This window comes from Phyllobates terribilis, unplaced genomic scaffold (assembly GCF_046119375.1).
Source record: "Phyllobates terribilis strain yellow unplaced genomic scaffold, ASM4611937v1 Scaffold_2__4_contigs__length_985480577, whole genome shotgun sequence".
In the NCBI taxonomy this organism is placed as follows: domain Eukaryota; kingdom Metazoa; phylum Chordata; class Amphibia; order Anura; family Dendrobatidae; genus Phyllobates; species Phyllobates terribilis.
In genome coordinates this window covers 723,684,266-723,972,623 of record NW_027362762.1, presented here as the reverse complement: position 1 = coordinate 723,972,623, position 288,358 = coordinate 723,684,266, and the positions used below count along the sequence as shown (strand labels likewise).

Here is a 288,358-nt window from a genome sequence, read left to right as displayed (position 1 = left end):
ACAGCCTCCCAGACACTGTTCCGAGAGGTGTACTGTTTTCCCTCCCTGTAGATCTCACATTTTATGATGGACCACAGGTTCTCTATGGGGTTCAGATCAGGTGAACATGTCATTATTTTTTCTTCTTTTAGACCTTCACTGGCCAGCCACGCTGTGGAGTAGTTGGATGCATGTGATGGAGCATTGTCCTGCATGAAAATCATGTTTTTCTTGAACGATACCGACTTCTTCCTTTACCACTGCTTGAAGAAGTTGTCTTCCAGAAACTGGCAGTAGGTCTGGGAGTTGAGCTTTACTCCATCCTCAACCCGAAAAGGTCCCACAAGTTCATCTTTGATGATACCAGCCCATACCAGTACCCCACCTCCACCTTGCTGGCGTCTGAGTCGGAGTGGAGCTCTCTGCCCTTTACTGATCCAGCCTCTGGCCCATCCATCTGGCCCATCAAGAGTCACGCTCATTTCATCAGTCCATAAAACCTTTGAAAAATCAGTCTTAAGATATTTCTTGGCCCATTCTTGACGTTTTATCTTTTGTTTCTTCTTCAAAGGTGGTCGTTTTTCAGCCTTCAGTACCTTGGCCATGTCCCTGAGTATCGCACACCTTGTGCTTTTTGATACTCCAGTAACGTTGCAGCTCTGAAATATGGCAAATGTGGCGAATGGCATCTTGGCAGCTTCACGCTTGATTTTCCTCAATTTATGGGCAGTTATTTTGCGCCTTTTTTTGGCCAACATGCTTCTTGCGACCCTGTTGGCTATTTGCCATGAAATGCTTGATTGTTCAGTGATCACGCTTCAAAAGTGTGGAAATTTCAAGACTGCTGCATCCCTCTGCAAGACATCTCAGAATTTTGGACTTTTCAGAGCCCGTCAAATCTCTCTTCTGACCCATTTTGCCAAAGGAAAGGAAGTTGCCTATTAATTAAGCACACCTTATATAGGGTGTTGATGTCATTAGACAACACCCTTCCTCATTACAGAGATGCACATCGCCAGATTTAGTTATTTGGTAGTTGGCTCTCAAGCCTATGCAGCTTGGAGTAGGACAACATGTATAAAAGGTATCATACGCATTTGCCTAATAATTCTGCACGCAGTGTACAGCTTTAGTTACCTGGCACCGAAGGATGAAAACTTGTGGAGCTGTTAAATTGATTTGTATAATTTTTCTTATATTTTCAATTGTAACTTTAGTAAATTATGCTAATTATAGTATAAATCACCTATGAAGTGATAAACTCAATATTATAATACTAGCTAATATACAGGCCCACAAAAAAAACAAGAGGCCTGTTTTTTGCTGAAAGAAACAATATTCAAGCTTTGTGATCGGATTAAATGTGCATAGAATTGTGGAAGATGTCCATGTAAATGTCTTTCCTCACAGTCTCATCAAAGACCCACAATCTACTTGCTCATAGCTGCAAACCAAATGCAGATTTCTAGATAACAAAGTGATTTTTGTGTGCACATCAGAAAAAGGGCACTTATAAAACATTAAAAAATAATAATTAAAAAAAAAACAACATGAACTATGCACATAACCACACAAAGAACGCAAATCCATGTCATACTCAGGTACTTTGTGCAGACAGAACTTGCCTATTCAAGTAACTTGGTGGGTTAGTAAGTGGTTATTTTATTAGTATTTTGCACCTGTACTTCCCCCACCTTTATCATGGGGGACCTACTGCATCCTGTTCTGCATTTGTGTCTGGACACAGTATTGCAAGTATGGCTGCTATCTTATTAGTTTCTAATAAGTGCTTGAAAAAAGTTTTTGGCATAAAAGAAAAGTGGATTAAATGGAGATAAAAAAGTATTGCATTTTTGGCAGACACAAAATGAAAAAATCTACTGTATGTTAATAAGGCCTGGTAAGAACTTAACTGTAGATAGATTCACAGATAGATATATAGATAGATAGAATGATTGACCATCCTCCAATTGCTAACTTTTGATATTAAAGGAATTATCCGGGACTATTTTAATTTTTCCCATGTGCTTAAGAACTTAGAGATAAGTACTTGCCAACTACCTGCATGTTCTGTCTGGCGCCAATCTCTGCCAGCTCATAGCAGTCACAGACTGTTCCTACTGGCTTTCTGCGACTTCCGCTAATGCCCCATCGACAGAGCAGCTGCTTCTCTTCCACTCTGCTTTGTTGATGGAGTGTAACTGCCGACATCATGCTCATTGACAACCGGCTCACCGCTGACTTACAGCGGGAAACTGGCTCTCAATGAGCATGATGTCGGCACTCACACCCCGTCAACAGAGCAGCTCGGAAAAGGAAGAGCTGTTTTGCTGACATGAGGTCAAATGAAACTGCAGAATCATCAGCAGAAGTGGCCTGGGACTTCTCAGAACCAGTGCCAGACAGAACAGGCAGGTAGGCAGCAACTACCTGTCTGTCAGTTCTGAGCCCCATGAGAAAAAAATAAAATAGTCTTCAATATCCCCTTTAAATTATAGGTACAAAAGATGGGAAAAATAGTCGAATGTATTGCAGGTGAGTCCAAATGTCTTAAATCTTTGCAGAAAATTGGCAGTGAATCTGACATATGGTTTGCATCTAAATACTCTAAAAATCAATTGATATTTTTTAGTGGGAAGAGATCCTCTGACTTTTTTCCAGTGAAAAGACACATCTTAGCATTACTTGTCTGTTCCATAGAACTAAATATAAACACAAGTTAGACACATGCATGATATAAATCCACATTATTGTGCTGGTAATGTTTTTTTTCCTGGACATCTTGGCATGTGCTTTCGGATCTTGTGAAACATTATACAGCATAGACACTTGACTGAACACAAAGGGAAAGATTAAGGGTGTAGAAGGTGTGAAGACCTTCCAAATGTGATTCTTAGCATATGGTAGTTAGAATTAGTGCCATGTTTAAGAAATCTGTGATTTGTGAAAATTGTTCACATTTTAGGATGGCTCTGTGCATTATTCTTCTTCACCTTATATAACCCTACACACAGGGTATTAAAAAAAGTTTAGCTCTTATATGGGGCACTGTATTATATTAAGACTAGTGACGAGCGAGCACTAAAATGCTCGGGTACTCGTTGTTCGAGTTGAGCAAAATGGAATGCTCGAGTGCTCTGTCCGAGTAACGAGCCCAATGTAAGTCTATGGGAAACTCGAGTATTTTTCAGGTGGCTCCCCCCGGCGGTCTGCAGAGGGCCTAAAAATTGCCCAAGTCGATGGGAACAGTGCTCAAATGACATGGGAACAGCATGGGGAAGACCCCTGGAAGCATCTCTGACTCCCTGGTCACTGCTGTCAACAATGTTGTCAGAGGTATTACGCCACTTTTAAGGACTCACAATAAAACATACAAAAATGAAACCAAAATGGATTTTCCTGGCAAATATGTTAAGGAACATGCATTCCAGGGTAATGACTTGTATATAAGGCAAAATAAATAACCAAAAACAAAAATGCTCCTCCACTCCTTGGGCTATATGATCACACGTAGCATTTTTGATGCGTTCTTGCACTTTTGCATTGCTTTCAACCAAGAAAAATGCATTCACTGGGAAATGTCATTTTAACATTTTACAACCTTATCTGGCCATGTGATGTGTGACACATCATCAGATACATCCTGTTTCATTTATGATGGAGGGACTCTGAAAGTCACAAAGCCTATTTTTATAGGGCTATCAGGCGGCCCTTACTATTCTTAAAGGGCTAGTAGTCGGCCCTCACTATTGTTAGAGAGCCATCAGCCGGCCCTGCTTTGTTGTTCCCATTATTAACAAGCGAGTCTCCTATACTGTAATTGTGTATGCAGTGACTGCAAGGGCTACAAAAAATTTGGACGCAACCCAATACCCCTTTGAAGAGACATAGAGAAGGGTCTCAGTAAAAAAATGTTCCCATTATAAAGGAGCTGGTCTCCTATAGTGGTAATGCCAATGCTGTGACTGCAAGGGCTGTCACAATTTGGGAAAAACACCACTAACAATTTAAAGTCACATAGAGCTGGGCCACAGTAACGAATACGACATGTTCCCATTAGAAAGGAGAGGGTCTGCTATTCAGTTATAGGGTATGCAGTGAGTCCAATGGCTGATAAAATTTAGGAAAAACCCCATTAACAATTTAAAGACACATAGAGCAGGCTACAATAACGACATGTTCCCATTAGAAAGGAGCGGGTCTGCTATAGAGTTATAGGGTATGCAGTCCAAAGGCTGCCAAAATTTAGGAAAAACCCCAATAACAATTTAAAGACACATAGAGGTGGGCCTCAGTATGGACATATTCCCGATAGAAAGGAAAGGGTCTCCCATAATGTTTGCCTATGCAGTTAATGCAACGGCTGCCAAAAATTTGGAGGAACGCCAATGCCCCTTGCAAGAGACATAGAGGTCGGAGGGCCTCCTGCAAATAGTGCTCCCATTATTATGAAGTGAGTCTCCCATACTGTTTGCCTATGCAGTGAATGCAACAGCTGCCAAAAATTTGGAGGAACTCCAATGCCCCTTGCAAGAGACATAGAGGTCAGAGTGCCTACTGCAAAAGTGCTCCCACTATTAGGAAGTGGGTCTCCCATACTGTTAGCCTATGCAGTGAATGCACCGGCTGCCAAAAATTTGGAGGAACTCCAATGCCCCTTGCAACAGACGTAGAGGTCAGAGAGCCTCCTGAAAACAATGTTCCCATTACTAGGAAGTGGGTCTCCCATACTGTTTGCCTATGCAGTGAAGCAATAGCTGCCAAAAATTTGGAAGAACTCCAATGCCCCTTGCAAGAAACTTAGAGGTCGGAGGGCCTCCTGAAATTTTTTTCCAATTATTAGGGAGTGGGTCTTCCATACTGTTTGCCTATGCAGTGAATGCAACGGCAGCCAAAATTTGGATGAACTCCAATGCCCCTTGCAAGAGATGTAGAGGTCGGAGGGCCTCCTGCAAAAAGTGCTCCCATTGTTAGGAAGTGGGTCTCCCATACTGTTTGCCTATGCAGTTAATGCAACGGCTGCCAAAAATTTGGAGGAACTCCAATGCCCCTTGCAAGAGACGTAGAGGTCAGAGAGCCTCCTGAAAACAATGTTCCCATTATTAGGAAGTGGTTCTCCCATACTGTTTGCCTATGCAGTGAAGCAATAGCTGCCAAAAATTTGGAAGAACTTCAATGCCCCTTGCAAGAAACGTAGAGGTCAGAGGGCCTCCTGAATTTTTTTTCCCATTATTAGGAAGTGGGTCTTCCATACTGTTTGCCTATGCAGTGAATGCAAAGACTGCCAAAAATTTGGAGGAACTCCAATGCCCCTTGCAAGAGACATAGAGGTCGGAGGGCCTCCTGTAAAAAGTGCTCCCACTATTAGGAAGTGGGTCTCCCATACTGTTTGCCTATGCAGTGAATCAATTATTAGGAAGTATGTCTCCCATACTGTTTGCCTATGCAGTGAATCAACGGCTGCCAAAAATTTGGAGGAACTCCAATGCCACTTGCAAGAGATGTAGATATGTTGATATGGTACATATGGTGGTGATATGATGGTGGAGGTTGAGGATGTGAAGAAGGAGGATGACAAGAGCAAATAGACAAAATCAGGAAGTGTATACCCATATCTGGGCGTGAAGATAGAGGTGCATGGGAATAGAGTTAGACTTCCCAAAAAAAAGACGCTCTATTACAGTTTGTTATGCTGCTATCATTCGGTGGTGTTGAAAAGTCTGCCCCAATCCAGCCCTTGTTCATTTTTCTAAGAGTCAGCCTGTCAGCATTTTCAGTTGACAAGCGGATGCGCCTATCGGTTATAATTCCATCAGCGGCACTAAAAACCCGCTCTGACAAAATACTAGCGGCAGGGGAGTCCAGGACCTCAAAGGCGTAGAGAGCCAGTTCATGCCACATGTTCAGCTTGGATAACCACTAATTATATGGCACAGAGGAATCACGGAGGACGTTGGTACGGTCGGCAAGGTACTTCCTCACCATCATCCGAAACTTTCCCTCCTTGTGAGAGTACCCCGCGCCTCAGGGCTTTTGCAATGATAGGGTCTGACAAAACTGTCTCAGAACTTTGACAGTGTTCCCCTGACTCTGCTGGATTGCATTTGTGTCTTTCTCACCTGTTCTCCTTGGTTGTCCAACGAACTGTGATATCTGCCGCCAGCGTTTTCAGATGGGAATTTTTTAATTAATTCTGCAAGAAGGGCATTCTGGTGTTGCCCCATTTTATTAGGCCTGTCCTGCGTGAGAATAAGAGACAAAAAGTTCTCCTTGTAGCGTGGGTCTAGAAGTGTCACCAACCAATAATGACTGTAACCCAAAATTTGGACACCGCAAGGGTCACGGGAAAGGCAGCGTAACATAAACTCAGCCATGTGTGCCAGACTGCAAAGAGGCAAAACTCCCATGTCCTCACCAAGAGAACGACTGACCATGCTCTCATCCTCCTCCTCTCTGTCCTTAGGCCATCCACGCTGAACAGACGGTATGACAGTAGTGCAGCTAGTACCATCTATAGAGCAGGAAACTACCTCCTGTTCTTCCTCCTCCTCCTCTTCCTCATTGTCACCCAATCCACGTTGGGATGAGATGAGGTTGGGCTGTGTGGAATCACGTGTATAGTTCCTTGCTCCATCTCATCGTGCTCCACCTGCAATGCATCCTCTTTATTGTGAGCAGAGAGCGTTTCGGAAGACGGCGTACTTTGACAAGCAGATCCAGCAGATCTGGGTAGGTTTAGAGAAACCGCTGAACCATGAGGTTAAGCACATGGGCCCGGCATGGTATGTGTGTGAGCTCGCCTCCACCTCAGAGCCACCACCAGGTTCCAGCCATTGTCACACATGACCATGCCTGGCTGTAGAGTCAGCGGTGTCAGCCACAGATCTGCCTGATCTTTCAGAGCTGTCCACAACTCTTTAGCGTTGTGTGGTTTGTCACCTAAGCATATTAGCTTCAGCTTGCGACTGATGTGGTTATTTCAGAGATGGATGCTGAAGAGGAGGACGAGGAGCAGGAGTTGCAGGAGCTGTAGAATGTGGGGGCAACCCTGATTGACCCAGTGCCCGCAATCCTCAGCGTCGGGAGGACGTGTTCCATCCCAAGGTACGACTGGGTCCCGACTTCCACTATATTAACCTAGTGTGCTGTCAGCGAGATGTATTGTCCCTGCCCACACACACTTGTCCACATGTCCGTGGTTAGATGGACTTTCCCAGTAACTGCATTGCTGAGGGCACGGCTAATATTGTGGGATACGTGCTCTTGTAATGCGGGGACGGCACACCGGGAGAAATAGCGGTGGCTGGGGACCGAGGGACGACCACCGCCATCAGGATGTGGAAAGCTTCCGTCTCCACAAGCCTAAAAGGTAACATTTTGAGCGCAAGCATTCGCGAAATGTGTGACTTTAGTAGTGTGGCCTGTGGGGAGTTGGCTGTGTATTTGTACTTGCGTTCCAAGGATTGGGGTAGGGACAACTAAACGCTGCGCTGGGAAAAGGACGTGGATGTGATTGCTGAAGGTGCTACTTGAAAGTGTGCAACGACAAGTGCAGGGTGGGGATTGGGGATTGGCGTGCACACACAACAGCGGAATGAGCAATGGTGTAACCCACAGACATTGTTGCTAGACCCTGGGGTTCGACGCACTTAGTCGGATGCTTTGCTGCCATGTGCCTGATCATAGAGGTGGTGGTCAGCTGTTAGTTTTGCTACAACCAGACTCGGGAAGACCTAACAGTTGTATTGGCAACTTCGGTCATGTTGGTGTTACAAGGAACGCTTTCCCGCCTTGTGTCTGCGGCCACCACACTGCTTCTTCCTGCCTGTTGTGGTGCTATGCCTCCCTCCCACTGTGTGCTGCTGTCCTTGCTCTGTATGTCCCCCTGCCAAGATGGGTCAGTTACTATATCATCCACCACCTCGTCTTCCACCTCCGCATCCTGGTCCTCCTCCTGACATTCTGGCAATTGTGTCTCATCATCACCATCCACCTTTTGCGACAGTAATTGCACTTTCCCACCGTTGCCTTCGTGAGACCGTTGCTGCTCCAATATTTGGACATTGCTACACGCATTCTCCTCTTGACTCGCTTGAAGCTGGCTGGGCGAGAGGCCTGAATCTACAAATAGAAAAGTGAACAGCTGTTCTGAGTGTCCAAGTGTGGGATCAGTTTTCTCCGGGCACTCGGCATGGTGGGAGGAAGGAGGATCTGGGTGAGGAATATGTGGTCCAGATTCACACCTACTGAGACTTGACCCTGTGGAAGACAGGGTGGTGGTGGAGGTGGCAAAGTGACTGGAAGCATTATCTGCTATCCAACTAACAACCTTTTGACACTGCTCTGTGTTCAATAGTGGTGTTCTGTGGTCCCCTAGTAATTCGGACAGGAAGGTCGAGCAACAAGATGTGGGTGTTTGTTGTGGTACAATTTCGGCTTGCACACAGTCACGTCCTCGGCCTCTGCATGAGCAATCACCATCACGTCCACTTCCCCGTCCCTTGCCACGCACCTTGCCAATTTTAAATGAAGGACAATATTTTCCACATTCACAAGAAATGGCTGATTTAGGAACGCAGCTATATGTGAAACGTCTGACAGAGAACCACGATTTTAAATAGCAGGCTTGTAATTTACTAATTCTATTCTACACAGAGACCTAGTGTGGATAGCTTGACCGACACACTGCAACAGAATGGAAAAGGAGGCCAATATTTGCCATGTTCAGTTCAAATTTCTGGATTTTTATTGCTGAAATATTTAACAGATCTGGCTTTATTCTGCAGTGAGAAAAAGCAAATGGAGCAGAAAAATGGTGTACTCTGGATTGCTTCTTAAGCAAATAACCAGGATTAAGATAAAAAAAAATGCGCAATGGCCCCTGATATCTGGGGCTATGTCTAGAAATATCTGTAATTATTACAGCAGCAGCAGACAGGACGTTCAATGGACCCTCTTGTGCTGTGTCATACTCTGCAGTCAGCCACATACACTGCCTGCCTGCCTAGCACTGATTATATGCAGCTGAACTAGTCCTCAGAAGGACTGTTAGTTCAGATGGATAAATATATATATGTTGTGGAATACCTATACTAACAGGATGTTCAATGGACCCTCTTGTGCTGTATCATGCACTGCAGTCTGCCACATACCCTTCCTGCCTGCCTAACTCCTGCTATAACCACTGAATATATGCAGCTGGATTAGTCCTCAGAATGACTGTTAGTTCAGATGGATATAGATATATGTTTTGGAATACCTATACTAACTATAAACAAGCAAATCTCGCCCTGACGCAGCAGCAGCTCTCCCTACTCTGTCTGTTTCCGGGGTAGACTGTGACGAGCAAAGCGGCGCCAGGTCTTATATAGACCTGATGATGCTGTGCGGCCAGCCAATCACTGTAATGCCCACAACCAACATGGCTATAGCATTACAGTGCATGGCAGGCAATCCCTGCATGTTCATTGGCTCTCTAAAGAGTGCGAAACATGCACGAAGGGGACCCGAGTTCCCGCCTGAGCAACGTGGAAATACTCGTCGAGCGCCGAGCTTGTCGAGCACAGTGATGCGCGGACGAGAACTGAGCAGTGGCAAGCGCATTCGCTCTTCACTAATTAAGACAAAATGGGACTTTAATATTGATTATCTATCCTTATGAATTCCATCAGTATCACATTTGTGGAGAATCAAGTTATTGCAAAAAGCCCTCCAGCCCCTGAACAGTTAATCACATGGGCCATGGATCTCTAATTAGTGCCTCTTTAGGACATGTTTACACATACCTCCCAGCCCTCCCAAATGCAGTGGGACAGTCCTACATTGGGAGAGATGTCCAACTCTCCCGGGAAGTATGCATATTTATGATCACGAGCTGACTCAACGCATTCCGCTTCTCTCCATATAATTGAATTAAGAGAAGCTGGGTGAGTTAAGTTGGTGAGTGACCGCTAGTGCACAAAACGCACACATGCACAGTCATGTGACTGCTGGCTCACATCAGCAATACCATAGAATCATGATGCCTGTCACGGGTGTGTCAGATGTGACAGACAGTCGCCTTGCAGTTGGTTGCAGAAGATGTCTCCATTTGCCATTACAGATACCTTCCTAATCTGTCTCAAGCTAGGACCCAGCAGCTACCTCCCTCTGGCTCTAATTGGCACCCAGGGCTGGGTGTATAAATAGTTTCACTTTGCAGCAGGGAGGCGCCGGTTATACTCCCATGTTTCCTTGTGAATGCTTGGAGCTTTCAGACTGCTAACTTCCTCTGTGGTGCTAGGAGGATGTTTTAAGTTACCTCTCTGAAGTCGGCTAAAGCTAAATTACTTTCTCCCGTGTTTGTCTCCCTTGTTGCCTTTAGTTGTAAGTGGGGATCGACTAGTGCTCACCCCCTTCCCTATCCAGGGCCATGCGCTAGGGAAATACAGGATCTAGGTTCCTGTGCGGCGATTGGTAAGGAACTAATATAGGGACTGTTAGGGGAGACAGGTTGATATCAGATCAGCCTAGGAGTTCTCCACTTCCCCCTTTCCCTAGAGTCTGGGCTCCCTTCCCCTCTTCCCTTTGTGTTGCACTTAGTCTTTCCCACACCTTGCGTGACATTATAACCGGCCGTGCACATTTTGAAACAAAAAATTACACTTTGTTGTTTTTGTGTGTTTTTTTGGGGCTTGTTTTGTTTTTCCTTTTTCCTTTGGTATGGGTTCACTGGCCGAGCTCGAGCAGCTGCGCTGTCTTTGGAGGTGAATGACCTCCGTGGTGAGGTTCAGCGACAGCATTAGCGGCTACAGGTCGCTAATGTGGGGGTCTCTGCAGGTAGGCCTATCCAGCCCAAACCCAAGATTGCCCTCCCGGACAGGTTTCCTGGAGGTAGGGACTAGCTTTTTTTAGTTTAAAGAGGCCTGTAAGTTGTACTTTAAACTTCGTCCTTACTCTCCGGAAGAGAGGAGCAATGAGTGGGAATCATGATCTCAGGCTTTTTCTTTATTCTTTTTCTTTATTTGGTTTGTCTCCAATCTGTGGAGGGGTTTTTGGGGCCCTGGCCCTCATCTATGATGATCTTGACCAAGTCGCCTTGGCTGAGTCTAGACTACATCGCCTTCAGCAAGGGGAATTGGTCAGTGGAGACGTACAGTTCAGAATTCCGTAGATGGGCAACAGATACTAAATGGAATGACTCAGCCCTTAGAAGTAGAGATGAGCGGTGTTCGACTAGAACTGTTCGCCATTCTCAAATTCAAGCTGTTTTGGGCGGTGTTCGAGTCGTTCGACGAATGCGAATGATTTGCAAAAAATTCGGCTGTTCGAGGTTATGTTCGATAACTGTTCATGCACCAAAAGCGTGTCCTGCATATCTGGCGCTATTTAGAGCACCAACCATGCAGGGATTGTCTGCCACTCACTGTAATGCCACAGCCATGGTGGTTGTGGCATTACAGTGGTTGCCCAAATCGATGGGACCAGTGCTCACAGTGAAACATGAAAAGCCGGCAATTCAGCAGCGGCATACACCGGTACCCAACAATTTAGAACAGAAAGAATAGAGTATCACACATAGATTAGATAGATAGAAACATGTCAGTGACATATATAATAAGTACAGTGACAGTGTTGGTTACTGTACTTGTCATTTAGTGTTAAAGGATTTATTTAAAAAAATATTAGTCTTTTCATGCACCGTCTCTTTAAAAAAGCCGGCCGGCAATTCAGCATCGGTACCCGACAATTTATAACAGAAAGAATAGAGCATCACACATAGATTAGATAAATAGAAACATGTCAGTCACATATATAAGAAGTACAGTGATAGTGTTGATTACTGTACTTGTCATTTAGTGTTAAAATAAAGGATTTATTTAAAAAAAAATTGGCGTGCGGTTCCCCGTAATTTTAGTCTCTAGCGGAGGTTAAGCAGACAGCTGGGGGCTGATATTAATAGTCCAGGAAGGGTGCCATGAATATTGCCCATTTTTTCGGGGGTTCCCCATTTTAATAGCTAGTAAAGGCTAGGTATTCAGCTGGGGGCTGATATTAGTAGTCTGGGAAGCTCCGTGGGTATTACCCCCTTCCCAGGCTTCAAACATCTGCCCCAGCCGTCTGCTTAACCTTCGCTAGAGACTAAAATTACAGGGAACCCCACGCCAATTTTTTTTTTAAATAAATCCTTTATTTTAACACTAAATGACAAGTACAGTAATCAACACTATCACTGTACTTCTTATATATGTGACTGACATGTTTCTATCTATCTAATCTATGTGTGATGCTCTATTCTTTCTGTTATAAATTGTCGGGTACCGATGCTGAATTGCCGGCCGGCTTTTTTAAAGAGACGGTGCATGAAAAGACTAATATTTTTTTAAATAAATCCTTTAACACTAAATGACAAGTACAGTAAGCAACACTGTCACTGTACTTCTTATATATGTGACTGACATGTTTCTATCTATCTAATCTATGTGTGATGCTTTATTCTTTCTGTTCTAAATTGTCGGGTACCGGTGTATGCCGCTGATGAATTGCTGGCTTTTCATGTAATACATTCTACATTATTCTTAGTTGTTTTCCTTCATGTAGAATTAACCTAAAAGGAAAGAAAGGGTTTATTTTCATTCCGATATTTGTGTCCCATTGACTTGCATTGGTTTCCGGTATCGGAATCGGCAATATCAGATATTTTTTGGGTATCGGTCCGATCCAATCCGATCCGATATTTCCCGATATCGGAAGGTATCGCTCAACACTATTTATAAATTGTCGGGTACCGATGCTGAATTGCCGGCCGGCTTTTTTAAAGAGACAGGTGCATGAAAACACTATTATTTTTTTTTAATAAATCCTTTAACACTAAATGACAAGTACAGTAACCAACACTGTCACTGTACTTCTTATATATGTGACTGACATGTTTCTATCTATCTAATCTATGTGTGATGCTCTATTCTTACTGTTCTAAATTGTCGGATACCGGTGTATGCCGCTGCTGAATTGCCGGCCGGCTTTTTTAAAGAGAGTGTCTTCTGAGCAGTTAGTCAGCTTTTGGACACCTTTGAAGGTGTTTTCTATGTGTTTCTATGTGTTTTTGCTTGCCTGCCATTGGTTTTAACGGTGTTCGACGGTGTTCGATGGTGTTCTAAGGTGTTCGACGAACAGTTCCACGAACATCCCGGTGTTCGACGAACCGAACCCGAACACTACGGGGGTGGCTCAACACTACTTAGAAGCCAATTTTGTGAGGGTCTTACTGAAAGGTTTAAAGATGCTTTGGCAGTATATAAAACTCCTGGGTCCTTGGAGCCTGACATGTCATTGGCTAAACGTATTTATAGACACCTTCAGGATAGGCGTCTATCAATATGGGGCCTTCTTGTTGGGGTTGTGTAGCTCTCCCGGGGAGTGGTCTGGCAGTGAACCAGTGCTGGGGGAGGTGGAGGAACCCATGCAATTGGGGGGTGTCTTTGCATCATACATTTTCCCAGAGATTCACAAGAAAAAAGGCACTTTTTTTTGCGGGAAAAAGGGACATTTTATTGAAGTCTGTCCTTCAATCCATAAGCAAAAGGAGACTCAATTAACCATTGGTAGTCTGGAGTTGGATAAGCAAGGGATGCTTTTTTCGCCAACCTGCAGTTCCCACTTTGTCCTGACAGCAGAGGTGGTGCTAGAGAGCAGAATCGAGAAAATTTCTGTATTTGTTGACAGTGGTGCTGGGGTCAGCATGATTGATGCTGAGTTTGTGAAAGCTCATGGTCTTGCTTGCTGTACTTTAGCTAAGCCTATTCCCATCTTCGCCATCGACTCAGCACTACTTGCACAGAAAGCACGAACCCAGATGGTACATAATATGAAACTGAGGGTGGGGTCAGTTCATTGTGAGATAATCCCTTGCTATGTCCTGGACAGTCTCCCCACCTTGGTTGGTGAAATATAAGCTGTTGGTGGATTGGCAAGCCAGGGAAATTGTTGAATGGGGAAATTACTGCTATGAGAACTGTTTGAATATTTCCCTTGCTATACAGTCTCTACGGAAGTATTACCTGATTTTCTGTCTGGTTTTGAGGATTTTTTTTCTGAGAGGAGGTGTCAGGATTTGCCTCCTCATCGTGCATATGACTGTCCTATTAACCTGACCCCCGGAGCTAAACTACCAAAGTCCAGACTGTATAATCTTTCTAGCTCTGAGAGACAAGCCATGAAGGATTTTATTGCGGAAAGTCTGGAGAAGGGACACATCATGCCCTCATCTTTGCCCGTGGTGGCAGGGATCTTCTTCGTGAAGAAAAAAGATGGCGGTCTACGTCCCTGTTTAGATTTCTGAGAATTAAAGGGATATTCCCATCTCCAAGATCCTATCCCAATATCTAGTAGCTGTAATAATAATAATATTAGCAAATACCTACAATTAGAAATGTAGTATAGTATTTTCGATTCACTATGCCACTTACCTCAAGGCACCTGCAAGCAATACAGAACCTTAAGTATCCACAGTTACGACCACTAGCAGCTAGCTAACTAATTGTCACTTTATCAGTGGACATAACCATGGATACCTAAGGTATTGCAATGCCTGCACATGAGTAAAGAGACCTAGTGAATCAAAAATACTAGACTACATTTCTAATTGTATATATTTGCTAATATTATTATTATTACATCTACTACATATTGTATAGGATCTTGGAGATGGGAATACCCCTTTAAGTCAAATTACCATCAGAGATCCATACCCTCTTCCTCTGATTCCAGATTTGTTCAGCCAGGTTGTGGGAGCTAAGATATTCTCCAAGTTGGATTTAAGGGGAGCCTGCAATCTGGTTAGAATCAGAGAAGGGGATGAATGGAAAACAGTTTTCAATACCCATGAAGGGCGTTTTGAGAGTCTGGTTATGCCTTCCGGTTTGACCAACGCTCCTGTGGTGTTTCAGCATTTCATAAATGATATTTTTCATCATTTGGTGGGGAGGTTTATGGTGGTCTAACTGGACGATTTTGGTTTACTCACCTGATTTTGAGACACATCGGGGGAATGTTAAACAGGTGCTCCAGATACTAAGGGATAACAAGCTGTATGCCAAATTTAAAAAATGTGTTTTTGCCGTTAAGGAGGTGCAGTTATTGGGGTACTTGTCTTCTTCGGGTTTTCGGATGGACCCGGAGAAAATCCGTGCAGTCCTTGTTTGGGATTGCCCTGAGAACCTGAAGGCTCTACAACATTTTTTGGGCTTTACTAATTTTTACAGAAAATTCATCCAAAATGACTTGGTAATCGTGAAATTCCTTACTGACATGACTAGGAAGGGGTCTGATTTTTAGGTTTTAGGTTTCTGAGGTTTCATTTTAGCATGTTTTAGTTTTTTCTTCAATAAAGAACAATTTTTAATTATTTCCTGTTGGATGTGCCGGTGGATTTCCCTTTTCTTTTTCATTGGCAGTATTAAAGTATTGTAGTTAAAGAATAGTGATGCATGAAGGTACTCAGATAAGGGGTTATCCTAGCACACTTGGGTGCTAACCGAGTATCTTTGCAAAATAGGTTCGAGTTGCCACAGATGCATGTCTTGTGGCTGCCTAACAGCTGCAAGACATGCAGCCATAATGACGCAAACCTATTTTGCAAGCTCGCCGAAGATACTCGGTTAGCACCCAAGTGTGCTTGGATAACCCCTTATCCGAGCACATTCGTGCATCACAATTAAAGAATCATTATTGAAGTCCTCTAGGGCACTGTTTCCCAACTCCAGTCCTCAAGGCCCACCAACAGGTCATGTTTTCAGGATTTCCTTAGTATTGCACAGGTGATAATTACATCACCTGCACAGGCAATAATTAAATCACCTGTGCAATACTAAGGAAATCCTGAAAACATGATCTGCTGGTGGGCCTTGAGGACTGGAGTTGGGGAAGGCTGCCCTACAGGACCTATAGCGACTAAAATAAATTAATGAAAGTTAATCAAAAAAGATGTTTCAAAAACTATGAAATGTATGTAAATATTTTTATGTCAGAAAAGAAAAAAAATTATCTATGTGTTAAAACTTTATTGGCCCCTTCATCAGGCAGATTACAAAAAAAAAAAAAAAAACAACATACATTTTTCTGGTTATCTTTTTTAAATTTACATCTAAAAAAATCAAAAAAGTTTTGAAATCATGCACCATAAATGGTAGACAAAAAAATAAAAATAAACATATCTGAAATCACTGCATTTATAAATGTCTGATCTATGAAAATATGAAATTGATTACCTGTATGGCAAACATGGCAAAGGAAAAAAAAGTGGAAACATCTGAATTGGAATTTTTTTGTTATCTCGCAATCCATATAATTAGAATATAAATTGATAAATACAATTGTATATAGTATACCTGAATATTGTATTAATGAAAACTTCAGTGCACCTACAAAAATTAAACTATCACGCAGCACTATCAAAAGAAAACTACAAAAAAAATCTGTACCTCAAAATGACGATATATTCCAAATACATTTTTTACCGACTTCAGAATTTTTAACTAAAATACAAAAAATAAACCAGCAATTGATCCAGAAGGAAATTACAGTATTGCAAATGTTTCAACATTTCACTGAGTTTTTTTTTTAGCATATATCAGTAAGTTCGAATTTCTGCTACTGAGGGGTATCTTGATCATGCACCGGGCAGGTGAGCTGATTGTTCTTTCATTCATCTATTACAACAAAAAAGTAAAAAAGTTAATAGCTTTTTGAAGAAGGGGAGGAAAAAACAAAAGCACAAAATTTAAAACTGGCCACTGCAGTTTTACTAATTCCACATTTACAGTCATGAATGCCGAAAAATACTGAAGTCTGAAAATGTCTCCTTGCAAGAAAAGGTTAATGAAACTTCTAGCTCAATGTCTGAAACGAAGTAGACCTCTTTTAGCTTGCTGCCGGCTCACTAAACCGTTACAGATGGCGTAAGGCTATAATCAGCACGCTGTGTTGTTTTATTCAATAGGTTACATGTGTACCCATGAAGATTCAAAGAGATTAGGAAATTAGCAGAAAACAGCTCTACAGTCTGCTTGGCAGCACAAGAAAGATAGTAGGACCCATTTGTAAAAGTGTGAGAATGGACTGTTCATTGTGTAAATGGACGAAACTGCCTGGAGAGGTACCTGTCTGCATTCATGCGGAAGTGCCATTTATGCAAAGATTTGGCTTGTCTTCCAGATTTCTCTGTAATCCACAGATTCCCATAACTATGGCAATCTGATTAAGAAAAGTGTCTGAGTATGCCTGCCACATCTAGGCTTAAGGCGATATGACTTTTTATATAAATTAAGAGGACACAGGAAATTTAGTCCTTTAAAGAAACACTGCTATTAATATTTTTTGTTCATTAAATGCATGCATATGTGTATGGTGTGTAATGTGAGTGTATTAATACACTCATCTACTGCTTCCCCCTCTGAGATCCAGTGCCGTTCTGCTCCTCTCTTACGTGATGTCCCCGCTCTGCAGACTCTCTGGGTCACCCTGTGGCTTTTGCAATGTAAGTCTATGAAGCTTATACAGGAGTGAAACATTGAAGCAAAAAATCCTCAAATGTTAGAGGAGAAATTGGAAAATCCCATTATAAAATTTCCTAATTGGAGAGTTCTTAATATCACCATCACCTATTGTCAAAATTTAGTGGCAAGTTACCTCACAGGATCGCCATCTTCTGAGAAAGACAATTAGAACACCCTGAACGTTTGATTTCGCAGTCTCATGGAAAATCCTCAGCTGTCTACACACTATCAGATCACAGCTTCACAGTTGCACCATCACTGAACCTATAGTATATCACCTCAAAACATAGTATATTCTAGGCCATTCCGCATAGTGGCTGATGCTGAATGTTTCCACCTGTTTTTGCACAGATTGAGATAACTTATTTAAAGAACCATTCCAGATGTTGATTAACAATGTCTCTCTTTTCTTCTACTTCAGGCTCTTCCAGAAAAAAAAGACCCTAATGTAGACAGCACTGGCTCAGTGTTCTTGCCCCTCATCAGTATCTGAGTATAAGTGATTTGGTTCAACGAACCAGTACCCTGTTCAATTAGAGTGGTATTTAATTCTAATCAAATTGAGCAAAAATCCGTATTGTCCATAATACAAGTGAATTCAGCAAAATGGTGACCTTACAACGTCCGTGCACAGGAATGTCACAGGCCTAGTCATGGCTGGAAGTCCTGGCCTTGTATGAAGAGGCCTGGTGTTTCAACGCACAACAGCAGAAGCAAGCCAAGGACCTAATGGAATCTCTCCAGGCCCTAGAGCATAATAAAAGACATTCAATTTGCAGAGAATAAATTTGCTGCGAATCATTTTTTTGCCATTTGTGGCATTTTGATGGGAAAGAATGTCAAATTAATACTGTCTACAGATGGGTCTCTCTTCCTTCTGGAGGTGTGTCATGCCTGTGACTCTCACAATTAGTGGGCGCCATCCTACTCACTGGGTTCACCGCTCTGCTTGTCACACTCTGGTTCAGCTGAGATTAGGTACTTTGCATACCTTTTTCCTATGATGAATTGCCTTCAAATAATTTTCAACACAAATTTGGGACCCTTCAATGAGAGAAAATCCCCCCTCCCCCCTCGAACTTCTGCTCCAGCAAAATGCATCACATTTGTCACCATTTTTAATATAAAATGTATCATTCCTGAGACTCTCCTGCTATATTCGTTGTACAGACCCATCAAGTTCCATTTTTCCCCTGAGCTCCTGAGACCTGTGTCTCACTGACAAGAGAGCAGTATCGTAGGCACACTCCATGAGCTGAGTAGAAGTGTTATAACATAAGAAGAAATAAATCTTCTTTTCAGCTGACTGAGCAGAGGATTGAGGCTGGAGAAAAACATCCTTTGTGCTTAGTCACCCGAGGAGAAGATTTATTTCTTCTATTGCCACAGCCTTTCTCTTTGGCTCACTAAGGTATGTGTGCTCACTATACAGCTCCTTTGTCAGTTGAGACACAGATCTTGGTAGCTGTGCTTCTTCAGTCTGCAGGTCGTTCTGAGATGCAACTAGGATGGGCTGCTGTTTGAGTTATGTGAAAGTGGTCATTTCATTACATTCTTGAAGAACCATTTTAGTAATCTAGTCATTCGCCTAAAAATCCTCTCCAGCTCTGCTTTATCGTTTTTACAATGTAAGGACCGAAACTGATTTGAAGAGGAATAATATAAAATTGGGATCACAGGTTTTAATCTCTCTTCGTCTGCATCCAATAATCCTTAAAGATAAAAAGATCAAAAATAATTGGGCTTAGCACAAATACTTGTCGTACCCACTGCTGACTTTATTCCATTTAAAGAATGTACAACTTATAATGACTCTTTATTTCCTGTCCCTTAATCAACTTTTTACTCATAAGCTTACAGTGTCCACTAGTCTCTGCATTTGTATATTTTATAAGGTTATTGTATGGTATTGTATCAAATGTTTTTGCAAAATCTAGATATATCCATTCTGCCACATGAACAACATGCAGATTCACACTTACCTCCTCATGTATACATGTTTATGTGAAAATCAAATGTAATCCATTTTGCAGTAAACAAAGTGCTCATACATTTCTATCAACTAAATGTAAGCTATATAGTGTAGCCCAAAAATACAAAACAAAATGCTATAGTATAATATCTACATTGACATTCAATAGCCGCACAGTTCAGTTTCATCTCATTTTTTTATGTGAAAATATATTGTGGTTCTTCTTTATTTGTGTTTTTACGTCCACATGCAAGAAAATACCAAATGAATAGACACCTGTAAATATTTCAGCCCTAGCCTTTCTGCTGAACTTTTAAGATTTAATGTAGGAACAATGCGAAATGCAGGTGACTGATTTCTTGACATCCTTGAATTTTTTTCCTTGCGAGCTGTGTTTGAGAAAAGTATAGGTGCAGCCAAGTTTACTGAAAATTTGAGCCTGATGTATTGAATTTCTCCTCGCATGCCTTTCTCAAGGAATGACACTGGTTTGCCATAGACTTGTAAAACTAAATTGTGTGTGGGGTTTTTCTGCTTTTTTGGCTTTTTATAAACCATCCGCCAGAGCGTTCTTTTGTGACACAACCTGTCTTGGGTACATCTGTGCATTGTTAAGCTAATGAATCCTGTCTGTGGAGAAAGGTCCAACAAGCAAATGTTTTACGGGATTCTTTGGCGTTGAAAATTGAAGAAAAAAAAAAAAAGACTTGGTGTAGAAGTCGACATTAATCGTGTGCAGTCACAAGAAAAATAACTGCTTTTAAGAGGTTCTGACACTGAGAAGGTTGCTTGCAGAACAGGCTGATATGTACTTTGCTGTTTCCCGTGTATCCAAAGTTGGGAGAAGAAGCCAATCTCACAATTATGTTTAGTGACCATGTGCATATTCAGATCCAAAACATGTCATAGTCGATAACATGCTAAAGTAAAAGTGTTTAGTTACGCAAGCTGGAGCTAAACATTTTCCTGGATACAGGTTAAATGAATTCATTAATCCCACTGCTTCTCAAAAATAAACATTTTCTAAAACAATGTTCTGTAGTTTCTGCAATGTTATTCTTGGCAGAACTGTGCTACAAGAAATAAAAGAAGACAGTTTAAAAGGTAAAAAAAAACTGTGCTCGTGATACACGCTATTAAAAACAGAATTCCAGCATTATCCGCCATGCTTTTTAATGTTATCAGAATATATGTTACGAGGATTTATTTAGGGTTTTATATAATCCCATGTGGGGTATCATAGCTCAGTCAGGATTATCTGCCATTCAATTTATTGGCAGTTGCTGTCCATATACTAAATATCACGGAATGACTGAGTATACAGTATATTCTGGCCTTAGCTTCTTCATTTATCTGGATCGCCTGTAGTACTATTTGGGTAATGAATGGTATTAGAAAACACTAACACTACACCCTCTCTTTAGTAGGAATGGGGTATATATCAATAATTTATAACAAAGATATAATAACTTTTTTCTCTTTCAGCTTAATACAAAAAAACAACTCTAAAGGTGTTGTCCATTATGTTGACAACCCATTTTTGCATGAAGTAGTTCCCCATGTAAAACAAAAAAAAAACACACATACTTCCCTTCTGCATCAGCACCATTCCAGTCACATCAACCCCAGGGTTTGTGTGCCATTTTATGCCACGTGAGCTCTGCAGCCAATCAGCAGCTGCTATTGGGCTGCTGCAATTTCACTTCCTTTTGTTCCACTTTAATGCGAGGAAAGTTGGAACACAGTGGCCCAGTAGCGGAAGCTGATTGGCTGCAAGGCTCATGTGACATAAAATGGCACAAGAACCACAGCAGATCCAGTGGTGACATCACTAGAACGGCACCGGAGTGGAGTGGGAAGTGAATATATGTTTTTGCTTTGTTTTGTTTTTTTCATTTTAATAAGAGGACTAGTTTATTTAAAAAGGGGATGTCCCTTTAAATTTTGTCTCTCAAAATTAAAAACTGAAAATGTAAAAAGAATTAATCACACTTTCTCCCCAATATGTTTCGCTGGTCAAATTACATCTTCAGGAGATAATAAGCTAATATGGATGATATTTAACAGGGAGATAGGCAAGATTCTACATCTGGGCAAAACAACGAAAATGACATATACAGAATGAGAGTAGTAGAACTAAGCAACAGCACGTGTGAAAAAGACTTGGGTATAGTAATAGATCACAGACTGCACATGAGTCAACAGTGTCATGCGGCAGCAAAAAAGGCAAGGATCAGCACAACGGAGGACCTGTGGCACAGATACAGCCAATAACATGACCTCAGGTATCAATTACTCATATTAGATACTATTTGCATCTATCCCTTCATATAATTTCTGATGTATTGCATCTGTCCTCATTATATTCTATTAGATTTACTATGGCTATTATGCTTACGTTAATGAGGGAGACTGATGCCATGCATGTTTAACTTTAAGCCTCCCATCCATATTGAGATACTGTATATGTGAATATTGAAGCCATTTTGCTTATGACGATATGATGTGGAAGCTTTCAGCTGTTGCAATCATATCACTAATAATTCCTTCATACTAGGAAGATATTAACATCATGAAGTATGACAAATTTTGTTTATATGTTATGTAAAGCACTGCGGAATATGTTGGCGCTATATAAGAAATAAAGATTATTATTATTATTATTAGTCTGGTTCCATATTGTGGACTCTAACCTTAATCAAGATCTTGCTTAATATTAACTTTCACAATTAGATTTGAAGGGATACATGATTATTGTGATGATGCAGTTTATAATCTTAATCAGCAAGATAATTAGATTTGTTAATCCAAGAGAAAAACACTATTATCTTTGGGTTTACTTGTAAATATATGTGTATTTCTGTGGCTGGTCAAGAAGGACAGACCAGTATTTGTATAACCCTGAATATTGACTTTTCTTCGTTTGGAAACAATGATGTTTGTTAATATGCCAATGTCACATTGTACTAAACCTGCTAGATGTGAATTTAGAGAGCAGAAAAGATACAAACTATGTAAATAGATTAGCTTAAACAATGAGACCTGAGCCCTCAGTGAGACTTGAAACAGAAATTGGAAAGAGACTTTACAGGAAGAGTCAAGGCTCAGACTCTCTGAGACCATCAGCTTGGAAGCATGGCTTTAACCAATGGGACACAGATTCTACATGATTCCGGCTTAAGGGTATATGGCCCTGACTGGAAAGATACGGATCTGCTCTATTGACCATCAGAGAACCCATGGATACATTTGGGGAGACCAGGTTTGGACGATGAAGTCACCTGGCTCCATGGATATGTTGTTTGGGGTTGGCAGGTGGGACCCTCCGGTTGCCTGGAACCCATGGAGACATTCAGAGAAGCCAGATTGGGACCAGCCGGTCACCTGGCCCTATCAAAACTCTCAAAGAGGCCAGGGTGGTACCCTCGGGTCTCCTGGCCTTGTACCTTGATGGACTGCTAGCTTCCTAAGCTTGCAGCTACCTTCTCTCTGTGGGGACCCACCAGAAGCGGGGGGCCACTGGTTGAGGTAGTTGGCCCTGGACGTAACGTGCACGTTCATTACATTTGCTGCTTAGATTATATACGTGCTGCTTATATTATAAAATATATGAGGCTTTATAGCATTATACTAAAATGCTCTCTGTTCATTAAAATTCTAATGTTAAAGTTAAATTCTAATAGTAAAAGGGAAGGTAGATAAAAATGTAAACGGTGGAACCCTTGTCTATATATATTTATGGTATCTCCTTTCACATTGCAGTAAATGTGGAGGATCTGTGACACAGGATTCAACACATTTTATGCACCTATCTCCATTTACAGTATATGTATAGGCGTCCCGATCACCTCTCCACTGATAGATGAGTAAAGTTATTTTGTTCCATGCAAAATTGTATGGAAACTTTGTTTCTGCTGGAGACAAACAAACCAAAGTGACACAAGGTCTTCCAGGTAGTAGTGGATATCTTGGTTTGCAATGCATTTGCTTAAGACTAAATTGAGGAGTGAAGCCTAAATGTCCCTGTTGTATTCACTCTCCAACCCCTAGTGCTACAGAGTCTTCCTAGGAAAGAAAATTGTAATCCATGAAGCTTTGTCAGACAAGCCATTATCAGAGCAGATGAAGTTCACTTAATACGGCAGTTGCGTTTGGAGAGCCCCTGATGTGCCTAAACAGTGCATAAGGGTAACAGGAGAAATTTCACCATGCAACTTATTGTGCAATCTCTCATGAGTAAGCCAATACCCCATATGTGGAGGAAAACCACTGCTTGGGTGCACGGCAGGGTTCGGAAAGGAAGGAGCACCATTTGACTTTTGAATGTAAAATTTTCTTGAATAATTAGCGGACGCCATGTTGCATTTGGAGAGCCCCTGATGTGCCTAAACAGTGGAAACCCCCCATAAGTGACACCATTTTGGAAACTAGACCCCCTCAGGGAACTTATCTAGATGTGTGGTGAGCACATTGAACCCCCAGGTGCTTCACAGAAGTTTATTACATGGAGCCGTGAAAATAAAATTTTCACATTTTTCCCACAAAATTGTTTTTCAGCCCCCAGTTTTGCATTTTCATAAGGGTAACAAGAGAAATTGCACCATGCAACTTGTTGTGCAATATCTCCTGAGTAAGTTGATACCCCATATGTGGGGGAAAACCACTGCTTGGGCACACGGCAGGGTTCAGAAGGGAAGGAGCGCCATTTGACTTTTTGAATGTAAAATTTGCTTGAATAATTAGCGGATGTGCCCCTGATGTGCCTAAACAGTGTAAAACCCCCACAAGTGACACCATTTTGGAAACTAGACTCCTCAGGGAACTTATCTAGATATGTGGTGAGCACCCTTAACTCCCAGGTTCTTTACAGAAGTTTATAACATGGAGCTGTGAAAATAAAAAAATCAAACTTTTTGAATAAAAATGATCTTTCAGCCCCAAATTTTTTATTTTCACAAGGGTAAGAGGAGAAAATGAAACGTAAAAACTGTGCAATTTCTCCTGAGAACGCCAATACCCCATATGTGGAGAAAATACACTGTTTGGGTGCACGTCAGGGTTCAGAAGGGAAGGAGCACTGTGTGACTTTTTGAACTCAAAATTGTCTGGAATCAAGAGAGGACGCCATGTCGCATTTCGGGAGCCCCTGATGTGCCTAAATAGTGGAAAACCCCCACAATTGACTCCATTTTGGAAACTATATCCCTCAAGGATTTTATCAAGGGGTATAGTGTACATTTTGAACCCAGAGGTACGACAGAATTTGATAACATATTGAATAAGTTGTCATTAGTCTTGAGCACAAGTGCTCGCTACTTGAGTTTGCATCGGGTACTTGGGTATGCACCATGTATGACGGGTGCTCGAGTGACATGTTCGAGTCCCCGCCCCGCATGTTTCACGGTTGTTAGACACCTAAACAAAAACATGCGGGGATCGCTCGTGCATGGCAGGCGATCCCAGCAACATTTATTCTGGCTGCGAAGCATATGGGGCAGAGACTCGAGCTTGTCACTCGAACACCCGTGATACTCAGTGCATACACGATCACCCGATGCAAACTCAAGCAGCGAACTCTTGAGCTCAACACTGGTCACATTATCATTATCATTTTTTTTTCTTTACTTTTGAAAAAATCCCAACCCTAACCCCAACCTTAATACAACCCCATCCCTGACCCTAGCCCAACCCTAACCCTAACCCCAACCCTAACCCTAGCCCAACACTAACCCTAGTACAACCCTAACCCCAACCCTAATGTAACCCTAACCCTAGCCCAACCATAACCCTAGCCCAACCCTAACCCTGGCCCACCCCTAACCCTAGCACAACCCTAACCCTAGCACAACCCTAACCCCAACCCTAATACAACCCTAACCCTAGCACAACCCTAACTCTAGAGGTTTTTTTTTACGCCGTTCCTCGTGTGGTATAAGTGATTAGACTACTTTATTCTTCTGGTCGGTGCGATTAAAGCAATACCAGATTCACATTGGGTTTTTATGATTGACAGCTGTCACACACTAAAAGAAGGTTTTTTTTGAAAGACTAGTTTTAGCCCACTAAGGGACTTTCACTTTTTTGCAGCCTGATCGGCTGTATAGCGTAGGGAGTAGAAGCTCCCTATGCCATGCAGCCTGTCAGCGCTGCACACAGGGGAGACCAAAGCAACTTCCAGCATCCTGGTGAACCGGATGTTGTCATGACTACATCGGGGCGTCATGACAACATCCGGGAGTCGCCCCAGACATCGCTGGAGACCCGAGAGGAGGTAAGTATTGGCACTTTCCTCCCCCCCTTGCCCCCGCAATGCTGGGATCGACTTTACGGGGGTAAATGTGCCGGGAGCGGTGCGGGACCGCTCCCTGCTCATAGCACCGGGTGTCAGCTGTGACAATCAAACGTACTATTACGCATATTGCGATCGCCCCACACCGCTTATGTGCGTGCGTGCACAGCTACGTACTATTACTGACGTCGTCGGAAAGGGGCTAAGAGACCAGATTTCAAAATGTGTACGTTCTAATGGAGGTGTCAGAAGCACAGCAGGATGTTGGCAGCCATGTGAACATGAAAAGAGATCAATGGAAGAGAGGGAAGGTAGAGCCTGCAGCCAAACAGGTGATCCATGATCTCAGCAGTAGCAAAAGAACATGACACCCTTCAAAGTCTGCCTAATCATGGCAATTCATATTTGTTGCCCTGTATTTTCCATTTTTGGTGGTTCATTAAATAAAGAATGATCAGGATTAGATGTAATTTAAGTCAAAGTTGCTAAGAATTTTCAATCTGTAATTTGGGCCTAATTTGGAATAATTTTTATCAAAATTTCCCTTAAATCGGCCTAATACAGCAGTAAAGATTGGCCCACCATCATATAGCACATATCAAATAATAAATGAATAATATTTGTAATTTACTCTTATGACATTATGCTTCTATGGAATAAAATGGCTACCTGGTACAGAGTGTACAGTCATGGACAGGTCCATCTAATGAGCTGAATGCTGATAGTCACACATACATTGCTCAGTCTTTAACACAACCAGTTCTCTACAGTTCACTGCAGCCTTATGAACTTTCTTACTTGCTATTTTTTCTTTGCAGTGCACAGATGATCATTATGTAGAGAACTTAGGATCAGTCCTAGGCCCCCTTCTTTTCTCCTTGTACACCTCTTCTATTTAACAAATAATCAGTAGATTTGGTTTCTAGTACCATCTGTATTCTGATGACATCTCTTCTCCGGACATCAGCCCTGCATTATTACAAAATAACAGTGATTGACTTTCTGCTGTCGCTAACATTATGTCCTCCCTCTATCTAAAACTGAATCTGTCAAAAACTGAACTATTCGTATTTCCTCCCTCCACTAACCTTCCTATGCCCGATATTGCCATTTCCGTTTGTGGCTCCACCATTACTCCCCAGCAACATGCCTGCTGTCTTGGGGACATACTTGATTCAGATCTTTCCTTCACTCCTCACATCAAATCACTTGCTCGCTTATGCCATCTACACCTCAAAAACATCTCTAGAATTAGAACTTTTCTTACCTTTCAGCAAAAACTCTTACTATAGCTCTTATTCATTCTCGTCTGGACTATTGCAACTCTTTACTAATCGGTCTCGCTCTTACTAAACTTTCCCCTCTCCAATCCGTCCTGAACCAAGCAGCAAAGATCAAATTCCTCACCAACCACTCCACTGATGCATCTTCCCTGTGCCAGTCATTACACTGGTTGCCCATCCAATACAGAGTTCAATATAAACTTATCACTCTCACCCACAAAGCGCTCCACAGTTCAGCACGACTCTAAATCTCCTCCCTCATCTCTTTCTACCACCCTACCCGTGCCCTCCGTTCTGCTAATGACTTAAAACTAAAATCCTCCATAATCCAAACCTCCCACTCCCGTCTCCAAGATTTCTCTCATGCTGCGCCAATTCTTTGGAATGCACTACCCAGTACAATTCGATTAATTCCCAATACCCACAGCTTTAAGCGTGCCCTAAAAACGCATTTCTTTAGACTGGCCTATCGCCTCAACATACTTATCTAACTGTCCTAGTTTAGCCCATCTTAAAATTGTCTTCAAAATCATGTTCATGCTATCCATGGACTTAATAGCCTCTGTCTGTACTGTACAGTACACCTACTGGCTGGCAACTAGTGATGAGCAAGCATGCTCATTACTGAAGATTTAACATGCTCGGATGTTTTACGAGTATCTTTAGCGTGTTCGAATGTTATGTTTGAGTCACTTCATGTGCATGATTTGCGACTGTTTGACAGCTTTAATACATGTGAGGAATGCCGGTTTGTTAGGTATTCCTCACATGCATTAAAGCTGTCAAACAGTCACAAATCATGCACACCCAGTGACTCAAACATAACATTCGAGCACGCCGCAAATACTTGGCGAGCACTCGAGCATGTTCGCCGAAAGGGTTAACAGAACACACTCGCTCATCACTACTGGTAACCAGTTCATGTAGTGTTATGTGAATACCCTATTTAGTATATTATGGCTGTATTATACAATATATGTATATTTTACCTTTAGTGTCTCCTCTATTTCCTCATAGACTGTAAAATTGCGAGCAGGGCCCTCACTGCTTTTGATATCTTAGTTATGCTTATTCTGTAATTTCTTCATTGTCTGTTCACGCCACCCCCCCCCCCCCTAAAATTGTAAAGTGGTGCGGAATATGTTGGCTCTATAAAAATAAAAATTATTATTATTATTTTTATTATAACTGGCTGTGGTCAGAGTGACTGAGCATGTGTAATCATTAAGCTCATTAGATGTACCTGTATATTGCTGCATACATAGAACACCAAAAAGAAAATATAAATGTCCAAGGGGTTATGTTTTTCATAATTTATAAGTTGAACAAATTATTGCTTTTTATGATCTGTAAATGTGATAACTAGTGGTGGTCTATCATGATTTAATAACGTGCTCAAAATTTAATATAGAAATTAAAGAAGCACTCACGTCAAAATTTTTATTCTCTTAATATATTGCAGTCATCATATTATATAGCACTGTGTACTTACAATTGCTCACTTTACCCTTCTACCCAGTTAATTTATTTTTTTCCATTAGGTCTATGACATCACATGATTAAAAAAAGAGGAGCTGGAGCCTTCTAAGCTCTATGCAGAAAGAGGAGGTCTCTTTTTCTTGCATGAGTCATCAATAGTGTTGAGCCACCCCCGTAGTGTTCGAGTTCGGTTCGGTTCGTCGAACACTCGTATGTTCGCCGAACTGTTCGTCGAACTGTTCGACGAACACCTTCGAACACCGTTAAAACCAATGGCAGGCAAACAAAAACACATAGAAACACATAGAAAACACCTTCAAAGGTGTCCAAAAGCTGACAAACTGCTCAGAAGACATAACTAACACATGGAAAAGTGACAAGTACATATAGTCATGCGAAAAGAAAAGAGGTGGAGGAGTAAGAGGAGGGGGAGACACAGATATAGGCATGTCATGCCCTTCTAAAACCAAAAAAGTGCGAAGTCGACACGGCCAGTCCGTTCCTGCCTGTGCCACCTCCGTGTCGCCGGGTTTGTGCCAGAGCCGCGGTGGACCCTGATGGCCAGCCCCCCTCTCCCAATACTGGTGCCTGTCCGCTGGTGGGTCGAGCCCCCCCGCGGTGGGGGGGATAACATCTTCAGAAGAAAGATCATCTTCCAGCCAAACTAAGATGTCGACTTCTTTTCGTGGACAATGTGATACGATCCCTTTCTTACGGACACGCCCATCGCTACAAATTCCAGATGAGGCACAAAAACAGCAGGTGCTTCAACGGATATCAAGTGCTCCTTCAAGTGGGCTCTCCTCCACCTCAACTTCAACATCACAAATACTCCAGTCCTCAGAGGTGTCACCCCAATCGCACTTGCTTCCTCACAGCTCCCAAGTCTCCAGCTGCCCGTCTGAGTATGGGGTAACACAGATGGTTGAGTCTGCACAGCTGTTTACTCATACTATAGCCTGGGAAACGGAGGTCTGCTCCAGAGCTTCTGCTAATCCAGACGAGGAAATGATCTGCACTGATGCCCAGAATTTTTATAATTCGGATCCAGGACCAGATGAAGAAGGTTCTGAGCATAATGTAGACCCTCGTTCCCAAACTGTAACTCCTGTTGGTGGAGACAATGATGAAGACGATGATGAGACTCAAAAACCTGATTGGAGCGACAACTTGACTTTTCGATCAGGACAGGAAGAGGTTGGTTCTGAGGACGACGGCTGTGAGAACACACAGGGTGATGATGACGAGGTTGGAGATCCCACTTACTGTCAACCCACAGTGAGCTAGTAGATGAGGTCAGCAGAGGAGGTGGAGGAGGATGTGACTAGCCCAGGGGATGGGGATGACTCATTACCCGGGCCTTTGCCTGGCCTTGGGGATGTCGCGGTGGTCGGCTCCCTGGCCCGAACCCTGGGGTCACTCTTTAAAAGGGTGGATAATTGTTAATTTTATAAGAGTTCGTGACGCCACCTGTGGTATCTGGTGAGAAGCACCAGCGCTGCAGCAGTCCACTGAGGCCCGTGATAAGGCAGCTCGATGGTATAGCTCCCCACAGGTGGAGCTAGGTCTCAGGGCAGCGTATGCAGGGGGAATGCAGGACAGGCAAGACCCAGCTGGGTCAGAGCAAGAATGGGAACGGACACAGTAGTCACTTTTACTGGTGGAAATTCAGGCACATCCCAGAGCACTGTAGGGTGAAGGGTGCATATCAGGATCCTCCCCAATGAGCGGGTGTAGGGCCTCCAGTTTCTTGCCTCTGCGTAGTAAGTTTCTGACCTGCCTGGAGCTAGGTCTTACTTTGTCTCTGTCCTGCGCTGGCTGACCTTGTGGTAGGGCCTTCTCTTAGAGTTCACGCTCCCAGTATGCGGGGCCTAAGCGTCTCCTGGCTCTGTTACGTATCAGCACCTTAGCGATCCTGGGACTTGCAGCTCTCCAGGGATTCCGGTTATGTCTTACTGGGTCATAGAGATCCCGGTAAGCTCGGATCCAGTGTCCGGTAAATGCTTCAGGGTGAGCTGATTAAGCTCCTCTGCCCCTTATGTACTAACTCGCCACTCGCCTTCGGCCTACTCGGGCCCTCACAAGGCTATACACACTAACGGCAGCTTGCCGCGCTTCACCGATCTTATGGCGCAGGCACACCTTAAGCTATAACTGGGCTCCCTGAATCTAGCTAGCAGGAGCCTCGTGCTCCACTGCTGAACTATTAACTGAGTTCTCTAGACTAGACTGAGCTCCACTGCAGACTGACCTCTCTTAGGCTTCTCTACTGCAGGAACTCTTCAGAGGAACTGAACTGCCTAGCTCCACCTTCCCTATTTATATCCCTAACGGGCTCCCTCTGGTGGTCTGAGGTGGAAGGTGGAGATGTGTGAATGTTTATGGGGGCCTCTTGTGGAGGGTTCCAGCAATGCACTCTTCTAGGATCTGTGATACCAAGCGCAGCAGGGCGTCACAGATGCTATTGACGATGAGATTAGGTTGCACCTTCCTGGACAGAGACGGAGTACTGGAAGCACATCAACAACTGCATCCTCAACCACAACTCTGCCTCTGACCACAAGTCGTAGTGGCTCTTCAGGTCGCATGGGCTCTAAGCCTTGCATAGCCTGGGCATTTTTTCAGATTGATAAGGATGACCCAACTCGTGTTATCTGTAATATTTGTCACCAAAAGCTAAGTAGAGGCCAAAAAATCCATAGTTTGAGTACTTCATGCATGTACCATCACATGGATATGAAGCATAAGTTGCAGTGGGAAGCTCACTGTGCTACAATGCGGCCTAGCGGGCCGGGCCAACCACCGTCTGCCCCATCTTGTGCATCCACAGCCTTTTCATCCTCTGTGACTGGGGGGACAGCAGTCACACATGTTTTTGGACGCAGACCTGCCTCCTCTTTACCCATAACAGCCAGTGTGATTGGCAGGTCGTCAGTTCATTGGGAAGTGGAAACACCTGCTGGTGTTGAGAGCTCTCCGACATCGAGAGCACCACCTTTGGATCAAGGCAACCTAACATGTCCGCCTGCATCTTCCTCACAGACCGGCAGTTTGCCGGGGACACCCTACTCAACCCCGTCTAAGCACAACAGCCAGCCCTCGGTCCCTCAGATGTTGAAAAGTAAAAGACCATTTCCTCCTAGCCATGACAAAGCTAAGAGGTTGAATTTCACCATCTGCAAGCTGTTGGCTACAGAAATGCTGCCTTTCCGCCTGGAGGACACAGAGGATTTTCGAGACCTTATGTCCGTCGCAGTGCCCCAGTACCAGATGCCCAGTCGGCACTACTTCTCAAAGAAAGTTGTGCCTGCTCTCCACCAGCATGTCGCACACAACATCACCGCTTCTATGAGAAACTCTGTGTGTGACAGGGTGCATTTCACCACAGACACTTGGACGAGTAGGCATGGACAGGGGCGTTACATGTCGCTGACTGGGCACTGGGTAACTATGGTGACAGCAGGACAAGGGGCTGCTGTCCAAGTCTTACCGTCCCCACGTGTAGTGCGTCAATCCTCTTTATCTCGAAGTTCCTCCACTGCTTCTGCCTCCTCAACCTCCTCTCTGTCCTCCACCTGCACCCAAAGCCTGTCTGGTAATGCCACCTGCTTTCTAACTGCGCAGAAAGAATCCTGCACACCTCCTTACTATGCTGGCAGCAGGGCTCAACGGCATCAGTGTTTACTTTGAAATGTCTGGGAAATGTGAGTCACACAGCTGAGGAGTTGTGGTCAGCTCTGGAGACCCAGTTTCATGAATGGTTGTCTCCACTGGACCTGCAACCAGGGAAGGCCGTGTGCGACAATGCTGCAAACCTGGGTGCGGCCCTTCGCCGGGGCAATGTCACACACGTGCCTTGTATGGCTCACGTGTTGAACCTGGTTGTCCATCAATTTTTAGCCCACTATCCCGGACTAGATGGCCTTCTGCAGATGGCACGGTCGCTGTGTGCTCACTTCCGCCGTTCGCATCCCGCAGCTCAATGACTTACATCTCTACAGACGTCGTTGGGCCTGCCTGTTCACTGGCTGAAATGCGATGTGCCGACATGGTGGAATTCAACTCTGCACATTTTGCAGCGACTGTGGCAGCACCGACAAGCACTGGTGCAATACGTTCTGACGTATAGCCTGGGCCAACGAGATCCAGAGGTGGGGCAAATCACGCTGCAGGAGTGGTCTCAGATCAGGGACCTATGAAGTTGACGCGCCCCCTGGGCCGTGGGGTACCCGGAGCCAGGCCGGTAGACGATGGGGGTTGTAGTCACTGTGGCGGTGAGCCGGTCCGTGACCCATGGCGGTCAATCCAAGGGTAATTTGTATATATGGGTTTTATAATGTCCGACTACGCCACCTCTGGAGTGTGGCAAAAGGGGCCGCCGCTGCGGAACAGTCCTCTGAAGCTGGTGGTTTTGCAGCAATGGTATTATTACTCCCCACAGGAAGAGTGTAGCTTCAGGGCAGTGTGGGTGGATGATGGTGGTTGTAGTGCAGGGAGTCAGTAATGAACACAGAGTCCGTGTGATGCAGTCCCAAGATCTTTACTCACAGTTGTTGCAGTCCAGATTACAGGTACCAGAGCAATCTCCCCCGTCGTGCTGTGCGTACTCAGTGAGGGGCTCAGTCCACCCCCTGATAGCTCCGGAGTACTTAGCAGGACCCCCTTCTGTGTGTCCTTTCTCTGGCCTTCTCCCTGCACCTCACACCCAGTGACACTTCTATCCGGTATCCTCGGGCCTTGGCGGGCGACGTGTGTTCCGTCCCCTGGGTCCTATGTGGCTACCTTCTTAGTGAGACTGGTGTGGACTTTGGCCTGCAGTACATGAAATGCTGCAGCCTCCGGTTTCTAGTTGAGCCTTGCTGTTTCTCCGCTAGTTGAGGGACCGGTTCCCCTTATCTGGCCTGACCACTCTACCTCCTGGTAGCAGCGGGAGTACGGGTGGCCTTCTGCACGGCCCGTACACCTAGGGTCCCTTCGGTTCCTGGAGCCTTCCTGCTCCCACTCCTCTCTTCTCTCCTTCAGTCCTGGGCCTCCCAGGCTAGGCCCGCCTCCGGAGCAGAGCTCATGCAGAGCCTCTGCTCCTGTCACTTTTCCTCCTCTGACTGGCTTGCTCTTTCTAAGATGGCTACCTATTTATACTCTCCCTGTCATGTGCTCCCCTAAGCTGCTCCCCTAAGCACCCACTACATAGGACCTTCCCGCCAGCTAGGGACCTGGGACTGTGCTCTCCCTTAGGAGTAATCTCGCCCTACCCCCACTGCGGGTATGTGTTGGATGCAGGTGTTAGGGTCCCGAGCCATACGCCTTCCATACCTGAGGGTGAGGTACCACACCTCTGGGTGAGATGCAGCAACTCTGTGGCGACTGAACCCTCAGGGGCGCCACACACCCTTCTGCACAGTTTTGAAATGGCGACGAAGATGTTTAGTGCTGACTACGATGCCATTATCAGCATGACTATTCCGGTGATTTACATGCTGGAGCACACATTAAACAGAATTCAGAGTCAGGTGGTGGGACAAGAGGAGGTGGATGAAGTAGAGGAGGAGTCGTATGCGGAAGGGATAACATCTCCAAGGTCCAGACGGCAGCACCAAGGCGGCAGGCATGGGAGGGTGTCGGAGAGGGATTAACCAGGGCGCATGGTAGCAGCCAAACTGTTGAGGAAGGTGCAGGAGCCGAGGAAGAAGTGGAGGACGAACTGGCGATGGGCATGGAAGACTCATCAGATGAGGGAGACCTTGATCACATTTCTGTTGTGCGAGGTTGGGGGGAGAGGGCAGAGGAAGGAAGCATGATTCTTACCTCGCTACCAACACAACAAGGACTTGGTCCTCCTGGATGCGCAAGACACATGAGTGCCTTCTTGCTGCACTACCTGCAACATGACCCTCGGATTGTCAGAATTCGAAGTAATCCCGACTACTGGGTTGCCACACTCTTAGATCCCCGGTCCAAAAATAAATTTGCCTAAATAATTTCTGCCATAAAAAGGGATTTACGCATGCAGGAGTATCTGCAGACGATGTTGCAGAATCTTACGTGTGCTTTTCCACAAAACACCAGTGGTGCACGTAGTGAATCTCACAGTTCTAACATGCCAACCGTGGGACTGTCGAGTCTTCATCACTCAAACCGTAACAGTAACACAGTATCTGCTGGTAACAGCAATTTTGTGGAATCGTTGAACCACTTTTTTAGACCATCTTTTGCAAGGCCACAGGAGACAAGAAGTCTGACACATAGTCAACGCCTAGAGAGGATGGTACAGGAGTATCTCCAAGTTAACATCGAAGCCATGACGGTGTCACTGGACCCTTGCTCATTTTGGGATTCCAATCTGGAAAAATGGCCGGAGCTCGTCACTCATGCCTTGGAGATCTCGCCATGCCCTGCAGCCAGCATTGTCTCTGAACGTGTGTTCAGCGCTGCTGGTGGTGTGCTGACAGATAAGCGCACGCGGCTGTCCACTGAGAATGTAGACAGACTCGCGTTCATAAAGATGAACAAATCATGGATTCGCAAGAACTTTTCTACCCCTGTGTCATCCTGGGGAGACTAAAAGCTTGAGGATTTCATAAAATCACCTCACCAACCATTTTAAGCAACTGTGGGGCAATTGATGCCACTTAACCCTAGAACGCATGACCATAAAAATCTACACTTTCACATACCTGGGACCTTTTAGGCCCGTGTGCAAATAACATGGAATAACTCAAACTCAAATGACAAACAACTATATACATGAAGAATACCTAGAGTTTCAAAATTCTAACTAAAGTAATCTTGCAGAAAATAGAAAACAATTAACAGGGCTAGGACTGCGAGGCCCCAGGTATGCGTTCTAGGGTTAAATGGTGTCTGTGCCACAATTTTGGGAAAAAATGGAGACTCTTTTTGGAGTCCCCTTGCTGTGTCTTACGTGATGTTGACATCGTCAATTCCAGGTGGGTTGGGTCACTCCGCCCCCCCTTTTAACTGTAAGAAACTACATACACTATGGCTTGGGGTAACACAGATGGTTGAGTGTGAAGAGCTGTTTACTCAGAGGTCTGCTCCAAAGCTTCAGTGTCTGCTAGTCAGCATAGAATTTTTAACTGCATCTAGCCTAGGCAATACTTTGGGCATAGTAGCCCAGCTGCGAAGCGAGCTGCACCGCCTGTGTATCTAATAAGAGTTTTAAATGCATCTAGCCTAGGCAGACTGTGGGGACCCCCAACTAAACCCAGACGTTCAGCCCCCCTACCGCCCCCCTTTCCTTGACAATACAATAATGTAACTCTTACAACTGGATGGGTGAGGATCGGTCACAGCTTTATTAACTCTTTATACTCATTCCATTAGAAACGCATTTTATTTCTAAAATAATTCAGCTTGTTGCAGCATGCCCTGGGTCTCCACTCCGGCAAGTTGGCCAACAAGTGTAACTCTCCAACATGTCCTTTCTATTTCCAGGCCACGGAGGATCCTGCGTACTCGTATGCAGGACTCTGACCCCCACCCATCACTCTTAACGCTTGTTCCACTCCGTCCTGGAGTCCTGACAGGAATATGTCCAGTCCAATATCCATTAAGTGAACACCGTCGGGCCGTATGAGGCCTGCTTTATCTCCTTCCAGTTGTCGGTGTCGTATCACTACACCGCCTCTGTCTCTTCTAAATTTTGCCATCCGAATATTTATTACCCGCCTTGTCCGTTCAATGGCCGTGATGTCTCGCGCACCTTGCCATACCGCTATCGGCACAATCTCTGACCATACTATAGCTAGTTTTGTGAAAAATTCTCTGAAGCGCTCAGTGTCTAGTTTCATTATTGCCATTAGTTATGCGCTCTTGTGATGACCTAGGTCATTTCCCCCGGCCTGTATAACTAAGATGACCAGACCTCTTGCCTCTCTCCCTACCTTGGTTACCTCCATTAGTACCTGTGGCCATAGCAGGCCTCTAATACCTCTCCAGTTGAAATATGTGTTATGAAACTCTAATTTCCTCCCGCCTGGGCGGACTTTTGCCCTTTTTTCCAATATATATACGAGTGGCCTATCACCCACACTGTTGGCTTAGCGTCATCTGTAAAAGAAACAAACCACGTTAGGATAACAAGTCCGGTCTTATGTATCTCGCCAAACACGTGGATCGCCATCTCCCTATCCTCTGAACTTCCGTTTCTGACAGTCCTGCTCTTGCTGCTTCCGTGGCCGCGCCTATGCGGAATGAGTGTGTCCCGTATTCTTTGGGGTGGTTACCTGCCGATGTTATGCATTTATTAAATATAGCTTGGAACTGGTATCTTAATAATGGCGTTCCATCAATGTGTGATAGGAAGAAATTACTTTGTGATCTGATGGTTATATATGTTTTTACTATTGTTACCCGACTCAGTGTACCGTTTGTGGGTTGTAGAAGTACCCAAGTGCCCCTGCCCGCTGGAACCATTTTCGATTGGCGTATGCGTAGACGTATTGCATTATTGGCTATGACTACGTCCTGGTGTAATAAGCCTCCACTGGTGGTAATTTTGGATTGAGGGACTAATTCGCTTATGCATAGCTCCTCGAAGAAGGCGATCACAAATGCAGTAGACAGTAGTGTTGCTTCAAATTGTGAGTGTCATGTTAATGGTGTTAGGGATATGATGTGAGAAATCAGTTTTAGTGACACGGGACGGGACGTCTACACTCCTGACTTGGCTGACCCCTTTTCCACCCTTTTAGGGATTGTCTGATGATGAATCTTTGTCACATCTCCCCAATTCAGTAGTTGGAAGTGAAATTCAACTCCGGTCAGACACCGCTGCGCTGACGCCCCCGATATGCCCCTCATCATTAGCTGGTGGAGAAATTCTATGGTGACCTGTGATCTGGCTTGTTCACATTGGTCAACCCATCTGCCTGCTACTAGTCGTGTCCACTCTTCCCATGCCTTACCGTATGCTTGCCACGTCGACGGGGTAACTGACGCTCTGATTAATGGCATCAACTGTTCGCCACTAGATCCCATAGGGAGGGTGGGCAACTGCTGCCCGATGGGTGGGCGTTGGGGAAGAGCTCTGTGAAAATCTGCCAATTGAATTGTTATAAAGCGTTAGCAGCAGCTTTACACCCCTCAGCATAGTGGCTAGCGCGGACCCATACATTGTATTTTAGGCACAGGAATGCTAGCCGGTGTAGTAGGCCTAGCACTGGGAGAGATGATGATGCCATCTTATTAATGCAATGCACTAGGCTGGTGTTTTTTGTTATGAAGCGTATATTTTTGTTAGCCAGACGCGTGCCCCATATTTCTATTGCTACCACTATTGGGAAGAAAAATTATTTTCAGGGCTAGATGCAGCTAAAAATTATTATTAATTACAAAGCTGGTGGAGCTTGGTATAGATGGCCTAATACAATGAGTACCACACACTGCTACAAGCCGAAATATTTTTTCAGAGCTAGATGCAGAAAAAAATTATATTGAATTTGCAACCTGATGGAGGTCAGTATAGATGGACTAATAGAACAAGTCTCACACACTGCTAGAAGCCCAAATATTTTTTCAGGGCTAGATGCAGATAAAAATTATTTTTAATTTGCAACCTGGTGGAGGTTAGTATAGATGGACTAATAGAACAAGTCCCACACACTGCTAGAAGCCAAAATATTTTTTCACAGCTAGATGCAGAAAAAAATTATATTGAATTTGCAACCTGAGAGAGGTCAGTATAAATGGACTAATAGAACAAGTCCCACACACTGCTAGAAGCCCAAATATTTTTTCAGAGGTAGATGCAGAAAAAAATTATATTGAATTTGCAACCTGATGGAGGTTAGTATAGATAGACTAATAGAACAAGTCCCACACACTGCTAGAAGCCAAAATATTTTTTCAGAGCTAGATGCAGAAAAAAATTATATTGAATTTGCAACCTGATGGAGGTCAGTATAGATGGAGAACAAGTCCCACACACTGCTAGAAGCCAAAATATTTTTTCAGAGCTAGATGCAGATAAAAATTATTTTTAATTTGCAACCTGGTGGAGGTTAGTATAGATGGACTAATAGACCAAGTCTCACACACTGCTAGAAGCCGAAATATTTTTTCAGAGCTAGATGCAGAAAAAAATTATATTGAATTTGCAACCTGATGGAGGTCAGTATAGATGGACTAATAGAACAAGTCCCACACACTGCTAGAAGCCAAAATATTTTTTCAGAGCTAGATGCAGAAAAAAATTATATTGAATTCGCAACCTGAGAGAGGTCAGTATAGATGGACTAATAGAACAAGTCCCACACACTGCTAGAAGCCGAAATATTTTTTCAGAGCTAGATGCAGAAAATTTTTTTATTGAATTTGCAACCTGATGGAGGTCAGTATAGATGGAATAATAGAACAAGTCCCACACACTGCTAGAAGCCAAAATATTTTTTCAGAGCTAGATGCAGAAAAAAATTATATTGAATTCGCAACCTGAGAGAGGTCAGTATAGATGGACTAATAGAACAAGTCCCACACACTGCTAGAAGCCGAAATATTTTTTCAGAGCTAGATGCAGATAAAAATTATTTTTAATTTGCATCCTGGTGGAGGTTAGTATAGATGGACTAATAGACCAAGTCCCACACACTGCTAGAAGCCAAAATATTTTTTCAGAGCTAGATGCAGAAAAAAATTATATTGAATTTGCAACCTGATGGAGGTCAGTATAGATGGACTAATAGAACAAGTCCCACACACTGCTAGAAGCCGAAATATTTTTTCAGAGCTAGATGCAGAAAAAAATTATATTGAATTTGAAACCTGATGGAGGTTAGTATGGATGGACTAATAGAACAAGTCCCATACACTGCTAGAAGCCGAAATATTTTTTCAGAGCTAGATGCAGAAAAAAATTATATTGAATTTGCAACCTGATGGAGGTCAGTATAGGTGGACTAATAGAACAAGTCCCACACACTGCTAGAAGCCGAAATATTCTTTCAGAGCTAGATGCAGAAAAATTATATTGAATTTGCAACCTGGTGGAGGTTTGTATAGATGGACTAATAGAATGATGCTATGCCCAAAAGGTTTTACTTCACTAGGTGCAGTAAAAAAATTGGTATTCTATACACAGGTGGTGTAGCTTGCAACACAGATAGGCTACTCCACTGACTAACACACTCTGCAATAGGCCAAAAAGGATTTGCTTTGCTAGATTTAGCCAAATGCTGTGAAAAAATCTTGCACAGCACTGGCACAGACCTGCCTGGCAAAAACTGATAGGAACTGATGTAACTTAGTCCTGAAAAGGACTGCAATTACAATTAGTCTTTACTCCCAACCTATCTATTTAAGAGCACAGACCTGCCAGATAAAAGTCGCAGGAAATTATGTAACCTAGTCCTTAAAAGGACTGCAATCACAACTCTTCCCTACTCCCAAGCTATCTGTAGATTTGTGCGAAAATTGGCTTGAAATTAACAAGGTATAGCGCACACAGCAACAGCGGTGCCGTCTAACACGCAGCTGCAGCAGTGAGAAAATGGTGGCGACGGGGAAAATGGCTGGGTCTTATAGGGCAAGGACATGTGACATACACTGCCAATGACACATGCCCTTGCTTGTGTGAAAAAAAGCTCTTCGCTCCGTGTGTGCGCTGCTGATAGGCTGACAGATTGCACCTCCCCACTGTAAATGCGGGAAAGAGAAAAAAAAATGGAGATCTTCATTATTCCTGCAGAGATCCATCCCCTGCCCCTCCCCCCACCCCGATGTACACTCAAACTGCGTATTAACATTAATTTTCAGCATTACTAAGAAAAAATCCAGTTATGATTTTGGTGCACAAACAGTTATTGAACATAACCTCGAACAGCCGAATTTTTTTCAAATCGTTCGTGTTCGCCGAACGGCTCGAACACCGCCCAAAACAGCTCAAATTTGAGATTGGCGAACAGTTCGAGTCGAACACCGCTCATCTCTAGTCATCAATGCAAAAAGCCCTGGTAGTGGGGAGGAGGGGAGCAGCTGGGTCAGGAGTTGAATAGGGGGATGATTGATGCAGGAAAAACAGACTTGCTGTTTCTACATAGTGCAGAGAAAAGAAAAAAGAGAACAATTAACAGGTTAGAAAAGCAAATGAGCAATTGTACACTGACGAGCAAAAGGGTAACAATGTTTTGAACTTTTAACTTTCAGGCTCCATATCTCACCATCCACTACTGCTTCGAACGTGAGTCTACCATCATTTTATAGACAGTCATCTTGGCTATCTCTTACATAAAATTGACTTCAACTATTTTGCATATGATTAGTTATGCAGATTCTTGTCATGTCACTTACTGAATTGTTACTGTTTTTGCTCCTTGTGGTGGAAAAATATTTTTATTCCTGTATACTGCAAAATACAACCAGTTCTCACATTCCCTAATAGCTCACTTAGTCATTAGGCTGATTCCCAAGTGAAAGGTCACTGGTTCGAATCGAGGAGCAGCCATGAAGAACATTTCCGAATAAAAGAGAAACAGCATCATCCAGCTCATCAATAGCGGTCTCTCAACCATGGAAATTGCCAAACTGCATCATGAAAGTGCCATGACAGTTGGAAGAATATGAAATGAAGTCCATCCATTCAAAAGTCAAGGGGTGGATGTCTAGGCAAAATATCAGAGTCAAGTCGGCTCATCAGTTCTGGTGCGACAAAAATGGGAATTGAGGTGGCTCATATGCTTCATAATAATGAGATCACAGACATCCATGGAAGCACCATGCGACGCATGTTGCACAAGTTTGGAATGGAGGCCCGAAAAAAAAGAGAAGGAGCCTCACGAAAAGTGTATAGTAGAAGATTGGAAACGGGTGACTTGGAGCGATGAGACAAAAGTCAATAGACTAGGCTCTGATGGGTGCAAATGGGTCTGCAAGAAACAAGGAAAAAGGGGCTAACAGATCGAGAAATTGAAGGAACTGTCAAGTTCGGTGGAGGAAGCCTAATGATATGGGGTTGTTTCACAGCAAAAGGCATTGGGTAATAGACCAGGATCGATGGTGGTCTCAATGCTGAGCTATATGTGAGTATCCTTCAAGACGTACTGTACACTCGAATAGTATGGGTATCAAAAGGACGAAATAATGTAACAGCAGGACAACGATCCGAAGCATACGTCGAGATTGGAGAAGAAATGGTTCAATGACAATGAAGTAGATATGCTGGTTTGACCCCCATAGACCTTAACCCAATCAACACTTTTGGTTAGAGTTGAAGAAAAATCTGTATACATACCCAAGTGACCAGTATGCACCCACTTTGGGAACGCGTAGAAGAGACCTGGGATCAGATTTGACACGCTTGAATCTGATCGAGAGAATGCCCAGAAGAATTCAGGCAGCGTGGAAAGCCAAGGGTGGATTTACAAAATACTAACAAAATAATAAAAATTAAAATTTAGATTTTTAGGAGCAAAACGGTAACAATGCAGTGACATGACAAGAATGTGCATAACTAATCATATGCAAAATAGTTGCAAGCAATATTTATGTATGAGATAGCCAAGATGATTGTCTATAAAATGATGATGGTCTCACGTTCGAAGCAGTAGTGGATGGTGAGATATGGAGGCTGAAATTCAAAAGTTCAAAATATTGTTACCCTTTTGCTCATCAGTGTAATTAAAGTGCACTGGACATCCCATCTTTATAGTTTATGAGGGCAGGGACAGTACAAAAATGTTTTATCTCCCCGGAGTGCCTTTTAAGGTGAAATTGGCATGGCCACTAAGGGGTTTATACTAGAGACAGGTTAGGACTAGTGATGAGCGAGTATGTTCTGTTAACCCTTTTGGAGAGCATGCTTGGGTGCTCACCGAGTATCTTCAGCGTGCTTGGGTGTTATGTTTGAGCCACTCCGTGTGCATGATTTGCGACTGTTTGACAGCTTTAATACATGTGAGGAATGCCTAAGTGACAGGCATTCCTCACATGTATTAAAGCTGTCAAACAGTCACAAATCATGCGCACGGAGTGACTCAAACATAACATCCGAGCACGCTGAAGATACTCAGAAAACACCCAAGCATGCTCGTAAATCTCAAGTAATGGGCATGCTCGCTCATCACTAGTTAAGACCATCCCAATGGACACATCTTGGATAGCTTTTATACATGTTTGATCAAAATAGTGTTAACTAAGTACCCTAGCCAAGATAGCCAAGATGACTGCCTTTAAAATGATGATAGTCTTATGTTCGAAGCAGTAGTGGATGGTGAGATACAGAGCCTGAAAGTCAAAAGTTCAAAACATTGTGTAACGCTGGTGGGTGTGAACCCATTGTGCCATGAGCCTGGCTTACCATCGAGATGCGTGACTAAGCGACTACCTAGTGTTCACGAGAGTCTCTAGTGGTGAGATTAGGCTTGGCCGCAGGTAGTCACCAGATGCCACTCCAGGGCAGTCCGTGGGTCTGCAGCAGCTGTCTGGAGGGTCAGAGGCATGGTACAAGAGGGCAAAGACAATGCGTGGTCAAACGGTCCAAGGTCGGGACAGGCAGCATAGGATCAGTATGAATAGCCTGGGTAAGGAGCGGAGAGGTCAGACAGGATGGAAAACTAGCTGGGTCAGTAATGAGAATCAGAATACAGGATAGCATACACACAAGAAAACTTGAAAGGAACCAACGTTCAGGCGAGGAATGCTGGGAGGAGCAGCCTTCAATAGAACCTGGTAGCATGAGATAGGCTGGGGAGCCAGATCTCTGCAGGACACAGCCGGGTTAAATTCATGCAGAGACCGGCCACGCTCTCCTAAGGCAAGATGGAAACACCAAGCTGTAGCCACCATACAGGAGGGTGCAGGTGGAAACGAACTTTAGCGAAATGGCCTGTCGCAAGGAGAAGCCGAACAGTGAGTGGAACAGTGCTGAGGAGTCATGAAAGTAGCCGCTGTGACAAATTGTTACCCTTTTGCTCATCAGTGTAAGTACACAGTGCTATATAATATGATGATTAAAAAAAATTAAAATATAGTAAGAAGATAAAACTTTTGATGGGAGTGTTTCTTTAACATACACAAGAATACAAATCTGGTACTTGTAGCCAATTAGGGATTTATCCTTCAGGGTTCACACTGTCTTTTTTAGTGTTTTCTGAGCAGCTCTGTGATTTTCTGGCCTTCTTGTAAAAACTATTGGACCAATGCACGCAGAGCGGAATCCACGGCGCTAAGGGATGCAGACTTTTCCAGCACGGAGCACTGGCTACATCAATCTTATTGTTATGTTTTGTTAGAGATTTGTTTGCTGTGTTTTATTACAGATTTGATTGATGTGTTTTATTAGAGATTTGCTTTCTCATCAGTTTAAGGGCACAAATCTTTTCTGGAAAATGTTTAGCTTCAGGAATCAATGTTTCCATTCAGTGACAGTAAGCAGAGGAAGTTGTGTGGGCCGGATCGTATGCATACATAAGGCCAGACACAAGATTGGTAATTAGGTAAAGCAATCATTCCATTACTCTTGTTAGTATCTCAGGGGCCTCAAGCCATTGTTCTCACAGTCTCTAGTCCCATTGTGTGGATGGGGATAGTAGACCCAGTGGAGCCGTCACCACAGGGGGTCTCACATGCAGTCCTAGGTGATGGTGCTCGGTCTGTGGAAAATACCTCCACCATTGCACAGTTAGCTTTGGGGGGGGGCGCTTCCCAAGGGCCAGACTCAATTCCAGGGGGTTGGGGCGGCTTGGGGTATTTAGGACACTGACCAGGAAATGGAGGGGTTGTTGCTGGATGGAGTTGGATATACGTGCTACGGTTGTGATATCCGTCATCTGGTGGATCATAGGCTGCGACTGCAGACTCTATCAGTGGAAGATACCAAAAGTCGTGGGCCAACCAAAAGTTGGGAGACAGTAAGTATCACCTGGTATAAGGGCAGTGGAACTACTGATCCCGGGTTTGAATCTTATGGACTGAGGGCATTGTATTTTGGCCATCTACCTGGAGTTGCTGTATGATCATGAACGGAAGAAATAAAACTAATTGCATCGTTAACCTTCCTAGGTGATTAATACAACCCACAATCTCAGATCTTTAAGGCTCCACTAATAAAAGCTCCAGAAAAAACACTTGTTATGTATTCTCCGCTCTTTTCTATACTTTTGAATAGGACAAACTTATGCGAAAGGTTCTCTGCTTTCTATTATCTGGTACATTCTATACGTTATCTCTCTGAATCAGCAGTGGATCTGATTCTTACTCTGCTATATCTATTGTTTTTCATCATGGTGGACTGTTTTCACTAAGCTTTATTGGCATGGTGTATCTTTCCATGTCTGGTGAAGGTTAGATCATGATGAAAATTTTGTTTGAATAGCTACTGAAAAGCATCAGACTTTCTACTTACAGCCAACAGCAAGCAAAAATATACATTGAAATACGATTTTTCTTCCTTTTCCCTTCAAATGTTTTGAACTCTATGCATATCATTATTTCTTTTTGAGACTAAATAATTACAGAAATGAATTGTTGATTTAAGTTAAAGGAACTTAAGCCCGCCATACATCATAATCTAATTGTACAGGCTGCGATCTCCTCCTAATCAAAATTTAATTGACTAAGGATAGTTCTTGGAATTAGCACTATATTACTGCGAACTGTTACTCTTGTTACCATTTTTGCTGCTAAATTATTTAAATGAGACTCAAATATAAACTTATAGGAAACATATGTATATGTCAGTTAACTTTTGGTTGTACACACTTTACCCATGAAAGACACATTCAGAAAAACAGTGAGCAAAAAATAGGTTCAGATGCTGGAAAAAAAATATTTATTACATGTTGTAAAGGACATATTGATACTCATGCTAGAGCAACTCCATTTAGTCTGCTTGCTTTAAAATCATGTTATTATCACTTCTTGCATAACATACTTCTTTCTTTCTCTTCCCATGGAACTTTCTCACACTAACTTTTTATCTCAAGAACATTTTGTCAGACACCTCGCTCCTGTTATCTAATTAGTCTAGGCCAGGATTGACCTTGTACATTTCCACCATGCACCGAACTAACGATAATATGACCATATGTGTATTTCCGTAATAATTGTACTAACATTGGTTCAACCAAAGACAAGAAAAATACCCAAATAACTGAAAGTAAATATATAGATCGCACAGTGCAAAAATAATAATAAATAATAAAGGGTATTTAGTTAACATAATTTTGATCAAAATAATGTATAAGCTATCCCGCCACTTCACGGCAACCCTTATGGGACAGTCCTAACTCTAGCATTAAAAACCTTACCATTTGTCAAGTGACATACATATGGACAAGGGCAGAGAGACTGGATCCCTAGTGTAAGCATAAAACCAAGGCAGAATGAGCGTCTCAGCCCAGAAAAAGGGCGGCCACACCCTTTTTTATGCACTAAAGCATACTGACTGCAAAGAAAAGAAGGTCTGAACTGAAACATAAATTGATGTGCATGCAAAATGTAGATACATGTTCACACAAGGCCATTAAACAGAGAAACCAAAGTCAAGAAAAATACCCAAATAACTGAAAGCAAATATATAGATCGCACAGTGCAAAAATAATAATAAATAATAAAGGGTATTTAGTTAACATAATTTTGATCAAAATAATGTATAAGCTATCCCGCCACTTCACGGCAACCCTTATGGGACAATCCTAACTCTAGTATTAAAAACCTTACCAATGGTACAAGCCTGTAGTTTGGTTGTAGATGATTTGACATTAATAAACTCAAAACAATATAAAATGCTAAGCAAAATAAACGGGATCAGAGATTCTTTGAATCCTCCCAATATAGAGCACATATTGCCTCCATTTGGTTTTCTGTGGATTGCGCAATTAACATAATAATTTGACACTCACTTGGTCAACCGTGAAGGGTTATTGCCATCCCTCAACAGCTTGGTGCCGTGACTCGGATCCCTAACCAGGGATGCCCCACCACCTCTGAACATCCACAAAGAGAGACTTGCCTTCAGCCTCCCTCACTGGAATTGGGACTGATCATCCCCCACAAAAAGCCACGGTAAGTGCACAAGTTCTTTACTAGTGTTACTGACCGTTTGGTGTGGTTTCCACGTGGTGTGTGGTTGTTTGCAGTATCTCCGGATGTCTTGGTTGGATATAGTCAAACGTGAGACTATAAGGGATGTAGTCCCATTAGAGGTCTGATATTATTTACTTTTAAAGCAGTATCACCTTGGATTGACAAGTGAATATTGTGTGAATCTTTCTCAACTTCTGACAAAGATCCTTAGGAGACTGAACACTGTTAGTTTCAGTCGCAGCGGGTGATCGAAGATTGGGTAGGACACGCACACAGATATACACATATAGTGTCTGGAGAGCTGCGGACGAGAGTTCTCCTCCTTTCATCTGACCGTACGAGACTTCCCCGATGGGAGGGGTGAAAAAAGTCAGTGGAACAGCTGGGAGGTCCGGACTCTGCTGTGCACAAAAATTAAGGATCTTTTTGTCGGTTGTAGTGATTAATCAATGTTTCCGTGGAGCAGAAAGAATTAGTCTCCCCTGTGAGGAGAGAAAGAGAGAGACTGGAGGTGAGAGAGAGAGACAGGAGGTGAGAGAGAGAGACAGGAGGTGAGAGAGAAAGAGACAGGAGGTGAGAGAGAGAGACAGGCGGGAAGAGAGAGAGACAGGAGGGAGAGGATGTGATGAATATCATGATCAGTCGAGAGGGGAAAAGATCATTTAAGAATGCACCAAAAGTGTTTAAGGTGTTAAATTTTCCTTTGATAGGGAGACCTCAGCCTGCCATCCGCCGTCTCGCTCGCAAAGGAGGAGACGAAGCCTGGTTGTTTTAATTATTTTTATGTAAAGAAGAGAGAATTATCTAGCACTGCAACAGCAGTGTCTGACTGTTTTGTGCTACAAAATGCAGCTGATGTGAAAAAATGCTGTGCTGAGTTTATTGAAAGAAGGGAAAAGTTATGTACAGAAACTTAAACAGTTAACTAAAACATGCAAGCTACCAGATAAGGGCCGGTTAATTATGAAGAAGAAAAAGGGCAAGTTAGAAGATAAAGGATTGTTACAAATAGCTTTGGCTTGGTACGGAACAGCAGAGAATATAGAAAATACAGACAATAAGGGAAAGACGCTATGTTATGTGTATTACAAAGATACTGCTCTCCGATAATGGCGGCGTAATGAATTGTTGGGAATGTTCTAATTGTGGCCAGCAGAATCCATTGTCAGCAGACTATTGTGTTGCATGTCATGCACCCTGTCCAGAAGGCCCACCCCTCACTACTATCCAAGCCACTCCTAGTGCCCCATCCTCATCTGTTATACCTATGTCTGCCCAAAGTTCCAACCCTTCCTGCAGTGGCCATGTTGCTACACCCATTGCATCACCCTCGGCCTCTGACCAGATGTCCCTTTGGTGGCGGCCATCTTGGCACTCCCGGAATACAGGCAGCAATACACACTACACCCGGAATGTGTGTGAGGAAGATCATCATGATCAGTGTGTGACAGAGCATTAGACGCCAATACGTATGAGAGTGGGGTTAACTTCTGTCAAGCCCTTAAAATATGGGCTCAGGATAAGTTGGCTGATCAATCCACTACCCTCAACAGCACATATTTATGTTCACTTTGACATTAGGGCTAAAATATGGGGATGTAAACTAATTCTCTAGATGGTCATATATCCTTAAGTGTCTAATAGATGCACATACACGTTGTCTGGTTTACAGTAATTGATTTACCAAGCGCTTTTTTCAGCATTCCACTACACAAAGACTGTCAGTTTCTGTTTGCATTTACATATCAGGGCAGGCAATTGACTTAGACGGTGATGCCGCAGGGTGCGCAGAATAGCCATAATCAGTTTGCAAAGAACATGTCTAGCTGTCTGCTGCCGTGGCAGCTGGACAACTCTGAGGTAGTACTTTTACAATACGTGGATGATCTTCTTTTGTGTGCCCCCACGGAGCAAATGTCCATCAGGGCCAGTGTTAGCCTCCTCAAGCATCTAGCAAAACTGAATTGTCGAGTCTCAGCCTCGAAACTTCAGTTTTGCCTTGGTCAAGTGGTCTTCTTAGGCCACTGCCTTACTCAGGGTGCCAGACATCTCACAGAAGAAAGGAAGACGGCCATCTACCTGCTACCATTCCCAAAAGATCCCATAGAGCTGCAACGGTTCCTCGGACTATGTACATATTGCAGACAATGAATCCCAGACGCCTCACGTCTGATGCAGTCCCTGTATGATGTATTAAAAGAAGACACCCTGGCTGATGTAAACAACAAGGACCACCAAGAACTGCTGCAACAAACCTTTGAGCAACTAAAGTCAAGGATAATGAAAGCCCCTGCCCTTGGAAACCCGGACTATGCTCAACCTTTCCATTTGTATGTCTCTGAGACGGGAGGGCATGCAGCTGGGGTACTCACGCAGAGACACTGTACAAAGCAGCGCCCAGTCGGTTATTACTCAGTGCATCTGGACCCGGTAGCCAGGGCCTCCCCCAGCTGTCTATGAGCGGTTCACGCCACACAGCAACCTAAAGATCTGTCTACACAGAGACACCTGCGACTGCAGTGTTCGTTGATTTTGCCAGAAAATGTGAAATTACACCGGTGCACCACCATCAACCCGGCCACCCTGCTAACAGCACCTGAAGGAGAGGGGAAAGAGGCTCCACCGCATGATTGTCCGGAACAAATTACTGCGGAGTCAACTCCACTTGTTCTAGTGGGGGAAGTACCCTTGGATGACCGAGAACTTACGTTATATACGGATGAATCAAGATATGCTGACACCTCTGGCAGGTTTCATACTGGATTGCCGTCACAACTGAAGATACATTGGTAGAGGCTGCAGCCTTAACCCCCAGTATGTCAGCACAGGAAGCAGAGCTCAAAGCCCTGATTGCTGCTTGTAAACAGGCCAAAGGAAAACGTGTGAATATATTTACTGACTCGAGATACGCCTTCGGGATTGCACATGATTTTGGGGAGATCTTGGCAAGGAGAGGCTTTGTCACGACTGCAGGTTCTCCTGTGAGACTACCGCCAAGAAGTTGGTCTCTGAAGTTGTTTGCCGGTATGGAGTACCAGAAGTTATCAAAAATGATCAAGGACCAGCCTTTTCCTCATGCGTATATCAAGAAATACTTACCATGATCGGATCAACAGTAACGTTACATACTCCTTACCATCCACTGTCAAGTGGCAAGGTGGAGAGATTGAACGGCACACTGAAAGGGCAATTGACCAAAATGATGCAGGAGACTACGGCCCAGTGGCCTGAGCTCCTTCCCATTGCACTATATCACATACGCACCACCCCCATAGGGAAACACAAACTGTCACACTTTGAGATACTATTTGGGTCACAACCAGCTATAGCTAGATTTACCCCACAACAATTATCAGAAGAAACAGATCATGTTGTGCAATATGTGATTCAGCTTGCCAAAGCACTAACTAACACCCATGCGTTAGTATCATCTTCTATTCCAGATCCAGCTGATGCAGAAGGTTGTCATACCCTCAAGCCTGGAGATTATGTATATGTGAAGAAGCTTGTTCAGAAACATGGACTAGAACCACTGTATGACGGACCATACCAAGTGCTCCTGACAACCCCAACAGCAGTAAAACATGAATTTTCTGAATATAAGTCTAGTGATCCAACATGTGACAATCCGGATAATGGATATTGTAGCCCCCTGGGACAAATGCCTTCATGGTGTATGCTATCAAAAACACAGTTTTTATCGATTTGGTACATAATTTAGTATTACAGCACTCTGTTTTATGGGATCTGCCATCAGCCACATATTGGGTCTGTGGGAATAATGCGTATAAATGGCTCCCAGTCGGAGTAGGGGGGACTTGTACGTTGGCCCGGCTAACTCCAGCCACTTATCTTATTCCCCATAGTAAAGTAGATATGAGAGCCATCCATCTTCATACCATCTATAAACGTGCTAAGGACAGCACCCCACGCCCATCAGGAAGACCTCATTTAGTACAAATGAGTATACCCAATAAGATAGCCAGTACTGTCTTCCTCTACCCTATGGTAACACAAATGTGGGACAAATTAGTGGAAGTCACTGATTACTTAGATGACCAGATTTGGAATATTTTGGAAGTAATTAATACTACTTTTGCAGTGCAGAAGCAACTTATTATAGTGGCCAATCAACATACTTTAGTGCTGGACTATTTGACAGCAGCTCAAGGAGGGATGTGTCAGGTTAAAGGCCCAGCCTGTTGTCACTATATTGACCCCGACTCTACCATACGGTTAAAGACTAAAATGGAAGACATTAGGAAACTCAGGAAAGAATATAACAAACATAATGAATTGACCAAAGACAGTTGGTAGTCTGATACCTTTACCTTTTTAAATCCTGCTAATTGATTTAAAGGGATTGGTGGATGGATTGCTGGAATATTACAAGGAGTGTTGCATATTGCAGCTTGCATCTTGGTAATATATGTTTTAATAAAACTAGTCTTTTATTGTATCCCATTTTGCATGAGGAAAACCTGCCAGTCATCAGAGAGCAAGGAGGACGCTGCCAACCGACATCCAGTGCTACTGTACATGGACCTCCCAGATGTAACCAGCATTGAGGACCTGGACGACAAGGAAATGATGACCTTTACCCGCTTGCCCCAACAAACCTCACGTCTGAAGATCTGAGCTTTATGATTATGTCAACAAACAAGGGGGGATGGACATGCCGCGACAGCTCCAATTGATAACAAGGGCACTAATTGGGTGAAGACCAATGTCCCTCAGGTTCAAAACATGATCCTGGGAAAGCACCTCTATTGTTGATAATAACCAAATTTTTAGGGGGGAATGTAAAGGACATATTGATGCTCATGCTAGAGCAACTCCATTTTGTCTGCTTGCTTTAAAATCATGTTATTATCAATCCTTGCATAACATACTTCTTTCTTTCTCTTCCCATGGAACTTTCTCACACAAATTTTTTATCTCAAGAACATTTTGTCAGACACCCCGCTCCTGTTATCTAATTAGTCTAGGCCAGGATTTACCTTGTACATTTCCACCATGCACCGAACTAACGATAATATGACCATATGTGTATTTCCGTAATAACTGTACTAACATTGTTTCAAGCCTGTAGTATGGGTGTAGATGATTGGACATTAATAAACTGAAAACAATATAAAATGCTAAGCAAAATAAACGGGATCAGAGATTCTTTGAATCCTCCCAATACAGAGCACGCATTGCCTCAGTTTGGTTTTCTGTGGATTGCGCATTCAACATAATAATTTGACACTCACTTGGTCAACCGTGAAGGGTTATTGCCCTCCCTCAACAACGTTTCCCATGCAAGAATTCTAAAATACTCACTCTTGCCAAATACAAATGATGCAACTGGGTTTGAACTCCTTTGCTGGTAGGGTACGACAGACCTATCAGAATATTACATAATCGGCCCCTTATACAAGAGTGCCCAAAGCATTCATCAGTAGACAACCTTATTTGAATCTGAATTTGTAGCCAATCAATAAGTTATTTTTAAGTTTTAAAGGTGTTGTTCTGGTTTAGCTTAAAACTTTGCAATCAGTCGGTGTGTTAATTTCTCATAGGCCAGGCTCTATGATCCTAATCATTGATGACCAAAACATACCGCTTGGTTAGGCATCCCTTACTTTTTTGGTTTGGACTTCTGCTGATCATGTCTGCTTTTGTCATGTTGTCCAAGGGGTAAGGTTTCTCCTTGTGGAGAGTGACATGTTAAGCATGTCAAGGTGAGGAGACTTTTAAGCCGCAATGCTCCTCTGGGAAATATGCAAAGCCAGAACCCAGCCAAACCATATCTCACATTTTGCACTGATGAGGAGCGGTATCCCAAAGCACAGTATCTGCAAATTGAGATTATGGTTCTGGCTTTTATCCTAAGTTATATGACAAGGCTCGTTAAAGGGTCGATGTTGACTTTTAGGATTGCTACTTCCTATAGGTGGCACTAGAGTTCTAGTCCTCTTCCTCTATGAAGAGACAATTTGCATATTTCCCAGAGGAGCATTGCGGCTTAAAAGTCTCCTCACCTTGACATGCTTAACATGTCCCTCTCCACAAGGAGAAATGTTACCCCTTGGATACCGGTCTGACGTCTCTCACCCAGCCAAGCCATATCTCACACTTTGCACTGACAAGGGGCAGTACCCCGGAACACAGTGTCTGCAAATAGAGATTATGGTTCTGGCTTTTATCCTAAGTCATATGACAAGGCTCGTTAAATGGTCGATATTGACTTTTAGGATTGCTACTTCGTATAGGTGGCAGATTAATAGGTTTGGTTGCAGATCTAATTATATGACCACAGACCAAACAATGCCAGCAAAATCTTTAAAATGTCAAATTTTATTACACAAAAAGAAATGTATACAAAATAACAAAGAAACGGGATAAAAAAAAGCACCTCAGACTGTCAGGGACAAAAAGACATGATATGAGGCTGCCACAATACTTAGTAAATAAATACCTCAGGTAGGTAACCAAAAGATTATACACTATATCACTGCTTCATGCCCTCACTATATTAATACATGTTCACATCTTTCAGTCTGTTTTGATTTCCTAATATTTTTATCTTTATGTACGTACTTGTCACTTTATGAAATATATTTATATCTATATATTAATCATGTTCACCAGTGTATGTCTTCATATACAGTACAGACCAAAAGTTTGGACACACCTCATTTAAAGATTTTTCTGTATTTTCATGACTAGGAAAATTGTACATTCACACTGAAGGCATCAAAACTATGAATTAACACATGTGGAATTATATACTTAACAAAAAAGTGTGAAACAACTAAAAATATGTCTTATATTCTAGGTTCTTCAAAGTAGCCACCTTTTGCTTTGATGATTGCTTTGCACACTCTTGGCATTCTCTTAATGAGCTTCAAGAGGTAGTCACCGGAAATGGTTTTCACTTCACAGGTGTGCCCTGTCAGGTTTAATAAGTGGGATTTCTTGCCTTATAAATGGGGTTGGGACCATCAGTTGTGTTGTGCAGAAGTCAGGTGGATACACAGCTGATAGTCCTACTTAACCCCTTTACAACCCAAGGTGGTTTGCACGTTAATGACCAGACCAATTTTTACAATTCTGACCACTGTCACTTTATGAGGTAATTACTCTGGAACGCTTCAACGGATCCCCCTGATTCTGAGATTGTTTTTTCGTGACATATCGTACTTCATGATTGTGGTAAAATTTCTTCTATATCACTTGCGTTTATCTGTGAAAAAAACGGAAAATTTGCAAAAATTTTGAAAATTTTGCAATTTTCAAAATTTCAATTTTTATGCCCTTAAATCAGAGAGATATGTCACACAAAAGAGTTAATAAATAACATTTCCCACATGTCTACTTTACATCAGCACAATTTTCGAACCAAAATTTTTTTTGTTAGGGAGCTATAAGGGTTAAAAGTTGACCAGCGATTTCTCATTTTTCCAACAAAATTTACAAAACCATTTTTTCAGGGACCACATCACATTTGAAGTCACTTTGAGAGGTCTTTATGACAGAAAATACCCAAAAGTGACACTATTCTAAAAACTGCACCCCTCAAGGTGCTCAAAACCACATTCAAGAACTTTATTAACCCTTCAGATGCTTCACAGGAATTTTTGGAATGTGGAAAAAAAAAATGAACATTTAACTTTTTTCACAAAAATGTTACTTTAGACCCAATTTTTTTTATTTTCTCAGGGGTAACAGGAAAAAATGGACCCCAAAATTTGTTGTGCAATTTCCCCTGGGCACGCAGATACCCCATATGTGGGGAAAAAGCACTGTTTGGGCGCACGGCAGGGCTCGGAAGGGAAGGGGCACCATTTGACTTTTAGATTGTAAAATTAGCTTGAATAATTAGCGGACGCCATGTTGCGTTTGGAAAGCCCCTGATGTGCCTAAACAGTGGAGCTCCCCCATAAGTGACCCCATTTTGGAAACTAGACCCCCAAAGGCAGCTATCTAGATGCATAGTGAGAACTTGGAACTAGTGTTGAGCGAACATGCTCGACACTGCTCAGTACTCGCCCGAGTATCACGCTACTCGGGATATTCGGCGAGCACCGAGCATTTCCGGGTTACTCGGGCGGGAGCTCGAGTCTCCGCCCTGCATGTTTGGCGCTCTTTACAGAGCCAATGAACATGCAGGGATTGCCAGCCAGTCACTGTAATGCCGCAGCCATGTTGTTTGTGGGCATTACAGTGATTGGCTGGCCGCACAGCGTCACCTCGAGTATTTAAAACCGGGCGCCGCCATCTTAGACACAGTCGCTCCGGATCAGACAGTGTAGGGACAGCGCTGCTGATTTAGGGAGAGATATATCCTGCAAAATAGTTAGTGTAGGGTCTGTAAAGGCTGCCAGATCAAACAAACAGTCTTTCTCAGGACTAATATCCATCCCAGGTATATCAGGCAGGCAGGCTGGCAGGCTGTATAGGAGACGCAGTGGTTATACCAGCAAACGCTGCATTACAGTCCTGTGTGCTGCTCCTGTTGCTGTAATTGCTGGACTTAGCTCCAGGTCCCGGGGGCCAGGAAAAATCCTTTTTTTTATCTAAATCCTCTTTTTTTTTTCCTCCTTCACAATGTACAAATACCCATCTTATTAACCTTTTGGTGCCCCCCCCCCCAAAAAAAAAAAGTGTGCCTCTGATTTTTCAGACACAAATATATCTGTTGAAAATAGTCTGGTGTAGGCCAGAGAAATAGAAGTGTGGTTTTGCAGTTCTATGGGCCAAAAACAGTTTGAGTGTGTCGCTCACTGTTCAGCCGCAAACATATATATACTTTAAAAAGCCTGGTATACACCAGTAAATTATTACTGTGGTTTTGATGTTCCACGGTAAAACATCTCTATTATCCAGTTTTTGGCATTTTTTGCTGTATAAAAATAATAATAGTGTCTCCCTGATTTTTCAGACACAAATATATCTGCTGAAAATAGTCTGGTGTAGGCCAGAGAGACAGAAGTGTGCTTTTGCTGTTCCACGGTAAAAAATCTCTATTATCCTGCTTTTTGCATTTTTTGCTCTAAAAAAAAAAAAAAATAGTGTCTCCCTGATTTTTCAGACACAAATATATCTGTTGAAAATAGTCTGGTGTAGGCTCGAGAAATACAAGTGTGGTTTTGCAGTTCCACGGTACAAACCTCTGTATTATCCACTTTTGGGCCATTTGTATCTAAAAAAACCAGTTTGAGTGTGTCGCTCACTGTTCAGCCGCAAATATATATATATTTTAAAAAGCCTGGTATACACCAGTAAATTATTACTGTGGTTTTGATGTTCCACGGTAAAACATCTCTATTATCCTGTTTTTGGCATTTTTTGCTGTATAAAAATAATAATAGTGTCTCCCTGATTTTTCAGACACAAATATATCTGTTGAAAATAGTCTGGTGTAGGTCAGAGAGACAGAAGTGTGCTTTTGCTGTTCCACGGTAAAAAATCTCTATTATCCTGATTTTTGCATTTTTTGCTGTAAAAAAAAAAAAAAAAATAGTGTCTCCCTGATTTTTCAGACAACAATATATCTGTTGAAAATAGTCTGGTGTAGGCCCGAGAAATACAAGTGTCGTTTTGCAGTTCCATGGTACAAACCTCTGTATTATCCACTTTTGGGCCATTTGTATCTCAAAAAAACAGTTTGAGTGTGTCGCTCACTGTTCAGCCGCAAATGTATATATATTTTAAAAAGCCTGGTATACACCAGTAAATTATTACTGTGGTTTTGATGTTCCACGGTAAAACATCTCTATTATCCTGTTTTTGGCATTTTTTGCTGTATAAAAATAATAATAGTGTCTCCCTGATTTTTCAGACACAAATATATCTGTTGAAAATAGTCTGGTGTAGGCCAGAGAGACAGAACTGTGCTTTTGCTGTTCCATGGTAAAAAATCTCTATTATCCTGCTTTTTGCATTTTTTTCTGTAAAAAAAAAAAAATAGTGTCTCCCTGATTTTTCAGACACAAATATATCTGTTGAAAATAGTCTGGTGTAGGCCCGAGAAATACAAGTGTGGTTTTGCAGTTCCACGGTACAAACCTCTGTATTATCCACTTTTGGGCCATTTGTATCTAAAAAAAATACTTTGAGTGTGTCGCTCACTGTTCAGCCGGAAATATATATATATTTTAAAAAGTCTGGTATACACCAGTAAATTATTACTGTGGTTTTGATGTTCCACTGTAAAACATCTCTATTATCCTGTTTTTGGCATTTTTTGCTGTATAAAAATAATAATAGTGTCTCCCTGATTTTTCAGACACAAATATATCTGTTGAAAATAGTCTGGTGTAGGCCAGAGAGACAGAAGTGTGCTTTTGCTGTTCCACGGTAAAAAATCTGTATTATCCTGCTTTTTGCATTTTTTGCTGTAAAAAAAAAAAAAATAGTGTCTCCCTGATTTTTCAGACACAAATATATCTGTTGAAAATAGTCTGGTGTAGGCCCGAGAAATACAAGTGTGGTTTTGCAGTTCCACGGTACAAACCTCTGTATTATCCACTTTTGGGCCATTTGTATCTAAAAAAAACAGTTTGAATGTGTCGCTCACTGTTCAGCCGCAAATATATATATATTTTAAAAAGCCTGGTATACACCAGTAAATTATTACTGTGGTTTTGATGTTCCACGGTAAAACATTTCTATTATCCTGTTTTTGGCATTTTTTGCTGTATAAAAATAATAATAGTGTCTCCCTGATTTTTCAGACACAAATATATCTGTTGAAAATAGTCTGGTGTAGGCCAGAGAGACAGAAGTGTGCTTTTGCTGTTCCACGGTAAAAAATCTCTATTATCCTGCTTTTTGCATTTTTTGCCGTAAAAAAAAAAAAATTGTGTCTCCCTGATTTTTCAGACACAAATATATCTGTTGAAAATAGTCTGGTGTAGGCCCGAGTAATACAAGTGTGGTTTTGCAGTTCCACGGTACAAACCTCTGTATTATCCACTTTTGGGCCATTTGTATCTAAAAAAAAACGTTTGAGTGTGTCGCTCACTGTTCAGCCGCAAATATATATATATTTTAAAAAGCCTGGTATACACCAGTAAATTATTACTGTGGTTTTGATGTTCCACGGTAAAACATCTCTATTATCCTGTTTTTGGCATTTTTTGCTGTATAAAAATAATAATAGTGTCTCCCTGATTTTTCAGACACAAATATATCTGTTGAAAATAGTCTGGTGTAGGCCCAAGTAATACAAGTGTGGTTTTGCAGTTCCACGGTACAAACCTCTGTATTATCCACTTTTGGGCCATTTGTATCTAAAAAAAACCATTTGAGTGTGTCGCTCACTGTTCAGCCGCAAATATATATATATTTTAAAAAGCCTGGTATACACCAGTAAATTATTACTGTGGTTTTGATGTTCCACGGTAAAACATCTCTATTATCCTGTTTTTGGCATTTTTTGCTGTATAAAAATAATAATAGTGTCTCCCTGATTTTCCAGACACAAATATATCTGTTGAAAATAGTCTGGTGTAGGCCAGAGAGACAGAAGTGTGCTTTTGCTGTTCCACGGTAAAAAATCTCTATTATCCTGCTTTTTGCATTTTTTGCTGTAAAAAAAAAAAAAAATAGTGTCTCCCTGATTTTTCAGACACAAATATATCTGTTGAAAATAGTCTGGTGTAGGCCCGAGAAATACAAGTGTGGTTTTGCAGTTCCACGGTACAAACCTCTGTATTATCTACTTTTGGGCCATTTGTATCTAAAAAAAACAGTTTGAGTGTGTCGCTCACTGTTCAGCCACAAATATATATATATTTTAAAAAGCCTGGTATACACCAGTAAATTATTACTGTGGTTTTGATGTTCCACGGTAAAACATCTCTATTATCCTGTTTTTGCCATTTTTTGCTGTATAAAAATAATAATAGTGTCTCCCTGATTTTTCAGACACAAATATATCTGTTGAAAATAGTCTGGTGTAGGCCAGAGAGACAGAAGTGTGCTTTTGCTGTTCCATGGTAAAAAATCTCTATTATCCTGCTTTTTGCATTTTTTTCTGTAAAAAAAAAAAAATAGTGTCTCCCTGATTTTTCAGACACAAATATATCTGTTGAAAATAGTCTGGTGTAGGCCCGAGAAATACAAGTGTGGTTTTGCAGTTCCACGGTACAAACCTCTGTATTATCCACTTTTGGGCCATTTGTATCTAAAAAAAATACTTTGAGTGTGTCGCTCACTGTTCAGCCGCAAATATATATATATTTTAAAAAGTCTGGTATACACCAGTAAATTATTACTGTGGTTTTGATGTTCCACGGTAAAACATCTCTATTATCCTGTTTTTGGCATTTTTTGCTGTATAAAAATAATAATAGTGTCTCCCTGATTTTTCAGACACAAATATATCTGTTGAAAATAGTCTGGTGTAGGCCAGAGAGACAGAAGTGTGCTTTTGCTGTTCCACGGTAAAAAATCTCTATTATCCTGCTTTTTGCATTTTTTGCTGTAAAAAAAAAAAAAATAGTGTCTCCCTGATTTTTCAGACACAAATATATCTGTTGAAAATAGTCTGGTGTAGGCCCGAGAAATACAAGTGTGGTTTTGCAGTTCCACGGTACAAACCTCTGTATTATCCACTTTTGGGCCATTTGTATCTAAAAAAAACAGTTTGAGTGTGTCGCTCACTGTTCAGCCGCAAATATATATATATTTTAAAAAGCCTGGTATACACCAGTAAATTATTACTGTGGTTTTGATGTTCCACGGTAAAACATTTCTATTATCCTGTTTTTGGCATTTTTTGCTGTATAAAAATAATAATAGTGTCTCCCTGATTTTTCAGACACAAATATATCTGTTGAAAATAGTCTGGTGTAGGCCAGAGAGACAGAAGTGTGCTTTTGCTGTTCCACGGTAAAAAATCTCTATTATCCTGCTTTTTGCATTTTTTGCCGTAAAAAAAAAAAAATTGTGTCTCCCTGATTTTTCAGACACAAATATATCTGTTGAAAATAGTCTGGTGTAGGCCCGAGTAATACAAGTGTGGTTTTGCAGTTCCACGGTACAAACCTCTGTATTATCCACTTTTGGGCCATTTGTATCTAAAAAAAAACGTTTGAGTGTGTCGCTCACTGTTCAGCCGCAAATATATATATATTTTAAAAAGCCTGGTATACACCAGTAAATTATTACTGTGGTTTTGATGTTCCACGGTAAAACATCTCTATTATCCTGTTTTTGGCATTTTTTGCTGTATAAAAATAATAATAGTGTCTCCCTGATTTTTCAGACACAAATATATCTGTTGAAAATAGTCTGGTGTAGGCCAGAGAGACAGAAGTGTGCTTTTGCTGTTCCACGGTAAAAAATCTCTATTATCCTGCTTTTTGCATTTTTTGCCGTAAAAAAAAAAAAATTGTGTCTCCCTGATTTTTCAGACACAAATATATCTGTTGAAAATAGTCTGGTGTAGGCCTGAGAAATACAAGTGTGGTTTTGCAGTTCCACGGTACAAACCTCTGTATTATCCACTTTTGGGCCATTTGTATCTAAAAAAAACCATTTGAGTGTGTCGCTCACTGTTCAGCCGCAAATATATATATATTTTAAAAAGCCTGGTATACACCAGTAAATTATTACTGTGGTTTTGATGTCCCACGGTAAAACATCTCTATTATCCAGTTTTTGGCATTTTTTGCTGTATAAAAATAATAATAGTGTCTCCATGATTTTTCAGACACAAATATATCTGTTGAAAATAGTCTGGTGTAGGCCAGAGAGACAGAAGTGTGCTTTTGCTGTTCCACGGTAAAAAATCTCTATTATCCTGCTTTTTGCATTTTTTGCTGTAAAAAAAAAAAAAATAGTGTCTCCCTGATTTTTCAGACACAAATATATCTGTTGAAAATAGTCTGGTGTAGGCCAGAGAGACAGAAGTGTGCTTTTGCTGTTCCACGGTAAAAAATCTCTATTATCCTGCTTTTTGCATTTTTTGCTGTAAAAAAAAAAAATAGTGTCTCCCTGATTTTTCAGACACAAATATATCTGTTGAAAATAGTCTGGTGTAGGCCAGAGAGACAGAAGTGTGCTTTTGCTGTTCCATGGTAAAAAATCTCTATTATCCTGCTTTTTGCATTTTTTGCTGTAAAAAAAAAAAAAAATAGTGTCTCCCTGATTTTTCAGACACAAATATATCTGTTGAAAATAGTCTGGTGTAGGCCCGAGAAATACAAGTGTGGTTTTGCAGTTCCACGGTACAAACCTCTATATTATCCACTTTAGGGCCATTTGTATCTAAAAAAAACAGTTTGAGTGTGTCGCTCACTGTTCAGCCGCAAATATATATATATTTTAAAAAGCCTGGTATACACCAGTAAATTATAACTGTGGGTTTGCTGTTCCACGGTAAAAAATCTCTATTATTCAGGTTTTGGTAGTTTTTTCCGTAAAGAAAAACAGTAGTGTCTCCTGACTGTTGTGACACAAAAATATATCTGTTGAAAATAGTCTTGTGTAGGCCCGACATCCCAGTGTGGTTTCGCAGTTCCATGGGTCAAATCGCTGTACTATCCAGTTTTGGGCCTTTGGCATGTAAAAAAAAAGCAGTTTGAGTGTGTCGCTCACTGTTCAGCCGCAAATATCTCTATTTAAAAAAGTGTGGTATACCCCAGTAAACAATAACTGTGGTTTTCCTCTTCCACGGTTCTAATCTACTCTTTATTACCCTTTTTCCATTGATAGTGCAAGTGTAAGCTATTTTACTTCATTTACAATGGGCAAGGCGCGTGGCAAGGGACGTGGAAGTGGACGTTCTGGTGATGGTTCGTGCAGAGGACGGGGCCGTGGCCAAGGTGAATATGTGCCACAACCAACAGCCACATCTTCTCGCTCCCACTTCTTGACCGAATTACTAGGGAAGCACAGAACAACACCAGTATTGAGAACTGATCAGTGTGAACAGGTTATTAATTGGATAGCAGACAATACTTCCAGTTACCTGGGCACCACCACCACCGGTCTGTCTTCCACACGGTCAACTCTTAGTAGCCGTGAGTCTCGACCGCATACTCCTCCTCACCTTGATGCTCCTTCCTCCCACCATGCCGAGTGTCGTCAGACAGCAAGTGATCCCACACTTGGACACTCTGAAGAGCTGTTCACTGGTCCATTTCCATATTTGGGCCCCTCGCCTGATACGCTTGAAGTGGTGGAAGAGGAGATCCCATGTTGCGATGCCCAAATATTTGAACAGCCACGGCCACAGGAAGTCGACGTTGGCAATCTGTCACAAGAGGTGGACGATGACGAGACACAATTGCCAGGAAGTGAGGAGGAGGATCGTGGTGCGCAAGTGGAAGAGGAGGAGGTGGTGGATGATCTAGTAACTGACCCAACGTGGAAGGAGGACATGCAGAGTGAGGCCAGCAGCACACGGGGAGGGAGGCAGAGTACCCCAACAGGCAGGAAGAAGCAGTGTGGTGGCCGCAGACAGAAGGCAGGCAACCGTTCCCCGTAACACCAACACGAGGGACGTTGCCAGTACAAGCGGTAGGTCTTCCAGAGTCTGGAATTTTTTTAAAGACTCTGCTGAGAACCCCAAAAAGGCCGTATGTACCATCTGCCATGCCAGCATCAGCAGGGGTGACAAAACTACCAGCCTGACCACCACCAGCATGATCAGGCACATGGAAGCAAAGCACCCGACTTTGTGGGGCGAAACCCAGGGTCCACGACCAGTGTCAGCGGGTGTCACCACTGCTTCTTCCACTGTTGTGCGTGCAATAGAACCCCCTGTTGTGTGTGCAAGGCAATCCCCTGTCCATACTGCATGTAAAGATGCCCCCTCCTCTCAGTCTTCACTTGTTATGGCAGTTTCTCAAGAAACAGCATCAACGTCCACGTCCGCTTCCCACCGTAGCGTTCAATTGTCCATATCCCAGACCTTTGAATGAAAGCGGAAAATCGCAGCTAACGCCCCACAGGCCACAGTCCTAAATTCGCACATTTCATGACTGCTTGCATTGGAAATGCTGCCTTTTAGGCTGGTGGAGACGGAATCCTTCCGCAATCTTATGGCGGTGGCCGTCCCTCGGTACTCGGTCCCCAGCCGACACTATTTTGCCCGGTGTGCCATCCCCGCACTACACAAGCACGTGTCCCAAAGCATCTGCCGTGCCCTCAACAACGCAGTTACTGGGAGAGTCCACCTGACAACGGACACGTGGACAAGTGCTTGTGGCCAGGGAAGGTACATCTCTCTGACGGCACACTGGGTAAACATAGTGGAAGCCGGGACCCAGTCGGACCTTGGGGCGGAACACATCCTCCCCACACCGAGGATTGCGGGCCCTATGTCAGTCAGAGTTGCCCCCACAGTGTACAGCTCCTGAGCATCCTCCTCCTCCTCCTCCTCCTCATGTTCAGCCTCCATCTCAGATATCACCACATCAGTTACAAGCTGGAAGCATTGCAGTACTGCCTCCGCCAAGCGGCAACAGGCTGTGCTGAAACTCATAAGCTTAGGTGATAAACCTCACACTGCTTGTGAGTTGTGGACAGCTGTGAAAGAGCAGGCAGATCTGTGGCTGAGACCGCTGAACCTACATCCCGGCATGGTCGTGTGTGACAATGGCCATAGCCTGGTGGCGGCTCTGAGGCGAGGTGAGATCACACACGTACCATGCCTGGCTCATGTGCTTAACCTCGTGGTTCAGCGGTTTCTTAAATCGTACCCCAAGTTGCCAGATCTGCTCGTGAAAGTACGCCGCCTGTCAGCTCATTTTCGCAAGTCGGCTACAGCTTCCGCCGCCCTTGCTGTGTTGCAGCAGCGTTTGCAGCTTCCGGCACACCGACTGGTGTGTGATGTCCCCACATGTTGGAACTCTACCCTCCACATGTTGCAAAGGATTTGTGAGCAGAAGAGAGCAGTTGTGGAGTACCAGCTGCAACAAGGCCGTCGATATTCAGGTCAGACTCCACACATAAGACCTCAGGAGTGGACCTGGATGCCTGACATATGTACCATTCTGACAAACTTTGAGGAGGCCACCAAGATGGTGAGTGGCGATGACGCCATCATTAGTGTCAGCATCCCACTTGTCTGTCTTTTGCAACGCTCTCTGCAGAGAATTAAAGAGGAGGCATTGCAGCCAGAGTATGATGAGATGGATCAAGAAGACGTAGCGGGCGATTACACACAGCCCAGCCTCATCTCAACCCAACGTGCATTGGGGGACAATGAGGGAGAGGAGGAGGAGGAGGAGGAAGAACAGGAGCTGCTATCATGCGTTGTAGACGGTAGTACCTGTACAAGTGTCATACCGTCGGTTCAGCGTGGATGGCTTGAGGACAGGGGGGAGGAGGAAGAGGAGGAGGAGGAGAGCATGGTCAGTCGTCATCTTGGTGAGGACACAGAAATCTTGCCCGTTACCAGTCTGGCACGCATGGCTGACTTTATGTTACGCTGCCTTAACCGTGACCCTCGCGTTGTCAAAATGTTGGGTGACAGTCATTACTGGTTGGTGACACTTGTAGACCCCCGCTACAAGGAGAACTTTCACTCTCTTATTCCTGAGGTGGAGAGGTCTACAAAAATGGGGCAATACCAGAAGGCCCTTGCTGCAGAACTCTTAAAAAAATTCCCATCTGAACACGCTAGCGGCAGAGGTCACAGTTCGTTGCCCAACCAAGGCGTACAGGCGAGAGAGATGCATCTCCAATCCAGCAGAGGCAGGGGAACACTGTCAACGTTCTGGGACAGTTTTCTGACACCCGCCCAGCTTACAGGCCCTGAGGCGCAGGGTACTCTCACAAGGAGTGGAAAGTTTCAAAAGATGGTGAGGGAGTACCTTGCCGATCGTACCAGCGTCCTCCGTGATGCCTCTGTGCCTTTTAATTATTGGGTATCCAAGCTGGACACTTGGAATGAACTCGCTCTGTACGCCTTGGAGGTCCTGGCCTGCCCTGCCGCTAGCGTGTTATCGGAGCGTGTTTTTAGTGCCGCTGGGGGAATTATAACTGATAAGCGCACTCGCCTGTCAACTGACAATGCTGACAAGCTGACCCTTATCAAAATGAACAAGGGCTGGATTGGGCCAGACTTCTCATCACCACCAAATGACAGCAGAGTAACATAAAGTCAAATCCACTGTGTTATTTCGGGAGGTGTATTCACATGCACCGCTTCACACCCACACATGGGTATACGCTTCCTCGTTTCGGCTGTTTAATCTTCTTCTCCTTATCCTCAGCCTCCACCACCACTATACCACCAGGGTGCCAGCATTGCAAGTTCCTCCGTCCTAATTTTTGGCAGCTTTTGCTGGGAAAGCATAAGCAAATACCATGGGACACCCACTCCCCAATAATGGGACTTATGTTTGTAATATGCTGTACTGCATGGCTCTTTTAAGGGGCATTGCAAGTTGCTCCGTCCTAATTTTTGGCAGCTTTTGCTGGGAAAGCATAAGCAAATACTATGGGAGACCCACTCCCCAATAATGGGACTTATGTTTGTAATATGCTGTACTGCATGGCTCTTGTAAGGGGCATTGCAAGTTCCTCCGTCCTAATTTTTGGCAGCTTTTGCTGGGAAAGCATAAGCAAATACTATGGGAGACCCACTCCCCAATAATGGGACTTATGTTTGTAATATGCTGTACTGCATGTGACGCGCCCCCTGGGCCGTGTGTACACGTGTGTGGGATACCCGGTGCCGGGTCTCTGGGGTCTGTAGTCTCCGTGGCGGTGACCCGGTCCCGTGGCTCAGGCTGGTCAAACCAGTGGCAATCATTCTTAGGTTTTGAGGTTAATTTTATGACTGCGCCACCCGTGGATTGCGGTCAGGGAGTACCACAGCTGCGAGGCAGACCGCTGAGGCTGGTGTTGTGTGCGCAGCAGAAAATGGGATAACTCCCCTCGGGAGGAGTATAGCCTCAGGGCAGTGAGTGTGGATGATGGGGGTGATGGTGCACGAGCGCAGCAGGAATGACTCAGAGTCTTTGCAGTGCAGTTCAGGGTCTTTACTGATGATTATAAGGTAGACCCTCCCGGGAGTACTGGCTAGCATAAGAGGCCTGGTCAGTCTGTGAGCAAGCAGAAGTTCCCCTGGCCAGGTGGAGTTGTAGGCCTCCCCGTCTGTCTGCACTCTTCCTGGCTACCTTGCTGTAAGCGGGTATAAGTAGCCCACGTCCCTGAGTGTACCGTGTAGTGCTCACCCCTATGGCTGGTGACTTGGGGCCTTCTGTTAGCCTCCGCTCCACGACGGCGGTGCTGGTCCCTTGCTTGTGACGGAGCCTCCGGGCTTCTATGGCCAGAGGAGCTGAAATCCCCTGCCGGCTGGTTTCTGCTGCTGGATATATAAGTCCTCACAGCTTCGGACTCCTGTGTCCGGTTCCTATTGTCTTCTGCCAGGGCGAGCTCTGCTCAGCTTCCAGCCCCTCGTCTTTAGCTCCTAGTTCCTACAGAGCTCCTTGCTGTTACTTTCCCTTGCTCTCACTCTGACTCTGACTGTTCTCTGTTCTCTGACTCACTCAACCCCACCCCAGATCCAGTTTATAAGGGCAGAATTCTCCCCTCCCAGGACTGGGGCAGGAGGATGTTGCATGTTTAAGGGATCCTGGCCAGGAAACCTCCCACTTGCTCTCCGACGTAATCTCTATTACTGTGGTGACCAGACCCCTGGAGTGCCACACATGGCTCTTGTAAGGGGCATTGCAGTACCTCATAATTTTTGGAAAGCATTCCATTCACTGCTTAGGCCAACAGTGCACAGGAGACCCAGTTGCTATAAATGGAAAAAAAGGTTTAGTTAACGCCCTCTGACCTTCATGTCATTTCCAAGGGGCATTGGAGTGCCTCGAAATTTTTGGTAGGCATTGCACTCACTGTATGCCCTATAACTGTGTAGCCGAACCGCTCCTTTTGTTACAGAAACATATCCTACAAGACATATCTGGTTGACTGGCCTGATATTGATGTGAATGGTCCCTGTTCCTCCTGCTCTTTCTCCTTTGCCACTACCTCATCCATCATTTATCACCTGAAGCTTTGTTTTAACGGGAGTCATAGAACTTGGATAGTAGCAGGAAAACATCCAGCAATCCTCGGAGGAGGTAGGATATGCGCCAAAACGCTGACCTCTTCAGGCCTAGCCGCTACTACATACATGCGCTTGCATTACAACAAAACAAAGCAGATGCTAACTTCTATCATCCTCATCATGCTCCTCACCTTGGCACTCTCAACTCCCCTGATGGAGAATCCAGGGCCCACCGGAGGAGTCTGATAGTCCGGTGGGCTCGGCCAATGCTGCCCTAAAGCAGGCCAGGCTAAGAAAAGTGTGGGAAAGGTTACCGGTACAAATAGGGGTGGCTGGGGACCGAGTATGGACACCTGGCCACCCCCTGGAGGCTGGGGAGCAAGCGGGGACACCCGGCCACCAGGCGGCTGGGGACTGAGTATGGATACCAGGGCGCCGACACAGCCATGGCGTGGTGGCCAGATTCCGCCTCCACATGCCTAAAAGGCCCAATTTAAAGTGCAAGCAAGCAGTATGGTATTGCAGCCTGGGGGTGGGTGGGTGGCAGGCTGCATACTTGCGCTTGCATTGCAAGGAATGGGAGAGGTACAATTGAACACTGCCCTGGGACAAGGACTTGAATGGGGATAGTTGCAAGTCTGCAATGACAGGTGCAAGGTGGGAGGCATCTTCGCATGTACCATGAACAGGGGTTTGGCATGCACACACTACAGCGGAATAGGCTCTCCTTCCCACTAAATGCATTGGGGAGGGCACAGGTAATGTTTTGGTATACGCGCTTAATCTTATGTATAAGGCACACCAGGACAAATAGGGGCGGCTGGGGACTGAGTATGGATACCTCGCTGCCGAAGCAGCCATGAGGTAGTGGCCAGCTTCAGCCTCCTCTAAACTAAAAGGCCCCATTTCAAGTGCAAGCTAGCAGTATGAATTGCAGTCTAGGGGTGGGTGGGTGTCAGGCTGCACACTTACACTTGCATTAAAAGAAAACATAGCAGATGCTAACTTCTGTCATCATCATCATGCTCCTCACCTTGGCACTCTCAACTCCACCGATGGAGAAGTCAGGGCCCACCGGAGGAGTCTAGTTCTCTGGTGGGTTCGTCCAATGCTGCCTAAAGCAGGCCGAGCAAAGAAAAGTGTGAAGGGGGATGTTACAAGGAGAAATGGGGGCGGCTGGGGACCGTTTATGGACACCCGACTGCCCCCAGGCGGCTGGGGACCGTGTGGACACTCGGCCGCGGGGCGGCTGGGGACTGAGTATGGACACCCGGCCGCCGGGCGGCTGGGGACTGAGTATGGATTCCAGGCCGCCAACACAGCCAGATTCCGCCTCCACATGCCTAAAAGGCCCAATTTCAAGTCCAAGCAAGCAAGCAGTATGCTATTGCAGCCTGGGGGTGGGTGGGTGGCAGGCTGCATACTTGCGCTTGTATTGCAAGGAATGGGGGAGGTACAATTGAACACTGCCCTGGGACTAGAACTTGCATGGGGATAGTTGCAAGTCTGCATCTTCTGATGCGGCAAGGATCACTTATGATGGGCACACTTTTAGACAGTGACCTGGGAGTCAGAGATGCTTCCAGGGGTCTTCCCCATGCTGTTCCCATGTCTTTTCAGCACTTTATGCATGTGTCACACAGCACATGGCCAGATAAGGTTGTAAAATGTTAAAATGACATTTCCCGGTGAATGCATTTGTCATAGTTGAAAGCAATACAAAAGTGCAAAAACGCATAAAAAATGCTACTTGTGAACATAGCTGAAGGTGTGGAGGAGTATTTTTGTTTTTGCTCATTTATTTTAACTTATACACAAGTCTTATCCCTGGAAAGGATGTTCCTTAACATATTTCACAGGAAAAAAGTTTCACTTTCGTTTTATTGCGAGCCTGTAAAAGTGGCTTAATACCTCTGACCACGTTGTTGACAGCAGTGACCTGGGGGTCAGAAATGATTCCTGGGGCGATCCCCATGCTGTCCCCATGTCATTTGAGCACTGTCACTATCGTTTTGGGCACTTGTTAGGCTTTTAAAAGACTGCCGGGGGTGCCACCGCAAAAATGCTCGAGTCTCCCATAGACTAACATTGGGCTCGTTGCTCGGGTCGAGCACCCGAGTATCACGGCGAGCTCGGCCCGAGCTTCGAGCACCCGAGCATTTTAGTGCTCGCTCAACACTACTTGGAACCCCTAGGTGCTTCACAAATTGATTCGTAAAAATGAAAAAGTATTTTTTTTCCACTTTTTCATTTTTACAAATCAATTTGTGAAGCACCTGAGGGTTCCAAGTGCTCACTATGTATCTAGATAGGTGCCTTCGGGGGTCTAGTTTCCAAAATGGGGTCACTTATGGGGGAGCTCCACTGTTTAGGCACATCAGGGGCTCTCCAAACGCAACATGGTGTCCGCTAACAATTTGAGCCGATTTTCCATTCAATTTGTTAGCGGACACCATGTCGCGTTTGGAGAGCCCCTGATGTGCCTAAACAGTGGAGCTCCCCCACAAGTGACCCCATTTTAGAAACTATACCCCTCAAGGATTTTATTAAGGGGTATAGCGAACATTTTGAACCCAGAGGTACGACACAGAATTTGATAACATTAGGTCATCGTATTGAATAAGTTGTCATTACTCTTGAGCGCAAGTGCTCGCTACTTGAGTTTGCATCGGGTACTCAGGTATGCACCATGTATCACGGGTGCTCAAGTGAAATGCTCGAGTCCCCGCCCGCATGTTTCACGGTTATTAGACACCCCCAAAAAAACACGCGGGGATCGCTCGTGCATGGCAGGCAATCCCCGCAAGGTTTTTTTGGCCGCGAAGCATATGGGGCGGAGACTCGAGCATGTCACTCAAATACCCACGATACTCAATGCATACCCGAGCACCCAATGCAAACTCAAGTAGCGAGCACTTGCGCTCAACACTAGTCGCCATATCGTCATCTTTTTTTTTTTTTTTTTACATTGGAAAAAAAAAACAACCCCAACCCTAACATTAGCACAACCCCAACCCCAGCCCTAGCGTATATTTTTTACGCCGTTCCTCATGCGGTATAAGTGATGAGATTACTTTATTCTTCGGGTCGGTGCGATTACAGCGATACCAGAATCATATCGGGAGAATCATATCGGGTTTTTATGACTGACAGCTGTCACACACTAAAAGACACATATTTTGTAAAATCTAGTTTTTGCATCGCCATATTTTGGCAGACAGAGTCATGTGACGGCTTGTTTTTTGCGGGATGAGTTGACGTTTTTATTGGTGCCATTTTCAGGCACGTGACATTTTTGATCGCTTTCTATTCCTATTTTTGGGAGGCAGAATAAACAAAAACCAACAATTCAGGAATTGTGTTTTTATACATTTTTTTATTCTGTTCCACGTGTGGTAAAATTGATAAGGTAGCTTTATTCTAGGGGTCAGTACATTTACAGCGGTACCATATTTATATAGCTTTTCTATGTTTTGGCGCTTTTACACAGTAAAAGCTATTTTATAGAAAAAAATTGTTTTTTGCATTGCTTTATTCTGAGTGCTCTAACTTTTTGATTTTTCGGATGATAGAGCTGTATGGCGGCTTGTTTTTTGCAGGATGAGATGACGTTTTCAGCTGTACCATTTTTATTTATATTTGTCTTTTTGATCGCGTGTTATTCCATTTTTTGTTGGGCAGTATGATGATAAAGCATTGTTTTTTGCTTTGTTTTTTGTTTTTTTTTACCGTGTTCACTGAAGGGGTTAACTAGTGGAACAGTTTTCTAGGTCAGGTCGTTACGGATGCGGCGATACCAAATATGTGTACTTTTATTGTTTGTTTGTTTTTTTTCATAATAATATTTATTGATGGGTACATTATATTTTTATTTTTAGTGGATTATTTTTTTTATTTATTTTTTAATATTTTTACAATTTTTTTTTTTAGTTTTTTTTTCACTTTCAGACAGTTTTTTTACTTTTTTACTTTGTCCCACTATGGGACTTTCACTTTTTTTATTCTGATCGCCTGCATGGCACAGGAATGCAGCACCATCCCTGTGCCATGCAGGCTGTCAGCGCTGGACAGGGAGAAGATAGTTTGGAGATGCACTGCGCATGTCCAAACAATCTTCCTGCTGTCTGGTGACCCGGATGTTGTCATGACGACATCGGGTCGTCATGGCAACACCCGGGAAGCCGCGGCAGACAGCGCTGGACGCCGGAAGAGGAGGTGAGTATCGGCGATCACCTCCCCTTGACTACGATCGCAGCATTGCGGGGGTTAATGTGCTGGGAGCGGTGCAGGACCGCTCCCTGCACATAGTATCGGGTGTCAGCTGTGACAATCAGCTGACACCCGGCGGCAATCGCGCCCGCACAGCCTGTGTGCGCGCGCGATCGCCATGACTAACTAATACGGGTCAGGCTCTTAAAGCCCAGGGCACAGACGCGTATTAGTACATCATGGACTTTAAAGGGGTTAATAGACTGTTAGAATTTGTATCATGGCAAGAAAAAAGCAGCTGAGTAAAGAAAAACGAGTGGCCATCATTACTTTAAGAAATGAAGGTCAGTCAGTGCGAAAAATTGGGAAAACTTTTAAAGTGTCCCCAAGTGCAGTTGCAAAAACCATCAAGTGCTACAAAGAAACTGGCTCACATGAGGACCGCCCCAGAAAAGGAAGACCAAGAGTCACCTCTGCTTCTGAGGATAAGTTTATCCGAGTCACCAGCCTCAGAAATCGCAGGTTAACAGCAGCTCAGATTAGAGACCAGGTCAATGCCGCACAGAGTTCTACCAGCAGACACATCTCTTCAACAACTGTTAAGAGGAGACTTTGTGCAGCAGGCCTTCATGGTAAAATAGCTGCTAGGAAACCACTGCTAAGGACAGACAAGAAGCAGAAGAGACTTGTTTGGGCTAAAGAACACAAGGAATGGACATTAGACCAGTGGAAATCTGTGCTTTGGTTTGATAAGTCCAAATTTGAGATCTTTGGTTCCAACCACCGTGTCTTTGTGCGATGCAGAAAAGGTGAACAGATGGACTCTACATGCCTCGTTCCCACCGTGAAGCATGGAGGAGGAGGTGTGATAGTGTGGGGGTGCTTTGCTGGTGACACTGTTGGGGATTTATTCAAAATTGAAGACATACTGAACCAGCATGGCTACCACAGCATCTTGCAGTGGCATGATATTCCATCCGGCTTGCGTTTAGTTGGACCATCATTTATTTTTTCAACAGGACAATGACCCCAAACACACCTCCAGGCTGTGTAAGGGCTATTTGACCAAGAAGGAGAGTGATGGGGTGCTACGCCAGATGACCTGGCCTCCACAGTCACCAGACCTGAACCCAATCGAGATGGTTTGGACCGCAGAGTTAAGGCAAAAAGGCCAACAAGTGCTAAGCATCTCTGGAACTCCTTCAAGATTGTTGGAAGACCATTTCCAGTGACTACCTCTTGAAGCTCATCAAGAGAATGCCAAGAGTGTGCAAAGCAGTCATCAAAGCAAAAGGTGGCTACATTGAAGAACCTAGAATATAAGACATATTTTCAGTTGTTTCACACTTTTTTGTTAAGTATATAATTCCACATGTGTTAATTCATAGTTTTGATGCCTTCAGTGTGAATGTACAATTTTCATAGTCATGAAAATACAGAAAAATCTTAAAATGAGAAGGTGTGTCCAAACTTTTGGTCTGTACTGTATATTCATGCACGCATAGTCACTTTATATATATACGACTACGTCTTTATCATAACCACTAGCATATATTTGATTTTTAATATTGAGCATTTTCACTCCTGTGCATATTTTTATATTTTTTATTTTTTACTTTCTATTTTTTATTTTGATTTTTTATCTCATAATGCTCATATATGCACTGTCACTTTAAGAATATACATCACTATATCTTAATAGAATACACTCTGTTGCATCCTTATTCTTTGTCTTGATGGCATAAGATGTTGGGACTTAGTAGAATATCCATCTTCTTTATCCTTATGTAGGACTGTCTCCATTCTTTTAATCATGATAGGCTACTTACCTCACTATCATTAGTCTTTCATTCGCCTCCATTTATCGTCCGTCCTGCCGCACTGGTAGTATCCATGCTTATCGTGTCCACACTCCAGACTTCTGGGATTCCGGCCACAATGGTGACGCTCCTGCAGCGTATCTCCAGGTTATTCTGGAAACGCCATCGTCGCGCACTCCAGCGGCCGGAAGCCAGAAATCACGTGATTTAGTCAGGATTTCTAACTGGCTACCCAAACACATAAAACGTACTGACAGCCCTAGTCCTAACCAAACCACGTCCCCTGAGGAAATCAAATATGAAACGTGCGTTGGTGTGGAGGTACATTTGACTCCACTGACATCTGCATCTTGGCAGCTTTGTTAAAGGTACTACTAGCCTATTGTATCTATATACCCTTTATTTTCTTGAGCCTCTTGGCACTAGTCTTATATATAATGCACTTTACAATGCACTTTATACTATGAGAGTTATAGGCTGTATATTCAATCTGGGATTTCTGCAGTAACCTTTACTGTCATTAGGTGTGCATTTGCTTATTTATATACATACTCTTTAGCTGCCCACTTTTTTATAGTCTATAATCCTTCGGTATTTATTTATTTACTTATTATTGTGGCAGCCCCATATCATGTCTTTTTGTCCCTCGCAGTCTGAGGTGCTTTTTTATCTTGTTTCTTTGTTATTTTGTGTATATTTCTTTTTGTGTAATAAAATTTGACATTTTAAAGATTTTACTGCCATTGTTTTGTCTGTGGTCATATAATTAGATCTGCCACCAAACCTATATGGTACCTAAGGACAAAATTTTGGTTGATTATAATTCCTATAGGTGGCACTAGAGTTCCAATCCTCTTTCTATCAGAAGAGACAATTTGTCATGATATAAGATGTTCCTCATTACCTTCTCTGGAAGAACTCCGATCCTCCTCCTATGAAAGGAAAATCTCCTGGCTCTCAGAAGGTCATCTGAACTCCTTCATCAGGTCACTTTCATCTATTACTCCCCCCTACACCCTCCTATTGAGGAGAGGGCAGGTCCTGGCAAACTCAACCTCCGCTTCTAGGTGCATCTCTGTCGTATTTCAAATCATTTTCTTCTTGTCTACCCCTGACCACCCTCCATTTTTGGACAAATGAGCCATTGAATTGGGTGAAATTTCAGCTCACAGGACAAAGAGAGGGTCTGACACACATAAAAGCCATAGCTTGTAGAGAGGACAGGAACTACAAGATCCTCTCTCATTGGTACAGATATCCCGTAGTAATGCTATCCTTTGTTGGAGGGGTGCCTCTCTGATATAAGTATATTGCTTCATAGTTTGTGGTGTTGTCCACTGATTAAAACCTTTTAGGCCCATATTTTTAAAATCTATCACCGAGTCTCCATTCATAACACCCTGAAGGCTGCACTTCTTTAACCACTTCGGTCCAGAGCCTGTTTTTGCCTTCGTGACCGGGCCAATTTTTTCAATTCTGACTACTGTCACTTTATGAAGTAATTACTCTGGAACGCTTCAACGGATTCCCCTGATTCAGAGACTGTTTTTTCATGACATATTGTACTTCATGATAGTGGTAAAATTTCTTCGATATCACTTGCGTTTACATGTGAAAAAAATGGAAATTTGGCAAAAATTTTGAAAATTTTGCAATTTTCAAACTTTGAATTTTCATGCCCTTAAATCAGAGAGATATGTCACACAAAATAGTTAATAAATAACATTTACCACATGTCTAATTTACATCAGCACTATTTTGGAACCAAAAATTTTTTTGTTAGGAAGCTATAAGGGTTAAAAGTTGACCAGCGATTTCTCATTTTTCCAACAAAATTTACAAAAACATTTTTTTAGGGACCACATCTTATTTGAAGTGACTTTGAGGGGTCTTTATGACAGAAAATACCCAAAAGTGACACCATTCTAAAAACTGCACCCCTCAAGGTGCTCAAAACCACATTCAAGAAGTTTATTAACCCTTCAGGTGTTTCACGGGAATTTTTGGAATGTGGAAGAAAACAATGAACATTTAACTTTTTTTCACAAAAATGTTACTTTAGACCCAATTTTTTTATTTTCACAAGGGTAACAGGAAAAAATGGAATACACACTTTGTAGTGAAATTTCTCATGAGCGCGTTGATACCCCATATGTGAGGGAAAACCACTGTTTGGGCGCACTGCAGGGTTCAGAAGGGAAGGAGCGCCATTTGACTTTTTGAATGTAAAATTTGTCTGAATAATTAGCAGACGCCATGTTGCGTTTGGAGAGCTCCTGATGTGCCTAAACAGTAGAAACCCCCCAAAAATGACACCATTTTGGAAACTAGACCCCTTAGGGAACTTATTTAGATGTGTGGTGAGCACCTTGCACCCCAAGGTGCTTCACAGAAGTTTATAGTATTGAGCTGTAAAAATAAAATTTTCACATTTTTCCCACAAAAACATTTTTCATCCCTTAATTTTGCATTATCATGAGGGTAATAGGATAAATTGCACCATGAAATTTCTTGTGCAATTTCTCTTGAACACGCCAATACCCCATATGTGGTGGCAAATCACTGTTTGGGTGCACGGCAGGGTTTGGAAGGGAAGGAGCGCCATTAGACCTTTTGAATGTAAAATTTGTTTGAATAATTAGCAGACGCCATGTTGCGTTTGGAGAGCTCCTGATGTGCCTAAACAGTGGAAACCCCCCACAAGTGACACCATTTTGGAAACTAGACCCCTTAGGGAACTTATCTAGATGTGTGGTGAGCACCTTGCACCCCCAGGTGCTTCACAGAAGTTTATAATATTGAGCCGTAAAAATAAAATTTTCACATTTTTCCCACAAAAAATGTTTTTCATTCCCTAATTTTGCATTATCATAAGTGTAACAGGAGAAATTGTACCATGAAATTTGCTGTGCAATTTCTCTTGAGTATGCCGATACCCCATATGTGGGGGAAAACCACTATTTGGGTACACTGCAGGGTTTGGAAGGGAAGGAGCACCATTTGACTTTTTGAATGTAAAATTTGTTTGAATAATTAGCGGACGCCATGTCGCATTTGGGGAACCCCTAATGTGCCTAAACAGTGGAAACCCCCCACAAGTGACACCATTTTGGAAACTAGACCCCTTAGGGAACTTATCTAGATGTGTGGTGAGCACCTTGCACCCCCAGGTGCTTCACAGAAGTTTATAATATTGAGCAGTAAAAATAAAATTTTCACATTTTTCCCACAAAAAATGTTTTCATTCCCTAATTTTGCATTATCATAAGGATAACAGGAGAAATTGCACCATGAAATTTGTTGTGCAATTTCTCCTGAGTACGCCGATACCCCATATGTGGGGGAAAACCACTGCTTTGAGGTACGGCAGGGTTCGGAAGAGAAAGGAGCGCTATGTTGGCTGGGATAGGCAGCAGACACCATGTCACATCTGAAGAGTCGCTGACATGCTGAAACAGCAGAAACCCCCACAAGTGACCCCATTTTGTAAACTACACCTCTCAAGGAATTCATCTAGGGAAGTAGTGAGTATTTTTTAATTTTTAAATTTATACCATTGGGCAGTGAAAAAAACATAATTATATTTTTACCACAAAAAATGTTTTACCCTCAGATTTTACATTTTCACACAGGGCAATGGGTAAAAATGGTGCCGAAATGTGTCACACAATTTCTTCTAAAAGTGGCAATACCCCATATGTGGCTGTATCGTACCGCTTAGACATACGGCGAGATCTGGGAGGGAAGGAGCGCTATTTGACAATTGGAAAACAAATTATTGTAGAATAAGCATTTGGATTTGGGAGCATAAAATTTTCTGAATTTCTTTTGGCGGGCAAGGGCCATTTCGCTTTTCCAGAGCCTTTCTGCTACCAGTAACTTGGAATATTTTTAACAGATGACGGACCTGAGTGGGGACTAGCTTTTTTTGAGGACTTAGTTGAAGCTTTTATTGGGAACATTTTACGTAACATTTATCCGGCGCTCGAGGCTGAGCACTTACATCGGGGTTTCCATCTAAATTTCCAAGTGATGTAATTTAGATGAAACCCCTGTGGGATCCATTCACTGTAATGAGGCAGCAGAGTTACTCTGGACTCCGTCTGGCCTCTGTTTAGCGGTGTCCTTTTTTTCAGAAGTGCACAAAACTGTGGCCAACCGCACTTTTATGCACGCCTAAAAAAACTGACACCGTGGGATCACAGGCCAGACGGCATCCACAGTGGCCTATAACTGCCTCATTACAGGGAATCTTCCATCATCGGTTCCGTCTGAATCACGTATTTCAGAGATTTACACGGAAACTCTGGTGTAAGTGCTCAGCACAGAGCGCAGGATAAATGTGAGCAGAGCCTTACTGCGATCTTTGGGAGACATAATAAACAAATCAGTAGCAGGTTAAGAATTGGTTTTATTTATTTTTTACGCCATTCCTCGTGCGGTATAAGTGATGAGATTACTTTATTCTTCGGGTCGGTACGATTACAGAGATACCAGATTTATATCGGGTTTTTATGACTGACAGCTGTCACACACTAAGAAGCTTTTTTTGCAAAATCTAGTTTTTGCATCCCATATTTTGAGAGCTATAATTTTTCGATATTTCGGCCGACAGAGTGATGTGATGGCTTGTTTTTTGCAGGACGAGTTGACGTTTTTATTGGTATCATTTTTGGGTACGTGACATTTTTTGATCGCTTTCTATTCCGTTTTTTGGGAGGTAAAATTAACAAAAACAAACAATTCAGGAATTGTTTTTTGAGGAGTTTTTTTATGCCGTTCTGAGTGTGGAAAAAGTGATAAGGCAGCATTATTCTTCGGGTCAGTATGTTTACAGCGATACTACACTTACTGTATATTTTTTTATGTTTTGGCACTTTTACACAATAAAACAATTTTATAGAAAAAAAATTTTTTTTGCATCGCTTTATTCTGAGAGCTATAACTTTTTTCTTTTTCGGCTGATGGAGCTGTATGGTGGCTTTTTTGTGTGGAACAAGGTGAAGTTTTCAGCGGTACCATTTTTATTTCCATTTTGCCTTTTGATCGCATTTTTTTCCACTTTTTGTTTGGCGATATGATGAAAAAGCATAGTTTTTTGCTCCATTTTTTATTTATTTTTAATTACGGTGTGCACAGAAGGAGTTAATTCGCTCTGCACTGGAACCGCAGCGCTTGCAGGACCCTGGGGGTCCTGAGCGCTGCGAGACCACCCACCGTTTTTAAACGTCGGCGCTGCACAGAGCCCAGGCAGCGCCGACGTTTATGTACAGTGGGCGGTCCTGAACCGGTTAATTACTGACTTCTCTAAGGGCCTCACAGGGAATCTGTCAATAAGATCATCCCGCCAGACTGCATATGTGGGCATGAATGTCTTTGAAAGCAAAATCCATTGACAATTTTATATTTTATATTTGTTGCTGCATTCCCAAGAGATCGGTGCTCTAATTAATATGCAAATAAGATGTTAAAGGATTTGGTCTTGACATAGCATATCCTGAGCCTATGTCTCCCGAGGTTGTTTCCCCACCTAGAACCAATCTCTTTCACTTGATTGATAGCTCATTTGTCTATGTAATATCAAGAGCCAGGCAAAGAAATCAGACAGACAGTAAGCTATCAATCAAGCTAAACATATACAGATGCATATCACTAAATTAGAATATAATCAAAAAGTTAATTTATTTCAGTTCTTCAATACAAAAAGTGAATCTCATATATTATATAGAGTCATTACAAACAGAGTGATCTATTTCAAGTGTTTATTTCAGTTAATGTTGATGATTATGGCTTACAGCCAATGAAAACGCAAGTCATTATCTCAGTAAATTAGAATACTTTAAAACTACAGCTTGAAAAATTATTTTAAAATTCGAAATGCTGGCCTTCTGAAATGTATGCTCAGTAAATGGTCGGGGATCCTTTTTCCATCAATTACTGCATCAACGCGGCGTGGCATGGAGGTGATCAGCCTGTGGCACTGCTGAGGTGTTATGGAAGTCCAGGTTGCTTTGATAGCAGCCTTTAGCTCATCTGCATTGTTGGGTCCGGTGTCTCTCATCTTCCTCTTGACAATACCCCATAGACTCTATATGGGGTTAAGGTCAGACGAGTTTGCTGGACAATCAAGCACAGTGATACTGTTGTTTTAAACCATGTATTGTTACTTTTGGCAGTGTGGACAGGTGCCAAGTCTTGCTGGAGAATTCAATTTCTATCTCCAAAAAGCTTGTCGGCATCGGGAAGCATGAAGTGCTCTGAAATTTCCTGGTAGATGGCTGCGCTGACTTTGGTCTTGATAAAACACAGTGGTCCTACACCAACAGATGACATGGCTCCACAAACCATCACTGATTGTGGAAACTTCACACTAGACCTCAAGCAGCTTGGATTGTGTGTCTCTCCACTCTTCCTCCAGACTCTAGGACCTTGGTTTCCAAATGAAATGCAAAATTTACTTTCATCTGAAAACAACACCTTCTACCACTGAGTAACAGTCCAGGTCTTTTTCTCCTTGGCCCAGGTAAGACGCTTCTGGCGCTGTCTATTGGTCATGAGTGGCTTGACACAAGGAATGCGACACTTGTAGCCCATGTCCTGGATATGTCTGTGTGTGATGGCTCTTGAAGCAGTGACTCCAGCAGCAGTGCACTCCTTGTGAATTTCCTCCAAATTTTTGAATGGCCTTTTCTTAACAATCCTTTCAAGGCTGCTGTTATCCCGCTTGCTTGTGCACCTTTTTCTACCACACTTTTTCCTTCCACTCAACCTTCCATTCATATGCTTGGATACAACACTCTGTGAACAGCCAGCTTCTTTAGCAATGACCTTTATGGCTTACCCTCCTTGTGGAGTGTGTCAATGACTGCCTTCTGGATATCTGTCAAGTCAGCAGTCTTCCCCATGATTGTGGAGCCTACTGAAACAGACTAAGGGACCTTTTTAAACACTTAGGAAGCCTTTGCAGGTGTTTTGTTGGTAATTATTTTAATTTACTGAGATAATGACTTTTGTGTTTTCATTGGATGTAAGCCATAATCATCAACATTAACAGAAATAAACACTTGAAATAGATCACTCTGTTTGTAATGACTCTATATAATATATGAGTTTCACTTTTTGAATTGAAGAACTGAAATAAATTAACTTTTTGATGATATTCTAATTTAGTCAGATGCACCTGTACTTTAAATAGTAGTGACCAATTTCCTCCCAGGTCTGACAGCCACAAAAGGGCAGCACTTAGTTTGTAATCTACTTTTTAGGCTAAAGTATTTTTTCCATAATTAACACTTATCACCAATCATCTGGAGTGTCTTATCACTGGGCTCATGATTGGTGGTAGTCTCAGGGGTGCGACCCCAGTAATCAGACACCATAATAAAGCTGTTGTAATGTAATTTGGATATTTTTTGCACGGATAATCCCTACAAACACATTTCACTTTTTTTTTTAATGTAAATAAATCCAACATTTTGCTCATAGTTATTTCTTTATATATTTAAAAGGGTGTTCCAGTTTTGAAGTAAAGTAAGAACTAAAGTGGATTACATTCTTGCCGGTATTTATTGGCAATATTTGACCACTCATCGTTGGAAGCCATGATGCCAGTAGTACAGGTAGCGACCATTCAAGCGCTGAATGAAGTTCTGTGCTGGATCATCACAGAGGAGATGAGTTGTTTTTACAAAGTTTTTAAATGTTAGATTTCCTGTTAAAAGCATAAATAGGTTTTTCGTGTTAAGAAAACCCCTGTCCCCAGGTGCAGATTGTTTAAAGGCACTGTACCCAACCTCCCGGGGTCCAGAGCTGAGTCTCTGCCGCTTCTTCTGGTATCTGTTTTTGTCTGAAGTGCTGACATCACGTCAATAGTGCTACCGGTAATAACAGCTCAGCAGCCCAAGTTGACGGCACTATCCGCTAACAGCAGCTGAGCTCACTGATTGGCTGAGGACCTGTCAACATTACATCAACACAGCAAACAATAACAAACACTGGGAGCAGAGGCGGAGACTTAGAACTAGATGCCCAAAGAGTGAGTAAAGCAGTTTGTTTATTTAAATGTACAGCAGCCAAGGGAGAGGGGGTTTTCCAAAACAGGAAACCCTTTTAAAAAGGACCTTTCACCAGGTTTAACATGTTAAACTGGCCAAATCATGGAATAGTGGCTGTAGAACTGAATAAACAGTTTTTATTATTTAATCTGTCATTCATGTTGTTGAGCTATTAGGTTATAAAGTTTTATTATTATTATTATTATAAAGATTAGATTCTAATTTACCCTGTATTCAAGGGGGCATTAGCAATGATTCTTCTCTGGGGGCGGTTACTTTTTCTCCTGCTTATAATTGGTCAACGTCCAACTGGGTGAGTTTAGTAGAGCAGAGCTGTGTGTCATTTCACACACCTCTGCAGCTCTTCTCTCACGGCACTGTCAGGGTAGGGAGAGAGGGGTAGAAAAGTTGACAGTGCCATTGGATGAGAGCTGCAGATGCAGAAGTTTTGTAATGACACACAGCACTGCTCTATTACCCTGGATTGTAATCACAGCAGATGCCAGCATTGAGATCAGTGAGGAGAGCAGGACTGTGTGCCATTACATGTCTCACACAGAGAAAGCCGGGTGGGCATGGCCTTTTTTTTCCTCTTTATGACACTTCCTGCTTATGACTGGTCAACGTCATATAGAGAAAAAAGTCAATGCCCCCAGAGATGAAACTCAGTTAATGCCTTTTTGATTGAAGGGGAAATTAGAATTTAAACTTATAAGCTAATATCTGCTCAACAGAGATGTGAAATTAAAACATATGCTTTATTCAGCTCTTCAGCTACTATTCTTTCATGTGGCCAGTTAAATATGTTTAAACTGTTGAAGGTCCTCTTTACAGCAATCTGAGCTATGCTTTTTTATACAGCTCTGCAAACCCTTTGCATATATTCTAGCAAAAATGACCCCTTAAAGGCAAAAAAAAATTCTCCCACCCTCAAATCATCGTGATTACACTTACCGTACCTAGTCTTTGCAGTTCTGAGGATGCATGTAGGTCCTTGGGTGGAAAGGTTCTTCAGCACTCATCTGTGCAGATACTGATCCTACAAACCTGTACAGAAAATAACTCTGGGAAGCGTAGGAGCTTACTGTATATAGTATAAGGCCACGGCCCCACAATCAGTATCTGGTCAGTATGTGGTCAGTATTTTTTTTCAGGAGTGGGAGCCAAAACCAGGTGAGAAACAATCAAAGAAAAGGTATAATAGAAATAAGTCACCAATTCTGCATTTATCACCCACTCCTGGTTTTGGTTCCCACTCCTAAGAAAAATTACTGACCAAATACTGATAGTGAGGCTGTGGCCTAAGTCATGACTATAGATAACCAGAATATCATCATTTAATACTATATTTATGCAGGGGATTTGGAGTTCAGTATCAAAAAAATGGATTTCACCCCCCCATTATAAACGCATATTAGGAAGAAGTCCACAGGAGGGATCTTATTAGAATATTTCCTAGGAGGTATAAATATTTATGGAATATGATAGAATGGTTAATAAAATTGGTCCAAATATTTATAAGGATGGTTTTATCTTTAGGTTTTCCTTCTTTGTGTTATAATGTAGACATATATATGCTGCATTTAGCTTCTTCTATTTTGCATGGGGAACATAATCAAAACACAATAAAATTATTACTTCATCTCCCAGTTGAAAAAGTCATCCAACTTAAAATAGATCGATACAATTGTACTTTCCGTAAAGCTCACTGAAAGCTGATATTAAAACCCCTACAGCTCATGTTTTGGCATCAATACCTGCTTTCATCATTTTGGCTATTGTCTCAATGATTTGAACATTGCTACTTACAGGTCTGAGGGAAACCCCCAAGTTCCAGACATACTGACATGCCTTCTCCCATTCCATAACTACTGTCTGGAGAAAATGGGTCATCATAATGCACTAAGCCAAAAGGCATTCATTGAGGTGGATTTACTAAAGTCGTGATTGAATGAATAGCAAAAAATAAAAGTAGTCTGCTCAAATAGTATTACTGTATTTACCGTATTCTCTCCAACACAAACATGTATTAACCTCTGATATTCTATGTGTATCTCTTCCATGGTCATTATTAAGGGCAGTTAGCACAGCCTCTGAATTCCTTCCTTTAACGGGGTAAAGCTACAAGTCTGCAGTCACTCTTCGTGATTGCAAACTTGTGAATCCTTCAATATGGAGAGGTAAGTATTAAAATCTTTTATTTTTTCAATAAAATGAATGGGGGTGGGAGAGAGGAAATAATGATGAATGAGGGTGGGGGTGGTCAAGAGGAAATTATATTGAATTGAGAATGGGAGGTGGGAGAGAGGGCATTATATTAAAATAAATTGAGGATTAGGTGGGATAGAGGACATGACATAACGAATTGGGGAGGGGGATTGAAGATGTAATGAATTTGAGGGGCATGTAATTATAATGAATTGGGCCAATGGGAGGAGCACAGTGGTGGGATTTTAAGGAGGAGAGTGTCTGGTAATGAATTAGGGGAAAAATACAGTGGTTAATTAATTTATATTTTTGTTGGGTGAGAAATATTGGCTATAGTTAACAGGGGCAGAGTGGTGGATTATCAATTTACATTTATAAAGATGAGTTGCATAATAGCTAATTATATATTATTGGTGGTGCATGTTTGTATTCATTTCTTATTTAGGAAACATATTTGCATATATGTGACCTTTTTTATTTTCAGTGGCGCGGTCATCAGTGCGTCAAACTCTGCAGTGACCGAGTCACGGTGTTAACATGTCGACATGAAGACTTGACAAGATGAAGAGGAAAAAGGCTGTAATTAGTTGAAACATCAGGTGTAAGTTACTGGAAGTAAATATTTATTCTATATAGGTGTGCTGTATAGGGGATTTTTACATGGACAGACCAGCGGCACTAAACGACCGCCAGATAGTAAACCATTACTGATGGGCAGTCGTTTACTGCAATCTGGCTGTTTAAACAGGCTATTAAACAATGTGCACTGAGCAATCAGTCCCATATTATATAGCGCCCTCTCTTGTTATATATAGCGCTGTCCCTCATTACACAGCATTCCCTTTTGTTATATATAGCTCTGTCTTGTACTATATAGCATCCTGTTTCTTATTACATAGTATCCTCTAATATGAATAGAGCTATGTTATGTATTGTACTGTGCATAAGGGAAACAAATTAGCTTTTTGCATCTGCAGATGTGCACCAGAACACCTGTGTATTAATCACGTGACCTAGCACATGATCTCTCAAAGGAATCATGTGACAAGTAATACATCAAGTGTTGGGGGGCCCACGTCTTCTAAACTGCCCATGGCCCTGGCTACTCTTAATCCATTCCTGCATAGAAAAAAAAAGCAGTGGCAGTGACTGGACAGGTGAGCGGTAAGATGAGTATAAAGATTTTTTTTTTTTTTTGACATCTTACATTTATTATGCTCTGGCATATGGAGAGACCCCAGAGCATATGAAGGGACATTAAATTTGTGGAGAATAATCTCTCTGCGAATTTCCCAGGAAAATCCGCTCGAACAGACAAATTCGAATTTTGCCTGAACTGCTCATCTCTACTCATCTGTCATGAAAACCAACATGTGAAGTTAATAACTTTGGTTATCTCGTTACAATGACACATGTCAAAGGGTGACAGCAAATGAACTGTCGGTTGTGAAGTTGATGTCTTGGAAGCAGGAGAAATAGACAAGCATAAGGATCTGAGTGACTTTAACAAGATCTACATATTGAAATCAAGATGACTATGTCAGAGCATCCCTAAAACAGTAGGCCTTGTAAAGAGTTCTTGGTAATGGTCAAGTAAGTTTCAGTGAAAGGTAGAAGAGGCAAGAGGTTATCGGTGCCCGAGGCTTTAACCACTTCGCACCAGAGCCTGTTTTTGCCTTCGTGACCGGGCCAATTTTTTCAATTCTGACCACTGTCACTTTATGAAGTAATTACTCTGGAACGCTTCAACGGATCCCCTGATTCTGAGAATGTTTTTTCATGACATATCGTACTTCATGATAGTGGTAAAATGTCTTCGATATAACTTGCGTTTATTTGTGAAAAAATCGGAAATTTTGTGAAAATTTTGAAAATTTTGCAATTTTCAAACTTTGAATTTTCATGCCCTTAAATCAGAGAGATATGTCACACAAAATAGTTAATAAATAACATTTCCCACATGTGTACTTTACATCAGCACAATTTTGGAACCAAAATTTTTTTTTGTTAGGGAGCTATAAGGGTTAAAAGTTGACCAGCGATTTCTCATTTTTCCAACAAAATTTACAAAAACATTTTTTTAGGGACCACATCATATTTGAAGTCACTTTGAGGGGTCTTTATGACAGAAAATACCCAAAAGTGACACCATTCTAAAAACTGCACCCCTCAAGGTGCTCAAAACCACATTCAAGAACTTTATTAACCCTTCAGGTGCTTCGCAGGAATTTTTGGAATGTGGAAGAAAAAAATTAACATTTAACTTTTTACAAAAATGTTACTTTAGATCCAATTTTTTTTATTTTCACAGGGGTAACAGGAAAAAATAGACCCCAAATTTTTTTGTGCAATTTCTCTTGAGCGTGCTGATACCCCATATGTGAGGGAAAACCACTGTTTGGGCGCACTGCAGGGTTCGGAAGGGAAGGAGCGCCATTAGACTTTTGAATGTAAAATTTGTTTGAATAATTAGCAGACGCCATGTTGCGTTTGGAGAGCTCCTGATGTGCCTAAACAGTGGAAATCCCCCACAAGTGACACCATTTTGGAAATTAGACCCCTTAGGGAAATTATCTAGATGTGTGGTGAGCACCTTGAACCCCCAGGTGCTTCACAGAAGTTTATAATATTGAGCTGTAAAAATAAAATGTTCACATTTTTCCCACAAAAACGTTTTTCATCCCTTAATTTTGCATTATCATAAGGGTAATAGGAAACATTGCACCATGAAGTTTGTTGTGCAATGTCTCCTGAACATGCTGATACCCCATATGTGGAGGCAAACCACTGTTTGGGCGCATGGCAGGGTTTGAAAGGGAAGGAGCGCCATTTGACTTCTTGAATGTAAAATTTGTTTGAATAATTAGCAGACGCCATGTCGCATTTGGGGAGCCCCTAATGTGCCTAAACAGTGGAAACCCCCCATAAGTGACACCATTTTGGAAACTAGACCCCTTAGGGAACTTATCTAGATGTGTGGTGAGCACCTTGCACCCCCAGCTGCTTCACAGAAGTTTATAATATTGAGCCGTAAAAATAAAATTTTCACATTTTTCCCACAAAAAATGTTTTCATTCCCTAATTTTGTATTATCATAAGGGTAACAGGATAAATTGCACCATGAAATTTGTTGTGCAATTTCTCCTGAGTACGCAGATACCCCATATGTGGGGGAAAACCACTGCTTTGGTGTACGGCAGGGTTCGGAAGAGAAAGGCGCTTGCTATGTTGGCTGGGATAGGCAGCAGACACCATGTCACATTTGAAGAGTTGCTGACATGCCGAAACAGCAGAAACCCCCACAAGTGACCCCATTTTGTAAACTACACCTCTCAAGGAATTCATCTAGGGAAGTAGTGAGTATTTTTAAATTTTTAAATTCATACCATTGGGCAGTGAAAAAAGCATAATTATATTTTTACCACAAAAAAATGTTTTACCCTCAGATTTTACATTTTCACACAGGGCAATGGGTAAAAATGGTGCCGAAATGTGTCACACAATTTCTTCTAAAAGTGGCAATATCCCATATGTGGCTGTATCGTACCGCTCAGCCATACGGCGATATCTGGGGGGGACGGAGTGCTATTTGACAATTGAAGAACAAATTATTGTAGAATAGGCATTTGGATTTGGGAGCACAAAATTTTCTGAATTTCTTTTGGGGGCAAGGGCCATTTTGCTTTTCCAGAGCCTTTCTGCTACCAGTAACTTGGAAGTCCCTTATATTTTTAACAGATGACGGACCTGAGTGGGGACTAGCTTTTTTTGAGGACTGAGTTGAAGCTTTTATTGGGAACATTTTACGTAACATTTATCTGGCGCTCTAGGCTGAGCACTTACATCGGGGTTTCCATCTAAATTTCCAAGTGATGTAATTCAGATGAAACCCCTGCAGGATCCATTCACTGTAATGAGGCAGCAGAGTTACTCTGGACACCGTCTGGCCTCTGTGTAGCGGTGTCCTTTTTTTCAGAAGTGCACAAAACTGAGGCCAACGGCACTTTTATGCACGCCTAAAACAAATGACACCGTGGGATCACAGGCCAGACGGCATCCACAGTGGCCTATATCTGCCTCATTACAGGGAATCTTCCGTCATGGGTTCCGTCTGAATCACGTATTTCAGAGATTTACACGGAAACTCTAGTGTAAGCGCTTAGCGCAGAGCGCAGGATAAATGTGAGCAGAGCCTTACTGCGATCTTTGGGAGACATAATAAACAAATCAGTAGCAGGTGAACAATTGGTTTTATTTATTTTTTACGCCGTTCCTAGTGTGATATAACTGATTAGATTACTTTCTTCTTCGGGTCGATGCGATTACAGAGATACCAGATTTATATCGGGTTTTTATGACTGACAGCTGTCACACACTAAGAGACGGGTTTTTTTGCAAAATCTAGTTTTTGCATCACCATATTTTGAGAGCTATAATTTTTCCATATTTCGGCCGACAGAGTTATGTGATGACTTGTTTTTTGCGGGACGAGTTAACATTTTTATTGGTACCATTTTTGGGTACGTGACATTTTTTGATCACTTTCTATTCCGTTTTTTGTGAGGTAAAATTAACAAAAACAAACAATTCAGGAATTGTTTTTTGAGGGTTTTTTTTATGCCGTTCTGCGTGTGGTAAAAGTGATCAGGCAGCGTTATTCTTCGGGTCAGTTCGTTTACAGCGATACTACACTTACTGTATTTTTTTATGTTTTGGTGCTTTTACACAATAAAACAATTTTATAGAAAAAAAATTTTTTTTTGCATTGCTTTATTCTGAGCGCTATAACTTTTTTATTTTTTTGCTGATGGGGCTGTATGGCGGCTTTTTTTTGCATAACAAGATGACGTTTTCAGCGGTACCATTTTTATTTCTAGTTTGTTTTTTGATCGCATTTTTTTCCACTTTTTGTTTGGTGATATGATGAAAAAGCATATTTTTTTTCTCCGTTTTTTATTTATTTTTGTTACGGTGTGCACAGAAGGAGTTAATTAGTGTGACAGTTTTATAGCTCGGGTTGTTTCGGACGCGGCGATACCAAATATGTGTACTTTTTTTGGTTTTGTAAAAATATACGGATTTATTGGTTTAATATTTTATTTATTTATTTTTATTTATTTTATGATTTTTTTTTTAACAGTTTAAAAACTTTTTTTTTACTTTTTTTTACATTTTTACTTAGTCCCTGTATGGGACATTAATTTTTATTTTTCTGATCACTAATCTCATGTAATGTAATAGACATGTATTACATTACATGAGATCTTTGCTGACTGTTTCACAGTCAGTCTCCTGCCTGGCTTCAGCTGCAGGCTGAGCCAGGCAGGACACCATATATGGCAGAGCTGGAGGTGGTCATGTGACCTCCAGCTGCCATAGCAACCCCAGGTCCTGGAAGCTATCAGGGGTCGTCGGAGAGGTAAGTAAGACGACCCCCTCTCCTCCTTCTATCTTCTATATGCCGCGATCACTATAGATTGCGGCATATAGAACATAGCAAAGGGTTAACATCACTGGGACCTGATCCAATCAGGTCCCGATGATGTCCCCTGTCAGAGCTAACACTTTTCACCGGAATCGCAGCGCTTGCAGAACCCTGGGGGTCCTGAGCGCTGCGAGACCACCCACCGTTTTTAAACGTCGGCGCTGCACAGAGCCCAGGCAGCGCGGACGTTTATCTACAGTGGGCGGTCGGGAACCGGTTAATGTATAAACGTAGCGTAGGTTGCTTATCTGGTCCAATCCTACGGAAGAGCTACTGTAAATTGTTGACAACATTAATTTGGGGTATTATAAAAATATATCAGAATTAGTGTTGAGCGAACATGCTTGACACTGCTTGGTACTCGCCCGAGCATCACGCTACTCGGGATGTTCGGCGAGCACCGAGCACTTCCGGGTTACTCGGGCGGGAGCTCGGGTCTCCGCCCTGCATGTTTGGCGCTCTTTACAGAGCCAATGAACATGCAGGGATTGCCAGCCAGTCACTCTAATGCCGCAGCCATGTTGTTTGTGGGAATTACAGTGATTGGCTGGCCGCACAGCGTCACCTCGAGTATTTAAAACCGGGCGCCGCCATCTTGGACACAGTCGCTCCGGATCAGACAGTGTAGGGACAGCGCTGATGATTTAGGGAGAGATATATCCTGCAAAATAGTTAGTGTAGGGTCTGTAAAGGCTGCCAGATCAAACAAACAGTCCTTCTCAGGACTAATTTCCATCCCAGGTATATCAGGCAGGCAGGCAGGCTGTATAGGAGACGCAGTGGTTATACCAGCAAACGCTGCATTACAGTCCTGTGTGCTACTCCTGTTGCTGAAATTGCTGGACTTAGCTCCAGGTCCCGGGGGCCAGGAAAAATCCTTTTCTTTAATCTAAATTCTCTTTTTTTTTTCCTCCTTCACAATGTACAAATACCCATCTTAATAACCTTTTGGTGCCCTCCCCCCCCCAAAAAAAAAAAAAGTGTGCCTCTGATTTTTCAGACACAAATATATCGGTTGAAAATAGTCTGGTGTAGGCCAGAGAAATAGAAGTGTGGTTTTGCAGTTCTATGGGCCATTTGTATCTAAAAAAAAACAGTTTGAGTGTGTCGCTCACTGTTCAGCCGCAAATATATACAGTAGAGACCAAAAGTTTGGACACACCTTCTCATTTAAATTTTTTTGTGTATTTTCATGACTTTGAAAATTGTACATTCACACTGAAGGCATCAAAACTATGAATTAACACATGTGGAATTATATACTTAACAAAAAAGTGTGAAACAACTGAAAATATGTCTTATATTCTAGGTTCTTCAAAGTAGCCACCTTTTGCTTTGATGAGTGCTTTGCACACTCTTGGCATTCTCTTGATGAGCTTCAAGAGGTAGTCACTGGAAATGGTCTTCCAACAATCTTGAAGGAGTTCCCAGAGATGCTTAGCACTTGTTGGCCCGTTTGCCTTCACTCTGCAGTCCAGCTCACTCAAAACCATCTCGATTGGGTTCAGGTCTAGTGACTGTGGAGGCCAGGTCATCTGGCGTAGCAACCCATCACTCTCCTTCTTGGTCAAATAGCCCTTACACAGCCTGAAGGTGTGTTTGGGGTCATTGTCCTGTTGAAAAATTAATGATGGTCCAACTAAACATAAACCGGATGGAATAGCATGCCGCAGCAAGATGCTGTGGTAGCCATGCTGGTTCAGTATGCCTTCAATTTTGAATAAATCCCCAACAGTGTCACCAGCAAATAACCCCCACACCATCACACCTCCTCCTCCATGCTTCACGGTGGGAACCAGGCATATAGAGTCCATCCGTTCACCTTTTCTGTGTCGCACAAAGACACGGTGGTTGGAACCAAAGATCTCAAATTTGGACTCATCAGACCAAAGCACAGATTTCCACTCATCTAATGTCCATTCCTTGTGTTCTTTAGCCAAAACCAGTCTGTTCTGCTTGTTGCCTGTCCTTAGCAGTGGTTTCCTAGCAGCTATTTTACCATGAAGGCCTGCTGCACAAAGTCTCCTCTTAACAGTTGTTGTAGAGATGTGTCTGCTGCTAGAACTCTGTGTGGCATTGACCTGGTCTCTAATCTGAGCTGCTGTTAACCTGCGATTTCTGAGGCTGGTGACTCGAATAAACTTATCCTCAGAAACAGAGGTGACTCTTGGTCTTCCTTTCCTGGGGTGGTCCTCATGTGAGCCAGTTTCCTTGTAGCGCTTGATGGTTTTTGCAACTGCACTTGGGGACACTTTAAAAGTTTTCCCAATTTTTCGGACTGATTGACCTTCATTTCTTAAAGTAATGATGGCCACTCGTTTTTCTTTACTTAGCTGCATTTTCTTGCCATAATACAAATTCTAACAGTCTATTCAGTAGGACTATCAGCTGTGTATCTACCTGACTTCTGCACAACACAAATGATGGTCCCAACCCCATTTATAAGGCAAGAAATTCCACTTATTAAACCTGACAGGGCACACCTGTGAAGTGAAAACCATTTCCGGTGACTACCTCTTGAAGCTTATGAAGAGAATGCCAAGAGTGTGCAAAGCAGTCATCAAAGCAAAAGGTGGCTACTTTGAAGAACCTAGAATATAAGACATATTTTCAGTTGTTTCACACTTTTTTGTTAAGTATATGATTCCACATGATTTAATTCATAGTTTTGATGCCTTCAGTGTGAATGTACAATTTTCAAAGTCATGAAAATACAGAAAAATCTTTAAATTAGAAGGTGTGTCCAAACTTTTGGTCTGTACTGTATATATTTTAAAAAGCCTGGTATACACCAGTAAATTATTACTGTGGTTTTGATGTTCCACGGTAAAACATCTCTATTATCCTGTTTTTGGCATTTTTTGCTGTATAAAAATAATAATAGTGTCTCCCTGATTTTTCAGACACAAATATATCTGTTGAAAATAGTCTGGTGTAGGCCAGAGAGACAGAAGTGTGCTTTTGCTGTTCCACGGTAAAAAATCTCTATTATCCTGCTTTTTGCATTTTTTGCTGTAAAAAAAAAAAAAAATAGTGTCTCCCTGATTTTTCAGACACAAATATATCTGTTGAAAATAGTCTGGTGTAGGCCCGAGAAATACAAGTGTGGTTTTGCAGTTCCACGGTACAAACCTCTGTATTATCCACTTTTGGGCCATTTGTATCTAAAAAAAACAGTTTGAGTGTGTTGCTCACTGTTCAGCCGCATATATATATATATTTTAAAAAGCCTGGTATACACCAGTAAATTATTACTGTGGTTTTGATGTTCCACGGTAAAACATCTCTATTATCCTGTTTTTGGCATTTTTTGCTGTATAAAAATAATAATAGTGTCTCCCTGATTTTTCAGACACAAATATATCTGTTGAAAATAGTCTGGTGTAGGCCAGAGAGACAGAAGTGTGCTTTTGCTGTTCCACGGTAAAAAATCTCTATTATCCTGCTTTTTGCATTTTTTTGCTGTAAAAAAAAAAAATAGTGTCTCCCTGATTTTTCAGACACAAATATATCTGTTGAAAATAGTCTGGTGTAGGCCCGAGAAATACAAGTGTGGTTTTGCAGTTCCATGGTACAAACCTCTGTATTATCCACTTTTGGGCCATTTGTATCTAAAAAAAACAGTTTGAGTGTGTCGCTCACTGTTCAGCCGCAAATATATATATATTTTAAAAATCCTGGTATACACCAGTAAATTATAACTGTGGTTTTGCTGTTCCACGGTAAAAAATCTCTATTATTCAGGTTTTGGTAGTTTTTTCCGTAAAGAAAAACAGTAGTGTCTCCTGACTGTTGTGACACAAAAATATATCTGTTGAAAATAGTCTTGTGTAGGCCCGACATCCCAGTGTGGTTTCGCAGTTCCATGGGTCAAATCACTGTACTATCCAGTTTTGGGCCTTTGGTATCTAAAAAAAAAGCAGTTTGAGTGTGTCGCTCACTGTTCAGCCGCAAATATCTCTATTTAAAAAAGTGTGGTATACCCCAGTAAACAATAACTGTGGTTTTCCTCTTCCACGGTTCTAATCTACTCTTTATTACCCTTTTTCCATTGATAGTGCAAGTGTAAGCTATTTTACTTCATTTACAATGGGCAAGGCGCGTGGCAAGGGACGTGGAAGTGGACGTTCTGGTGATGGTTCGTGCAGAGGACGGGGCCGTGGCCAAGGTGAAAATGTACCACAACCAACAGCCACTTCTTGACCGAATTACTAGGGAAGCACAGAACAACACCAGTATTGAGAACTGATCAGTGTGAACAGGTTATTAATTGGATAGCAGACAATATTTCCAGTTACCTGGGCACCACCACCTCCGGTCTGTCTTCCACACGGTCAACTCTTAGTAGCCGTGAGTCTCGACCGCATACTCCTCCTCACCCTGATGCTCCTTCCTCCCACCATGCCGAGTGTCGTCAGACAGCAAGTGATACCACACTTGGACACTCTGAAGAGCTGTTCACTGGTCCATTTCCATATTTGGGCCCCTCGCCTGATACGCTTGAAGTGGTGGAAGACGAGTCCCATGTTGCGATGCCCAAATATTTGAACAGCCACGGCCACAGGAAGTCGACGTTGGCAATCTGTCACAAGACGTGGACGATGACGAGACACAATTGCCAGGAAGTGAGGAGGAGGATCGTGGTGCGCAAGTGGAAGAGGAGGAGGTGGTGGATGATCTAGTAACTGACCCAACCTGGAAGGAGGACATGCAGAGTGAGGCCAGCAGCACACAGGGGGAGGGAGGCAGAGTACCCCAACAGGCAGGAAGAAGCAGTGTGGTGGCCGCAGACAGAAGGCAGGCAACCGTTCCCCGTAACACCAACACGAGGGACGTTGCCAGTACAAGCGGTAGGTCTTCCAGAGTCTGGAATTTTTTTAAAGACTCTGCTGATAACCCCAAAAAGGCCATATGTTCCACCTGCCATGCCAGCATCAGCAGGGGTGACAAAACTACCAGCCTGACCCCCACCAGTATGATCAGGCACATGGCAGCAAAGCATCCGACTTTGTGGGGCGAAACCCAGGGTCCACGACCAGTGTCAGCGGGTGTCACCACTGCTTCTTCCACTGTTGTGCGTGCAATAGAACCCCCTGTTGTGTGTGCAAGGCAATCCCCTGTCCATACTGCATGTAAAGATGCCCCCTCCTCTCAGTCTTCACTTGTTATGGCAGTTTCTCAAGAAACAGCATCAACGTCCACGTCCCACCGCAGCGTTCAATTGTCCATATACCAGACCTTTGAATGAAAGCGGAAATTCGCAGCTAACGCCCCACAGGCCACAGTCCTAAATTCGCACATTTCACGACTGCTTGCATTGGAAATGCTGCCTTTTAGGCTGGTGGAGACGGAATCCTTCCGCAATCTTATGGCGGTGGCCGTCCCTCGGTACTCGGTCCCCAGCCAACACTATTTTGCCCGGTGTGCCATCCCCGCACTACACAAGCACGTGTCCCAAAGCATCTGCCATGCCCTCAACAACGCAGTTACTGGGAGAGTCCACCTGACAACGGACACGTGGACAAGTGCTTGTGGCCAGGGACGGTACATCTCTCTGACGGCACACTGGGTAAACATAGAGGAAGCCGGGACCCAGTCGGACCTTGGGACGGAACACATCCTCCCCACACCGAGGATTGCGGACCCTATGTCAGTCAGAGTTGCCCCCACAGTGTACAGCTCCTGCGCATCCTCCTCCTCCTCCTCCTCATGTTCAGCCTCCATCTCAGATATCACATCAGTTACAAGCTGGAAGCATTGCAGTACTGCCTCCGCCAAGCGGCAACAGGCTGTGCTGAAACTCATAAGCTTAGGTGATAAACCTCACACTGCTTGTGAGTTGTGGACAGCTGTGAAAGAGCAGGCAGATCTGTGGCTGAGACCGCTGAACCTACATCCCGGCATGGTCGTGTGTGACAATGGCCGTAACCTGGTGGCGGCTCTGAGGCGAGGTGAGATCACACACGTACCATGCCTGGCTCATGTGCTTAACCTCGTGGTTCAGCGGTTTCTTAAATCGTACCCCGAGTTGCCAGATCTGCTCGTGAAAGTACGCCGCCTGTCAGCTCATTTTCGCAAGTCGGATACAACTTCCGGCGCCCTTGCTGTGTTGCAGCAGCGTTTGCAGCTTCCGGCACACCGACTGGTGTGTGATTTCCCCACACGTTGGAACTCTACCCTCCACATGTTGCAAAGGATTTGTGAGCAGAAGAGAGCTGTTGTGGAGTACCAGCTGCAACAAGGCCGTCGATATTCAGGTCAGACTCCACACATAACACCTCAGGAGTGGACCTGGATGTCTGACATATGTACCATCCTGACAAACTTTGAGGAGGCCACCAAGATGGTGAGTGGCGATGACGCCATCATTAGTGTCAGCATCCCACTTGTCTGTCTTTTGCAACGCTCTCTGCAGAGAATTAAAGAGGAGGCATTGCTGCCAGAGTATGATGAGATGGATCAAGAAGCCGTAGCGGGCGATTACACACAGCCCAGCCTCATCTCATCCCAACGTTCATTGGGGGACAATGAGGGAGAGGAGGAGGAGGAGGAAGAACAGGAGCTGCTATCATGCGTTGTAGACGGTAGTACCTGTACAAGTGTCATACCATCGGTTCAGCGTGGGTGGCCTGAGGACAGGGGGGAGGAGGAAGAGGAGGAAGAGAGCATGGTCAGTCGTCATCTTGGTGAGGACACGGAAATCTTGCCCGTTACCAGTCTGGCACGCATGGCTGACTTTATGTTACGCTGCCTTAACCGTGACCCTCGCGTTGTCAAAATGTTGGGTGACAGTCATTACTGGTTGGTGACACTTGTAGACCACCGCTACAAGGAGAGCTTTCACTCTCTTATTCCTGAGGTGGAGAGGTCTACAAAAATGGGGCAATACCAGAAGGCCCTTGCTGCAGAACTCTTAAAAAAATTCCCATCTGAACACGCTAGCGGCAGAGGTCACAGTTCGTTGCCCAACCAAGGCGTACAGGCGAGAGAGATGCAACTCCAATAAAGCAGAGGCAGGGGAACACTGTCAACGTTCTGGGACAATTTTCTGACACCCGCCCAGCTTACAGGCCCTGAGGCGCGGGGTACTCTCACAAGGAGTGGAAAGTTTCAAAAGATGGTGAGGGAGTACCTTGCCGATCGTACCAGCGTCCTCCGTGATTCCTCTGTGCCTTTTAATTATTGGGTATCCAAGCTGGACACTTGGAATGAACTCGCTCTGTACGCCTTGGAGGTCCTGGCCTGCCCTGCCGCTAGCGTGTTATCGGAGCGTGTTTTTAGTGCCGCTGGGGGAATTATAACTGATAAGCGCACTCGCCTGTCAACTGACAATGCTGACAAGCTGACCCTTATCAAAATGAACAAGGGCTGGATTGGGCCAGACTTCTCATCACCACCAAATGACAGCAGAGTAACATAAAGTCAAATCCACTGTGTTATTTCGGGAGGTGTATTCACATGCACCGCTTCACACCCACACATGGGTATACGCTTCCTCGTTTCGGCTGTTTAATCTTCTTCTCCTTATCCTCAGCCTCCACCACCACTATACCACCAGGGTGCCAGCATTGCAAGTTCCTCCGTCCTAATTTTTGGCAGCTTTTGCTGGGAAAGCATAAGCAAATACCATGGGACACCCACTCCCCAATAATGGGACTTATGTTTGTAATATGCTGTACTGCATGGCTCTTGTAAGGGGCATTGCAAGTTGCTCCGTCCTAATTTTTGGCAGCTTTTGCTTGCAAGGCATAAGCAAATACTATGGGACACCCACTCCCCAATAATGGGACTTATGTTTGTAATATGCTGTACTGCATGTGACGCGCCCCCTGGGCCGTGTGTACACGTGCGTGGGATACCCGGTGCCGGGTCTCTGGGGTCTGTAGTCTCCGTGGCGGTGACCCAGTCCCGTGGCTCAGGCTGGTCAAACCAGTGGCAGTCTTTCTTAGGTTTTGAGGTTAATTGTCCGACTGCGCCACCCGTGGATTGCGGTCAGGGAGTACCACCGCTGCGAGGCAGACCGCTGAGGCTGGTGTTGTGTGCGCAGCATAGAATGGGATAACTCCCCTCGGGAGGAGTATAGCCTCAGGGCAGTGAGTGTGTATGATGGGGGTGATGGTGCACGAGCGCAGCAGGAACGACTCACAGTCTTTGCAGTGCAGTTCAGGGTCTTTACTGATGATTATAAGGTAGACCCTCCCGGGAGTACTGGCTAGCATAAGAGGCCTGGTCAGTCTGTGAGCAAGCAGGAGTTCCCCTGGCCAGGTGGAGTTGTAGGCCTCCCCGTCTGTCTGCACTCTTCCTGGCTACCTTGCTGTAAGCGGGTAGAAGTAGCCCACGTCCCTGAGTGTACCGTGTAGTGCTCACCCGAATGGCTGGTGACTTGGTGCCTTCTGTTAGCCTCCGCTCCACGACGGCGGTGCTGGTCCCTTGCTTGTGACTGAGCCTCCGGGCTTCTATGGCCAGAGGACCTGAAATCCCCTGCCGGCTGGTTTCTGCTGCTGGATATATAAGTCCTCACAGCTTCGGACTCCTGTGTCCGGTTCCTATTGTCTTCTGCCAGGGCGAGCTCTGCTCAGCTTCCAGTCCCTGGTCTTTAGCTCCTAGCTCCTACAGAGCTCCTTGCTGTTACTTTCCCTTGCTCTCACTCTGACTCTGACTGTTCTCTGACTCACTCAACCCTGCCCCAGATCCAGTTTATAAGGGCAGAATTCTCCCCTCCCAGGACTGGGGCAGGAGGATGTTGCATGTTTAAGGGATCCTGACCAGGAAACCTCCCACTTGCTCTCCGACGTAATATCTCTATTACTGTGGTGACCAGACCCCTGGGGTGCCACACATGGCTCTTGTAAGGGGCATTGCAGTTCCTCATAATTTTTGGAAAGCCTTCCATTCACTGCTTAGGCCAACAGTGCACGGGAGACCCAGTTGCTATAAATCGAAAAAAAGGTTTAGTTAGCGCCCTCTGACCTCCATGTCATTTCCAAGGGGCATTGGAGTGGCTCGAAATTTTTGGTAGGCATTGTACTCACTGTATGCCCTATAACTGTGTAGCCGAACCGCTCCTTTTGTTACAGAAACATATCCTACAAGACATATCTGGTTGACTGGCCTGATATTGATGTGAATGGTCCCTGTTCCCCCTGCTCTTTCTCCTTTGCCACCACCTCATCCATCATTTATCACCTGAAGCTTTGTTTTAACGGGAGTCATAGAACTGGGATAGTAGCAGGAAAACATCCAGCAATCCTCGGACGAGGTAGGATATGCGCCAAAACGCAGACCACCTCAGGCCTAGCCGCTACTACATACATGCGCTTGCATTCCAAGAAAACAAAGCAGATGCTAACTTCTATCATCATCATCATGCTCCTCACCTAGGCACTCTCAACTCCCCTGATGGAGAAGCCAGGGCCCACCGGAGGAGTCTGGTTCTCTGGTGGGCTCGTCCAATGCTGCCCTAAAGCAGGCCAGGCTAAGAAAAGTGTGGGGGAAGGTGACAGGAGAAATCAGGGCGGCTGGGGACCGAGTATGGACACCTGGCCGCCACCTGGCGGCTGGGGACCGAGCGTGGACACCCGGCCGCCGGGCGGCTGGGGACAGAGTATGGATACCTCGCTGCTGAAGCGGCCATGAGGTAGTGGCCAGCTTCGACCTCCTCCAAACTAAAAGGCCCCATTTCAAGTGAAAGCTAGCAGTATGGTATTGCAGCCTGCAGGTGGGTGGGTGGTTGGCTGCATATTTTCGCTTGCATTGCAAGGAATGGGGGAGGTACAATTGAACACTGCCCTGGGACAAGGACTTGCACGGGGATAGTTGCAAGTCTGCATCTTCTGATGCGGCAAGGATCACTTCTGATGGGCACACTTTTAGACAGTGACCTGGGGGTCAGAGATGCTTCCAAGGGTCTTCCCCATGCTGATCCCTTGTCTTTTCAGCACTGTATGCATGGGTCACACAGCACATGGCCAGATAAGGTTGTAAAATGTTAAAATGACATTTCCCGGTGAACGCATTTGTCACGGTTGAAAGCAATACAAAAGTGCAAAAACGCATGAAAAATGCTACTTGTGAACATAGCCCAAGGTGTGGAGGAGTATTTTTGTTTTTGGTTATTTATTTTACCTTATACACAAGTTTTTACCCTGGAAAGGAAATTCCTTAACATATTTCACAGGAAACCCGTTTCAGTTTCGTTTTTGAACGTTTTATTGTGAGCCCGCAAAAGTGGCTTAATACCTCTGACCACGTTGTTGACAGCAGTGACCTGGGGGTCAGAAATGCTTCCAGGGGCGATCCCCGTGCTGCCCCCATGTCTTTTGAGCACTGTCACTATCGTTTTGGGCACTTTTCAGGCTTTCTACAGACTGCCGGGGGTGCTGCTGCAAAAATGCTCGGGTCTCTCATAGACTAACATTGGGCTCGTTGCTCGGATCGAGCACCCGAGTATCACGGTAAGCTCGGCCCGAGCTTCGAGCACCCGAGCATTTTAGTGATCGCTCAACACTATCAGTCGTCATCTTGGTGAGGACACGGAAGTCTTGCCCGTTACCAGTCTGGCACCCATGGCTGACTTTATGTTACGCTGCCTTAACCATGACCCTCGCATTGTCAAAATGTTGGGTGACAGTCATTACTGGTTGATGACACTTTTAGACCCCCTCTACAAGGAGAACTTTCACTCTCTTATTCCTGAGTTGGAGAGGTCTACAAAAATGGGGCAGTACCAGAAGGCCCTTGCTGCAGAACTATTAAAAAAATTCCCATCTGAACACGGTAGCGGCAGAGGTCACAGTTCGCTGCCCAACTAAGGCATACAGGCGAGAGAGACGCAACTCCAATCCAGCAGAGACAGGGGAGCACTGTCAATGTTCTAGGACAGTTTTCTGAGACCTGCCCAGCTTACAGGCCCTGAGGCGCAGGGTACTCTCACAAGGAGTGGAAAGTTTCAAAAGATGGTGAGGGAGTACCAGCGTCCTCCGTGATTCCTCTGTGCCTTATAATTATTGGGTATCCAAGCTGGACACTTGGAATGAACTCACTCTGTATGCCTTGGAGGTCCTGGCCTGCCCTGCCTCTAGCGTGTTATCGGAGCGTGTTTTTAGTGCCGCTGGGGGAATTATAACTGATAAGCGCACTCGCCTGTCAACTGACAATGCTGACAAGCTGACCCTTATCAAAATGAACAAGGGCTGGATTGGGCCAGACTTCTCATCACCACCAAATGACAGCAGAGTAACATAAAGTCAAATTCACTGTGTTATTTCGGGAGGTGTATTCCCATGCATCGCTTCACACCCACACATGGGTATACGCTTCCTCATTTCGGCTGTTTTTTGCTCTTCTCCTTATCCTCAGCCTCCACGACCACTATACCACCAGGGTGACAGTGGTCCATGTTGCCAGCATTGCAAGTTCCTCTGTCCTAATTTTTGGCAGCTTTTGTTTGGAAGGCATAGGCAAAGACTATGGGAGACCCACTCCCCAATAATGGGAATAATGTTTTTAATATGCTGTACTGCATGGCTCTTGTAAGGGACATTGCATGTTCCCCCTTCCTAATTTTTGGCAGCTTTTGCTTGGAAGGCATAGGCAAAGACTATGGGAGACCCACTCCCCAATAATGGGAATAATGTTTTTAATGTGCTGTACTGCATGGCTCTTGTAAGGGGCATTAAAATCATCTTGTTAAGCTACTGTGACCTCCACGTCTCTTCCAAGGGTCGTTAATATTGTCTTTTTATTCCACTGCGACCTCCACCACTCTTCCAAGGGGCATTAAAAGCGTCTTGTTAAGCTACTGTGACCTCCACGTCTCTTCCACAGGGCGTTGATATTGTCTTTTTATTCCACTGTAACCTCCACCACTCTTCCAAGGGGCATTGATATTGTCTTTTTATTCCACTGCGACCTCCACCACTCTTCCAAGGGGCATTAAAACTGTCTTGTTAAGCTACTGTGAGCTCCACGTCTCTTCCACTGGGCATTGATATTGTCTTTTTATTCCCCTGTAACCTCCACCACTCTTCCAAGGGGCATTAAAACTGTCTTGTTAAACCACTCAGAACTCCACGTCTCTTCCAAGGGGCATTAAAACCATCTTGTTAAGCTACTGTGACCTCCACATCTCTTCCAAGGGGCATTAAAACTGTCTTGTTAAACCACTCTGAACTCCACGTCTCTTCTAAGGGGCATTAAAACCGTCTTGTTAAACCACTCTGAACTCCACAGCTCTTCCAAGGGGCATTGACATGTTGTTTTTAATTACCTCTAACCTCCACGACTCTTGCAACGGGCATTGAATTTCCTCCTAATTTTTGTCAGCTTTTGCTTTTCAATGCATAGGCGAACACTAAGGGAGACCCACTCCCCAATAATGGGTAGAAGGTTTTTAATACGCTGTAATCCACGTCTGTTTCAAGGGGCATTGCAGTGCCTAATAATTTTTGGAAAGCCTTCCATTCCCTGCTTAGGCCAACAGTGTACAGGAGACCCAGTTGCTATAAATGGAAAAAACGGTTTAGTTAAGGCCCTCTGACCTCCATGTCACTTCCAAGGGGCATTGGAGTGCCTTGAAATTTTTGGTAGGCATTGCATTCACTGTATGCCTTATAACTGTGTAGCTGAACCGCTCCTTTTGGTACAGAAACATATCCTACAAGACATGTGTGGTTGGCTGGCCTGATATTGATGTGAATGGTCCCTGTTCCTCCTGCTCTTTCTCCTTTGCCACCACCTCATCCATCATTCATCACCTGAAGCTTTGTTTTAACGGGAGTCATAGAACTGGGATAGTAGCAGAAAAACATCCAGCAATCCTCGAAGGAGGTAGAATATGCGCCAAAACGCTGACCACCTCAGGCCTAGCTGTTACTACATACATGCGCTTGCATTCCAAGGAACAGAAAGCTAAGGAGGTGGATGGCCTCATGATCATGAATAATTTACTCATTGTGTAGGAGGCCGACCACTGCTGCTGTTTACCTTCTGAACTTTGTGTTGAAGCCTGATTGACCCAGGACCCGCAATCCTCTATGTCTGGAGGACGTGTTACATCCCAGTGTCCAACTGTGTCCCGGCTTCCACAATATTAACCCAGTGTGAAGGCGTCAGTGAGATGGACCATTCCTGGCCACATTCACTTGTCCACGTGTTTGTGGTTAGGCTGTCCTTCCCACTAAATGCACTGGGGAGGGCACAGGTAATGTTTTGGTATGCGCGCTTGTGTATAAGGCGCACCGGGACAAATAGGGGCGGCTGGGGACCGTTTAAGGACACCCGGCCACCCCCACGTGGCTGGGGACTGTGTGTGGGCACCCGGCCGCGGGGCAGCTGGGGACTGAGCATGGACACCCGGCCGCCCCCTGGCGGCTGGGGACCAAGCGTGGACACCCGGCCTCCGGGCGGCTGGGGACTGAGTATGAATACCAGGCTACCGACGCAGCCATGACGTGGTGGCCAGATTCCACCTCCACATGCCTAAAAGGCCCCATTTCAAGTGCAAGCAAGCTAGCAGTATGGTATTGCAGCCTGGGGGTGGGTGGGTGGCAGGCTGCATACTTGCGCTTGTATTGCAAGTTATGGGGGAGGTACAATTGAACACTGCCCTGGGACAAGGACTTGCACGGGGATAGTTGCAAGTCTGCATCTTCTGAAGCGGCAAGGATCACTTCTGATGGGCACACTTTTAGGCAGTGACCTGGGTGTCAGAGATGCTTCCAGGGGTCTTCCCCATGCTGTTCCCATGTCTTTTTAGCACTGTATGCATGTGTCACACAGCACATGGCCAGATAAGGTTGTAAAATGTTAAAATGACATTTCCCGGTGAATGCATTTTTCACGGTTGAAAGCAATACAAACGTGCAAAAACGGATAAAAAATGCTACTTGTGAACATAGCCCAAGGTGTGGAGGAGTATTTTTGTTTTTGGTTATTTATTTTACCTTATACACAAGTCTTTACCCTGGAAAGGATGTTCCTTAACCCCTTTCCGACCTGGTCAGTAATAGTACGCACCAGGTCGGGAAGGCCGGTTCAGCGGGGGCTCCGGCGGTGAGGCCGCACTGAAGCGAGCACATGTCAGCTGATTATTGGAATCGCAATCCACCCGCGGCTGTTAACATGTTAAATCTCTGACAGTGGCATTTAACTCGCGCTTCCGGGAGTCCTAAGCCCCGCCCATCAGTGACCCCGTCACGTGATCGCGGGTCACCAATGGGTGGGCATGACAACTCAGGGTCTGCAGCAGACGCCTGTGGTTGTCATGTCTCAATTGCTATGAGCGCCACCTAGTGGTCAGCGCTCATAGCAAGTGAGCATTTCTCCTGCATACAAGCGATCTGCTCATCGCTTTTATGCAGTAGAAGCAATCAGACAACTGCTGCTTCTAGTCTCCTCTGGAGACTATAGAAGCAAGCAGAAAGTGTAAAAAAAAAAGTTTTTAAAAAAATAAAAAAAATAAAAAATATATAAAGGTTTAAGTCATCCCCCTTTCGCCCCATTCAAAATAAAATATATATATAAAAAAAAAAACACATACACATATTTGGTATTGCCGCGTTCAGAATCACCCGATCTATCAATATAAAAGAAGAATTAATACAATCAGTAAACGGCGTAACGAGAAAAAAAATTTAAACGCCAGAATTAAGTTTTTTTGGTCGCTACAACTTTGCAATAAAATGCAATAACGGGCGATCAAAACATCGGATCTACCCCAAAATGGTATCAATAAAAACGTCAGCCCGGCACGCAAAAAATAAGCCCTCACATGGCCATATTGAACGAAAATTAAAAAAGTTCTGGCTCTGGGAAGAAGGGGAGCAAAAAAGGAAAACACAAAAACAGAAAGACCCATGGTCGTTAAGGGGTTAACATATTTCACAGGAAAGCACTTTCACTTTCGTTTTTGAACGTTTTATTGTAAAAGTGGCTTAATACCTCTGACCACGTTGTTGACAGCAGTGACCTGGGGGTCAGAAATGCTTCCAGGGGCGATCCCCATGCTGTCCCCATGTCATTTGAGCACTGTCACTATCGTTTTGGGCACTTTTTAGGCTTTCTACAGACTGCCGTGGGAGCCGCCGCAGAAATGTTCGGATCTCCCATAGACTAACATTGGGCTCGTTGCTCGGGTCGAGCACCCGAGTATCACAGTGAGCTCGGCCCGAGCTTCGAGCACCCGAGCCTTTTAGTGCTCGCTCAACACTAATCAGAATACAAAGTGCATCACAGCTTGCAGCTTTTAGGGTTGCAGGATTGCAGACTAATCTGAGTACCCATGCGGTTCACTGCTGAAAGTGCATATAATGGGCCCATGAGCATAAGAACTGGAATAGTGGAAGTAGGTGACCTGGACTGATGACCTTTACTTTCACTTGTGCATATTGTAGGGCGGCGGTGTTCACACCGTGCAGTAACTGAGGCAGTGACCCAAGCAAGTCCAACATAAGCAGCTTTTATTCAGCAAAACTTACAGGTAAACAAAGTCCTCCGGTTCACAGTCGGGTTAACACAAGTCCATAACAACGGTTGCCGGGGGCAACGGCCGCGCCGGGCCGTTCATGCCTGACAGGTGCAGAGCTTTCCCAGGCGTGGGTTCAGCTACTCACAGGTCCGCCGAGCTTTCCTGCTATGCTCCTACCAGGTCCCAACACTGGACAACACTAATCCTTAATGCAGGGTTTTTAAAGGACCTGAGGCAAGAGCCACTGGAAAACCCGGGTTGGAGGGAGGACGCCCCACTGCCTTCCTGTAGCCTCCCCCAAGAAATGAAGGCCCTGCTGGGTTTTACTTAGTCTGCCTTAGTCAGATAGCCTGAACAGGTCAATGCTCACCATCATTCCTGCATTGCAGCCACAGCTGTGTCTGTGACTGCAGTGCACTCCAATGGATTTAATAGGTCTCTGTACACATTCTGGAGATATATAACGTCCCTCATATACGATCCCAGTCACTGCCTCACATATCCCCCCCCTCTGTTCAAACTTGTGGGGTTGAACATTTGTCACCATACAGTGTGCCCGGGACAGGACACCCACGTTTGCCCGCGACTTCTACAGAGAGACTGAAATTTTGCAGTGACAGAAACCGCCTGGTGACTCGCGCATTCCTCGATGACTCCTAACTGGAGCATTTGTTTTACCTCAGCCGTGCCGGCTTGCCTCCGGGCTTCGGGTACCCGATACGGTCTCATTCGTACCCTTACCCCAGGTTCGGTGACACTGTCATGTTGGAGAACCGCAGTCCTACCCGGTAGCTCTGAGAACACGTCGGTTTTCTGCTGCACCAGCAAGCGAGCCTCCCATCGCTGCTGTTTCGGGAGAGCATCGCTTATCCTGACCTCTCCCTCGGACGCACCCCTGGCTGAGGGTACATGTACTACCACCCGTCGCTCTTGTTACAAGACCTGACCGTGGCTCTTTTATTATATGTTTGCCTGCATGCCGCCTGGGCATCTAACAGATGTTCTTTCACGATGGGCATGACGCCGCGATTCGGTCCTGCATACTAGCTACATGTTCAATTACACTCCTATGTGGAGTCGACTCGTGTTCCCATGTCTCTTTAACTACGTCCAACAGACCCCTAAGATGTCTGCCGTACAATAACTCAAAGGGAGAGAACCCTGTGGAAGCATGGGGTACCTCACAGATAGAGAGCATCAAATAGGGTAGTAACATGTCCCAATCCCTTCCATCCTTAGAAACCATCTTTTTTAACATGGACTTGAGGGTTTTATTGAACCGTTCTAATAGCCTGTCGGTTTGAGGGTGGTACGCCGAGGTGCGCAATTATTTTATTTTTAGCAGTTTGCACAGTTCCCTCGTCACCTTGGACATAAAAGGGGTCCCTTGATCCGTCAGGATTTCCTTAGGTAGTCCAAGGCGACAGAACATGGCAAACAGCTCCCGTGCAATCAGTTTCGCCGAGGTGTGCCGTAGCGGTATAGCCTCCGGGTATCGGGTGGCACAGTTGATGACCACAAGTATATGTTGGTGGCCACGAGCAGATTTTACAATGGGCCCTACCAAGTCTATCGCAATCCGTTCAAAAGGTGCCTCTATCACTGGCGGAGGTACCAATGGGCTACGGAAGCTTGCGGTGGGTGTGGGCAGCTGACACTCGGGGCAGGATTCGCAGTACTTTTGAACCTCCATGTAAATCCCCGGCCAAACGAACTGCTGCAAGATACTCTCTTGCGTCTTTTTAACCCCTAAGTATCTACCCAGCAGGTGTGTGTGTGTGTCATCTCCAGAACCGCCCGACGCTACGACTGAGGTACCACTCACTGTTCCATAACCTCGTCCCTGATTTTGTCTACCCTATAGAGCAACTCACCGTTGACCACCATGTGTGGAATCACAGTATCTGCATCGGGCTGTTGAGCTACACCATTTACCTCTAACACAGTTTTCCGCACCCGAGTCAGGGTGGAATCCGGTAGCTGAGCTGCCCCAAACGTGCCACGGGACACTTCCAGCTCTGAGATCAATAGGGTCTCCTCGACCTCTCCTGCCATCACCTCTAGGGGAAACCTATCGGGCTCACAATCTGTCACTAAGTTGGACACCCCTACGGCAGGTACCCCTGACTCGGGTTCTTCGGGTACAGGGCCCGTAATAAATTTTACTGGGGAAGAGTGTTTTTTGTTTTTCAACAGAGTCCAGAACAGGGGCAAGTCTATTCCCAACACAGTACCATAGGTAAGAGTTTTTACCACCCCCACCACGTTTCGTGTCCCCACATGGCGTGGACAACACTACCTCCGGGGTTGGGTATTCTCGGAGGTCCCCATGGATACACACAACCCCGACGGTCCGTCCACTGGGATTGTCTCCTGCCACCAGCGACTCATGTACCAAAGTCACTAGGCTCCCCGAGTCTAAGAGGGCCTCCATTGGGTACCCATTAACCAGTACCTGGCACACTTGGGGTTCACTGTCTGGGGGGTTGGCACTCGCAGAGCAGACGGTCTGGGTGTACAGTGAAACCCGGTAGTTATTCCTGCAGTCAATGGGATCTGTAGTCAGGGGGCAGTTAGCAACCACGTGTCCCGCCCCCTGACACCGCCAGCACCTAATGGCGGAGGTACTGTTAGATCTTGTGACCTTTTGGGAGGGAACCGGTCTCCTGCCACTCTCACTCCGGGGCTCCCCTTCAGCATGGGTAGGGTGCTGACTGTCCTCAGCAGAGGGACGCGCCCCTTTTCCCGGTTTCTGGCCTGGCAGGGACCGGCGTGACAGCCGCGAGGGGGCAGAGTCCCGTATAAAGCTCAGAGTGGCCGAGTATCGCTCGATCAGGCTGACCACCTGGTCGAGGGTGCCGGGGTCCCCTTGCCCCACCCAATGCTGGATAGCGGCCGGCAGAGTCCTCACCAGCCGGTCGACCACCACCCTCTCCACCATCTGGGCTGGAGTTAAAGACTCAGGCTGGAGCCACCTTCTTTCCAGCTGCAGAAGGTCATAAGCCTGAGACCGGGAGGGTCGGGTCTCCACAAAGGCCCATGAAAATACGCGTTTAACCCTCACGTATGTATTGACCCTCAGTCGGGCAAGGATCTCACCTTTGAGCCTCTCGTAGTCCTGGGCGTCCTCCCGCCTGAGGTCGAAGTAGGCCTTCTGGGCATCGCCGACCCAAAACAGAGCCACCACTTCTGCCCACTGGCTGGCTGGTAGGTTTTCCCGCTCTGCAGTGCATTCATAGATGGATAGGAAGGCTTCCACGTCGTCCACCGGTCCCATCTTCCTCAATGCGGAGCGAACCTTATCCTGGGCCTCTCGGGCTGGTGCCATCGGTGTCTCCCACAGGGCTGTGAGCTGCTGCATGATCAGCTCATTGGTGTGCTGCTGCTGCTTGAGCTGCTCTTGCTGCTGCTTGACCTGCTTCTGCTGCTGCCGCTGTGTGAGGACCAATTGCCTTAACAGCTCCTCCATTTTGTCGACGGGGTTGGGCTGAAAGGTGGCTGGCCAGATTGTGGTCATGCAGCTGCCGGTGGGGTAGGCCTCAGTCACAATGCCCGCATTCTCCACCAAGCTGTAGGGCGGCGGTGTTCACACCGTGCAGTAGCTGAGGTAGTGACCCAAGCAAGTCCAACATAAGCAGCTTTTATTCAGCAAAACTTACAGGTAAATAGAAAGTTCTCTGGTTCGCAGCTGGGTTAACACAAGTCCATAACAACGGTTGCCAGGGGCAACGACCGCGCTGAGCCGTTCAGAGCTTGACGGGTGCAGAGCTTTCCCAGGCGTGGATTCAGCTACTCACAGGTCCGCCGAGCTTTCCTGCTATGCTCCTACCAGGTCCCAACACTGAACAACACTAATCCTTAATGCAGGGTTTTTAATGGACCTGTGGCAAGAGCCACTGGAAAACCCGGATTGGGTGGAGGAGGCCGCCCCACTGCCTTCCTGTAACCTCCTCCAAGAAATGAAGGCCCTGCCGGGTTTTAATAATCTGCCTTAGCCAGATAGCCTGACCAGGTCAATGCTCACCTTCATTCCTGCATTGCAGCCGCAGGTGAGTTTGTGACTGCAAAGCACTCCAATGGATTTAATAGGTCTCTGTACACATTCTGGGGATATATAGCATCGCTCATATACGATCCCAGTCACTACCTTACAATATGTATCACTTACCTGAGGAATACATGGCCTAGGATGACTAATGGCTAGGAGGCAAATTGGCAGAAGCAGTGTATCGCTCTAGGTAATGTCCTGCTGGGAGATCTTGAGTTTCGGCATTCATGTGAATGTTACTGTGACACAGTACAACCTAGGTAAATGTTGGTGTAGACCAAGCACATTATTTCATGATAATGGTACTCTCTGTCCAGAAATTGTTTGAGGAAGAGTTCAAGTGTTGAACTGGTTGAAGTTTTGAAGTAGTCTCCAAATCTCAATCCAAGTAAGCATCTGCAGGATGTTCTGGATAAACAAGCCAGATCTGTGGAGGCATCGCACATCTTTCAAGACTTAAAGGATCTGCTGCTAACAATTTAGTGCCAGGTTCCACAAGACATTTTTGGAGGTCTTGGCTGGCAACATTTTTTCTCAGCAAAATCTTCAGCAGTTCCATTGTGAAAGAGGTAATCACTGATAAGACAACCACTTTCATTCAAAGTTTTCTAACAGGATATGTGACAACTGGTTTAGTAAATCAGACAACGCGCGTTAAGCAAATCTAAAACAGCACCGTGTTGTAAATAAGTGTCCTAACTGAAAACAGATAAAAAAAGGGTTATTATAAATTAAGTGGCATTGAACCCCAAAAGGTATTTTTCAGGGTTCTATATCTTTTATGGCAAGTTTAAATGATACCATAACCATAGATTCTACAAATAGGAGACACATGGATTGCAGAACATTTCTTCATAAGTACCCCTGAGAATCAATGAATCTCACTAGAAGCCAAAAGTAACAGCAATTTACAAATCAAATAGCAGTTTACAAATTACTTCCAGTAAAACCACAGTTGAATTTGTTTTATTAAAATGACATATCTGTTTGAAAAAAAAAAAAATTTGCATTTGGAATTTAAGTGAACACATACTGTATGTGATGTAATAGGCAAAACTGTACAGTGTAACAATAGCAGTATATACTCTATATTTATATATACACGCTGTCTGCACAATTATTAAGCAATTTGTATTTTTGATGATTAATTTTATTATTGAGCAACTACAGTGCTCTGGGTCAAACCAAAAGGTTAATAATCCAGAAACCTGAATATTTAAGAAAGTAAAAGTGAGGTTTTGTCTTTCGAAGGGGAATATCTTTGTGTCCATATTTATAAGAAAACTATTATTGTGTAACTAAATTATGAAATTAAAGTATTATGCAACTAAATAAAAAATGTACATTTTCCATCTCAATTGTTTATTTTCATCTGTTAAATTTGTCAACTCAACATGTACAAAAATAAATTTCTGACATTTCAAAAAAGTATCAGTGGCCAATATAGCCATTCTTCTTTTCAATAACAGTCATAAACCTTCCAACCATGGTGGAGTCTGTCAGTTTCTTAATATTCTAAGGTGGCTAATGGTCACATAGTCGATAGGAGGTATGTGTCACAGAGATGGCTGGTCTCTGTGATGAAGCCCGGAGTGTTTCTCTAGTGCACATAAGCACTAAGAGGATTATTTGGTGCACCTGGGAGCCAGGTTACGGGTAGCTAGGAGAGAATGGGCTGGTCCAGCTACCCACATACCTCACCTCTGGGTGTGGTTAACAGCCTATATAATGGAGGCTGTTGTTTGGCACATGGTCTGTGTTTGGAGGGAGAAGGCCTCCTGTGTGTGTGTTGTCTCCAGACTGAGCTGTGTGCTGGATACTTACCAACCTGTGTGACCACAGGTCTTGTGTACCAAAGACTTTGCTTAAAGGACTGTTTTTTTTTGTTTTTGCCTGGCCTAAGGCATGTTTGTTTTCATTTTACTTTCTGAAGTTCATGAAGTTCATGAAGCCAATAAACCACTATGAACATTTAAAGGAACATGCCTCCTTTTTGCCTCACACCGCACTTGAGGTAAATTGGTGGGATAAGTGCTAGCATCATTCCCAGCAGAGACGTGTGACTGCTACAGGCAGGACTGTATGTCCTGGGTCAAGTCTGTCGCAAGCCAGCAAGCATCGCCAGACAAAATGGAGGACCTGCTTAAACACTTGGACCAGTCGCAGCAGCAGGAGACCAACAGGCTGTGGTTACAGCAGGTCCAGCAGCACCAGCAGGAACAACGGCAGCAGGTGCAGCTTCAGGCAACCGGCAGGACGAGCACCCCAACCCCAAATCCGGCTGATGACACCCACGGCCGGAAAGCGGTAAGACAGGCCTTGCAGAAAATGACCCCAGGGGATGATGTTGAGGCCTTCCTGACCATATTTGAAAGGGTCGCCGAGAGAGAGAAACTTCTACCAGAGCAGTAGGCAGAGATACTGGCACCATACTTGACGGGAGAGCCCCAGAAGGCGTACTATGATTTAGCTTTGCTGGACACCAAGCAAGCTAAAAACTGAGATTCTCGCACGCTTGAGTGTGACAATGACTATCAGGGTGCAGCGGGTTCCCTGCTGGGCATATCACCAGGCAAACCACCTCGCTCCCAAATGTTTGACCCGTTGCACCTGGTCCAAAAATGGCTACAGCCGAAGTCCTCTACACCTGCGCAGATGGTAGAGCGTGTGGTGATGGACCGGTTTGTGCACTCACTACTGAAGCCCATACAGACTTGCCAAGAGGGATCCCTGTAATGCGGATGAACTGGTCAGACTGGTCAAGAGATACAAGGGGGTTGAAGATTCTTTAGGGAGGCAGCCCACTCCATACTGGGAGTGCCAGTAGGGGGAAGAGGCCCAAAAGGGGGGCGTCCAAGGTCCAAAGAGGTGAAGGAGCTAGTGCCCAAGGTCCCTACTGGTTATGTCATCTGCAGGAGGTGCCACGGCCCAGGCCATATAGCCGCCCATTGTCCCCTGACCCCCGAGCCGATGAACTGCAGGATAGGACGCCGGTATTCATATTATACATATCCATCCTGCAGTGTTAACTGTCTACCCAGCGAGGGGCCTCAAGCATGTTCCGTGAAGGTGAAGGAGCAGAAGGTAACGGCACTGCTAGACTCCGGGAGTCTGGTGACCCTTGTGAGTGCCACCCTTCCTCTCCAACTGATCACGGGAAAAAAAGTTGGCATATTGTGCATCCATGGTGATGCTAAGGACTACCCTATGGCCAGAGTGGACATTGAAACAGCCCATGGTACTGAGTCCCATGAGGTCGGCGTCGTTCAGGACTTGTTGCACCCTATTATTATTATTATTATTGTTGCACCCTACTTTTGTTTATTTTGGGATCTGTGGGGGAAGGGTTCCGGGTTCGCTGGCTCGGATAAGAAACCAGTTAACCCTGATGAGTTACCACCACATCCAGAGCCAGATGGGTTTCCCTTTTTCGTCCTTGTGGGGGATGAGGAGGTAGTGCCCCCTGAGTCTGACAGTCCAGAGTTAGGGGTGACCATCGAGAATTTTGGGTCTGCCTATCTCTGAAGGAAACCTTCAATAATGTCACAGGATGGCACAGGAGCCGGGGGATGACACAAGGTTTCCCCATTTTATGATGAGTGGGGAGCTGTTGTACCTGGTCACGAAAGTGAGGGAGGAGCATGTGGGGCAGTTAATAGTGCCAGGCCCCTATAGACAGAAGGTCTTGGACATGGCCAATTCACATGTCTTGGGGGGACATCTGTGAGTGGAAAAAATGCAGGAACGGATCGTGCAAAGATTCTATTGGCCCGGATGTCACCGTGAAATATTGAAGTATTGCAGGTCTTGCCCTACATGCCAGTTAACTGCCCCCCGCCTCTCTCTTTCCAAGTCCCCTCGTGCCATTGCCCATTATTGAAGTGCCGTTCGAGAAAATTGCTATGGACTTGGTCGGTCCCCTGGTTAAATCTGCTCGTGGGCATCAATATATATTGGTTATCTTGGACTATGCCACCCACTATCCTGAAGCGATTCCACTGAGAAACTCCTCTGCAAAGAATATAGATCGTGAGTTTGTGCACATTTTTTCCCAAACATTCTTACCAAAGGAGGTCCTGACCGACCAGGGAACTCCGTTTATGAGTAAGGTGATGAGGGAGTTATGCAAAGTCCTGAAAATCTCCCAACTGGGGACTTCAGTATACCATCCTCAGACAAATGGTCTTGTGGAAAGGTTTAACAAAACTCTGAAGAGTATGCTGAGGAAGGCCATAGAAAAGGACAGTAGAGACTGGGACTGCCTCCTAACGTATCTGTTTTTCTCCATCTGAGAGGTTCCACAGGCCTCTACGGGGTTCTCGCCATTTGAACTCCTGTATGGCCGACATCTGCGGGGTCTCCTGGATGTCATAAAGGAAACCTGGGAAGCTGAGGTCACGCCCCACAGGAGCGTCATCAAGCACGCCACCCTGATGCAGGAGAGGTTTGCGAAGGTGATGCCCATCATAAAAGAACATATCCTCCAGGCACAAGAAGCTCAAGCCAGGGTCTACAACTGGTCAGCCAGAGTGAGGCAGTTCAATCTGGGAAACTGAGTACTAGTGGTAATTCCTATGGTGAAGAGTAAGTTCTTGGCCAAATGGCAAGGGCCGTATGTGGTAGTGGAAAAAATTGGTGAAGTGAACTACAAAGTTCATCAACTGGGACGACGTAAGCCGTACCAGATATACCACATCAACCTCACCAAGCCATGGCAAGACAGAGAGGCTGTGGAAGCTCCATGCTTGCTGGGCAAGCTAGAAGATGACGTTAGAGGAGTCGCAATAGCGTAAACGCTAACGAAAGCCTAGAACCACCAGTGTCGGGAGTTGCTGCAGAAGAACAGTGACCTGTTCTCAGAATTGCCGGGCTGCACAAGCGTCATAGAACAAGAGGTTCTGATGGAGCCACATGTGCGGGTGATGTCCTATTGGATATCTGAGGCCCGACGGATGCTTCCAGTATGTCTGGATGCCGTTTGTACTACAGGGGGCTCCTGCAACCTTCCAGAGAGCCATGGATCACATCCTTACATCACATAAGAAATACGCTGCAGCATATCTGGACGATATTGTTATCTTCAGTCCAGACTGAAAGAGTCACCTGGAAAAGGTCCAGGCAGTGTTTGTTGCTGAGGAAGGCGGGGTTTTCAATAAACCCGAAGAAATGTGCCATGGGAAAAGAAGAATCCAAGTACCTGGGATATGTAGTAGGGAGAGGCGATATCAAACCCCAAATCAGTAAAATGGAAGCAATCCAAACTTAGCCAAGACCGCTGTCGAAAAAGCAAGTTAGAGCAAACTTCGCCATGATGGCCGCACTTCTGACTGACCTTCTTAAGGTGACAAAATCAGTCATGTCCAAGTGAACTGCAGAGGTGGAGATGGCTTTTCAGGAGATGAAAGTGGCTCTGTATAGGCAACCGGTTCTGGTTGCCCCTGACTTCAAGAAAGAATTTGTACTCCAGACAGATGCCTCAGATGTTGGTTTAGGAGCAGTCCTTTCCCAGTAGATACACGGGGAGGAGCACCCTGTGTAGGAAGCTGTCCTCGTGTGAGAAGAATTATTCAATCATAGACAAGGAGGGCTTGGCCGTAAAGTGGGCGGTGGCTACGTAACAGTATTATTTATTAGGTTGAACATTTAGATTGGTATCCGACCATGCCCCACTCAGATGGATGAGGGAAACAAAGGGGAAAAATGCCAGAGTCACCTGCTGGTTTTTAGCCCTACAGGATTTCAACTTCCATGTAAAACATAGAGCAGGAAAGCTACATGGTAATGCTGATGCCCTCTCGAGAATCCCCTGCCTAGTGGTAGAAGGTGCCAAGCCCCACGGCTTTAGGCAGAGGGGGGAGGTATGTAAGGTGGCTAATGGTCGCATAGTCGATGGGAGGTATGTGTCACAGAGATAACTCACATTTGGGTGTGGTTTACAGCCTATATAATGGAGGCTGTTGTTTGGCACATGGTCTGTGTTTGAAGGGAGAAGGCCTCCTGTGTGTGTTGTCTCCAGACTGAGCTGTGTGCTGAATACGTACCAACCTGTGTGACCACAGGTCTGGTGTACCAAAGACTTTGCTTAAAGAACTGTTTTTCTTTGTTTTTGCCAGCCCTAAAGGCTGTTTGTTTTCATTTTACTTTCTGACCGGTTTATGAAGCCAATAAACCACTATGAACATTTAAAGGAACATGCCTCCTGTTCGCCTCACACCGTGCCTGAGTGAGTACAATCTCTATAATATGTTGACAATAAGTGGACTGTTTTCCTACACCATAACTCTCCCATTTAAAGAAGCACTCCCATCATATTTTATCATCATAATATATTGCAGTCATCATATTGTATAGCACTGTGTATTACAATTCCTCATTTTGCCCTTCTACCCAGCTAATTCTTCTCTTTTCCATTAGGTCTATGACATCACATGATTAAAAACTGACTAGCTGAATCCTTCTAAGCTCTATGTAGAAACAGGAGGTCAGTTTTTCCCTGCATGAGTCATCACTGCAAAAGTCCCTGGCAGACAGGAGGGAGCAGCTGGGTCAGGAGTTGAAGAGAGGAATGATAAATGCAGGGAAAAGAGACTTCCTGTCTCTACATAAAGCAGATAAAAAGAGAAGAATTATCTGGGTAGAAATGCAAAATGAGCAACTGTAAGTACACAGTGCTATATAGTATGATGATTGCAATATATTAGGAGGATGAAAACTTTGATGGGTGATGGGAGTGCTTCTTTAAGAAGGGCACAAGTTTTCAATAGGGTTTAGGTCAGTTGAGGAACAGGACCATGTCATTATTCTTTCATCTTTAAGACCTTTACTGGCTAACCAAGTAGTGGAAAACTTTAATGCATGCGATGGAGCATTGTACTGTTGAAAATCATGGTTTCCTGCACTGGACTTTTTCCTGCACCACTGTTTGAAGAAAGTGTCTTCTAAAACTTGGCAGTAGGTTTGAGAGTTGATTTTGTGTCCATCTTCAAATTGAAAAAGTCCAACTAGCTCATGTTTAATAATACCAGCCCATAGCAGTACCTCACCTCCACTTTGCTGGTGTCTGAGTCGAAGTGGAGGTCTGGGCCCGTTACTGATCCAACTTCGGGTCCCATCCATCTTATCCGTCAAGAGTCAATCTCGTCTCCTCAGTTTATAAAACCTTTGAAAAATGTTCTTAGCCCAGTCTTGATGTTTCAATTTCTGTATCTTGAACAGTGGTGGTCGGGTTTCAGCCTTTCTGAGCTATGTCTGAGCACTTGAACACCTTGTACCTTGTACCTGGAACACTTTGTACTTTTGGGGAGTCCAGGGAGGTTGCAGTTCTGGAATATGACAGCAATGGAGTATAATGGGTATTCATGCATGATTCTTCTCAAATCTTTGGCAGTTAATGTGCATGATTTTTTTACCACACGTCATTTAAGATTCTGCTGACTATTTGCAGCGAAACTTTTGATACTACTATGAGCACGCCCCAAGATCTTAGCAATTTTCATAGTGCTGCACCCATCTATAAGACTTTTAAAAATGCATGACTTTTCAGAGTCAATTAAATCTTTTTTTGCAATCCATTTTGCCTGACAAAACTAGCTGCCTAATAATTCTGCTGGTTACACAAACACACATCACTTGAAATGCTTCATCCAATAAGCATTCAAGTTTATACAGATTGGAGTTGGAAATTATGCATAAAAATTATATTAGGATCAAAATAATCACTTGCGTAATAATTGTGTTCACAGTGTATACGATACCTGTCAAAAGTTTGGACACACCATTTTATACAATGGATTTCCTTGTTCTTATTGGATTATGCACAATTTAGATTTTTTACTCTGATGACAGCTGTACACACCCTTGACAATCTCTCAAGCAGCTACATCAGGTAGTCAGATAGAATACAATTTTAATCAACAGGTATGCCTTTTCAAGAAACCTTCAGAAAGTCTTCAGAAAGTAGTCAGAAAGTATTTGCGACCATCAGAGATGTTTTGCAGAGGAAGTGTTGGTAAACCTTTACATACAGGTCTAGCTCATGTTAAACAACTGTTCTGTGCCAGAATATGTCATGAACCACTCAACTAAGTAAAGAGAAATGGCAGCCCATCATTACTTTAAGACATGAAGTAAAGGTCAGTCATTACAGAAAATTGATGGAACCTTTAAAGGTATCCTCAAATGCAGTCATCAAAACCATAAATCACTACAATGAAACTGGCACTATTGAGAACTGTGCCAGGTAAAGAACACCAAGAATTAACTCTACTGCAGAGGATAGGTTCATTAGAGTTACCCGACTCAGAAAACACAAATTGACGGCATCTTAGATAACAGCCCTCATAAATGATGCATTGACATCAAGTAGAAGACGGATCTCAAAATTTACTGTCCAGAGGAGACTACTAGATGCAGGCTTCTATGATTGAATTATTGCCAAGAAGCCACAACTGGGGACCACAAACAAGATGAAAAGACTTGTTTGAGCCAAGCTACACAAAGACTTGACGTTACATCAGTGGAAATTGGTACTGTGGTCTGATGAGTCAGAATTTTTTATTTTTGACATCAACCTTTATGTGTTTGTGAGTGGCAAAAAAATGAGTGGATGGTTTCTACATGTGTGTTGCCTGCTGTAAAGCACTTTGCTGGTGACAATCTTGATGATTTATTCCAAATTCAAGGTAAACGTTCCCAGCATCAATACTGTAGTGTTCTGCAATGACATATTTTCCCATCTGGTTTTCAATTAAAGAAAAACTAAACCTAGAAACTAACGTTCAACTTAAAGAAGAAATATAGTTGTCCTCATTGTTAGCATACATTCACAAATCCATGTGAAATGTCCGCTTGCTGCTTGATATTATATCAGACAGCACATGGACCTGTTGAATTAAATGGTACTATTCAAACATCTGTTAAAATGACGGATACGAGTATGAGATCCTTGAAACTGAGAGTATGTCCTATTCCGATTCAATTTTTAGGGGTTCGGCCAACGATATAATGTTTATGGGGTGCCGACCGTCTGATAGTCAGGAGAGATGTCGATCACACATGTCCAATTTCAGACTGCCAATCACATTGTTCTCCAAGATAAGCTGCTGGCTGACATGTCAGACAATGGCTTTCACATAGAGAACACAGGAGTTTTTGGCCGAACGAGTGCTCCTGTATGTGGGAGAGTCGACTGAGAAGGCTTTTGGCTGAACAATCAGCTGAAGCATCATTTGGCCGACAGCCATCTAGTGTGTATGGTCAGCCATTTTCTGCATTCTCTTGAAACAGTCAGTCCTGCAGAAATCCTGCAAAGATCACAGCGGTTTATCGCTTGCTGATCAGTTTCATCTCAGGGTAGTGGGTGACTGAAGTTTATTGATCCTACTGCAAACCGGGCACAGAAGGGAAACTTCTGCCACAGCCAGTTGTCTTAATAACACAACATAGGATTAAAGAAAAGAAGGATATTAAGAAAGGAAATGCTGGGATATCTTTTATTTTTTTTTGCGTACATTTCCAGATTCCCTAAATATTATTGCATACCTGTAATTTCAGGTGACAGTTCAAAAAATCTGCCATGTGTGTACATGAGTAAAAACATTATTTCTAGCAATTATATGAATTATATCCTGCATTTTTCATGAGTTTTCCCCTCGGAAGGCTTTATCTTTAATTTACACTCCTCTCTTAGCTAGTGGGTGGAGAGTAGCTGCTATGATATCTCCTATACACAGTCCACACAGACATGAGGAATTCCTGCTCTCTTCTCTTTATGTGGCATATGTTTAAAAACATGGAAGACGTTATACAGCAGTATTGAGCAGTGGAGCTGTATATCTAGAACCGCGGTAAAGTAAAACATTTGCTGTGCAGCAGCAGCACAATCTGTGTATCTGAACCTCTCTCATTCTGGTGCTTACTTTGCATTGCCCGTGACGCGCCCCCTGGGCTGTGAGGTACTCGGTAGCCGGGCCGGTCGGTGCTGGGGGATGTCACGGTGGCAGTGACCCGGTCCGTGACCCAGGGCAGTCAATAAAGGAAAAGTAAAGGGGAACAAAGTTTTTAGAGATTATGTTCATGACGCCACCTGTGGTATGCGGCTATATGGGGCCGCCACTGCGGGGCAGAGCCGCTGGAGCTGATGGTGACGCAGCTGAGTTGGTTCAGCTCTCCAGGGCAGGATATAGTGATGCTATGAGGTAGATGTTGTTGGCGCGGTGTAGTGCAGGGCTGGTGGCGCAGTAATGAGTCAAGGACATAGTGGGGTGCAGTCTTCAGGTTTTACTCATAGTACAAGGCAGCTCCAGGTCACTGCTGCTGCCGGTAATAACTGCCTCCGTCGTCCTGTGTCCACCGGGATAGGGATCCAGCAATTTCTCAGGTACCTGAGGAGTACTTAAACGGGACCCCGTTCTATGTACCTTTCCCGGTTGTCTCACTGCGCTGGCTCTCACCCTCCTGCCCTGCGCCTCAGAATCAGTGTCCCAAGCTAGTGGCCGCGGGCCTTGTCGGGCGACGTACTCTCAGTCCCCTGGACCCTATGCGGCCACCTTTTCGGCGATATAATTGTGAATTTTGGCTGAAACACCCTGCAAATGCTGCAGCCTCCGGCTGGCTAGCTGAGCCTGGTTATTCTCCATTAGTCTGGGGCCGGTCCCCTTCTGCGGCCTGATCCCTCCACGTCAGCGTGAATTTGGGCACACGGGTGGCCTCTGCACTCGCCGTGCCCCTGAGATCCCCTCTGTCTCTCCTGGAGCCCTTCTCACTGCTCCTCTCTCCTCTCTCCTCCTGGGCCTCTCTCACTAGGCCCGAGTCTTCTCTCCACTCCTCTGAGCAGAGCTCCTCCTGAGCTCCTGCTCCCAACTTGACTCTGGACTCTGACTACTTAGAACTCCCTCTAGAACCTTCTACCCTTACTTTTATACTCCTACCCTCTGTGCTCCACTGACCTACTTCCTCCACCCACACCCACTATATGGTTCCCCCCTTCCTGCCAGAGACAGGGCTCAGCAGTGAACAAGTGCATCTTGCCCTGCCTGCTGGTCTGGAATGGTGTAGTATTGGATGTAGGTGGGTGGGTCCCGGGTAGTGCTCTCTCCTTACCTAAAAGTGGGGTACCACACCTCTGGATGAGATGCAGTACCTCTGTGGCAGCTGGACCCACAGGGGCCCCACACCCGTCTTCGACTTCCTCCACTTTAAACAGACTTCGGTAATGAGCTATAATCTGCTCTATTTATGTGGCAGCAGTTCATCTTGTTTTGACCAAGATGGATTTTAGCTGTATTACTGAGTGAATAATGAACTGAAAAAACAGTGAGGGAGAAGCGGCTCCTAAGTAGAAAAATGAAGCATATTTTTCTGATAAGACACATTACAGTTTCCTATATTCGCTTATACTTTTTATTTATGTAAAGTTTGTTAAAGTGATCATTTAAAGGGATTTTCTTGGACCTTCTTTTCTACTATTGGGCTAAGTACTTTTTGGCAGGAAACTACTTGCCTGTTCTGCCATGCACCAATCTCACCTGGCTCAGAGTGGTCACAGAACTGCTTCTGACAATTCACCCACTTCCTGTGATGTCATCTGAACAGAGCAGTTCCTTTTCTTCCACTCTGCTCTGTGGATCACTGCCTCTGTCATGTTGATTGATAGCTGGCTCCCTGCTGCCTAACTCAGTGCAGGCATGCTGAGTTAGTGCAATTTACGTTGCACAAGTGAGATAAGTCTGTTAGTGACACTGATACCCAGCATAGCAGCTGGAAATCAGTCATCTGAAGGGTTCTATGCGCGTCTGATGTGCCTGTTCATGCAATGTAAATCGCTCTAAGTTAGCATGCCTGCATTATCAGGCAGCAAGGAGCCAGCTGTTAATCAACATTATTGTCAAAGTGACGCTCTGTCGACAGAGCAAAACAGAAGAAAAGGAACTGCTCTGTTGATGTGACTTCACAAGAAGTAGAACTGCCTCTAGGAGTGGTTCTGTGACCGCTCTAAGTCAGGAAAGTTTGGCACATGGCAGAACAGGCAGGTACTTAGCAACTACCTGCCGATAAGCACTTAACCCCATAGTAGAAAAAAAAGCCCTGGATAACCCCTTTAAGGTGATTTTTAGGTTGACATGAGTGGGCGGCAATCCTAACTACTTAGTGCTACACTCAGACAGTACATTGGATTCAATACTCATCAGGCCTGCCCTTGTCCAGTCTTGGGGTCTTGCAGCTGGATAAGCTCACTCATAGCTTTAAAATATCACTGTTAACTTGGGAATATAGTTATGTCCATTTTACATATGAAACAAATCTGAATACTGAAACCTGAATCACTCTGGAATTTTTTTTGGTGGAGTGGCAGGGGGACCCTAAAAAAGTTGAGGCTATTTTAATAAAGGTGTATTCTCATGTTACACACTTATGGCACATTCGCAGCATTTGCCAACTATTCATTCATGCCCCATCTCGATGTGACGATCACCCAGAGGAAGGTGAGGGATCCTCTATTCTCTATGTAGGTGTCAGCCCTTTGAACATGCCATCAATGTCTGATATGATAGGAGAGACAATAGTGCTAGGACCCTTATATCGCTGTATTACATAGAATCATAGAATCATAGAATCATAGAATGGTAGAGTTGGAAGGGACCTCCTGGGTCATCTGGTCCAACCCCCTGCTCAAAGCAGGATTCACTAAATCATCTCAGACAGATGTCTGTCCAGCCTCTGTTTGAAGACGTCCATTGAAGGGGAACTCACCACCTCTCGTGGCAGCCTGTTCCACTCATTAATCACCCTAACTGTCAAAAAGTTTTTTCTAATATCTAATCTGTGTCTCCTCCCATTTAGTTTCATCCCATTGCTTCTAGTCTTTCCTTGTGCAAATGAGAATAAAGAGGATCCTTCTACAATGTGACAGCCCTTGACATATTTGTAGACAGCTATTAAGTCTCCTCTCAGTCTTCTTTTTTGCAAGCTAAACATTCCCAAATCCTGCAACCGTTCCTCATAGGACATGGTTTGCAGACCAGTCACCATTCTGGTCGCTCTTCTCTGAACTTGCTCCAGTTTGTCTATGTCTTTTTTAAAATGTGGTGCCCAAAACTGTACACAGTATTCCAGATGAGGTCTGACCAAAGAGGAGTAAAGACCGATAATGACTTCACGTGATCTAGACTGTATGCTTCTGTTAATACATCCCAGAATTGTATTTGCCTTTTTTGCTGCTGCATCACACTGTTGACTCATGTTCAGTCTATGATCTATTAGTATACCTAAGTCTTTTTCACATGTACTGTTGCTTAGCTCTATTCCTCCCATTCTGTATAAGCTTTTTTCATTTTTATTGCCCAGATATAGTACTTTGCATTTTTCCCTGTTAAAAACCATTCTGTTGGTTGCTGCCCACTGCTCCAGTTTATTTAGGTCTTTTTGAATCCTCTCTCTCTCTTCTCTAGTATTAGCTATCCCTCCTAGCTTTGTGTCATCAGCAAATTTAATCAGTTTACCCTCAATTCCTTCATCTAAATCATTGATAAAGATGTTGAACAATACAGGTCCCAGGACAGAGCCCTGTGGTACCCCACTTGAGACATTAATCCAGCTGGATGTGAAGCCATTTACAACCACCCTTTGAGTCCGATCACTAAGCCAGTTATGAATCCACCTAACAGTTGCCTGGTCCACTTCATACTTGGTCATTTTTTCAATAAGGATGGTGTGAGATACTTTGTCAAATGCTTTGCTGAAGTCAAGATATACTATATCTACAGCATTTCCCTGATCCACCCAGTCAGTGATTCTGTCATAGAAGGAAATTAAGTTAGTCTGACATGACTTGTTAGTTACAAACCCATGCTGACTCTGGTTAATCACTTCATTCTTATCCAGGTACTTACATACATGTTGTTTAATAATTTGTTCAAAGATCTTTCCTGGTATAGAAGTCAGACTCACCGGCCTATAGTTCCCTGGGTCCACCTTCTTCCCCTTTTTGAAGATAGGAACAACATTTGCTCTTCTCCAGTCTTCTGGGACTTCTCCTGTTCTCCAAGAATTTTCAAAGATTATGGAGAGTGGTTCTAAAATTTCTTCTACGATCTCCTTCAGTACTCTGGGGTGTAATTCATCTGGACCTGGAGACTTGAACTCATTTATGTTAGCTAAATATTCCCTCACAATCTTTCTGTTTACAGATAACTTGGATTCCTCTATTCCTTTAAAAGGACAGTGAAGATCAGTTGATGTTACATTTTCTTTCTGAGAGAAAACAGATGCAAAATAGGAATTAAAAAGTTCGGCCTTCTCAACATCCTCTCTTACCATTTCTCCATTTTCATCCTGTAAAAATCCTATAGCATCTTTGACTTTTCTTTTACTTTTGACATACCCCCAAAATCCTTTTTTATTGCTTTTGACATCTCTTGCAAGCCTTAATTCATTGCCAGCTTTAGCTAACCTGATACGTGCCCTGCAGGATCTGCAGACTGCATTATAATCTTCTTTAGATATGCCTCCCTCTTTCCATTTAATAAACATTTCTTTCTTTCTTTTTAGCATGTGTTTAAGTTCTGTGTTCATCCATCCTGGTTTCCTTAAATGCTTCCCATTCTTCCTACTTTTCGGGATTGTTAACGATTGTGCTTTGAGAATCTCATTTTTAAAAATTTCCCATCCTTCCTGGACATTTTTGTCCTTAAGGACATCCAGCCATTGGATCCCTCCTATTCTCTTTCTGAGTCTCTTAAAATCTGCCTTTCTGAAATCTAACCTTGAAGTTTGAGTCTTCACATGTCTTCCTCCTCTAGTTATCCAAAATTCTATAATAGCATGATCGCTGCCTCCTAGCGTCCCAGCCACCTTTACCTCCTCAACCATTTCCTCCCTGTTTATAAGGATTAGATCCAAAGTAGCAGATCCCCTTGTTTCCTCCCCTACCTTTTGGAAGATAAAGTTGTCAGCAAGAGAGGATAAGAATTTGCTTGACCTGTTAGTTTTAATTGAGAGAGATTCCCAACAAATGTCTGGATAGTTGAAATCTCCCATGACCACTACGTCATATTTTTTGGAGAACTTAGTCATTTGATACATAAAGAGTTCATCCATATCTTCAGCTTGCCCAGGTGGCCTGTAGTAAATGCCTACAATGGTGTCCTTTCCGTTGTTCTCTCCTTGTATTCTTACCCAAACAGTTTCCACAGAACTCCCAGTCTCTGAAGCTTCAATCTCTGTGCAGATATACGCTTTTCTAACATACAATGCAACACCTCCTCCTCGTTTATCAAGTCTGTTTCTTGCAAATAAGTTGTATCCTTTTAGCCTTTTATTCCAATCATGTGTATCGTCCCACCAAGTTTCAGTGATTCCAATGACATCATATTCCTTTTCCTGCATTAGTAGTTCCAATTCTCCTTGTTTGTTGCCCATGCTTTGTGCATTTGTATAAAAACATTTTAGTTTGTGATTGGTTTCTCTTCCTCCCATATTTTTATTATTTAAATTGTTTTGTCTTTGTTCTTCCTTTCCACTTCCAGTAGCAGAGATCTCAATAGTATTTGTCAGCTGTATGGCTTTTTCACACCATGGGCATCACACCATGGGCAGTATTCCTGATTGACTCTTCAGTTCTACTATTTTCACATATTCTCAAGAGCCATCTTGATTTTCCATATACTGTAATTATAGGTAAATATTTTACTACAAGTCTGATATCTTGATTTCTCGATAGTTTTTTTGTCATTGTGACAGAAGTGATCTTTATACAATACTCTGGATTGATCTAGTCTATTCTACAAAACACAGTTTCCTAACATTCTAGTTCCTCCTAGTATTCAGTGACAATTTATTAATCTTTATAAGAGCAAACTTAGATTTTTCCTTTCAGCATTCTTTTAAGGAAATGGCACTTTTTTTGCAGCAATGATGTAGTGTGAATCTGAGAGCACTAAGACCATGCAGAGTCAGCTTTAACCCTGTGCACAGTCTATAACTGAATGCATGTGTCTTCCTCCTACTATCTGTGTGTCTGTATCACAGCAGCAGGTGGTGGTATACTGCTGCTGCTGCAGCCCTTTGCATAGGTAGCTCAGTCTATCTTCACCCAATGCAAAGCCACTTTCACACTAAGTGGGAGTTTCTGCAAACTCTGGGATCTGCTACCTCTCAAGTGAATCCAGAAATTCATCAAACTTCTCCCTATCCAATGAGACACAGAGCAAGGGGGCAAGTCAGATCATCCCAGCCTGTCCTCTTCATCACAGCTTCCACAAGGAAGACCTGACCACCAGCAACATCCAGAACCTATGTGTTTCCCTCCTCCATCTCCAGGGACACAAAAGCAGCCAAGTTTTTTTTTAAGAATTTCTTCAGCATCCTTTTCTATATATCTATTTTTTAACTAGTTGAGGAAACTATGATATTTCTGCAGCACTGGTTCCCAATTTATGTTGCATTTCCAAAAATACAGAATTACATTTCTAGCTATTGAACCTGGAAAAGAAGTCTAAGACTTAGATCTCATCCTTGCTTCAAGGACAATTACATCATGGGCAGTTTAAAAGGAAGGTGTGAATTATCTTTCCAACATGAAATATAAAGACTGGAGGATTTGAAATCTTGGAAGATTCTATTTCTTTTCACCTTGGATTAAAATATTGACAGTAAGCAAACAAGGCTATGAAAGTGAAGCCCTTACCTGCATGATAATCTGGATTACCAGGTGTCCTTCTCTCCTGCCTTCAAAGCACTTTGTGGACATACAGTAACTATGCTGAGACTATCTCATCCAGCAGATCCATTCAGAAGTCACCCTAGAATTTCTTCATCTCCAGGATTAAGGCATTACCACAGGACTGCTTCATCAGATAATGTACAAATAAACTGCAGGATGTATGTTGCCTACCTATTAATACTGCTGATTCTGACCCCAAGAGTGGATTCTTCCTGGTGGTAAGTAGCCCATCCATTAACACTCTACCACATGGACCTGTCATTTGCTTAATGCATTTAAACAGTTAAAAGGCAGGCAAGAAAATGAGACCCATTCTTCCAAATACCTTGAGGGGAAGAGATTTAAAAGATTACAGTCAATGCTTTTTGTTAACTTTTTTTTAGGGGGGAAAACTTTCTTTTTTTTTCCATTCGTTTGGGTTAGTATACCTGAAATCTATCTCTTCTGCACTAATCTTGCACATGACAACTTAGCCTTTGTAGTTTTGGACTGATCCACATCAGTCTATTATCTTATATTGAGCACAAAAACTGCTTTCTATCATTGCTTCCAGCAGATAACTATGCACAGATCCTAGTTATGTGGACACGGGGATATTTAGTGGTGTGAAAGCTTTACAAGTATATTTTGGCTGGAACAATGAGGTGGTGTAGATATTTGGGAAGGCAGCTGTTTGTTTTAGAGCTGATCTACAGGCATTCTCCAACAAAGTGTGACTTGTAATAAGGTATTCAAGACATGCTGGAAAGGAGTTAAACCGATACACTGCAATTTGTATATTGAACCGACTGATCTGCGGGCAAGATAAAAGCTAGACAATAAGATTGACCCTTCAGGGCTTAACAAATTCCTTAAGGCCAGACATTAAAATATTCATGCTACATTCTGGACATAGCTCATTCTTATAGAGCTTTCTGTCACAGTTACTCTGTGTGTAAAGAGCTGGCAGCCTGGAAATGAGCATTTCAGAAAATAATCTTTGTAACAAACATACAGATAGAAGATAAAATAGAAATTAGAGCACTAGATAGATAGATACAAAGGTGTAGAAAGATAGATACATAGGAAATAGATACATATAAAATAGCTAAATGAATAGATAGATAGATAGATAGATAGATAGATAGATAGATAAATATGTGATAGATAATAGATAGATATATGGCTATATAGATATATAATAGAGAGATAGATGGATAGATAGATTGATAGATAAAAGATAGATAACTAGATGAATGGATAGACAGATAGACAGATATATGGATATATAAATATATACTAGAGAGACAAATGTGTAGATAGACTGATATATATATATATATATATATATATATATATGGATAGATAGATAAATACATAGATAAATAGATGGATAGATAGATATGTGATAGATAATAGATAGATATATGGATATATAGATATATAATAGAGAGATAGATGGATCGATAGATTGATAGATAAATCGATAGATAACTAGATGAATGGATAGATAGATAGATAGATAATAGATAGATATATGGATATATAAATATATACTAGAGAGACAGATGTATAGATAGACTGATATATATATATATATATATATGGATAGATAGATAAATACATAGATAAATAGATGGATAGATAGATATGTGATAGATAGAGTGAGCTATTAGATAGATATACATATGAAAAAGATAAATGGATAGATAGATGATAGATAGATATATTTATTATATAAATTAGATAAATACAGAAGATACAGAAATATATGAGACTGATAGGTAGATGGGAAAAATCTACATTCAATAGATAGATGCAGAAAAATAGAAAAATATGAGATGATTGATAGATGATGGATAGACAGATAGATGATAAATAGATAGATAGACAGATGCTACTGAGAATACTCATTGTATTTATTCAGCATTTACTAATAAGCTAGTAATACAATACTAATAGGCAAAGAAATAGTTAACATTAGGGGGTTCACACTATTAAAGTTTATTTCCTGTCACATTTTTTGTTTGATTTCTTTATTTTATTGTCACCCAGCAAAAAAAAAATAAAAATAGCAAAGCAGTTTTTGTTTTCTTGCTGAAATTCAAGAAATACTTACAACCTCAGCAGTCACAATGAGAGTGATCATGAAACCATCAGTTGCTGAATATGAATTGAGTCAGAAGTGGTCAGATGTAGGCAGCTGCATGTCATATACCAATGATCAGCAGTCACACATCAATGACAAGCCATGTACACTCAAGAAAACTGAATGGAAAACATCAAATCATAGCCCATAGAGGTCAATCAACATAGTTATGTCCTCGTGTTAAGATTATAATGGAAGATGAACTCAAGGTAGACTAATCTATGTAGCACATAAAAAATCACCAGTATAATTGTACAGATGTTCTGTGAGTTTCTAGGAGGCAGTAATGGTAATATCTCTATGTGTTCACACGCGTTAACATAAAGTAAGTCATGTGTGCGGTCCTTTTTTGGTGTGTAGTCCTTCTTTTTGTTGGACCATAGAACAATCCACATATGTAATCGTAGTGGTCATAAAACATAATACTAAAATACTCCTCCAGAATGTTAGCCAAGAGCTTACACAAATCCGAGCCTGCCCTGTGCTCCACAAGTCACAGTATTAATACTAAGCTTCGTTTGTGTGAAAACAGCTAATAATAACTGGTCCCCATTGTCACATTTATCACATACATCTATCTATCTATTATCTATCTATCCTATTATCTATCCTATCACATATCTATCTATCTACTTATCTATCACTATTGCTGTTCAATATTTCTTTTTTATGTATCTGTGAACAGATACACTAAAACCCTTGTTTCTTACAGAGCTAGCAGTACCTTGACAGACATCTAGACCTCACGTAATTTCAGTAAAGTAAGCATAGTTGTTCGGTATATTTACTGGGACATGTGACAAACATACTATTCTCACAATCATATAAAACATAATAACAGTGTAGATCCTAAAGACATTCCTTATAATAAAACTGAGTTTCATTCCCCTTTAGATGTTCTCCCAGCTACTTTTTTCTGTTTGAGACCCTCTAGACTTAGTTTAAGGGGTAGAAATATAAGTAAGCTGACTCCGCACATCCTTTTTGGTCTTATTTACAAAACTATTCCTCCTTTGTGACTGCATTTCTTAGCAGAAAGCTGGTCTGTCATTAAATAAAAAAAGGAAATGTATACGATCAATAATCATTGGTTGGGGTATTAGGAGACTTGAGATCGGGAGATGTTATTTTTTACATTTAGTTGGACCCACATTTGAATCTAGAACCTGTTACAGAGGAACTATAGACTGTAGTGAGAGAGACCTGAGTGACTGAGGTCCTTTCTATCACAGTTTGATCTGACATGGCATGACCACAGACGTCTAAAATAAAAGGTTTATTGTAAAGTATATTTACTATAAGAAGTGGTGTATGTGTGCTATTTGAACATCTACGCAACATAACATGTTACTGAAGTCACTATTATCTCCAGGATCTCTTGGGTGTTTGACGGTTTGTGAACTTGATTTCTTAAAGAACAAGCTTCTTAAAATTGAATATATCCAAAAGGATGTGTTTGACAAGTCTTTTGGACATGTGAAAAGATCACAATGGGTCCATGAAGTCAGACGTTCAGACCTGTTTCTTCAAAGACAGACATCTCTTTGATACCATCACTGGTGCTTCAGATTTATGGTAAATTAGATTCCGGAGTCGGCTCTATGAGTTTTCATAATGTTTTTACAGCAATGTGTTTGTTTTAGATATTGTTGCTGATCACAGACTTTCCATATGTGATTTTCTGTCAGAAGATCAATTTTGGATGTTTTTTTCCATTTAAGCTATTCTGACGATATGGAAGACTTTTTGTGACTTTTATTGTATCCCTTCATGTATATTGGATGAGTGTAGCCAATACCGACTTTTCCTGCATCACACCATTACTATGAACATTGGGAACTCCAGTGTATAATAAACTTAATCTGGATTTCCTTACATAAACTATATTCTAAATATCTGGCATGCCAATATTAAGATTGTAGGAAACCTTGTAATACTTTGATCTCATGAATAAGACCCTGTGACTGTCAAACATCTACACATCTTTTCAACAATGCCATGGTATTTGATTTCTTACTGAGTACACCGGAGGTCATAGATTCATCTGTACATGAAAATGCTTCAAATAAGCCAACAACTGTGTCAAAACCCTCCTATATGAGTAGTAACACAATTTATAGCAGAACCTAATCAAATAATGAGAGGTAACCGAGTTACATACAAAATATTGTAAGAGGTTGGGATCCATCCATCTCAACTTTCATTTCTTTTAAGGGCGTTTTCCATATCGGTAGAATATGCCATAATTTTATGATTGTTAGAGGTTGGACTGTTGGATCTCATCTGATCCTGAGAATAAGACTCTGTACCCTTCATATTTTTCCTGCTTAGTGCCACCCCAGCCACCCACTGTGCGGCCAAGCTCCATTTATGTTAAAGGTGCCACCAGAGTTCCTGCACAGCAGAGTGGCTGAGAACGCCACTGTGCAAGAGAAATTTACAAGGGGACAAAGCATTAAAACGGATATGTGTCATTTGAGCTACTAGGACAAGCCTTAAGCCAGCAATACATATGAGATGGCTGTCGGAAGAGCGATGGTTTGGCCATCTCAGCCGCCTCTTCCATACATAGGAGGTCTCATTCAGCCAAGCTCTTCTGCACGCTCTATGAGAGAGCCGTAACCAGACATACCCAGCAGCAGCTTATATCGCCAGGAAAGGATACGATTGGCAGGCCGAAAGCGGACATGCCAAATCAATATTTCCCCCAACAATAAATTGTTTGTAGGCTTCCATACACATTAGGGTGTTGGCTAAATCTGTCGACATAAGTGGATTTGGCTGACATTAGTTTAATGTATATTGGGGCTTTAAGGGTTTGTGACCTGTGTGATTGCATAAGGTGTATCAGCTTTCCCAGTCATGTAAAGTTTGTGACCCCCTATTAATTTTGGTTCGTGCAGTATATTATTTTTGGAGCTTTGGGTGGTGGTTGCGTCAGGGAACAGCATTACTGTTTATGCAACCAGATAAATATGTTATTTGGTCAATATATGGCACTAGAGTACTGACTGTATGAACACCATATGTGGGAAGCGTGCCCACTGATGCCACGTGAAGTAACCCAATGTAAGGTCCATCCTGTGTGAGTCACAAGTCTTGAAAACTGACATTTCTCTACAGTTCATAACCATTCCCCAAAGGTCATACTCACAGAGATATCACTAAGGAGTCAAAAGTAGATTTTAGGCCTTGCAGTGCCAATGAAGTGTTATACATAAAACCAAATTGATATGTGATTGCTGGTTCTGCTCTAAGAAAAATGAAAACTTTCCGCTCTTTTAATTCACCAAACTTGCTGAAAACCACGTGTAAGACATGCCAAGACTTGGGTTGAGATTCAGATCATTCACATATTTCTCTGACGACCATTGAGAAGCAGACTATTGAAAACCCTGATCGGTCTCATGTGTCCCTCCTGTGGAGAATTGTGGAATTTGCGGATTATTTCAGCAAACTGCTTCCTTATTATATTATCTTTCAAAAGTTAAATGGTGTTGTCTCCTTCCAGAAAATCTTCATCCCTGGATGCAATTTTTATTTTTAAAAAATGTGTTGTATTCACTTTCCCCAGGTTCAGTGCTGAGTCCATGACGCCGCTCCTCATGTTCGGTATTGGATGCAGTGCAGACATCATGTTGACAGAATTCCAGCCAATCAGTGAGCTCAGCTCACTGATTGGCTGACACACTCTTGATGTGACGTCAATGCTGCATCCAATACCGGATAGCAGGAGCAGTGCCAGGGACTCAGCGCTGGACCTGGGAATAGTGAGTAAAGCACATTTTTTGGTTGTTTTTTTTTTATTATAACAAACTATAGCTGGGGACGAACATTTTCTGAAAGGGGAAAGACCCTTTAAGTGATAATTTGTGTACGTTTCAATCTATGATGTTGGTCAATAATGTAAATTCAAGATAGCAAAGCATTGGTGTAACACTTTCAATAATGGTTTGTGAAAGTATTATTAAAAATTTAATTTTATAGAAAATAGGGCATGTTATGAAAGCGACTCCCATGAATGAAATATCGAAGTCTAGTTTAGGCATGTTAATAATAAGAACATTGCATTAAGTGTGAATATCTCATTCCAATGGCCAATTGGAACGACCATTAAGGGTCAATGAAAATGCTATTATTGACTCCATAATCTAGCATGATTATGAGCCAATAACTGACATTGCAAACACTTGCCTTTCTGCATAATTGTCTTTTAATATAGACATAGACTGTAATTCATTGATATTCACCGCCCATATCAGGTGCGTTTATAAAAAATCATAGCAAAAGTCCTAATTGGGCCCCACTCCCCCAAAAAGACTTGACAAGGTAGGGGGTTGTCATATCTCCCAACCTTTAAAAGCAAAGAGAAGGACATGTATTGTACAGCATACACAGTAATTATGCCAATACTGATTCCTCGTATTGTTCTCAGCCATTGTTATCTCCCTTTCATGGCTCTTGTAGAATATACTCTTACACACAGCATTATACCTCCACTGTGATTTCCTCCCCATACACAATTTCACACCACAGTCCCCCACCACACACACAGTATGATGACTCCACAGGACCTCCAGCAAAGTATGATGCCGCAACAGCTACCTCCATACATTATGATGCTGCCACAGTCATCACAGTATGATGTGCCACAGTGACTCCCACACAGTCTGCCTCCCACAACCCCCAACCGAGTATAATACCTCCCACAGCATGACGCTCTTAAAGTGCCACCCACATAATATGATGCCTACATAGTTCCCCCACAATGAGTTTAATAGCCTCCACACAGTATGATAGCCCCAACAATCCCCCCGACACAATATGATGGCACCACACAAACAGTATCATGGCCCACACAGTTCCCCACACAGTATAATGGACAGCTCCCCTATGTACAGTATGATGGCTCCCACACAGTATGATGTCACCACAACCCCCATACAGTATAATGGCCCCCACAGCTCCTCTATACACAGTATGATGACCTTGGCAGCTCCCATATAAACAGTATGATGGCCCACACAGTCCCCCACACAGTATAATGGACAGCTCCCTTATGTACAGTATGATGGCTCCCACAAAGTATGATGTCACCACAACCCCCCATACAGTATAATGGCCCCCACAGCTCCTCTATACACAGTATGATGACCTTGGCAGCTCCCATATAAACAGTATGATGGCTCCCACACAAGTCCCACACAGCCCTCCAACAAGTGCTTACACTTAAAAATAATAATAATAATGCTCAGATCTCCCCATTCCCCTAAGGCACTGCTTCGGTCTGTGCAGTGTGCAGACTGAGGCTCTGCACAGCAGGATCAATCTAGTAACGTAATTGCAACTGCTGTACTGAACCTCAGACTCACAGGATGAGCTGGCACCATTCTATTCATCTGAAGGTACAGATATCGTTAAAATTTTGATGATAGGCAGTGGGAGTGGGGGGGGGGGTGCTCCAGGTCACGGGCCCAAAACTACATGGTCTGCTGCTATGAACATTGCGCCCCTGGTCCAGAGTACATGTATTGCTTTAGAAATTGTTTGTCAGATGTTATAACTAAAGGCCCATTTTGATGAGACAATAATCAAGAATGAGAGTTCCTAGGAACATTTCTTCCCAATTCGGCCCATGTGAATAGTCTGGCAATTACCCAATGAACAAGCAAAATGTTCGTTCATTGGGTGTGATGATTTTTAAGCAGGTTAAAAAATCTGTGTTATCAGCAACACTTCGCCCCATGTAAACTGCACATATGCTGCCGATAACGTGATATTCTATGTGCACCGAACAATCATTCTGTGTGCATAGAATCCTGGTCAGAATGGCTAAACAGGACAGTAAACGACTCCCAATTGACTTATTTATAGCCAGTTATTTGTCATTTACTAGACAGAACATTTTAGTGTGAATAATGATGACTAGAGGCTAATGCCTGTTATATGATTCTGATCCTGGAGCCGGATGCCAATGATGTGGTTCTTAACCTGCTGTCTACTGCTAGAGATATAAATCCAGTCATGGTGCCAAGCTCCAATAATGCTATGATATCATTGTTATTATCTTCAGGTAGGGAGCCATACTCTGGGTGCCTCAAACAACATATATGGATTCAAAACCTCATGTTATGGAACCCTTGTCTACAGCAAATCAATGAAATGTAAATTATTTATCTAACATTTTTGATTATTGTATGGAAGCAAAAATTTTTGCGAATCCCCATTAATCCAGCAAACAAGAGGCCTGAAGTCATCTGTGGGAATGAATTGTTAGTGAGCAAATGGGAAGCCTACTACAGTAACTCCAATAAAGTTAGTAGACCAGTGTGTCATTCACATAGAGAACTTTAGGCATCCCCATGTTTGGGAACAGTAGCCACTGAGTGTCAAATGTATATAGGACAACCCTTTTAAATATCCTAACCACCATTAACTAATCATATCTAATGTTTGCCAAATGCTATAAATACTAATTGCTATAATTTAGTAGTAAAAGGATGTGATAATAGGAAGGCAAAAATTTTAGTTCTAATGATAGTTTACTGCTTTTGCTTGACTAAGGCTTAACTAAGGAAGAAAACCCATTTATCTATGCCATATTAAAACATATGAGTATCAGAGAGAAGGGTCACTATCCTAGGACTCATCTCTGTGAGTTGAAGTGGAAAACTTCAAGTATTGACAGCTCTTGCTTTGCCAGAGGGGCCTCTCCATGTATTGAATGGCCACCATGCAATTCTAAAGTTAAAGCAAAGTAACTGCAGATAAATGGTTAGCCGTAACTTTCCCCAGTGATAACAGCTAGTTACAGGAATTTAAGAAGCTTGACTCGTGGAGATCAGCTGATCACAGAGCTGTCTTCATTTTAATAAGATCTGACAGGGTGAAACTACCCCTTTAAAGAAAAATTACATAACCAAGATATAAGTTAACAATTTACTGAAATAACCCAATTCAAACAAATGTTATGTAAATGAACATAATTTATGATCAATTTCTAATGAAAATAAATAAAACATCCAGGCTAAACATTTTAGTATCAATAATAATGATTAATGTAAAGGTCCAGTTATACAAAAATGCCAATGCTATGGGGCTATTATCTGCAGGTAGGGAGCCAGACTCTGGGTGCCTGAAACAACAAATTTGACTTCTAAACATCTAGATAGGCAGCTCATCTACAACATAGGCTTCAAATGGCAGCTATTTTATATTCTAACATTTCAGATTATTGGACGGACTCAAAAAGAAATGAAACAGAGAACAAATAGGAAGAGATCTTGCATTTTAAATGGCAAATTAACTGAATTCCGCTATAATGCATTTTATAGCAGTCAAAATGGAAAATATTAGTGTGTGTATCCATATGTGTGTGTACAGGTGCTTCTCACTAAATTAGAATATCATCAAAAAGTTAATTTATTTCAGTTCTTCAATTCAAAAAGTGAAACTCATATATTATATAGAGTCATTACAAACAGAGTAATCTATTTCAAGTGTTTATTTCTGTTAATGTTGATGATTATGGCTTACAGCCAATGAAAACACAAGTCATTATCTCAGTAAATTAGAATAATTAACAAAAAAACACCTGCAAAGGCTTCCTAGGAGTTTAAAAAGGTCCCTTAGTCTGTTTGAGTAGGCTCCACAATCATGGGGAAGACTGCTGACTTGACAGATATCCAGAAGGCAGTCATCGAAACACTCCACAAGGAGGGTAAGCCATAAAGGTCATTGCTAAAGAAGCTGGCTGTTCACAGAGTGTTGTATCCAAGCATATGAATGGAAGGTTGAGTGGAAGGAAAAAGTGTGGTAGAAAAAGGTGCACAAGCAACCGGGATAACCGCAGCCTTGAAAGGATTGTTAAGAAAAGGCCATTCAAAAATTTGGATGAAATTCACAAGGAGTGGACTGCTGCTGGAGTCATTGCTTCAAGAGCCATCACACACAGACGTATCCAGGACATGGGCTACAAGTGTCGCATTCCTTGTGTCAAGCCACTCATGACCAATAGACAGCGCCAGAAGCGTCTTACCTGGGCCAAGGAGAAAAAGACCTGGACTGTTACTCAGTGGTAGAAGGTGTTGTTTTCAGATGAAAGTAAATTTTGCATTTCATTTGGAAACCAAGGTCCCAGAGTCTGGAGGAAGAGTGGTGAGGCACACAATCCAAGCTGCTTGAGGTCTAGTGTGAAGTTTCCACAATCAGTGATGGTTTGGGGAGCCATGTCATCTGCTGGTGTAGGTCCACTGTGTTTTATCAAGACCAAAGTCAGCGCAGCCGTCTACCCGGAAATTTTAGTGGTGTAGGTCCACTGTGTTTTATCAAGACCAAAGTCAGCGCAGCCGTCTACCAGGAGATTTTAGAGCACTTCATGCTTCCCTCTGCCGACAAGCTTTTGGAGATGGAAATTTCATTCTCCAGCAGGACTTGGCCCCTGTCCTCACTGCCAAAAGTACCAATACCTGGTTTAAAAACAACAGTATCACTGTGCTTGATTGTCCAGCAAACTCGCCTGACCTTAACCATATAGAGAATCTATGGGTTAATGTCAAGAGGAAGATGAGAGACACCAGACCCAACAATGCAGACGAGCTGAAGGCTGCTATCAAAGCAACCTGGGCTTCCATAACACTTCAGCAGTACCACAGGCTGATCGTCTCCATGCCACAGCACATTGATGCAGTAATTGATGCAAAAGGAGCCGCGACCAAGTATTGAGTGCATTTACTGAACATACATTTCAGTAGACCAACATTTCGGATTTTAAAAACATTTTTCAAGCTATTGTTATAAAGTATTCTAATTTACTGAGATAATGACTTTTGTGTTTTCATTGGCTGTAAGCCATAATCATCAACATTAACAGAAATGAAACACTTGAAATAGATCACTCTGTTTGTAATGACTCTATATAATATATGAGTTTCACTTTTTGTATTGAAGAACTGAAATAAATTAACTTTTTGATGATATTCTAATTTAGTGAGATGCACCTGTATATATGGGTTTGTATGTCTGTGTGTTTCTGTATATGTGTGTGTATTCATGCGTTTATATGTGTATGAGCATGTGTATCTGTATGTGTGTGCATCTGTGTTTGTGTGTGTATATCTGCATGTGTGTGTATATGTGTGTGTGTGTATCTGTATGTGTGTATATGTGATTGAGCGCGTGTGTGTATCTGTATGTGTGTATGAGTGTTTATATCTGCATGTGTGTGTATGAGTGTGTATATGTGAGTGAGCATGTGTGTGCCTGTATGTGTGTGTATGTGTGTTTGTATGTGTGAGCGTGTGTGTGTATATGTATGTGTGTATCTGTATGTGTGTGTTCTCCCTTGTATGTGTGTATCTGTATGTGTGTGTATATGATCCCCAACTTTAATGTTCGACTATTCTCTGTGCATTACATATATTTTACCCTTTCTATGAATAGCCAAAGCTTGTTATTCTGACCTGAAGCTTGTATAATATTCCGTAAAGTTGTCTTTATGTACTGTATATTCTAGCCAGGTGACCTTATTAACAGATCAATTAATATTCATTTAAATCCAGTTTTGTTTCCCCCGGTGTCCTTTTAAAGTCAAAACAGCCAATTTAGTAACTTGAGGAATCTTCTTTGGTGACTCAGTACTGAATGATATGTAGAAAATTCTGTTATGGAATTCAAATGGGGAAACTATCATTAGATAATGAGTCACTGGGAAGAATTTGTCAGGCAAACAAGACTTCCAACTTGTGTATACATCCTCATTTTTCATATACTTTAGTTTCCCATTTAATTGGACCATACGTCTTTCCTCCTACGCTCTGAGCCGGGATGTATCTTTCACAGTACTTTTGTGTAATGATATCAAATGCCAATCTCTTATGCCACATAGGGAATATCCTAAGAAATTAGCTATAATGTTTTTGAAAAGTTTTGAAGGATTAAAATTAACTAAATGGACACAATTTCCATATGTTTAAGCAACCAAATTTATAGCTTGTCTTATACAGAATAAATATCAATAAGTTGAAGGCTCACATATCATTTATAAGCTCAAATGTAAATGCTCTTGTGTCATATTTATGTACATTATTTTTAATTTTAATTGGGTCAGGTCTTCAGGATTAGCATATGAATTGGATATAAAAGGGCTACACACTCCTGTTAACATGACTGTTTTTTGTCATTTAAAAAATCATATCAAGATGAATTGTTTCAGAGCCTTTTCCACCTTTAAATGGGTGGGCCGAAGGCCAAAGAAATTTTCATCTATATCTCTATCTATTTAGTGTTATATAATCTATACCAATTTCCAGTATGCTTGCATTACAAATTCTGTACCGTCCCTATCTATACTAACTGCTATCACACCCCCTGAGGAAGTGTTCATGAAACGTGCGTCGGCGCTAAGGGACGCCTGACAGATCGTGCCACTATTTGCCTGGAAAAGCATCACATTTAAGTAAAACATGATTTACATTATATATGAATTATCTACTACATTGCTATTTCTAGCCATTTGGCTTATCAAATGTATTTATATGCTGCTATGATGCACTTGCACTTTGATAATACTTACCTTACACCCCAGTAGACTCTTTATGCTATGGTGAGGTTTGCACTTCGTAAAGCACACTGCCTAGCATTTTGTCTCAGTATGTGTTTAATAATTTAATTTAATTTGCCTCTATATATGGTAGCATATCTATAACATTTTACCCAATGGGAATACTATCTGTGTATTTATATGTGGTGACTCTATGGATACTTACAAATACTGTTTTGATATTTACCGCATTCTACGGCTTTATAACAATAGTAATATTGTATGCACTGATCCGCTAGTGTTTTCTCCCTCACACAAGAGGCACCTGCTTTTTACTCTATGTGTGTTTTTTTATGTCTCTTTATGAAATTAATAAAAGTTGTATAATTTTTCTAAGCATTACCTGAGTGCTCACTTTGCTTGCCCGATCCCTTCATGTAGGGTGTGTGGGAGGTATTATTCATTTACACTAACTGCTATTGTATTTTTTTTCCCTACTTCCTGTGTGATGACACTTTGTTTGACAATTCCAGTGCATGCTGGGATACTTAAATGAAGCGTCATCGGGGGACGGAGGATGCAGTCACTGGTGCGGCCCCTTCCCCCTCCCTGAAACGAAGGGTCATTAGTGATGCTCGTTTCAGGGGCTGGGCTAGTCTCTACTTGCTGTACACTGTGCGATGTGCACAATTACAGCGCGCGCTCTGTGTCACCAGCTCAGATCAGCAGTAACGAACCGGCAACACAGAGGAGAGCGCAGTGTGCGGTGTCAGAATACCCAGCGGGGTGCAGAGAACAGCGCTGTCCCTGGAATTGATCTCACTTGCGGGGCCGGCGCTGGTCTCTGAACGCCGGTACCCTGAAACCATGCTCTGACAGTGCGCTCTCCTCTGTGTTGAATTTTTAGTGCAAGCATATTAGAAATTAGTTTAGATTATGGCACTAAATAGACAGGGATTAAAATTTCTTTGACCTTCGGACCACCCCTTTAATGTCATCCATAATCTATACAATTCAATTAAAAAAAAGAAAAAATGAAATCTTTTCAGGTGGAAAAAAAAAATAGAGAAGTAAAATAAAGTAACTGCAAAAATATGTACACCCTTAAACTAATACTTTGTTGAAGTATCCTTTGAATGTATTACAGAATTTGATCTTTTTGGGTAGGAGTCTATCAGCATGTCACATCTAGAACAGGCAATCTTTGTCCACGCTTTCTTGTAGTAGCACTCCAAATCTGTCAGATTACAAGGGAATCACCTGTGTACAGCGCCCTCTTTAGTTAACCCACAAATTTTCCCTGAACTCTGTCTGGGCAATTCCAAAACTTCAATCTTCTTCAGGCTGAGTCATTCTTTTGTTGATTTGGAGATATGCTTAGGGATCTTGGCATGCTGAAATGTAAAATAATAATAATAATTTTATTTCTATAGTGCCAACATATTCCGCAACACTTTTAATTTTAGAGAGGACTTGTACAGACAATAAAAGACATTACAGAATAACACTAATCACAGAAACATCATCACATACCAAGGGGAGTGAGGACACTGCTCGCAAGCTTACAATCTTTGAGCAAATAGGGGAGACACGAAAGATGGGTGGTGACAATTGCATGTATTGTACGACCCAGTCATAAATATAATAAATAGGATGTTCACGTGATGCTGCATGAACTGGTCACCAACCAGTATGTGTACGGACATAGAGGGCCATTAAGTGCATGTAGGGTGTGTGAACAGATGACATGATGGTCCTGGATTTGAAGAAAATTTTATATGGGCAAAACAGGGATAGTTAGATAACTATGTTGAGGCAATAGGCCTGTCTAAAGAAATGCATTTTTAGGGCACGCTTACAACAGTGGGTATTGGGAATTATTCGAAGTGTCCTGTGTAATGCATTCCAAATAATTTGCGCAGTTAGTGAGAAGTCTTGAAGATGGCAATGGGAGGTTCGGATTATTGAAAATGTTAATCTTAGGACATTAGCAGAACCGAGGGCACGGGTAGGCTAGTATACTGAGAAGAGGGAGGAGATGTAGGGTGGTGCTGAAGTGTGGAGCGCTTTGTGGGTGAGAATGATGAGTTTATATTGAACTCTATATCGGATGGGCAACCAGTACAATGACTGGCACAGGGTAGAGGCATCGGTGTAGCGGTTGGCGAGGAATATGATCCTGGCTGCTGCATACAGGATGGATTGGAGAGAGGAGAGTTTAGTAAAATCCTCTTTATCTTCAGCTTTTAGCAGAGTTCTGAAGGTTTTCTGGCAAAATTTACTGATATGTGGAACTATTCATAATTCCCTCCACTTTGACTAAAGGCCCACTTCCAGCTGCTGAAAAATAGTCCCAAAACATAATGCTGCCTCCGCCATGCTTCACTGTGGGTATGGTGTTCTTTTGGTGATATACAGTGTTGGCTTTATGCTAGAGATGAGTGGACCTTTTGAATTCACTGGCTTCACAGAGTTTTCCGCAAAAATTTGATTTGGAGTGATTACATTTGCGCGTATCTTAATTCTGGAAAGCATGCACTCTATAGGAGAAAGAGAGAGAGATAGAGAGAGAGGGACAACATTTCTGAGCATAAGAGCTTACACATTACTAAAGAGAGAGAAAGAACCCTGCTGACCATAAAAGCTTATACTCTACAGCAGAGAGAGACTTACCCAGTGACTTTGGAGATGGAAAATGGCTGTGCTGTACAAACTCTGCTACACTTGAAACTGCTGATCAGTGATGGCCCAGGTACTGACCGCCATTGCATAAGGTATGGTAATCCGGTAAATATCATAGCTGCAGGGCATTATGGGGAAGCCCACATAGCCGCGTAAAAAGACATTAGCCCACTCTCTGATAGTTCAGCAGTATGAGAAATGGTGCTGTGCAAGTTTTGTGTTCCAAACTGCAAATCGAAATTCAAAGCGTTAGAATTTGTGTAAAACCGCAAACTTCAGGAGATTTCACTCAAACGAAATCATCCTTTGATCAATTTAGCAATTTAGTCATCTCTACCTTGCACCAAACATATTTCTTGCAATTATGGCCAAAAAAGTTCAAACTGGGTATCATAAGACCATAAAATGTTTTACGACATGTTTTTAGCAGACTTGATGTAGGTTTTGGCAAAACATAACCAGGCTTGGATGTTTTTCTTTGTAAGAAAGGGCTTCTGTCTTGCCAATTTACCCCACAGGCCACGCATATTAAAAATATGAGAGAATGTTGTCACATGCAATACACAACTAGTACTACTCAGAAATTCTTGCAGCTCCTTTAATGTTGCTGCAGGCCTCTTGGCAGGCTCCCAGACCAATTTTCTTCTTGTCTTTTCATCAATTTTTGAAACATCCAGTTCTAAGTAATGTCACTATTGTGCCAAATTTAAGCCATGTCTTGAAGACCGTTTTCACAGTGCTCCATGGTATATCTAATTTTTGTACATTTTTCCTGACTGAAAGCTTTCAGCAATGAGATACCTGTCCTGGGTTGTTAGCTGTTAATGGACTATTGCTTTTGCTTTAGAATGCAACTAAGAAAGCCAATTTTTACTTCTATTTTTTGGGGGGAGAGGGGGGTGTAATCAGAATCGGTTTAATTATGGCAGTGGCGTACTGACTACTATATAACATTAGTTTACATGTGATTGGCTAATTATGAACACAACCACATCCATCCCCAATTATACGAGGGTGTTCAAACTTATGCAACCTCACTATTTTAGTTTTGTTATTCCTATTTTCCCCTCAAAATGATTTCAGCTTGATACTCAATTGATTAGCACAGGTTATTGGAGACATTAAAGGAGGAAAAGGTTCTTAAATTATTTTTATTGGTATGATTTTTTTTTACATGACAAAAAACTGGCATTTTAACAAGGGTGTGTAGACTTTTTATATCCACAGAAGGTAATGTTTTATTCATATTTTATTAGTATAAAGAGCTACAACTATAGTTGTGATAGACAGGTAACCCCTATTATAAAATATTTGTATGTCTTCTGATAATCAATAAAATGATTTAGCACAAACTCTAATAGCATAAACATCATGAATTGTAATTTTGTATGAAGAGTTAATGCTAAGTAGAAGCTGCAAAAGCAAATATAGAACCACATCCCTAAGGGAAGATATTCATATCAAATCAAATTAGGGGCTCCTTGGGCCCACTATAGGATATGGTTCTGACCATATACATTATAATTTTTCTTGTCATTGCACTAACAAGGAAATATATTTTGGTCTAATAGGTTATTTTATTAATCAAAAAAATTTACCTCATTGGCAAGTGAACTTGACCTTTTGGGGCTATTATTCATTTTATGAGGTAATTACTCTGGAACGCTTCAACGGATCCCACTGATTCTGAGACTGTTTTCTCGTCACATATTGTACTTCATAATAGTGGTAAAATTTGTTGGATAAGAAATGCGTTTAGTTGTGAAAAAAATCAGAAATTTGGCAAAAATTTAGAAAATTTGTCAAACTTTTAATTTAATATGTCGCGCAAAATAGTTAATAAATAACATCTACCACATGTCTAATTTACATCGGCACAATTTTTGAAACATAATTTATATTTGTTAGGAAGTTAAAAGGGATAAAAGTTGACCAGCGATTTCTCAATTTTCCAACAAAATTTACAAAACCATTTTTTTAGAAAAAACAACACATTTGAAATGACTTTGAAAGGCCTATATGACAGAAAATACGCCGCAATTGACACCATTCTATAAAACGGAACCCTACAAGATGCTCAAAACCACATTCGAGAAGTTTATTAACCCTTCAGGTACTTCACAGGAATTTTTGCATCGTGGAAGGAAAAAATTAACATTTAACTTTTTTCACAAAAATTTTAATTTAGACACAATTTTTTTTATTTTCACAAGGGAAACAGGAGAATTTGGAATCCAAAATTTGTTGTGCAATTTCTCCTGAGCACGCCAATACCCCATATGTGGGGGAAAACTACTGCTTGGGCGCGCGGTAGTGCTCAGAAGGGAAGGAGCACTGTTTGATTCATTGGCTGGAATCGAAAGCGGACATTATGTCGCGTTTGGAGAGACCCTGATGTGCCTAAACAGTGGAAACCCCCCACAAGTGACCCTATTTTGGAAACTAGACCCCTCAAGGAACTTTTCTAGATGTGTGGTGAGCACCTTGAACCCCCAGGTGGTTCAGAGAAATTTATAACATTGAGCTGTGAAAACAAAAAATCACATTTTTTCCACAAAAATGTTCTTTTAGCCCCAATTTTTTTATTTTCATAAGGGTAACAGAGAAATTGGACTAAAAAAAATTGTGCAATTTCTCCTAAGAACGCCGATACCCTATATGTGGGGGAAAACTATTGTTTCGGCACATGGCAGGGCTCGGAAGGGAAGGAGCACCATTTGACAGCAGAAACCCCTCATATGTGACCTAATTTTACAAACTACAACCCCCAATGAATTAATCTAGGAGTGCAGTGATCATATTGACACCACATGTGCCTCACAGAATTTTATACCATTGGGCGGTGAAGAATGAATAAATTTCATTTTTACCACTAAAATGTTGTTTTAGCCCAAGTTTTTAATTTTTCTTAGGGCTAGTAAGAAAAAATGGACCTCAGTTTGTTGTAAAAATTTCTACTGAGTGCGCCAATACCCTACATGTACTTGGGAAATACTTTTCAGGCACAGTGCAAAGCTCAGAAGGGAAGGAACACCATATTGTAGTGTAGATTTTACTGTTATGGTGTGCCGCGATCCACTAGGAGAGTCCCTGAGGTGCCAGAACAGCAGAGCCCCCACAAGTGACCCCATTTTAAAAAATACGCCTTTCAATGAATTGGAATGGAGCACTAGAAGAGCATAATTCCCCCTCAATTGACTCCATTTTGCAAATTATACCCCTTTGGGAATTTATCTACCGGTGTAGTGATGATTTTGACTCCATGGGTGTTTTCCCAAAACAAGCAGCGGTGAATGTTGCTGAGTGAAAATTGCAACAGCCCTTGTAGTTCCCAGTATGTTGTAGTCCACAGTACGTTGTAGTCCTCAGTATGTTGTATTGACCAGTACGTTGTAGTCCCCAGTACGTTGTAGTCCCCATCACATTGTAGTGACCAGTATGTTGTAGTGACCAGTACGTTGTGCCCAGCTCATGCTTCTGGAGACACGCACCCATAAATTAGGCGGGCTCTCCTCGCTACAGAAATGCCAAACATGTGGATGCTAATTGTGGTTTACGTACACTGTGGGGCACAAAGGGGGGGGGGGCATTTGGATTTGGAAGCGCAGAATTCATTGGATTTCTTTTGGGGGGTGAGGAGCCAAAGTGCTTTTCCAGAACCTTTGTACTATCAGTAACGTGGAAGCCCCTATAATTCCATTGACCGATGACAGACCTGAGTGGGGACTTGCTTTTTTGTGGATTGATTTGGAACATTTTACATAACATTTTGTATCACATTTATCCTGCCCTCTACGCTAAGCACTTATCAAGGTTTCTGTTTAAATCTCTGAGTGAGGTGATTCAGATGAAACCCCCGAAAGATCCATTCACTATAATGAGGCAGCAGAGTTACTCTGGACTCTGTCTGGCCTCTGTTCAGCATTGTCCTTTTTTTCAGAGGTGCACAAAACTGTGGCCGATTGTACTTTTATGCACACCTAAAAAGACAGACACTGCCGGATCACGAGTCAGACAGTGTCCACAGTGTCTATATCTGCCTCATTATTGGGAATCTTCTACCGGGAATACCGTCTGAATCACGAATTTCAGACATTTACGTGGTAAACCTGGTGTAAGCGCTCAGCGTAAAGTGCAGGATAAATGTGCTCCGAGCCTTACTGCGCTCTTTGGGAGGCAGAATGAACAAATCAACAGCAGGTGAAAAATTGGTTTAATTTATTTTTTACACCATTCCTCATGCGGCTTAAATGATTAGACAACTTTATTCTTCGGGTTGGTGTGATTACAGCGATACCAGACTTATATCTGTTTTTTATGTTTGGCAGCTATCACACACTAAAAAAACTTTTATTTTGCAAAAAATAGTTTTTGCATTGCCAAATTTGAGAGCTATAATATCTTCATATTTCTGCCGACATAGTCATGTGAAGGCTTTTTTTTGCGAGATGAGTTGACTTTTTTTTTGGTACCATTTTCGGGCACATGGCATTTTTTGATCACTTTTTATTCCAATTTTTGTGAGGCAGTATGAACAAAAACCAGCAATTCAGGAATTGTTTTTTTGGAGTTATTTTTATGCTGTTCAGCGTGTAGTAAAATTGATAAAGCAGCTTTATACTTTGGGTCAGTATAATTACAGTGATACCACATTTATATAGTTTTTTTTATGTTTTGGCGCTTTTACATAATAAAAACTTTATAGAAAAAATAATTATTTTTGCATCGCTTTATTCTAAGAGCTATAATTTTTTTATTTTTCTGCTTATGGAGTTGTATGGCACCTTGTTTTTTGCAGTACAAGATGACGTTTTCAACTGTACCATTTTTATTTATATTTGTTTTTTTGATTGCACTTTGTTACACTTTTTGTTCAGTGGTATGATGACAAAGCATCGTTTTTTGTCTTGTTTTGTTTTTTTTTGTTTTTTTTCTACGGTGTTCACTGAGGGGGTTAACTATTGTGACATTTTTATAGGTTGGGTCGTTCCAGACATGGTGATACTAAATATGTGTACTTTTATTTTTCATAAAAATATTTATTTATGGGTACAATATATTTTTGTTTCTTTATTATTATTATTATTTTGTGATTTTTTTTTAAATATTTTTACAACTTTTTTTTACTTTTTTACTTTGTCCCATTATGGGACTTTCACTTTTTGAAGTCTAATCGCAGTTATAAAGCACAGCAATGCACGAACATTGCTATGCTTTGAAACTGTCAGTGCTGCACTGACACAAGTTAGTTAGATCATGCACTGCGCATGATCTAACTAACCTGCTAGAGCCTGGTGAGCCTCATGACGACATCGGGTCCCATGGCAACGATCAGGCCCCTGCGATGACATCACGGGGGCTCCAATCGGAGGGAAGAGGGGGCCTCCTCCCTATTGGGGGGAGGGGGCCTCCCTTTTCTATTGGGTTCAGGTCTAGAGACTGGATAGGCCACTCCAGGACCTTAAAATGCTTCTTACAGAGCCACTCCTTTGTTGCTGTGGCTGTGTGTTTCAGGTCATTGTCATGCTGAAAGACCCAGCCCCGACCCATCTTCAATGCTCTTACTGAGGGAAGGAGGTTGTGATGACCCCATCATCCCCCTTCAATATGGTGAAGTCATCCTATCCCCTTTGCAGAAAAGCACCTCAAAGTATGATGTTGCCCCCAGGGTGCTTCACGGTTGGAAGGGTGTTCTTGGGGTTGTACTCATCCTTCTTCTTCCTCCAAACACGGCGAGTGGAGTTGAGACCAAAAAGTTCTATTTTGGGCTCATCTGACCACATGACTTTCTCCCATGCCTCCTCTGGATCATCCAGATGGTCATTGGCAAAAATATTTGCAAATTTATTAGAAAAGAAAAACTGAATCAATTATTTTATAACCTTGGCCAGATCTGTGCCTTGCCACAATTCTGTCTCAATGTTAGGTGTCGGGCGTCTGCTAGATCTTAAATGGGTTCAGAATCATCAGTGGATTTTGTGGTCTCCCATTCTGGTCCAGCCAGGGTAGATTCTGCTCAGCATTGTTGTCAGTCCCAACACCTAGCTGGTGCTCGAGATGTACAGCTTGTCTCTTGGGTATTTGTGCCTAGCAACATGAAGCATAGGTTGCAGAGGGAGACAGGGCTACTGCAGCCTAAGTCCAGGATTCACCGCACTGAGCATGCCCGTGACATGGCGGACCGTGATTGGTGGTTTGGGAGTCAGCTGATCCTGTGACCTGGCACCGCCTGATTGGTCGAGGGTGATGTCACCAATGGTGCGACGGTGGGCAGGGCTTAATCTTTAAAAGGCCCGCCCACAAACATGGCGGCGCGCTCTGATCTTTGAGCAGTGATGGTGTTGTGTGGATGCTTGGCCTTTTGAGCTCCATGTGTGCTTTAGTGGAAATAGGCAGGTGTAGTGGAAATAGGCAGGCTAGTGGAAATAGGCAGGTAGCTTGGCCGTACAGACTGGCTCCGACTAGGGGGTCACCATACACCCCGAGCAGTCTGCAGACGCCGTATTCCCAGTACCGCCTGTGAGCCACGTGGAGGAGTGATTCTCCTCAGTCCGGTAGCACGCCGGCTAAGAGCACTTACACTCCGGCGTGAGTCACACACGCATCCTAGCGCCAACTGTGTAGTCCCTGTGCTGCAACAGGGCTACAGATACTTTATTTATCTCACATCTCTCGTGCAGTTAACGGAGATAGTGCAAATTCCTATTCCCGCTCCGGTGTGCTGTAACACGGAGGGGATTGTTATTTAAGTTGGTTATTTCCTTCTAACCCGGATCACAAGGAAATGGACAGCATGTGACTTAAATATGAGTGTCTGAGCAAAGGGTCTGAATACTTATGACCATGTGATATTTCAGTTTTTCTTTTTTAATAAATTTGCAAAAATTTCTACGCTTCTGGGGTTTTTTTCAGTCAAGATGGGGTGCAGCGTGCACTTTAATGAGAAAAAAATGAACTTTTTAGAATTTACCAAATGGATGCAATGAAACAAAGAGTGAAAAATTTAAAGTGGTCTGAATACTTTCCGCACCCACTGTATATATATATATATATATATATATATATATATATATATGTGTATATATATATGTAAAGATTTGAAACAAGCTCTATGAATTGTACAAAACAAAGGACATGATTTTCATGTTGAAAATAAGCATTTCCATCATTAATATGGGAAAGGCTTCATTATAATAAGATTGGCTAAGCAGGCCATATATTTTAGATCAAAGTCAATAGATCTGCCAATTTCTAACATGAATGGTGCCCCCCATACCCTTAGCAACAGATATCAAGAGATAGAGGAATTGAGCATCTTGGACTTCAATATGCTTCATACTATGTTGCTGCGAGAGATAAATCCTTGAACAATTGCTCATTTTTATATTCTCATTGATGGAAAAATAAATAAACACAAGCTTGTTGGGTCATGACTCCAAATATAGCAGTCATAATAAATCCCTGGCTCATGAATTACTAAAACATATTGGATACCATAGATAGTCACCAAGAAGCAAAACTGTCAGTTATCAAAATGTGGTCCTACAAAGTCACTTATTAGTATTACACTATGAAGGTTTGTCAAGTCATCTATGACTTCTAGAATCCATATCAGTATCTCTCTAGTGGCCATGAGGCTTCTTAATGATGTATTCAGAATTTCTGATCTCATTATCTTAGCTCTGTTCAGCTGAACTTAAAGGGAGTCTGTCAACCCAAATTTACAGTTGAAGCTGACCACATAGCCTTGTAGGAGATGGAGCAACAATAAAAATCATTCTTATAGTTTTTAAAATCTGTTCCTACGTTGCCCCAAAAAACAACTTTATTGTAATATGCAAATGTATGTGCTCAGTGCACCTCTGCTTATTTAGTTTATTTCCACTCCTTTTATGTTGATTTGAAAGCTTACCAAGAGTCTGTTTCTTCTGAAGATCAACCTTCATTACGTGATCACTGTCCCTTTGCAGGAGAGAGAATTAAAATCACTCTCTCCTCACTTTTGACATTGCTCATCTCCTGGGGTATTACTTCAGTGCAGGAGAGAGCGCACAAATCACTCTCTCCTTGCAGCTGACATCACCCAATAGATACCATCAGCGAGGAGAGAGTGATTTGTACCCTTTCTACCGCACTGAAGTGATAGCAGAGCAGACAAGTAATGTCAGAAGCAGGGAGAGAGTGATTTGTTGCTCTCTCCTGCAGAGGGTTAGTGATTATATAATGGAGGTTCAGTCAGCGCTGGTTCTTGGCAAGCTGATAATCAACATATAAGGAGTTGCAGTAATCTAAATAAGCGAGTGGAATGGTGTACCGAGGCATTTAGTCATGCCACGGATACACTAAGCACATAAAGTTGTTTTTGGAGAAATGGAGGAATTAAAGTAAATTTAGGGTTTCAGACTGCATTTTATTGTACAGCTGCTCTATCCGCTCTGTGATCAGAGTGTTTCAGGATTTGGGGTCTGGGACAGTAAAGGCATTCGTAGTGGTGTAAAGCATTGAAGGTGTAAATTTTAGGATCCCTAATGGATAGCAGTGAAGGGGTTTATAATGTAATTCCTACCTGAGTTTGAATGGGTAACTCACCTATTCCAGGTTCTTTCGTTGTCAGGCTGCATTTACCTTCTTGTTTCCTCTTTGCAATGATAATAGATAGCCAATTATGTAATTATGAGATGTCGAGACTCTAGGAGTGCTATAAAGTGTATGTGAGAAAATTCTGTGTAGTAACCTGTGGGAGACCCAGACAAAATGGTTCTAATTCAAGATGATTGAATCAATCAATCTGCTGTGAACTGACTTGGAGTCAAATTTCATGAAATTTGATAGTTTCAGCAAATTTAAACAATTTGCAATTTGACAAAAAATTGCAAGTGCCATTGCACATATGGCAGAATATTGTATAGCTACAGATTAGTCTCACATTGCATCTGGTGCAGCCACATGGACTTCCCTACAATGCCTTGCAGCTATAATATAACATGGTCTAGTGCAGCCAATCAAGGAGGAATATCACAGCCACTATAACAGATGAGGGCAGGTAAAACAGTGGCCATTTTAGGGTTTTACAGCCTGGGGATAGGTAGTTAGGGAGCAATGCACATCATTACAAATAAGGATAGAAAAGCCTAAAACTTAGAGTGTGGTGTGCTGATAGGACACTGAAGAACATAGCAAATGGGACAGGTAGTCTTAGTCCGTAGATAAGAATATATAGTCAGTAGGGACAACTGTGGCATCAGCTATGTCATCCTTCTCATATCTATCTTGGAAAAAAATATGATGATGCAAAAGTGGATGGAGGAAGAATGGCAACTTATACATGTTCATCACCGCCCTGGGGCCTTTGAGGACCTGACGTGCCATGTTATATGCAGAAGTATATGCAGGAGGGGAAGGGTTAGGAGGAGACACAGCAGGTGTATGAGGAGGAGGTTGAGTTATCCCAGTAAAAATTATGACGATGAAACTGGCAATGGTGACCAACCGTTGCAATGGGGAGCAGAAATGAAATCAACAGGGCCCTCAGTTGTACTGGCAAGCATGGCAAGCTGTATACTGAAATATTTGTGGGATTACAGGTGTATCATTGCCATCAGACAAAGGGATGACTATTGAATATGCATGCTTTTTTAGACCTTCACTGTAAAAGCAAAATGTGACACTCTTAAGGGTAAACAAATATGAAGTGGAGCCAAAACAGGGTTTTTTTTCACATCAAGTCATTGTTTCTTCCCTTTGAAAACGGCTAACCTGTTCCTGCTACCTAAGTAAAGGGATCATTTTTGGACAGCTAAATAAAAAGACATTGTAATTGTTTATTCATTTTGCAAATAAATAACATATTGCAGATCACTAAAAAGAGATAATTTTTAGCACTTCTAGTTGGGAAGCTCTTGCCTTTTCACTTGTTTCTGAACTCTAATTAAAGGGATAATTTTGCATGGCTTCAAAATACACCATTGTATCTTCATTTTGCAAATAGTAAATGTCTTCTGGATCCTAAATAGGGCTAATTTTTGTATGGCTTATTAAGTACTTGCCATAGTTTCTTCTCCATTTAAACAGCGAACATGTTGTTGTCTGCTGATCTCAAAACAGAGATGAGTTTGGGATGACTTGTGAAAAAGCCATCACTTCATTTAGCAAAGAACAAATCATGATACTCACCAAGCATGGATAATTTTTTGCAGCCCCCACACCCTGTGAAAAAGCCACAATCTCTTCATTTTGCCCCTCCTGTGTATAAACACCTACAAGGCATGCATCTGCCCTAAAAAAGAATACCTTTTCGACCATCTTTACTATGAAAAATGCCTAAAAAGTCTGTTGGTAATATGTGATGTTAAACAGGCTATTGGTTATTTTGAGGTCGATTTGACATTTCTAAGGCTGTGTCTGCATTAGTCCTAGGAGACCACAGAGTGTTGCATATCTTCTTTGGGCAATTAAAGGTTTAGCAGTACTGACAATTTGTGTCTAATCAAATTTTTAGGAAAAAAATTTCAAGGCTGGTGAATTTGAATTTCAAAAGATTTGATCATCTCTAGTCCTGATCCAATTACAGCTCTTTGTTAATTCCTATCTTTGTAAACCATAGCACTTGATAGAATGTGATAGATAAAATTAGCAGCATCTAAATCTAAATTTTCCCACATTCTAAGTAAAATAGGGTGTCAATAGTCATAATTCTTTAATGACCATTTAAACATTATCATTATCTAATGTGACTTTAAGGCCTCTATAATTGAATTTAGAACAACTTGGGAACGATGTGAAATGTAAATCAGTTCCTGGAACATGTTTTACAGCAAAGTTGGCTTGGAATAGATAATATTTATATCACGGCAGAAGGGAAGTAAAAACAGCCGGCAGATGGAGTCCATCATGTCAGATACAACGATGCCACTGCCAAGTTCATCGTAACTCAGGTTGCGTGATAGGATTCTTCCCAACAGTGCTGCCAAGACAGAGGGTAGAGTCAACAATGAAGATTTTATTATTACCTTGTTACACTGCAGATTAAAAATGATCTGCTATCTTAAAGCCTAAAAAGACGTCTGTGCTATGTGTAAATATTTTTACACTGCAAGATTTAGATTTATGGCGGTCGACACAGGTTCAGGGAATTTATTCATTTTTGCCATAACCAGAACAAAAATAGCATTTTGATACAAATTTAGAAATACTTTATCTAGTAGTCAACATTGAGTTTTGGCTTTTATCAAAAGCTGTATGAACTAACCACACTGACATATTTACCAGTAGTTATTAGTGATGGGCGAGCACTAAAATGCTTGGGTGCTCGAAGCTCGGGTCGAGCACATTGGAATACTCGGGTGCTCGACCCGAGCAACGAGCCCAATGTAAGTCTATGGGAAACTCGAGCATTTTTCTGGCGGTCATCCCTGGCGGTCTGCAGAAGGTCAAAAATTACCCAAATCGATGGGAACAGTGCTCAATTAAACGTCAGGCAGGCAGAATATATAGGCAGACAGGCAGGCAGGGTATATAGGAGGGTGCATGAAAAACATAGCAGGGCACTTGGAACACGCTAGTGCCCTCCGATTTTCATGCACCCGTCTCTTTAAAAAAGCCGGCCGGCAATTCATCAACGGCATTCAGCGGTACCCGACAATTTAGAACAGAAAAAACAGAGCATCACACATAGATTACATAGATAGGAACATGTCAGTCACATATATAAGAAGTACAGTGACAGTGTTGGTTACTGTACTTGTCATTTAGTGTTAAAGGATTTATTAAAAAAAAATAATAGTGTTTTCATGGAGCTGTCTCTTTAAAAAAGCCGGCTGGCAATTCATCATTGGTACCCGACAATTTAGAGCAGAAAGAATAGAGCATCACACATAGATTAGATAGATAGAAACATGTCAGTCACATACAGTACAGACCAAAAGTTTGGACACACCTTCTCATTTAAAGATTTTTCTGTATTTTCATGACTATGAAAATTGTACATTCACGCTGAAGGCATCAAAACTATGAATTAACACATGTGGAATTATATACTTAGCAAAAAAGTGTGAAACAACTGAAAATATGTCTTATATTCTAGGTTCTTCAAAGTTGCCACCTTTTGCTTTGATGACTGCTTTACACACTCTTGGCATTCTCTTGATGAAGAGGTAGTCACCGGAAATGGTCTTCCAACAATCTTGAAGGAGTTCCCAGAGATGCTTAGCACTTGTTGGCCCTTTTGCCTTCACTCTGCGGTCCAGCTCACCCCAAACCATCTCGATTGGGTTCAGGTCTGGTGATTGTGGAGGCCAGGTCATCTGGCGTAGCCCCCCCATCACTCTCCTTCTTGGTCAAATAGCCCTTACACAGCCTGGAGGTGTGTTTGGGGTCATTTTCCTGTTGAAAAATAAATGATGGTCCAACTAACGCAAACCAGATGGAATAGCATGCTGCTGCAAGATGCTGTGGTAGCCATGCTGGTTCAGTATGCCTTCAATTTTGAATAAATCCCCAACAGTGTCACCAGCAAAGCACCCCCACACCATCACACCTCCTCCTCCATGCTTCACGGTGGGAACCAGGCATGTAGAGTCCATCCGTTCACCTTTTCTGCGTCACACAAAGACACGGTGGTTGGAACCAAAGATCTCAAATTTGGGCTCATCAGACCAAAGCACAGATTTCCACTGGTCTAATGTCCATTCCTTGTGTTCTTTAGCCCAAACAAGTCTCTTCTGCTTGTTGCCTGTCCTTAGCTGTGGTTTCCTAGCAGCTATTTTACCATGAAGGCCTGCTGCACAAAGTCTCCTCTTAACAGTTGTTGAAGAGATGTGTCTGCTGCTAGAACTCTGTGCGGCATTGATCTGGTCTCTAATCTGAGCTGCTGTTAACCTGCGATTTCTGAGGCTGGTGACTCGGATAAACTTATCCTCAGAAGCAGAGGTGACTCTTGGTCTTCCTTTCCTGGGGCGGTCCTCATGTGAGCCAGTTTCTTTGTAGCGCTTGATGGTTTTTGCAACTGCACTTGGGGACACTTTCAAAGTTTTCCCAATTTTTCGCACTGACTGACCTGCATTTCTTAAAGTAATGATGGCCACTCGTTTTTCTTTACTTAGCTGCATTTTTCTTGCCATAATACAAATTCTAACAGTCTATTCAGTAGGACTATCAGCTGTGTATCCACCAACACAACTGATGGTCCCAACCCCATTTATAAGGCAAGAAATCCCACTTATTAAACCTGACAGGGCACACCTGTGAAAATGTGGATACTTTGAAGAACCTAGAATATAAGACATATTTTCAGTTGTTTCACACTTTTTTTGTTAAGTATATAATTCCACATGTGTTAATTCATAGTTTTGATGCCTTCAGTGTGAATGTACAATTTTCATAGTCATGAAAATACAGAAAAATCTTTAAATGAGAAAGTGTGTCCAAACTTTTGGTCTGTACTGTATATAATAAGTACAATGATAGTGTTGGTTACTGTACTTGTCATTTAGTGTTAAAATAAAGGATTTATTAAAAAAAAAATGGCGTGGGGTTACCCGTAATTTTAGTCTCTAGCGGAGGTTAAGCAGATGGCTGGGGCAGATGTTTGAATCCTGGGAAGGGGGTAATACCCACGGAGCTTCCCAGGCTACTAATATCAGCCCCCTGCTGAATACCTAGCCTTTACTAGCTATTAAAATGGGGGACCCCCCAAAAAAATGACGTGGGGTCCCCCCTATTTTAATAGCTAGCAAAGGCTAGCCAGACAGCTGGGGGCTGATATCAATAGCCCAGGAAGGGTGCCATGAATATTGGCCCCCTCCCAGGCTAGAAACACCAGCCGACAGCCACCCCAGAAATGGCGCATCCATAGGATGCGCCAATTCTGGCACTTAGCCTCGCTCTTCCCACTGCCCTGTAGGGTTGGGGTTGATGTCAGCTTATAATACCAGCTGACATCAAGCCCAGGTTAGTAATGGAGAGGCGTCTTTAAGACACTCCCATTACTAACCCCATAGTCAAAGTTAAAAAAACAGCTGGGGGCTGATATCAATAGCCCAGGAAGGGTGCAATGAATATTGGATGCGCCATTTCTGGAGCGGCTGACGGCTGGTGTTTCTAGCCTGGGAGGGGGCCAATATTCATGGCACCCTTCCTGGGCTATTAATATCAGCCCCCAGCTGTCTGCCTAGCCTTTGCTAGCTATTAAAATAGGGGGGACCCCACGTAATTTTTTTTGTTGGGTCCCCCATTTTAATAGCTAGTAAAGGCTAGGTATTCAGCTGGGGGCTGATATTAGTAGCCTGGGAAGCTATGTGGGTATTACCCCCTTCCCAGGCTTCAAACATCTGCCCCAGCCACCTGCTTAACCTCTGCTAGAGACTAAAATTACGGGGAACCCCACGCCAATTTTTTTTTTAATAAATCCTTTATTTTAACACTAAATGACAAGTACAGTAACCAACACTATCACTGTACTTATTATATTTGTGACTGACATGTTTCTATCTATCTAATCCATGTGTGATGCTCTATTCTTTCTGTTCTAAATTGTCGGGTACCGATGATGAATTGCCAGCCGGCTTTTTTAAAGAGACAGGTACATGAAAACACTATTATTTTTTTTTAATAAAGCCTTTAACAGTTTATGACAAGTACAGTAACCAACACTGTCACTGTACTTATTATATATGTGACTGACGTGTTTCTGTCTATCTAATCTATGTGTGATGCTCTATTCTTTCTGTTCTAAATTGTCGGGTACCGGTGTATGCCGCTGCTGAATTGCCGGCTTTTCATGTTTCACTGTGAGCACTGTTCCCATCGATTTGGGCAATCACTGTAATGCCACAACCACCATGGATGTGGCATTACAGTGAGTTGCAGACAATCCCTGCATGATTGGTGCTCTAAAGAGCGTCAAACATGCAGGACGGGGACCCGAGCTCCCCCCCGAGCATCGCGCAAGTACTCGGCGAGCTCCGAGCATCTCGAGTACTGAGATGCTCGGGCGAGTACCGAGCAGTGGCGAGCATGCTCGCTCATCACTAGTAGTTATTCTTTTTCCATTAAGTTAAACATGGTCATTGCAATTTGTTTTTATAATAGCAATTTATCCCATGAAGGACCATTTTTTGCTTTAATCTCTTCCCATAAATGGATGTACATTAAAATCCTAAGCACACTTGGATGTCTACCTTCCAGTGATATGGCTAAAAAAGAAATACCGTTCTTTAGATGCCACATATAAGTCTATCAGCACCCTTGTGGTGAGATTTTGTGCTGTTGATGGCTTACCTTGCAGTCGGAGGTCTAAAAAAAAGCCCAAGACATGGTCTAATAGTAGATTGTTCATCTATGACACTGTGTAAGGAAATAAGGCTTTCGACTATTCCATATTTTAAAGCAAAACGTATGCGATACAAGATACAAATCCCCTGAACATTAAAAAAATATCACATAACGTGTAATAAAATTTGTATTACACATGGTGATTTCAGGTTAACTTCTACTTAGGGGGGCCAAAAATTAGGAAAGATGTGTTCGTAGGAAAGTTCGTTCCCAATTATTGCCCAGGCCCAGGCCAGGATCAGCACATACTCGACAAACCAGTAAAATATTCGTTCATCAGTTGTAATGATTTTTAAGGCAGCTTAAAATCATCGGTATAGCCATGATATTCAATGACTGGAGAACGATCTTATTAAGGATCATTCTATGCATATAGAATTGTGGTCAGCTTGTATAAACAAACCATAAAATGGTTGCCGATCGGCTTGTGTATTGCCGATTTGTTGTCACTTAACTGGAACAAATAAGCAATGTAAACTGTCCTTAATTTGGTGATGTTGTTAAGCCATTGTGACAAAGTCACTGGTAAAGTGCTGGAGGGGAGATATGTTTCCCTGAGGCTGTTGGCTTCAGTGAACTAAAACCATTAAGTTTCCTCCAGCATGTTATTTGTTGAGAGGGGTTAAGTCCATAGTAAAGGGAGACATTTTTTGTGAATGACCATTGTGAAGGGTGGGAGGTCATTCACCATATCTCCGCCTCAGGATGTTGTCTGGAGGAGTTTAAATACTCGGCCAGCTGAAGCGTTCAGAGTTCAATGCCGAATCCCTGCTACTACAAGGACTGTGTTCTTTGTGTTACCATTTTTGCTTTGTTTTCCTATTTTGCACAGCGGGCAGGGTTTATTTTTACCGACTAAGGCTGGGTGCCCACGTAGCGTTTTTCAAGCGTTTATGCTGCGGAATTTCGGCAGCGTAAACGCTTGTGAAACGCTAGGTAATCCGCACCCCATGGTCCCCAAGGGGATTCCGCATGTTCTATGCACATGCTGCGGATTTTTCCGCAGCATTTATGCTGCGTACAAAAATCCGCAGCATGTCATTTAATTTTGCAGAAGCGCGGCGGAATGGCCGCCATTGACTTCCATTGAGACGCATAGAATGCGCGTCTGTACATTTGACAAGCGGATTTTATATGCGTCTCTATGTGCGGATGGTACCCAGTTCTGGAGGAGAGAAGACTCTCCTCCAGACCTGGGTACCATTGTACCTGTAAAAAAAGAATAAAATAACAAATAAAGTTTATACTCACCTTTCCGAAGGCTTCTCTCTGAATGCCGGCATCACTGAAGGACCTTTAGTGACGTCACAGTCATGTGACCGCAGGCCCTTCACCACTCTGTCTCGCGATATGCCGGCAGCCGGGAACCAGCCAGGAAGCAGCGCTGCAGCCACGCCGGGGCATCGGGGGTGAGTATAGCTTTATTTTATTTTTACAGTTCACACTGTATAAATCCATGCTGTTTGCATGGATTTATACAGTGTGACCTAGTTGTCAAGCACTTTCCAAGTGATGCTATCGCCTGGAAAGCGCTTGTCAATCTGCATGCGGAAACGCATGTGAACCCGCATGTATTCTGCAGGAAAAACGCATGTACAATCCGCATGTACAATCCGCATGTACAATCCGCATGTACAATCTGCATGCGTTTTTTCTGCCAGGGAGATGCAGAAATGCTGCAGAAATTTTCTGCTTCATTTCTGTATCGTGGGCACATAGCCTTAAGGTTGGTTTATGCCACACTATTAATAAACCAACCACAGATTTAAAGAGACGGCGTACCTGTGTCTACATCCATGTGCAGCTGAGTGAGCGATATACCACACCAAACAAATATAATAAATAAAATCCTCACCGAGCTAATTAGAAGTTGCGTTCACATTCGGCCAATTTTATTTTAAACAATAGAAAGTTTAGAAGAGATTAGTAAAATGTATTCCTTATCTATGTTGTAAAAGAAAAGAATTCCTAATTGATATTCATGAGGGGCCAATTACATTAATGAAATTCAGGTTGATCTCATTGTGAGTTCTATACCATAACCTTTACATAGTGTAAAATACATTTATTATATTAGTGCAAACTAATTTTACTAAAAACTTGTGCCTTTTGTTTTTTTGTTACTCCTCCTAGAAATCTATGAATAAATTGACAACTGAATACTATTAGTTAGAGGTGTGTCCTTAAACAGTCTGACATAGTCCAATCAGTGCTGGCAGAGTATGACAATGTAGTGACGCACCCCTTTAACAGAGAGGATGGTAAAACCCAGTTGTCGATTTATTCATAAATATTAGTGATATAAGTGATATAACAGAGGAACAGTGCAGCATAAAGTTATAAGTAAAAAGGTAAAGTCAAAAGTGCTACATAATGGTGATTCAAGGGGAACACAATCGTTTACTAAAAGACATATTGGAAGCTGACAAGTTGTCTTTACACTCCTTCAAGACTCTAAAGTATGAGTTTTGAGCTTTCACTATATGGCATGGCTTCTACATTTTTTCTATTCTTTTTAGGTCATCTGAATTTCTATATAGGCAAATAGCCAGCTAGAAGAATGATCTATATATGCAGTTAATATTGTGAACAGAGAACTACGTTACATATTTTCCATGTTACAGCTCAGATAAGTCCTACTATAAGTGTTCCTCTGAGAATCTGACCACGCTTCATGTAATAACTACAGTTAAAGGGTTATGAATAGCATTATCCACACACTGTCTGGGGTTATGTTTCTGATGTCTATAATCTAATGGCTGTATGCCAATGGGAAATCCTCCTAACCACGGCTTTTGTATCCTTGGCCAAGATGTTCATGATTCCATGTAATGAGCATAATGAATGCAGCCCAGTGGAGTGGTGTTAGTTTTTCATTTAAGCTACTGGCTTAAATGCCAAAGGTTCCTATTTTTAATTGAGCTTTACAAAAGGGTGAATCATTTGATCATTGCTTCATGCCTCTGGGGACAGAAGCAAAGGACAGCAGAGATCAGCTACATAGCAAAATGAGATATACCAGGTATATTCTTGCAATAAATATATTAAGATAGTTTATCCTTCTAACCTTTAGTGCTTAAAGGGGTTGTTTTGGAATTAAAGAAGCACTCCTCCCTTCAAAGTTTTTAACCTCTTAATATATTGCAATCATCATATCATATAGCACTGTGTACTTACAATTGCTCATTTTTCCCTTCTTCCCAGTTAATTCTTCTGTTTTCCATTAGGTCTATGACATCTCGTAATTAAAAACTGACTAGCTGAATCCTTCTATGCTCTATGTAGAAACAGGAGGTCAATTTGCCCTACATGACTTATCAGTCACTGTAAAAGTTCCTGGCAGGGGGTAGAAGCTGAACACCTGGCTCAGGAGTTGAAGAGGGGAATTATTTTTGCATGGAAAAGAGACTTCCTGTTTCTACATAGAGCTGATAAAAGAGAAGAATTATTTGGGTAGAAAGGCAAAATGAGGTATTGTAAGTACACAGTGCTATATAATATGATGACTGCAAGATACTAAGATTATAAAAACATACTTCCCAACTTACTAAAAACAGAAAGAGGGACAGATCATGCGGTAAATTTGGCCACGTCCTTAGCCACATCCCAATCCATGTCAATTTACCGTTTCTTTCTACCCTGGCAGTAGGAGATGTCAGAAGGGCGGTGGTAGTGAGGTAAATTCAGCAGATGCCCAAGACTGCGGGGCGTAGACCCATATCCAGGACTGTCCACTATATCCGGGGCACTTGGGACTAGAGATGAGCGGGTGGATTCACGGGTCTCTGGTCCAGCATCCAGGCCAAGTCGGGATGCCTGCGAATCTCTAACTTTCCAGCGTCCCCGTCATGGCTTTTGAGTAGCCAGGGCCATTGTAATGTCATCTGTGCGTCCTGCTCATCTCTAGTTGGGACCTGTGGATTATTTTTTGTTCCTTCATTCACAGTCAGAGCCGCCAGAACTTTCTCATCTTTATGTAATTTCGCTGCATGACATTTGGCTTTTTTGTGTCTGTAAGGTCGTGTTCACACATTGCAGAAATACTGTGTATTTTGTTTTCTGCAGATATCCGCATCAAACTGCACAGTAACAATCTTCTCCCCCTTATTTGATGATTTTTTGGTTCAGATGTGAAGCCGCATTTTTTATGTTTTTTTATAGTACAGAAAAGCTTTGATTCTGCACTTAAAAAAGTAACTGCAGTCTTTTATATGCATTTTTTAGGCTCCACATAGAAGACAATAGAGAAAAACAAAGCACCAAAACCACCCAGTAAAACAGCATCCTTGGGCGCACAGCAGGCGCAGTTTTCATGAAATCACATCCACTTTGCTTGAACAGTTAAACACAGCAGAATTTTTGTGCAACAAAACCAGCAGAAAATATTCAACATTTACGCTACATGTGAACAAGGTCTAAATTTCCAAAGTGGACGTAATTCCATGAAATTTCCTCCCCCTGTGGTCTGAAAACACTGCTGAACTCTGCGGCTTTGGTGTATTTTTTCTCTATAGGCTTCTTATGAAAAAAAAAGCATGAAAAAAAAAAACAATGTAGCATTTTTAAGCTCAGAATCAAAGCTTTTTTGTACTGTTAAAACAGCATTAAAATCTCTGCTTCAAATCTGCACCAAAATTGCATCAAAAAAGGGGAAAACGCATAAAAGAAACGCAGCAGGGATGCAATAATCGGAGAAGATTGTTATTGCGTTGTGTGGTGAGGACAGCTGCAGAAAAAAAAAAGCAGCAGAAAGAACGTAGCATTTATGCTACGTGTGGACACTGCCTCAGCATTACAGTTTTATTACATTTCTGGGTTTAATAGAGAAAAAATATCAATCAATTATTATACACCATTTACCGATCCCCATAAATAATCTGATCGCTGTGTTGTGCGGGTCGTTACAAATACAGAGACACCAAATATGTCTGTGTTATTTGCTGATTTGTAATGTTTATTATTTTTTAAGAAACACATTAAAATGGCATTATTTTTTCATTATTGAGTGTTTTTCATTATTAATTTTTAGCAATTTTATAGGATGAAAAAATCTCTTATTTTCCCTCTAGAATTCAAATACATACATTGTACATAACAGTGTATTTCTATCAGTATAAGCTGCCTCCGGAGTCAGAGCAATACAGATCAAGTGCACAAAATTCTCCCCGTTACCTTATCAGAGCTTGTGGCTCAGTAGCTCCAGCTCCTGCCTGTAATGTTAAGGTTGTGGGTATGAGACCTGCGGAGTCTAATAGAAAAAAAATACATTTTTGTAATTGCTTATTATTTTTACTACTTTTATAGGAACAAAATAATATTTTTCTTCACCTCGGTATACAGGGACCATAGAAATTCATTTTTATACACAATGTATTTCTATGGACATGTATAACCTGCTTCTGGGTTCATTGTCTGCAATAGCAGTCAAGATTACCAAATTCTCCTATCTACATTGTATTGGGCTGTGGCTCCTGAATAGAGCAACAGCCTGCAAGCACAGAGATACGCATTTGAGTCCCACAGAGACCTGATCATAGGATGGAGCAATGGTGAATCTATAATTTAATTTATGCACTGAGCATAATATTCAGTGTATCCTACTGTGAACTATAGCCCGTTCCTGAAGGGTCTATTTTGCATTTTTTCATTTTTTCCTCCCCTTCTTCCAAGAGTCATAACTTTTTTATTTTTCCATTCACATAACCATATGAAGGCTTGTTTTTATCCAGGACAAGTTATACTTTTGAATGTCACCATTCATTTTATCAAGTGATGCATTGAAAGGCGAAAAGAAAATTCCAAATATGTTGAAATTGGAAAAAAAACTGCATTTCCACAATTGTTTTTTTATTTTTTTATTTACCATGTTTATTATACAGTAAAACTTACATGGCAATATGATTCTCCAGGTCAATACGATTACGGAGATACCAAACAAGTATATTTTCTTTTTAATTAGATGGTGAAAAATAAATATAAATCATTGGAATAAAAATATTTTGCTTTTGTTGCCTTTTTCAGAGACCCATAACATTTTTCAATTTTCAGGATATGGAGCTGTGCGTGGGCTTATTTTTTTCACCTTGAGTTTAGGTTTTTAGTGATATCATTTTGGGGTAGATATGTAGTTTTTTTATCGCCTCTTATTGCATTTTATTGCATTGTTGTGTGGCACCCCAGGGGTCTGGTCTCCACAGTAATAGCAATGTTATGTCTGAGAGCAGGTGGGAGGTCTCTTGGTCAGGAATCCTATGCATGCCACACCTCCTGCCCAGTCCTGGGAGGGGAAGAACTTCCCCTATATAAAGCTGGGGCTGAGGCAGGGTTAGTGAGAAGAGTAGAGAGAAGAAGAGGAGCAGCTTAGGAAAGAAAGATCAGGAGCTCAGTGGGAGCAGTGCAAAAAGGAATCAGGGGCTGGCAGCTGAAGAGCTCGCCCTGATTGAAGAGTTACCACCGGACCCGGAGTCCGAGGCTGTGGGGATTAACCCAGACCCAGCAGCAGAAACCGCCCGGCAGGGGATTTCAGGTCCTCTGGCCAAGAAACCCGAAGGCACGGTCACACGCGTGGGACCAGCACCGCCGTCGTGGAGCGGAAGCCACTAGAAGGCCCCGAGTCACCGGCCATACGGGTGAGCACCACACGGTACACTCAGGGACGTGGGCTACCTTTACCCGCCTCTAGCAAGGAAGCCAGAAGAGTACAATTAGTTGGGGAGGCCTACAACTCCGCCTGGCCAAGGGGAATCCCATCTGCTCAAGGACTGACCAGGCCCCGACCGCTAGCCAGTACTCCGGGAGGGTCTATCTTTGTCACCAGTAAAGACCCTGAACTACACCGCATCGTCTCTGAGTGGTTCCTGCTACCCCCATCATCCACGTCGGCTGCCCTGAGGCCATACCCCTCCCGTTGGGGGTTATACCATCCACGCTGCACCATCCTTCCACCGGCCTCAGCGGTCTGCCCTGCAGCGGCAGCTCCATAGCTGCATTCAACGGGTGGTGTAGTCGTCCTACATCTACTGCTAATATACTGCCACTCAGCTTGACTCCCTGGGCACGGACCGGGTCACCGCCACGAGACTACTACCCCTATCAGATCTGGCTCCGGGTAGGCTCCCGCGTGCGCAACGCTACTCAGCACAGGCCCAGGGGCGCGTCAGCTTTTGGCGTAGTCGGCAGGATACCGTGCCCGCAACCACCGGGTACTGCATGCCTGAAAAAGAGACTTTTAAACTAACCTGTGGTGAAGATTCCCGCCATCCGGCGCCATCTTCAGCCTTCTTCCCGCCATCCGTGAAGTTTTCCCGCCATCCGGCGCCATTTTCAGCCTTCTTCCCGCCTTCCGTGGAGTTTTCCCGCCGTTGGACGCCATCTTGAAGACGCCGCGCGGGAAGAAGAGGGGCGTGGACTCCAAAAGCGCGCGAGAACTGAAGCCCCGCCTCACGTCCAGACGTCGCGTAAGGTCCTGGAAGGAGCCCAGCAGACGCTGACGTCACAGGAGCGCGACGGAAGGTCCTCAACCCTGACGATCCACTGCGGAGCCACGGCCTACGGAAGAGGATCATCGCAATGTAGGCCACGGTCCACTAGGGGGGAGGAAGATGTCGGATACGGAGGAGAGCTTCACTGCCTCAACCCCCGCCAGCGCCAGCGCTGCTGCAGTCATGCCTTTTACCATGCCCTATATCCCGGGAGCAGCCTGGCTACCCCAATACTCAGGGGAGTCACATACCCTGAATGACTTTAGAGAAAAGCTGGATAGCCTCTTCCAGGTGTACCCCCTCAGAGAAGAGCAAAAAGTGAGCATCCTGGTGGCCCAACTAACCGGGGCAGCCCAAAGGGAGGTAAAGTCCTGGCTACCTGGGAGGAGGACTGTCGCGGGGATACTAACCCGGCTGAGGGACACCTTTGATACCCGCACCTCAGCCGAGATTAAGCTTAAATTCTATGGGTGCAAGCAGCGAGCACATGAGAGTATAAGGGACTATGCACTAAACCTACAAGAGGCCCTGAGAGCCAGTAAGCAGACCGACCCCGACAGCGTGGGAAACGAGGACAGGCTGTTGACCGAACAATTTATAGAGGGACTATATTGCAATGTCCACCGAACCCAGTTGCGGGCCATAGCCTTACAGGATCCTCATCTGGACTTTGCACAGTTCAAGGACAGAGCCATCCGGGTGCTCCGAGAACCGGCACCGGGTGGCGTTGTGACCCACAGGCGCCCAGCTATCACTTACCACCAGGAGGCGGCGCCCTTGTCGGCAGGGCCTGTGGGGGCTGATGCGCAGGCTTTGAACAATGACCCGGCTCCAGACCTGCACCATCAGGTCCAAGAGCTAGCTAAAAACGTTGCCGCGCTAACCCGAACTGTGCAGTCTTTTCAGGTTTCCACTCCAGGGAAGATCCAGCTGGCATCCGGACCGGAGGACATCCCGTGGCGTCGACCAAGGAGGACCCCACCGGCCAGAGGAAGACCCAGCGACCGATACAACGAGGACAGACAACCCATCTGCCGCCGCTGCAATCAACCCGGACATATGGCAAGGTACTGTCCTTTAAACTGGCACAACCTGGGGTAGAGGGCCAACCCCCAGGAAAAAGATCACCAGGCCCATCGAGCTGGCGCGACAAATATGTGGGAGGACGTCCAGTCTTGCCTGTGGTACTGGATGGCATTCCTATGAGTGCCCTACTGGACACCGGGTCACAGGTCACCACCATCCCGTACGTGCTCTTCAAGCAGTACTGGAATGACTCGGATATAACCCGCTACCCTGACGACGACTTGAGTATCATTGCCAGCAATGGTCAACCCGTGCCGCAGATCGGATTTAAAGAGATGACCATTAAAATCGGTAGAGTCGAACTGGCAGCACAGGGACTGATCACTGTGGACATTGACAAGCGCGAGAGTCACCCAAAGATAACTCTAGGAACTAATGTGATTGAAAATTGTCTTGCAGAGGTGATTTTCATTTTACAGCAGGTTGCCAAGAACGCCAGCTCCGGCCAGCAGCGAGTGCTCCAGAAAGAGATCCGGGCACTGATGCGACGGCAACAAGTGGAACTCTCCGGCGGTGAGATTGGTAGCGTAAGAATGTGTGACCCTTTCCCTATTGCCATACCCCCGAAAAGTGAAATGATGATTTGGTGCCGGGCAGCTATTGGTCTGAGAGGTAGAGATTACCAGGCCATGGTAGAGCCAGTCTACTCAGACAGTAGGCCCACCATTTTGACAGCCCGGGGGGGTAGTTGATGTACGCCATGGGAGGGTACCCGTTCGCATAATAAATATTGGGAAAAGGGAAGTATACCTGCCCCGGTATGCTACGCTAGCCAAATTATATACTATCAACCAAAATTCTATACAGTCTGTGGAACCCTTGCCTCCATCTCATCCGGAGGAAGGTAACGGCTCTGAGAAAATAATGGAGGATTGGTGTCAGCAACTACATTTGGGTACTGACTCCACTCCCTCCCACCAGAAACAGGGAGTCTACCGGGTGGTTCAAGAGTACGAGAGAGTGTTTAGTAAACACCCGTTAGACTTCGGGCGAGTCAAGGGGGTAGAACACCACATCCCCACGGGAGACCATCCTCCCATAAAAGAGAGGTATCGGCCCGTACCCCCTGCACACTACCAACACGCCAAGGGGATGCTTAGAGACATGAAGGAGGCTGGGGTAATCAGGGATAGCTGTAGCCCCTGGGCAGCTCCACTAGTCTTGGTCAAAAAGAAAGACAACACCATGAGAATGTGTGTAGATTACCGGAAAATTAACCGTATCACACACAAAGATGCGTACCCCTTACCAAGAATAGAGGAGTCTTTGGCTGCTTTAAAATCTGCTAACTTCTTCTCCACCTTGGATCTCACTAGCGGGTACTGGCAGGTTCCTGTAGCAGAGGCGGATCGGGAAAAGACCGCATTCACCACCCCGATGGGACTTAGCGAGTTTACCTGCATGCCGTTTGGACTCTGCAACGCACCAGGAACCTTCCAGCGATTGATGGAGTGCTGTCTGGGACACCGGAACTTTGAGACGGTCCTGTTATACCTGGACGATGTCATCGTCTACTCCAAGACCTACGAGGACCACCTGAAGCACCTGGCGGAAGTGTTTGAAGCTCTGGCAAGTTACGGCCTAAAGGTGAAACCTTCCAAGTGTCACCTCCTGAAGCCAAAGGTGCAGTACCTGGGACACGTGGTGAGTGCTGACGGAGTGGCTCCCGACCCTGATAAGATCACCGCAATTAAGGAATGGCCAAGCCCCTCCAGCGTAAAGGAAGTGAGGCAGTTCCTCGGGTTGGTAGGCTACTACCGAAGGTTCATACCCGGTTTCACCAAAAAGGCAGCTCCTATGCAGGACCTCCTGATAGGCCAGTCCAGGAAGGCCAAGAACCAGAATCCGCCCTTCAGATGGGAGAAGTTGGAAGAAGAGTCCTTCCGCCAGCTGAAGATGGCCCTCACGGGGGATGAAATCCTGGTGTACCCTGATTATAGCCAGCCCTTTATCCTCTACACCGACGCCAGTAACATCGGGCTAGGAGCCGTACTATCCCAGATCCAGCAGGGGAAAGAACGGGTAATTGCTTACGCCAACCGAAAACTGCGACCCACCGAAAGAAACCCTGAGAATTACAGCTCATTTAAGCTAGAGTTCCTGGCAGTGGTGTGGGCAGTCACCGAACGCTTTAAGCACTACCTCGCTTCTTCCCGGTTCACCGTGTACACGGATAACAACCCGTTGACACACCTGGACACTGCAAGACTCGGTGCCCTAGAGCAGAGATGGATGGCCCGCTTGTCCAACTATGAGTTTACAATCAAATACCGGGCAGGACGCTCCAATACCAACGCAGACGCCCTGTCCAGGATGCCGAACCTACCGGACGTAGGGAAAGATTCAGAGGAACTGGAAGAAGTTGAGCTCCCCACGTTCCACCGTCATGGGACTATCCAGTATTCCCACCGTGTAAGAAGTAAGCAAACCGCTACGTTCAACCCCTTGCCTCATTACAACTGGGTGGAGACGCAAGACAGTGACCCTGCCGTCCGTCTGGTAAAGGAGATGCTGACTCGGCCAGATGCACGCCTTCACCCAGACGCTCCGGAGGAAGCCAAGCAACTGTGGGCTGAGAAGAGTCGACTGTTCCTTTACAAGGGAAAGTTGTGCCGCAGAATGGTTAACTCCCGGACGCATGAACTAATCTGGCAAGTAGTGGTGCCAATAAGAGACGCAGCTATGGTGATGGAGGCATACCACGACGGAGCTGGGCATTTCGGATGGAAGAAGCTGGAGTTCCTGCTGCGCGGGTGGTTCCATTGGGTAGGCATGAGAGGAACCATCGAGAGGTGGTGCAGAGACTGTGGCCCATGCAACTTAAGAAGGAGGGACCGTGCCAGCCAGAAGACTCCCCTGCGGTCCATCATCACCAGACAGCCGTTGGAACTGGTAGCCTTGGATCATGTAAAACTGACCCCAAGCAGAAGTGGCTACGCGTTAACCATCGTGGATCACTACTCCCAGTTCTTGGTTGTCGTCCCCGTCAAGGACTTAACGGCTCACACAGCAGCTAGAGCCTTCCAGCAGCACTTCTGCCGTCCGCATGGATACCCGGAGCAGGTGCTGACGGACCAGGGGCCTGCCTTTGAAGCGGAGGTCTTCCAGGAGTTCTGCACCCTGTATGGATGCCGGAAGATAAGAACAACACCCTATCACCCGCAAACTAATGGACTTTGTGAGAAAATGAACCAGGTGGTGATAGATCTCCTGAAAACATTGCCCCTGGAGGAACGCAGTCTGTGGCCTGAGAAGCTGCCCGACCTGGTGGACCTATACAACCACATCCCTGTAGGTTCCACCAACTGTACCCCGGCTTACCTAATGAGGTCAAGACCTGGTAAGCTTCCTGTTGAACTGGAGATGGGAGTCCTGACACCCGAGGACACTTCACCAGAAGCCAACTGGGACACAGAGAGGCAGCAGCAATACCGAAAAGTACAGGAGAGCGTGGAGCGTAGTCTCTGTCAAGCTAGGGAAAGACAAGAGAAAACTTACAACCAGTATGCTCCCGCTGTTCCCCTGGTGCCCGGAGAGCAGGTCTTGAAGAGGAAAAGACGGCTCCACAAGTTGGACGACCAATGGGAGAAGGACCCGTACACCGTACTGCCCTCAAGCCACGACAACCCGAAGATCTGTACAATCAGTAAAGACGGAGGGGAAACCACAGCCATTGTCTCCCGGGATCACCTAAAGAAGTGTCCCGAACAGCTACGGAACCCTGAAGAGGGACAAGAGGACCCTCGACCCGTAGAGGAAAGGGAAGATATGGTTAGTACTGTGCTCGGAGACTTCCCTCGGTCTTGGACTCAAGTCAATGGTGCTGTTGTGGTACCCGTCCTCACGTTCCTCCAACCAGCATCCCAAGTGCCTACGGAGACACAGGTAGAACTGGAAGAACAGCCGGTCCAGGAGGCAGAAGGCCCCACACAAGCAGACCAGGAAAATCAACCCTCTGCTTATAGTGAGCCTGCCATACCCCTAGTGAGCCAAAGAGTCCGTAGACGGCTGCCCAGTTTACCCTTGACAGCTCCTATACCCTGTAGCTCAGGACCAATCAACCAGCTCCGTAGGTCCACTAGGGTCACTAGAGGCCAGCTGCCCATACGGTGGAGGATCTAAATGTTCAAGCTATTTTATTAATGTTTACCTGTTTATTGTTGCTTGTGTATAATTATGTGTTTCTAGTTATTTTTTAGGAGTCTTTGGTGGATTTACCGGGAATCCTTTGTGTATATAGTTGGAGCGTAACCCAGGACGGACTGAAAGACTGTTAAGGACTCGGGGCAGGACAGACCCCTACCTGGTTACGTCTCCCTGTGTTGGTGAAATGGACACCCTTGTTTTCCTCAAAAGTTACACCCGGTTGCGGACACGCCGTGACCACCTTATGTGTTGTCTCTATTAGAATGTTATTGTTTGCACCTTGTTATGTTTACAAAAGTATGTTTAGTCCCGGAGTACTAACTTTCACTAGGGGGGAATGTGGCACCCCAGGGGTCTGGTCTCCACAGTAATAGCAATGTTATGTCTGAGAGCAGGTGGGAGGTCTCTTGGTCAGGAATCCTATGCATGCCACACCTCCTGCCCAGTCCTGGGAGGGGAAGAACTTCCCCTATATAAAGCTGGGGCTGAGGCAGGGTTAGTGAGAAGAGTAGAGAGAAGAAGAGGAGCAGCTTAGGAAAGAAAGATCAGGAGCTCAGTGGGAGCAGTGCAAAAAGGAATCAGGGGCTGGCAGCTGAAGAGCTCGCCCTGATTGAAGAGTTACCACCGGACCCGGAGTCCGAGGCTGTGGGGATTAACCCAGACCCAGCAGCAGAAACCGCCCGGCAGGGGATTTCAGGTCCTCTGGCCAAGAAACCCGAAGGCACGGTCACACGCGTGGGACCAGCACCGCCGTCATGGAGCGGAAGCCACTAGAAGGCCCCGAGTCACCGGCCATACGGGTGAGCACCACACGGTACACTCAGGGACGTGGGCTACCTTTACCCGCCTCTAGCAAGGAAGCCAGAAGAGTACAATTAGTTGGGGAGGCCTACAACTCCGCCTGGCCAAGGGGAATCCCATCTGCTCAAGGACTGACCAGGCCCCGACCGCTAGCCAGTACTCCGGGAGGGTCTATCTTTGTCACCAGTAAAGACCCTGAACTACACCGCATCGTCTCTGAGTGGTTCCTGCTACCCCCATCATCCACGTCGGCTGCCCTGAGGCCATACCCCTCCCGTTGGGGGTTATACCATCCACGCTGCACCATCCTTCCACCGGCCTCAGCGGTCTGCCCTGCAGCGGCAGCTCCATAGCTGCATTCAACGGGTGGCGTAGTCGTCCTACATCTACTGCTAATATACTGCCACTCAGCTTGACTCCCTGGGCACGGACCGGGTCACCGCCACGAGACTACTACCCCTATCAGATCCGGCTCCGGGTAGGCTCCCGCGTGCGTAACGCTACTCAGCACAGGCCCAGGGGCGCGTCAGTTGCAGCAACCCAAAAAAAGTACCCTATTTTTCGGACCATAAGATGCACTTTTTTTCCCCCACATTTGGGAGGAAAATGGGGGGTGCATCTTATGGTCCGAATACATGCTTTACAGGGAGTTGCAGTGGTGGTGGAGTGGAATCGAAAGGAAGCAGGGTCCCTCCGTCTGTAAACCGGCAGCTGCAGAAGCTGCGTGATGCAGTGGGCCCAGTATCGGCAGTCAGGCAGAGCTTTTCTAGTGGCCGCATGCGCAGACTGGGATCTCGGCCCAGCCGATATCTTAACTGCCCTACCTTCGAGGACCATCTTCCTGAAGCCATGGGCTCAGGGAAATGGCTGCCGAGATCCAAGTCTGCGCATGCACCGGTTTGGGCAGCCATTTTCCTGTAGACCACAGCTTTTGGAAGATGGCACTGCGCTCTACTTCACCGCTGACACCAGGCCGACAGCAACTCACCGCTCTTGCCACTGCCGGGTTCCTGAGGGAGGGACCCTCCTTTCTGCTATGCTGCTCCACCATCACCGCAAGCCCCTGCTGCTGAGGCACCGCCTTCTCCCACCCAGGACCCTCCATGCACTACTTCTGCCGGCTTCCTGAGGGACCCTGCCTCCTGTGACCCTCGCTCCACCGCCCCCCAAGTAAGAGACCTATTTGGGCTATAAGATGGACCCCCATCTTATAAAAAAAAATTCCCATTTTCCACACCAAATATAGTCCAAAAAATACGATAATTCTGATGTTTCGATTTTTTTTTCTATTAATCTATTTTATATTTTGATAGATGGGACTTTTACAAATGCAGAGTGTAACATACCTGGCGGCGTCCTTGCATGGTGGTCCATCTCCCACTGTGCAAGAGCGCGCACTTGATCTCCAGTCCAGAATGTCTCTCTGGCTTCCCTCCATGCTGTCTGTTTGTGTCTGTTTCTGCTGCTAAAGGGCGGCGCCCGATCACTTCCTGCTTTTTGTACCTGCTGTGGATCACACCCCTTGTGCGTCCTCAGCCTATTGCTGTCTGTCACCTGGTATATAACCCAGCTGCTCCAATTAATCCCTGCCTGAGCATAGTGTTTCATTCAGTGTGTGCTTGCACTCTGAAGGTGCCAGGTCCTGTTCTGTGTTCTCTTGTCTGCCTATCCTGGAGGCTGTATTTCCAGGCCTGTCTGAACATGCTCCTAGCCTGTTCCTCCCGCCTTCTAGGGGCCGATTACCTAGACCCGCTCCTGTATCTTGTCTGTCCTGTCTGAACACGCTCCTAGCCTGTTCCTCCCGCCTTCTAGGGGCCGATTACCTAGACCCGCTCCTGTATCTTGTCTGTCCTGTCTGAACACGCTCCTTGCCTGTTCGTCCTGCCTCTCTGAGGGCAGTATTCCCAGACCCGCTCCTGTATCCCGCTGCAGTGTCGGTCTCCTCCGTACACTCAGTTCCAGTCTGAACTCTCTCCTATCCTTTACCTGTTTTGCCTCTATGTCCGTTCCTTTCCTTTTTCTGCAGAGTCTGAACTCGTACCTTACTCCTGCTTGTTGTCTCTGTACTCCCGTTTGTGAGTTTGTGGTCCACTCGCTACTTCACTGCAAGTACCCTGTGGGTATCTGGCTCTGCCTTTCTCTTCCTGTCTGTTCCGTGTGAACAGAGCCCTGTCCCCCCTGCTCTGACTCCTTTGCTCACCGCTCCGGCGGTTCTAGCCTGCTCTGGCTCCTTTGCTCACCGCTCCGGCGGTTCTAGCCTGCTCTGACTCCTTTGCTCACCGCTCCGGCGGTTCTAGCCTGCTCTGACTCCTATGCTCACCGCTCCGGCGGTTCTAGCCTGCTCTGACTCCTTTGCTCACCGCTCCGGCGGTTCTAGCCTGCTCTGGCTCCTTTGCTCGCTGCTCCGGCAGCCTTGCTCCGCTCTGACCCTTTTGCTCACTGCTCCGGCAGCCTTGCTCCGCTCTGACCCTTTTGCTCACTGCTCCGGCAGTCTCGCTCCGCTCTTATCCTTTTGCTCACTGCTCCGGCAGTCTTGCTCCACTCTTGCTCACCGCTCCAGGCGGCCTCGTCCTGCTTTACTCTTGCTCACTGCTCCGGCAGTCTCGCTCAGCTCTGACCCTTTGCTCACCGCTCCTGGCGGCCTTGTCCTGCTCTACTCTTGCTCACCGCTCCAGGCGGCCTCGTCCTGCCCTGCTCTCGCTCACCTCTCTGGGCGGCCTCACTCTGCTGTGTTTGTCCGCCACATCTGTGGTTCTGTTCCTGAGTCCCAATGTGTACTGGGTCCTATCCCGCCAGTGTCCCTACCTGCTAGTGCCTCCCTGTCTGCACTCTAGCTGTGCTTGCCTGTACCCCCCTGCCTGCATACCCGCCTGCCTGCATCCCAGTCGAGCCAGCCTATACCCACCAATCTGTGTGCCAGCCTACCAGTCTGTTCCTGTATTCCCCTGTGTGGGTCAACAGCCGTGTCCGGGGTCTGTCCTGGAGTAGCACCTGGTCCCTCTGCTCGGTTCCTCCTTGGTGCACTGGCGTCGTATGCCGTCGTGCGACCCTGGTCGGATCGGGTGAATACCTAGTTATGCCCCTGCAGGCATTCACTCTCCGGCACGGTCCAGTGGAATCACTACAATCACACGCACACGCCGCTCAGCCCGGGCGTGTGCTTTACACAGAGATACCAAATATGTGTATTTTTTTTATTATTGTTTCATTTTTAATAGGGAAAAGGGAGGTTGATTTGAACTTTTTTTTTTTATATTTGTAAAAACTTTTTTTGTTACTTTTTACTGTATTTATTTGTCCCCTTAGGGGACTTGAAGCTGCGATCATTCGATCCCTTGTGCTATACATAGCAGGGCTTCAGCACTGCTATGTATAGTGAAAATCATGATCTCCTATGAACGCCAGCTAAACATTAGCTTTCTGTCTTCAGCAGATCCCCGGCCGTCATGGCAAGCCATCAGTTCCCCATGGTCACGAATGACATGCCCCCTGCTAGTGTGTGTTAAAGGCCGCTGTCAGAGATTGACAGCTCCATTTAACAGGTTAACAGCTCCGCTTTACCCATGGCTGTTAAATGCACATGATGGCTGATTATTAGAGATGAGCGTTGTTCTACTCGAACTGTTCGCCAATCTCAAATTCGAGCTGTTTTGGGCGGTGTTCGAGCCGTTCGGCGAACACAAACAATTTGAGAAAAATTCGGCTGTTCGAGGTTATGTTCGATAACTGTTCGTGCACCAAAATCATAACTGGATTTTTTCTCAGTAATGATGAAAATTAATGTTAATACGCAGTTTGAGTGTACAGCGGGGCGGGGGGAGGGGCAGGGGATGGATCTCTGCAGGAACAATGAAGATCTCCATTTTTTTTTCTCTTTCCCGCATTTGCAGTGGGGAGGTGCAATCTGTCAGCCTATCAGCAGCGCACACACGGAGCGAAGTGCTTTTTTTCACACAAGCAAGGGCATGTGTCATTGGCAGTGTATGTCACATGTCCTTGCCCTATAAGACCAAGCCATTTTCCCCGTCGCCACCATTTTCTCACTGCTGCAGCTGCGTGTTAGACGGCACCGCTGTTGCTGTGTGCGCTATACCTTGTTAATTTCAAGCCAATTTTCGCACAAATATACAGATAGCTTGGGAGTAGGGAATAGTTGTGATTGCAGTCCTTTTAAGGACTAGGTTACAGCATTTCCTACGACTTTTATCAGGGAGGTCTGTGCTCTTAAATAGATAGATTGTGGGAGTAAAGACTAATTGTAATTGGAGTCCTTTTCAGGACTAGGTTACATCAGATCCTATCAGTTTTTGCCAGGCAGGTCTGTGCCAGTGCTGTGCAAGTTTTTTTCACAGCATTTGGCTGAATCTAGCACAGCTAATCCTTTTTGGCCTATTGCAGAGTGTGTTAGTCAGTGGAGTAGCCTATCTGTGTTGCAAGATATACCACCTGTGTATAGAATACCAATTTTTTTACTGCACCTAGTGAAGTAAAATCTTTTGGGCATAGCATCATTCTATTAGTCCATCTATACTGACCTCCATCAGGTTGCAAACTGAATATAATTTTTTTCTGCATCTAGCTCTGAAAAAATATTTGGCCTTCTAGCAGTGTGTCGGACTTTCTCTATTAGTCCATCTATACTGACCTCCATCAGGTTGCAAATTAAAAATAATTTTTATCTGCATCTACAGTACCTCTGAAAAAATATTTGGGCTTCTAGCTGTGTGTGGGACTTGTTGTATTAGTCCATCTATACTGACCTCCATCAGGTTGCAAACTGAATATATTTTTTTCTGCATCTACCTCTGAAAAAATATTGGGCTTCTAGCTGTGTGTGGGACTTGTTGTATTAGTCCATCTATACTGACCTCCATCAGGTTGCAAACTGAATATATTTTTTTCTGCATCTACCTCTGAAAAAATATTGGGCTTCTAGCTGTGTGTGGGACTTGTTGGATTAGTCCATCTATACTGACCTCCATCAGGTTGCAAACTAAATATATTTTTTTCTGCATCTACCTCTGAAAAAATATTGGGCTTCTAGCTGTGTGTGGGTCTTGTTCTATTAATCCATCTATACAGACCTCCATCAGGTTGCAAACTGAATATAATTTTTTTCTGCATCTAGCTCTGAAAAAATATTTGGCCTTCTAGCAGTGTGTGGGACTTTCTCTATTAGTCCATCTATACTGACCTCGATCAGGTTGCAAATTCAAAATCATTTTTTGTATGCATCTGGCTCTGAAAAAATATTTGGCCTTCTAGCAGTGTGTGGGACTTTCTCTGTTAGTCCATCTATACTGACCTCCATCAGGTTGCAAACTGAATATAATTTTTTTCTGCATCTAGCTCTGAAAAAATATTTGGCCTTCTAGCAGTGTGTCGGACTTTCTCTATTAGTCTATCTATACTGACCTCCATCAGGTTGCAAATTAAAAATAATTTTTATCTGCATCTACAGTACCTCTGAAAAAATATTTGGGCTTCTAGCTGTGTGTGGGACTTGTTGTATTAGTCCATCTATACTGACCTCCATCAGGTTGCAAACTGAATATATTTTTTTCTGCATCTACCTCTGAAAAAATATTGGGCTTCTAGCTGTGTGTGGGACTTGTTGTATTAGTCCATCTATACTGACCTCCATCAGGTTGCAAACTGAATATATTTTTTTCTGCATCTACCTCTGAAAAAATATTGGGCTTCTAGCTGTGTGTGGGACTTGTTGTATTAGTCCATCTATACTGACCTCCATCAGGTTGCAAACTGAATATATTTTTTTCTGCATCTACCTCTGAAAAAATATTGGGCTTCTAGCTGTGTGTGGGACTTGTTGTATTAGTCCATCTATACTGACCTCCATCAGGTTGCAAACTGAATATATTTTTTTCTGCATCTACCTCTGAAAAAATATTGGGCTTCTAGCTGTGTGTGGGACTTGTTGTATTAGTCCATCTATACTGACCTCCATCAGGTTGCAAACTGAATATATTTTTTTCTGCATCTACCTCTGAAAAAATATTGGGCTTCTAGCTGTGTGTGGGTCTTGTTCTATTAATCCATCTATACAGACCTCCATCAGGTTGCAAACTGAATATAATTTTTTTCTGCATCTAGCTCTGAAAAAATATTTGGCCTTCTAGCAGTGTGTCGGACTTTCTCTATTAGTCCATCTATACTGACCTCCATCAGGTTGCAAATTAAAAATAATTTTTATCTGCATCTACAGTACCTCTGAAAAAATATTTGGGCTTCTAGCTGTGTGTGGGACTTGTTGTATTAGTCCATCTATACTGACCTCCATCAGGTTGCAAACTGAATATATTTTTTTCTGCATCTACCTCTGAAAAAATATTGGGCTTCTAGCTGTGTGTGGGACTTGTTGTATTAGTCCATCTATACTGACCTCCATCAGGTTGCAAACTGAATATATTTTTTTCTGCATCTACCTCTGAAAAAATATTGGGCTTCTAGCTGTGTGTGGGACTTGTTGTATTAGTCCATCTATACTGACCTCCATCAGGTTGCAAACTGAATATATTTTTTTCTGCATCTACCTCTGAAAAAATATTGGGCTTCTAGCTGTGTGTGGGACTTGTTGTATTAGTCCATCTATACTGACCTCCATCAGGTTGCAAACTGAATATATTTATTTCTGCATCTACCTCTGAAAAAATATTGGGCTTCTAGCTGTGTGTGGGACTTGTTGTATTAGTCCATCTATACTGACCTCCATCAGGTTGCAAACTGAATATATTTTTTTCTGCATCTACCTCTGAAAAAATATTGGGCTTCTAGCAGTGTGTGGGTCTTGTTCTATTAATCCATCTATACAGACCTCCATCAGGTTGCAAACTGAATATAATTTTTTTCTGCATCTACCTCTGAAAAAATATTGGGCTTCTAGCTGTGTGTGGGTCTTGTTCTATTAATCCATCTATACAGACCTCCATCAGGTTGCAAACTGAATATAATTTTTTTCTGCATCTAGCTCTGAAAAAATATTTGGCCTTCTAGCAGTGTGTCGGACTTTCTCTATTAGTCCATCTATACTGACCTCCATCAGGTTGCAAATTAAAAATAATTTTTATCTGCATCTACAGTACCTCTGAAAAAATATTTGGGCTTCTAGCTGTGTGTGGGACTTGTTGTATTAGTCCATCTATACTGACCTCCATCAGGTTGCAAACTGAATATATTTTTTTCTGCATCTACCTCTGAAAAAATATTGGGCTTCTAGCTGTGTGTGGGACTTGGTCTATTAGTCCATCTATACTGACCTCCATCAGGTTGCAAATTGAATATAATTTTTTTCTGCATCTAACCCAGCCAATAGTTTTGGCCTAATACCACAGTTTGGCCACTCAGCTCTGCTCGGTTACCATCCATTGTTTTTTTGTGCAAACAACTCCAGAGTTGTGAATTAGTTAACCACCAAAATGAGTGGAAAAATGCCTGCTGCTGGTGGAAAGGGGAATAGGCGTGTTGGGAAGGGGAAAAAAGGTTGTGTCCGTGGGGTAGGTGTTAAAGCAACAGTAACATCTGCAGAAGAAAGACCATCTTCCAGCCAAACTAAAATGTCTACTTCTTTTAGCGGACAATGTGATAAGATCCCTTTCTTACGGCCACGCCAATCGCTACAAATTCCAGATGAGGCACAAAAACAGCAGGTGCTTCAACGGATATCAAGTGCTCCTTTAAGTGGGCTCTCCTCCACATCAACTTCAACATCACAAATACTCCAGTCCTCAAAGGTGTCACCCCAATCGCACTTGCTTCCTCACAGCTCCCAAATCTCCAGCTGCCCGTCTGAGTATGAGGTAGAACAGATGGTTGAGTCTGCAGAGCTGTTTACTCATACTATAGCCTGGGAATCAGAGGTCGACTCCAGCGCTTCTGTGAATCCAGACGAGGAAATGATCTGCACTGATGCCCAGAATCTTTATGAGTCGGATCCAGGACCAGACGCAGAAGGTTCTGACCATAATGTAGACCCTCATTCCCAAACTGTAACTCCTGTTGGTGGAGACAATGAGGAAGACGATGATAAGACTCAAATACCTGATTGGAGCGACAACTTTAGTTTTTTGTCAGGGCAGGAACAGGTTGGCTCTGAGGACGACGGGTGTGATAACGCACAGGGTGATGATGATGAGGTTGGAGATCCCACTTACTGTCAACCCACAGTCAGCCAAGAGATGAGGTCAGCAGAGGAGGTGGAGGAAGATGCTAGTGACGACGAGGTCAGGTTGCGCCTTCCTGGACAGAGATGTAGTACTGGAAGCACGTCAACAACTGCATCCTCAAACACAACTCTGCCTCTCACCACAAGTCGTGGTGGCTCTTCAGGTCGCATGGGTGCTAAGCCTTGCATAGCCTGGGCATTTTTTCAGATCGATAAAGATGAACCAACTCGTGTTATCTGTAACATTTGTCAGCAAAAGCTAAGTAGAGGCCAAAAAATACATAGTTTGAGTACTTCATGCATGAACCGGCACATGGACATGAAGCATAAGTTGCAGTGGGAAGCTCAGTGTGCTACAATTCGGCCTAGCCGGCCGGGCCAACCACCGTCTGCCATATCTTGTGCATCCGCAGCCTCTTCATCCTCTGTGACTGGGGGGACAGCAGTCACACCTGTTTTGGGGCGCAGACCTGCCACCTCTTTACCCGCAACAGCCAGCGTGATTGGCAGGTCATCATTTTCTTTGGAGGTGGGAACACCAGCTGGTGTTGAGCGCTGTCCGACATCGATAGCACCACCTTTGGATCAAGGCAACCTAACATGTCCGCCTGCATCTTCCTCACAGACCGGCAGTTTGCCGGGGACACCCTTATCAACCCCGTCTAAGCACAATAGCCAGCCCTCGGTCCCTCAGATGTGGACAAGTAAAAGACCATTTCCTCCTAGCCATGAGAAAGCTAAGAGGTTGAATTTCACCATCTGCAAGCTCTTGGCTACAGAAATGCTGCCTTTCCGCCTGGTGGACACAGAGGATTTTCGAGACCTTATGTCCGTCGCAGTGCCCCAGTACCAGATGCCCAGTCGGCACTACTTCTCAAAGAAAGGTGTGCCTGCGCTCCACCAGCATGTCGCACACAACATCACCGCTTCTTTGAGAAACTCTGTGTGTGACAGGGTGCATTTCACCACAGACACTTGGACAAGTAGGCATGGACAGGGGCGTTACATGTCGCTGACTGGGCACTGGGTAACTATGGTGACAGCAGGACAAGGGGCTGCTGTCCAAGTCTTGCCGTCCCCACGAGTTGTGCGTCAATCCTCTTTATGTCAAAGTTCCTCCACTGCTTCTGCCTCCTCAACCTCCTCTCGGTCTTCCACCTGCACCCAAAGCCTGTCTGGTCATGCCACAAGCTTTCTAACTGCGCAGAAGGGATCCTGCACACCTCCTTACTATGCTGGCAGTAGGGCTCAACGTCATCAGGCGGTTTTTACATTGAAATGTCTGGGAAATGTGAGTCACACAGCTGAGGAGTTGTGGTCAGCTCTGGAGAACCAATTTCATGAATGGTTGTCTCCACTGGACCTGAAACCAGGGAAGGCCGTGTGCGACAATGCTGCAAACCTGGGTGCGGCCCTTCGCCGGGGCAATGTCACACACGTGCCTTGTATGGCTCACGTGTTGAACCTGGTTGTCCAGCAATTTTTAGCCCACTATCCCAGACTAGATGGCCTTCTGCAGAGGGCACGGTCGCTGTGTGCTCACTTCCGCCGTTCGCATCCCGCAGCTCAGCGACTTACATCTCTACAGAAGTCGTTGGGCCTGCCACTTCACCGGCTAAAATGCGATGTGCCTACCCGGTGGAATTCAACTCTGCACATGTTGCAGCGACTGTGGCAGCACCGACAAGCCCTGGTGCAATACGTTCTGACGTATAGCCTGGGCCAACGAGATTCAGAGGTGGGGCAAATCACGCTGGAGGAGTGGTCTCAGATCAGGGACCTATGCACCCTTCTGCACAGTTTTGAAATGGCGACGAAGATGTTTAGTGCTGACGATGCCATTATCAGCATGACTATTCCGGTGATTTACATGCTGGAGCACATGTTAAACAGAATTCGGAGTCAGGTGGTGGCACAAGAGGAGGTGGAGGAAGTAGAGGAGGAGGAGTTGTATGCGGAAGGGCTAACATCTGCAAGGTCCAGACGGTCGGCAGCACCAAGGCGGCAGGCATGTGAGGGTGGGGGAGATGGTTTTACCAAGGCGCATGGTAGCAGCCAAACTAGTGAGGAAGGTGCAGGAGCCCAGGAAGAAGTGGAGGACGAACTGATGGAAGACTCATCAGATGAGGGAGACCTTGATCACATTTCTGTTGTGCGAGGTTGGGGGGAGAGGACAGAGGAAGGAAGGATGATTGTTACCTCGCCACCAACACAACAGGGACTTGGTGCTCCTGGATGCGCAACACACATGAGTGCCTTCTTGCTGCACTACCTGCAACATGACCCTCGAATTGTGAGAATTAGAAATAATCCTGACTACTGGGTTGCCACACTGTTAGATCCCCGGTACAAAAGTAAATTTGCAGAAATTATTCCTGCCATAGAAAGGGATGCACGCATGCAGGAGTATCAGCAGAGACTGTTGCAGAATCTTACATGTGCTTTTCCACAAAATACCAGTGGTGCACGTAGTGAATCTCACAGTTCCAACTTGCCAACCGTGGGACCGTCAAGTGTTCAGCACTCAAACCGTAACAGAACCACAGTATCTGCTGGTAACATCAATTTTGCGGAATCATTTCACCACTTTTTTAGCCCATCCTTTACAAGGCCACAGGAGACAAGAAGTCTGACACATAGTCAACGCCTAGAGACGATGGTACAGGAGTATCTCCAAGTAAACATTGAAGCCACGACTGTGTCACTGGACCCTTGCTCTTTTTGGGCTTCCAATCTGGATAAATGGCCGGAGCTAGCCACTTACGCCTTGGAGATCTTGTCATGCCCCGCAGCCAGCGTTCTGTCTGAACGTGTGTTCAGCGCTGCTGGTGGTGTGCTGACAGATAAGCGCACGCGGCTCTCCACTGATAATGTAGACAGACTCACGTTCATAAAGATGAACAAATCATGGATCCGAAACGACTTTTCTACCCCTGTGTCATCCTGGGGAGAGTAAAAGCTTGATGATTGGTTAAAATCACCCTACCAACCGTTTTAAGCTTTCAAATTACTAATCATGTTTATCTGTATCTTGACTGGAAAATAATTTGGGCTTTGTAGCAGTGTGCAGCACTGATCCTATTAGGCCATCTATACTAAAGCTTCACTATACTAAAGCTTCACTATACTAAAGCTTCTCTCAGAAAGAAAATGTAACATCAACTGATCTTCACTGTCCTTTTAAAGGAATAGAGGAATCCAAGTTATCTGTAAACAGAAAGATTGTGAGGGAATATTTAGCTAACATAAATGAGTTCAAGTCTCCAGGTCCAGATGAATTACACCCCAGAGTACTGAAGGAGATCGTAGAAGAAATTTTAGAGCCACTCTCCATAATCTTTGAAAATTCTTGGAGAACAGGAGAAGTCCCAGAAGACTGGAGAAGAGCAAATGTTGTTCCTATCTTCAAAAAGGGGAAGAAGATGGACCCAGGGAACTATAGGCCGGTGAGTCTGACTTCTATACCAGGAAAGATCTTTGAACAAATTATTAAACAACATGTATGTAAGTACATGGATAAGAATGAAGTGATTAACCAGAGTCAGCATGGGTTTGTAACTAACAAGTCATGTCAGACTAACTTAATTTCCTTCTATGACAGAATCACTGACTGGGTGGATCAGGGAAATGCTGTAGATATAGTATATCTTGACTTCAGCAAAGCATTTGACAAAGTATCTCACACCATCCTTATTGAAAAAATGACCAAGTATGCAATGGACCAGGCAACTGTTAGGTGGATTCATAACTGGCTTAGTGATCGGACTCAAAGGGTGGTTGTAAATGGCTTCACATCCAGCTGGATGAATGTCTCAAGTGGGGTACCACAGGGCTCCGTTCTGGGACCTGTATTGTTCAACATCTTTATCAATGATTTAGATGAAGGAATTGAGGGTAAACTGATTAAATTTGCTGATGACACAAAGCTAGGAGGGATAGCTAATACTAGAGAAGAGAGAGATAGAATTCAAAAAGACCTAAATAAACTGGAGCAGTGGGCAGCAACCAACAGAATGGTTTTTAACAGGGAAAAATGCAAAGTACTACATCTGGGCAATAAAAATGAAAAAAGCATATACAGAATGGGAGGAATAGAGCTAAGCAACAGTACATGTGAAAAAGACTTAGGTATACTAATAGATCATAGACTGAACATGAGTCAACAGTGTGATGCAGCAGCAAAAAAGGCAAATACAATTCTGGGATGTATTAACAGAAGCATACAGTCTAGATCACGTGAAGTCATTATCGGTCTTTACTCCTCTTTGGTTAGACCTCATCTGGAATACTGTGTACAGTTTTGGGCACCACATTTTAAAAAAGACATAGACAAACTGGAGCAAGTTCAGAGAAGAGCGACCAGAATGGTGACTGGTCTGCAAACCATGTCCTATGAGGAACGGTTGCAGGATTTGGGAATGTTTAGCTTGCAAAAAAGAAGACTGAGAGGAGACTTAATAGCTGTCTACAAATATGTCAAGGGCTGTCACATTGTAGAAGGATCATCTTTATTCTCATTTGCACAAGGAAAGACTAGAAGCAATGGGATGAAACTAAATGGGAGGAGACACAGATTAGATATTAGAAAAAACTTTTTGACAGTTAGGGTGATTAATGAGTGGAACAGGCTGCCACGAGAGGTGGTGAGTTCCCCTTCAATGGACGTCTTCAAACAGAGGCTGGACAGACATCTGTCTGAGATGATCTAGTGAATCCTGCTTTGAGCAGGGGGTTGGACCAGATGACCCAGGAGGTCCCTTCCAACTCTACCATTCTATGATTCTATTCTATGATTCTATGATTCTATGATTCACCAGATTTAAAATTAAAAATAATTTTTAGCTGCATCTAGCCCGGAAAATAATTTTGGGGCTCCGAGATGCGCAAGACACATAAGTGCCTTCTTGCTGCACTACCTGCAGCATGACCCTCATATTGTCAGAATTCGAAGTAATCATGACTACTGGGTTGCCACACTCTTAGATCCCCCAAACTTTTCGATCAACCTTTTCATTTTAATAAAGACCAAAAAAATGGTCATTTTTGAAATTATAAGCATTAGCAGGTTGTTAGAAACTGAAATCAAACAGTTTTCAACTCAAAACTTTATTCTAGGTGATGTTACATTTTCACATAGGACCCCTTGTTCGAAAGGAGCTTCTTAACTCTCTCGTCCATTGAATTTGTCAGGTTTTGGATGGTTTCTGCTTCAATTGTTTTGCATGAGGACAGAATACCCTCCCAGAGCTGTTGCTTAGATGTGAACTGCCTCCCGCCATCATAGACACTCCTTTTAATGATGCTCCAAAGGTTCTGAATGGGGTAGAGGTCAGGGGAGCATGGGGGTCACACCATAAGTTTGTCCCCTTTTATGCCCATATCAGCCAGAGATGCAGATGTTTTATGTGCAGCATGAGATGGTGCATTACCATGCAGAAAAATGATCTTGCTGTGAAATACACGGTTCTTCTTCTTGAACCATGGCAGGAAGTGCTGTTTGAGAAAATCCACATACATTATGGAGTTCATCTTTAGCGCCTTCAGGGATCCTAAAGGGGCCGACAATCTCTCTCCCCATGATTCCAGCCCAAAACATTGCTCCACCTCCTCCTTGTTGGCGCTGTAGCCGTGTTTGCGTGGGGTGTCCATCAACCAGCCATCCTCCACTCCATCCATCTGGACCATCGAGCGCTGCATGGCACTCATCCATGAACAAAACAGTTTTGAAATCAGTCTTCATGTAATGTTTGGCCCACTGGAGCCGTTTCTGCTTGTGTGAAGTGGATAGAGGAGGTCGACAGGATGGCGTATGCACAGCTGCAAACCTCTGAAGGACCCTGCATCTTGTTGTTCGGGGGACGTTGGAGGCACAAGCAGCTTCAAAAACTTGTCTGCTGCTATGACAAGGCTTTTTTGCCGCTGCTCTTTCAACCTGACGTAATTGCCTGTAGGAAAGAGTCCTCAATTTGCCCTTATCAGCACGCACACGTGTGTACTGTGAATCAGCTACATACTTCTTGATTGCCAAGACACTTCATCCTGATCATCGCACAATGTTGATTGTAGTCATGCCTTGACCTAAACACTCCACAATTTGTTGCTTCTCAGCAGCCGACACATCCTTTTTCTTTCCCATTTTGGCAGAAAATGTAGGCTGCTTAATAATGTGAGAGAGCCTTCTTAAGTAGTCTTGCCTTTCATTGGACACACCGGCCAAACTAATTAGCACAGGTGTCTGCAATTGCTTACAGTGATATAAAGAGCCCTGACACACATCACCATCAATGAGTTTAACTGACAAACAAACAAATTCTTCCCTTATCACTCCTAAACACTTTTTGCATAATAATTTGGAACGCAGTGTACATGTGCTTTTCCACAAAACACCAGCGGTTCACGTAGTGAATCTTACAGTTCTAACTTGCCAACCGTGGTCTGTATGGAGTTGTTCAATAAAGGGCCCAAAATTAAGATAACATAGATGGGAGAGGTCTCTATGAATAGGAATTCCTAAGTATTTGATACCCTGTGAGGGACAGGCAAAGGGAAAGTTGGACTGGATGGAATCCTATATGGATTTGGGGAGGGAGACATCGAGGGCCTCAGACTTCGCTGCATTGATTTTAAAATTTGACCATATAACAAAGTGATCTATTTCAGCCATAACAGCATGGATGGATATATGTGATTGAGTGATATATACTAGGACATCATCAGCAAATAGAGAGCACTTGTACTCGGTGCCTCCCACCTCAATCCACCTAATATTGGGGTTATGGCGAATTGATGAGAGCAGGTGCTCCGTCACTAGGATGTATAAGAGAGGGGACAGAGGACATCCCTGCCTTGTCCCATTGGTGATTGTGAAAGGTGATGAAAATGTTCTGACGCACCCCATGGGCCTTGGGACACCCGGAGCCGGACCCTTTTTGGTGGATGCTGGTGGTTGTAGTCTTCGTGGCGGCAACCCGGTTCCGTGGCTCAGGGCAGTCAAACCAGTGGCGGAACTATTTATGTGGTTTTGATGTTTAAATGTACGACTACGCCACCCGTGGATTGCGGTCAGAGTGAACCGCCGCTACAGGGCAGACCGCTGAGGCTGGTGTTGTGGGTGCAGCAGAGCGTAGCATAACTCCCCACGGGAGGAGTATAGCCTCAGGGCAGTGTATGCGGAGGATGGGGGTGATGGTGCAGGGCAGCAGCAGTAACGACACGGAGTCAGTGATGCAGTTCAGGGCCTTTACTCACAGTTCTTATTATCCAGACCACGTCTGCAGGTAACGGCTGCCCACGTCGTACTGTGCTCACCAGGTGAGGGGCTCAGACAACTCCCAGATAACTTTGGAGCACTTCACAGGACCCCCTTTGTGTGTCCTTTGTCTGGCCTTTCTTACCAACACTTCTGTCCGGCTGCCTCGGGCCTCCTCTTGGTAAACTTGGCGCCAGTTTCCCTGACCCTATGTGGTGCCTTCCTAGCGGGTGTAGCGAGGGGCTGCGCCACATAAAATGTCAGAGCCTCCGGTTTCTAGCTGAGGGTCGTTTCCTGCCTCCACTAGTTCGGGGACCGGTCTCCCCCTTTGGCCTGACCCCTCCACGCAGGTGGATTCGGGCGTGCGGTGGCGACTCGCCCGTCCGCACCCCTGGGATCCCTTCATTCCTCGTTCCTGGAGCCTTCTCCGCTCCTCTTCCTTCCTTCTCCCTCTTCCAGGCCTGGGCCTCTGTTACTAGGCCCGCCTCCGGAGCAGAGCTCATGCAGAGCCCCTGCTCCCTGCCACTTCTGCTCAGACTTCTCTGCACTGAACTAAGATGGTGCCCACCTTTTATACTCCCTTCTCAATGCACCCAGGAACTGCTTCCTCCCTGCTCCTGCACTACAGGGTTCCCCTTCCTCAGTGTTCCCTCCCCCCACTCCAGCCAGGGACAGGGACTGTCGTGCCCATCTCAGGGGCATATTGGTCGCCCTGCCCCACGGCAAAGTGGTGTAATGCATGCAGGTGTCGGGTCCTGATCCACACTCCATCCTTACCTGAGAGTGAGATATCACACCTCTGGGTGAGGTGCAATACGTCTGTAGCAACCGAGCCCTCAGGGTGCTACAGTTCCATTTATCTTCAGCCTAGGTGACGTATTGTGATACAGGGCCGTGATTTTGGCTATAAAAGGGTCCCCTAGACCCCTACCCCAAGCTTTTTAAGAGAATCATATATGGCGTGCCAGGAGACTCTATGGAATGCTTTCTCAGCATCCAACGAGAGTATCTAATTACAAATTTTTAACTGCATCTAGCCCAGGAAATACTTTGTGCCTAGTAGCAGTGTCTGCTAGTCAGCGGATTATCCCGGCTGTTAAGCAAGCTACACCACCTGTAGTTTAGACACTTAATTTTTTCAAAGGAAATGCTTCGGGACCATGGGATACTTAGTGAAGAGCATCAGGAGGCACCCCAAGGCATAGGGGCTGGGACTGGCAGTAGGATGCCTTGCGGTGGACAGCCGAGCTCGATCCTTATAAAAGCTTTTTAACTGCAGCAGCTTTAGTGGACGCTACTGGAGCTGGAATTACGCGGCTGCTGGCATGAGACTTGCCCTCCAATAGATCCTTGTAAATGGATTTAAAGTGTATTCATTCAAATTAGAGAGACAATTTAAATTAAAAAGCTTAGAGCTGCCTCCACCACAGGGGGGCTCGCTCGACCCACCAGCGGACAGGCACCAGTATTGGGAGAGGGGGGCTGGCCATCAGGGTTCACCGCGGCTCTGGCACAAACCCGGTGACACGGAGGTGGCACGGGCAGGAGCGGACTGGCCGTGTCGGCTTCTCACTTTTTGGATTTTAGAAGGGCATGACATGCCTATATCTGTGTCTCCCCCTTCTTTTACTCCTCCACCTCTTTTATTTTCGCATGACTATATGTACTTGTCACTTTTCCATGTGTTAGTTATGTCTTCTGAGCAGTTTGTCAGCTTTTGGACACCTTTGAAGGTGTTTTCTATGTGTTTCTATGTGTTTTTGTTTGCCTGCCATTGGTTTTAACGGTGTTCGAAGGTGTTCGAAGGTGTTCGACGAACAGTTCGACGAACAGTTCGGCGAACACACGGGTGTTCGACGAACCGAACCGAACTCAAACACTACGGGGGTGGCTCAACACTACTGATTATATCAGCCATCACCTGCCGGGAAAGATGCGGGCTCGGCATGTGAGCCCTTTATTAAAGTCAGGAATTCGGTATATGACATACCAGTAAATTATCTTAGCTGCAGTTTAATTATTTCAGTTTTCAGGCAGTTAGCACAAAATATTCCTCTTTTCAAGTCTTCTTAGGTCACACCTCTGCAACTATCTATGATAAATTATGCAAAAATATACTATCAAACAGTTCTTGGAATATTCAGCAAATTAAAATCTTGGCTGCTTTTAGTATAATAGATATAAAATAGAATATTTGCTTTCACAAAACCCTAGAAGATTTATTTCTTTGCCAAAGATGTCACAGTACTTTCCACTTCAGGAGTAAACATTTTAGCTCAGAAGTCTCCACTATGTGCAAGCCAAGCATTTTTCAGATATAACACTGAAGCGATTGGTAATTGAGATTCAAGATGGTTAATATTACACTATATACATATAGTAGTATGTTATTAAAATATACTGTTTAATGCAGGACTTTAAAAAAAAATCTGATATAGGTTATAATACGGGGATGGTTCGATGGCCAAAGAAATTTTGATCTAAATCCCTATCTATTTAGTGTTGTAATCGAAACTAATTTCGGATATAGTTGTATTAAAAATTCCCTAACCTTAAAGGGAACCTGTCACCAGAAAAAATGCTATTAACCTGCAGATATGGGGCTAATCTGCAGATTAATAGCAGGTTAATAGCATTCTTAAACTTTATTCCCCTTGCATTGTTCGGGTTTCAGTCACCACTCTGAGTATGCAGAGTGGCAGCTGTAACAGCACCCGGGCCCTGACTAACATTGGATATACATTAGGGCCAGCTGTCATTCAGGGCAAGGGGCATGGTTACAGCTGCCCAGAATGATGAGTGAACTCGTGCCAGTGTCGCCCTTATAACTGAAACAGAAATGCTGTGGGGGAAATAAAGTTAATTTTCTCCCCGCAGCGTCCGGCGAAGTGCAGGCGCCGGGCAGGTTAATAACGCTATTAACCTGCAGATTAACCCCATATCTGCAGGTTAATAGCGTTTTTTCTGGTAACAGGTTCTGTTTAACTGCACTATCTAACTGCTTCTGTATTTTTTTCCCTACTTCCTGTGTGATGACGCATCATTTGTCAATCCCAGTGCATGCTGGGATACTCAAACGAAGAGTCATCAGGGGGCAATGGCTGGGGTCACTGCTGCAGCCTCGACACCCTACCCTGAAATGAAGCGCCATCGGCAACGCTTATTTCAAGGGCTAGGCTAAACTTTGCTCTATCTAGGGCGCTGAACACTGGGTACCTGGCATGCTGTCACCGCGCCCTGACAGTGCACTCTCCTATGTGTTGCCAGCTCATTACTACTGATCTGAGGTGGCAACATAGAGTGCGAGCTGTAATTGTGCACAGCGCACTAGGACAGAGCAAGAGCTAACCCAGCCACTGAAACGAGCGTCACTGATCACATTTCATTTCAGGAAGGGAGCAGAGGCTGCAACAGTGACCGCAGCCTGCGTCCCCGTTGACGCTTCGGTTCAGCATCCCAGAATCCACTGCGATTCTCAAACAAAGCGTCATCACACAGAGACTAGGGGAAAAATACACTAGCAGTTAGATAGTGTAGTTAGGGAACATAGTTTGTAGTTTGGCCTTCCCACCAACCCTTCAACTCTGTAAGAGAAATTCACAGGTGAAGAAAACTTTGGATATTTCAACCTTTATATTATGTATAACTGAAATCACCATCCATGTATAAATACACAGTACATAGGGGCACATTTATTAAATTAATCTAATGTCTTTTTCATAGTCCAGAAATTTTAGGAACAAGAGGTTCTGCTACGGGGTGTTGCATTGAAAGGTTTCTCCAAAGTTACATTTCTAGCAAGCATGGCAGAGAAAGAAAAGCGTACGTGGTGTCGTTATAACAATTTCCTATAGTCCCTTGTGTCCGTTATCCATGACAGGATACTGCTCTCTCAGTACACTTTACTTCTTTACTAACTAAGCTTATTAAAGCAGCCTAAGGTCGGGTTCCTACAGCCAGGGAAGGGATTCAATTTTTAACAACAGGTTCCCTGTTTGTTTTAGGAAACCATGCCCATTTAGAAGGCCTTGTCCATTTAAAGTCACACCCATTTTCACAATCCATGCCCATTTTTCCTCAACCACAAAATACAAGTAACTGTAACTAAAAGTAAAGGCGCTTTACCGTTCTTACACTACCTTACCCCACCTCATTACCTCCTGTCCAGCACACATTGTCCCAGTACCTGTCAGTCACTTCTTAGTATGGTGGACATTTTTAAGGGGTTTTCTACAAGTTTTGAAAATTAGCACTATTTAAGGAACCCTGCTCAATTTCGAAAGGATGACCACCTGTCCATCTGTCACCTCAACTGTCTACTACAACTAATCTCTAGCCTCAGCAGCAAATATGTGCAAAATAACATCCCACCATGACCAGACTATATATTGCCTCCACATAGTGACTGAATAATACCACATACTAGGGGCAAATACCGCCACACCATGACCGGACTACATATTACCACCACACAGTGACCAAATACTATAATACTGATCATTAATAAAAAAAAACACAATACTAATGACACTAATATTACCATAAGTGCTATTATACACTGGGGCTCTGTATTTAGTATACAGTGTATAGTGTAAAGGTAATACAGTGACTCACCAGTGACATTATACACAGGAGCTCTGTATATAGTGTATAGTGTACAGGTAATACAGGGATCACCAGTAACATTATACAAAGGAGCTCTCTATAAAGTGCGAGTGTACAGATAATATAGGGATCACCAGTCACATTATACAAAGGAGCTCTCTATAAAGTGTCAGTCTACAGGTAATACAGGGATCACCAGTGACATTAGTCTGGTAAATAGATAATTAGTGTGCACTCTGTCAGGTTAATGGAGGTGCTGATGGAATGGGCTTGCGATGCCCGGTAAATACAGAAAATTAATTCATCGCACATTCATGAGGTACTATTGCAGTGCTCATTCATTTGCATGCAAACTATCAAATCATAAGGTGGAGACGACAATAGACGTTTCGGCCCCTAAATAGGCCTTATTCATTAGGTCGCCATTTTGCTTAGATTTGAACACTTGCCAGGGTTTATGAATAGAGACAAGGATGGAGACAATCCAGTAGAAAGCTCTGTACCATGTACTTGCCAGCCTGTAATAATCTGCAATGTGGTGAGCATGGCTCTCTTGCGCCTATAGTAGTAGCTGGCTAGTGGTCCCACCCTTGGCTGTTGTGGAGGGTAGTCGGGTGAGGGAGCGGCGTTCATGCGCCGCTCTCATATGTAATATATGAGTTTCACTTTTTGTATTGAAGAAGTAAAATAAATTAACTTTTTGATGATATTCTAATTTAGTGAGAAGCACTTGTATCATTGGGTCAGTGTGCTGACCCGTTACGCACACGGACAGCACACTTACTGAATATATTGTCAATTTACTCAGTGTTTTGGACTTCATAAGGGCAGTTTATATTTTTTCATACATGAATGCGCTCTTGAGATACAGTGCAAGAGCCAGTCCATGTATATGGCAAAATTAATGACAACACATAAATGATTAGTATTTGATTTTCAACTAAAATAAAAGAGAAATTAGGTCATAGGTCATGTCAGGGTTATAGGAATAGCTAAATAGGTAAAAAAAAAAGAGGATTTGTCCTCCTGTAGTTTTAATCCTCCTGGTCGATCATGCGCGGTGCGGTCTGTCTCAGCAGCCTTCCTATCAGCATAGATGTGCTCTGGGACTTGTCATAGAAAGGTGCAGAGCTTTCGTAATTACAATGAAGAGATGATGAAGGACGCAACGGTGTTCATTTATGTTGATAGCTAAAATGAGTGATGTAGTGCAGGATGGGGCTGTATATAGAGGGGCTGAGAGGAATTGAGCTGTGTTAGCTGCCTACTGCTGAGAGATCAGTGATGTGAAACTGAAAATTCTGCTCTTTTGAGATTATCCTCTGCTATATGCATCAATAGCATTTGCATTTTCATATCACTGGTCTTTCAGAGGAAGTTAACAAACACAGCTCAGCTTGACTCTCATCTCTGCACAAGTAATTACAAGCTATGTTGTTGAGGAGTGAAAGAGTGCTGAGCTTTGAAAGAAACTAGTTAACAATGATGTAAAACCACATAGGCAGCTGTACTGGTGTAGATGGCAAAAAATAAAACTGGTCAGGCAGGGGAGTATACAGGAGCAGAATGTGCACAGGAGTATACAGTAAATTCTATACTTTGATTAGCTTGATGACTACTAAATGAGGTGGGACTAGTCAGGGGCAGAGAGAAAGGGTCTGCAGGACTCAGGGAAGCAAATTCTGCTGGGAATTGTAGTTTCAGTACATAAGAATAGGACCAGCTAATCAGGGATGTGAAGCTGGATGAACAGAGGGGCAGATACAGATTAAAAAAAGATACAAGAAACAACCCAATTCAATATGGGTTGCCTGTGTTCAGTTTCAGATATGTGAGAACGCTGTTTTTCAAAGTCTCTGTGACTGGTGGATGAAACAGGTAGACACAATACTCAAGCAATGAGTGAGTGTTTCATGTGGCTTTAAGTAAGACGAAACAGGAAATAAGATGGCTTCCATGGGTTCAGAATCTTCCGTGTTAGTAAAGGATGATTGTAGAACACAACAGTAGCCTCCAGTGGAAATGCAGCACAAATATCAAGGTGAACAATAGCAGCTACTAATGGTCAATCCACAGAAGGACAACAGGAGTCCTGACAAAGTGGTATTAATGAATAAAGCTGGAGGGTCAATTTACAACAAACTCACATGACTGTGTATAAAAAAGAGCATGTTAGAGAGGCAGAGTCTCTCAGAGGCAAAGATGGTCAGAGGTTCACCAATCTGTGAACAACTGCATCTCTAAATTGTGGAATGATACCAAATAAATTATCCTCAATGTAAAATTTCAAGGAATTGAAATCTCCCACCATCTACAGTACATACTATCAAAAAATTCAGAGATTCTGGTGAAATCCATATGCACAAGGAAAAGGGCCAATAATGAGTCATCAGGCAGCACTACATTAAAAACAGGCATGATTCTATCATGCAAATCACTGCATGGGCTCAGGAGTGCTTCCAGAAATCATTGTCTGTGTACACAGATCACCACGCTATACACAAGTGCAAGCTGAAACTTTTTCTGGGCCAAAACACATTCAAAATGGACTAAAGCAAAATGAAAAACTGTTCTATGGCCAAATGAATAATAATTTGAAATTCTTTATGGAAACCACAAACATTATGACTTGCAGACTCAAGAGGAGGAGAGGGTCCATCTAACATGTTATCAGCGCACTTTTCACAAGCCTTCATCTCTGATGGTATGGGGTTGCATTATTTCTTATGGAATGGGAAAGCTTACAGTTCATACAGTACCTTGTAAGACACTATCATTGCTGAGCATTAAGCGTATATAGAGGTTTTAGAACATATTCTGACCCCCATACAGACAAAATCTATTTCAGCGAAGGCCTTGAATATTTCAACAAGACCATGTTAAACCACATACTGCATCCATCACAACAGCAAGACTTTGCAGAAGATGAATTTGGGTGATGAACCAGCCGCCTTCAGTCCAGATCTTTCACCAAAACATTTGGTGCATTATAAGATGAAAAATCCGGCAAAGATGACCCAGGACTGTTGATCAGCGAGAATCCTACATCAGAAAAAGATAGGGCAACATTCCTCTCCCAAAACTTATTGGTCTCCTCACTTCACAGACATGTACAGACTGTTATAACAAGAAGAGCGGATGTTACACAATGGTAGACTTGGCCATGTCCAAACATTTTTGAGATGTGTTGCTGCCATCAACTGCTAAATGATCTGTGTTCTATGTTCTGCTGTGAATAAAATATGGCTATAAGAGATTTCCAAGTCATTGCAATCTTTACATTTTACACAGTGTTCTAACTTTTTTAGGTTGTATAAGAAAGAAATTAGCTCAATTTGTATGTCAACAAAATGTATGCATTTACTGTGCTTTGTGAAAAAGTGGGAATAACCCTTTAATGAAACTTAATGGAACTGAGCATCAATGTCAAACACAACCCATAAGCAGATGTGGTTTATGGAGGAAAGCAGCCGCGGTTCAGTAATTCTAGACAACCCCTTTAGGTGCTTCTTGACTACATAATATGCAATTTCTACATGAAAGATTTTTCAAAGTATATAAATAACTCTAATGTAATTTCCTGTCATTTCTATAGCCTGAGTGAAAGTTGAACATCAGCCTGATGAGTAAAAGTTTTTGATTCTTCCTTGTCACACTGAAGTCACATGTTCTGAGGCTGAATACAGGACAATGGCCTTAGTTTGAATGTAAAAATTACATAGAACGTAACATTGAATGTAAAAATTACATAGACAACTGAAATTATATACATGCGATGGGTATAAAACAGTCTGCATGCCAGGATTTTGTCATGTAAAAATATGATACCAAGAAGAAGAATTTCAGAACCTTTCCCGTCTTTATTGTCATCCATGGGGTTTATCCGATCACTGTAAATGAAGGCAGCGTGCACTGACTGGTATTTAACATGAGTTTAAATATAATTGGCTAATTCTGAACGCAACCACATCCCCACTTATAAAAGGGTGTTCACACTTATGCAACCACATTATTTTAGTTGTGTGATTTTTATTTTCAGTTTGTTTCACAATGAATTTGTACAGATTATGAGTTACATTAGAAGTGAAAAAAAGTTCTGAAATGATTCTTCTTGGTATTGATTTTTTACATGGCATAAATCTGGCATTTTAACAGAGGTGAATAGACTTTCTGGGCAACATCACTAATTAAATCCTGAAAACCGTCCTAAAACTCACAAGAAATAGTCTCCAAAGTATTATGCGCATGAAATCAAGAATGGCTCTTGTACACTGCTCAAAAAAGTAAAGGGAACACTTAAACAGCCGAATATAACTCCAAGTAAATCAAACTTCTGTGAAATCAAACTGTCCACTTAGGAAGAAACACTGACAATCAATATCACATGCTGTTGTGCAAATGGAATAGACAATAGATGGAAATTATTGGCAATTATCAAGACACACTCAATAAAGGAGTGGTTATGCAGGTGGGGACCACAGACCACATCTCAGTACCAATGCTTTCTGGCTGATGTTTTGGTCACTTTTGAATGTTGGTTGTGCTTTCACACTCGTGGTAGCATGAGACGGACTCTACAACCCACATAAGTTGCTCAGGTAGTGCAGCTCATCCAGGATGGCACATCAAAGCGAGCTGTGGCAAGAAGGTTTGCTGTGTCTGTCAGCGTAGAGTCCAGAGGCTGGAGGCGCTACCAGGAGACAGGCCAGTACACCAGGAGACGTGGAGGGGGCTGTAGGAGGGCAACAACCCAGCAGCAGGACCGCTGCAATGAGGAACAGGAGGAGCACTGCCAGAGCCCTGCAAAATGACCTCCAGCAGGCCACAAATGTGCATGTGTCTGCACAAATGGTTAGAAACCGACTCCATGAGGGTGGTATGAGGGCCCGACATCCACAGATGGGGGTTGTGCTCACAGCCCAACACCGTGCAGGACGCTTGGCATTTGCCACAGAACACCAGGATTGGCAAAGTCGCCACTGGCGCCGTGTGCTCTTCACAGATGAAAGCAGGTTCACACTCAGCACATGTGACAGACGTGACAGAGTCTGGAGACGCCATGGAGAGCGATCTGCTGCCTGCAACATCCTTCAGCATGACCGGTTTAGCAGTGGGTCAGTAATGGTGTGGGGTGGCATTTCTTTGGAGGGCTGCACAGCCCTCCATGTGCTCGCTAGAGGTAGCCTGACTGCCGTTAGGTACCGAGATGAGATCCTCAGACCCCTTGTGAGACCATATGCTGGTGCGGTTGGCCCTGGGTTCCTCCTAATGCAGAACAATGCCAGACCTCATGTGGCTGGAGTGTGTCAGCAGTTCCTGCAAGATGAAGGCTTTGAAGCTATGGACTGGCCCGCCTGTTCCCCAGACCTGAATCCGATTGAGCACATCTGGGACATCATGTCTCGCTCATCCACCAACGTCACGTTGCATCACAGACTGTCCATGAGTTGGCGGATGCTTTAGTCCAGGTCTGGGAGGAGATCCCACAGGAGACCATCCGCAACCTCATCAGGAGCATGTCCAGGCATTGTAGGGAGGTCATACAGGCACGTGGAGGTAACACACAATACTGAGCTTCATTTTGACTTGTTTTAAGGACATTACATCAAAGTTGGATCAGCCTGTAGTGTGTTTTTCCACTTTAATTTTGGGGGTGACTCCAAATCCAGGCCTCCATTGGTTAATAAATTTAATTTCCATTGATGATTTTTGTGTGATTTTGTTGTCAGCACATTCAACTTTGTACAGAACAAAGTATTCAATGAGAATATTTCATTCATTCAGATCTAGGATGTGTTATTTGAGTGTTCCCTTTATTTTTTTGAGCAGTGTTTATTCTACACCACTTACTAGGACTAGGCAAGAACATGATCCTTCAAGGCTATACTAAAGTTAACTTATTACAAGGGATGCAAATACTGTATTAGGCAATGTGCACCTTTCTTATTAAAGTTTATTCATCTCCGGTGCCCCATATTCACCCAATTTTAAGAAATATTTTTCACTTACTGTATCTATCTGAAGGATAGGTAATAAATGTTATATTGGATTATTCTCACTATATACATCTATATATAATCTCTACGTAGTTACCTATAGGACATACTACAATCACAACATAAATCCATTCTGTTTACATGCTCTACACATTTATGTTAATATATATCCCACATAATGTCACCTTACACATTCCAAATTCTAAGAATTTCTTCTATTCACATACATATTCATATGTAAATTAAAAAAAAAGCTTGAATAAGTGACAAAACAATGTTATAAGTGGCCTATAAACATTATAGGATGTCTATAAAATACTACAATACAGCATGCAGAAAAAACATACACTGCCCACTAATGAGAAGCCACAACACTATAAGCACCTTCTGAACTTCCTCTTACACATTTTGCCTTTGAGATGGTAAAGTCAGCACTTTTTATATTCCCTTTAGTTCAGTTGATTAGGTCAGCGACATTCTCACCTTTCCCTCACCTTTATACTCCTCCACAACTACAATCAGCATGTGTCATGTTCCCTACTCCTACCATTTGCAGAAGCATTCTCTTTCTGTTCCTTTCTACTTCTACCCTACACAACAGCATTCTCTCACGTTGCACTCCTCCTTAATGAATGAGGGTATTCTCTTCTTCCCATCAGGATTCTGCCCTTCACCACCTCTACCCCATTTGCATCAGCATTTTCTTGTTTTCAACCTTTCTTCTACTGCCAGCAACATTCTCTTTCTTGTGAACACCAGAAACATTCTCCCCCTTTCCACCCATCACCTACTGGCAGCAACATTCTGTAACTTGCTAACACTTTCCCAATGGCAACAACATTCTAAACTTTCCCACCCATCTTCCACTAGCCGAAACACTCTCCCTTTATGCACTCCTCCACCCATTCAAAACCATGCTTCCCTTTTCCATGCCTCCCCCATTGGCAGAAACTTTCCCCCCTTCTCACCTCTTCCTCACTAGCAGCAACCTTCTAAACTTTCCCACTCATCTCCCACTAATAAAAACATTCTATTCTTTCCCACCCTTCTCCCACTGGCAGAAATATTCTCTCCTTTCCGTTCTTTCCCCGATGGCAGAAACATTCTCAGCTTTCCCATTCTTTTCCCGATGGCAGAAACATTCTCCCCTTTCCTAACCCCTCACTGTAAGCAGAATATAGCCCACTTCTGCAGTAGTCCCTTTGCCCAAACCAGGTCAGCCTTCTTTTCAGATGCCAATTATGGTAACATATAAGTTAACCACACTGTCGACTCCACAGAATCAGGACTTTTTTTTTTATGCAGACCGGACTGTGAGTGCCACACATGCATCAGGAATCTTAAATTGGTTAAAGCATTTGCTATAAATTTAATCTGTTTTATAGATATTTGTGAAGATAGTCCGTTATTCTTTCAAAATCTGCTATGGGCAGCTCTGAGGCTCAGGGATTAGCACTGAAGCACCAGGGCTCCAAGGTTTGAATCTGACAGAAGGACGCATGAAATTGTATGCTCATCCATTGTTTGGCTTTCTTGTCAAGTTCCCTGGTCTCCACCTAGGTTACTTGACTTCTTACGAAATCTGCCATTGTGCGGGGAATCTAAAATGTGAGACAAGGGCAAGAGATAAGCGGATCAGACAAAATTTGAATTCGCCTGATTATGGGGATTTTCCTGGGTAATTCGATTTACAGTGAAGTTATTCTCCGCCTCCCTCATTATAGTGAATGGTTCCATCGGAGGTTTCATCTGGATCACATATTTCAGAGATTTAAATGGAAACTCCAATGTAAGTGCTCAGCATAGAGCACAGAATAAATGTGAACTGATCTAAAATGTTATGTACCCCAAAATGCAATCGAATAAAAGCTTCAACTCAACCCCCAAAAACAAGCCCCCATTCTGGTGCATCACCTGTTTACAGAAATATAGGGGGTGTCCTTGTTACTGCTAGTACAAAAGCTCTGGAAAAGCGACATGGCTCCCACCACAAGAAATCCTGTGCCCACATGTTTGCCATTACTTTATTGATAATAGCCCATTTAATCTACTGGTACATTGCTCCAGAAGCAGAAGCTTGGCACAATGTATGGGGCACTATAATGGCATATCTGCATTTTCATTCTGAAACTTCCACTGCGTGTTTGTTTCTGGAAATCACCCACAAAGTCAAAATCGTCAATGCACCCACAGATGATTATCCAGAGGGGTGTAAATTTCAAAAATGAGTCACTTGATGGTGTTTCTGCTGTTCTGGCACTTAAGGGGTCTGCAAACTATTCTGGGAACATCTTCTTTGCAAAAGTGAAATAGTGTTCCTATCCTCCCGAGCCCAGCCGTACTGTACAGCCACATATGCCTTATTCAGGAGAAGTTGTGTAGCAAATTATGGGGTCTTTTCACCTTTTTCCCTTATTATTATTTTGTCACCACCCAATGATATAAAATCCTGTGACACACTTGTGGTGTCAATATGCTGAACACATCACTTGATGTATTCACTGATGGGTGCAGCATGTAAATTAAGTCGCCTTTGGGGGTTTCTTCCAATGTGACATGGCACCCACAAAAAAATTCCTTCAAAACCTGTACTCCAATATGGCACGCCTTCTCTTCTGAGCTTTGCACTGTGCCTGAAAAGTAGTTTCCAAAAACATGTGGTATTGGCGAATTCAGGAGAAATTGAGTAACAAATTATGTGGTCCATTTTCTCCTAACAGCCCTTTTGAAAGTTAAAAACTTGGGGCTAAAACATTGTAGTGGACAAAAAAGAATTTCATTTTTGCAGCCCAATGTTTAACTATTTGTGAATCAGCTGTGGGCTTAAAATGCACAATGCAACCCTATACAAATTTCTCAAGAGGTATAGTTTCTAAAATGGGGTCACTTGTAGCGGGTGTCTGCTGTTTTGTCTCCTCAGCAGCTCTTCAAATGTGACTTGAAATCCGCAGTCTATACCTGGAAAATCTACGCTTGAAAAGTCAAATAACAATCGTTCACTTTCAAGCCCTGCCATGATTCCAAACAGTAGTTTTTCCCCATATTTTGGGCATCAGCGTACTCAAAATAAATTGCACAATAAATTGAATGGTCCATTTTTTCCTGCTACCCTTTTGAAAATTAAAAATTTGGGGGCTAAAGCAATATTTTTGTGGAAAAAAAAGTCATTTTTCATTTTTACAGTCCAGTGTTTTAAAATTTTGTAAAGCATCTGTGGGTTCAAGAGACTCTTTACACCCCTAGATAAATTCCTTGAGGGGCTTAGTTTCCAACATGGGGTCACTTTTGTTTTTTTTCTGCTGTTTTGGCACCATAATGGCTCTTCAAGTGCATCATGGCATCCGTAGTCTATTTCGGTTAAATCTATACTATAATACTCAAATAGCGCTCCTTCTGAGCCCTGCTGTTTGCCCAAACAGTAGCTTTCGCCCCCACATCTGGGGTATCCGTGTACTCGGGAGAAATTACACAAATTGCAAGGTCCATTTTCTCCTGTTACCCTCGTGAAAATTAAAAATTTGGAGCTAATGCAACTTTTGCAACACGTCATTTTTCATTATTTTATTTCACTTTGCTATTATTTCTGTGAAGCACCTGAAGGGTTAACAACAGACGTTCTGCATGCAGTTTTGAATACCGTGATGGGTTCCGTTTTTATTTTGGGTTTTCTGACATGGGATCCTCAAAGTCACTTTAAAATTGAAGTGGTCCCTAAAAAAAATCAGATGAGTAATTTCGTGAAAATTAAGAATTACTGCTAATTTTAACCCTTCTACCAAAAAAATATGTTTCAAAAATTATGTTGACATAAAGTAGACGTGTTAAATGTTATTTATTAATTAATTTGTGCATTATGATTTTTTTATGGCATTTAAATTCAATAATTGCAAATGTTGCAAAAATTTTGACAAATTTTCAATATATTCATAAAAAATGCTAATCGTATAGACCTAAATTTACTGCTATCATAAAGTACAATGTGTCATGAAAAACATTCTCAGAATCATTGAGATATGTTGAAGCGTTCCAAAGTTATTACCACATAAAGTGACACTGGTCAGAATTGAAAAATTTAGCCTGGTCAAGAAGGTAAAAACAGGCTGTGGTGTTAAAGTGGTTGTCCAGTCAAAACCGATAAGTCTGCAGTCACTCTGTGTGACTGCAGACTTATGAATCATCCCAGCGCACGCACTGTGCCCTGCAGGGATTCGCTGGTTTCAGACCCAAAAATGGAGGGTATGTATGAGTTATCCATACCTCTGACCAGTGGGCGTGACCTGGCTCCGTATACTTGTATTGAGCCAAGGTCACATCCCGACAAGTGGGTGGGTGTGTCCGACTAGAGGGCGTGGCCTCACTCCATACAAGTGTATGGAGAGCGATGCAGTGCCCACTGGCCGGGAGTATGCATAACTCATACATACCTTCCATTCCTAGGTCTGAAACCGGCAAATCCCTGCAGCGCACAGTGCATGCGCCGGGGGGATTCATAAGTCTGCAGTCACATAGAGTGACTGCAGACTTATCCGTTTTGACCAGACAACCCCTTTAAGAAATCAATGTGGGTTTGGTACACGTGTGGTTTGTCCTGATGAAGAAGTTGGATGACTTTGAAACACATTGATAAATAAACCGCATCAACTATTCTTCGGTCTCCTGAATCTTTCTACTATTCATCAGCAGCGTAGTCAACCCACATTTTTCCTGCTCCATTTTACGTGAAGAGGTTAATAGCATTTTAATTTCATATGGCCCCAAAGGACCTTTTTTGCCCCTACCTCAACTCTAGGGCCCGGGTGCAATTGCAACCCTTTGTACCCACTATAGTTACGCTTTTGGAAGAAATATAATTTTACTGAGCAATGATTTTTAGTGTGTCAGGCAGTTTGAGTGTTGATGATGACGTGGAAGTGGTGTTAGAAGGTTATGCTTCTCTGATGAAAAAGATTCCCAAATGATGTCATACAACATAATCAATGGAGACCGTAAGCTATTAATCATTGTGAACCAATCATCTGAGAGAAACATCCAAAAACTGAATACCAAAATTTTAATAAACTACTAATTACAACGTTGACAATGGTCATGTGAACAAACTGCACTTTACACAAAGCACATAGTAAGTTGTCTGGTAATACATACAGTGGGGAAAAAAGTATTTAGTCAAACACCAATTGTGCAAGTTCTCCTACTTAAAAAGATGAGAGAGGCCTGTAATTGACATCATAGCTAGACCTCAACTATGAGAGACAAAATGAGAAAACAAATCTGGAAAATCACATTTCTGATTTGGAAAGAATTTTTTTTTAAATTTTGGTGGAAAATAAATATTTGGTCAATTACAAACAAGCAAGATTTCTGGCTCTCAGACCTATAACTTCTTCTTTAAGAGGCTCCTCTATCCTCCACTCATTACCTGTAGTACTGGCATCTGTTTGAACTTGTTATCAATATAAAAGACACCTGTCCGCAAACTCAAACAGTCACACTCCAAACTCCACTATGGTGAAGACCAAAGAGCTGTCGAAGGACACCAGAAACAAAATTGTAGCCCTGCACCAGGCTGTTTGAGTTTATCTTAATACTTAGAACACAAAAAAACCATGAGTACAAAATGGCATGAAAAGTTAAAGATTTATTTAGTCAATCTGTAAATAACTTAAATTAATATATCCATAATATAAATATAATGCATGACAAGAAAATGCAATGTACTAAAAAAAAAATGCAGTCCCACCTGCAAGGGTATATAATACCCAAGCTAAAAAGATAGAGTCCATATATATATAGTGTGGTATCTTTCCAGAGATATCCTGGATAGAATGAGGCTATATATTCCAAGTGGAGCACATAAAAATGTTTAAACCAAACCCAGGTTCACCAGATGCTTACCACAATTGTATATGGGGTCTGGGGGGACGCAGAGGACAGGAAGCAAAGGTGTCTCAACGCACGTTTTGCTTGCAAAAAGCGATGTCAAGAGACAGGTATCTTAATACTTGTTATTTTGTTTTACAAATTCAAGTCAGAGCGGCTGTTATCAATGAAGGAAGTACCGGAATGTTGCGACTAAGTAGGCTGACTTGCCTCTAGATGTTTCAGGGCATTTGGCTACTGGTCTTTTGTTAAGTTTTAAGTGCTTCCTTTTACTGTTGTATTTCTATGAAAATTAATTAAAGCTGTGACCGACCTTCACCCATCATTTTCTGTGTGTTTGTCTCATTATTGTTAGATGGATGTTCAGAAAGGGGAGGGTGACTATTCGGGAGTGTTTGCAAGGGTCCCTGCAGTCTGTCATGTATCTTCTTTTTTGACACACGCCATGATCCTATTTGTCTTTGCAGAATCTATCTGTCACTACTGACTCCAGTTAAAGGCATTGGCCACTTTATCTTTAAAATGTGTTGCGGACATGATTTTGTGGCACTTATAATATATAATTAATACGTTTTCCTCCTGCTCTTATTAGTACAGGATTCCTCACAGACTGCACAGTTCTCCTGTTCACAAACCGGCAATTAATGGAGGAGCATGTGACCAAATCTGTCCCCCAGTTTCCTCCAATTAAAAAACAGCTTTCCCGTGTGCAATGTTTTTCAATTGGAGGGGGCTGATGGACAGATGTGGTCACATGTTACTCCATCAATTGCCATTATGAAAAGAGGAGAACTGTGCAATCTGAAAAGAAGACTGCACTAACAAGCACAATAAATTGTAATGCTTTTATATTAATAAGTGCCACAAAATCATGTCCCAACATATTCTGTTACATGTTGGTTTTATCCAGTGTTTTCCTATTTAGCTAATAATCTTGGCATGCTTTTATTTCCCATGTGCAGAACTTTTCATTTATCAGGGTAAAACTATACTTTGTACAGGTTAGTATTATCTGCAAAAAATATATATTTTACTGATCAATGCCTGTATATGGTCATATATGAATATATTAAAGGAAACCTGTCTGTCGAATCATGCTTCCCAAAACACGGGCATGAATCAGACCCTGACTGCTGGAATTCGAGAGCATTTCAGAGAAAACTTAGTTTCAAGATCCCACCAGCGACTATGGAGAGAAACAAGACTAGTGTTATGAACTGACCTGGGTTGGAGTAGTGGTATTGCAACCACTAGGGGCAGCACCGGCAGGTAGCCTAGTCAGGACACAGCGAGAGGTTAGTACACGGGAGCAGCAGTATAGTATTGGATGAGGCAGGTGAAAGAAGAGCTTAACTTAAGGGAGTTCAATAATCTCGTAAAGAAGGAAGTGCAATGCCAGGTTTAAGTAGGGTGTTCAGTCAGGAGATTCCAGGGTGGAGCCAATCAGGAACTCATGGGGGAGACAATCAGGAACAACACAGGTACTAGTACCTGGGTTAGTAAGAAACTGTCCAGCGAGCTGAATAGCTCAAAGGGAAGAACTGCCGCCTGGTGCTCGGTTCGAGTCCTGACAACTAGTCCGGCACCACTCCTGGCTGGCTTCTCTCTGCACCTCTCCAGTTGATTGAGCAGTCTCTGCCATGTGCACACAAAGAGAAAGACCTGTCAGTCACCTGGAACGATGTAGTGAGAAGCTAGCCAGAGGGGTGGTGTCAGACTAGTCTTGCCGGAGCGTTTCATACAAAAACATACCTGGCTGTAATCATGCAGCTAGATTCTGATATATGCTGTCTGTAGTTTAGGCAGCATGAATTGACTGACAGGTTCTCTTTAAAGGGAATAGGACCCAATACAGATTGGGTGGTACCCCAATAGTAACAACCCCCAATATACCTACATACTGTTAATAACTGACAATCAGTTTTTTCACTAAGCTACTTACAGATATTTCTAAGCTTTCTCATTTTTCTGACCTACCTTTTATGCAACACATTATCAAATGCTCAGACACTGAAAGATATTTAACATATAACATACTGCATATACATCCTACAATTCACCTGAATTTCCCAATCTTATCCAGAACTTTTCTCATCGTAGAAGTTGATCTGATTAGTTTGACAGCAAGGATATTTCATAAGCCCATGCTGATATGGAGCTATCCATTTATTTTTATTCAGATACTAGAAGATACTATCTCTTAGAAGACCATCAAACATTTCACATAAAATAAAGGTTAAACTTTTCCTATGTGCCAGTCCTGTGGAAAGAATTGTTTAACTATAGAATGCTTAAATGTTAAAAATAATGGTCTGTCTATCACTATATACCATCTGGACCCGGTGGTTTGTCTATTTTATTCTTTTTAAGGCAGCACTATACTTCTGCCTGGACTACACAGACAACATTTAATGGAGAGTTTACTTTATCCCTCTGCGATTCATGTTGAAAAAAAAAATGTTTAATAAACTTGCTTTCTTCTCATCACCCTCCACAATTCCTCCCTCGTTACTTTTGAAGGAATAACACTTTCAGTTTTAACATTTTTAGTGTTCATACAGCTGATGAACATTTTAGAGTTAGTTTTATGCTTTTTTAGTAATGAGTTTTTATCCCTCCAGCTTTAGTAGTTTTACATGTTTTTACAATTATGTTTCTCCTGTTCACTTTTTAATACTTATTCACTGACTTATTGTTTTTTCCAGTTTAAATACTTTTTATTAATATATTGCTTCATTTACATTTTTGTTTTTCTACATGGGTTTCCAAACATCATCATGAAAGGGCTTGTCCCCTTTCAGAAAATCTTGGTCCCCAGGTGCAGTTCATTAAAAAAACAAAAAGTCAAACCACCCCATCCTCGGGTCCAGCATAGCGTCTCTGCCTCTGCTCCCAGTGTCTGGTACTGGCTGCAGCACTGACGTTATGGCGCGATCGCCAGTCACTAAGCTCAGCGTCATTGAGCGAGCCCTTCTGTCTACACTGGCCATGCCGCTGAGCTCGTGACTGGCTGTTGATGTGACGTCAGTGCAGCAGCCAATACTAGACACCTGGAGCACTGTTAGGTTTTATTTTATAATAAACTGCACCCGAGGACCAAGATTTTCTGAAAGGCGGACAACCTGTTTACAGTATTCACCTCGCACAATGAACATTTAGTTTTTTGTGCTCTTATTTTTGAGTACATTGTCCCAGTCAGGGAAGTTGAAGGCATTGTTAAGCAGATGGAATTTCACTTTCATGAAGTATTAAGGTCAGTAGCATACTGTAGTCTCTTCACCTATCGTACCTATTAATATTTTGATTATTATTATTGTTTTCATCCATGTATATCTTCTCATAGAGACCAGACATGTTCATTTTCCTTACAAATATCTTTCAATTGCTTGGACATTAAGTACACACAAAATTCTTCAGCCATTTCTTAGCTATTCCTATTGTCATACTTTTCCTCAGACAATTCAGTTCAAGGTAATCAAATATATTTGTCAATCTTCTTCTTTAATTGCTTCATTACTAGTGTTGAGCATTCCGATACTGAAATATCGGGTATCGGCCGATATTCGCGGTATCGGAATTCCGATACTTAATTCCGATACTTTTACAATATCGAATACCGGAATCGGAAGTTCTCATAATGCCTGCGCTCTGCAGTGTCTCTGAAGGATGACAAGCTGGATGGCAGCGCTCAGCTGAGATCCAGCCTGTCATCAGAATGCCATCCCAGCGTGGGAGAATTTTCCTGATCGTTTAAAAGCCGGCGGGCGGTAAAAAGCCGCCGGCTTTTAAATAATCACACAGCCCCATACTGCTTCCCCGCAGCCTACCACCCCGATCCTCCGCTCCCCTCGCCACCTCCCATCCCGATCGTAAGTTAGGACCGGGCGGGGAGCGCAGCACCAAGGAGCGGGGAGCGAAGGACCCGGGCGGGGAAGCCGGCAGTGAAAAGACTTCACCGCTGGCTTTCCCGTTCTGTGCTGCACTTTCCCGCCGGTTATTTCAAATGAACAGCTAAGGTATCAGGTGATGCTGATCAGCTGTTCATTTGAAGTAGCCGCGGTGCCCTCAGAGGGTTCACGTGAGTTCATGCTTGACTGCATTGCATGAACTCACATGAACTTTCCCACGGCGGCACAGGTCAGCCTCACCTCCCAGACCATCAGCCCGTTATGATTAGTGTGTGTGGGTGTCTGTGCGCGGTGTCTGCGAGTGTGTGCGGGGTGTCTGTGCGTGTGTCTGCGAGTGTGTGCGGTGTCTGTGCGATGTCTGCGGGTGTGTGCGTGCAGGCAGACATAGGCCGATCCTGCTATTTAAATTGCCCTACTGTGTCCCCAATAAATTTTAAATACATGTCATTGGTGGCCAGTGGTTACCTAAAATAAATTAGTTTATACATTACCTGTCCCCTCCGATCGCCACCTAAAATAAAGTAAAAAATAAAAAACTACACCTATACTCACCTAGACACCTAATTCCCCGAAGCCATCGATCTCCTGTAATAAAATATAAAATAATAAACCACAACCTTATCCTTACCCCTCCGTAGTAGTCCACGAGTGTCCCACGATGATCTCCTGTTTAGAGCAGCCACATAGAATGTGACCGCTCTGAACCGCCGCCGCCGCTAGAATGACGGGGTTCGCCGGAGTTCGCCGGAGTTCAGGCAGCGCTGCTCCGGTTAGCTCCTTTACGGCCCTGCTGTATCGTGAGAAATTCCCACGGTACAGCAGTGCCGTAAAGGAGGTCTCCGGAGCTGCGCTGCCTGAATGCACTCCGGTGACCTCAGTCAGTGGCTCCCGCTGCCGGGAGCGGACGTGTTCCCGGCACTGTGAGCTTACAGCAGCCATGCACAGCTGTCACCATCTCCAGATGTGACAGCTGTGCATGGGAGATCAGCGCAGGAACGTGGACAGGTAACTATTTTTTTTTAGTAAACTAAGAATTAAATAAAATTGTGTGTTTTATTTCAAATAAATTATTTTTTTCTGTGTGTAGTGTGTTTTTTCTTTTTAACACTTTGCAGGTTAGTAATGGGGGTGTCTTATAGACGCCCATCATTACTAACCAGGGCTTCATGGCAGCTGGCGCTGACATGAACCCCACCACTATTACCCCCTGCCACCGCACCAGGGCAGCGTGGAAAAGCGAGGCTAAGTGCCAGAGTTGGCGCATCCTATGGATGCGCCATTTCTGGGGCGGCTGACGGCTGGTGTTTCTAGCCTGGGTGGGGGCCAATATTCATGGCACCCTTCCTGGGCTATTAATATCAGCCCCCAGCTGTCCGCCTAGCCTTTGCTAGCTATTAAATAGGGGGTACCCCACGTCATTTTTGGGGGGGTCCCCCATTTTAATAGCTATTAAAGGCTAGGTATTCAGCTGGGGGCTGATATTAGTAGCCTGGGAAGCTCCGTGGGTATTACCCACTTCCCAGGCTTCAAACATCTGCCCCAGCCGTCTGCTTAACCTCCGCTAGAGCCTAAAATTATGGGGGATCCCACGCCAATTTTTTTTAAAATAAATCCTTTATTTTAACACTAAATGACATTTGAGGAGTTAATAAAGATGCAGTCCCTAAATTATTATTTATTTTTTAATTAATTTTTCCCAAAAATTTTGACGTGGTCTTTGCCATATTTTTGTATGCAAGCCAGGTAGAGCATCCAGCTTCTATGAACGTGCCATTTTCCGGGGTGGCTGCGGACTGCAATTTGTACCGGGGGGGGGGGGCAGAAAGCTTGGGCCTCCCTGAGCTGCAGATTCCAGCCCCCAGCTGCCTAGTTGTATCTGGCTGGACACACAAATAGGGAGAAGCCCCACGTATTTTTTTTTTAAATTATTTCATGAAATTCATGAAATAATAAAGAAAAAAAGGGCTTCCCTATATTGTTGTGTCTGGCCAGGTACAAATAGGCAGCTGGTGGTTGGGCGCAGCCCGATCCTGCCTGCTGTACCTGGCTGGACACAAATATAGTGCGAAGCCCCACGTCAATTTTTTTTTAATTATTTCAGGAAATTCATGAAATAATTAAAAAAAAATTGATGTGGGGCTTCGCCCTATATTTGTGTCCAGCCAGGTATAGCAGGCAGGAACGGGCTGCCCCCAACCACCAGCTGCTTATTTGTAACTGGCCGGACACAACAATATAGGGAAGTCCTTTTTTCCTTAATTATTTCATGAATTTCATGAAATAATTAAAAAAAAAATACGTGGGGCTTCGCCCTATTTTTGTGTCCAGCCAGGTACAACTAGGCAGATGGGGGCTGGAATCCGCAGCGCAGGGAGGCCCAAGCTTTCTGGGCCCCACCCGCTGCAAATTGCAGTCCGCAGCCACCCCGGAAAATGGCGCGTTCATAGAAGCGCCATCTTCTGGCGCTGTACCCAACTCATCCAGGGCCCTGGTGCGGTGGCTCACTGGGTAATAAAGGGGTTAAGGCCAGCTTGGCATTATCAGCTGGCCCTAAACCCGAAATTCATGGGGTCACGCCAATATTAGACATGACCACCATGAATTTCTAGTAAAGTATTTAAAAAAAACACAACACCCAGAAAAAAGTCCTTTAATTGAAATAAACACACAATTCTTTATTGTTCTAAATTAAACTCTACTTACCATCACGCCCATTCCAGCTGAAGCCAACGATCTCCTGCAATAAAAGTAAAATAATAAACCAACCTCATCCTTACCTTTCCATGGTTCCCACGACAGCTTCAGCTCTGCTACATCGAGATGACAGGCTGGACCGCAGCAGAACGCTGCCATCCAGCCTGTCATCCCGCAGACACTGAGAAGCGCAGGCATGCTTGCGCTCCTCAGTGTCTCTCTGTGACGGCATAAAGATGAGCCGAGGTCATGTCCAATGAACTCGGCTCACCTCATGCACGTCACTGACAGCGTGGGAAAATTCTCCTGCACTCAGCGCTTCAGCGTGAGAATTTTCCCACGCTGTCAGTGACGTGAATGAGGTGAGGTCATGTCCAATGAACTCAGCTCACCTCATGCACGTCACTGACAGCGTGGGAAAATTCTCATTGCATGCCTGCGCTTCTCAGTGTCTGCGGGATGACGGGCTGGATGGCAGCGTTCTGCTGCGGTCCAGCCTGTCATCTCGATGTAGCAGAGCTGAAGCTGTCCTGGGAACCATGGAAAGGTAAGGATGAGGTTGCTTTATTATTTTTCTTTTATTGCAGGAGATCGTTGGCTTCAGCTGGAATGGGCGTGATGGTAAGTAGAGTTTAATTTAGAACAATAAAGAATTGTGTGTTTATTTCAATTAAAGGACTTTATTCTGGGTGTTTGTGTTTTTTTTTTAACTTTGACTATGGGGTTAGTAATGGGGGTGTCTTATAGACGCCTCTCCATTACTAACCTGGGCTTGATGTCAGCTGGCATTATAAGCTGACATCAACCCCAGCCCTATTACCCCACTGCCACCGCTACAGGGCAGTGGGAAGAGCGAGGCTAAGTGCCAGAATTCGCCATTTCTGGGGCGGCTGACGGCTGGTGTTTCTAGCCTGGGAGGGGGCCAATATTCATGGCACGCTTCCTGGGCTATTAATGTCAGCCCCCAGCTGTCTGCCTAGCCTTTGCTAGCTATTAAATTAGGGGGGACCCCACGTCATTTTTTGAGGGGGTCCCCCATTTTAATAGCTAGTAAAGGCTGGGTGTTCAGCTGGGGGCTCATATTAGTAGCCTGGGAAGCTCCGTGGGTATTACCCCCTTCCCAGGCTTCAAACATCTGCCCCAGCCGTTTGCTTAACCTCCGCTAGAGACTAAAATTAAGGGGAACCCCACGCCAATTTTTTTTTAAATAAATCCTTTATTTTAACACTAAATGACAAGTACAGTAAGCAACACTGTCACTGTACTTCATATATATGTGACTGACATGTTTCTATCTATCTAATCTATGTGTGAAGCTCTATTCTGTCTGTTATAAATTGTCGGGTACCGCTGCTGAATTGCCGGCCGGCTTTTTTAAAGAGACAGTGCATGAAAACACAATTATTTTTTTAAATAAATCCTTTACACTAAATGACAAGTACAGTAAGCAACACTATCACTGTACTTCATATATATGTGACTGACACGTTTCTATCTATCTAATCTATGTGTGAAGCTCTATTCCTTCTGTTCTAAATTGTCGGGTACCGGTGTATGCCGCTGATGAATTGCCGGCTTTTCATGTAATATATTCTACATTATTCTTAGTTGTTTTACTTCATGTAGAATTAACCTACAAGGAAAGAAAGGGTTTATTTTCATTCCGATATTTGTGTCCCATTGACTTGCATTGGTTTCCGGTATCGGAATCGGCGATATCCGATACTTTTTGGGTATCGGTCCGATCCAATCCGATACGATATTTCCTGATATCGGAAGGTATCGCTCAACACTATTCATTACAAATGGGTACAAAAATCCCAAAAGATACATATTCAGCAACAGGGAATATAAAAGTCCAAAACATGGCGCTATCCAAGTTTATGTTATTTCAAACTAGCGAGTCATTACTAAAAGTGGATTATGTGTACTTTCATGTACACCCACAGATCTGATATTGATGACCAGAAAATCCCTTCAATGTCACTAAGGATATACATTTTACTTCTGATCTCTTAATGTCTAGTTACAGATTGGTGATATGTATTTCCTTTGCAGTGCCATCAGAGGTGTAGCCTGGGGTTCAGCTCAGGTATGGGGGAACATCTGAGTGGGCCCCTAACCAGGTAACCATGTTTATAACTACAATGGCGCATCCAAGTCGTAGGTATAGGGGAACCTCAACAGATAATAATGCTGTTACTGAGAATCTCTATACAAAGATTAAAGGGGTTGTCTGGTCAAAAGTGATAAATCTGCAGTCACTCTGCATAACTTCAGACTTATAAATCCCCGCAACGCAGGTACTGTGCGCTGCAGGGATTTGCCGGTATGAGACCCAGGACCGGAGAGTATGTATAAATTATACATACTCCCGGCCATTCAGCGGCGCCTCTCTCCATTCACTTACAGGTGCACCTCACTAAATTAGAATATCATCAAAAAGTTAATTTATTTCAGTTCTTCAATACAAAAAGTGAAACTTGTATTATATAGAGTCATTACAAACAGAGTGATCTATCTCAAGTGTTTATTTCTATTAATGTTGATGTTTATGGCTTATGTGGCACCCCAGGGGTCTGGTTTCCACAGTAACAGCAATGTTATGTCTGAGAGCAGGTGGGAGGTCTCTTAGTCAGGAATCCTATGCATGCCACACCTCCTGCCCAGTCCTGGGAGGGGAAGAACTTCCCCTATATAAACCTGGGGCTGAGGCAGGGTTAGAGAGTTGAGAGGGAGAGTTCAGCCAGGAGGGCTGACAGGGAGCTGTGGCTCCGGCTGGGCCCAGCTCCTGGGCCATGCCAGAAGTAGAGAAGAGAAGCAGCATAGGAAGAAACAACAGGAGCTCTGTGGGAGCAGTGTTACAAAGAGTCAGGGGCTGGCAGCTGCAGAGCTCGCCCTGACTGAGAAGATTTCTTACCGGACCCGGAGTCCGAGGCTGTGGGGACTAACTCCTACCCAGCAGCAGAATCCGTCAGGCAGGGGATTTCAGGTCCTCTGGCCAAGAAACCCGAAGGCACGGTCACACGCATGGGACCAGCACCGCCGTCGTGGAGCGGAAGCTACTAGAAGGCCCCGAGTCACCGGCCATACGGGTGAGCACCACACGGTACACTCAGGGACGTGGGCTACTTATACTCGCTTCTAGCAAGGTAGCCAGAAGAGTATCGTTAGTTTGGGAGGCCTACAACTCCGCCTGGCCAGGGGAGATCCCATCTGCTCAAGGACTGACCAGGCCCCAACCGCTAGCCAGTACTCCGGGAGGGTCTATCTTTGTCACCAGTAAAGACCCTGAACTACACCGCATCGTCTCTGAGTGGTTCCTGCTACCCCCATCATCCACGTCGGCGGCCCTGAGGCCATACCCCTCCCGTTGGGGGTTATACCATCCACGCTGCACCATCCTTCCACCGGCCTCAGCGGTCTGCCCTGCAGCGGCAGCTCCATAGCTGCATTCAACGGGTGGCGTAGTCGTCCATCATCTACCGCTGATACAGCGCCACTTAGACTGACTCCCTGGGCACGGACCGGGTCACCGCCACGAGACTACTACCCCCATCTGATCCGGCTCCGGGTAAGCCCCCGTGCACGCGATGCCGCACGACACAGAAGGCCCAGGGGCGCGTCAACTTTTGGCGTAGTCGGCAGGATTTCGTGCCCGCAACCACCGGGTACTGCGTGCCTGAAAAAGACTGTTCAAACTTACCAGTGGTGAAGATTCCCGCCATCCGGCGCCATCTTCAGCCTTCTTCCCGCCATCGGTGAAGATTCCCGCCATCCGGCGCCATTTTCAGCCTTCTTCCCGCCTTACGTGGAGTTTTCCCGCCGTTGGACGCCATCTTGAAGACGCCGCGCGGGAAGAAGAGGGGCGTGGACTCCGAAAGCGCGCGAGAACTGAAGTCCCGCCTCACGTCCGGACGTTGCGTAAGGTCCTGGAAGGAGCCCAGCAGACGCCGACGTCACAGGAGCGCGACGGAAGGTCCTCAACCCTGACGATCCACTGCGGAGCCGCGGCCTACGGAAGAGGATCATCGCAAGGTAGGCCACGGTCCACTAGGGGGGAGAAGGATGTCGGATACGGAGGAGAGCTTCACCGCTTCAACCCCCGCCAGCGCCACCGCTGTTGCGGTCATGCCTTTCACCATGCCCTATATCCCGGGGGCAGCCTGGCTACCCCAGTACTCAGGGGAGTCACATACCCTGCATGACTTTAGAGAAAAGCTGGATAGCCTCTTCCAGGTGTACCCCCTCACAGAGGAGCAAAAAGTGAGCATCCTGGTGGCCCAATTAACCGGGGCAGCCCAAAGGGGAGGTAAAGTCCTGGCCACCTGGGAGGAGGACTGTCGCAGAGATACTAACCCAGCTAACCGAGGAGGAGCTGCAGTACTACCAATACGAGGAAAGCCAAGAGGACCCGGACGGGTCTGAGGACTACCCTCAGGAGGGAGCATAAAGAGGACATAGCTACTGAAGGGAAGTAGCGTGAATAAAGAGCTGTAAATAGTTACCCGTAAGGGTACAAGGACTGCTGCTAATTAAAATATGGTCCCCGTTGGGATTAGTGAATTGTTCTCCATGTGCCCCTATCTTAAACCAGGCTGAGGACTGTGAGCAGCCATTCCTTATCCCCACTGGCCGAGGACTGAGAGCGGCCATATCCTGTAAATAATTATGTGTTTCTAGTAATTTATGGGAGTCTTTGGTGGATTTGCCGGGAATCCTTTGTACATAGTTGGAGCGTAACCCAGGACGGACTAAAGACTGTTAAGGACTCGGGGCAGGACAGACCCCTACCTGGTTACGTCTCCCTGTTTTGGTGAAATGGACACCTTTGTTTCCTTCAAAGACTGCACCCGGTTGCGGACACGCCGTAACCATCTTTATGTGTTTTTCTTATTGTATTATTATTGTTTATACCTTGTTATGTTTTTCTAAAAATATGTTTAGTCCCAGAGTACTAAATTTCACTAGGGGGGAATGTGGCACCCCAGGGGTCTGGTTTCCACAGTAACAGCAATGTTATGTCTGAGAGCAGGTGGGAGGTCTCTTAGTCAGGAATCCTATGCATGCCACACCTCCTGCCCAGTCCTGGGAGGGGAAGAACTTCCCCTATATAAACCTGGGGCTGAGGCAGGGTTAGAGAGTTGAGAGGGAGAGTTCAGCCAGGAGGGCTGACAGGGAGCTGTGGCTCCGGCTGGGCCCAGCTCCTGGGCCATGCCAGAAGTAGAGAAGAGAAGCAGCATAGGAAGAAACAACAGGAGCTCTGTGGGAGCAGTGTTACAAAGAGTCAGGGGCTGGCAACTGCAGAGCTCGCCCTGACTGAGAAGATTTCTTACCGGACCCGGAGTCCGAGGCTGTGGGGACTAACTCCTACCCAGCAGCAGAATCCGTCAGGCAGGGGATTTCAGGTCCTCTGGCCAAGAAACCCGAAGGCACGGTCACACGCATGGGACCAGCACCGCCGTCGTGGAGCGGAAGCTACTAGAAGGCCCCGAGTCACCGGCCATACGGGTGAGCACCACACGGTACACTCAGGGACGTGGGCTACTTATACTCGCTTCTAGCAAGGTAGCCAGAAGAGTATCGTTAGTTTGGGAGGCCTACAACTCCGCCTGGCCAGGGGAGATCCCATCTGCTCAAGGACTGACCAGGCCCCAACCGCTAGCCAGTACTCCGGGAGGGTCTATCTTTGTCACCAGTAAAGACCCTGAACTACACCGCATCGTCTCTGAGTGGTTCCTGCTACCCCCATCATCCACGTCGGCGGCCCTGAGGCCATACCCCTCCCGTTGGGGGTTATACCATCCACGCTGCACCATCCTTCCACGGGCCTCAGCGGTCTGCCCTGCAGCGGCAGCTCCATAGCTGCATTCAACGGGTGGCGTAGTCGTCCATCATCTACCGCTGATACAGCGCCACTTAGTCTGACTCCCTGGGCACGGACCGGGTCACCGCCACGAGACTACTACCCCCATCTGATCCGGCTCCGGGTAAGCCCCCGTGCACGCGATGCCGCACGACACAGAAGGCCCAGGGGCGCGTCACTTACAGCCAATGAAAACACAAAAGTCATTATCTCAGTAAATTAGAATACTTTATAACAACAGCTTGAAAACTGATTTTAAAATCCAAAATGTTGGCCTACTGAAATGTATGTTCAGTAAATACACTCAATACTTGGTCGGGACTCCTTTTGCATCAGCCTGTGGCACTGCTGAGGTGTTATGGAAGCCCAGGTTGCTTTGATAGTAGCCTTCAGCTCGTCTGCATTGTTGGGTCTGGTGTCTCTCACCTTCCTCTTGACAATACCCCATAGATTCTCTATGGGGTTAAGGTCAGGTGAGTTTGCTGGCCAATCAAGCACAGTGATACTGTTGTTTGTAAACCAGGTATTGGTACTTTTGGCAGTGTGGACAGGGGCCAAGTCCTGCTGGAGAATGAAATTTCCATCTCCATAAAGCTTGTCAGCAGAGGGAAGCATGAAGTGCTATAAAATCTCCTGGTAAACGGCTGCTCTGACTTTGGTCTTGATAAAACACAGTGGACCTACACCAGAAGATGACATGGCTCCCCAAACCATCACTGATTGTGGAAACTTCACACTAGACATCAAGCTGCTTGGATAGTGGCCTCTCCACTCTTCCTCCAGACTCTGGGACCTTGATTTCCAAATGAAAATTGGAACTCTGGGACCTTGTGGAGTGTGTCAATGACTGCCTTCTGGACATCTGTCAAGTCAGCAGTCTTCCCTATGATTGTGGAGCCTACTGAAACAGACTAAGGGGCCTTTTTAAAAGCTTAGGAAGCCTTTGCAGGTGTTTTTTGTTAATTATTTAAATTTACTGAGATAATGGCTTTTGCGTTTTCATTGGCTGTAATCCATAATGATCAACATTAACAGAAATAAAGACTTGAAATAGATCACTCTGTTTGTAATCACTCTATATAATATATGAGTTTCACTTTTTGGATTGAAGAACTGAAATAAATTAACTTTTTGATGATATTCTAATTTTGTGAGATGCACCTGTATATGGAGCAAGGCCACGCCCCATCTAGTGACGTGGACAGCCAGCGGGCGCGTCTGACTAAATGGTGCTGCCTTGCTCAATACAAGTGTATGGAGAGCGAGGCTGCGCCCACTGCCCGGGAGTACGTATAACACATATATACCCTCTGTTACCGGGTCTCATACTGGTGAATCACCGGAGCCCACAGTGCCTGTGTTGGGTGGATTCATAAGTCTGCAGTCACACAGAGTGACTGCAGACTTACCACTTTTGACCGGACAACCCCTTTAACACTGATATTAACACCATATAGTACATATAGTGACCATATGGTGGTAGATAACAGTGCTGCAGAACACATAAGAGATAACAGTGCAGTTATTAAAGTCCATTCAAAGGACCAGGGGGCACTCATTATGGGTGGAGGAAAGGCTTTTAAAAAAGGGCTGGATGATTTCCTCAGTACATATAACATTGTGGGTTACAGTTAAATTAGTGACAAAATGTACAATTGGTGGAGAAAGGTTGGACTTGATGGACCTAGTTCTTTATTCAACCTATGTAACTATGTAAATATGATCGTGACTTACATCTGACGTTCTTTCTGATGAAGTCATTCACTTTTCCCGTCTTTTCCATCTGGTCCAGGCCAATATCACAACTTCTTCAGCAACAACTCAACTGCAGAGATTTCAACAAAGACTCATTTGACTTCTCACATTTCCAGCACTGTCACCATCTATTACCTATTCCTCATCCTACTGTCAACCCAGTGCTGAGCCGCTGCTGCTATATGTGTCCCTATTACTGATCCTCTTAGTATCCCACATAATAATGCCCACCAGTGTGCTTTTTACAAGTAAAATGCCTCCTTTGGTAAAATTGCGCTTTAGAAAATATTGATGCCCTGTGCAAATGCCCTAGAAAACAGTATCCACATTTTGACCCTAGAAAGTAATAATGCCCCCAGTGTGCCCATTTAACAGTTACAATACCTTGAGTGCCCCAATAACAATTATGTTTCTTAAGTTTCCACTTAATATTTAATAATGTCCCCAGTTCCCCCATATATAGTTCCCCTTTACACAGCATGATGCCACCACCGCTCCCACATACACAGCATGTTCGGCCCAGAGCTCTTTATACATAGCATGATAGCCCTCATTGGTCCCCCCACACTGAATGATGGCCCCCAGTAGTCCCACCACACTGTATGATGGTCCCCAGTATTCCTCTCACATTGTAAGATGGCCTCCACCAGTATTCTCCCCATACTGTATGAATAGATCCAAGTAGTCCCCCTACACTGTATGATGGCCCTCAGAAGTCTAGTAGTCCCCCCACACTGTGTGGATGGTCCCCAGTAGTCCCCCCCACACTGTATGGATGGTCCCCAGTAGTTCCCCCATACTATATGGATCGCCCCTAGTAGTTCCCCCCACACTGTATGGATCCCCCACAAGCACTATTAAAATAAAATAAACAAACAAAAAAAATCTTATACTCACCCAACAATTGATCATGAGAAGAACAATAAGAACATGGAAGAGTCCAGGAGCCATTTGGTGAGCTGCATATCCTGCTACATGTTCACAGACTTGCCAGTGGAAAAGCCAAACTTCACATGCCAGAAATGCAAGCTTGTGTCCCTGTTGGAGGAAAAGTTGCGAAATCTAGAAGAGAGGTTAACTACCTTGAAAATCATTAAGGAAGGTGAAGAGTTCTTAGACAGAGCAGAATTATCTCTTCATGATTCAGAAAGAGAAGAAATTCGAACTGCACCTGACGAAACCGAGGAATGGAAGCATGTGACCCACAGAAGCAGGAGGATCGAGAGGCAGTCAGCACCCATACTGCTCAGGAACCAGTACCAGGCTCTCACGCAGGAGAACCATGAAGAAATACAGCAAAATAAGACTTTGCCAGCAATGAATAACCTTGTAAGCCCTCAGAATCCTCCTGGATGGAGAAAGAAGAATGTTGTGAAGAAAAAACGGAAAATGGTGGTTATGGGGGATTCCCTGTTAAGAGGAACAGAGGCCGCTATCTGCAGACCAGACATAACCTCAAGAGAAATGTGCTGTCTTCCAGGAGCAAAAATTAAAGATGTGTCTGACAGGATATCAAGACTCTTCAGACCTACAGATCACTACCCATTCCTGCTAATACATGTGGGGACAAATGACACCGCAAGAAAGGACCTGGAAACCATCTGCAGTGACTTTGAAGACTTAGGCAAGAAAGTGAAAGAATTGGGAGCGCAGGTGGTCTTCTCATCCATCCTCCCAGTGGATGGCCATGGAACAATGAGGTGGAATAAGATTCTACAGGTGAACAACTGGCTACGTCGATGGTGCCGTCAACAAGGATTTGGATTTCTGGATCACGGAATGAATTACCTATACGATGGACTACTTGCTAGAGATGGGGTGCACCTTACGAAGACTGGAAAACATGTATTTGGAAGTCGCCTTGCTACACTCATCAGAAGAGCTTTAAACTAGAACAATGTGGGAAGGGAAGCAAAAGGCCAGAAAAAGCCATACAGCTGACAAATACTATTGAGATCTCTGCTACTGGAAGTGGAAAAGAAGAACAAAGACAAAACAATTTAAATAATAAAAATATGGGAGGAAGAGAAACCAATCACAAACTAAAATGTTTTTATACAAATGCACAAAGCATGGGCAACAAACAAGGAGAATTGGAACTACTAATGCAGGAAAAGGAATATGATGTCATTGGAATCACTGAAACTTGGTGGGACGATACACATGATTGGAATAAAAGGCTAAAAGGATACAACTTATTTGCAAGAAACAGACTTGATAAACGAGGAGGAGGTGTTGCATTGTATGTTAGAAAAGCGTATATCTGCACAGAGATTGAAGCTTCAGAGACTGGGAGTTCTGTGGAAACTGTTTGGGTAAGAATACAAGGAGAGAACAACGGAAAGGACACCATTGTAGGCATTTACTACAGGCCACCTGGGCAAGCTGAAGATATGGATGAACTCTTTATGTATCAAATGACCAAGTTCTCCAAAAAATATGACGTAGTGGTCATGGGAGATTTCAACTATCCAGACATGTTGGGAATCTCTCTCAAGTAAAACTAACAGGTCAAGCAAATTCTTATCCTCTCTTGCTGACAACTTTATCTTCCAAAAGGTAGGGGAGAAAACAAGGGGATCTGCTACTTTGGATCTAATCCTTATAAACAGGGAGGAAATGGTTGAGGAGGTAAAGGTGGCTGGGACCCTAGGAGGCAGCGATCATGCTATTATAGAATTTTGGATAACTAGAGGAGGAAGACATGTGAAGACTCAAACTTCAAGGTTAGATTTTAGAAAGGCAGATTTTAAGAGACTCAGAAAGAGAATAGGAGGGATCCAATGGCTGGATGTCCTTAAGGACAAAAATGTCCAGGAAGGATGGGAAATTTTTAAAAATGAGATTCTCAAAGCACAATCGTTAACAATCCCTAAAAGTAGGAAGAATGGGAAGCTTTTAAGGAAACCAGGATGGATGAACACAGAACTTAAACACATGCTAAAAAGAAAGAAAGAAATGTTTATTAAATGGAAAGAGGGAGGCATATCTAAAGAAGATTATAATGCAGTCTGCAGATCCTGTAGGGCACGTATCAGGTTAGCTAAAGTTGACAATGAATTAAGGCTTGCAAGAGATGTCAAAAGCAATAAAAAAGGATTTTGGGGGTATGTCAAAAGTAAAAGAAAAGTCAAAGATGCTATAGGATTTTTACAGGATGAAAATGGAGAAATGGTAAGAGAGGATGTTGAGAAGGCCAAACTTTTTAATTCCTATTTTGCATCTGTTTTCTCTCAGAAAGAAAATGTAACATCAACTGATCTTCACTGTCCTTTTAAAGGAATAGAGGAATCCAAGTTATCTGTAAACAGAAAGATTGTGAGGGAATATTTAGCTAACATAAATGAATTCAAGTCTCCAGGTCCAGATGAATTACACCCCAGAGTACTGAAGGAGATCGTAGAAGAAATTTTAGAACCACTCTCCATAATCTTTGAAAATTCTTGGAGAACAGGAGAAGTCCCAGAAGACTGGAGAAGAGCAAATGTTGTTCCTATCTTCAAAACGGGGAAGAAGGTGGACCCAGGGAACTATAGGCCGGTGAGTCTGACTTCTATACCAGGAAAGATCTTTGAACAAATTATTAAACAACATGTATGTAAGTACATGGATAAGAATGAAGTGATTAACCAGAGTCAGCATGGGTTTGTAACTAACAAGTCATGTCAGACTAACTTAATTTCCTTTTATGACAGAATCACTGACTGGGTGGATCAGGGAAATGCTGTAGATATAGTATATCTTGACTTCAGCAAAGCATTTGACAAAGTATCTCACACCATCCTTATTGAAAAAATGACCAAGTATGCAATGGACCAGGCAACTGTTAGGTGGATTCATAACTGGCTTAGTGATCGGACTCAAAGGGTGGTTGTAAATGGCTTCACATCCAGCTGGATGAATGTCTCAAGTGGGGTACCACAGGGCTCCCTCCTGGGACCTGTATTGTTCAACATCTTTATCAATGATTTAGATGAAGGAATTGAGGGTAAGCTGATTAAATTTGCTGATGACACAAAGCTAGGAGGGATAGCTAATACTAGAGAAGAGAGAGAGAGGATTCAAAAAGACCTAAATAAACTGGAGCAGTGGGTAGCAACCAACAGAATGGTTTTTAACAGGGAAAAATGCAAAGTACTACATCTGGGCAATAAAAATGAAAAAAGCATATACAGAATGGGAGGAATAGAGCTAAGCAACAGTACATGTGAAAAAGACTTAGGTATACTAATAGATCATAGACTGAACATGAGTCAACAGTGTGATGCAGCAGCAAAAAAGGCAAATACAATTCTGGGATGTATTAACAGAAGCATACAGTCTAGATCACGTGAAGTCATTATCGGTCTTTACTCCTCTTTGGTCAGACCTCATCTGGAATACTGTGTACAGTTTTGGGCACCACATTTTAAAAAAGACATAGACAAACTGGAGCAAGTTCAGAGAAGAGCGACCAGAATGGTGACTGGTCTGCAAACCATGTCCTATGAGGAACGGTTGCAGGATTTGGGAATGTTTAGCTTGCAAAAAAGAAGACTGAGAGGAGACTTAATAGCTGTCTACAAATATGTCAAGGGCTGTCACATTGTAGAAGGATCATCTTTATTCTCATTTGCACAAGGAAAGACTAGAAGCAATGGGATGAAATTAAATGGGAGGAGACACAGATTAGATATTAGAAAAAACTTTTTGACAGTTAGGGTGATTAATGAGTGGAACAGGCTGCCACGAGAGGTGGTGAGTTCCCCTTCAATGGACGTCTTCAAACAGAGGCTGGACAGACATCTGTCTGAGATGATCTAGTGAATCCTGCTTTGAGCAGGGGGTTGGACCAGATGACCCAGGAGGTCCCTTCCAACTCTACCATTCTATGATTCTATGATTCTATGAAGTCCACCGGGACACAGAACCAATGCGTGGGTGGACCAATGGGGTGATGTTATCGCGATGGGCCATCTAGAGTCATAATGCCCCACCCCCTCCTTGTCCGTATGTCTCCCTGCTTTTCTGTAAACCGCAGGCTTAAGTCAACCAGCGGTCTATAGAACATGGAGTGTTTTCAAAAAATCCCTCATCATGAGATACAGTTTATTTTGAGAAACAAAATATTCTTTACCCACCCTCCCCGGGTCCAGCGTTGAGTCTTTTCTATCGCTCCCGATGCATATTATTGTCTGCAGTGCTGACATCACATTTACAGTGTTGCAGCCAATCAGTGAGCACAGCGGCTCTGCCTGAGAAAGCCGCTAAGAGCAGTTGAACTTATTGACTGCAGAGCTGTCGACATGACATCAGAGCTGCAGACAATAACAGATCTTGGGAGCAGCAGCAGCAAAGGCCGGACCCAAGGAGAATGAGTAAAGGACAATTTGTTTTTTAAACAAACTGCACCTGGGGACAAGGTAAGGGCTCATCCAGCTTGTAGATTTTTGCAAAAAATGGATGGCAATTATATAAGATAACAAAATCATTAACACTCATCTATTCTGTCCACCAATGACTCTGGGCAAACCTTCCTACAGAGCCTGCAGTGGTCACTACCCATGCTTCTGGCTTTCACAGTTGATTGGTCAAATATTGCCAATAAGTACCAAAAATGGCTTTTGCGGGTTTTTTTTATCAAAATAATATCAACTAAGTGCCTTATATTATTTACATGTGTTATTACTATGTATTTATTTACTACGAGGTATTTTCTTATTTTTTCTTTTCATCTGAGGTTTTGTCTGTTAAATTGGCCACAGTGTGAATGTGCACCTACATTGCACTTATACCAATATACAGTATGTTCTGGCTTGTTTCTCTGTTTTTGTTTCAGTTTTTTGTACTTTGTACAAACAAGGGTGCGACTCTCCCTTTTTGAGCTGTGTATTTTGTATATATAGCTCTCCATGGGCAGGTGTCTGAACAGTCAGGTTTAGGTCCTAGAAGAGTTAGGGTCTGTCTGATTGGTTACTTCTTGTTGCGGTGGGATAGCTTTTACACTTTTTTAGTCAAAATAGTGTCAACTAAATCTCGATGTTATTTACATGTACTATTACAATTTATTCACTTACTACAAGGCATTTGCTAATTTTGTTTTTATCTTAGGTTTAAGCTCCATAGTTGTCAGAAATGTAAAACAAAAGTTGTTATTGTTGGGAGATCTTCAGTAAAGTTCAAAAGGCCATTGTGAAGAATGGCACCAGCGAGATCACACAGAATCCCACCGTTGCCGCCACATGTGAAGAATCCCCACCGCACCTCCCGCCTGACGTCGCTATTACGTCAGATGGATCACGTAATACGGATCCACACTTTGCACCAACATGGCATTCTGCACCCCCTCGGGGATACGTAAGATTTGATTGGTACAGTTCTACACAGACATCCCCTGTCCTCACGGGTTCAGAAAGATACCGGGAGTGAGAAGAGGTGACCCACTGTTGGGTGACTTCTCCCACACGATGTGTCGACACGACCACCCAGAGAAAAAGTGAAAGGACAATAGTTGCAGGGGCTTTTTAACCCCTCTGGATCACCCTCCTTCTTCCCCACTTGTCTGGATTCAAATCTCCACCACTGGCTTCTAGCAGCTAGAATCTCCAGAAACTAAGATGGGTCGTAAGACTCGTAACTCCTTAATGGACGGTCCTAGGGAGACAGTTCAGGTGTCATCGGATCCAGCCGGGCCCCTGCTACACATGGAGACTAAACACAGCGGCCCTATGTATTTCCGAATGGCTTCACTGTGTATCTCCCTATGTGCTACACAGGGTTGAGACCCAGGTGGACATTCACCATGCCCTCGGGATTTCAAAAATCTATTCGGTGTATGGCTAAGACGTATAGTATTTCCATAACTTGTTATTGAATTCCTATCTGACTAAAGGAAACTGACATGGTTTGGGACCACATGACAGCAGGCCCTTTTGTCCTGAGAGAGCTGGCGAGAGGTGTGATATTTGTTACAGTCTCTTGACCCCCCTGCAGCTGCTAGGTGTCCTGTACAAATGCACACTAAAGGGAGCTTTATAATCCTCTGCCAAATAGGATACAATGATTGACATGGAATTATATCTCCAATATTCTTCACAGCTATTAATTCCATTACAGGGCAAATCCAATGGATTATTGGGTATGGTCAATGTGTTGTTTGATTTTCACTCGGACAGCACAAATCTATATTATATGCTCATCTGAATGAGCCCTTATACAAAGTGCGCAGTGTAAGGCTAGGCACACACAGGTGTATGAAATATAGTCTGAGTTTCAAGTTGAACGCTCCTATGATTGTCATCCGATTTTCTTCCGTGTGCCCTTTTTTTACGTCCTTGTGACATCCGAAATTGACCCATTTTCATTTATCTACATTCAAAAATGAACGTGATCAATTACACTTTCCTAGGTTAATAATGGCAATGTATCCATAAAAATCGGAGGCCGCATGCAATTTTTGGTGTGCACTTATAGACTTGAACGGTTGAGTCTCATCTGTGACTTGGGAGGAAATAGTGCATAATGTGATTTTTTTTCTCACAGACTGTCGAAACAAGAGAAGCATTGATCATCTGAACAGCCATATTAAATAACATGGGTCAGTGGGCTGTCTGTGTGCTATCCAATCAAAAATCGCACACACAGACACAATCACTTAACCAGTTAGTAACTACTAACAGATGCGAGAAGCTTTTCTAAATTGCAAAATCACCCAAGAATTTTATGCTGGAAATGAAGTGTGGGTAATAGTAGCTTTTCCAGCTCTCTAACACTCTGCATTTGTAGAACACTGAAGTGCCTGGCTTCACCGCATTCATGACACGTGGAGCTCACAGAGAACGCAGTTATTTCTTCCTAGATAACTAAGAAGCCCAGCCAAGGGTTGAGGACAGATATGGAAAATCCCACTTCTGCTCCAAATAAATTCATATAAAAATCTTCTGGATTTTGCCTCATAAATATTCATTCATATCTGTGTTTTGTTACAGTTCCTTTGTCATTAGTCAAAAATGTAATTAAACAAGGAGTAGAAATAGAAAATGAAAACCATTTGGTTTAGTGATTCAATTGTCTTTCACAAGTTTACTTTAAGGCCATGTGCACACGCTGAGTATTTGGTGAGTTTTTTACCTCTTTATTTGTAAGTCAAAAGCAGAAGTGGGTGAAAAATACAGAAGTGGTGACGTGTTTCTATTATACTTTTGGTCTAATTGTTCCACTCCTGGTTTTGGCTAAGAAATACTGATGTAAAAAATTAATCAAATACTCAACGTTTGCACGTGGCATTACTGTTCTGAATAAAACTGTCTCTGCAGTGCCATGAATTGGAGTTAGCTACCTTATTATTAATCAATGTCCATCCCTTTTGCAAGCTATGCTGTTACAGGTTTAATGCGACAGAGAGTAGCAAGAAGACAGCAGCGTCTTAGTTCACATACTCCTGCATTGAATAGAAGCACTTCTCCCTCTTATTAAATGGTGATGGTTTCTTTCAGCAATCCAGGAGTTAAACTTCTCAGCTTTGAGTGTCTGTAGCTTCCTTCTTGGAATTTCTCAGCTGTGCAGTATCAGCCACTCCCCTCTCCTATATAGTTTCTGTCTGGCAATCTGGATTGCCAGTGTTAAGTCTTGTACTGCCTGGTCAGGAGTGGAGGATTCAGTGTTCGGTAGAGGCTTCTAAGGAGAGTTGTTCTGTGACTGTTGTTTGGTGTTTTGGCTGTATGCATAGTCCCATCCTCTTCTATTTTTGTTTACCTTCCTAATCCCTTCAGTGTTTTTCCTCTGTTGTCTGTGAGTTCATATTTTGTATGTTTGGTATTTTCATTTATCCCTGTACGTCCTTTCCTTGTTTGTTTGGTTTGAGTATTTTCATATACTATTCCTCCCCATTTCCCTGGGTGGGGGAGGGCACAGATAAGGGCTGATTCAGTAGAACAGCAAGGTACGTGGTCCCAGCATCTTCACCATCAGAAGGAACCTGGAGAGCTGGTATAGCTAGAGCGCCCCTATTGTTGGGGACAGGGTAGGAGCCCCAGGTCCTGGGTTATCAGACAACAGTATTGTGATACATGCCCTATGACTTAGCACATTTAGCCAAACCAGTGTCTTCTCCAAAAGGAAAAGGGAATGGTCGTGAGGGTTTATAATAATAACAGACATTGTATAAAGTATGCCTCCACCAAAAAATAAAAGGTTTGACCACAGCTAAGCATACAATTTCATTAATGTCCTACAACATACTTTTAGCCCCAGGTGCGTATAAATCTGGGAGATGTGAGTCAGTAGTCACTGTGCTTTCCTATAGCACAAGGGAAGTCACCAAGGGTGGATTTATCATAATGAGAGCAGAAAATGCTTCTGTGATGCCCCTAAAGAGAACGGGCATGTCCCTGGTTGGTCACTTCCCCATTTTAACACCTTCAGGACATAGCCAATTTCCATTTTTGCATCTTCGTTTTTTCCTCCCCTTCTTCCCAGAGCCATAACTTTTTTATTTTTACACCTACATATACAGACTTTTTTTTTGCATGACGAGTTGTACTCTTGAATGACACCATTCATTTTACCACATAATGTACTGGAAGACAGGAAAAAAAATCCAAGTGAGGAGAAATTCTGAAAAAACGTAATTCTGACATTGTTATTTGGGAATTATTTTTACAGTGTACATTTTGTGGTAAAGGTGACTTCACAATATGATTCTGCTCATCAGTATAATCACAATGATAGCAAACATTTCCAGTTTTTTATTATTGTAGTGTTGAAAAAGAAAAAAAAGAAATTTGCAGAAAAATATTTTGGGGTTTGTGTTGCCATTTTCTGAGACCAGTAGTAATGTTGTTATTTTTTAGTCAAAGCTGTGTGACGGCTTATTTTTGTGGGGCAAGACAAAGTTTTTATTGATACCGTTTTGGGATAGATGGGACATTTTGATCACACGTTATAGCATTTTTTGGAATTGCAGCGACCAAAAAAACATAATTTTGGCGTTCTTCATTTTTTTTTACTTAGGATGTTTACTGATGTGGTTAAACATTTTAATACTTTAATAGATCAGAATTTTCTGGCGACACCAAATGCGTATATATTTTTTTCTTTCTAATATCTTTCCTTTTAATGGGGAGAGGTGGTGATTGGAACTCATGCTTTTTCTATTTTTTTCATATTTTTTAAAACAATTTTGTATTTTTTACTTTTCATTGTTCTTAATAGTCCCTATAAGGGAACTTGAAGCTGCAATCCTTTGATCGCTTATGCTACATACATAAATTTTTCACTCTTTGTTTCATTGCAGCCATTTGATAAATTCTAAAAAGTTAATTTTTTTTCTCATTAAAGTACACTCTGCACCCCATCTTGGCTGAAAAAAACAGAAATGTAGAAATTTTTGCAAATTTATTAAAAAAGAAAAACTTAAATATCACATGGTCATAAGTATTCAGACCCTTTGCTCAGACACTCATATTTAAGTCACATGCTGTCCATTTCCTTGTGATCCTCCTTGAGATGGTTCTACTACTTCATTGGAGTCCAGCTGTGTTTAATTAAACTGATAGGACTTGATTTGGAAAGGCACACACCTGTCTATATAAGACCTGACAGCTCACAGTGCTTGTCAAGGAACTGCCCAAGAAGCTCAGAGACAGAATTGTGTCAAGGCACAGATCTGGCCAAGGTTATAAAAGAATTTCTGCATTACTCAAGGTTCCTAAGAGCACAGCGGCCTCCATAATCGTTAAATGGAAGAAGTTTGGGACCACCAGAAGTCTTCCTAGATCTGGCCATCCAGCCAAACTGAGCAATCATGGGAGAAGAGCCTTGGTGAGAGAGGTAAAAAAGAGCCCCAAGATCACTGTGGGTGAGCTCCAGAGATGCAGTAGGGAGATGGGAGAAAGTTCCACAAAGTCAACTATCACTGCAGCCCTCCACCAGTCGGGCCTTTATGGCAGAGTGGCCTAATGGAAGCCTCTCCTCAGTGCAAGACATATGAAAGCCCGCATAGAGTTTGCTCAAAAACACATGAAGGATTCCCAGACTATGAGAAAAAAGATTCTCTGGTCTGATGAGACGAAGATAGAACATTTTGGTGATAATTCTAAGACGTATGTGTGGAGAAAACCAGGCAGTGCTCATTACCTGCCCAATACAATCCCAACAGTGAAACATGGTGGTGGCAGCATCATGATATGGGTGTGTTTTTCAGCTGCAGGGATAGGACAACTAGTTGCAATTGAAGGAAGCATGAATGCGGCCAAGTACAGAGATATCCTGGATGAAAACCTCTTCCAGAGTGCTCTGGACCTCAGACTTGGCCGAAAGTTCACCTTCCAACAAGACAATGACCCTAAGCATACAGCTAAAATAACAAAGGAGTGGCTTCAGAACAACGCTGTGACCATTCTTGACTGGCCCAGCCAGAGCCCTGACCTAAACCCAATTGAGCATCTCTGGAGAGACCTGAAAATGCCTGTCCACCAACGCTCACCATCCAACCTGATGGAACTGGAGAGGATCTGCAAGGAAGAATGGCAGAGGATCCCCAAATCCAGGTGTGAAAAACTTGTTACATCATTCCCAAGAAGACTCATGGCTGTACTAGCTCAAAAAGGTGCTTCTGAATCTACTAAATACTGAGCAAAGGGTCTGAATACTTATGACCATGTGACATTTCTGTTTTTCTTTTTTAATAAATTTGCAAACATTTCTAGATTTCTGTTTTTTTCAGTAAAGATGGGGTGCAGAGTGTACTTTAATGAGAAAAAAAATGAACTTTTTAGAATTTACCAAATGGCTGCAATGAAACAAAGAATGAAAAATTTAAAGGGGTATGAATACTTTCCATACCCACTGTATGTCACAGCCTCGCTGCATATAGCAAAAATCTCGGTCTCCTTTGAAGCCCAGCCACAGGTAAGCTGTTTGTGCGCATGGAATGACACGTTTGACAGCAGCATTTAACAGGTTGACAATTAAGGGTGAAGCTCAGTTCCATCCGCAATTGTTAGAGACAGATCCTGTTTGTGATATACAGCCATCACTTTCGGGATGGGGCAGGCTCACCCGACAGGTCATGACTGTGAGCTACAGCCGCTCCATACAAACCCTCCTCATTTCAGGGGCTTAAAAGCATTTGGAAAAATTAACTTTACCATAAATAAAATGTTAATTTGTAATACTTTTTAGAGAATCCTTTGCAAGCCATGACTGTCTGAAGTCTGGAATCCATAGACATTACCAAACGCTGGGTTTCCTCCTTTGTGATGTTTTGCCAGGCCTTTACTGCAGCTGACTTCAGTTGTTGCTTGTTTGTGGATCTTTCTGTCTTAAGTTTTGTCTTAAGAATGTGAAATGCTGCTTGATGGTGTTGAGATCTGGTGATTGACTCAGCAATTGCAGAATATTCTACTTCTTTGCCTTAAAAAAACTCCTGGGTTGCTTTCACATTATGTTTTGGGTTATGGTCCATCTGTACTGTGAAGCACCGTCCCATCAACCTTGCTACATTTGGTTGAATCTGAGCAGAAAGTATAGCCCTGTACACTTCAGAATGCCATTGTAATCCATGCTTGCCCATGCCATCACACTGCCTCCACCATGTTTTATATAGGATGAGGTGTGCTTTGGATCATGAGCTGTTCCAAGCCTTCTCCATACTTTCTTCTTTTGGTACAGGTTGATCTCAGCTTCATCTTTCCAAAGAATGCTTTTCCAGAAATTGGCTTTCTTCTTTAGATGTTTTTTGGCCCAGTCTAAGCTAGCCTTTCTATTTTTAAGACTGATGGTTTGCACCTTGTGGTGAACTCTTTGTATTTGCTCTCATGAAGTTTTCTCTTTATGGTAGATTTAGATACTGATAGACCCACTTCGTGGAGGGTGTTCTTCACTTGGGCGAATGGTGTGAAGGTTTTTGTGTTTCGCCACAGAAAGTATTCTGCATCATCCACCACTTTTGTCTTCCGTGAACATCTAGACTTTTTTGAGTTCCCAAGCTCCCCAGTGCGCTCTTTTTTTGCAGAAACTGTTGATTTGGTCACGCCTAACATTTCTGCTATCTCTCTGATGGATTTCTTAGTTTCTTCTTTTTTTTCAGCTTAATGATGGTCTATTTCTCTTCCATTGAGATCTCATTTGATCGCATGTTGTGGGTTCACAGCAATAGCTTCCAAATGCCAATGCCACACCTGGAATCCTCTCCAGACCTTCTATCTGCTTATTTGATGATGGATTAATGAGTGAATTACCTATGCAGTTTTTGAGATAATAGTCCAATTACTTTGGGTCCTTTGAAAAAGAGGCAGCAACATATTAAAAAGCTGTAATTCCTAAACCTTAACTCCAATTAGGATGTGAATACCCTCAAATTAAAACTGAGAGTCTGCACTTTAAGCCCATATTGATTATATAACAGCATCTGGAATATGTTTTGGTAACTTGCCAAAATGCCAATACTTGTGTCATTGTCCAAATATTTCTAGACATAATTGTATATCTGTAATATGTTCAAAACTCCTGCAGCGCCACCACAAGGGAAAGGGGAAATTAAGTATTACACAGTTTACATTGCACACAAAGGGCATCTATGTAATATAAACAGTAGTTGTGCTGGATAACCCAGAGCCAGGATCGCTATTTGTAGGTTTGTGGCCTGGCTAATAAATGACGGTATTTGTAAAAGGAGTTTCTACAGCAAGAACCATTGATTTACATAGGGGGGGTTACACAATCAAAACATGATTTTACATATGCATTTTTTTCCTTGTAGGTATATTGGTGCACTTGGAGCCAGAGTAATATGTGATAATATCCCAGGTCTTGTCAACAAGCAGAGACAACTTTGTCAGAAGCATCCAGACATCATGCAAGCTATTGGTGAGGGAGCTAAGGAGTGGATCAGGGAGTGCCAGCATCAATTCAGGCACCATCGCTGGAACTGCAGCACCCTGGACAGGGATCACACAGTCTTTGGAAGAGTCATGTTAAGAAGTAAGTTATCTTGCCTAAAACTACACCTAAAACTACCAGAAAATATTATGGAATTGTGCTAGTATATACATTCAAATTTGATGTGGTGTGTGGGTATTTGACTTTAATGTGTAAGGTGAGTAAAATGACTATGATAGATAACTGAATGGTAATATAGACACTCACAATTATGGTTAGGACACAAAATATTAACTTAAATTAGACCACATAAAGTAATAATCACATTTGTTTTTTTTTATAGTAGGCTTTTGCTTTCATGAATCGAGTAGAATTAAAGAGTTATTCTCAAAATATCAAGTATTCTCCAATCTTTAGGATATTGCACAACTTTCTTATCACTGGGGTTCTGACCAGCAATAAGATCGGAGGTCTGAAACCCAGAGAACGAGGCTCTGAATCGCCTTTCTGGTTGGAGTGGAGGAAGCATTCATCTTTTACCTGCAGATCCAACAAGCCCCGTTATTTGGGTTCCAGAGATCCAATATCAAAATCGCTTGTGGTCCCAACAGTCAGGCCCTCATTTATTAGCAAGTTATCACTTATCCCATGGAAAAGGGTTAACATGATTTTTTGGGGGAATAACCCTTTCATCAACATTTTTTGGTGCATAGTCATATTTCTCTTTGGTTCTCATTGGTTAAAAACTTGTCTGAGGTGGGAACAAAATGTTTGCTTGTTTTCTTGGCACAGCACAATTTTTAATCACAGGCCTTTATACGTAGCTGAATCCTCATTAAACAACCTATTGACCAGAGTTGGACTGTTTCTTGAAAGAAATCAGCCTTTTTTGTAATTTTCTGACAACACCATTAAGACACTGTCCTGCCTATGCTCAATGTACATGGAAAGCTGCCAATCAGTGGTGTGGGCCAGATTATACAGGGCTCAGCATTCAGAGAGCTGCTAGATCTGCAGCAAGCAGCCCAGTAAGTGACACATCAGTGGAATCAGGGCCTCTGCCCTTACATCATGCTGTTGTGGCACCCCAGGGGTCTGCCTTTCACCATGCCCTATATCCCGGGGGCAGCCTGGCTACCCCAGTACTCAGGGGAGTCACATACCCTGCATGACTTTAGAGAAAAGCTGGATAGCCTCTTCCAGGTGTACCCCCTCACAGAGGAGCAAAAAGTGAGCATCCTGGTGGCCCAATTAACCGGGGCAGCCCAAAGGGAGGTAAAGTCCTGGCCACCTGGGAGGAGGACTGTCGCAGAGATACTAACCCAGCTAACCGAGGAGGAGCTGCAGTACTACCAATACGAGGAAAGCCAAGAGGACCCGGACGGGTCTGAGGACTACCCTCAGGAGGGAGCACAAAGAGGACATAGCTACTGAAGGGAAGTAGCTTGAATAAAGAGCTGTAAATAGTTACCCGTAAGGGTACAAGAACTGCTGCTAATTAAAATATGGTCCCCGTTGGGACTAGTGAACTGTTACCCGTGTGTCCCTATCCCTTAACAGGCTGAGGACTGTGAACAGCCATTCCTTATCCCCACTGGCCGAGGACTGAGAGCGGCCATATCCTGTAAATAATTATGTGTTTCTAGTAATTTATGGGAGTCTTTGGTGGATTTACCGGGAATCCTTTGTACATAGTTGGAGCGTAACCCAGGACGGACTAAAGACTGTTAAGGACTCGGGGCAGGACAGACCCCTACCTGGTTACGTCTCCCTGTTTTGGTGAAATGGACACCTTGCTTTTCTTCAAAACTGCACCCGGTTGCGGACACGCCGTAACCATCTTTATGTGTTTTTCTTATTGTATTATTATTGTTTATACCTTGTTATGTTTTTCTAAAAATATGTTTAGTCCCGGAGTACTAAATTTCACTAGGGGGGAATGTGGCACCCCAGGGGTCTGGTTTCCACAGTAACAGCAATGTTATGTCTGAGAGCAGGTGGGAGGTCTCTTGGTCAGGGATCCTATGCATGCCACACCTCCTGCCCAGTCCTGGGAGGGGAAGAACTTCCCCTATATAAACCTGGGGCTGAGGTAGGGTTAGAGAGTTGAGAGGGAGAGTTCAGCCAGGAGGGCTGACAGGGAGCTGTGGCTCCGGCTGGGCCCAGCTCCTGGGCAATGCCAGAAGTAGAGACAGAGAAGAGAAGCAGCTATGGGAAGAAACAACAGGAGCTCTGTGGGCGCAGTGTTACAAGGAGTCAGGGGCTGGCAGCTGCAGAGCTCGCCCTGACTGAGAAGAGTTATCACCGGACCCGGAGTCCGAGGCTGTGGGGACTAACTCCTACCCAGCAGCAAAATCCGTCAGGCAGGGGATTCCAGGTCCTCTGGCCAAGAAACCCGAAGGCACGGTCACACGCGTGGGACCAGCACCGCCGTCGTGGAGCGGAAGCTACTAGAAGGCCCCGAGTCACCGGCCATACGGGTGAGCACCACACGGTACACTCAGGGATGTGGGCTACTTATACCCGCCTCTAGCAAGGTAGCCAGAAGAGTATTGTTAGTTTGGGAGGCCTACAACTCCGCCTGGCCAGGGGAGATCCCATCTGCTCAAGAACTGACCAGGCCCCAATCGCTAGCCAGTACTCCGGGAGGGTCTATCTTTGTCACCAGTAAAGACCCTGAACTACACCGTACCGTCTCCGAGTGGTTCCTGCTACCCCCATCATCCACGTCGGCTGCCCTGAGGCCATACCCCTCCCGTTGGGGGTTATACCATCCCCGCTGCACCATCGTTCCACCGGCCTCAGCGGTCTGCCCTGCAGCGGCAGCTCCAAAGCTGCATTCAACGGGTGGCGTAGTCATCCAACATCTACTGCTAATAGACTCGCCACTTAGTTTGACTCCCTGGGCACGGACCGGGTCACCGCCACGAGACTACTACCCCCATCTGATCCGGCTCCGGGTAAGCCCCCGTGCACGCGATGCCGCACGACACAGAAGGCCCAGGGGCGCGTCACTGTTCTCATGTGTGTTAGGAAAAACCTGGTGAAAGATGCACTATAAATCAATGAACTGTGTGAAGTATGGACCTGCTGGTTGCTTTCCAGTGAGTACTGATCTTTGTTGCCATTTTGGGCTTTGGTTAGTACATAAGGATCCTAAATGGAAGGAATTGTTTATCAACTCCCTAATATATCATATTTCACTATGTTTTTGAGGCAGACGCATGTGATTGAAAGCATTTCCATATGTGACGGTCAATAACTTTGTGCTTTACTGAGGTTTTATCATCTTTAAAATCATGCTGCTAGGGGCCACCACATGTGAACATCATTTTGGTTGTATTGCTATTGAGGCTGTTGCCTAGACCAGAAATGGGCAATTCATTTTCCCAAGAGGCCACATGAGAGACCGTGACTTTTGTGGAGGACCGAACCAACAGACTGAAATTAATTCTGCTCATCATTGTTATTATTTTACATTTTTATCATGTAATATTTAACCATGTAAATTACTGCTTTTTAGAAAGTTTAAAATATCAGTAATTAAAACTGCTACTGTTATTCGGCTCTTGTACCTTCACTCTTGTGTTTCCAACACACTATGATGCCCCCACAGTACCCCCACACACTATGATGCCCCCACAGTACCCCCACACAATATGATGCCCCCACTGTACCCCCACACACTATGATGCCCCCACAGTACCCCCACACAATATGATGCCCCCACTGTACCCCCACACACTATGATGCCCCCACAGAACCCCCACACACTATGATGCCCCCACAGTACCCCCACACAGTATGATGTCCCAACTCAGCACCCACAAATTATGATATCCCCACAATCTCCCACACAGTATGTTCCCACTTAGCCCCTAAGCTGTATGATGACCCTAGACAGCACCCTGCACAGTATGATGTCCTGACACAGTCCAGCCACACAATATAATATTCCCACACAGCCCCTCAAGCAGTATATCACCACAAAGCCCACCACACAGTATAATGTCCCTGCAAAGCCCTCACAGTATGATATCCCCACACAGTTTCTTATGCATTAAGATGTCCCCAAAAAGCCTGCCATGTAATATGATGTCCCCACAAAGCCCCTCATGCAGTATGATGGATTTCTGCAATCCTAACCTTATAGGGAATCTGTCACCCATTTTTTTTTTTTACACAAACTGAGATAAAGGTGTCCACTAGCGATAATCTCCTGCTGATGAAACTGTGCATTTTATCGAAACTACAGCAAGCATCCCAGTTAGTGTGACATTGCCTGAATCAGGGTCTCTGCCCCTACATTATGCTGCTCTCAGATTGGGTGGCAAAAACCTAGTGACAGATTCACTTTAAACTTCGCATATTCCTCTTAAAGGGGTGGTCCGGAACTAAAAAGTATTTTACTTCTATTTAATGTCATAATCTAAACTCTTTTCTAATATACTTTAATTAAAAACTCCCTACCATTCCCTCACTACACTATCTAACTGCTTTATTATTTTTTTTTACTACTTCCTCTTTGATGCCGCTTCGGAGAATCCCAGTGCATGCTGGGATAGTCAAAGAAGTCGTCCTGAGGGGACATATAATGGTGTCCAGAGCACCAAACTAACTTTACCATTCAAACTGACTTTTGTACTTTAAAAGAAATTCCATTATACTCAAATACAGAGCTAACAAGTGCCCAGCAGACTTCTTAAAGAAACAGCAGCACCTTCCTCAAACAAAATTCTATGTGATGCAAAACAGAAATCTATTTGGACATGGTTGAACTGTATGTATGTTCATTAACACATTCTTTAGTGGATGGTGTGTGTAAATCATTGCTGTTCACAGTCACACCCATTAAATCAATGGGCTGATATGTTAGGTCACAGTTTACAGTTACCTCATTGCCGAAAAATTAGACAGAATCTAATTCAGAGTAATCGGAAATCTTTCAAGTTGCTCATTGTTGAGCAAAGGATATCTAAGGGTATACATATTTTTCACATATAAGAATAAATGGAAAAAATGATCAACTTACCGCTCCAGGGAACAAGTTATGCAGAATATGTGAACGGTGTCCTCGGTGCATGGAAAGTACAGCAGGGCTATAGAAGAGCATATATCCATTAAAAAACAGATTCTTTTTTTATATCCATAACAGCATATGGTAAAAAAAGATAAAAGAATTAAAAAAAAACACACATTTCAGGTGGTTAGACCATCCTTACTCATGGTGCATAGTATGCACAAGGTTTGGTCACAATCCTTTTAAAATCCAAACTTGTATAAAAAATGTATGTATCCCATTGGGCAGTGCAACCATTGAAACCTAATTAAAGGGAACGCGTAACCAGGTTTGTCCCATATGAGTTAAGGCCAGTACCTTTCAGCCCTGATATACAGCATTTTAATATGCTGTATTTATGCCCCCAATTCTGCCTGCAAGACAAGAAAAAGACCTTTTATTACACTCACCTACGGGGTGGTTGGGTCTGATGGGCGTCACTGTATTGGTCTGATGCCTCCTCTCTTCTTGTGATGACATCCTGCTTCTTGCTTCGTGTGGATGATGCGTCCTACATTATCCACACGGTGTCCCCGGCATCGCGCTCCTGCACAGCCTTACTATTTTCTGCCTTGTTGAAAGCAGAGCAAAGTACTGCTGTGTGCATGCGCAGGAAAAGTTCAAAGAGCCCTGGAGCATGCACACTGAAATACTTTACTCTGCCCTACTCAGGGCAGAGAAGTACGCCTGTGCAGGAGCGCAATGCCGGGGAGATGACACGTCCTACATCATCAAAACGAAGCACAAAAGGAGGACGGCATCGCAAGAAGAGGAGGCACTAGACCAAGACCAACGGCACCCTTTGGACCGGACCACCCCATAGGTGAGTATAATAAAAGGTATTTTTCTTGTCTTGCAGGCCCGATTGGTGGGCATATATACACCATATTAAAATGCTGAATATCATGGCTGAAAGGTACTGGCCTTGCCTCGTATGGAAAAAACCTGGTGACAGGATGCCTTTAAACTTTGCAAGGCACACATGATAACACAATAGTGAATGGGAGAAGCATAGAAGAAAAATCAGTGTTAACCCTAAGCATACAGTACAGACCAAAAGTTTGGACACACCTCATTTAAAGATTTTTCTGTATTTTCTTGACTATGAAAATTGTATATTCGCACTGAAGGCATCAAAACTATTAATTAACACATGTGGAATTATATACTTAACAAAAAAGTGTGAAAAAACTGAAAATATGTCTTATATTCTAGGTTTTTCAAAGTAGTCACCTTTTGCTTTGATGACTGCTTTGCATACTCTTAGCATTCTCTTGATGAGCTTCAAGAGGTAGTCACCGGAAATGGTCTTCCAACAATCTTGAAGGAGTTCCCAGAGATGCTTAGCACTTGTTGGCCCTTTTACCTTCACTCTGTGGTCCAGCTCACTCCAAATCATCTCGATTGAGTTCAGGTCTGGTGACTGTGGAGGCCAGGTCATCTGGCGTAGCACCCCATCACTCTCCTTCTGGGTCAAATAGCCCTTACACAGCCTGGAGGTGTGTTTGGGGTCATTGTCCTGTTGAAAAATAAATGATGGTCCAACTAAACGCAAACCGGATGGAATAGCATGCCGCTGCAAGATGCTGTGGTAGCCATGCCCATTCAGTATGCCTTCAATTTTGAATAAATCCCCAACAGTGTCACCAGCAAAGCACGCCATTTTTTCTCTGAAGCAAGATGCCGGAGAGCCGGGGGAAGATCCAGGGGATCACTGGCTTCAATAGTATCCATGGGAGACTAGAAGCTGTGATCTTCTGACCACCTTTGTTACAAATAGCAGGGCTGAATGCTCATCTGCTATGAGCGTTGACCGCTGGCGGTCAATCATAACATCCCGGCATAGTCTCCTGCAGACCCCGGGTTGTCATGCCTACCCATCAGCGGCCTGCGATCATGTGATGGGCGCACCGATGGCGCACCGATGGCAGTGTTTTGTGATGCGCTTCCATATCAGCTGTCATGTGCCCGAAAAGGTGCAGGCTCATTGCTGAAGCCCACACCAAAGAGGGGAAGGCGACCTTGGACGTACTCAAGGTTGGTAAGGGGATTAATTGCGAAAAAAATGCAATTCCACAATTTTTGGGGGGTTTTTGCTTTTTTGGCATTTATTGTCAGGTAAAAATTGCTTATAAATATGATTCTACAGGTCAGTATGATTACGATGATACTAAAAATGCATATTTTGGGGGGTTTAAGTAGTGAAAAAAAATTTGAAATTCGTAAAAAATGTTGCTTGAGTCATCATTTTCCAAAAGTCGCAATATCTTTCGGTTGATGGAACTTGTTTGAGGGCTTGTGTTTTATTCTTTTACAACGCTTTGATCTCTTCTTAATGCATTTTTTGTGGAGTTGTGGTAATCAAAATCGCGCAACCCTGGCATTTTGATTTTTTTTCTCATTACAGTTTTTACAAATCAATTTTACATTTAGATAGATTGGACTTTTCTTGACTTATTGATACCAAATATGTGTATTTAAAAAAAAAATACATTTTTTTTATTGTTAACTGTGGAAAAAGGGGGTGATTCGAATTTTCGTATCTTTTTTATTTTTCTTTTAACATTTTTAAAAACTTTTTCTTTACTTTTCACTTTATTTGATAGTCTCCTTAGGGGACTTGAACCTAATCAGATCACTTCTACTATATACTGTAATACTAGAGTATTGCTGCATATAGTAAAAATCAGGAGGACTACTACAAGCGTTTGTAATGTGTCTCAACTTCTGCAGTACTGCCTCTCTCCCCAAACTGACTACCAGAGATGAGAGCTGAAAGATGCCAGTTATTCACACCCAGGTCTGCTGTGCACGAGCACATGTAATCACAACACAGTGAGCTGATTGTCAATATATGTTTCAAACTGAGCTTGTTCTAAGCTATCGTGAGGGTATGTTCTTTCTCAAGTGTGTTGCTGCCTGCTTATGATTGGTCAGCATCAGAAAGAGGAAGAAGAACACGCCCCCAGTGAAATCTCTCTGCTAATACTTTGATCAGTAATAGCTTCACAAAGGAAAGACAACATTCACAAAGAAAAAAAAAGTTCTCTGTAATGGCTAATACATTGTGTGTCTAGTTCATCATGAAAATGTTGGTGAAAGGTCCTCTTTATCCTATTATATATGCTTTTAAAATAGGCTTCCTTCATAAATTTCAAAGAATTCCTTATATTGCAGGATTTGAGCCACGTTAGACCCCAACATCTTACGTGCATATGTGTCCTACATCAGGTTTGCTCTTAGTTCTACATATCCTGAAATATGTGGCACAAAATCATGAGATTTGAAAAAAAAACAACATGATACTATATGATACTATATGATATATATGCCCATGTTTGGCTACCCAGTAATTGTGATATACCTATAAGGGGTGAGCAAGGTGTTGTGCCCTTTGAAAAGTAAAGATACACTATCCCACATTGGTCAGAGTGGTTTCCCCACTCTAGGATTGCAAATGCAGTGCAAACAGACACCAATAATAGTTCAAGTGAATATTATACACTGGATGACAACAAGCTTGATTGATACCAAGTCTATTTTAAAGGTAACAGGCTTGAACAGAGGTAGTTGATTGTATACAGCAATGAGCCAAGACTGGAGAGATTTTGCTCGCATGTGCAACAGTCTGCCGGCAAAGACTTCAGCAGCACTTCCATCACATAGACATCTAGAGTGCTGGTCATGGTCCCTTCTCACAGTCATTTATCTTGGCGGCAGTACTCTGCAGTACGTCTTGCCTGGAAAATTGCACACTATTACTGTCTAGTCACTCAGTTTCTAAGTTACAGTTCCTCACAATCAGGTATTTTTCTCTTGCTGTCTCTCATTTGGAGTTTCAACAATTAGATATTTTTTTCCATGGCAATCCTCATAGTCAGGAATTAAATGCTTTGCCCTCCATTTTGATGTATCTAATTGTTGCTCTTGTGGCAGCTGAGCTTCACATTGTTGGCAGAAACATTTTCACTCACAGGAATAAGCCTCTATTCTCCTCTCTGTGGTGTCAACCCCCACTATCTCACTGTAATAAAGGAACTCTTTGCTAGGAGTGCTAGTCTCTACTTTCTGGGGAAAACTACAACTGCATTACAGGATGGAGCTTCTTGCATGCTACTCTTTGCCCTAACTAGTTCTTCAGGGTGGCACACAAATTGGCAAGTGTTACTCAAACCTTGCTCACTAGTTTTCTATCTGTGCTTCTAACTTCCCCTTTAAACATAACTCCTGGTACACAGTGGCACATCATTTGGATATGTTATACCAGGGACACATCTCCTACAAAATATATTGCACACAACAGGCATATCTCACATCACATGTGCTGCATTTCACTAGATGTGCTGCACAGTTGTCACAGTATAGAAATAAACACAAGTTTGTGGTGAAAAATAAATATTCTATGTCCAAAAATTATCTGTTCATTACCGTGATGTTTATATACTATTTTATTCAACTGTTCAATATTTGCTACACATATAATTTTAGCTGTAGTTTAGCAAATAGTCTTTTATGTGTATATTTCCCAGTAGAATGCAAACTAGCATTTTGTTGGTTGTAAATGATTGTATTTATATGACCCAAAACCATTTCATTTTTTTTATTGGTTGGTTACTGTTTTTAAACTAAATTTTAATCTGGGACTTTAAGGAGACTTGTTTTTCGGAAAGAGCGGCACTGTGACTGAAGAGTGGTCTGTTTCCTGTAAACACGTCTGCCTGTTGTAGCCTGTCTCTCTGTTATCCTTCCTCTTCTACTGTTATGTGTTCAATTGTTACATAAATGAGACAAAGGGTCATCTCTGCTTATTGCAGCTCACACACAGTGCAAGTTAAGGATGTCTCAGAACAACAGTGACATATCTAAACAGTAATTGGATATGTAAATATTTGGCTTAAGAAATGGTGTAAGGTTATGGCGGAGGAACTGTCTTCAAGAAAATATTTTTAAATCCAGGCACTAGATAAGACAGTTTGCTCTCTCCAATGTCCAAAACACAAGCCTGCATGGGCATTTTATTTCTACCTAAGATTCTATTTTCATGAGATAGAATCCGCTGTGTATATTAAGAGAACACTAAGGCTATATTCACATGTTCCATTTTTACAGCATTTTTTTTCAGGATCCAAAACCTGCTGTCTTGGCAGTAAAAACACTGCGTTCAAAACATCTGTTTTTCAGTGTTTTCCAGGTGTTTTTTGCAGCTTTTTTTTGCCGATTTTTCCGGTGTGGATTACTTGTGTGATTTGTCTACAGTACATGTTTAATAAATTTAGTTTTATTAATTAAAGATGCTATTGAACCTACAAATATGACCACACATATATAAAAATAAATATTTTTATTGTATCAAAATATACAGAATGCAATAAAATCAATGATATCATCATGGAAAGAGTTTTACCCAGAAATAAAAGGTATATATAATTTACATGCAAAGATGAAAATGACACAAAAGTACAGGAAATACATAACCAACGTGAACCTTGTATGTTAGGACAGATGACTAAATAGGATGATTAAAGTGACATAAATAACAATTTTTAATATATACCATAAAGAGGTAGAAGAAAAAAGTAAGGTGCTTATATATATGAGTCACTAAACTAATAGTGGAACACAAATCATAGCATGGTCATGTCTGACATGAGTAACATGATTATAATGGGCACATAGTAACCATAGTGCGTAATATATATTACCTTTATGGTTCCTGACGCGCGTTTCGCCATGGCTTCTTCCAGGGGCAAACACAGTTGCATTTTTGCACTTTTACATTACTTTATGTGGGTGGAAAAAATCTGCAAAAATGCTGACAGAATTTACATGCTGCAGATTTAAAAACACTGCAGTTATCCAATTCAGCTAGGAAAAAAAACAAGTGTGTGCATGAGATTTCTGAAATCTGATAGCTTTTGCTGGTACTGTAAAAAGCAGGTTTTAATTTGTTAAAAAAAACACTGCAAAAAAAATGCAGCAAAAAAGCAACGTGTGAACATAGCCTAAATCTTTGTAGTGGAATACATTGTTGAACAGGTGAACTCGTTAATTATATTTTATAATTATTTTGATTATATCTGGTATCACACATAAAGAAACATACAAACAATCATTTAGCCCCACATTACCTCTACCCTCCACCCCACACCTTTCTTTGTGAAGCCTGTAAAAAAAAGAGTAAATGACCCAACTAATTTAACAAATTTACCAAATGGCTGATATTTGGTTGACAATGGTTACTCTGTATGCACTGACTTTACTCATAATGAAAACTGGTTCTTTTCTTTTCCATTGTGTCAGTGAAGGAACTGGCTCAGAAAGCCAGAAAGTGTGCAGTTATGAATATTTCTCTTGCATCCACACTTGGCTATATATGTACTCAGAATTGAGAGCCAACATTGCAAAGTCATGGTGACCTAAAATATGGTATATTTACCAAGTTAACCAGTTAACAAATTTCACTGTTGGTTAGACTCACCACATTCAATAGTATTCTAAGGACCCCTATTCAGTGGTGTAACTTGAAGCTTGTGGGCCCCAATGCAAAATCTCTAATTGAGGGTCAATTATAATTATCATGGGTCTGAAATAGTATTGGCCTTTTAATGTAGGCTAAAGAGGCCTGGTTGTGACTGCAATACCTGCACCTAATATTCTTACGCCCCTGCCCCTATTGTAAAAGGTCATCTATTTACTTATCATCAGGAAACCTTTATCTGCTAATGCTGTAACCAAGGGAGTATACTCGTTATAGGCAGACCATGTAGATGCTATGAAGCCCTTGGAATGATGGAGAGAGGAAAATTTAGCTCCATCACCTCGGCTATTTGATGATAAAAACCTTTACAAGAGATCTGTCTCCAGAAGTAATGCATTCTAAACAAATAAGGGGGTAAAGTTTGGATTCAAAGGTCATTTTTATACCGTGTAGGCACAAATACACACTCTGCTTGTTAAAACTCAGGGCAATAGTGAAGGGCCCTGTGAAGGATATGGGGTAGTTTAATGGAAGATTACAATCCTTCAGCATGTGTAGCTGTAACAGGACACCTGGCTCAGCAGGTGGTCTAGCCTCACCAGCTTCTAAGTGAAAACTAACACCCCCACCACCATAGCTTGTATCCAGGCTCATATGGGATGACCTTCTGTGGAGCCCACACTGTGTAACTGCTTCGTCCAGTCAGATAGGAATTCATAACGAGATTTAAGAAGGATATAGAGTTATCGTATGTCCTAGCCACACGCCAGTTACATTTTCGAGATCTCTGGAGCGAGCCGAATGCCTTCCAAGACCTTGATCCATTCTAGCACCCCAGGGTAGATATGCATAACGACTAGTAGAAGCCAGGTAGTGAAGCCGTGTTTGGTCTCCAGGAGTAACAGAGGCCCGGCCGGATCCGATGGCGCCATAACCGTTGCCCTATGACCTTCCATTGGAAAGTTATGATCATTCATAGGTTTTGGAGTTTAAGCACAAAACCCCAGGGGAGGGGGAATTAGGACCATCCCGGGAGACAGAAAAGGCTGTGACCGACCAAAGGGTTAAAAGGCTTGTGTAAGGCCATGTTCTCTCTCTCTCTTTGTGATGCTTGCTTCACTTCACTTCTAAAGGGGTGGCCATGTTGAGTAACGTTCTGGAAGGAACGGGAACCAGCTGGCACCCCATGCCTCTATGTGGCCCAGCACACATGGTTAAACCTCAAACCGGTAACAGACAGGTTTTATCTCTTTTGTACTTCACCTGTATTTGCGTATCTGACCATTGTATATGTATAACCATTGTGTACATAGTGTTTTGTCTAGTGTGCCCTTAAAGTGATTAAATATATAATTTAACCCTGGGATGCTCTTTTATCTCGATCCACAAATCCACACGTCCGTGTTTTCGGTTTTAAGGTCCCATGCTACCGGGGCTGGTTTCTGGCCCGATACAATCCCGTTAACGGACTGGGCTTACATATAACGAGGAACTGGTGGCAGCTGATAAGGCTCTGTTTCAGTGGTGCTAGTGAAAGGGGCCTCTCAGCCTGTCAGGGTTGTGAATGAGTGTAGTGCCACATCAGAGACTGCGTGGGCAACATCCTCTCACTCCCCGTGCCTCCCTGGACCCGGGTGGACAAGGAGTATCTGTGTAAAACTGTGCCAAACTGACCTTACATGTCCCCAGGGTTGCGGAACGTCACGTTTGTGCAAGTGGGTAGGCCATACCACGTGATCCCTCCGACATAATAATGACATCAGGCGGGATGGCGAGGTGCGAGTTCATCATAGACCCCTTTTGAATTTTACCATTGGACTCTTTAATGCAGACCAATGGCTGGAGCCTCATATAGGGTACTTGTAGGAGTGAGGGGTCAGACAAAAAAAAGACTGGCTATATTGAGAAATAAAATCTAAGCAGAAGTGTAAAACTAACCCAATTTTGCAGTGCTAATGCATAGCTTTATTATAATACATATAAACAACAGAATGATTCACAGTACTATGACTTTTATCAGTATTACCAAGTTTTCCAACCAATTTGTGGGGTTCTTTATGGTGGTAATGAAAATATGAAAGGGTAAGTAGCTGGAAACCATGAATCTAAATTATAGCAAGATGTCAACAAGCCCCCCTGAAGTTTATATGCCAGTAAATTACACGCTGCTGACTAAAAAAACATGCTGTTGTGTGATCTCTAATGGATTCTACCCGACAGAAGTCTAATTACGTGCACAGACTTACCACATCGTTTCTTCAGTGCAGTACCTAATCTTGTCATGTAGATTTGACACCCTTGTGTTTCTCATTTACAGTTTATTTTTTCACAAATCTTTAAATGCTCTGTAAATTAAAATGCCATCAAATACAGACAATATGTCATGAAGAACCTTGGAATTTTTTCCCGATTTTTTTTGTTGTTGGATTTATGGTACATTTGAGATCTATGATTCTTGAAGATGTTCTTCGGTAAGACATAAAAGCCAACCAGTTGGTGAATCTCCACAGCAGGAGATAGAGCTTTCACAACATCTGCATTTTATTAAATCCAAAAGATCATGTGGTAATATGCAGCATGATCACATACCTAAGTATTAGTAAATTATCATTTTATATAATTATTCAACCATGGTCTTAATTGTATGAATTCTTTCACAGACATTTATTGGTCCATACTGTTCCAATGAATACATCTGATTTCATGTGGTAAAAAAGTACCATAAACCATCAGATGCCATGAAATTCCAGGAAGTAATATAGTAATACAGTTTAATCATAAATATCATATAGCTGTAGGTGTGGTGGTGTAGTACAGAGCCGCAGGTACTCTTTGCTCACTGCTCTGCCATGTCTTTAGATTGCAGTTGGTTTCTTGACTACTGTCTTTTCAGCAAACTTTGTATAAATTGCGCAAGCAAATATAAGAAACTTTGTAATGTATTTAATGCAGAAATATGCTTATTTCTCCACTTATGAGCCTCTTCTTCTCCAGCCCAAAACAGGTAGAATCTGTCTTGGTCACAACAAACTACAGCTGCCTATTGAACTTTATAGAGAGGTGCAAAAGAGAGTGTTAGAGAGAGACACAACCACACACAGGTCCTGCTTCTGCTTTCTCACATTAGAGCAGGATACACAGCAGCACTGCGGTATAATGTACAATATGCTCCTGTAAAAAGTTTTAATTAATTATTATTATTATTATTTTCTTTTATTTCCTATAGGTAGTCGAGAAGCAGCTTTTGTCTATGCAATTTCTTACGCTGGGGTGGTATATGCAATTACCCGTGCATGTAGCCAAGGAGAACTGAAATCATGTAGCTGTGACCCCAAAAAGAGAGGGCGCTTCAGGGATGATAGGGGAGAGTTCGACTGGGGAGGATGCAGTGATAACATTGACTTTGGAATTGAATTTGCCAAGGATTTTGTGGATGCCAAGGAAAGAAGAGTAAGGGATGCCCGGGCATTGATGAACTTGCACAATAACCGCTGTGGAAGAATGGTGAGTTCTCTGAGACTTAGCAAAGTGTTTGTCAGAACTTTGAAAAAAATGCTTTACTGTCAGCAAAAATTATCCCTTAGGATCATACCATCACATACATATGTTTAGCTGATTTATTTAGGTGTAAAACCAAAAAGTCCATCAAGCTAATTTCTCTCAGCTGACAAAAAGTGGAAGGACAAGAAAAGACATCCCCTTTCCTTTTTCCAGATGTCTCCCGATCTGGGTCTAATGTCTAAACCTTTTTAGCTATTAATGAATGCTTTTTGGAGAAAAAAAAACACTGGAGGTTGAGGCATAAATATTTTGTGCAATAAATACATTTCCATGCTGGATAATTTATGGTCCTCCAGCTCAAAGAGAATAAATAGTTATGGTTTCAAAGGGAGTCATAAGATAACATCTAAAGAGGAGGGGGTTTATGGGAAACATTATTCTGCCAGATTTCCTAGGTCTATAATGTAGCATCATCTGCCAATTGGATATTTTAGATTCTTGTCCCTTTTGAGCAGATGAATTGTTTTGTCAACCCTTATGTCACAAATAATTTTTGGACAAAAAGGAACCATATTGTAGTAATAGGGTCATAGATCAGGTTTACACAGATTTGTAATCCTAGATTGATCAGTTTACGACATAGGCATAAGCATCACTACATTTGAAGCACTTAGGTGTCCATTTAGTAAACCCCTCAGTAAAAAAAAAGATCCATATTTCTAGAAGAGCTTGAAAAAATAAACCTCATTCCTGATTTTAGTTATAGCTCACTAGGTGTCATGAATCAGTACACCATGGTGATTGTAAAAGCTTGTCTTATGTATAGTGAGTGCTTATAAACCTTTTTTATGTGATGTTCCAATCTAATTCCTGTCTTCTGTGTAACAGGCAGTAAAACGTTTCATGAAGCTTGAATGTAAGTGTCATGGGGTCAGTGGGTCATGCACATTAAGGACTTGTTGGAAGGCCATGTCAGATTTTCGGAAAACAGGAGACTTTCTTAGAAGGAAATACAATGGAGCAATCCAGGTCACAATGAATCAAGACGGGACTAACTTCACTGTTGCTAATCAGAACTTCAGAAAACCCACCAAAAAGGACCTTGTATATTTTGAGAATTCTCCCGATTATTGTGTGATGGACAAGTCTGCAGGTAAGACTCATTTTTCTTGTAGTGGTAGGAAAAGATGTCACTAACAAGCTATAAACAGCCTCAGGCTTTCTGCAATCCTAGTCAGAAGATAACTCTTGCAAGACTCATCACTTTGATCTTTCGGCAGCCAAAACATAAAGTAATTAGATGTTTCCTCACAGTTAAAAGTTATCAGGGAGAAGTTGCTTTGATATATCAGATCTCTATCATTTTATTGGACATTTATCATTTTGCAGTTATGTTTAAACAGTTTAGCTACCACAAAACAAGCTGTCATTGATGGTTGAGACATTATATCACAAGTTATTTTTGCACAAAATGATGCCTTTTAGGCAGGAATGATGTTTTGTGTTGAAAAATAAGAAAATAGGCCATTGGTAAAATTTGGGGATTAACTGTTCATATCTGCAAGAATTTCTTATTGCCGGCCATCAGAGCCGAGAAGCAGAGAAGGGCTTTCTAACAATAGTTTCAGTGAGCAAAAGGATCTGCAAGACCCTGGTCCATTAGCAGTCTGTGGCCGTCAGAGAAGAGCCTTGCAAACCCAATACTACCTGCCACATCCCCAACACTTCTTCTAACTAGTAGGTCACCTCAACGTCATTCATGCATCGTATCACAATATAATGGCGTCGCAGAAGACTACTAATCCGAAGAGACGACAGGGATAACGCACATAAAATAAGGATCAAAGGGTACTGCAAATATTTTTACTCAACTCTAGTGTCAATTAAACTCAGTATGCTTCTGTTCCTATGCAGTGTGATGAAAGATCTTGTATGGGCAGGACAGGAAGGTATGTTGCAGGAAAACAAATGTTCTCATAACAGTGACTCTGTTCACAATGTACACTTTTTCCAAATAATTTTACATACCTTGTAGATTGTGAGCCCTCGGGGACAGGGTCCTCGCTCTTCCTGCACCAGTCGCTGTCACATTGTGTTCAAGATTATTGTAATTGTTCTTTTATTGTACCCCTTTTTCACATGTAAAGTGCCATGGAATAAATGGCGCTATAATAATAAATAATAATAATAATACCTTTACATCAATTTGTGATGTTTTTATAACTGACATACCTAGATGCCAGACACTTCTGTAACGACTTATCTTAGGAAAAGCAAATAATCATACAGGTAAAAATTGTCACATATGGGCCAGCTAACACAGACTGGATCTTCAACAATATTATAGTATCGGTATAAGGTAGACTTGAGCAAAGTTTAAGGGATTGTTTCTTTTTCATCTTAGAAAAAAAAACTCACAGTGATTAGGTACTTTTGCAAAGGCAATTGACGCGCCCCCTGGGCCATATTCTTTAGGGGAATACCCGGAGCCGGATCAGATGGGGGTTGTAGTCTCCGAGTGGCTGTGACCCGGTCCGTGCCCAGGGTGTCAAGCTCAGAGTATGTGGCAGTCCTACAGATGTTACAAAGTTCGTTATGTCGACTACGCCACCCGTTGGATTGCGGTCACTACGGCCGCCGCTGCAGCAGGGTCCGCTGAGGCTGATGGTGTTGGTGCAGCTTTAGATAGTATAACCCCCAACGGGAGGGGTATGGCCTCAGGGGGTCAGGTGCAGAGGATGGGGGTTGTGGTGGTGCAGCGTAGATGATAATTAAAGACAGAGTCGGGTTGTGCAGTTCAGGGTGTTTACTTACTGCAGATATTCCGGTCACTCCGGCCTTGAGTGACCACCCGAGCCGTGCTGCGTCCACCAGGTCCTGGATTCAGCCAACCCCCAAGCAAGTCCGGAGCGTGTCCCTGAGCCCTCCTTCTTGTCCTTTCTTCTGGCCGTCCCCACCAGGGATCCACCTAGGTCCAGCTCCCTCGGGCCTTCTGTTGGGAGACCCTTGGCCTTGGGTTCCCTGACCCTACACGTGGTTTGCCTTCAGGGTGGATGTGGTGGGTGGCCGTGGCAGATCCTGCCCACGGCCTCCGGTCTCTGGCTGGGGTGTGCTTTAGCCCCCACCAGTTTGGGATCCGGTACCCTGTTGCCAACTCTTCACCCTTTGATTTAGTTTGGGTTCTCAGAGTTCCTTCTGTGTCCCCCTCTGGGTCTTTCTTTCTTCTCCTCTCTCACTCTGGGCCTTGGAGCTGCTCTTCTCCTCTGCTCTCTTCCTCTGCTCTGCTCTGACAAAAGGCTGACAGACTGACCCTGATCTTAGATGGTGCCCACCTTAAATACTCCCTCTATGTGTGAGCTCAGGTGACCAGCACCCAATGAGCTCCTATCTTTACCCAGGCTGCTCCCCCTATCTGCCCCTACACTACTGGGATGTACCACCCCCCTCCCACTCCAGCCAGGAACAGACTCGGTCGTACCTGCACATTTCTAAGTGGGAGTACCGTTGGTCTGCTCCTCGGAAATGGGATGTGTGTAGTGCATGCAGCTAACTGAGCTCAGTTACACACTCCATCCTTACCCGGGAGTGGAATATCACACCTCTGGGTTGAGGTGCAATACCCCTGTAGCAGCCGAATCCTCAGGGTGCTACACAATCAATAGGCCGGATCAATGAAGTGTTTTTCAAAAGCAACAGTGGACCACTACGCTATAGGGGTTTCATAAGCATGGCACCAGAATCAAAGAGACGGGGGGAGTGGATTATATAGATTGGAATATAATCTGATTGTTTGTTTCCTCCTATGGTATTTGTTAATCATAGAAATAGCATGTGTATTTGACAAATTGAATGGGCATGTTGATGGCGTAGTCTGTCAGCCTAGAAATGTAGCTGACGCGCCCCTGGGCCTGCTGTGTCGCGCAGCGTCTCGCGCACGGGGGCTTACCCGGAACCGGATCAGATGAGGGTTGTAGTCTCCGAGTGGCGGGGACCCGGTCCGTGCCCAGGGAGTCAAACTCAGTGTGTGGCAGTCTTGATAGATGTTATTTGAGTGTCGACTACGCCACCCGTTGATTTGCAGCTATGGAGCTGCCGCTGCAGGGCAGACCGCTGAGGCCGGTGTAGAATTGTGCAGCGTGATAGTATAACCCCCAACGGGAGGGGTATGGCCTCAGGGCAGCCGACGTGGAAGATGGGGGTAGCAGGAACCACTCAGAGACGGTGCGGTGTAATTCAGGGTCTTTACTGGTAACAACGATAGACCCTCCCGGAGTACTTGCTAGCGAACGGGGCCTGGTCAGTCCTTGAGCAGATGGGATCTCCCCTGGCCAGGCGGAGTTGTAGGCCTCCCAAACTGACTGTACTCTTCTGGCTACCTTGCTAGAAGCGGATATAAGTAGCCCACGTCCCTGAGTGTACCGTGTGGTGCTCACCCGTATGGCCGGTGACTCGGGGCCTTCTAATGGCTTCCGCTCCACGATGGCGGTGCTGGTCCCACGCGTGTGACCGTGCCTTCGGGTTTCTGGGCCTGAGGACCTGAAATCCCCTGCCGGTCGGCTTCTGCTGCTGGGTAAGAGTTAGTCCCCACAGCCTCGGACGCCGGGTCCGGTAAGAAAGCTTCTCAGTCAGGGCGAGCTCTGCAGCTGCCAGCCCCTGACTCGTAGTAGTATTGCTCCCACTGAGCTTCTGCTGTTTCTTCCTATGACTGTTTCTCGTCTCTACTTCTTCTCTACTCACTAACCCTGCCTCAGCCCTAGGTTTTTATAGGGGAAGTTCTTCCCCTCCCAAGACTGGGCAGGAGGTGTGGCATGCACAGGATCCCTGACCAAAGGACCTCCCACCTGCTCTCAGACATAACACTACATTACTGTGGAAACCAGACCCCTGGGGTGCCACATTCCCCCCTAGTGAAATTTAGTACTCCGGGACTAAACATATTTTAGAAAAACATAACAAGGTAAAAACAATAATAATACAATAAGAAAAACATATAAGGATGGTTACGGCATGTCCGTAACCGGGTGCAGTCTTTGAAGAAAAGCAAGGTGTCCATTTCACCAAAACAGGGAGACGTAACCAGGTAGGGGTTTGTCCTGCCCCGAGTCCTTAACAGTCTTTAGTCCGTCCTGGGTTACGCTCCAACTGTGTACAAGGATTCCCAGTAAATCCACCAAGGACTCCTACAAAGAACTAGAAACACAAAATTATACACAAGCAACAATACACAGGTAAACATAAATAAAACAATTTATACACTTCAAATCCTCCAACGTGCGGGTAACTGGCCCCTAGTGGCCCTAGTGGACCTACGGAGCTGACTGTCTAGTCCTGAACTACAGGGTGTAGGAGCTGTCAAGGGTAAACTGGGCAGCTGTCTACCGGCTCTTTGGCTCACTAGGGATATGGCAGGCTCACTGCAAGCAGAGGGTTGATCCTCCTGGTCTGCTGGTGTGGGGTCTTCTGCCTCCTGGACCGGCTGTTCTTCCAGCTCTACCTGTTGCTCCGTAGGTGCTTGGGATGCTGGTTGGAGGAAGGTGAGTACGGGTACCACAACTGCGCCATTGACTTGAGTCCAAGACCGAGGGAAGTCTCCGAGCACAGTACTAACCATGTCTTCCCTTTCCTCTACGGGTCGAGGGTCTTCTTGTTCCTCTTCAGGGTTCCGTAGCTGTTCGGGACACTTCTTCAGGTGATCCCGGGATACAATGGTTGTGGTTTCCCCTCCGTCTTTACTGATGGTACAGACCTTTGGGTTGTCGTGGCTTGAGGGCAGTACGGTGTACGGGTCCTTCTCCCACTGGTCGTCCAACTTGTGGAGCCGTCTTTTTCTCTTCAAGACCTGCTCTCCGGGTACCAGGGGAACAGCGGGAGCATACTGGTTGTAAGTTTTCTCTTGTCTTTCCCTAGCCTGACAGAGACTTCGCTCCACGCTCTCCTGTACTCTCCGGTACTGCTGCTGCCTCTCTGTGTCCCAGTCTGCTTCTGGTGAAGTGTCCTCGGGTGTCAGGACTCCCATTTCCAGGTCAACAGGTAACTTACCAGGTCTCGCCCTCATTTGGTAAGCCGGGGTACAGTTGGTGGAACCTACCGGGATGTGGTTGTATAGGTCCACCAGATCGGGCAGCTTCTCAGGCCACAGACCGCGTTCTTCCAGGGGCAACGTTTTCAGAAGATCCATTACCACCTGGTTCATTTTCTCACAAAGTCCATTAGTTTGCGGATGATAGGGTGTCGTCCTTATCTTCCGGCAGCCATACAGAGTGCAGAATTCTTGGAAGACCTCCGCTTCAAAGGCAGGTCCCTGGTCTGTCAACACTTGGTCCGGGTACCCGTGTGGACGGCAGAAATGCTGCTGGAAGGCTCTAGCTGCTGTTCGAGCTGTTAAGTCCTTGACGGGGACGACAACCAAGAACCGGGAGTAGTGATCCACGATGGTTAGTGCGTAGACGTAGCCACTTCTGCTTGGGGTCAGTTTTACATGATCCAAGGCTACCAGTTCCAACGGCTGCCGGGTGACGATGGACTGCAGGGGAGTCTTCTGGCTGGCACGGTCCTTCCTTCTTAGGTTGCACGGGCCACAGTCTCTGCACCACCTCTCGATGGTTCCCCTCATGCCTACCCAGTGGAACCGCTCGCGCAGCAGGAACTCCAGCTTCTTCCATCCGAAGTGTCCAGCCCCGTCGTGGTATGCCTCCATCACCATGGCTGCGTCTCTTCGTGGCACCACTACTTGCCAGATTAGTTCATGCGTCCGGGAGTTAACCATTCTGCGGCACAACTTCCCCTTGTAAAGGAACAGTCTACTCTTTTCTGCCCACAGTTGCTTGGCTTCCTCCGGAGCGTCTGGGTCAAGGCGAGCCTCTGGCCGAGTCAGCATCTCCTTTACCAGCCGGACGGCAGGGTCGCTGTCTTGCGTTTCCGCCCAGTTGTAGTGAGGCAAGGGGTTAAACGTAGCGGCTTGCTTACTCCCTACCCGGTGGGAACACTGGATAGTCCCATGACGGTGGAACGCAGGGAGTTCGACCTCTTCCAGTTCCTCTGGATCTTCTCCTACGTCCGGTAGATTTGGCATCCTGGACAGGGCGTCCGCGTTGGTATTGGAGCGTCCTGCCCGGTATTTGATTGTGAACTCGTAGTTGGACAGACGAGCCATCCATCTCTGCTCTAGGGCACCGAGTCTTGCTGTGTCCAGGTGTGTCAACGGGTTGTTATCCGTGTACACGATGAACCGGGAAGAAGCGAGGTAGTGCTTAAAGCGTTCGGTGACTGCCCACACCACTGCCAGGAACTCTAGCTTAAAGGAGCTGTAATTCTCCGGGTTTCTCTCGGTGGGTCGCAGTTTTCGGCTGGCCTAAGCGATTACTCGTTCTTTCCCCTGCTGGATCTGGGACAGCACAGCTCCTAGCCCGATGTTACTTGCGTCAGTGTAGAGGATAAAGGGCTGGCTGTAATCGGGGTACGCCAGGATTTCATCCCCCGTGAGGGCCATCTTCAGCTGGCGGAAGGACTCTTCTTCTAACTTCTCCCATCTGAAGGGCGGCTTCTGGTTCTTGGCCTTCCGGGACTGGCCTATCAGGAGGTCCTGCATGGGAGCTGCCTTTTTGGTGAAACCGGGGATGAATCTGCGGTAATAGCCTACCAACCCAAGGAACTGCCGCACTTCCTTTATACTGGAGGGACTTGGCCATTCCTTAATTGCGGTGATCTTATCAGGGTCGGGAGCCACTCCGTCAGCGCTCACCACGTGTTCCAGGTACTGCACCTTTGGCTTCAGGAGGTGACACTTAGAGGGTTTCACCTTCAGGCCGTAACTTGCCAGGGCTTCGAACACTTCCGCCAGATGTTTCAGGTGGTCCTCATAAGTCTTGGAATATACGATGACATCGTCCAGGTACAACAGGACCGTCTCGAAGTTTTTGTGTCCCAGACAGCACTCCATTAATCGTTGGAAGGTTCCGGGTGCGTTACAAAGTCCAAACGGCATACAGGTAAACTCGCTAAGTCCCATCGGGGTGGTGAATGCGGTCTTCTCCCCGTCCGCCTCTGCTACAGGAACCTGCCAGTACCCGCTAGTGAGATCCAAGGTAGAGAAGAAGTTAGCAGATCTTAAAGCAGCCAAAGACTCCTCTATCCTTGGTAAAGGGTACGCATCCTTGTGTGTGATACGATTGATTTTCCAGTAATCTACACACATCCTCATAGTGTTGTCTTTCTTTTTGACTAAAACTAGTGGGGCTGCCCAGGGGCTACAGCTATCCCGGATTACCCCAGCCTCCTTCATGTCTCTAAGCATCCCCTTGGCGTGTTGGTAATGTGCAGGGGGTACGGGTCGATACCTCTCTTTTATGGGAGGATGATCTCCCGTGGGGATGCGGTGTTCTACCCCCTTAACTCGCCCGAAGTCTAACGGGTGTTTACTAAACACTCTCTCATACTCTTGAACCACCCGGTAGACTCCCTGTTTCTGGTGGGAGGGAGTGGAGTCAGTGTAGTTGCTGACACCAATCCTCCATTACTTTCTTAGAGCCGTTACCTTCCTCCGGGTGAGATGGAGGCAAGGGTTCCACAGACTGTATAGAGTTTTGGTTGATGGTATATAATTTGGCTAGCGTGGCATACCGGGGTAGGTATACTTCCCTCTTCCCGATATTTATTAGGCGAACGGGCACCCTCCCATGGCGTACATGAACCACCCCCCGTGCTGTCAAAATGGTGGGCCTACTGTCTGAGTAAACTGGTTCTACCATTGCCTGGTAATCCCTACCTCTCGGACCAATAGCTGCCCGGCACCAAATCATCATTTCACTTTTTGGGGGCATGGTAATAGGGAAAGGGTCACACATTCTTACGCTACCAATCTCACCGCCGGAGAGTTCCACCTGTTGCCGTCGCATCAGTGCCCGGATCTCTTTCTGGAGCACTCGCTGCTCGCCGGAGCTGGCGTTCTTGGCAACCTGTTGTAAAAGGAAAATCACCTCTGCAAGACAATTTTCAATTACATTAGTTCCTAGCGTTATCTTTGGGTGACTCTCGTGTTTGTCAATGTCTACAATAATCAGTCCCTGTGCTGCTAGTTCGACTCTACCAATTTTAATGGTCGCCTCTTTAAATCCGATCTGTGGCACGGGCTGACCATTGCTGGCGATGATACTCAAGTCGTCGTCAGGGTAGCGGGTTATATCCGAGTCATTCCAGTACTGCTTGAAGAGCACGTACGGGATGGTGGTGACCTGTGACCCGGTGTCTAGTAGGGCACTCATAGGGATGCCATCCAGTACCACAGGCAAGACTGGACGTCCTCCGACATATTTGTCGCGCCAGTTCGATGGGCCTGGTGATCTTTTTCCTGGGGGTTGGCCCTCTACCCCCAGGTTGTGCCAGTTTAAAGGACAGTACCTTGCCATATGTCCGGGTTGATTGCAGCGGCGGCAGATGGGTCGTCCGTCCTCGTTGTACCGGTCACTGGGTCTTCCTCTGGCCGGTGGGGTCCTCCTTGGTCGACGCCACGGGATGTTCTCCGGTCCGGATGCCAGCTGGATCTTCCCTGGAGTGGAAGCCTGTAAAGACTGCACAGTTCGGGTTAACGCAGCAATGCTTTTAGCTAGCTCTTGGACCTGATGGTGCAGGTCTGGAGCCGGGTCATTGTTCAAAGCCTGCGCATCAGCCCCTACAGGCCCTGCCGACAAGGGCGCCGCCTCCTGGTGGTAAGTGATAGCTGGGCGCCTGTGGGTCACAACGCCATCCGGTGCCGGTTCTCGGAGCACCCGGATGGCTCTGTCCTTGAACTGTGCAAATCCCAGATGAGGGTCCTGTAGGGCCATTGCCCGCAACTGGGTTCGGTGGGCATTGCAATATAAACCCTCTATAAATTGTTCAGTCAACAGCCTGTCCTCGTCTCCCACGCCGTCAGGGTCGGTCTGCTTAACGGCTCTCAGGGCCTCTTGTAGGTTCAGGGCATAGTCCCTTATACTCTCATGGGACCGCTGTTTGCACCCGTAGAATCTAAGCTTGATCTCGGCTGAGGTGCGGGTATCAAAGGTGTCCCTCAGCCGGGTTAGTATCCCTGCGACAGTCCTCCCCCCAGGTGGCCAGGACTTTACCTCCCTTCGGGCTGCTCCGGTTAATTGGGCCACCAGGATGCTCACTTTTTGCTCCTCTGTGAGGGGGTACACCTGGAAGAGGCTATCCAGCCTTTCTCTAAAGTCCTGCAGGGTATGTGACTCCCCTGAGTACTGGGGTAGCCAGGCTGCCCCCGGGATATAGGGCATGGTGAAAGGCATGACCGCGACAGCGGTGGCGCTGGCGGGGGTTGAAGCGGTGAAGCTCTCCTCCGTATCCGACATCCTTCTCCCCCCTAGTGGACCGTGGCCTACCTTGCGATGATCCTCTTCCGTAGGCCGCGGCTCCGCAGTGGATCGTCAGGGTTGAGGACCTTCTGTCGCGCTCCGGTGACGTCGGCGTCTGCTGGGCTCCTTCCAGGACCTTACGCAACGTCCGGACGTGAGGCGGGGCTTCAGTTCTCGCGGGCTTTTCGGAGTCCACGCCCCTCTTCTTCCCGCGCGGCGTCCTCAAGATGGCGTCCAACGGCGGGAAAACTCCACGGATGGCGGGAAGAAGGCTGAAGATGGCGCCGGATGGCGGGAATCTTCACAGATGGCGGGAAGAAGGCTGAAAATGGCGCCGGATGGCGGGAATCTTCACCACTGGTAAGTTTGAACAGTCTTTTTCAGGCACGCAGTACCCGGTGGTTGCGGGCACGAGATCCTGCCGACTACGCCAAAAGTTGACGCGCCCCTGGGCCTGCTGTGTCGCGCAGCGTCTCGCGCACGGGGGCTTACCCGGAACCGGATCAGATGAGGGTTGTAGTCTCCGAGTGGCGGGGACCCGGTCCGTGCCCAGGGAGTCAAACTCAGTGTGTGGCAGTCTTGATAGATGTTATTTGAGTGTCGACTACGCCACCCGTTGATTTGCAGCTATGGAGCTGCCGCTGCAGGGCAGACCGCTGAGGCCGGTGTAGAATTGTGCAGCGTGATAGTATAACCCCCAACGGGAGGGGTATGGCCTCAGGGCAGCCGACGTGGAAGATGGGGGTAGCAGGAACCACTCAGAGACGGTGCGGTGTAATTCAGGGTCTTTACTGGTAACAACGATAGACCCTCCCGGAGTACTTGCTAGCGAACGGGGCCTGGTCAGTCCTTGAGCAGATGGGATCTCCCCTGGCCAGGCGGAGTTGTAGGCCTCCCAAACTGACTGTACTCTTCTGGCTACCTTGCTAGAAGCGGATATAAGTAGCCCACGTCCCTGAGTGTACCGTGTGGTGCTCACCCGTATGGCCGGTGACTCGGGGCCTTCTAATGGCTTCCGCTCCACGATGGCGGTGCTGGTCCCATGCGTGTGACCGTGCCTTCGGGTTTCTGGGCCTGAGGACCTGAAATCCCCTGCCGGTCGGCTTCTGCTGCTGGGTAAGAGTTAGTCCCCACAGCCTCGGACGCCGGGTCCGGTAAGAAAGCTTCTCAGTCAGGGCGAGCTCTGCAGCTGCCAGCCCCTGACTCGTAGTAGTATTGCTCCCACTGAGCTTCTGCTGTTTCTTCGTATGACTGTTTCTCGTCTCTACTTCTTCTCTACTCACTAACCCTGCCTCAGCCCTAGGTTTTTATAGGGGAAGTTCTTCCCCTCCCAAGACTGGGCAGGAGGTGTGGCATGCACAGGATCCCTGACCAAAGGACCTCCCACCTGCTCTCAGACATAACACTACATTACTGTGGAAACCAGACCCCTGGGGTGCCACATAGCCAGATTTAGAGACCTCACCAAGTGAAGTTGTAGAATTTCTTTAGAAGTATGGAAGCTTCTATTAGGACATAATGACGCGCAAATACATTTACGACACAAAAATAGATAAGGTAGAGATGGCAACTGTTTCTTAACTTGGACAATATTTTTTCCACTCAAATATTCCACTCAGTTGGACTGATGGAACAATGAGTTAAAAAATGTAACAAGTTTAGAGCATATATTCGTGACCAAAAGTTTTGAGACTGACTCAAATTTTGGTTTTCACAAAGTTTGATGCTTCATTGTTTTCAGATACTTTAGTAAGATGTTTCTATGGTTAATTATAAGCATATCATACATTTTTACACTTTTATTCACAAACATATGAAGTTCATGCAAAGATTTACAGTAGTGACCCTTATTTTACAAGACTTCTGGAGTTTGTTCTGTCATGCTGGATAGGAGCTTCTGGGCCAGATTTTGACTGATGGCAATCCCTTCTTGTCTAAACAGTATTTGGAGTTCATCACAATTTCTGTAATTTTGTTTGTCCACTTGCTTTTTAAGGATTGACCACACAATCTCAATGAACTTGACATCTGTGGAGTTTCCTGGCCATGGACCCCAAATTTCAATGTTTTGTTCATCGAGCCACTTAGCCACCATTTTTGCCTTGTGAATTGTGCTCCTTCATGCTGGAAGAAGCATTGTTAATAACCAAATTGCTCCTGGATGGTTGGCAGGATTGTTCTTAGAAGATGTTTAGATACCATTTTTTATGCATATCAATCTTTTAAGGCAAAATTGTAATTGAGCCCACTCCTTTGGATGAAAAGCAACTCAACAATTGAATGGTCTCAAGATGTTTTTTTGTAGGCATTGTACAGGAATCAAGATAGCGCTCACCTTTTCTTCTCAAGACAATAATTCTTCTCCAGAAAATCATTCTCCTCATCCGAACATTCTGAAGGGGACGTTATTAGAGAAAATAACTTTACTTCACACCTCTGCAGTGCAATCCCTGTAATTCCTCCAGAATGGCAGTCTGTCCTGCATGTTTTCCTTAGAGAGAAGTGACTTTTTTGCTGCCCTTCTTGACACCTGGCCAGCCTCTAAAAGCATTTGCCTCAATGTGCATGTAGATGAACTGACACCTTCCTACTACCATTCCTAAGTAAGTTGCAAATCGACCCCATAATTTAATCTTTTTTAACCCCTTTACGACCTTGAAAGTATGAGTACGTCCAAGGTCATACCCCTGCACTCCATGCGGGCTCTGGCACTGAGCCCACATGTTTTCGGGCACATGACAGCTGATCTTTACAGCTCACATGTGCCCCTATCAGCCGTGGATGGAATCGTGATCCACCCGCGGATGTTAACATGTTACATGCCGCTATCAATCCCTGACAGTGGCATTTAACATGATTGTGCATCATTAATCCCGCCCATTGGCGCCCGTGTCACATGACAGCGGGTCGCCGATGGGTTAGCATGACAACACGTGGTCTGCAGGAGACCCCTTTGGTTGTCATTGCCAGGATACTATGAGCACCGCCCAGCAGTCGGCGCTCATAGCAAATGAGCATATTTGCTACACACAGCAGGGTTGAAGCCCTGCTGTGTGTAGAGCAGGTGATCTGATGATCTCAGCGTCTAGTCTCCAATGGAGACTATTGAAGTATGTGAAAAGTAAAAAAAATGTTTTTACAAATCTAAAAAAAAAATGAAAAATATAAAAGTTCAAATCACCCCATACAAAATAAAACAATTAAAAATTAATCAAAAATAAACGTTTGGTATCGCCGCATTTAGAATCATCTGATCTATTAATATAAAAAAATAATTAATCCGATTGGTAAACGGCGTAACAAGAAAAAGGAATCAAAACGGCAGAATTAGGTTTTGTGGGTCGCCACAACATTGCATTAAAATGTAATAACGGCTGATCAAAACATCGTATCTACCCCCAAATGGTATCAATAAAAACGTCAGCTCAGCGCACAAAAAATAAGCTTTCACCCAGCCCCAGATCCCAAAAAATTAAAACTCTACAGGTCTCGTAAAATTACGCCATTTTTTTTTTTTTTACAATTTTTTTAAAAAAAATTTCACCACTAAAATAAGAAAGAACCTATACGTGTTTTTTATCTATGAATTCGTAATGGAGAATCATGTTGGCAGGTCAGTTTTAGCATTTAGTGAGCATGGTAAATTAAATACCCAAAACACATTTGTGGAATTGCACTTTTTTTTGCAATTTCACCGCACTTGGAATTTTTGTTCCCGTTTTCCAGTACATTATAAGGTAAAATCAAAGGTGTTGTTCAAAAGTACAATTCATCCTGCAAAAAACAAGCCCATACATGGACATAAAATAAAAGGTTTTGACTCTGGGAAGAAGGGGAGCAAAAACAGGAAAATGCAAGAATGGAAAAACCCAAGGTGGTTAAAGAGTTAAGAAATGGTCCTGGCACTTGCTAGACATTGTTGGGTGCCCTGAATCCTTCTTCACAGCAATTGAACCTCTCTCTTTTTGAAGTTCTCAATGATCCAATTAATGGTTGATTTAAGGGCAATCCTACAAGCAGCAATGTCCTTGCCTGTAAAGTCCTTTTACTGCAAAATTTACTCCTAAGCTACAGAGAGAAACACTGAAGTGACAGGTCATTTTGCGGCAGGGATTAAATTCAATGCGAATGGAGTCTTGGGATCAAATTAATTTTCATGGAAAGGAAAGACTTCACAATTTTTTGCAGTTCATCTGATCTTTCTTCAGAACAGTCTAGAGTTAATGCAAATTGCAACTATAAAAACTGAAGCAGCAAACATTGTAAAAACAAAAATTTGTGTCAGTGTCAAAACTTTTTGTCTGGCCCATTTTTGGAGTTTTGTGTGAAATCATGTCCAGTTTGACTTTTTTTCTCAGTTTTTTTCTGATGGTCCAATACACACAAAGGAAGTAAACATTTGTATAACAAAACACATGTAATTGCAGTAATTTTCTTTGAGAAAAACTTACATTTCTGGACCAGTTTCAAGGGTACAAACACTTTCGACCATGACTGTATAAGCCATAAAGCCTAAATATAAACCTGCCCTAAAAAGAAAAACTTCCTTGAAATTTCCTTTTTTTCAATCCATCAACTCTTTCCTGTGTAACTGGCTCATGAAGTAGATTTAAAGTGTTTATGATAAACATGTAAGAAAAGTCAGCAAACTCCACTAATTTAGACATGGTCTCTCGACTCTCCATCAAAGGAAGTTGTTAGGAAAAAGAAAGAACAAGCAATACTTTTAGAGCCCCTTGAACATTTTTCCTACAATGGAGCATGTGCTCCAGGACTGTATATACCTGGGGAACACCTAGAGTAGTAGATACATTTTTTATAAATTGTATCATTCATTCTCAGTTTTCCAATTTCTCCATAAAAATATTGTCTGGCCATGATTTTTGCTAAATTGTCCATGAAATATAAAATTGAAGGTTTCAACCCTGTATTAAAGAACACCAAATCAGCGCTGGGATGATTAGCCCAACAATTCAAACTAACCTTTTGGTCTTTTGGTGTATGGCGACTGGAGCTTTGTCTCTTTATTCGGTGGAAATGATGAACTAGATGAAGTTGTTGAGAAGGAAAGGTTTAATGGCAATAGTGAAGCTCCAAATTAAAGAATTTTTCTAATCTCTTAAATTCATTTTGCCAAAGAGAAAATGTTATTTTTTTGTAATCATCTTGCAAGTTTTGCGTGCCCTGAAGGAACATTGCTCAGTAGTTTCAATGGTTGTTTAAACCTTTCACTCTTCCAGTTGCTGGAGGGAGATGGAGAAGGCCACACAGAAAAAGATGAAAAGGAGTGTATTACCAAAAGAATGTAATGTAATTTAGACATTTAAACAAGCGGTTGACTGGGGAACAAGATCTAGAGATGTGAAATCCATATTAAATGTAAAATAAAGAGAATGGATCTTGTAATTAGATTTTACCAGGTTATGATTTATTGACCAGTAGCGGACATCATGAATTTAATAGGTTTTCAGATGTATGGATCTCACTGCTGCTATAATAGTTAATGCATATCAAGCAGGCTTAATACTTTCTGTTGAGTCAACTATGTTAGAGTAGGGATTTCCCCTATGATTTAATAGAATAAGCTGTGCAATGTAATGAACCAGTGATCTCAGATGCTGGATTATTAGTGAACATGCAACCTCAGGTTTCAGAGAAGCTATTAACTTACAATGTTTTTGTCATTGAGATGTAGCAATATAGTCCTATGTGCTGTTCAAAACTGTATTCTAAGTGAGAAATCAACTAAAAAAATTATTATTTTTGTTCTTTTAATAAAATAAAGAAGTTGATCACTACTTGGACACCCCCTTCTCATTCCCCGTGTTTGGCCCCGATTAAAATAAAAACACCTATACTCACCTCCCATGCCAGTGCCGTTACAGCGGTGTCAGCATTCTTGTTCCCGGGACTCATATGACCAAAATACCATGTTTCTTCATGTGATGACTTGGTCATATGATAATAGAGGACCGTTTTTGCGCCCCTCTTTTTTTAATGTGTTGCTTATTTATTCCCACATATTTGCAAGCTGTACTCCATCATTGTGGTTTGGCCTGATGAAGAGGTATGAATACCTCGAAACACATTGACAAATAAAAACCACATCCAAACAATCTTGGTCTATCATCATATTTTGGACCTCTGGCAGCGTAGATTTATATCCACTTTGCCTCCAAGTTTACATCTTTATATTTGTGAAAAGATGATAAAACACATAAGTGAAAAACAAACGTCTGAATGAGGCCTAAAGCTAGGTTAACAACATTATGTTTGGCTATCATATTGAGCAAAGGCATTTAAAATGTTATACTGATCTACAGGGTGTACCATTTATATAGATACACCTAAATAAAATGGGAATGGTTGGAGATATCAACTTCCTGTTTGTGGCACATTAGTATATGGGAGGGGGAAAACTTTTCCAGATGGGTGGTGACCATGGCGGCCATTTTGAAGTCGGACATTTTGGATCCAACTTTATTTTTTTCAATGGGAAGAGGGTCATGTGACACATCAAACTTATTGAGAATTTCATAAGCATTTCATATAAATGACCCACCCTGTACTACTATATTCCTAGATAGTAGACTACCCCTGCCATTGACTTCTATTAAAGTATATATCTCATGGTATAAATGTTTATACAGTTATTTTAAAAGGCATAGTCATCAAAGTCTCTTGATAAATCATGTATGCTCCCCAAGTATAGTTTATTGGATCTTTATGTTATGATACTGGTGGAATATGGCTAGAATCAGAAGGCCGGAGACACATGAGTAAAGAAAACCAAGTAGTGGTGTAAGTCCATGGACATAGCAGTAGGAGTTGCAGCAACAATCCAGAGAGGAGTAAAAACAGTCTGGGTAAAACAGTTTTCAGAGTAAGGACCTGGAGACTGAACTAGACAAACAGCTAGATACAATACTCAAAAAATGATTGAGTGTTCCATGTGGCTTTAAATGGGTATTCCCATATCCAAAATCCTATCCCAATATGTAGTAGGTGTAATAATAATATTAGCAAATATCTCTAATTAAAAATGTAGTGTAGTTCTTCTGATTCGCTATGTCGCTTGCCCCATGTGCAGGGCATTGCAGTAACTTAGGTATCCATGATTACAGCAACTGACAACTAACTAACTGTCACTATATGAGTTGTAACCATGGATACCTAAGCGTCAGCAATGCCCTGCATATGGAGTAAGCGACATGGCGAATCAGGAGAAAGATACTACATTTCTAATTGGAGGTATTTGCTAATATTATTATTACACCTACTATACATTGGGATAGGATCTTGGAGATGGGAATACCCCTTTAAGATAGGCCCAAACAGGAAAGCAGATGGCTTCCATGGGTTCAGAATCTGCCTACTTAGTAAAGGGCAATTACAGAACACAACAGCAGCCTCCAGTGGTAAGGAGTGGAAATGCAGCACAATTATCAAGGCGAATAGCAGCCACTAGCTGTCAGTCTGCAGCAGGACAACAAAATCCTGACAGTTTATTGCATACCTATTTCCTAGGATACATTTCTTGATATAAAAGTCTCCCTACCCCACTTTGTAACAAGCAATTGTACCACTTAGCCCTTTGTCAAAGGCCTCACACCCAGCCAACCAATAGCCTACTGTGCACTGATATGGGGCAAGACCTCTGAAACAGCTATCTATTGTTTGGTGACTTTTGCTTTTAGAGATCGCTCTGGTTTGGCTGAATATCCTAAGTCATGTGCAAGTCTCGTTAAAGTGTAGCACATTGACCTAGAGGGTATCTACCTTCAACAGTTGGCACTAAAGAGTCAGATTTCTTCCTTGTAGAGGAGAGTTAATTAGTAAAGGCTCTTTAGACATATGTTATACTGTAGCTCAGAAGTGTTTCTCGGGGTATACATTCAACACAGAGCTCAAACGTAGTGTGAACTGAGCCTAGGCTCAAATGTTTCATTAAGAAGCCCATTTCATCATTGATCATTGTAACTTGCTCAAAGAAATATTTTAACTTGCCATTTCTTTTTTAGGCTCCCTGGGCACTGCCGGAAGAGTTTGTGACAAGGTCTCCCGTGGGACAGATGGCTGTGAAGTTATGTGCTGTGGTAGGGGCTATGACACCACTCGAGTTACTCGGACAGCCAAATGCGAATGTAAATTCCACTGGTGTTGTGCCGTACGCTGTAAAGAATGTGAGGAGACAGTGGATGTACATACATGTAAAGCACCAAAAAGGGCGGAATGGCTTGACCAGACTTGAATTCAAACAAGATGTGCTCGTCGGACAAGAAGTCCTGGGCCCTGCGGGATTCTGGGTATAAGTGTAGTCTGGCTGCATGGCTTCTTATTTAAGTAATTCTGCAAGGCACTAAAGACAAGACTATACTTCCCAAGATGCAGTGTGGACCTTGTGACAAAGACCGGCTAAGAATGAACTCTTTTGTTTGAGAAGTTTGCAATAGAACAAATGGTTCTCAATTTGGGATTTCTGGTCTACTAGCGGTACTCACCAAACTACTGCTTTACAGTTTCTCCTGCTGTGTGGCTTTTCTCATTAAGGAGTGCTTTTGATCAGTGTGCTACAAATATACCTACATATATTGATGACAAAAGCAAAATTAAAGTAAAATTAAGTATCCTGCAGAAGTGACCAAATAATCCATAATTTGGAACCTCTGCAGTGACAGGTTCAGCAACAGTTCTCCACTTTCAGAATCATGGATACAATTCACTGGAAGGATTTAGCTGCACTTAACATGTACACGTCGCCATTTTTATGGTTATAGACATCCTCATGCTTGGATTATGGCAATTCCATTTATGGGAATACGTCTGAATAACCTTTATGAAGCTGCTTGGAAGGCCATGGGGACTTTTTACAAACTTTTCTTTGAGAAACATGTACACAATGAAGATCTCCTGTGCCAAGTAAAATAATTATAAAATAGAGACTGATTCTGACTATAGAGGACTATGGATGTCTCTGTGACACCCTCATTTTGTAAACTTGCTTGTATGATGTGTATACTGCTTTAATTTTTTTTTTAATCTATATAAACCTATATTGCAACCATTTTTCTTGTGTTCTTTTCCCATCAAGGACAGTTTGTAGAACATTTATTTATTCATATACATTATAAAAAGCAACAGAATAAAATATTAGTGATACAGATGAAGTGGACATTATTTGTTCATTAATATGTGAGCACTCTGACTTTACGGTGTCAGATGACGGCACTTTGTCTGCATTTCATATTACATCTGCCTACATGCATATGCTTCAATGGATGGTGGCCTTTTCCACCAGTTATCGTCAGACTCTCACTGAGAGTCACAGAGCAGGAATTATTAACAATAAGTGATGCACTCACGTCCCATTGACAAAGGAGTTTCCAGGACTATTTCTTTTACTATGGGCCTAAAAACTGACAGCCAGGTAGTTGCTAACAAAGGCAAGTACTTGCCTATTCTATCCGGCGTTGGCTCAGAGCAGTAGCCAACTGCTTTTGCCTGTGATTCAGCTGCTCCACATCAACACTGCAGCTCTTCTTCTTCTGGGCAAAACTGCTAACGTTATGCTGATTGACAGCCAGCTCCCTGCAGTTAGGCAGCAGGGAGCTGGCTGTCAATCAGCATAACGTTGGCAGTCACGCCCCATCAACAAAGCAGAGTGGAAGAGAAGCTGCTGCTCTGTCAATGTAAAATCACCAGAAGCCACTGAATTGGGAGTTGTCTGTGACCGCTCTCTGCCAGCGCCGAGTACAACAAGCAGGTAAGTTAACAACTATCTGCCTGTTAGTTCTTAGACCCATAGTATGAAAATGAAATAGTCCTGGATAACCCACCTAATATTTCTGTAACACAATTGCATTTCTGAAGCATTGCAGTCTTGGAAATTCTAAGTAACAGAATATCCAACTGTGACTTCTGTCAATATTCATTTGTGATATGTCTCAATGATATAATAAGTCCGAAAAATGTAAACAGATGTTGTTCTAATTGTAAAGGTCCATTTCAGATAGCTAAAAGTTAACACGAGCAGATAATTGTTTAAAAAAATTAAAGATGTGATCGTAACTCACGACCAGAAAACTTTGATTCTCATGGAGTCAGAGGTAATAATAATAATTTAATTTCTTTAGCACCAACATATTACGCAGCACTTTACATTACAGAGGGGAGTTGTACAGAAAATAAAAGACATTTCAGAATAACAATAATCACATAAATCAACAGATACAAAGAGGAGTGAGGGTCCTGCTCACAAGCTTACAATCTATGAGGAAATAGGGGAGACACAAAAGGTGGATGGTAACTTTTGCTTGTATTGTATGGTCAACCATCAATGAAATACATAGGGTATTCACATAATGCTGAATGAACCTATCGCCAACCAGTATGTGTACAAATACTGACACAGAAGCCTATTAAGTACATGGTGGTGTGTGAGCAGATGATAAGAGGGTCCTGATTTGGAAGGAAATTTTGTACGGGAAAAACAGGGATAGTTAGATAAGTGTGGTGAGGAGATAGGCCAATCTAAAGAAATGCATTTTTAGGGCACGCTTAAAACTGTGGGTATTGGGACTTAATCGAAGTGTCCAGGGTAGTGGATTCCAAAGAATTGGTGCAGCACATGAGAAATCTTGGAGACGGGAGAGGGAGGTCCGGAATATTGAGGATGTTAATCTTAGGTCATTAGCAGAGCAGAGGGCACGGGTAGGGTGGTAGATTGAGATGAGGGAGGAGATGTATGGTGGTGCTAAAGCATGGAGCGCTTTGTTGGTAAGAGTGATGAGTTTATATTGAACACTGTAGCAGATGGATAACCAGTGCAACGACTGGCACAGAGTAGAGGCATCGGTGTAGTGGTTGACAAGGAATATGATCTTGACTGCTGCATTCAGGACTAGATATGAGCGATGTTCGACTCGAACTGTTCGCCAATCTCAAATTCGAGCTGTTTTGGGCAGTGTTCGAGCCGTTCGGCGAACACGAACGATTTGAAAAAAATCCGGCTGTTGGAGGTTATGTTCGATAACTGTTCGTGCACCAAAATCATAACTGGATTTTTTCTCAGTAATGCTGAAAATTAATGTTAATACGAAGTTTGAGTGTACAGCGGGGCGGGGGGAGGGGCAGGGGATGGATCTCTGCATAAATAATGAAGATCTCCATTTTTTTTTCTCTTTCCCGCATTTACAGTGGGGAGGTGCAATCTGTCAGCCTATCAGCAGAGCACACACGGAGCGAACTGCTTTTATTCACACAAGCAAGGGCATGTGTCAGTGGCAGTGTATGTCACATGTCCTTGCCCTATAAGACCCAGCCATTTTCCACGTAGCCAACATTTTCTCACTGCTGCAGCTGCGTGTTAGACGGCACCACTGTTGCTGTGTGCGCTATACTTTGAGTGTTCATTTCAAGCCAATTTTCTCTGAAATATACAGATAGCTTGGGAGTAGGGAATAGTTGTGATTGCAGTCCTTTTGAGGACTAGGTTACATCATTTCCTACGACTTTTATCAGGCAGGTCTGTGCTCTTAAATAGATAGGTTGGGAGTAGGGACTAATTGTAATTGCAGTCCTTTTGAGGGCTAGGTTACATCAGTTCCTAACACTTTTTGCCAGGCAGGTCTGTGCCAGTGCTGTGCAAGTTTTTTTCACAGCATTTGGCTAAATCTAGCTAAGCAAATCCTGTTTGGCCTCTTGCAGTGTGTGTTAGTCAGTGGAGTAGCCTATCTGTGTTGCAAGCTACACCACCTGTATATAGAATACAATTTTTTTTACTGCACCTAGCTAAGTAAAACCATTTGGGCATAGCATCATTCTATTAGTCCATTTATACTAACCTCCACCAGGTTGCAAATTCAAAATAATTTTTATCTGCATCTAGCTCTGAAAAAAAATTTGGCCTTGTAGCAGTGTGTGGGACTTGTTCTATTAGTCCATCTATACTAACCTCCACCAGGTTGCAAATTAAAAATAATTTTAATCTGCATCTAGCTCTGAAGAAATATTTGGGCTTGTAGCAGTGTGTGGGACTTGTTCTATTAGTCCATCTATACTAACCTCCACCAGGCTGCAAATTAAAAATAATTTTTATCTGCATCTAGCTCTGAAAAAATATTTGGGCTTGTAGCAGTGTGTGGGACTTGTTCTATTAGTCCATCTATACTAACCTCCGCCACCTGCGTATGTAATAAAATTTTTTACTGCTTCTAACCCAGCCAATACTTTTGGGCTAATACCACAGTTTGGCCACTCAGCTCTGCTCGGTTCCCATCCATTGTTTTTTGTGCAAACAACTCCAGAGTTGTCAATTAGTTAACCACCAAAATGAGTGGAAAAAGGCCTGCTGATGGTGGAAAGGGGAATAGGCGTGTTGGGAAGCGAAAAAAAGGTTGTGTCCGTGGGGTAGGTGTTAAAGCAACAGTAACATCTGCAGAAGAAAGACCATCTTCCAGCCAAACTAAGATGTCTACTTCTTTTAGCGGACAATGTGATAAGATTCCTTTCTTACGGCCACGCCAATTGCTACAAATTCCAGATGAGGCACAAAAACAGCAGGTGCTTCAACGGATATCAAGTGCTCCTTCAAGTGGGCTCTCCTCCACCTCAACTTCAACATCACAAATACTCCAGTCCTCAGAGGTGTCAGCCCAATCGCACTTGCTTCCTCACAGCTCCCAAGTCTCCAGCTGCCCGTCTGAGTATGGGGTTGAACAGATGGTTGAGTCTGCAGAGCTGTTTGCTCATACTATAGCCTGGGAATCAGAGGTCGGCTCCAGAGCTTCTGTGAATCCAGACGAGGAAATGATCTGCACTGATGCCCAGAATCTTTATGAGTCGGATCCAGGAACAGACGCAGAAGGTTCTGACCATAATGTAGACCCTCATTCCCAAACTGTAACTCCTGTTGGTGGAGACAATGAGGAAGACGATGATGAGACTCAAATACCTGATTGGAGCGACAACTTTAGTTTTTTGTCAGGGCAGGAAGAGGTTGGCTCTGAGGACGACGGGTGTGATAACACATAGGGTGATGATGACGAGGTTGGAGATCCCACTTACTGTCAACCCACAGTCAGCCAGTCGATGAGGTCAGCAGAGGAGGTGGAGGAGGATGCTAGTGACGACGAGGTCAGGTTGCGCCTTCCTGGACAGAGACGTAGTACTGGAAGCACGTCAACAACTGCATCCTTAAACAAAACTCTGGCTCTGACCACAAGTCGTGGTGGCTCTTCAGGTCGCATGGGTGCTAAGCCTTGCATAGCCTGGGCATTTTTTCAGATCGATAAGGATCACCCAACTCGTGTTATCTTTAACATTTGTCAGCAAAAGCTAAGTAGAGGCCAAAAAATACATAGTTTGAGTACTTCATGCATGAACCGGCACATGGATATGAAGCATAAGTTGCAGTGGGAAGCTCACTGTGCTACAATGCAGCCTAGCCGGCCGGGCCAACCACCGTCTGCCACATCTTGTGCATCCGCGTCCTCTTCATCCTCTGTGACTGGGGGGACAGCAGTCACACCTGTTTTGGGACGCAGACCTGCCACCTCTTTACCCGCAACAGCCAGTGTGATTGGCAGGTCATCATTTTCTTTGGAGGTAGAAACACCAGCTGGTGTTGAGCGCTGTCCGACATCAATAGCACCACCTTTTGATCAAGGCAACCTAACATGTCCACCTGCATCTTCCTCACAGACCGGCAGTTTGCCGGGGACACCCTTCTCAACCCTGTCTAAGCACAACAGCCAGCCCTCGGTCCCTCAGATGTGGACAAGTAAAAGACCATTTCCTCCTAGCCATGAGAAAGCTAAGAGGTTGAATTTCACCATCTGCAAGCTCTTGGCTACAGAAATGCTGCTTTTCCGTCTGGTGGACACAGAGGATTTTCGAGACCTTATGTCCGTCGCAGTGCCCCAGTACCAGATGCCCAGTCGGCACTACTTCTCAAAGAAAGGTGTGTCTGCGCTCCACCAGCATGTCGCACACAACATCACCGCTTCTTTGAGAAACTCTGTGTGTGACAGGGTGCATTTCACCACAGACACTTGGACGAGTATGCATGGACAGGGGCGTTACATGTCGCTGACTGGGCACTGGGTAACTATGGTGACAGCAGGACAAGGGGCTGCTGTCCAAGTCTTGCCGTCCCCACGAGTTGTGCGTCAATCCTCTTTATCTCAAAGTTCCTCCACTGCTTCTGCCTCCTCAACCTCCTCTCGGTCCTCCACCTGCACCCAAAGCCTATCTGGTCATACCACAAGCTTTCTAACTGCGCAGAAGGGATCCTGCACACCTCCTTACTATGCTGGCAGCAGGGCTCAACATCATCAGGCGGTTTTTACTTTGAAATGTCTGGGAAATGTGAGTCACACAGCTGAGGAGTTGTGGTCAGCTCTGGAGAACCAGTTTCATGAAAGGTTGTCTCCACTGGACCTGAAACCAGGGAAGGCCGTGTGCGACAATGTTGCAAACCTCGGTGCGGCCCTTCGTGCCTTGTATGGCTCACGTGTTGAACCTGGTTGTCCATCAATTTTTAGCCCACTATCCCGGACTAGATGGCCTTCTGCAGAGGGCACGGTCACTGTGTGCTCACTTCCGCCGTTCGCATCCCGCAGCTCAGCGACTTACATCTCTGCAGAAGTCGTTGGGCCTGCCACTTCACTGGCTAAAATGCGATGTGCCTACCTGGTGGAATTCAACTCTGCACTAGAGATGAGCGTTGTTCTACTCGAACTGTTCGCCAATCTCAAATTCGAGCTGTTTTGGGCGGTGTTCGAGCCGGTCGGCGAACACGAACAATTTGAGAAAAATTCGGCTGTTCGAGGTTATGTTCGATAACTGTTCGTGCACCAAAATCATAACTGGATTTTTTCTCAGTAATGATGAAAATTAATGTTAATACGCAGTTTGAGTGTACAGCGGGGCGGGGGGAGGGGCAGGGGATGGATCTCTGCAGGAACAATGAAGATCTCCATTTTTTTTTCTCTTTCCCGCATTTGCAGTGGGGAGGTGCAATCTGTCAGCCTATCAGCAGCGCACACACGGAGCGAAGTGCTTTTTTTCACACAAGCAAGGGCATGTGTGATTGGCAGTGTATGTCACATGTCCTTGCCCTATAAGACCAAGCCATTTTCCCCGTCGCCACCATTTTCTCACTGCTGCAGCTGCGTGTTAGACGGCACCGCTGTTGCTGTGTGCGCTATACCTTGTTAATTTCAAGCCAATTTTCGCACAAATATACAGATAGCTTGGGAGTAGGGAATAGTTGTGATTGCAGTCCTTTTAAGGACTAGGTTACAGCATTTCCTACGACTTTTATCAGGCAGGTCTGTGCTCTTAAATAGATAGATTGTGGGAGTAAAGACTAATTGTAATTGGAGTCCTTTTCAGGACTAGGTTACATCAGTTCCTATCAGTTTTTGCCAGGCAGGTCTGTGCCAGTGCTGTGCAAGTTTTTTTCACAGCATTTGGCTGAATCTAGCAAAGCTAATCCTTTTTGGCCTATTGCAGAGTGTGTTAGTCAGTGGAGTAGCCTATCTGTGTTGCAAGATATACCACCTGTGTATAGAATACCAATTTTTTTACTGCACCTAGTGAAGTAAAATCTTTTGGGCATAGCATCATTCTATTAGTCCATCTATACTGACCTCCATCAGGTTGCAAACTGAATATAATTTTTTTCTGCATCTAGCTCTGAAAAAATATTTGGGCTTCTAGCAGTGTGTGGGACTTGGTCTATTAGTCCATCTATACTGACCTCCATCAGGTTGCAAATTAAAAATAATTTTTTTCTTCATTTAGCTCTGAAAAAATATTTGGGCTTCTAGCAGTGTGTGGGACTTGTTCTATTAGTCCTTCTATACTGACCTCCAGCAGGTTGCAAATTGAATATAATTTTTTTCTGCATCTAGCTGTGAAAAAATATTTGGGCTTCTAGCGGTGTGTGGGACTTGGTCTATTAGTCCATCTATACTGACCTCCATCAGGTTGCAAATTAAAAATAATTTTTTTCTTCATTTATCTCTGAAAAAATATTTGGGCTTCTAGCAGCGTGTGGGACTTGTTCTATTAGTCCATCTATACTGACCTCCATCAGGTTGCAAATTAAAAATAATTTTTTTCTGCATCTAGCTCTGAAAAAATATTTGGGCTTCTAGCAGTGTGTGGGACTTGGTCTATTAGTCCATCTATACTGACCTCCATCAGGTTGCAAATTAAAAATAATTTTTTTCTGCATCTAGCTCTGAAAAAATATTTGGGCTTCTAGCAGTGTGTGGGACTTGGTCTATTAGTCCATCTATACTGACCTCCATCAGGTTGCAAATTAAAAATAATTTTTTTCTTCATTTATCTCTGAAAAAATATTTGGGCTTCTAGCAGCGTGTGGGACTTGTTCTATTAGTCCATCTATACTGACCTCCATCAGGTTGCAAATTAAAAATAATTTTTTTCTGCATCTAGCTCTGAAAAAATATTTGGGCTTCTAGCAGTGTGTGGGACTTGGTCTATTAGTCCATCTATACTGACCTCCATCAGGTTGCAAATTAAAAATAATTTTTTTCTGCATCTAGCTCTGAAAAAATATTTGGGCTTCTAGCAGTGTGTGGGACTTGGTCTATTAGTCCATCTATACTAACCTCCATCAGGTTGCAAATTAAAAATAATTTTTTTCTTCATTTAGCTCTGAAAAAATATTTGGGCTTCTAGCAGTGTGTGGGACTTGTTCTATTAGTCCTTCTATACTGACCTCCAGCAGGTTGCAAATTGAATATAATTTTTTTCTGCATCTAGCTCTGAAAAAATATTTGGGCTTCTAGCGGTGTGTGGGACTTGGTCTATTAGTCCATCTATACTGACCTCCATCAGGTTGCAAATTAAAAATAATTTTTTTCTGCATCTAACCCAGCCAATAGTTTTGGCCTAATACCACAGTTTGGCCACTCAGCTCTGCTCGGTTACCATCCATTGTTTTTTTGTGCAAACAACTCCAGAGTTGTGAATTAGTTAACCACCAAAATGAGTGGAAAAAGGCCTGCTGCTGGTGGAAAGGGGAATAGGCGTGTTGGGAAGGGGAAAAAAGGTTGTGTCCGTGGGGTAGGTGCAGAAGAAAGACCATCTTCCAGCCAAACTAAAATGTCTACTTCTTTTAGCGGACAATGTGATAAGATCCCTTTCTTACGGCCACGCCAATCGCTACAAATTCCAGATGAGGCACAAAAACAGCAGGTGCTTCAACGGATATCAAGTGCTCCTTTAAGTGGGCTCTCCTCCACATCAACTTCAACATCACAAATACTCCAGTCCTCAAAGGTGTCACCCAAATCGCACTTGCTTCCTCACAGCTCCCAAATCTCCAGCTGCCCGTCTGAGTATGAGGTAGAACAGATGGTTGAGTCTGCAGAGCTGTTTACTCATACTATAGCCTGGGAATCAGAGGTCGACTCCAGCGCTTCTGTGAATCCAGACGAGGAAATGATCTGCACTGATGCCCAGAATCTTTATGAGTCGGATCCAGGACCAGACGCAGAAGGTTCTGACCATAATGTAGACCCTCATTCCCAAACTGTAACTCCTGTTGGTGGAGACAATGAGGAAGACGATGATAAGACTCAAATACCTGATTGGAGCGACAACTTTAGTTTTTTGTCAGGGCAGGAACAGGTTGGCTCTGAGGACGACGGGTGTGATAACGCACAGGGTGATGATGATGAGGTCGGAGATCCCACTTACTGTCAACCCACAGTCAGCCAAAAGATGAGGTCAGCAGAGGAGGTGGAGGAAGATGCTAGTGACGACGAGGTCAGGTTGCGCCTTCCTGGACAGAGACGTAGTACTGGAAGCACGTCAACAACTGCATCCTCAAACACAACTCTGCCTCTCACCACAAGTCGTGGTGGCTCTTCAGGTCGCATGGGTGCTAAGCCTTGCATAGCCTGGGCATTTTTTCAGATCGATAAAGATGACCCAACTCGTGTTATCTGTAACATTTGTCAGCAAAAGCTAAGTAGAGGCCAAAAAATACATAGTTTGAGTACTTCATGCATGAACCGGCACATGGACATGAAGCATAAGTTGCAGTGGGAAGCTCAGTGTGCTACAATGCGGTCTAGCCGGCCGGGCCAACCACCGTCTGCCATATCTTGTGCATCCGCGGCCTCTTCATCCTCTGTGACTGGGGGGACAGCAGTCACACCTGTTTTGGGGCGCAGACCTGCCACCTCTTTACCCGCAACAGCCAGCGTGATTGGCAGGTCATCATTTTCTTTGGAGGTGGTAACACCAGCTGGTCTTGAGCGCTGTCCGACATCGATAGCACCACCTTTGGATCAAGGCAACCTAACATGTCCGCCTGCATCTTCCTCACAGACCGGCAGTTTGCCGGGGACACCCTTATCAACCCCGTCTAAGCACAATAGCCAGCCCTCGGTCCCTCAGATGTGGACAAGTAAAAGACCATTTCCTCCTAGCCATGAGAAAGCTAAGAGGTTGAATTTCACCATCTGCAAGCTCTTGGCTACAGAAATGCTGCCTTTCCGCCTGGTGGACACAGAGGATTTTCGAGACCTTATGTCCGTCGCAGTGCCCCAGTACCAGATGCCCAGTCGGCACTACTTCTCAAAGAAAGGTGTGCCTGCGCTCCACCAGCATGTCGCACACAACATCACCGCTTCTTTGAGAAACTCTGTGTGTGACAGGGTGCATTTCACCACAGACACTTGGACGAGTAGGCATGGACAGGGGCGTTACATGTCGCTGACTGGGCACTGGGTAACTATGGTGACAGCAGGACAAGGGGCTGCTGTCCAAGTCTTGCCGTCCCCACGAGTTGTGCGTCAATCCTCTTTATGTCATTTTTCCTCCACTGCTTCTGCCTCCTCAACCTCCTCTCGGTCTTCCACCTGCACCCAAAGCCTGTCTGGTCATGCCACAAGCTTTCTAACTGCGCAGAAGGGATCCTGCACACCTCCTTACTATGCTGGCAGTAGGGCTCAACGTCATCAGGCGGTTTTTACATTGAAATGTCTGGGAAATGTGAGTCACACAGCTGAGGAGTTGTGGTCAGCTCTGGAGAACCAATTTCATGAATGGTTGTCTCCACTGGACCTGAAACCAGGGAAGACCGTGTGCGGCAATGCTGCAAACCTGGGTGCGGCCCTTCGCCGGTGCAATGTCACACACGTGCCTTGTATGGCTCACGTGTTGAACCTGGTTGTCCAGCAATTTTTAGCCCACTATCCCAGACTAGATGGCCTTCTGCAGAGGGCACGGTCGCTGTGTGCTCACTTCCGCCGTTCGCATCCCGCAGCTCAGCGACTTACATCTCTACAGAAGTCGTTGGGCCTGCCACTTCACCGGCTAAAATGCGATGTGCCTACCCGGTGGAATTCAACTCTGCACATGTTGCAGCGACTGTGGCAGCACCGACAAGCCCTGGTGCAATACGTTCTGACGTATAGCCTGGGCCAACGAGATTCAGAGGTGGGGCAAATCACGCTGGAGGAGTGGTCTCAGATCAGGGACCTATGCACCCTTCTGCACAGTTTTGAAATGGCGACGAAGATGTTTAGTGCTGACGATGCCATTATCAGCATGACTATTCCGGTGATTTACATGCTGGAGCACATGTTAAACAGAATTCGGAGTCAGGTGGTGGCACAAGAGGAGGTGGAGGAAGTAGAGGAGGAGGAGTTGTATGCGGAAGGGCTAACATCTGCAAGGTCCAGACGGTCGGCAGCACCAGGGCGGCAGGCATGTGAGGGTGGGGGAGATGATTTTACCAGGGCGCATGGTAGCAGCCAAACTAGTGAGGAAGGTGCAGGAGCCCAGGAAGAAGTGGAGGACGAACTGATGGAAGACTCATCAGATGAGGGAGACCTTGATCACATTTCTGTTGTGCGAGGTTGGGGGGAGAGGACAGAGGAAGGAAGCATGATTGTTACCTCGCCACCAACACAACAGGGACTTGGTGCTCCTGGATGCGCAACACACATGAGTGCCTTCTTGCTGCACTACCTGCAACATGACCCTCGAATTGTGAGAATTAGAAATAATCCTGACTACTGGGTTGCCACACTGTTAGATCCCCGGTACAAAAGTAAATTTGCAGAAATTATTCCTGCCATAGAAAGGGATGCACGCATGCAGGAGTATCAGCAGAGACTGTTGCAGAATCTTACATGTGCTTTTCCACAAAATACCAGTGGTGCACGTAGTGAATCTCACAGTTCCAACTTGCCAACCGTGGTCTGTATGGAATTGTTCAATAAAGGGCCCAAAATTAAGATAACATAGATGGGAGAGGTCTCTATGAATAGGAATTCCTAAGTATTTGATACCCTGTGAGGGCCAGGCAAAGGGAAAGTTGGACTGGATGGAATCCTATATGGATTTAGGGAGGGAGACATCGAGGGCCTCAGACTTCGCTGCATTGATTTTAAAATTTTACCATGTAACAAAGTGATCTATTTCAGCCATAACAGCAGGGATGGATATATGTGATTGAGTGATATATACTAGGACATCATCAGCAAATAGAGAGCACTTGTACTCGGTGCCTCCCACCTCAATCCACCTAATATTGGGGTTATGGCGAATTGATGAGAGCAGGTGCTCCGTCACTAGGATGTATAAGAGAGGGGACAGAGGACATCCCTGCCTTGTCCCATTGGTGATTGTGAAAGGTGATGAAAATGTTCTGACGCACCCCCTGGGCCTTGGGACACCCGGAGCCGGACCCTTTTTGGTGGATGCTGGTGGTTGTAGTCTTCGTGGCGGCGATCCGGTTCCGTGGCTCAGGGCGGTCAAACCAGTGGCGGAACTATTTATGTGGTTTTGATGTTTAAATGTCCGACTACGCCACCCGTGGATTGCGGTCAGAGTGAACCGCCGCTACAGGGCAGACCGCTAAGGCTGGTGTTGTGGGTGCAGCAGAGCGTAGCATAACTCCCCACGGGAGGAGTATAGCCTCAGGGCAGTGTATGCGGAGGATGGGGGTGATGGTGCAGGGCAGCAGCAGTAACGACACGGAGTCAGTGATGCAGTCCAGGGCCTTTACTCACAGTTCTTATTATCCAGACCACGTCTGCAGGTAACGGCTGCCCACGTCGTACTGTGCTCACCAGGTGAGGGGCTCAGACAACTCCCAGATAACTTTGGAGCGCTTCACAGGACCCCCTTTGTGTGTCCTTTGTCTGGCCTTTCTTACCAACACTTCTGTCCGGCTGCCTCGGGCCTCCTCTTGGTAAACTTGGCGCCAGTTTCCCTGACCCTATGTGGTGCCTTCCTAGCGGGTGGAGCAAGGGTCTGCGCCACATAAAATGTCAGAGCCTCCGGTTTCTAGCTGAGGGTCGTTTCCTGCCTCCACTAGTTCGGGGACCGGTCTCCCCCTTTGGCCTGACCCCTCCACGCAGGTGGATTCGGGCGTGCGGTGGCGACTCGCCCGTCCGCACCCCTGGGATCCCTTCATTCCTCGTTCCTGGAGCCTTCTCCGCTCCTCTTCCTTCCTTCTCCCTCTTGCAGGCCTGGGCCTCTGTTACTAGGCCCGCCTCCGGAGCAGAGCTCATGCAGAGCCCCTGCTCCCTGCCACTTCTGCTCAGACTTCTCTGCACTGAACTAAGATGGTGCCCACCTTTTATACTCCCTTCTCAATGCACCCAGGAACTGCTTCCTCCCTGCTCCTGCACTGCAGGGTTCCCCTTCCTCAGTGTTCCCTCCCCCCACTCCAGCCAGGGACAGGGACTGTCGTGCCCATCTCAGGGGCATATTGGTCGCCCTGCCCCACGGCAATGTGGTGTAATGCATGCAGGTGTCGGGTCCTGATCCACACTCCATCCTTATCTGAGAGTGAGATATCACACCTCTGGGTGATGTGCAATACGTCTGTAGCAACCGAGCCCTCGGTGCTACAGTTCCATTTATCTTCAGCCTAGGTGACGTATTGTGATACAGGGCCGTGATTTTGGCTATAAAAGGGTCCCCTAGACCCCTACCCCAAGCTTTTTAAGAGAATCATATATGGCGTGCCAGGAGACTCTATGGAATGCTTTCTCAGCATCCAACGAGAGTATCTACTTACAAATTTTTAACTGCATCTAGCCCAGGAAATACTTTGTGCCTAGTAGCAGTGTCTGCTAGTCAGCGGATTATCCCGGCTGTTAAGCAAGCTACACCACCTGTAGTTTGGACACTTAATTTTTTCAAAGGAAATGCTTCGGGACCACGGGATACTTAGTGAAGAGCATCAGGAGGCACCCCAAGGCATAGGGGCTGGGACTGGCACTAGGATGCCTTGCGGTGGACAGCCGAGCTCGATCCTTATAAAAGCTTTTTAACTGCAGCAGCTTTAGTGGACGCTACTGGAGCTGGAATTACGCGGCTGCTGGCATGAGACTTGCCCTCCAATAGATCCTTGTAAATGGATTTAAAGTGTATTCATTCAAATTAGAGGGACAATTTAAATTAAAAAGCTTAGAGCTGCCTCCACCACAGGGGGGCTCTCTCGACCCACCAGCGGACAGGCACCAGTATTGGGAGAGGGGGGCTGGCCGTCAGGGTTCACCGCGGCTCTGGCACAAACCCGGCGACACGGAGGTGGCACGGGCAGGAGCGGACTGGCCGTCTCGGCTTCTCACTTTTTGGATTTTAGAAGGGCATGACATGCCTATATCTGTGTCTCCCCCTCCTTTTACTCCTCCACCTCTTTTCTTTTCGCATGACTATATGTACTTGTCACTTTTCCATGTGTTAGTTGTGTCTTCTGAGCAGTTTGTCAGCTTTTGGACACCTTTGAAAGTGTTTTCTATGTGTTTCTATGTGTTTTTGTTTGCCTGCCATTGGTTTTAACGGTGTTCGAAGGTGTTCGACGAACAGTTCGACGAACAGTTCGGCGAACACACGGGTGTTCGACGAACCGAACCGAACTCGAACACTACGGGGGTGGCTCAACACTACTCTGCACATGTTGCAGCGACTGTGGCAGCACCGACAAGCCCTGGTGCAATATGTTCTGACGTATAGCCTGGGCCAACGAGATCCAGAGGTGGGGCAAATCACGCTGGAGGAGTGGTCTCAGATCAGGGACCTATGCATCCTTCTGCACAGTTTTGAAATGGCGACGAAGATGTTTAGTGCTGACAATGCCATTATCAGCCTAACTATTCCAGTGATTTACATGCTGGAGCACATGTTAAACAGAATTCAGAGTCCGGTGGTGGCACAAGAGGAGGTGGAGGAAGTAGAGAAGGAGGAGTTGTATGCGGAAGGGCTAACATCTGCAAGGTCCAGACGGTCGGCAGCACCAAGGCGGCAGGCATGTGAGGGTGGGGGAGATGGTTTTACCAGGGTGCATGGTAGCAGCCAGACTAGTGAGGAATGTGCAGGACCCCAGGAAGAAGTGGAGGACGAACTGATGGAAGACTCATCAGATGAGGGAGACCTTGATCACATTTCTGTTGTGCGAGGTTGGGGGGAGAGGGCAGAGGAAGGAAGCATGATTGTTACCTTGCCACCAACACAACAGGGACTTGGTGCTACTGGATGCGCAAGACACATGAGTGCCTTCTTGCTGCACTACCTGCAACATGACCCTCGAATTGTGAGAATTAGAAATAATCCTGACTACTGGGTTGCCACACTGTTAGATCCCCGGTACAAAAGTAAATTTGCAGAAATTATTCCTGCCATAGAAAGGGATGCACGCATGCAGGAGTATCAGCAGAGACTGTTGCAGAATCTTACATGTGCTTTTCCAAAAAACACCAGTGGTGCACGTAGTGAATCTCACAGTTCCAACTTGCCAACCGTGGGACCGTCGAGTGTTCAGCACTCAAAACGTAACAGAAACACAGTATCTGCTGGTAACATCAATTTTGCGGAATCATTTCACCACTTTTTTAGCCCATCCTTTGCAAGGCCACAGGAGACAAGAAGTCTGACACATAGTCAACGCCTAGAGACGATGGTACAGGAGTATCTCCAAGTAAACATTGAAGCCATGACTGTGTCACTGGACCCTTGCTCTTTTTGGGCTTCCAATCTGGATAAATGGCCGGAGCTCGCCACTTACGCCTTGGAGATCTTGTCATGCCCCGCAGCCAGCGCTAATTTGGGCCTTGTAGCAATTTGCAGTACTGATTCTATTAGGCCATCTATACTAAACTAAACCAGATTTAAAATTACTAATCATGTTTATCTGTATCTTGGCTGGAAAATAATTTGGGCCTTGTAGCAGTTTGCAGTACTGATTCTATTAGTCCATCTATACTAAGCTCCACCAGATTTAAAATTACACTGGTCAATGCAATTTTTCTGTCAAAAGGTTTTAAAACATATTTTAAGTCAATTTTGGCTGCTGATTACTAATATGAACTCCGTTTTTGGCTATCACATCAGGATTTCGAGATATTTTTGATGGAAATTACTCCTATCGAATGTTTTTTGATAAAAACCTCATGATTTTCGTTACTACATTTTGTATATTTTTAATCAAGGAATAACAAAAATTACAAAGTCTGTGTACAGCAAATCAAATATACTTACAAAATTAAACTACAAAATATAAAAACACGTATATATGGCACACAGATGAATGGCAAATGGCAGTTATTTGAACTTTCTTTTCTTGGCTGATCTGTGATGTACAGCTTCTGGGTTGTCTCTCGTCAAGCTCCAGCAATAGTCAGCCATCATATGTGAGTCCCACCGGCCTTGTTACCATTCTTCCATTGTTTTAATGTCCTGATGAAAACGCTCCCCTTGTTCCTCGCTCACATCCCCAAGGTTCTCTGGAAAAAAGTCCAAATGGCTGTGTAAATAGTGAATCTTGATTCTCATTCTACATCCAAGATTTTGCAGACTCATTAGTATCTCTTCCACAATCTCTTCATAGTTGTCTGCTTTCTTATTCCCTAGAAAATTCTGCACCACATTACAAAATGCATTCCAAGCTCTTTCTTATGTCTCATTCATTGATGTGATAAAGTTTGGGTCTCTCATAAGTGTTCTTATTTGAGGTACATCAAATATTCCAGCCTTTTTCTTCTCTTCACTAAGACCAGGAAAAGTTGAACATATATAGTTAAAGCATTCTCCACTGTGATTGAGAGCTTTGACAAACTGCTTTATCAATCCAAGTTTTATGTGCAAGGGAGGAAAGACAATGTTCTTCCTATCCACTAGAGGATCATGGATGACATTCTTATCGCCAGATGCCAAACTCTGTCGCTGAGGCTATTCAGTTTTCACCCAATGCTCTGCTGTAGCTCTACTGTCCCAGTAGCACAGAAAACAAGGGTGTTTGAAAACTGTTTTTTTACTTCCTTATCATAACAAATGGGAATTATGCATGTTCAAAGAAAACAAAGATATTCTCACATTTATTGGGAGACTAAATGAAAACTAAATTTACCTTAGTGAACCGTATAAACCGGCACTTTTCATACACTACTTATATTTTTCTTGGAATTATTGAAAATGGGTTATATACCTATAGCGCAAAAACGTGAGGTGATAGAGAAATTATAAGATCAGATTTGAATTCAGCACCCTCAAATTAGTCTAAAACTGTTCTTAAAGTCCATGCCAGAAATTTTTTTTTTTTTTTTGTACACCAGTGTTATTAATAAAAAGCATGTTTATCTGTATCTTGCCTGTAAAATAATGTTGGCCTTGTAGCAGTTTGCAGTACTGATTCTATTAGGCCATCTATACTAAGCTCCACCAGCTTTCAAATTAATAATAATTTTTAGCTGCATCTAGCCCGGAAAATAATTTTGGGGCTCCTAGATGCGCAAGACACATGAGTGCCTTCTTGCTGTACTACCTGCAACATGACCCTCAGATTGTCAGAATTCAAAATAATCCTGACTACTGGGTTGCCACACTCTTAGATCCCCCACACTCTTCGATCAACCTTTTCATTTTAATAAAGAACAAAAAAATGGTGATTTTTGAAATTATAAGCATTAGTAGGTTATTAGAAACTGAAATCAAACAGTTTTCAACTCAAAACTTTATTCTAGATGATGTTACATTTGCACATAGGACCCCTTGTTCGAAAGGAGCTTCTGAACTCTCTCGTCCATTGAATTTGTCAGGTTTTGGATGGTTTCTGCTTCAATTGTTTTGCATGAGGACAGAATACCCTCCCAGAGCTGTGGCTTAGATGTGAACTGCCTCCCGCCATCATAGACACTCCTTTTGATGATGCTCCAGAGGTTCTCAATGGGGTTGAGGTCAGGGGAGCATGGGGGTCACACCATAATTTTGTCCCCTTTTATGCCCATATCAGCCAGAGATGCAGATGTGTTATGTGCAGCATGAGATGGTGCACTATTATGCATGAAAATGATCTTGCTGCGGAATACACGGTTCTTCTTCTTGAACCATGGCAGGAAGTGCTGTTTGAGAAACTCCACATACATTATGGAGTTCATCTTTTCCCATTCAGGGATCCTAAAGGGGCCGATAATCTCTCTCCCCATGATTCCAGCCCAAAACATTACTCCACCTCCTCCTTGTTGGCGCCGTAGCCGTGTTTGCATGCGGTGTCCATCAACGAGCCATCCTTCACTCCATCCATCTGGACCATCGAGCGTTGCACGGCACTCATCGGTGAACAAAACAGTTTTGAAGTCAGTCTTCATGTATTGTTTGGCCCACTGGAGCCGTTTCTGCTTGTGTACAGTGGATAGAGGAGGTCGACAGGATGGCTTACGCACAGCTGCAAACCTCTGAAGGACCCTGCATCTTGTTGTTCGGGGGACGTTGGAGGCACCAGCAGCTTCAAAAACTTGTCTGCTGCTATGACAAGGCTTTTTTTCCGCTGCTCTTTTAACTTGACGTAATTGCCTGTAGGAAAGAGTCCTCAATTTTCCCTTATCAGCACACACACGTGTGTACTGTGAATCAGCTACATACTTCTTGATTGTACGATGATCGGGATGAAGTGTCTTGGCAATGTTGATTGTAGTCATGCCTTGACCTAAACACTCCACAATTTGTTGCTTCTCAGCTGCCGACACATCCTTTTTCTTTCCCATTTTGGCAGAAAATGTAGGCTGCTTAATAATGTGGGACAGCCTTCTTAAGTAGTCTTGCCTTTCATTGGACACACCTGCCAAACTAATTAGCACAGGTGTCTGCAATTGCTTACAGTGATATAAAGAGCCCTGACACACATCACCATCAATGAGTTTAACTGACTAACAAAAAAAATCTTACCTTATTACTCCTAAACACTTTTTGCATAATAATTTGGAACACAGTGTACATGTGCTTTTCCACAAAACACCAGTGGTTCACGTAGTGAATCTTACAGTTCTAACTTGACAACCGTGGTCTGTATGGAGTTGTTCAATAAAGGGCCCAAAATTAAGATAACATAGACAGGAGAGGTCTCTATGAATACGAATTCCTAAGTATTTGATACCCTGTGAGGGCCAGGGAAAGGGAAAGTTGGACTGGATAGAATCCTGTATGGATTTGGGGAGGGAGACATCGAGGGCCTCAGACTTCGCTGCATTGATTTTAAAATTTGACCATGTAACAAAGTGATCTATTTCAGCCATAACAGCAGGGATGGATATATGTGATTGAGTAATATATCCTAGGACATCATCAGCAAATGCAGAGCACTTGTACTCGGTGCCTCCCACCTCAATCCACCTAATATTGGGGTTATGGCGAATTGATGAGAGCAGGTACTCCATCACTAGGATGTATAAGAGAGGGGACAGAGGACATCCCTGCCTTGTCCCATTGGTGATTATGAAAGGTGATGAAAATGTTCCATTTATCTTCAGCCTAGGTGACGTATTGCGATACAGGGCTGTGATTTTGGCTATAAAAGGGTCCCTTAGGCCCCTACCCCAAGCTTTTTAAGAGAATAATATATGGCGTGCCAAGAGACTCTATGGAATGCTTTCTCAGCATCCAACGAGAGTATCTAATTACAAATTTTTAACTGCATCTAGCCCAGGAAATACTTTGTGCCTAGTAGCAGTGTCTGCTAGTCAGCGGATTATCCCAGCTGTTAAGCAAGCTACACCACCTGTAGTTTGGACACTTAATTTTTTCAAAGGAAATGCTTCGGGCCCCCGGGACACTCAGTGAAGAGCATCGGGAGGCACCCCAAGGCACAGGGGCTGGGACTGGCGGTAGGACGCCTTGCGGTGGACCGCCAAGCTCGATCCTTATAAAAGCTTTTTAACTGCAGCAGCTTTAGTGGACGCTACTGGAGCTGGAACTCTATTTTATTATAAATGTAAAAACACAAACTAGTACAAGTATCGAAAACAATTTCCAGCAATATAACCGATACATAAACAATGTATATACAAGGGACCCCACCTGCCTGACAACCACCATACAACCACAGCCTATCCAAACATACCTCAAACTTCCTCCACACTTACACCTGATTCTGCCGTAACAAAAACCAGAGATGCAGAAGCAAAATACATATAACAAAATATAAACCACATAAACCATATGAAATAACACACAACACTTAAATCATGAGTAACACATAATAACACATACACTACCCCAACTCTCACTATACCCCCAACCCGAACCGGCCTCTAAGTTCCGAAAAAGTCCTTCCAGACTTAGGGCGAACCCCGACAGTTTTGGGCCCGGGCCAGTCCAAGTTCATGCTTAACCCCCCTCAAAACCCCCACCCCACCTAACTAACCCCCAAAGTAAAAGAACAATAAGACAACAATAATAATAACAACAAGAACAATAACAAAAATACCATCCGCACCGGTTCGGTGCTTGTAAACCCTTTTCATGATACCATTCTCAAAACAAAAAGCTACGGTGAGAACTTAGCCCACCACCAGGAGGCTTGGAGCAATCCAGAACTAAGGCACCTGGAAGGAGAAACCCCTCCAGAGACGGGAGGCCCCCGATGCACCCAGCCTTTCATACTCCAAGGAGCGCACCTTCACCAGGTCACCAAGGATGTTGCTACATACCTCACCCACTGGGAGGATTTTACTGCCCGTCGACAATAAACATCGTGCATTCCATGTGAAAAACCTAACCACTAGGCTAACTAGAAAAAGAGTGCACTGGTCCCGTCCACCAAGGTCTCTGAACGCTCCATAGGCCCACTCAGCGTAGGAGAGGCCCGCCAGCCTAGGCCAGTCAATGGAAGCGCCCACCCTGTTGCATACCTCTGCATTAAAGGGACACTGAAGCAGGAAGTGCTCCATGCTCTCAAGCGTGTCAGCACAACTCTCACGAGGACAATTCCTATCCTCGGAGTTCCTGTACTTCAAGTTGTCCCTCACATACAGCTTACCCTGAAAGCAGCGCCAAGTCAAGTCCCAATACTTCGCGGGGATCCGTTTTGAATTTAAAAGACGCAACCCCACCTCCAGATCCCGACTTGGGCAGTCCCTGAGTGCCAGTGGCTTTTGAAAATGGGTCGATAAGATCCTCCCCTCGAGAAGTTTCCCCGTGAGAGTCCTCACCTCCCACACTCCCAAACCCCACCGGCGTATTACCTTCAAAACCGGGGTAACATAAGCCGGGAGATGCCCGTGCGGTGTGCGAAGATCCTTCACACGCCCTCCTGTCTCCCAATCCTGGAAGAAGGACTGCAACCATCCCCTACAGGAGAATACCCACAGAGGAGCCCTCTCTTTCCAGAGGTTTGATATATTTAGCTTAAGAAAGGTGCAAACCAAGAACACCACGGGGTTGACCATATTCAACCCCCCTAGTCTCCTCGTACGGTAAGTAACCTCCCGCTTGACTAGGTTCAGCCTGTTTCCCCATAACAGTTGGAAAAACAGGCCATAGACCCGCGTCCAGAGAGGCTCTGGCAAAATGCAAATGCTGCCTAGATACATTAACAATGGGAGCAGGAAACCTTTGCACAAGCTCACCCTTTCCCTCAGGGTCAAAGACCAACCCTTCCACTGGTCCACTCTCTGGGCGGCAGTTTTAAGTCTACTTTCCCAGTTTTTGGTTGGGTAATCACCCTGGCCAAATTCAACGCCTAGGATCATGGCATACTCTTGGGGCTCTGGGAGGGTGTCCCGGAGATCAAACCTGGGATCTCCTCCCCCCAGCCAAAGACTCCCACACTTGCTCCGATTGACAATGGAACCAGAGGCCCTGGAGTAGCCCTCCACCTCAGACATCACTGCCCGCACCTCCTCTTCTGAGGAGACAAAAACAGAGACATCATCAGCATAGGCCACTACCTTCAGGGCGGCCTCCTGTTCGCCCGCCTGGTCCATCCTCACCCCCGCTATTGGTCCAAAATCCACCCTCCTTATGAAGGGATCAATCGCGAACACATACAGCAGGGGACTGAGAGGACATCCCTGACAAACGCTGGAGCCCACCGCAAAGGCCTGTCCAATCCAACCATTCACAAGTGGGAAACTCTCCGCCCCTCTGTACAATGTCTTCAGCCAGTCCACGAACCTCCCTGGCAGACCATACCTCAGAAGAGCGGACCACAGGTACTCGTGATCAACCCGGTCAAAGGCTTTGGCCTGATCCAAGGACAGCAGATACCCCTTCCAGAGGCCAGCCCTACCCTGTTCCACAGCCTCCCGGACACCGAGAACAGCACTAAAAGTGCTACGGCCAGGAACACAGCAGTGCTGGGACTCAGAAAGGAGCCGTGGCGCAAACTTCACCAACCTGTTAAAGAGTACTTTAGCCAAAACCTTCCTGTCCACATTGAGAATCGCTATGGGCCTCCAGTTCTCAATGAGCGACGGATCCTTTCCCTTAGAAAGAAGGATCAAAGCTGACCTCCTCATTGATCTCGGAAGAGTGCCCGAGGAGAGACACTCATTAAAAACCTGAGTCAATAAGGGGACCAAAAGGTCCTTAAAGGTCTTGTAGAACTCTGACGTTAAGCCGTCCGGACCTGGTGATTTTTTTAGCTGGAGCCCGTCAATCGCCAGTCTAACTTCCTCTTCTTTGATCTCATCCACCAAGACATCGAGCGAGGGGTCTACCCCTGATTCAGGAATGGCCTCAGCCAGGAAAGCCGACGTCTCATCTCGATCCAGCTCCTTCCTCCCCAAGAGATGTGAGTAAAAGGATCTGACGACCTCCAAGATCCCTGACCTGGACCTGGTCAGGGATCCTGTACTGTCCCTCAGACCCGCCACTATCTTACTACTCACTGACATCTTGCAGTTTCTGTAGGGGTCGGGTGAGCGATACTTCCCGAAGTCCCTCTCAAAAACCAAAGATGTGTGCCTATCATACTGACATCTCTTGAGTAAGGCTTTCACCCTGGTGATGTCCTCACGGCCACCCCCAGTCGAGACAAGTTCCTCGAGTTTCCTCCTCAGGCCCCGATACAGGAGATCCCTGTTCAGGCTTCTGAGGTTAGAAAGCTGGCGGAAGAATCTCGCCACCCGATGTTTGAAGATCTCCCACCACTCTGACTTAGTGTTACCAAGGCCCAGTAGCGGTACCTGACTTTGAAAGAAATCCTCAAAAGACTGTCTTACAGCTGCTTCCTTCAGGAGTGACGAATTCAGCTTCCAAAAACCTCTTCCCATCCGAGGAGTCTCTGTAACATTCAGAGAAAACATAATCAGGCAGTGGTCGGAGAATTCAACCTCTACCACCGATAAAGGTGAAGAGACTGCCTCCTCCTTCAAATAAAACCTGTCTATTCTAGACCTAGTCTGACTACCTCTGAAATAAGTGTAACCCGCGTGGCCCGTGGTGTTCCGGATGTGGACATCCACTAGGCGAGCCTCACTAACTATGCTATTCAAGGCGACGCTGTCGTAGGCCAACCGGTCTCTGGAACCTCCTCTGTCTTGGGGCCTCGAGACATTGTTGAAGTCCCCTCCAAAGACCACCAGTCGGCTACAAAACAAAAATGGTTTAATACTCATAAAGAGACACTTACGGTCCCACTTAGTCTGGGGACCATAGATGTTTATGAGCCGAAGCTCTTGTCCCCTTATGAACACATCCAAGATCAAGCACCTCCCCATTTCCAACTCAATAACCCGTCGGCATACTACATCTGCGGTCTTGAAAAGGACCGCCACACCGCTATACGGCTCAGCCGCAAGAGACCAATAGGAAGGCCCGTGTACCCACTCCCTCTTAGCTTTTTTAAGGGACGTGAGATCGACCAACCTGGTCTCCTGCAAAAACAAAATGTCGGCATCAAGCTGGCCGAGAAAATGAAAGGCCGTGAACCTAGCCGCATCAGACTTTATGCTGGCAACATTAATGGTCGCCAGCGTCAACGGGGTGAGTGCCGCCATCATGAGTGATCAGGTTGGACAGCGACCTTCTTCCCACCCACCTTACCCTTTACATGTGCTCCATTTTCCTCCTCAGAGGACGATATAGCACGTTTCAGGCACACCGACACATCCATACCTGCTGTTCCACACACAACTTTAACGGGCACAACTGTTTTAGGCGCACCCTTGCCCTTGTCAGGAGGCCCTGGGTCGACCCCCCCCACCAGAGGCCCGGTTTCCCCGACCCCCGATGTTGAGGGCCTGGCGCCCCCTTTAGCCCCTACATCTTTGTCCGCAACCCCCAGCACCAGACCCCCCTCCTCCCCCCCATCTGAAGACAAGGGAGACTCGCTTAGGGCCTGGTACTGGTTGGAGAGCTCCACCGGAGGAAGGGAGGAAGAGCCTTCCTTTGGCACCTGGCCCCGGGTTGCCTTCTCCTTCGAGTTACCCTTCTTCCTCACCCTTTTCTTCTCCCTCTTCTTTTGCTGTTGCCACTCTTCATTCCCCCCCTCATCCACACCTTCGCTGGATGAGGATAAGGGAGAGGTGGCCCCATCCTCCCTGACCATCCTCCTGACCTCTTCGTCTATCTCACTGTCCGGGACCTCAGCTGCAAGCTCCCCCGAACTAGGGACCAGAGGCAGGGACATAATCCCCTGGACCCTCTCCACCACTCTCCTCGGACGCTGCTCTTTCCCTCCCGCCTCAGGGGGAGTTCTGCTCCTCACCGGTCCCTTACTTCCTACGCCGCCGCTAGTCCCTTCACCGGCTGGTCTGGTCCTCGCCTCCTCCCTACCAGCACCTCCCGGATTCAGGCCAACATTGGCATAGGAGCGCGGACAGCGACTAAACGGGTGTCCCAAGACACCACACAGGTTAGACCGAATGTCCCTACAGGTTGCGGCCAGATGACCCACCCCTCCACACATTGCGCACTTCTCCACCTTGCACCCCGCGCTGAAGTGAGAGGGGCTGCCGCACCTGTGGCACAACTTCAGCTGCCCCTGGTAAAAGATCAGGATTCGATCCCTTCCCAAGAATGTTGAAGTGGGAATGTGGGTAACCGAGTAACCCGAGACCTTCAGTTTTACCATGACCAGATGCCATGCTTGTCCAGATTCTTTTTGGGAATCTGGACCACCTCCCCATACCTGCTCAGCCAGGTCATGATGTCCATCTCAGAAAGTGACTCGTTACTGGTGAGCACGGTCACTTTCTTCACTGAGTTTTGGCGAGAGATAGCCTGGACTATAAACCCTCGCTATTCAGGGCAAATCCGAGCCAGCTCATACTGAGACCAGAAGAGCTCTAGGCCCTCCGATCTCACAAAGCTGACGTCGAAAAAGGTGGCACCATAGGGATGAATCAGGGCATAGATGTCATCAGCCCTGAAGCCCATCCCCAGGAAAAGCTCCACCACCTTGTCCCTAGAGGGGCACATTTCATTGCCTTCCCACCGGAGACGGACCACATTCCTACGGACGCCACCCTGCACTGCTGTCGGCAGAGACCACGTAACCTTCTCTGCCCCTAACTCTCGGAAGGCGGACAGACCATGTCGGTCTATCCAGAATGATAAATCTACCTCCCTACCCTCCACTGTAATGGACTGCTCTCCCCTCTTCAGGGCGTCCAGGAGACGCCATTGCAAGTAACCCTGCCCAGTGTCCGAAACAAAAATGCTGGAGGTTCACCGGGGACTCCAGCAACCGGATGGCCGCCATGAGCCCCCCGGACCCCGAAGACGCCTCCATGTCCTCCTCCTCTGATGTGCTGGAGGCAGGCAGCGCCACCTGCTCAGGACGCAGACCGGAAGATTTAGGAGGCTCCCCAGTAACGCCGGCAGGCTGCTCGACCGGGGTTACTGCCACCTCCTGGGACACTGTTCCTGGATCCGTCTCTGTCTTCCCTGCTGTTTTCCCTGCTGCCTCCCT

At 43.9% G+C, this 288,358-nt stretch overlaps 1 protein-coding gene across 1 annotated transcript; it reads left to right on the top strand.

The window, feature by feature from the left end:
* Positions 1-123,882: 123,882 nt before the first annotated feature.
* Positions 123,883-263,230, top strand: WNT2B (Wnt family member 2B). The gene is made up of 5 exons (XM_073667185.1): positions 123,883-124,814; positions 228,664-228,884; positions 243,546-243,823; positions 244,709-244,973; positions 262,188-263,230. Exons 1-5 carry the CDS (start codon positions 124,633-124,635, stop codon positions 262,415-262,417), a joined length of 1,176 nt encoding a protein of 391 aa, XP_073523286.1. The 5' UTR covers positions 123,883-124,632; the 3' UTR covers positions 262,418-263,230.
* The last annotated feature ends 25,128 nt before the right edge of the window (positions 263,231-288,358 follow it).

Excerpts from the sequence above, each read along its gene's own strand:
- WNT2B (XM_073667185.1), top strand. The coding sequence starts at position 124,633 with ATGCTGAGACTATCTCATCCAGCAGATCCATTCAGAAGTCACCCTAGA. Across the intron at positions 228,885-243,545 it reads TGGAAGAGTCATGTTAAGAA|GTAGTCGAGAAGCAGCTTTT; the intron begins GTAAGTTATCTT and ends TATTTCCTATAG. Across the intron at positions 243,824-244,708 it reads ATAACCGCTGTGGAAGAATG|GCAGTAAAACGTTTCATGAA; the intron begins GTGAGTTCTCTG and ends TCTGTGTAACAG.